The following is a 288358-nucleotide window of genomic DNA, read 5'->3' as shown; positions in this document are numbered from 1 at the left end:
AAATTAAAAATGCTTTATTTTCGACAAAAATTGACACAGTTAATAAAAAAAGTATGCTGAAAATGATGGTCACATCAAAATTTTGATTTTTTGTCAACTAATGCCGTTTAAGACCATCAACGTTCAATTGCAAGACTTTCAACCATAAATGATAGGCTGTATTTTTTGTTAGCAATTTCTTTCAAAGTGTGAGTTTAATGACACGTTTCGTTTTGTTTGCGTTTGTTGTAAGATATAATGTCACTGGTGTGCTTTATCTTCAGAGGTTCATGCACCAAACCCCTTCGAATGTTTGGCACAATAACACAACGAATTAGCAGGTTTTCATCAAATATTTTGGTAGCGCGCGGAAATTCTTAGAGCCCCCAGGGCTTCTTGTTGTTGTTCACATTCCAAAAACTAGAGAAAATAAACAACTACAAGAAATCATTAGCTTTGAGAGAGAATTTGAAGAAATTTTGTGCCTGGATTGTTCTTATTTTGTGCAAAAATCCAGACACAGGTTATTCTATAAAGACCTAGAAGGCGCAAATCATTCTTTTCAGAATGAAAGCAATGATTTACGCCTGAAAATGTTCTTATATTTCTTTAAAATTTGAGTCTGGTATACTTATAAAATTGTTCGTGTGAAAAAATCGTGTATTACGTAGTTTATAAATAAAAATTTCACTTTATATATTCATGACTGCGTCAGCAGTATAAGAAGATGATCTGGCGCAGAATAATCTTATTTGATTCAACAGATTCAACGCAGTAAGTAAAAGGCATTTCGTTCATTTAATCTTTCACTATAATGAAAATACCTTTTCATTACGAAAATAAACGTGAATTATTTATAGTGTTTTAACACGAAATTTAACAGATGGTTTAACATGCGATAATAAATCTATTTCTATCCTACATACCCTATAAAAACGACCACAATTATCTTAACCAAACAAATATATTTTAGACTTAATGACGTACATTTCAAGTAAAAATTTATTGAATGCTCAATATAACGTTATGATCGAAAAGCAAGACCCGATCTGGGACCTGGGACCCGTGGTGGCCCCCCAAAAGGTGTAAATTTGTTAAACAAATAAATTCCTATTGAAAAAGAAATCCCGGATAAAAATGAACATTTTCTGATTTCTTCTAAATTTATAACTTCTAAGTCTATTTTATCTTTGACATTAATTTCAAATGTTACTAAGAATATTCACTATCCATATTTATTTTTCGATCTATAATTGCCTTTTTTATGACATTTAAAAGAAGGTAAGCAGGTTAATTCAAAATGGTAAAATTCATTTTGTTAGTCGTTCTGGATGTAATAAATTTTAATTTATCGCAATTTTCGTTAAAGCCTGGAACCGAGTGTATTTAGTTATTAAAAGTTGTTTTTATAAAATTATTTTTAAAAGATGTTTTTATAAAAATTTTCTTATAGAATTCTTTTTTCTAAAATTGTTCTTGCAAAATTGTTCTTATAAAATTGTTCTTGTAAAATTTTTCTTATAAAATTTTTCTTTTAATAAAGTGTGTTCTAACTGTTTCTCGAGTGTCATAATTTTGTAGGATTTAGTTCTGTTTTACCTTTAAAATGTTTTTTTATCAGACGGTACCATTTTAAGAGGGTTTTACTTCTGAGGGAAACTCGGTCACGTTTTTACTCCTTGAACCAACTGTCAATATTTTACTCAAATTTGAATGACGCAGGAGTCGATATATGTCGTTTTAAATAAAAGTGAATAATTAATTCAAAACAAGAAACATAAAAACATGTCCTTAGTGTATATACCAATATCATTGGTTAGTTTGAGACACGTGATGAAGAAAAACTCAGCTTATTGGTTACATTTTGGGTGTCAATAGTTATTGTTTCTATCTCATATATGATTTTTCACACAACAACAGTAATCATTTTTGTTCAACTGTTCATTGGAGGTGTTACACACAGACAGTATGGCTTTCAAAATTTTAACTTTAATTTTATTGCTTTTTGCTATCAAATACGTTTTCACTGAAGGTAATCTTTACGTCATACACAACGTTTACGACAACAAAAAAGGAAAAGTTACAAATCATTATAAAGGGTTCACAAGAACAACTTGCTTGGTAAGATGTGGTAATGATCAAGATTGTGACACGGCATATTTCAAACCAGACCAGGATAATAACTCATTTGGAGAGTGTTGGTTTGTTAAAGAAGGAGGTGACGATGACTTAAAGTTACCAAAAATATCAGATGGAGAAAAAGTGGAGTGGTTTGAGGTAGGAACTAATTATAAATAACTGATATAATAATCTAACCCTATTTGTACCCAGGAAGGCGATCTCGGAGGAGAACTACAAAATCCCCCTCTTCTTCCTCCTTATTTTTTAATAACTTATGAACGTACCGCGGTTGAAATTTGGTGACTTTTTGTCATATTTAGCAAGTCTTAGTTCTGGATAAGACGTGACGTCTGCTGGACTATAACTTATTGTTAATAAATGCTCGGATAAAAACGGAATATCCTTGACATTTTCCAAAGCTGTATTTTTATGCGTTTATAAGTCACCCATGTAACAGCTATTTGCACGAATTTTTCTTATGTTAAAGTTTGTGTTCCACACTTTTAGTCTTTTTTTAGGCTGGGATATATAAATACCCTGCCTTCTCATGTCCCCTAAAAGTTAGGCCTGAATAAAACAAATTTTTTTTAAAATATGTCTCAGTTAGAGAAAATATATTTGGCATGTTTAACTTTCTATTGTGTTTTTTTTTTCACTTGTTCTCATTTTTTCTCTTTTAAACAAACGAACAGTAATTAATACCTATATAAAAGGACTGGGTACGAGGTTTGAATTCTTGAAATATGCGTTGTTTAAAAGAGGAAGTTGTATAAAATGCATACAATTTAAAATTTAAACATGTTTTAAAATATTCTAGATGATACAAAGTTAAGATTAACATATTTGTGTTTGTACTCCTCTTGTTAACAATAAGAACATTTTCAGGCTTCTTTAAACTCAGTGCTCTTAGAAAAAAGCATTATATCAACCTTGTCCCCAGGATCTTGTGGCCCCTGAGCTGTTATTACGGAATTAATTTCATCAAAACGGCAAAACGTCCTGGGAATTAGGTTGGCATTATGTTACGAAAGCTGACATTTTAAATTATGTTACGAAAGCTGACATTTTAAATTATTATAACGGAGTTAACATTTTTGTTTCTAGAATGTTTCTTATTATGAGACTAAGAAGAAAAACACGAGCTATAAGGGTATGGTTTTTTTATACTCATGATTTATTCATGTTTATTTTAATTTATTTCAATTATACATTTTTTATTTTGTATTCATGTTAGTCAACTTGTACATTTAACTTATTCAGGTTTGAGCCTGAATTATCCATTCACAGTTTCCCAGGGCAAAGTTTCAATTGCGTCAAGATATTAGACAAATAACTTTAAAGATTTTTACTTTTTAGGATGTCATAACCTCATTTTCAGTAAATAGTTTTAGAGAGAAAAGGTCCTGAGAACGAGGTTGTAGCTTTCTTGTAATTATTTTAGACAACCTAAAATTATATTTTTCTTCTGAATTTCTTAATTTCGTGATGAACATATTCTTCTATGAATTTTAGGAATATGATAAAACAGACACAAACATAAAATACACCAATCACAAGAACATAAGTCAAATTATTATACCGTTCTATCCTATGTATATTTTAGTTAAGAGAACAAGATAACTGCTGTATATCTTTTTTAAACAAACGCTTAGGCGCGTTTTAAAATGAGTGGATGAAAAATAGTCATTATTAAAAACAGTCGTTATTCGAAGAGGAGTTCGATCAAGGTGGCTGTAAATAATTTCTGATGATGTTAATGATTTCTAAAATGAGGAGTTTGACGAGAAGTACTAATGATACAGTTTTATCCAGGTTGCCTTAAAACTGAGGGCGTAGTCGCTTACCTGTTGACATACATTATTTTAGACTTGGTAAGTTCTTACAACAGTCCAAACTTAAACTACAGACCTTAGTTAAAAAATATTGTAAATTTAAAGTTAACTTTAGAATACTTCTCTTATAAAGATAAATTTTAAAAACGCTAAAATAAAGGTAATTTAAGAAGGAAAGGAGCCCTTCGTATCCAAGGGAAAAAGACTGATATCAATTCTCAAATTGCTTACTTGGCACTTTCTTTGTCTATTTCACTGTGACATTTTTTCCTCTTTATTCACCTTTTTTTCTCTCTTTATTCTTTCTCCGTATTTTCCGGACCTAAAATATTTCTTAAGTTCCAAAATATTATAACGAAGGCTATAAGATGCTATTACTACTATAGTATGTAAAATATTCAAAGTCAAAGATCTCATTTCTAATGCTTACTGGTTAGTTCATCTAAAATCTACTTATTTTCACCCCATACTGCCATGAAAATTCTACACAAATTTTGCTATTAAAATATATAGATACTTAGTTTTGAAATATATTTATTTATTGGTTATTATCATATGGTTAGAGTTTTTCTCGCACTGTGATTGGCTATTCTACACAAAATATATGTTATATTTTTATTTTCTACGGAAGAACAAGTTCAATATTTACTTATTTTTCAATTCTACAGTGCAAAAATCTGATATTTTTCCCTGATTGGTTAAAAACTCCATGAGTAAAGTTATTTTTTTCTTGAAAAACAAAAACTTGTAAAAACTATAATAATTATGACGTCATCCAAAATTTTATAATGGTTCTGTGCTCTTCAAATAAGAATATTTAGATAGAATATCAAATTATCATGACAAAAATGAAGTTTTTAGAGCAATACAATATTCTGGTTGGGTTTTATTTAGATTTGAAGACAATAATTATTTTGAAAACGAGGCTATTCTTGGAAAGCTGCGCTATATGAAGGGTTTGACTGTAACTTTCAGCTCGGGATTGATATATTGAAAAGATATGATCACATATTATTTAGCAATAAATTTTTGGGCTGTTGAACTCCATAAACCGTGATTGTATAATAATTCATATAATAATTAATATAATTCAATTTGGCACAATATTTTTTTACTGAAAGAACAGCTCGATTGTCTTTGGTTAAAAAATAACATTATGTATATAAGTTCCAATATATTGTTAAATATTCATTAATAATATCTTTTTATGTTATGAATTTTATGTAGCCGACAACTGGAAGTTACAAGCTACAAATGTTTGTTTTGGTGCAAAGAATGGTAGTTATGGTAAGTTTACATTGAACCATACTGGCACTATGACAAGGTTGAAACTTAAACATACGGGTGAAGAATCTACATTGAATTGCCGAAGTGACGTTAGTAACGTTACCTCTCGATGGGGCTGTCATTATTATGGAGAAGAGTGGATTCTGACTGTAATCACTGACAAAAACAACACAATCATAATCCCAAATTCAAAACACGGATCTTACATTCTTTCTGGATATAATGCAAGCTCGCCATATCTTCAATTTGATAATCTAAACATATCTGCAAATTATGGAGATGAGCTAAGAATCTGGTACTTTCTAGATTTAATAGATCATTATTATGAGAGTGTTAGTGAAGGAAGATCATGTGCAGACGTACATGCTGTTTTCTACGATTAACTTAAATGTTTGCAACCAGATTTCATTCACATGCAACTTTTTTTGTTTAATAAAATTTATTTACTTTCTAAATGTTGTGTGTAAATTTTGTTTGTTGTAAATTTAACTACGTGTTATAAAGTATAGCGTACAAATATAAAGACGAGACAACAGGCGCTGAAAACGAGGTTGCGTTCATACATTTTTTAGTTAAAATATTTGGGTTTTTCCCTCAAGATTTCTCTAAACTCGACTTTTTGAGTCTTTTAAAATCGCAGCTATTATAGGTAAGAAAAAGCGATCGCAAGCAGTTATGGACAATTTTAAAAGAAATTGTCTAGAACAGCTCAAATAAATTTTTTCAAACTAAAAAAAATCCAAAGCTAATTTTGTCCAATAATTGTTCTTGTTCGCTATCTTTTTTTTTTTTTTCACCTATGACTGGTAAATATTCATATTGACTTAATTGATCAATTTTTTTCATAAGCACGTTAATGGACCTTTCCCGAATTTCCTAATTATGTCAAACTCAATTAAAGAGGTCGATACTAAATATGTTTCTTATCCCTAAGTTCCTTAGCAAAAGGTAGAACAAATTACCTAATTTCGTAAATATTTCTGTTCGTTAAGTGTTTCAATTTCGAACTGAAAATTACAGTCAAACCTTTCATATAGCCAATCTTTCTAAAAATAGCCTCGTTTTCAAAATAATTATTTTCTTCAAATCTAAATACAATCCAACCAGAATATTATATTGCTCTAAAAACTTCAGTTTTGTCATGATAATTGGATGTTTTATTTTAATAGCATAGAACCATTATAAAATTTTGGATGACGTCATAATTATTATAATTTATGAAATTCGGGAAAGGTGTATTGTAAGAAAATTTGTGGAAAAATTCGTATTAAGAACAAAATGAGTCAGAATTCCAGAGCTCTCTTCTTACTATTAAGAACAAAATAGAAAAAAATCTTGAAAAACAAGAACAGCCAGCCTCAGCTCGGCTTTTTGTAGTTAAATGCATTTCTTTAAATATATACCCTGCAGGTAACATAAATTTTGTTTTAAGAAACTACAGGAACAACCTCGTTCCCAGGGCATTTTGCTTTGTGATGCACTCCGTAATAACAGCTTAGGGGCCACAAGACCCTGGGGACGAGGTTGACTACAGGAACTTTCTTAAAGTAACGTTCTTTTTTCCTTAAATTAATTTTACGTATGGGAATTTTCTTTATCTTTATTTTCTCTTTGAAAGTTAACATACACTGTACATATAATTCACATTTTATTTATTATATATTAAAAATACCAGTTTTAAACCATTAATTTGACTTCACATCTCTTTCTCACAAACAAGCAAATGTAACGTCAATTTCTCTAATAAACGCGTCTTTCTATCGGAGTACTTATTTCTAAATTATAAACAAATCTCACGGTGTTAGTTCAAAGAAATACATTGATTTTTTTGAGGTTTTTTTACATACACAACCAAGTCTTTTTTTAGTAAAAAATCAGTTGTGAAGAGGAAGACCAAGAAGTCGAAGGTGTTATTTACAAATTTTTTGTTATTTAAAGTTATGGTGTTATCATATAATCATTAGCTAAATTTTATTATAATTTGTGTGAAGCATGTATATGAAACGAATCGTCTTACGAAGAGAAACAAAAAATTATTTTATAATTGAAGTTAAAGACTTTAAGTAATTAAAAATTTTCAGCTCGGGTATTAAAATGTAGAATATTTCAACTTTGTTTTTCTTAGTAATTGTACGCTGTATATAAAATGCACAATTATTTTAAAGACATACACATGGGATTTACAATTTAACAGAATAGTCACCTTTATCTACAGTATTGTTTTTTCGCGAATTTTTTTCGCAAAATTGAGCTGATGTATGTTTTTATAAGAAGTCTTACTAAAAGTGTACTTACCAAAGGTTTTTTTAATTTTCTTATAAGTTTTAGTCCAAAACATTTCTTACAACGTCCTCCACTCTTTCGTAAGAAAAAATTATCATAGTCATTCAGAGTTTTAAAATCTGGATAAAGAAAATTCAAATTACGCTTGTTGCTCCATTTCAATTCTAGATGAAACTTCGAAATCAACATTAAATTTTTTTCTTTTTCACGATACTTTTCCTTCAGTTTCTTCCTACTTCTAACTATCTCTTGTGATAAGTTCCTTATAAAAAAATGTCTATTGTGAATTGTATTTCCCAGTTTATTTAATTGCTTTTGTTGACGAAAAAATTACAAATCTTGTAAAATCCAATTTATCTTTGTCAGCTGTCACACTGCGTGTTAACCCTATTCCGTTCGGGGGTGTGGGGTGTGAGGGGACTCCATCCCACCCCCCACCCCCCGAACGGAATTGTCTGAAAACAAAATAAATTTTTGTTTCAGACAATTATCAAGCTTCTGACAGCGTCACAGGGAAAGTGCTGATGTCAGTAAAAATCTAACGAAGATTTTCATCATGTCCCTTTATAAAACAAACTTTTGATAAAGTGTACTCTATATTTTAACATAGTATTATCAACTATGATTTTACAAACTGAACTTTATTGTCTCACTATCCCAAAACCTCGTTGTAACTAACGAGCGCGAAATAGTAAAAATCGTTGAAATAACAAAACAAAGAACTTTGAGGTTATAAATAAAGCAATTTTCAAGGAAAGAAAATTTAAGTTGAAGTTTAGAATATTTTTTTCAGCCTATACCCGAACAAAAGAAACAATACTGAAAGAGAACTACTTTGTTCATCACTAACATACTGCCTGGCAGTGAGCGGGATTCGATCCGCGGTCCCCATAACCGGGGACCTATATTTTGTTACAATAAGGTTAATTATTACAACAACAAAAACCCTTTTTTGCTTCTATTTTAGATTTAACGAACCCTCAATGTAGAGAAAAAAAAATTATTTTCCTTTGAGGTGTTTGGAATAGCCCACACAATAAAATATAGCTCAGGTAATAACACAATATCTCTTCGTTAAAATAAAATTACATCTGTCTGTTATTCTCCGTCCCCTTGTTTCCACGCTCTCGTAACTACTCCCCGTTGCGCATGCTCACCGATATCTACTACTCGGGTTCAAATTTTAACATACTCCCCCAATTTGGTAACAGAGTTAGCAAATTTTTTTCACGTTTCGATCGCAACAGGTCTGTTACTTTCGTCAAAGTGATCTTTTATCAGAACTTTAGCAATTGCAGCTGCGTTTCTTTTCGGTCTAAATTCGGGTGCTAAAGGATTCAACGAATCGCTGTTGCTGTTCGTCTGTTCATGACTTCTCGTTTTTTGATTGTCTTTTCTGCGATCACACATCAACTCTAATGGATAAAGGTGTTCCACTGCTCGCTCCAAATGATCTCTTCCTGCTCGTAACCGTGCTCCTCTAACAACGCTGTCCCTTCCGGTAATCAATTTCTCCACAATACCTGTTTTCCAGTATGCTCTGTTCTTCTCGTCTCCTTTAATAACAACTACATCGTCTAATTTCAACCTCATTTTTTTCTTATGATTAACCAAATTGTGTCTCTCCCTTAGATATCTCAGGTATTCGTTCGTGCATCATCCCCATATTCGCTGTCTGCATGCTCTCAAGAACTTAAATCTGGTCCTCAAATCTGGACTTGCGTCTTCATCTACATCTTCTTCATTTGGAATGTGAATTGGACAATCAAACATCATAACGTTCGGTGTGAACATGACTGACTGTACATTGTCTTCGATATATCCAAGTGGACAATTATTGAGCATCGTTTCAACTTCCAGAAACAACGACTTTAATTCTGTCAAAGTTGTTTTCGCCTTTCCCATTGCTTTGAACAGAGTTTGCTTCATTAACCTCACTATTCTTTCGAATTAGCCGCCCCACCAAGGGGTGCGACTTAAGTTGAACTGCCACTTTATATTCTCTTTTGCCAGAAAATCGTTAATCCTTTTCTCGTTCACATTTCTTTTAATCCACTTCGCTGCTGCTCAAAAATTATGGGATTAGATTTTCTCGGGTCTACTTCTTCTAGCAATAAATGATTTAAGGCTTGCAATGACTTGATAGAGCGATTGGTCTAATAACACGTCAATGTAAAACCGCTCTGGTTAAACTTCAAGTGTAGAAGAAAGCGTAAGCTTTACCTTCAAACTTAGCGGCCTTTCGGTACGCAAACGGTCCCGCAAAATCTACACCAACAACCTGAAACGGACGATTGCCTTGTGTTCGATCTGTCGGCAGGTTGGCTTGTCTTGGTCTTGTTATTGCCATGACCCGAAAACGTTTACATCCTACGTGCAAAGTCTTCACGTGGGCCATCTCGACAATCTTTTGGCTCAACAATTCTTTAGGGGGGCATATGCATGGGGTAATCTTCTACAACTCTCCCCATACATAAGTAGATCCCTTCATCATTTTTTAGAAAATTTAGTTGCTCCTTGTCTTCTTTGAACTTGTCAGTGGTTTTGCAATGGAGTTGCGTTCGCTTGATCCAAAACTTCATCGCTGCTTCTGTTTCTTCTGTTGTTAAAGGTCCTTTCTTCGATCCCACAACCCTTGAATAACACCTGAACCCTGAAAACAAACTGCGTACAAAGCGACCGATGTGCCGTTTTTGCTCGCATCGGCAAAGGCGTGGAGACTTACTTGGTGGATTTCCATCTGGAAGGAGGTATGGAACGCGATGCTTTTCTTTCGGTTGGTAGATTTTGTTTCCAACTAAGCAATCTTAAGCTAGGTTAATGGCTTTACCCGTTATTGAACAAACGTGAAACCCTCTATAGAAGCTTGAAGGCGCACTTGTTCTTCGGCTATATTAGACGTCCAAAAAGCTTTGTGTTGACTAGCTACCAGTAACCATAGCAACAAAGGAACTCAATTTTGCAGTACCTTGGTAATAAATAATGTTAGAAAGAAACAATGTTTTTTGATATATGTTTTGGTAGGTTTGCCACTTAAATTTAACGTTTCGGCGTGTTTTAGAACAAATAAATTTGTTCTGGAAAATGTTGATTACTTGTTTAAAGGCTTGTCCCTGATTGATTAATTTTTGTGAATTGCAATCCTCTGCAATTATATAGACCCTCAACCTCATTTTATTTTTCCTGATGATGGGGCAAGGATCTTCCGAAACGCTTCCTACTAAACTATCATTTTTTAAGAAATGATAAACCTTCAACAATAATATGAATACTGAACAGAAAAATAGAAATAATATCTTCAATAAAACAAATTTGTTTCCTAAAATGTTCCTGGTCAAAGTTTTATAGGCAACACTCTAAGTTGGATCCATTCCTAAACTGTCAAGAAAAAAAAACTGTTTTGTTCAATCTTGCAGTGGTGAATTCAAATACAGTGCCCATATATTGGTCTTCACATTTTTTTGAGCAAACAGGTGATAAAAATAATATCCTGCCATCATATTTATTTGAATTACCATCTTTAAAAAAGCTAAAATTCATGGCACATTGGACTGATATGTTTGTATTTCCTGATGTAAATGAATATTACCAAGAATGATTTCTTCCATGGTCTTTTCCACACAAGATTGTCATAGACACAGCCAAAAACGGCAGTAGCTAATAACTTCAAAGTGATGGAAATATATATTTACAAGCAATATAATTTAAAAATATGAAATGTGAAATCCTACACAAATTAAATTTTTAAGTTTGCATGGTTTATTATGAAAAGAAACAAATGAAACTTTTTCATTAAGTCAAATCGAATCTTTTATCGATATTATTAACTCGTATATTTCTCGTTGCTTGGTATTGGTCATTTTAGTAGCCACGTTGTAAAAGCCAACAATTTGATTGGTAGTTTAATAGAGTTCGCTTATGAGTTCAGCATGACAGATAAGATATATACCACAGTCATAAACTAAGAACGAAAATTAAAAAAACGTGTATATTTAAAAGAAGATATAATTAAATAGGAATAGGAATGGTATATGGTTTCTTTAAAAAGATTACTTTAGCTGATGACTGATATTAACTGCGTTTCATGTTTTTTATGGCCAAAGATGAATTTAAAGCAGCGTTCAAACGCTTCAACCATTAAAACAACTTTAAGTCATAACTAAAAATTTAAAATAAAGTTGAAGGATATTCCCTTATTATTCTCAGATACTTCATTTAATGTAAATATATAGGTACAGTGGAATCTCTCTATCTCGACTACTCTCTGTCTCGAACTTCTCTCTATCTAGAACTAAAGTCTGGGTCCCTTTGTGGTCCTCCTAAGGTATTTTCCTTTCTTTTTCTTGAACTTTCTCTATCTCGAACAAATTTTTCGGTCACTTGCGAGTTCAAGGTAGAAAAACCCCACTGCATACATTTCGCCTATAATAAAAAGCTGACATATGCGCTAATTATTCACAACAAAATGGCAGGAGCAAATAGAAGGCATTGAGCCTTATCACCAAGCCTTTGTTGTTGACTAATATATATGCTAATAAATGTTATTGTATATTCATATCACTACTTAAAATGGCATATAAAATATATATTTATATAAATAAGTCGTCTTAATTTATTAGTATTTCTTATACACTTTTACATACAAACAACAATTTTTTGTTTTGTACTAAACAGTTTGCATACATTATTATTAAGACTTTGAATTGAATAGTTTAGAACAAAGGAGATGAAAAGATTTGCTAGTTGAAGTAACGAATTACCTGTACAAACAGAAAACATTAACTTCTCACAGAAAAATGATGAAAAATTTCATAATTTTAATAAAATGTATCAGGATATCTTGCAAATTTTGAAAATTTCATCAATGTTTTATCAAATATATATATGCAGAAATCAAAAGGTAGTTTTTTTCTGTAATATTAAAAAAATAAATAAAAACACAATTGCATGAATATTGCTACTTATTCATGCCATCGTACCATGGTCACTTTTTGTACACTAAAGAATTCTTAACAAAATTAGGACGTATGAAGCAAATGTTGTATATCGATGCCTTTTTCCGTAATTTATTATTCCATCAAGAAATCCTTTTACTACATGTGTATTTTTATTGGATTCTCGTACGCATCAACTTTTGAAGCAATTTTACAAATGTGGTTTACCAATGTAAAATAACGTAACGGAATTATATAAACAGCTTAAAACGTATTAACAGAGATAGAATGGATTTTTAAAACCCTCATGTAAATGTTGTCTTAGTACTAAAATTCTAAGGATTGCGCCATTAGGCACAGAAGAATTGGTTTTATTGTCATTTCGTTTTTTTTATTTAAGGAAACATTCCTAATGGAATTCAGTTGCACTTGGAAAACAATGGCTATCCTTGTCATAATTTTTTGTCATTTCTGTCCACAAACCCAACAGTACCAATTTCTTTTTATATCTGTACAAATGATCTTGAATAGTAAAGTTATACTAATACAGAATAAACTGTTTTGGGTATCTATACCGAGAAATATTGGTTAACGCATTTTTGAGAAAAACAGTTTATATTGCATTTATTAACTGATAGATGTTTTGTTTGAGTTTGTGGAAACCAGGATTATCTTCCGTGGATTGTAAAAAAGTTGTAAAAACCAGGTTTTCATAAAGAAAGGCAACGTTCGATTCGAATTTCATTGTATCAATTTTTCGAGTTCTTGTACAAGAAAAAAAAACGTTCGAATATCGATGTATGATTCTTTTAACCTTTTCTTGGATAAAGAAGAAGAGTCTATCACACAATTCCGACGTCGTTTTTCTTGTTGCTTATTGGCAATGAATGGCAATATGAAAAATGCAGTGGATTTAAAATTATAAAAATTACTTGCGGTTTTTTTTGTGGAGTGATGCGAGGTTTCGGATATATTGTAAGCTGTATTTGAGTCCAAATGTAGCTGGCTACCTTACTAATATTTTGGTGAAATTGTTTGTTTACAGTTATAGCTACCATTTTGGTTCATATGAGGTTAAAAGTTAAAAGCCCGTATTGAAGGCTTTTTTGGACAACCTGCGCAGCGAATTTCCCGTATAAACCGGTTAAAAATACCTATCAGCTGTCATAACTTGTACATAAACCTTCTTGTATATATAACAAAAGAAACTAAAGCGAAGGTTATTTTAGGAAAGAGCTGCTAGAAGAATTCTATAAGAAGTATTAAGACCTATCAAAAATTTAAACAAATCTATATGTGTTGTGCAATATAATTTATTAAAATCAATTATAGGACTGTCGAAGTGGGTAAAAATGAATATTTTTAACAACTATAAAAGCGTTAATTCATAGCAGAAAATACTGCAATGATTGTTAAGGAAAACTTATTGGCACATATTTTTTAGAATCTTTAGAAACAAACATATTAAAGCTTCACAAACAATAGCATTTGTGGCGTAGAAGAGGCTTAGGAAAGTCCGTCACCGTTACAGATTGAAGGCTTGGATAATAATCACCAGAATGATTTAAAAAGTACCCATCCTAAGTAACGTACAGTTTCGTCGTTGGTTTCTTTCCATTATGACAAATTATCACACCGTAGGCTCCCGTTTAAAAACGATATCGATAATATGTAATTTAAATTGGAGTCATCGTTCGGCTTATTAACACACAATGCTTCAGCGAGTTCGACCACTTATACTAATCCTTTTCTTTGACACAGGTTACCATAGCTCTGCTTTCATTTCCCGTTTTGTATTAATTGAACAACTTAATGTTTGTATTATGTAAAATTCTTTTGCATTGATAACAGATCACTTAAAGATTAAAACATGTTTTTAAATGTCAATCTGCCTGCTTCTTGTAAACCATGGCAACACACGTGACAACAAATTCTATCAAAATTTTCCTGCATGCCGAAAGTAAGTGTTTGCATCCCTTCCATTCTTCAATAGGCACACATTAACACGACACCCTTAAACTCGCAAGCACATACATATTGTTATTAACACCAGAAAACCCTTTTTCACTTCAGTATCGCGAAAAAAACACAGCCGTTGGTAATGCACCTAATTAAAAGTTCATTTAAATCAAATAAATGCTCTTGATTCAGTTTAAACCAAATATTTTTAGGCCGAATATATATAGAACAATATGAGATTGTGATATATGGTTGGCGATGTAGTTAATAAAAATGGTGCTTTAAATTTCGATTCACTGTAGAAGAATCGTATAGCCAGGTGACGTTTAAACTTATAACACGGAACTATATAATAATTAGTGTTGGTATTAGCAACTTAATTAGACTCAATTAGGCTCAATAAAATTTATACTTTAAGAAAGCAAATAATGACAGAGCCAACGCAACACAATGAGTTTCTAGTTTTACTTCGTTTCTTGTTTCTAAAATATTTATAAAATTCTCTGTATCTTCTGAAACAGGATCTAGTTTTTCATGCATTGACGAAACGACCTAACCCTGTATGCAGTAATTTGTCATATACTTTACTTATGCACTATATGCAGGCCGGTCCATGAGAAATTTATTTTCTTGGCAATTCGAGATTCTCATATCTTTTTTTAAATCCTAAAAATAGCTAACTGATTTTTATTGATAGTAAAAAGACTATTCCCTTCTTCGATTTCTTGACGTTCCGTCATAGGTTTATTGTATCATTTGATACATAAAGTAAATACCATGCAGCTAAATTCATCTCTAAAAAGTTGATAAATGCTAAAAAATATAGAATTACTTTGCAAATATACCAACTGCTGCAACAATCATTTTTTTGATAAATGATAAAATTATACTGCAGATATGGCAACTGCTGTAACCATTTTATTTGGTGTACCCTCCTTTAAAAAACGAGGCATGAATCGTTTTTGACCACGATTAGCATATCCCCATAATTGATCCTCCTGAATAAGGAAGTTAAAATGTTGTTCACATAACACACTTATTTTTTTTTAACACGACTGCAACAACAACGTTAACAAGTTTTAAAGTATAATACGAAGTGTATGTGTGAGGAAAATTGCAAGGAACACGTAATAATGTGTAAAAACGCGCAGTCTGAATATTAAACAGTGCCATGAAAAAATTCGTTTTTTATAAATTTAAAAAATATTCCATCGCAGTGGTGTAACAAAAGTCTGTTACACATCTTTAAGAAAAACATATTGTTAAATTTACCATATGTAAAAGTTTTACTCAACATTAGCAATTTCAGGCATTATTATCTAATAAAGAATATTTTCCTGCATATTTGCATATTCATTTTCTATACCAGATGCAGAACATAAATTTTCCGGTTGACTTTCGATTACCGAAATCTTTTATTTAATTGCCAATTAAGGGAAATACAGGACAAAACGGGCGTGGGATCGGGGTAATTTTTTAGTTTTTGGCTAAATGGCATAAAAACGAAAAAATGAAATGTGATACCAAGCGGCTTTCTTCACGAGTACAAGTCTTTGAAAGACCTGAATCAAAAGTTCTTCAAGTAAAATAACAATCATGATTTACTCAAAATGTTTTATTTTACTTATCCTTGCATATTGGCAGTTAGTGAAGGTAGGTGTCCATTTTTAGCTTAAATTTACTTGTAATATATTGTATCGGTTTGGTTTCCTTGAGTTTCAGTAAGTAAAATTCTTTCTAAACCTACTTGCAACTTTTTATACTTTATTTCAGGGATCAAATCAAAAAAAAGTGTGTCAAACGAATTTCAAAGTTCGGAAATTCATCGCAGATGTGTGCATGACAAACGACGAAATTGACGTCACGTTAAAACCATTGGATGGAAGCCATTTGAAAGTTCTTGGACAGTTTAGTGTCTTCGTAAAAGTATTGAATGACGACTCACTATTTAAACTCACCAGTCTGAATGCAGCAAAGCTCAAGGTAGCATTGCAAAAGTACAGAAGATGCTTAAATAACGGATCAGATCTCACTTGTCCCAAACCAATTGTAAAAAACATAGGAGATAGCAATACTGGAACAGCGTTTATCACATTACAGAAACAGAAAGCAAGCTTTGGGTTTGATATTACCTCCTTTGTCATCGATTTTGAGAAAATAAGAGAGAAATCATTGATGAGACGATCATTGCCACATAACAAGAATGATCAATCTGGTTCCAATGCAAGAAAATGTAATCAGGATACAGAAGAATGTCAAATTGCAATGCTTGTTCCAACAACACCTGTATTTAAAAAAGTAATAAAGGCATGTACAGCTGAAGGTGTCAACTGTCAGAATGTGAATTTTACATTGTTGGGTACGCAAGAAAAGCATAGAGGAAAAAACAGACAAAAACGTTCCATTGGCAAATGGCATGTTGTGGAAGTTATTGAGCTTTTTGTGCAGGCTTTTACGGCAATAAACTGATATATTATTGCCTCAAAATTTGATGTTGATTGGCCACTCAATTCATAGTTTGTGAACATAACATGTGTATAATGGTAGCTATTGATTGTTAGATACGTAGACGTTTCATATGACATATTTTCTCTTTTAATTCTACCTATCCACGCCTGTTAGTCATTTGCAGTGTTAGTTTTTCTTTGTATATATTTCTCTTATTACCTGACTAATCTTACCTGCGGAATTTATTTTTGTCCTGTTTTATAAATTCTCTTCCTGCTATTTTCATTGCAACTCACATTCTGGATGAGGGTGCGAATTAACAGCAGTGCGATATACATAAAATATTGTAAATATTATATTGTTCCAGATTATATTTAGCAAAGATTTCTTAAAGTAAAAATAAAAATTATGCTATTTAATTCCTTGTCTGTTAATTAGAGAGTACTCTCAGGACAGAAATTTATTGTATGCCGTCCGCTGATATTAGTGTTTTCTCCTAGATGAAATTTTCTAATGGATTTGATCGTGGTTTTGTTGATGCGTTAACTTTTCTTGTTATTAAGAAGTGTCCTACTTGGCAGTGTCCGTCAACTAACGAGTTGACTGTGTAAATACACGCTGACATGTGATATTCAATCGATGTAAAAAATTAACACAGTTTATACTTCATGGTCGTCTCATTTTTTTTAAAAGCAATTCAACTTTTCACATGGTACTTATAGAAAAGTTGGCTAAAGGTTTATTAAGAAAAAATAGAAGACCTTTCCAAGATTAATAAAAGCAAAGATTCGACAATTCTGTGCGCATACACAATTGTTGAATCTAATGCCAAAACTTTTACCCAACCATCCAGACTAAATAGGTAATTGGGAAAGTCGAGTAAAGGGATAGCTCCATATGTTAGTCTGAACGCCTATCTTAGGGAACACAAAGAAGATGCATAACGTTAAAATCAGTATGTGCTATAATCCCTTTTTTAAACGCAGAACATCAAAATAATAAGTTTGTTACTTTTATCCAATTATGTGTAAATTTTTTTTTAGTCTTTGCTAAATTTAGTAGAACTCTTATAATATGCTTGCTTATAAAAACCAAATACGTGCATATAATTGACATTCCCCCGTGATGATTCCGATTGGACTGATCATTCCTAATTAAATATACATGGATGAGTCTGGATAACACTGATTTGTTTTCCATATGCGACTAGTTATGTAAATTACATCTACCATGGAGATGCTTTCTGTTTCTAATAGTTGCAGCATGCATTGCAAATTGATTAAAGACAATTCAGATGAATGATGAATCAAATTTTCACTAAATCTTGTTTAACCATAGTTAGACACAAAAAAACTAGATAAAAAAGTTTGGATTACAGAACATTAACACGTTGTTTTTGTTTATTCAAGAGGTTTGAAAAGAAACAAGAAGCCCTGGGGGCTCTAAGAATTTCCGCTCGCTACCAAAATATTTGATGACAACCTGCTAATTCGTTGTGTTATCGTGCCAAACATTCGAAGAGGTTTGGTGCTTGAAGCTCTGAAGATAAAACACACAAGTGACATTACATCTTACAACAAACGCAAACAAAACAAAACGTGTCATAATAAACTCACACTTTAAAAGAAATTGCGAACAAAAATTATAGCCTATCATTCATGGTTGAAAGTCTTCCGATTGAAACGTTTATGGTCTTAAACGGCATTTAGTTGACAAAAAAACAAAATTTTGATGCCACCATCATGTTCAGCATACTTTTTTTATTAACTGTGCCAAATTTTGTCGAAAATAAAGTATATTTTTGGACCAATTTTGGCCTAAAATGACATTTCAGGTGGCAAAAAATCAAAATTTTGATGTCACCATAATGATCAGCATATTTTTTTTGTGTTCTGTGCGAAATTTTGTCGAAAATAAAGTAGTTTTAATTTTTGGACCAATTTTGGCCTAAAATGACATTTAAAGTGGCCAAAAATAGAAATTTTAATGTCACCATCATGTTCAGCATACTTTTTTTCTTAACTGTGCCAAAGTTTGTGGAAAATAAAGTAGTTTTAATTTTTGGACCAATTTTGGCCTAAAATGACATTTAAAGTGGCCAAAAATAGAAATTTTGATGTCACCATCATGTTCAGCATACTTTTTTTGTTAACTGTGCCAAATATTGTGGACAATAAAGTAGTTTTAATTTTTGGACCAAGTTTGGCCTAAAATGACATTTAAAGTGGCCAAAAATAGAAATTTTGATGTCCCCATCATGTTCAGTATACTTTTTTGTTAACTGTGCCAAATATTGTGGAAAATAAAGTAGTTTTAATTTTTGAACCAATTTTGGCCTAAAATGACATTTAGGTATCAAAAAATCAGAGGAACGTGAAATCCCAGGGTCGATTTTTTCTCAAAAAATGCTCCAAAAGAAAAAACGACGGTTTTAAAGAATTTCCTACGCCTTCGGGCGCGGAAATTCAATAATTTTATATTTTATAAACTCAACAAAGCTTAGTTGCCAAAAAGTGACTGGCGACGTATTAAGTTTACCAACCCTTTGTTTTCATGAGGATACAGGGGCCGTAAACTCCATAGGTATATAGTCTGTGTTTGTGCTACAGACACACGAAATCTCAAATGTTTCTACGATATATTTTTATTCGTCTTTTTTATGCAGGAACTGACGAAGTCTGCACGATTTTATATAAAATAATGACAAAACTTTCGAAATGTTAAATATATTCAATTTATGATAGCATTTACAACTGCAAAAAAATTTTGAAATATTTATCCTACACTTCTACCCGCACCGGCAACATTTCCAGGAAGGTGCAACAATGTTGAAAATTTTTGCTATAAATGAAAAGGAGTTAAAGATATTTATTAGATTACATTGATCTTTTTACCATGATAAAAAGTTATAAAGCGAAATAATAATTAGTGTTGTTTTGGTAACAAAGATTATCTGATTGTAGAAAGTCTTCCCTCCATTGCCATTTTCTTCACCCTCTAGTCTGAAAAGCATCGTCTGCAAAAATATTCCGGAACTTTCCTTTTTACCGTTACGTTCTATTCTTCTAACTTGACTTGTAAAATGATAATTATTGTAATGTCTCAACAAGTGTATGTACATTAGTTTAAAACAAAACTTTAGTTCAAAACCACGCAAATCTTTGTATTGTCTTTCATTAGAATTATACGAGTGCCATCTTCATTCACACCTTGCAAGTTCATATCTGTTACTGTTTTTCTCGTGAGCAACAATTCACTGTATACAGATGTTGACGATTCTTGTTGTATCTCCTTTCTGGACCTTCCAATGAAGCATAGAAGTAGCTTTTTAGCACCGCATAAACATGCAAAAATTCCATAAAGAATGAACAACATAACTAATCACCTCCACACTACGTTTTATGGTGTAATAAAGTATGATCCATCCGTTTCACTCCTGCTTCTTTATATAGCGCATTTAATACCACAAAATTAATATGTAGTTACGTAGTTACCAAGATGTCATATTATGCTAATAAGCCTTTTTTGTCTCTTTGATCCAGCCACTTACACTTCCCCTACTCAACTGTAGCTATTTTATTAATATCACAAATAAAAAAACATAATTACAGGATAGGACATAGATGTCATCCTATAGATAGGACAAAATTACAAAACATATATATAGTAATAGCTGAAAATATATACAAAGCATAAAATGAAAGTAAAACACATATATAATATAAGCAACAACAAAGTCAAGGCTTAGCGTTCTTAACGATGGGCCGATATGGACCATTATTGCCCGTCGTCAAAAAAAATGGTAGCTTAAAATGTAAACAAGCACGAAAAACAAGTTTTAAGAAGCATTGGAAATGATTATATATCTAATTCCTGCAATATATTTATCGATAAAAACATTTTCATAGGATAGAAACAACAACAATGTCAAGTTTAACAGTTAAAATAACCAGATTTAGCCACATTCTATCTGGATGCTTCTTCAACATGGCTAGTTAACTAGCTACATTGTCCATAAAAAACGATGATCTGATATTCAGTTTTATCAAAAAGACTAAATGCAGGACGACGAAATTATAAGAAATACGTCTTCCCTCAATCTCAGACTTTTACATTTTTTTAAACCAGGACGCCTAACAACAAAATTGTGTCATTAATGATTTATATTTTACCATTTACTTTCAACCTTGATCCCTGAGTATCGCCATTTTTTTTGTTACACGGACAGCGGCGGGTAAGGCCTTGATAATAGTTGTTGTCTCTCTGTCGTACAAAACAGGGTCATGATGCGATGTTTAAATTTTAATTGCTAATTGTTAATCGGTTTATTATATCTGAAGCTACATATATCCAGAAATTAGTCTGCCCTTCTTTACACTTCCTTCTTTTTTTCATCTCTTATAATAATACGCTAAGTGTGTCCGTCTGTCTGTGACAGGCAAAGTGGATGTGTTCATTTTCCTTTGATGTAGCCGAAATTTCCTTTCAAGTCTCCGAAGAAGTTATATCCATTTTGCTAGCAGGTTTACTTTGTTTACATCACGTGATCAAAATGGATCAACTTGATTTGCCGAAATAAATTTAACGGCTTTCTGTACAAAAATAGTGTCCCTCGACACCGAAAACAACAACAAAAAAAGAACGGTCCCTTCGTCTTGAAAAAAGTGCAAAAAGTAATTCAGAGAAAGAAAAGTCCAAGAAGTGAATTAAGAAGTGGTAGCTAGAGCTAGAAGTAAAGTAGTAAAGTTAGAATTAGAAAATAAAGGCTAGAGTTTGAAGTGGATTTAAAATCAATAATAGTAAGAACTTTGATGTTTTTAGACGTTTATTTTTTATGTCACTGGAGCAAGCAGACTCGCATTTTCCAAGAAAAGCCTCAAATTCTTGAAGTTTTATATTTTAGCGCTTTTTTAAAAACAAACCTAGCCACCATATTTGTTTATGTTTTTGTTGCATAATTAATGTATCCCCTGGTGCGTAACTAATGTGTTTGTCCTAAAATTCAAAATGCTACATAAAGCTGTTAGCTGACTAACAAACGGAAAACTTTGGTTTGTTGAACTTACTGCTCACTGTTATGTTATTATTTTTACATTACTATTGTTTCTCTTTATATGTGTTTTACTAAGCATAAATAGCTAGCTTTAGTTTTAGCTAAGTGTTCCCAGGTTAAGTATATTTAACTGGGGGTCTTAGCTACTGTTAGCTAGCTAATGTTGGCCTCTCCAATGCCTGCGCTCCTCTCATCCCATGGCTAGCTCTAACCTATGACTTATATTGTTATTCCTTTTTTTAATTATCTATAGCTACCTTAGTTTCCTTAACTTCTTTTCTTTTATGAGCACGATACGAAATCTTTAAAGACTTGAACTTTTGCAGATGTATTTTATATTTCTTTTCGCATTTCCTGTAAACTTTACAAAGGGACCACGTGCAATATGACAAGTGGAATTTTTTTTTCCAGAATTTAAAGCGTGCGTGTTTATTTTTTTTATTGTTTTTTTTCTGACATCCTGTTTAACTTTCGTTAGCCTACATGTAAAATGCCAGGTTATTTTTTCAGGGGGGTGTAGACATTTGATTGGAAATTTACATGGGTTTTTGACTTTATTTTAATTTAGAGAGGATGGTCGTTCGGTTCGGGAAGGTTGTTCGTGTTTTTGTTTGTGTTGCAAACTGCTGTTTTTTAAATTTTTTTTTTTTTGTGGAAAAAAGACCACATGCAAATATACTGAAAGCACAAATTTTGTAGAATTGGCCTCCACTGAAGGCTGTTATGTAAGCTGTTGGCTTCTTCATAGTTCGTATTATAAACTTTTGTTGGGGAGAATTAAACTGCATGTGATGTCATTTTTGCTGGAAGAAAAGTCCATGGTTTCACGTTTTTGTTAAGATTTTTATAATTGTGGTAATATATAACTGTGTTTGGTGATGATGAAAAAACTTTTTTGTTTTTTATATTTTTTGAAATGCCTGATTTTTCTATAATTTGATGTGTTTCATAACCTTTGTGTAGAAGGTTTATGGACAATAGCAATATAGAACATGCTAAATGAACTGATATTTGTTGATTTGGATGTGCTCCTTAAAAACCGATCTGTTTTACATTTTGTGTTAACTTTTGTGAGGATGGACCGTATATGCACTTTGTTTTCCAAAAATAATATCTTTGTTGATTCAAATTTACTCCTTATTTATTTTTGACATTCACGTTTAAAATGGTTGGTAAAGGTAACTACAGATCATCATACTAAGGAAAAATTTTTTGTGTTCTTAACCTGTTAATTTTTACAATTTGTGTATATATATTTTTGGGATACAGGATAGTATGTAATCGAATAAATGATTTTCCAGATATAAATTTGATGTTTTTTGACACTTCTGATTGAAATATTAAAGGTTTTCAACGAAGTAAATATTTGAGATGTCTTATTTCTGACTTTATTACTGTATTATTGTAAGTGTTGTACTTGATTCTATACATTATTTTGATTAGTGTTTCAAGCTCTACACATAATCTTTGTTGATTCAAGTTTATTCTTTGCTCATTGATTTTTTGACATTTATGTTTAAAATTGTTGGTAAAGGGCAGTACGGAACTAAAAGAGATTTTTGTGTTTTTAACTGGTTGATTTTTACATTTTGTGTAAATTTTTGTGGGAGAGGATGGTATGCAACTGAAATGACTGATTTTTCTAGATTTAAATTTGATGTTTTCCAAACTATGGCTTTTTCATATTTTTGTATAAGCGTAAGGGAAAAACAATATTTAAACTGTGTAAAAAAGTTATTTTTGTTGATTTGTGCTAACTCTTGGAGGCCTCCTTTTTGACACTTCAGAAAAAAATACTGAGGGTTTTCAACATAATCACTTATAAGATGTATATACATATTTGAGATGCGTTATTTCTGACATTGTTATTATCCGTGTTGTGACTGTTGGTGTTGTAACTGTCGGTCTTCTTACTGTCGGTTTTGTGAGTTTAGTGTTGTGAGTGTCGATGTTTGAGTGTCGTTGTTGTAACTTTTTATCAACTAGATTTTACACCTTGCAAGCTGTTCTTTTTTATTTTGTGTAGGATTTGTGTGGAGGATATAATGCGATTTGATATTTGACATTTTGTGTAAGATTTTAAGAACATTTTTTTGTATATGCACTGCTGACGTCAGAAAAACATCTAAAAGAACCTATTTTCCCATTGTCCTTCTGCCTAAGTGGATTTCTCCACGGGCCTTATCGACTAGTCTCTTATAATAATACGGAGAGTGTGTCCGTCTGTCTGTGACAGGCAAAGTGGATGTGTTCATTTTCCTTTGATGTAGCCGAAATTTCCTTTGAAGTCTCCGAAAAAGTTATATCCATTTTGCCAGCGGGTTTACTTTGTTTACATCACGTGATCTAAATGAAGCAACTTGATTTGCTGAAAAAATTTTTACGGCTAACTCCCGAAAAATGGTAACCCTCGACAGAAAAGCAACAACAAGAAAACAGCCCCTTCGTCTTGAAAAATTGCAAAAAGTAATTCAGAGAAAGAAAAGTCCAAGAAATGAAGTGAGAAGTGGTAGCTAGAGCTAGAAGTAAAGTAGTAAAGTTAGAAGAAGAAAGTAGAAGCTAGAGGTTGTAGTGGATTTGAAATCACAAATAGTAAGAACTTTGATGTTTTTAGACGTTTAGTTTTTATGTCACTGGAGCAAGCAGACTCGCATTTTCCAAGAAAAGTCTCAAATTCTTGAAGTTTCAGATTTTAGCGCTTTTTTAAAAACAAACCTAGCCACCATATTTGTTTATGTTTTTGTTGCATAATTAATGTATCCCCTGGTGCGTAACTAATGTGTTTGTCCTAAAATTCAAAATGCTACATAAAGCTGTTAGCTGACTAACAAACGGAAAACTTCGGTTTGTTGAACTTACTGATCACTGTAATGTTATTATTTTTACATTACTATTGTTTCTCTTTATATGTGTTTTACTAAGCATAAATAGCTAGCTTTAGTTTTAGCTAAGTGTTCCCAGTTTAAGTATATTTAACTGGGGGTCTTAGCTACTGTTAGCTAGCTAATGTTGTCCTCCATGGGCTAGCTCTAACCTATGACTTATATTGTTATTCCTCTTTTTTAATTATCTATAGCTAGCTACCTTAGTTTCCAAACTTCTTTTCTTTTATGAGCACGAATTATGTTGTAACAAGCAAGCTAGCTACCTACCTACAAAATCTTTAAAGACTTAAACTTTTGCAGATGTATTTTATATTTCTTTTCGCATTTCCTGTAAACTTTACAAAGGGACCACGTGCAATATGACAAGTGGAATATTTTTTTTTCCAGAATTTAAAGTGTGTGTGTTAAGTTATTTTTTATTGTTTTGTTTCTGACATCCTGTTTAACTTTCGTCAGCCTACATGTAAAATGCCAGGTTATTTTTACAGGGGGGTGTAGCTAGACATTTGATTGGAAATTTACATGGGTTTTTGACTTTATTTTAATTTATGAGAGAATGGTCGTTCGGTTCGGGAAGGTTGTTCGTGTTTTTGTTTGTGTTGCAAACTGCTGTTTTTTAAAATTTTCTGTAAACTTTTGTGGGAAAAAGACCACATGCAATATACTGAAAGCACAAATTTTGTAGACTTGGCCTCCACTAAAGGCTGTTGTGTAAGCTAATGGCTTTTTCATAGTTCGTATTATAAACTTTTGTTGGGGAGAACTAAACTGTATGTGATGTCATTTTTGCTGGAAGAAAATTCCATGGTTTCACGTTTTTGTTAAGAATTTTATAATTGTGGTAATATATAACTGTTTTTGGTGATGATGAAAAAACTTTTTTGTTTTTTATATTTTATGAAATGCCTGATTTTTCTATAATTTGATGTGTTTCATAACCTTTTGTGGAAGATTTATGGGCAATAGCAATATAGAACATGCTAAATGAACTGATTTTTGTTGATTTGGATGTGCTCCTCAAAAACCGATCTGTTTTACATTTTGTGTTAACTTGTGTGAGGACGGACCGTATACACTCTGTTTTCCAAAAGTAATATCTTTGTTGATTCAAATTTACTCCTTATTTATTTCTGACATTCACGTTTAAAATGGTTGGTAAAGGTAACTACAGATCATCATACAAAGGAAAATTTTTTTGTGTTCTTAACCTGTTAATTTTTACAATTTGTGTATATTTTTGGGAAACAGGATAGTATGTAATTGAATAAATGTTTTCCAGATATAAATTTGATGTTTTTTGACACTTCTGTTTGAAATATTAAAGGTTTTCAACGAAGTAAATATTTGAGATGTGTTATTTCTGACTTTATTATTATTGTTAGTGTTGTACTTGATTCTAACATTATTTTGATTAGTGTTTCAAGCTCTACACATAATCTTTGTTGATTCAAGTTTATTCTTTGCTCATTAATTTTTTGACATTTATGTTTAAAATTGTTTGTAAAGGGCAGTGCGGAACTAAAAGAGAAAATTTTTGTGTTCTTAACTGGTTGATTTTTACATTTTGTGTAAATTTTTGTGGGAGAGGATGGTAATGCAACTAAAATGACTGACTTTTCTAGATTTAAATTTTATGTTTTCCAAACTACGGCTTTTTCATAATTTTGTATAAGCGTAAGGGAAAAACAATATTTAAAATGTGTAAAAAACTTATTTTTGCTAACTCTTGGAGGCCTCCTTTTTGACACTTCAGAATAAAATACTTAGGGTTTTCAACATAATCACTTATAAGATGTAAATATTTGAAATGCGTTATTTTTGAAATTGTTATTATCCGTGTTGTGACTGTTGGTGTTGTAACTGTCGGTCTTCTTACTGTCGGTTTTGTGAGTTTAGTGTTGTGAGTGTCGATGTTGTGAGTGTCGTTGTTGTAACTTTTTACACCTTGCAAGCTGTTCTTTTTTATTTTGTGTAAGATTTGTGTGGAGGATTTAATGCGATTTGATATTTGACATTTTGTGTAAGATTTTAAGAACATTTTTTTGTATATACACTGCTGACGTCAGAAAAACATCTAAAAGAACCTATTTTCCCATTGTCCTTCTGCCTAAGTGGATTTCTCCACGGGCCTTATCGACTAGTAAACAAATAATCTTATATATTAATTCCCTTGCGTGAGTAAAACTGTGAGTCCACGACACGGAAATCACGGGTCACTTTCTTATGACGTGGATGTACGCTTAAATTAAACTAAAAAGATTAGGGATGTACTTCATAGAAATCGCACATAAGGTGTAAATATATAACCCGCTGCTAATAACGATATAAATATATATACCCTTATGCCAAAAAACTCTATGTTAGCATATATATATAGGTATCGCTACATATGAAACGGTATTAGATATTAACAAAGCATACGGACTGTTAAATGAAGTTCCTAGCATAAAATGGAAATTGTGTTTACGAAAAAGATGGCTGTTCTTTTTGAGTATTCTCTACTCTTTTATTCAAAATAAATCTTTAAAAAAAATTTGAAGAAGAGCATGGTTTTATAAATTAATCATAGCAAGGTTCTGTAAGGTTTTTTCATGTTTTATTTTCAGTTTTGATTATATTATTGTTGCCAGACATGTTTTATAGCTAGCATCATAATAAAAAGCCAACCACCACCAACAACTAGCTAGCTAGGAATATATATATATATATATGTAGCCATGTTCTTTATACCTAGCTAAGTCTCCAGTTTATATTTAAGTGACTAGCTATTAGCTGCTGTAGCTAGCTAATGCTAGCTTTAAACTAAAGATTCCCCCTGAAAATTTTAAACATTTTCCTGGGTTTTTTTTGGTTTGCGAAGTTCTTTTACTCCAAATATTCTGAAAATAAAGTTCAGAAATTACTTTTTTTTAAAATGTAAATTTAATTTGTTTCAAATTGTGGTTTTGACATTTTCATGTAAGAATTTGTGGGCAAAAACCTTAATCAGCATGCTAAAAGAACTGACTTTTCTTAATTTAGAATTACTAAACACAACCATTTTCTTACATTTAGTGTAAACTTTTGTGCGTATGGCTTATATTTAATACACCAAAAGAGCTACTTTGTTGATTTCAATTTTATACTCTTTGTAAGCTATTTTTTTCTTCTTTTTGACATTTTGAATTAACTTATTGTTGTTGAAGGCATATAATATACATGCATATAAAAAAATGGAATTTTGCAAATTTCTGTTTTGCCACTCAATTTTTACATTTTATAAGTTATTTGGAACAGAATGGTATGAAATAGACCAAAATACCTGATCTTAGTTGTTTTTAATTTACAGGCTGTGTCTGTGAAACTTTAAGGGGAACATTTGGTGGAAGACAATGGCATGACATATACTGATAGAACTGATTTTTGTTGTGTTAGATGTTATATCTGAACCTTTTTGACATTTTATGTTAATTTTGCGAGGAAGGACCATATATATATACACAGAAGAAGAATTCAATTTTACACCTTGCAAGCTTTTTTTTTCTATGTTTTGTATAAATTCTTACTGTGTAGGACTCCGTGCAATATATCGAAATGACTGATCCTTCTCGATTTAAATTTGATGTGTTCTAAATCGTATATAGTTTCGGAAATTTTGTGTAAGATTTAATGGGTAAGGGCTAGATGCAATATGTCAAAAAACTTTTTTTGTTGAATCAGAAGCACTCCCTACAACCATTCTTTTTTTTACAGTTTGTGAAGCTTTTGTGAGGAAAGAGTGTATGCAATATTATCGAAATAACTGATTTTTGTTGCAAACTGTTTTTATTGGCATTTTGGATTAAAATATTGTTTTAGAGGGCATATGCAGTAGATATATGTACCGAAATAATTAAATTTTGCAAACTTTGATTTTGTCTTTACCTCTCATTTTTTACATTTTGATTAAACTTTTGTGGGAGACCGCCGGTATGCGAAGTACCAAAATAAGAGATTTTAGTATTATTTAGAATTTGTATTTTGTGTTGCAAAATTGGTGCAAAAATTGACATAAAATGAACTTATATAAAGATTGATTGCTGTTGTTTAACATGACTCATTATGACTTATATATATATTTTATGAAAATTTGTGACAGAATACTATGTGAGATTTGAAATTTTGTTTATTTTATTGATGGTAAAACAGCATGCAAATTGCTAAAAGGACTTTATTAATTTTAGATTTAAACACCGTTATTTTGTTGGCATTTTGTCTAAAGTTTGGTGAGGAAGGACCGTATGCAATATATCAAATAATGTTTTATTGCATTATAATTTATCCTTGCAATCCCTTTTTAACACCTTAGATAAAAATTTCCACTTAGGCAAAATTTATTGTTTATTTTTCACATTTTGTGTCAACCTTTGGCAGGGTTTGCAATAAACTAACTGATTTTAACATATACAATGAGAGAGATTTGTGTTTGACATTGATCAGCTTTTTTGTATATATGTGGCGTTTTGAGTGATTTAAATTTTATGGGTGAGATGTATGTTGAAATGCTTTTAAAAACTTTTTTCCGAATAATTTTCGCATTTGTCAGATGGTCAGAGCAAGTAATTTTAGTAGATTTAGATTTTAAACGTCACATACATACTGCAGTTGTTGAAAACCTTTAATTTTTTTGGTCATTTATATAATAATGCAGATGGAAGATGCGCACTGCTGTATTGTTTGTTTTTTGATGGACATATATCTGCTACATAAATTAAATGGAATACAGTGGATTCTTCCACGGGAAACAGCTAGTAGAATTTAAAACACCTCAAAAATAAAAACGTTTTCCATAAACTGGATTTGAAATCTAACAATTAACTATCTAAGTTCAGCAAAGAACATCTTTATTCAGGACGGCTAGCCAAAAATCACTCAGCGATACCAGGGTATTTTTCGTCGTTTTCTCTCATATTAAAAAGACAAAAAAACCTAACATATGTGAAAACATAGAGTCCAAATCCAAAGTAATAGTAGAAAAATTAAAAACAAAAGACCATCTAAGGTGTGATGCCATCAGTCGTTGAGCAGATAACCGAGCAAGGGGCATGTTGAAGGTAAAGAAACATACAATCAAATTTTTAATCCTTCATAAGGATATGACATCCATTAGGAACTGCTCTAAAGCAAAGGTAGCACCACCACGGCGAAACAAGTTGGTACCATATTGGGAGGTAAAACACCCTAACTCTTTCAACATCTTTTTCATAAGGAACATGAAAGTCCGATATGTCAAAATAGTGTTGAGTAGCATCGAGGACGAGGCCAATGGAACAATAATTGCGCTCTGACCCAGTTGGATATTCTTACTTCATCTAAGTATAACAAGAATATATGGTGGAACATGCAAAGGTTAAATAATGTAAAAGATGCTGCCAATAAATGTGACCAAAAAATGAAACTAAACAAACAGACCAAAATGATGCATGAAAACTACGATTAAATTAAGATAAAGACGAAAATAAATCGCAACAAGAAGTGCAATGGTAATAAAAAGACGTGGCTTGGCAGAAAATAGTAAGAATACGATTTATATTTTTCTTGTCAGCATCCAATACTTAGTTAAAGGATTACCATACCCTATCTCTAGATGTAACAGGGCAGTGAAATTTAGATACATACAAACATACAAACTGATTGTGGTAGTAACAAACTAATAAAATGGGCAATATACAGGCATGAAGCATCTGTGGAATCAAGCCCAAGTGGCGACGACATGTGAACACGAAAACACTCGCAGGTCTTGTGTATTCCCAGCATTAATGGCATGCTGAGAAAGGGGAACATCCTGCACCAATACTGCACCGAAACGATGTGAGGGGGAACCAGGAGAAATGAGAATACAAAAACTAGCTATCACAGATGGCATACTGGCCAATGAGAAAAGAATAAAAATAAGCAGACATCACAAACTACAGCAGTTTGTGATGTCTGCTTATTCGCGAGTTCAAAAATGATAATAATTGTTGTCTTGAATGTAAACATGCGAAAATTGAAGGCAGGGGAAAACAAGACGTTTATTAGATTCAGGACACACACATGAATGTTCTATCACCATAAACAACTTTGCAAGTCCAATTTAGGCGACCAGCATGGCGTTGCAACTTATTTTTAGATAAAAAAATTGACGCCACTTTCCTCAATGCATCCAGTTTAGTAGCTGGAAGAGAAACCTAGGTAGACAAACTAGAGAAAAAATTCGTCCTCGCCTCATGCGACGAACACATTGTGTGAGGCGATAAAATATTCCTGGAGCACTTGATCTCGAGTATCGACAAGATGTGAATGTTGAGTGCTTTCAGAAAAAAGCCATGCATTGCCTTGACCAAACTTTGCGATAAAATATCCCTGCTTATTTATAGTACAGGCATTATTATTTTTTTAATATCATATTTTTTAATGTACGTATTGTCGCCCTTTTCAACTGGCATGGAACAGTCATATATAATGCATACCTCAGCAAAGTCAGGTTTAAAGTCAAAGTCACCTTTTTGGTGGTTAAAAGTACCGAAAATTTCCACACCTAAAGAGGTGTGTATAGGAGACCCTGGGGATGATCCCAAGGCAGGTGAACTTGAATTTCCCTTACTTAAGGCATTGGAAGTGTTAAGACAGGACGGGAGGCCCAACGTGGTATCAGAACACTTCAAACAAATGCTGTTGCCAAAAATTTATGGATAGCATTGGTGTGCTGAAGCATACTTCAGCACGGACTCCAAAGAATACTTTCTAGCCATTTCTGAGACCTTAATAGAAGAAGACAAATAGTTACGTAAATCTAACGAGATTGAAAATCTGGCATAAAAAGTTCTTAAATTATATCATTCAATGAAAAGAGATTCTAGTTTCAGCTTGTTATTATCAGTGACCAACATTAGCGTAATTTGCGAACCAGACTCGGTAGAAATAACTTTCTATTTCTCCCCAGGACGAAGACGAGACACAAAATGAACAATACGAAGAGGCTTACCATTTTCAGTGTTTGAAGAAAGTGCAGGGCGCAGAAATAAGTTCAAACTGATACCGTCTTTTTGCTTGCAAAAAACATCCAATAGGGGACGTGTTTGCTGATGTGAAAATAAAACAGTGGGATTGGTCAATAAATTTGTTAACTGTTGCGGAGCAGGTAGTGAGGCAAAACAAGATGGCGGTTGTACGTCGAGGGTGAAGGATGAAGGGTGAAGATTTACATGAACATGATTGGTTTCATTAATACATTGTTGAAACTGAAACTGATCGGAGCCTTACTAATTCGGATAGTCAAGCAGCAATTTGATTAAGAAGATGTTGCTCTTCCGTTTGCACACTTTACCTAAGGGATTTGCGAAAAAAAAATCATTTACGGTGGCAGTTGAATTTCTTGATTGAGGACATTATATTTGAAGGAAGTGTCAAAGACATTAATAGGTCAGATGATGTGACCTTGTTGGTTTGTTAGAACGACGATCTTGACAATGGCGGCTGGAAATACTAAAATTTGTGTAAATCCAGGGATCCCTGCAGCCAGAACACTTTAGGATACGTCTTTTTTTAGGCGTTGACGATTCTCCAGAAGCAACAGACATTGAAGCCGACTAGAAAGTGAAACTTTAATTTCTGAGTCCTTTAGCGTTGCGTTGGGCAGGTGATATAGATGTAGGGGCATCAATATAGGTGATGATTGTTTAACTAGCCAAATATTGGTTTGATAGCAGAATGATTGATTAAATATAGATGGATTAATAAGCAGCAAAGGATAAACATAAGAAAAACTGCTATAACTAAAAAGGAAAACCATGAATAATAATTTTGTATTAGCTATAATTTCCGAGTTTTATATTTTGAGCATTTTAAATGATGCCAGCAAAGATTTTGTTGCAAAATTGTAAATATGAACCAAATTAAAACAAACTAACGTACACCTGACTTTATATTTCTTAACTAACACGTTGATTAAGTACGACCAACAATATGTTGCATTCCATGACTTGTAGGAATCTAGTTTTAATATGCTTCATATAATTTAGCTCTACAACCAGATGCAGAAAATTGTTGTACACTACTCGGTCGCCTGGGATAAATCGACGGGTTCGCCCGTTCGTTCTTAAGCGCATTTTGTGTGTCTCGCTAAATCAAAATTTTGATGTCACCATAATGATCAGCATATTTTTTTTTGTGTTCTGTGCGAAATTTTGTCGAAAATAAAGTAGTTTTAATTTTTGGACCAATTTTGGCCTAAAATGACATTTAAAGTAGCCAAAAATAGAAATTTTGATGTCACCATCATGTTCAGCATACTTTTTTTCTTAACTGTGCCAAATTTTGTGGAAAATAAAGTAGTTTTAATTTTTGGACCAATTTTGGCCTAAAATGACATTTAAAGTGGCCAAAAATAGAAATTTTGATGTCACCATCATGTTCAGCATACTTTTTTTGTTAACTGTGCCAAATATTGTGGACAATAAAGTAGTTTTAATTTTTGGACCAATTTTGGCCTAAAATGACATTGAAGGTGGCCAAAAATCGAAATTTTGATGTCACCATCATGTTCAGCATACTTTTTTTGTTAACTGTGCCAAATTTTGTGGAAAATAAAGTAGTTTTAATTTTTGGACCAAGTTTGGCCTAAAATGACATTTAAAGTGGCCAAAAATAGAAATTTTGATGTCACCATCATGTTCAGTATACTTTTTTGTTAACTGTGCCAAATATTGTGGAAAATAAAGTAGTTTTAATTTTTGAACCAATTTTGGCCTAAAATGACATTTAGGTATCAAAAAATCAGAGGAACGTGAAATCCCAGGGTCGATTTTTTCTCAAAAAATGCTCCAAAAGAAAAAACGACGGTTTTAAAGAATTTCCTACGCCTTCGGGCGCGGAAATTCAATAAAAGCAAAGATTCGACAATTCTGTGCGCATACACAATTGTTGAATCTAATGCCAAAACTTTTACCCAACCATCCAGACTAAATAGGTAATTGGGAAAGTCGAGTAAAGGGATAGCTCCATATGTTAGTCTGAACGCTTATCTTAAGGAACACAAAGAAGATGCATAATGTTAAAATCAGTATGTGCTATAATCCCTTTTTAAAAGCAGAATATCAAAATACTAAGTTTGTTACTTGTATCCAATTCTGTGTAAATTTTTTTTTTAGTTTTTGCTAAATTTAGTAGAACTCTTATAATATGCTTGCTTATAAAAACCAAATACGTGCATATAATTGACATTCCCCCGTGATGATTCCGATTGGACTGATCATGCCCAATTAAACATACATGGATGAGTCTGGATAACACTGATTTGTTTTCCATATCTGAGATAAATTATGGAAGAGAAGTATTCTTATCTACTCCTTAATCTGAAAATTTGTAAGGAGACGGTAAAAAAAGTCAATTATGACGTGAACTTCATTCTTTATAAAATATATGAACTTAATTTTATATGCAGAGCTCAGTTATTACAAAATAAAAATAAAACCTGTTTTTTTCTTTTCAGTAGCTTATCTCTATTATAATAGCCGTATTCCGTCTGTCTGTCTGTCTCTGCGCGGACCCCCCGCTGAGTTAGAAAATGATGTTACGGAAACACGAATATCAAATGCGATATACTTTTATCCACTTTGTTGCGACGGGTAAATATAAAGGACGGGCGAACCCGTGGATTTTTCCACAGGCAACGACTAGTTCTATATTATAATGCCCGTATACGTCTGTCCGTCCGTCCGTCTGTCTGTCACGCAAAATGGTAGCTTGGCTGCGCAATACGAGAAGCACGCAATGCGGTATAAAAAGGACGGGCGAACCCGTGGATTTTCCACGGGCTAACGACTAGTCTATATTATAATACCCGTATACGTCTGTCCGTCCGTCTGTCTGTCACGCAAAATGGTAGCTTAGCTGCGCAGGTAGCGAGACGCACGCAATGCGGTATAAAAAGGACGGGCGAACCCGTGGATTCACGGGCTAACGACTAGTTATGTAAATTACATTTACCATGGAGATGCTTTCTGTTTCTAATAGTTGCAGCATGCATTGGAAATTGATTAAAGACAATTCAGATGAATGATGAATCAAATTTTCACTAAATCTTGTTTAACCATAGACACAAAAAACCTAGATAAAAAAAGTTGGATTACAGAACATTAACACATTGTTTTTGTTTATTCAAGGAGGTTTAAAAAAAAATTAAATGTATACTCCTTTCGAATTCGTGTGGATCCTTCTGTAGCTGAGAATATGAATAATAAAGAATCAAATCCCTCTAATTCAAAGGTTACTGGAATAAATGTGTAACTTTTAACAAGAAATACACAGGGTTAATATAACGATGACTATATGTTGGAAAGCAATATGCAATATGAATTTTTGATGACTTATGGAGAAGTCCAACGTCATAATTATGACCGAGGGTTTTTTCAAGAACCATCAAAAATCTTTATCGAGCGACAAAAATCTTGTTATTACCATTATTGTTACTAACTAATTCGGTTTTAAATTTTTTATCAAATTTTTTGTTAAATTCACTCCCGTGATCAATACATTATATTGTCTAACTTTGAAATACTTAATGTAACAAGTCTCATGAGCATAGTAAAGAAAAACCGACACGTTAACGGTTTTTTAGATAATAAAAAAAACTCAAACGAGAGATAAAAGTAACAATGAAATGCTTAGCTGGCAATTATTGAATATTAATGGCCGCTAAGATTGATTCAATGTGTACTTGCCAGCCATTTTAAAGAGAGTACTAATTTAAAATAAATAGACGTCAAAAAATATAGTAATTTATTTTCTTTGAACATCGTGTAAACCAGCAAGCAGGTGAATGAAGTATGTGTGTGTGTACCTGGATAATAACACCCTTGACATTTTGCTCCGTTCAATTAGTTCATGGCAAAAGGTTTTTAATGATCCACAAAATGTTATCCAGTACTTATCTCAAGTACGACGCGGGCAAAATCTTACAGATTTTTCCAATAAGCTAAAGTCGAGTAGTTACCTTGAACAAAGAGTTAAATAGAACAATTTTCTCGGAAGATGTACAATGAGGAATGAAATTTGTCAAAAAACAAAAATTTGGATTCATTAATAGACTACTGGCTAGGCTATATTTTAAATTATCGCATGTCATGTGTTGGGGAAAAATGAAAGCTGTGAGTAGCGACGGTGGAGTTTTCGTGGAATTTTCCAATTGGTAAATTGGCATGAAAAAACTTACGGGCTTGCGATTATTATTTCAGCATGTAATTTCTTATATTACCATAATTTTCTTTTTCAGATAGTAAAAATGCGTTTAGATAAGAATAGATTTGCATATTTTCATGTTACTTCTAGTTATTTTAGACGAGTAATGTTCAAACTTTGTCATGTCGACCAGAATGCACTTCATTAGACAGTCAAATGTTCGTGTCTAATAACAGAATGGGATTGACAACAAAATATATAAAAAAACATGTATTTAAAATCAAATACGTGTCCCTTGCATGTTGAATGGAGAGTGTAGAAATAGAGAAGCAAGTTTGTGTTGAATGACAAACCTACGTAAAAACTCCAATGTACATCCCAACTTTTTGCATTGAAGCAATAATATACATTTACGTACGAGTTATCAGCAAATTGTTATTTTATAAAAACTAAGCTGAACTTGCACTTTATTTTTTTGTAATGTAAGTAATTGAAGAAAAATTCGAAGCAAAAAATATGTTACAAAAATGTCGGATTATTCGGAATGTTTTAAACATAGTTATTAGAGTGAACGTGAATAAAGAGACATGGGCACGGGCAGACAAATTACTGCCGTTAACGTATAGAACGACCATAACCTTCGCCGGATTAAATCTAGAGTAAGGTTGTCAGAATAATTTTCTTTTTTCCAAAACCACTAAAACTAACTGCTATAGCAAAAAAGTAAATTTTCTTGTAGACAAACCAAAAGTGAAGAATCAACTACGTTACTATGGAATGTTCAAATAAACACAACATACATTTTTCTACAACTTATTCGTACATTAAGTATTACTTCCAGTACTCGAATCGAGCTACAAATTTCCACACTGAGGAATATCTATTTAACCTGTTAGAATATATAACATGTTACAAAGCATATTCTGCTTTGTATTCGTTTGTTAGATCGTTAAAACAAGTACACTTATTCTAAAATCGTAAGAGCATTTTAAAAGAAAAAATCGTTAAACCTTGGAAAATTTAACGGACACCGGTCCTATATATCACGGTATTTAGATTATAGCCCTTCGTTTATATACCAAGATATTTTTAGCATAATCTGAAAAATGCAAAAAGGTGTAATAGCGTGGGTGAATATTTTAAAATTAGGCTTCTTCAGAATATCATAGGCGTAGAAGAGACGTGGGGAAGGGCTGAAGGTTTCGCAAAATTATGCATAGAAAACAAGATGACCCTGCGTGCTAAAACCAAGCAAGGTTATATATACGCTTTATTTTCCCATACGTAAACGTTCTTTATGCAGAAAAACGTTTTTTGTATTGAGACGGAAATTGCACGTAAATTCGCCCGTCATGAAGTTCCGCGCATTAACCCAATGTTACTTTTTTTAACTCACAGAGAAACGCACTCTTTGCGACAAAGTTGATAAAAATATGTTGCATTTGCTATTTGCAGCATGACGCTTTTTTCCGTGCACACTACACCTAAAAAACATATCTTATTAATATAGACATTGATGATAAGATGATAAGATAAAAGTATAATCAAAACCCGCAATTTTAATCACTGCCTGCATTAAAATCACAAAATTTAAGGGGCGTTTAGATAATCTTTATATCGATAGTACCCGTAATGTTTCTAGGTAGGTATAAAAAGAGTCAAATAAAGGGCAATGGTCTTTTCATGGTTTTTTTAATAACGTGTTCATAATTGCTGCGCGCAACTTTATTATAACCCTATTATACCTGAGCTTTTTTGACCCTTGTAACCCCGGCGGGGGACACAAAGTGCCCGCCGGTCATAAATCCTGAACCACTTGTGCTTAAGTGATGAAACTTGGCTCAATTGAAGAAAATCTTTGTAGAAAATCAATCCGGGTAAAAAAAGTAATTTGATGACGTCATAGGGATTAAAAATGACGTCACACATGTGAAAAATGGTCATTTTCCCAATTTTTCAGTACGTTTTAATTTCTCGCCTGTTACTATTGATATGCCCTTGATTCTTGATAGATTTGGGGAATAAATACCAAAATATGTGTTTAACATGAAGAAAGGTAATTTTAATGACGTTATTGGGATAAAAAAATGACGTCATTTCGGCAAAAAAATTCTTATTTTAACGATAAAAATAAAAAGACCCATTCTACCAGAAATATTGATGCTCATGTCATTAAACTTGGCATATATGTAGAAGATGACATTTAAAGATAATCGAGGTAAGGAAAACAATATAATGACGTCATTAGGATCCGAAATGAAGTCATTTTGCTGGATCGATATTTCCTTCAAATCTGGTCTACTTTTTGTCCCTACTAACCATATATCACCTTAGCAAAACCTTGGTTACCTCTTAGTAACCAACATACATGTAATAAATAATTATCTACTCAATATAACATCTTACATGAATGTCAACAGTTTTCAAAATTCCAAAAAATTTACCCCCGTCCAAAAAAGCAATACCCCCAGCAATGTACAAAATTTTTCTAAAAAATTTAGGAATAGTTAGGAATAGTCACAAAATTTTAGCACTTAATCACATGTGTATCTAAAGTTATGCCTAGTCAAAAGGCCGCGGGCACTTTTTGTGCCCCCCCCCCCCTCCCCAGGTATAATAGGGTTAAACCCTCTAGAGTAATTTATTATGGTTATTTTTATGAATGAGTTTCTAATGCTTGAGAAGATGCAGTTGTAAAAAGGAGAGAAAGAACAAGTGAAGTTGTTTTCTATTATAGAGACTTTATGTAAGTAGTCAGCCTCCCGAAGGTAAGTTTGCCCGTTCTTTTTATACCGCATTGCGTGCGTCTCGCTACTTGCGGCACATTTTTGCGTGACAGACAGACGTATACGGGTTTATATATTGCATTTGGCATTTCATTCAGATATAAAAGTTTCAGATATAAAAATTTCGTGTTTCCGTAACAGGACGCGTCTTTCGCGGAAAGACAGACAAAATACGGTTATTGTTAGGAGGCGTTAGCTACAGTCGATGTCATTAATTTTTTTGCATTTCATTTTGAGAATATTTCCCTGTTTGATCAGAAACAGGATAAATATTTACACATAAGCGAAACGACCCAACCTTTTAACCTAAACAATTTGTCTTAATTTCTTTGTAAAGTTTCTACACCACATCGACGATGTGTCTACGTAATACAATTATGATTATATTATATTAAATCAAATACCATTTAAAGAAATGTTAATTGAAATCTTTTAAAAGTTATGTTAATTAATTAAGTCGGCTATCAACATTATCAGAGGAAAGCCATTTAAACAATGTTTTAAATAATTGTGTTATTCTTTTGTGTATACTGTCACAAGATTACTTTCTATTCGCATTTTCTATGGGTGCCCATTTTTGCGAAATGTCTTGGGTTGGGTTGGGTCATTCCTTGTTCTAATACCTTTTTCTCCCTGCTCTCTTCCTTTTCCTCTTCTATTCAAGAAAGGGAAATACATGACAGCATTAGAATGAAGTTGGGAATTTTTTTTATTTTGCGTATCATATAAAAAAACGAACGAACGAAAAAAAACTTTTAAAGAGGGCAAAGCTCCTAAAAAGTAGCAAGCGGGATTAACCAGCGCAAATTTTAAATTATGTTATGTTTAAGAACTTCTATTATCGTCTTGGTATTTTGGATGTTAGCACAGGTATAAAGTTGCATATATCCTTAATGTTGGATTATGTTTGGGTTACTGCATGTGTAATTTATTCTCGTTTAATATGTGCATTTTACTTGATTATAGGAATCCTATCAAACAAGGTTGTGCTTCACAAGCAGCAAACTTCATGGGCACATTGCAACTAGTCGCACAACGATCAAAGAAATTGATGTTATATTAAAACCACGATGGAAAAATAATCTTCTAAAACTGGTGGGAAAGTTTGAAATCAAACTGGATATCGTAAGAGAAAGTTCTAACATTGATTTCTCATTAACCTTTCATTTGTTTTTACCAAATCGAATGCTAAAAAAATTAAGGCATCATTACAGAGATATATTACTTGTCTGAAGGGTGAATCAATTGGCGATGCCAATTGTTGAAAACAAAGTAGGAGATGACAAACGGGGAAAAGTTCTGATCATTTTGCAAACAGATAGCAAGATATAGGCTTGACGTTAACCGTCAGCGACTTCACGAAAATATTATGTTAATGTTACAAAAACTGCAATTGGTAAAAATGGAACAAAAAAGTAAGCATTTATGAAGAATGCAAAACTGGCACCTGGATGGAACCCTGTACAAGTACTAAGGCAGCTAAATCTGAAGGAGGGAAATCACAAGAAAAAGCAAAAATTAAACGCGTAGCATTTATGCGCCTAAAGATATATGGCGTGCAAAAGGGACAACAAAGACGTTCATTGGATTATTGGAGCGTTCTGAAGATTGTTAATCTTGTCATCATTGGTTTGGCAACAATATTGTAATGTTGTACTTGTTCAAAAAAAAGCTTTCTTTTGTTGAACTGGCACTATTGTTTACGAAAGGGAAATAAATTTACTCTTTGACTTGATTAAGGTTAAGCGTGCTGTCAAGTGTAACAAATGTTTTATGAATCCGCACAATGTAGTTAATTTTAAAGGACTATATAATCTGTATCTCAAATAGGCAGGCATCTTGAGCTGCAACTATAGTTCATATGTTAGTCGGCATGGAAGTTTGAATAGCTTTTAGCTTCTTTTATATAAGGACTGATTAGGATGATATAGAAGTAATATTGAGATTACATTGTTAATCATAATTATTTCCTGTGCTACAATCTTAGGGCACATTTAATAATGAAACATAAAACTTAAATAAAGGTCTCTTCATAGTCAGGGTTTCTTTATTCGTGAACCACCCTCTTTCTATTTCTTTTATTCTATACAAAGACTACGAATTGATCTTGATTTGGAGGCAATATACAGGAGAGTTTACTAGAGAAGTCCAGTTGTAATCTTCATATTAGTTTTTATTGTTATTAATTGTCGTCCTTTGTAATATTGTACTTTTAATTTTAAGCCATGTTGGTAAAAATGTTACCATGATGAATGTAGTTAAAGACATACAAGTCCAATGTGTCATAAAACTGTTGTTTTAATTCTATTCATTAATCAAAAATTCTTGATTAGCAATCTTCAATCGTCTACAAAATGCATGGGTCTTGTCTCTTCCCTCTCCCGTCATTCAATGTTGAAAAGTGAACTGATTGTGGTGGATTAGGGGGCGAAATTGTGGTCGTGATAGCTGTTTTACCAACATTGATCTTCAGGGTGGACGAAGGTAACACCTACAGAATACGTATGTTTTTTGTTGATTTTTTTTTTCGTGTAAAGTCGTCAGACTCAACATGTTTTGTGAACGATTGTTGTGTTTATGCTGTCAAAGAATTGTAGGGCTACAAAACGGGTAATGTAAGATATCCGTCATTAATGCACTTATAGACATTAATGCATTTATAGACAACCTGTTCATGATTATTTACTTTTTTATAATGATTTTTAACTTTTTGGTTATTGTTTTCAAACAATAGAGGCATTGCCTTTTATGTGACGGAGTTGGAGTAGTGGTAGTGCATTTGGCTCGTACTTATATGGTATTATGTTCAAATGCGCACTCCGAACCACATTTAATGCAGTCTTGTCTTTCATCTACAAAGCAATCGATATGTGGGGTAAGCAAACAGGTTAGAGCATGTCAATAAAGTTAGATTGTTACAGTAAAAGTGGGGGAAGAGCCAGCCATTAGAACAGAGCATTAAAATTCCTTACTACTTACATAATTAGTTACTATAAAGTGTGATAGTATTCGTTTTAGTTGTAGATTAAGTTAAAATCTGCAAAATGTATCAAAAATATAAAAAAATCGAAAGTTTCTTTTCATGACAAAATAAGAACGACACGATTAGCTGTATTTGGTAGAAAATACTATATAGCTAGTTTTAAGAAGGTTATTAATAGCTTTATATGATTTTAAAGTCATTGTCGTTGCCTTTTGACACCCTTCTCCTAGTTCACGATTTGCATCCAGATTTCTCTTACGCACTAGTGTGACAATGAGTAAAACAACCAGTACAAATGAATAACATAGCATTACATATACTAATTCAAAACAATTTTGGATTTTTACATTAGAATGTGTGCACAACAAAAGTATAGTTTCCCCAAATTTAAAGCCTAGAAAACGCAGCATTATCTACACTACATAACAAAATACATGGGCCAGAAATCGTCAAACTTCTAATTCAAAGGTTGTGCGTTCGACTCCACCAGCAGTGATTTATCACAGATTCTTACCGTTAGGTTTAGACATTGCGCACTCTCTACATTCCATTGGTTTAATCAGAACCAAATCTTTGACAAAAACGCTTAATAAAATACAAGTTAACTGAAAAAATCTCTGTCTTATTAAGCATTTTATATGCCGACCTATGAAAAGGGCACTATGACACCTTGTAAAATGAAACGCAAAAAGAAAAAGTACACCAATTGGGATGTTAACTAGGCGTTTAAACTTTCAATCTAAACATTGTTTTGCGTTACTGCGCCTGACTATTAACATATTATTTATGTTACCAGATGGTTACCTGATTTTAAACATTTTCTTACTATATATAATATAGCTATATAGTTAAATAGTAACAGGATATTTATATAATAAATAACTATCCTGTATAAGATGTAACAAGAGATCTGGTCAATGAAACTCTGATGCGAATCAGATTTACGGTCTCACTTCACATGCCCCTTTTTATCCTTAGCAGTTTCTCAAAAGAGGGGTTGCCTAACGGCTTTGAGATTTCATTAACGTAATACTGTGGAAAAGCCTTGTCTTTCTAAAAAAAAGCTTGGATCAAGAAAAAAGACAACCGAAAAATCGCCACCCACTCTGCATGAATTTCAGCATAAGTAGGGTTAATTTTAAGGCTTATGTGGGAAAAGTGGAGATGTATTGAAAGTGAGGTTTGAAAGCAAATACATAATTTTTCACGTGCCGTACATTCTTATACTAACATAACCGTCAAATATATAAATTTAATAATTAATTAGCAAAAAGCAAACTACATTATATATATACGTCCGAAATAAACAAAGTTGTGAGGTTTAATAACAACGAAAATGCGCTCCTTCTTGAAACTGTGTTTTGATTGCCATTTTCAGGAGAATTTTCATGCGTCAATATAAGCGTGCATTTCGTATATGTACAAGTATTGTGCAGATCCCGAGTTATTATAGTACACAATATATCGCCCAGATAAATATGAAGCGCATTCAACAACAAGCACTACATTTTTTACTTCTGGTACTCTCGAACAGAATGTATTTCCGTTTCTTGCATTTAGGTTTCCAATGCTGATTTCGCTGTTCGGTTCTCCACTGTATAAATAAACAGTGATAAATCGAATGGACTTTGTTGCGCCCAAATCTAAGATAAAATGAGACTCCACAGAAGATAGTGTGCCTGCAAATGTACCAGCATCTTCGTCTTTCAGGTTTGATGCAGGATAAGAACTGTAAACAGGGGATGCCGTGACAGATGTGGCTATTTTCTTTTTAAATTGATTCGCTAAATATAAAGTTGATATGTTAATATAATATAACCAGCCGGGGTTACAACATTATGGTGCTTTCAGTGAATATATTTTTTTAAAATTACTTTTCCAGAACTTTAGCTGACATAAAACACAATTTACAACCCATTGATACGGGTGAAAATTCAAAAATGAATCTTACTCCGGGTTAAGCACTTAGTAAAGTTAAACAACGTCGCACATCCATATAGGAGCCATACCCTTTTCCAATAAACTATGTATATCCAAGAAGGATGTATCCAAACTTTGGTTTAAATAAAAAGAGAGGAAACACCCCGTTGTTACCCTATTTAGCCCAAACAATCACTCGGCAATTACATTTTGTGGAAAATATTTAATTTTGTGGAAACGTTTTAACGGGGTAAAAACACAGTTATCAACCCGTTAAAGCAAAACAATCGTGCAACATTTTTTTATCTTGCAAGAAAAGTTCCTGTGAAAGTTCATAAATTAATCGTGACACCAGGCTGAGCGCTTAGTACAGGTAAACCATGCTGCATATCCATACAGGCGTAATACCATTTTCCAAAACAATTTTTCGCTTCGATTTAAAAATAAATACAGGAAACAGCCCGTCGTAAAAGTTTTCTCGGCAATTTTATTTTGCGGAATAAGTTTTTATAACAGTAATAAAGGGTGTAGCTAGCTAACTAACTGCATTTAGCATGAGAGAATCATTAAGAATTTTGTTGTAGCCAAACTTTATTTGGCTACTTTCACTTTTTAGCCAGAGGTAGCTAAAGAGCTAGCTAGATAACCACAACCCTTAATACAAATAAATAATAATATACTAAACTGAATAAAAGCTTTAAAAGAATAAAACTAAATAAGGCTAGCCAGCTAACTAGCTGGCTCTTATACTCTTTTATAATCAACGTTTGTAGCCAAAATCGTAAAACTGGTTTGTCTAATATTTATATAACGTGGAAATATATTAATCTTAACCTGTAGAAAGATATAAACAACAAAGAAAACTACCACAAATCTTTAGGTGGCTGGGTAGCTAGCTGTAGCTTGTCTGTCAGGTAAACAAAAATGAAGGCCAACAGAAAAAAGTGGCTAAAAGTAGTTTAACTGAAATTTTGTTAAAATGGAAATAGTATTCTTAAAAGCATCGCGAAGCAAAAAAAATAAAGAAAAATAAAGTTAAGAAACTTTCCATTCTCCAGCACTGAGTTGCTTCGATCTTATTTCCAAAGTTTGGACGGTTTTGGGGGAATGGCATGCAAAGGAATAAAAGTTATTTCCTGATTGGTTATTTATCTAAATCTACCCCTGGTTGGTTCTTTATATTAGCTGCAACTTGTCCCAGTACCGACGGGTTTTTTGTCCTTGCTCTAGCGGGCTTGTATTTCGTGCGTGATTAACACAGCTCGCTTTTGACGCAAAAACAGACAGACGGAATACGCCTATTATTAACGAGACATAATGATTAAATTAAAAAAATAGGAGAAATTTATTTTCCTGAAACTTTAAATAAGGGTGATTGGACAATAACTCTGAGAATTTGAAATTGGTTTACCTTATCTTTATTCCGTCTTCCCTTTTCTAGCTCTATTAACGCGTCGCACTTTACTTTCGCTTTTTTTTTTGTTGCCATTTTTTTCGTGTCTGCTGCGAACAACCAAATTCAAGAAACTTCAAAGATTAGAAGCATTCGAATACGTAGAAACCTTCAAATCTCAGTATCTTAATTGAGAAAAAAGTCCAACCTTTACAACATTCGAATAACATGATGAAAAATACGACCAAGGGACCCAAGAATGTGCACGATTGAAATCATTTTTGAAATTATTGAAGTACAAATTAAAGGAATATTTTTGTAATGGTTTACCTGCAAATTCTGAAAAGAGCAAAAAATCTGTTAGATTTAGATGATTTTTTATACTATAGGAATTTGGAATACATGAGTTCAACTGTACATACTTAGTTGAATACTTTAAGATTGCAAGAAAGCTATCAAAAAGAATATTCAGTTCATTACTGTTCTCAATTTTTAGCTAAAAGTCAGCCTGCCATGTCATTCTTTCTCATTCCAACTACACTGTGATTATATATCAACTTAGCTGGTTGTTTTAGGAACCTATCTGACGTAGTGGTGAGGCCTTCCAGATGATGGTTTTTATACACCATAACAAAATTTTCGAAATAGGTATTAAGTTTGGCGGGAAAAAAGTTTCTCACTAAAAAAAATATTTCAGTGGTTAATCTTTTGCAAAGCACTTTTAAACTGGCTAATCTTTGCTAAGAATCTTACCCAATTCCTGCCAAATATTCGTCGCGTAAAATTTTTTGAAAAAATAAAAATATATATGTGGACTCTCTCTCTCTCTCGAACAGCCACGGGAAATCGGAAACCGTTCTAGTTATAGAGAGGTTTGGGTAATAGAGAGTTGGAAGCTTTTCCACGTTTTTGTATATTGTAAATAAACGCCATCCGAACAGTTCAATTATCGATGTTCACTTCGCAGACTTAGGACTCCAGTTATTTAGTTTGATCCTAAATCTTAAACTGCGACCATTTTTGTTGTCAGCACCCTCAATTTTCCGATTTTGTAGACTCTCCAGGGCCTTGGACAAGATTGTTCCATAATGCGGACATCCTGGAAAGTGCAACTAGCGTATTTCCGACGTTGTTTACTGTACCTACGTAGCCAAATATCATGTCACGGATTGTAGCACTCTTGCCTGAGCGACTTATATCCTCTATAAGTAGATTATGGAGGAGTAGACGAATGAAAAAAGAGATGATTTTTCTTAAGCGTGTTCTTTTAGTGTAACCTTTACAAAGAATCCTGGGGAAACTAAATCTCTATATTTCTGTGTGTTGGAGGACGTTAGTCGTCCGAAAATTGGAAATAATATACATTACTTTTACCCCACTTCAATGCGTCAACAACATGTTAAATATTATAGAAATTTTACTTACGTATGCACTTGTATCCTATTTGATCGTCTTCAAAGCAGGTATCAACACAAGCTTCTGTAAGTTCACATGGACTAAATGATCGACAAATTGGTCCTCTCTAAAGAGAAAGCAATGTGTTAAGCAGTACATACATTTTTTTTACTTAAAGTTTATCTTTTTTCGCGCATAAATCTCATAGATTTGTATTTTGTGATGTCAGATAGAGCAAAAGCTTTTTTCTATCTTTAAAAGTACCGCAGCGAATATTACAGGTTCATAAGAAGAGGAAATGCTGAACCTTTTTAATTTAATGATATTTCCATATTAAAATTTAAACTTGAAAACGTCTCAGCATACAGCTGCAACAATGATGCATGAAAAATTACAAACTTAGCGATTATTTTCTTCAATATCTTGTACAATTTCAGAAAATATCAAAACAATTAAAGGGGAATGAGTGTGTATTTAGAATGGTTAAAACAAGTCAATGGGAAAAAATTAACTAAATATCCATATCAGATGGTTCAATGGACATTTTCTGATTTCCACGCTTCTCTGTTATGAAAATTTGTTATGAAATTTATTTGTTTGGAAACAAACCTCGCCCTCTCTGCATTAGTAACGGACACTATTGATAAAGAAAGATTGACAGATAATACTTACATTTCTTGTTCCATAATTTGTTGACAAAAATTGCCATCCAACTTCTGATGTTTCAGTTCCTCCAGCATTCATTAACTCGCACGCAAGATACGTTGGATGGTAATTCACAAACGAACAACTATCGCATGTTAAACACGATAAAACACATTCAGATCTTGTCAGACCTTCCAAAGATTTCTCCACAGTACCACTAAACTTTGTATCTGGCTTAATGATGGAGAAATTTCCATGGCGACGACAATGCAGACGTGTGATGTATGCAAGTGAGAGGTAACACCAAATCAAAACAAACAACGTCGATAATGTCACTCTGAAAAGAAGAAATATCCTATTGTACTGCATCAATCTAATAATCACATGGCTAAATTAGGTTTAGAATCTCACTCTGGCAAAACCTTAAGGTTGTGTTATTAGCCATTTTAAGTTGGAAGCAGACCATATCCTAATTTATGGGCAAGCAAGTAACAGCAGCGCCGTAGAAATATTTGTGGCGCTTAAGTAAGGCCTTCCTCCCCGCAGGTAGCATAACAAAATTGTTTGGTAAAATCTAAGCAGAAACGAAATTTTCCTGTGAATTAAAAACTCATATAGTCTGTTCTTCCGTAGTATTTCATAAACTTAAAAATAAAATTTAATTTAATTTTAAAGATACTCGTGAATGATTGTAGAATATTTACACTACACTAAAACCTTTTTTTTTATTGCAATATTAATAAGAATCTGTATCATATCCTCCCTGGACGTCTGTCTGTCTGTGAGTCGAAAGTGTTAGCCGCCAGTAGCAATGAGAGAAATCCCGCTAGATTTTTCACGGTTTAACGACTAATTTGATGGAGAGTAAAAATCGTTCTCGTCGCAACAAAATGGTAACGTTAAGAATGAAATATAAGGGAATTATTGTATATATTTTAAAGATAAAAAAGTATTACAATTTTTTACTCACCTTACCAACATCTCGACAGTTATGTTTGATACGTCTTTCTCCTATCTTGTTTTAATATCATTAAATATAAATTTTATGAGAATCTGTATATCAAAATTGTTTTTAAACGAAAAAACATAAATATTTTAAGGACCATGAATACAAACACCAAATCAAGAGAAACAAAATTGACAAAGCAAATCTAAGTACGAAAATAACACTACATAACCTTGTTGTTTTGTTAAGTAGTAGTTGTGATTTTCTTTTACAATTCGTGGATTATCACTCAACTAAAAAAATTTATTTAAAATCTGGCAAAAGAATAAAAAAAAATGTCAAATGTGGTAAAGAAGAAGAAATGATAATGACAATATAAACACTGACTGGAAAGAGATGTAAACTTGGCTATATTTTTCAGAAGATGTCTCTCAATACTTGACTCACCCCACCATCATTTTAACGAAGTGTCTCATTTTTTTTCCCCATTAATATCATTAAGACTTAGGAGTTATAAAAGTTTATACGCCCCCTATTGTTGGTGACTCGGCTACTTCAACAAAAAACATTAAAAATACAGTATATGGAACTAGCATGATTATGAATATTTAATTATAACAATAACCAACAGTCCTCAGTTCGACCTCTTTAGAAGAATGTCAAGCTGGGAAATTTTCAGTGAAAAGAAAATACATAAAAACAAGTCAGCAAAAAAATCGGTAAAAAATAAAAGTCGGCAAAAAAGGTCGGTAAAAAATAAAAGTCGGCAAAAAAGGCCGGTAAAAAATAAAAGTCGGCAAAAAAAGGCCGGTAAAAAATAAAAGTTGGCAAATAATTTGGTCACTTTATGCCAATTAAATTTTTAAATTTAGTCGCTTTTTATCGACTAATTTTTGGACCGAAAATGACCACAAGTTTTAAGCTTTTTTTTAAATCAAAACTTCAACAACAGGACAACGAAAACTATATAAATCAGTTAATTTTAATGATTATTTTTACTTTCTTTCTTATTTCAACATTTTTTCTGCTTTGCTCCTCAACTTCTGCTTAGTTTTTTTCTCCTGGGATCTCCATTTCATCTGCTTTACTCACTTGAAACGTGATATAGAAAGAAGATGAGACTGGATACAAAGTCGTTATTCGTTTTACCTTTATTACCCTTATGTTCAAATAGATATCGAACTGAAAAATCAATAAAAAATTAAAATTGCCCCAAAAAGAAGAATAAGAATAATCGGCAAAAATTGTTGGTCGAGAAAAATTATTAGTCATTTAGCAAAAACTTGATCACTTTCGCTGTTGTTTTTTACCGTAAGGTACTGCGATTAAAAAATGCCCAGAAGGTTTTTGCATTTTGACGAATTTGGATTTTGCTAGAATTTATTTGCATGTCCGACATTTTTCGTCCCCAGTTTACGTCTGAAAAATAAGTTAAGAATCTTTTTGAAGGTCTTTTTTATTTATTTCGAATTATTTTTTGTGTATTTAGGAATAAAATTAGATCAAGATTCTTGAGAAAAAAAAAATAATAAACAAGAATAGGCACACCAATAGCTTACAAGGAGTCCTAATAAAATATGCTTACGATTTATTAACATTCGTATTCTGTTTGTTCAAAATGGTTGCGCAGCAACTGCAATATTACACTGTGGAACACAGTTTCTAAATTCACGGACTGGGACGTGGCAGGTACCTCCAAGGTTCAAGAGATGAATTATCTTCTGTAGTTTTTGCAAAAATTAGACAACAAAAAGTTTATTTATATCCTTTAAATACGTTTTCTTCTAATTTAAAATTAATGTATTAATTCTGCATAGTGAGTTTGTGCTCTCCAGATCTCCACCACTGCTCGAAAAAATTCACATTTATTCTAAGATGTCAGTTTCTCTTTTTCAGCCGTTTAAACAGATGGAATTTTCAGTCAGTGTGTAATTTACACCAATCTTCTTTGTCATTTCCTGAAATATTGGCCTTCAGGTAAATAAAGGAGTTAGCAGATATACTAATTTATAAATACTAGTCGTTAGCCCGTGGAAAAATCCACGGGTTCTCTCGTCCTTTTTATACTTGCGCAGCTAAGCTACCATTTTGCGTGACAGACGGACAGGCGTAGACGGGTATTATAATATGGATGCATTAAGACGGTTCCCTTAGAAAAAATGTCTAATTTCAAGAATTGTCTTTTACCTGGTTTCAGACGATAAATTCATCTTAGAATGGTAAGTAGCGCTGATTATAAATTTCGGTTTATATTGTGCAATCTGGCACTTTTCGCAAGCAAGCGCAAGAAAAACTGCATAGCAAAGCCCATACCAACAATTATCGCATTTTAGACAGCTTTCTTGCCCCTCCGTCGATGTTTAGTTCTTTGCAATAGCTGGATGACGCAGTGAGAAAACTGTCTTAACGATTCACCCTCCGAAGTGAACTCGTCAGAGTTTACTCGTCATCAATTGACTTAAAACTTAGATGCTCTACAGGTCGAAATAGTGCTGCCGTACACCTTTTGCTGATGCACATGTCCATAAAATAATCTTTAAACAAGTTTTTTGCCGTTTAAGTTCGGAATCCACGCGAAAAAAAAATTCCCAAAATTGAAACACACACTTTACAGTTTCCTCAAGATATTGCCTGTTTCGCCCTGCTTTAGCTTTTCTTTCGTCGAAAAAATACCGCATCAGTTCTCTGGAAGACGAGTCAGCTTTACGAAAATACGTTTCACTCAATCCATACACGTGACCCTTGAGGAACATACGCAGCCAAAAAGGTGGCAACCAATCAATGAAATTTTTGACTTAATTTTGGCGTACTGTCACATACTATGATAAACTCCTCAAGTATCTTTAGAAAAGACAATCCTCTGCGATATAGTTTTTTTTCTAGGGGAACCGCCTTAAAGAAGAAAAGAAGTAGTTTTCACGAGCTCCAACTTTTTACAACTTTTAATTTAAAGAGAAATTATTGAAGCTAAATATTTTTGGTGAAAGATAATAGTATTATAGCTATAAAATCGTGACAAGTGTGTTGTAACAGAAAAAATATGGATATATGGCCGAATATTTATTCAAAATAATAAGTTTCGTGTTACTGAACAATCTATATATGAAATTCCTGTTAAAAATGTATAATGAGCTGTGTACAATTTTTTGATTATCAACATGATGCTTCGAAACTTAAAATCAAACAAAGCGTATAAATTATATATTTAATAACACGAGTCACAATTGATGCTTTGCCAATAACTTATTGCGGCATTTAAAATATTCAAGTGGTAACAATTTAATATAATCGATTGATTATATCGATTGCGTTTGAATTTGGATGCATTTTCCGCTAAAAAGTTTTCTTATCTCGAATCAATTTCCATTGTGGTTCAATTGTTTCACATGCCAAATGAAATCCAATAGGCGTCTTCTGTACACAAGAAAGTCAAAAAGTCCAAAAATCCAGAAACCAATTCTTTACCTTACTATACTGACCATAATGCTGACACATCACTGATATAGTTTCTACTCAAATTCTAGCATAAAAAATTTAAAAAGCTGGCAGTTTAGACCATATAACAGCAAATTATATATTTTATAATTTTATTACTTGTTGTAACGAAGTATCTTTTTTATTCTTTGAAATTAGTGCGACGCTCAGTAGTAGTGCAACAATCAGCGATATCATAGTGAGCATGCAGACAAATGGAAATCAAACTTTCTGTTATTCTATTGCTTGTTTTTAGTTGAGCTTGTGAGTTTTCTTTCTTCTTCATTTTTTTTATTTTTTTTGATTTTTATTACAGCATATACTCCAGAGAGTATTACGTGCCACGATGGAAATCAAATAGATTGGATTCCAACCAACAGTGATGCCTAGCCTCCGCCAGATCAAAAGTAAATATAACGATGCATTGGCAATGTATTTATCTACACGAGACATCAAATAACAAAGCAGTAAAAAGGGATGTAGATTGAAAAGTTTCAAGAGGTTTGAAATACTTATTTGGAAAACAATTCTTTTTTTTGCTGGGTCCTAGTTTTTGTGGAAAAAATACCATACTCACCATTTTGTGCAAAATATATCTTCCGCTAATTAAGTGTCGACCGAGTTTAAGGTGGATTTCCATAAAGCAGCAACATGCGCCGGTGCAATTAGATTGCTCAAGCGATTTACTTGTGCATGCGCAATAGATAGAAAACACCGATGGTTTAAAAATTTTTGTGATCTAGCAATAAAAATTTCAAGCATTAACCTTTACACTGCCTGCAGTGTAAAGGTTGATGCTTGAAATTTTTTGAAATTTAAAATAGACCTTGAAAACAGAGAGTTATGGGGTAAACAAATCACGAGTATCACGATTCTCAACCATACTATACTAACCTGCAATGTTAAAATACAACTCAATAAATAAAAAATAAAATTTTTACATAGCTATATGAAGTATTCTAAAATAACAGTTAAAACTTTAACTGGATATTTTAAAAGTGATCAGGAAAATTTTGGAAATTCCAGAATACAAAAATCTTGCTATGTAAAAACTTGACGATTCGAATATAATAACTTCTAAACGAGCTCAATTTGAATGATGAAGTAGTTCATTGTTTATTAATTCAGCAATAAATACATACATATTAGCATTTCAGTATTTAAGGCCTTCAAACAAAATTCAAATTGACGAATGTTCGGATTACTGGAAGTTCAGAAAAAACAAGAATTTTAATAAACGCTTTTACATTTAAAAGGTTTTACGCTAATATAAATTTATTACAACTTTACTACAACTTTTTATAAAGCCTACAAATTCCTTTGCAAACTTCATCTTATTAGAAATGCCAATTTAATTTATAAATTGAAGGAACTTTTGCCACCATTGATGCAATAATAAGCGTCTGCTGTTACTGGGGAGCTCCAGCGTTCATGCCAAAGTAAGAAGAATGTTAATTCTTAGAGTCCAATTGTTTCATTTATCACATTTATAAAGTCAAAGTCCTAAATCGGTTCCATTAGGTCCCACGGTCAATCGTTACACTGTTCAAAGCAATGCACCTTAGTAATATTGGAAAAATATCGCTGAATACATTTTGGTACGAATAAGTGTCGTAACCGTTGTAACTCAAACGGACTGATACCGTTAGGAAGTAAATGAAATGTAGTTTTTTAAATTGTCTCTACTAACGGCTAGGGTTGAAACCACAGTAAAAAAAGGCTTATTTATCTAAATTTTTAAATAAAGCGCTAACACAGCGTGCAGTGTCGTTGCGGAGTTCCAGCATTTATGCCAAAGTAAGAAGAATGTTAATTCTTGGAGTCCAATTGACTCATTTATCGCAGTTATAAGGTCCAAGTTCAATATCTGCTGAATTAGGTCCCATGGTCAATCGTTTCACTGTTAAAAGTGATGCAATCTAGTAATGTCGGAAAAATATCAATAAATAGATGTTGGTACGAATATGTGATGCAACCGTTGTATCTCAAACGGAATGATACCGTTAGAAAATCAATGAAATGTAGCTCTTGAAACTGTCTCTATTTCTTCAGCGCACGCTAATGGCTAGGATTGATACCATAGTAAAAAATGACTTATTGATCTAAATTTTTAAATAAAGAGGTAATACAGCGTCTAGTATCACTGGGAAGTTCCAGCATTCATGCCAAAGTAAGAATTATTGATTATATTTAATGCATTCGCCATATTCTAATTGGAAATATATTCAGGTCTGTAAATTACACACATCATGTAAAAGGTGGCAATTAAATGCTGTCTTAACGTCAAGTTAGTGCATGTTATTATAAAAGACATTGTGTCTTCCGGGTGGGTCTGTTAGTGATAAAGTGTGGTTGAAATGCCAGATGTGGACTGCTTACACTAAGTATGTAACATAAGGAAAATTGAAGGAACATTGAAGAAACAACTGACCAATACAATATTTAAAGCAGTTAAAAGACGCAATGACATTTGTTAGTCAGAGTTCTAAGGGGGGTAAACCCAATCAATTTTAGTAGCGAATTTAAGGAAAGCATAAAAGTTTCCACTTTAACAAAGATGGCTGAAACATGGAAGAACCAGGTAGCAGGTAGATGTAAATGGAGTGTTTTTCGATTTTGAGTGGTTATCTGTTTCCAAGAGCTGTACAACTACGCAATGAGATTCAATCTTACCAGAAAGGTTTTTAAATCCTTCTTCCCTACTGCCTAAAATGTCCACAATCGTCTCTTTTTAGCAATTTCTTCAGGCAAAATTGTCATTTAAAAATGGGTTTCTTTGCCTAACTGGGGATGCAGAGGGTAATATAATAATTTTTTTCGCGTTTTTTGTAAAAATAAGTTAAACTTCTCAAGGCTAATATCTCTCTGAAGTGGACAAAATCCAGAGGTACATTTAGTTCTTTAAAATCATAACTTTCAAAATTTCACTAGCACTCGTACATTCAAGTACCCGACAGCGGTTTTAACATCACACAGCAAATCCTGGAGACAAAAGTGATATTAAGAAAATCTAGGATCCGAGACAAATAGACCAACTTCGCAATCACAAAACCCACAACTTCGACCCTAGATCCTATAATTTTTTCTATAAAGTTGTAATGCGTACGCGTTAAGGTAAGTATGGTATCTGCGAATAGTGACGGGTGAACGAATTTTGTAAGAATGGCTGAAATTACAAAAACATTGGAAAAAAACAACTTTTATTGCAAATATTATCATTAATAGAAAAGTTATAATTTCTTGACTTCACACACATTTGTTGCCTTTTTCTTGCGAAGAACGATAAGATCTTGATCCTTAATAGAAACGCAGAACAAGAAGTTATCAAATCTTGGAGTCAACATCTCTACAACAAATAGACAGATAAAGTGGTCCAAAATTTCTTCTCTTACAATTTATCTGCAGCAGAAAAATCGTTATTATCTAAAATCCCGAATATTGCAGTCCTGGGGACGGGGTTGCAGTTCCACCTTCAGAGCTTAACTACGCGGATTATATGGTATCTTTCAAAAAGCTATACCGTGACGTCAATAGTATGGACATGAGCCCCGACACGAAAAGATTTGATAAAATCAGAATCCAGGACTGTGCCATATCTTCTTTTAATCCTGTGTAAATAAGAACTTGAAGCATTACGTTCTTCATCGAGCATGATTCAATAATTCGATAAAGGAAATTCCGTTGTGCTTATAGACAAAGATGTTTATACCAACAAGAACAACGTTATGCTAAGTAATGTTAGCAAATTTGCGAAAGCTGTAAAAGACAAAGAATTAAATTTTATTATCAATCGAGAGAAACACGTAAATGACATTTTAAAACAGCTTGTCAAGAAAGGAGCTTTGTTTAAGGAAGTGTATAATAAACTGAAAGCAACTGGATCTAAATCAGGTATTCTTTATGGATTATGTAAATTTACAAATCTATTGTTGAAGGTAGTTCACCATTTCGACCCATTTTATCGGCCATAGATACACCTACTAAATTTCTGGTGCCGTATTTAAAACCAATTACGGTCAACCAATATGCTGTTTCTGATTCTTTCTCATTTTCAGAAGAAATTAAAAAACAGAATTCGGCTTATTTCATGGCTAGCTTGTACGTAGATTCGCTTTTTACCAACGTACCTTTATTGGAAACTATAGACATATGTTTTGATAACTTATTTTCTGATTGTGAAACTATTGATAATTTGAACAAAACTGATTTTGAACAACTTTTGTTGCTAGCTGCTCAAAATTCCTATTTTACATTTAATGGTCAGTTGTTTAAGGTGTCGCCATGGACTCCCCCTTGACTAGAAGTCTAGCCAATGCCTTTTTATCACTTCACGAAAAATCTGGTTAATTAACTTTTCTACGGAATTTAAATCATTGTACTACAGAAGATCTGTTGATGATGTCTTTGTTCTGTTTTCATCACCTGAGCATGCCTCTCTTCAAGGCTTACGTGAACAACAGGAATACCAACATATCTTTTACGTCAGATTGTTAAAGTAACAATTGTTTACCATTTCTTGATGTCAATAGTAAACGTGAAAATAACCATTTTGTAACCAAAATTCACAGGAAACCAACTTTTAGTGGTGTATACACTAATTTTGCTAGTTTTCTGCCTGACGAGTATAAAACAGGTCTAGTTATAACATTGGTTTTTAGAATTTTCAGAATTGTGATAGATTTTTCAACTTTTCATGTCGAAATGAAAAACTTGAAGAATATTTTTATTATAATAGCCGTATTCCGTCTGTCTGTTTGTGCGCGAGGAAAACGTCGTGTTACGGAAACACGAAATGCGATATATAAAGGACGGGCGACCCCGTGCATTTTTTCACGGGATACCGGCTAGTCTCTTTAATAATAGCCGTATTTTGTTTGTGTGTCCGCGAAAGCAGCGTCCCGTAACGGAAACACGAAATGCGATATATAAAGGACGGGCGACCCCGTGGATTCGCCACGGGCTAATCTCTATTATAATAGCCGTATTCCGTCTGTCTGTCTCTGCGCGATCCCCCCGCTGAGTTAGAAAATGATGTTACGGAAACACGAATATCAAATGCGATTTTTTTTTATCCACTTTGTTGCGACGGGTAAATATAAAGAACGGGCGAACTCGTGGATTTTTCCACGGGCAACGACTGGGCTATATTGTAATACCGGTATACGTCTGTCCGTCACGCATAATGGTACCGCAAGTAGTGAGACGCACGCGGTACGGTATAAAAAGGACTGGCAAACCCGTGGATTTTCCACGGGCAACCAACTATTGTTAATAAATGGCTATCCTTCTAGCTTAATTGACAGCTGCATTAAAGCATTTCTTGAAAAATTGTTTCAAGCCAAAAGGGTCATATTAACTGTTTCTAAGCATGATGTTATTTTTGTATTGCCATTTTGGGGGAATCAGGTTTGAGAATTGGCAATTTTTTTAGTAACATGACTTAATACGGCCGAAACGTCGCCAAAGATATTTAATTGATGAAACTGGTGATGTTTTCCTGCTACACTTAATTAGCAATTACATCCAGAATTGACTGTTGCGATTTTGCGACACTTGTTATTACATTTTACATCGCAAAATATCGCAATGTCCGTAAATAAAATATTCAAAATATAAGAATAAGAAGATGGCTATGCATCTATGAAACTTCGGAAGATATGTTATAACTAGTATTTATTTGCTTACCAATCTTTCACAGTCAAGTATAGTCCAGAGTATACCTTCCCTACGCGTTGTGTAAGAACTTATTTGGAGTCCAACAACTTCTGCTTTAACCAATTCCTCCGAGATTAGTCCTATGTTAAATTTTTTTATCAACATTTCGAAAGCCAATAAAAGCTTAAGTGTCGCTTGTCTAACAGCTGTATCTTTATTTTAGAGCTACAAAAAGCAGGTGATGCAAGACTATCGACAAACTAGATTATTATATTTTTTGTATATTACTTTACACAAACGCAGGAATTTGAGACAAATTTATTCAAATGTGTACATATTTAACCAAAAAATAATGAATTAATAAACTACAGTGAATTTAAAGTCAGTGCTTAATCTCAACTCACCAAGTTTCTTAAGCTTTAAACCTCTCCTGGTTTCTTATAAAAAAGTTTCATATAAAAAATGCATATGCAAAAATATGGTGTAAAACAAGGAAAATATATAGAAAAAATACTAGAAAACAAACACAGACACGAAAAAACAAAAAATAGGATAAATGTTAAAATACAAAAATCGTAATGAATATCTATGCTATAATTTGAGGGTTCTGGTTTTTAATTAGGTAGGCGGCCCACTGTTGCAGATCAGTTAGTTCAGATAACCCATGTCGCACAACCAGTGTGTCGTACAGATGTGCTTTTGCACATCCAGTGGGATTCTTACATCAGCTAAAACTGTCTATATGATAATGCCCGTATACGTCTGTACGTCCGTCCGTCTGTCTGTCACGCAAAATGGTAGCTTAGCTGCGACGGGCGAACCCGTGGATTTTTCCACGGGCTAACGACTAGTATAGAATATATTTCCCAAAGATTTCAAAAAAATTGATAACCAGCGGTTGGTTAAGCGATTAATACAGTAAACTACGTCGATCATCAGAATGGAAAGCTTCGTACAGGTAGAATGTATGCTACATATTTTGTAGGGAGGTAAATAAAAAGACTACAGCCTGTCTGCAAAATTTCTACAAAATCGATACAATTATCCTTTACGATTATGATGTATGGAAAGAAACTTAGCTATGTATCGTTGATTGTCGTTAGCCTTCGTAGTAAATGTTAAATATGTTCTAATAGGTTATCGAAAAGATAAAGCTAGATATTTATAACTTAATCACAGTAAAACATAAGAGACACAGCATCATCAGAAAAAGTTGTGGCACTTTACAATCATAAAAAAAATCTGTGCTGATTACTTTCATATTTTGGCTAGACATAACCAACCCAAAATTAGATTATTGAAGATAATACAAGAAAAAGCAATAAAGATGGCTAGCATGAAATTAAACTATGGCTAGCATGAAATCAACTTATGTTATAATAATAATAGACTAAATTTGAAATTTGTTTTATCTATGATTTACGTAACAAAAAATATAATAATATAATTTATTTAACATATAGCAATATAAAAGATGAAATAAAAAATCCTTTTCAAACCTCAGATTGACTTTCAATTTTACTAACAACCTCTGAGGCACCTTAAAGGAAAAAAAATAGAGGCACGGATATCTTTAATTAAATCTCGGAATATCAGACTTTTCAAGATTAGATCTGTATTAACATGAAATCCCTTACACTTTTTCAACTTGAATTAAGAATGCAATGTCCATTTTCTCTCCTTTTCCTTCCGTTTTTTCTTCTCCTTTTTTCGTTTTTCGCTTCCAAAGAAAAAACACAAAGATGGTACAAAGTACTACACAAAACACAGGAGCAAGGACCAAATGATCAATGAAAAGACCTCCAGTTATCATGAAGGACTTCCGTTCTTCAGGTTTGAGGAAATCTTTTAAATGACTACTGTAAGGGCGCCCATCAATGACGTTGTTGAGATCGAAGCTTGCATCCCAAAGCATGATGCCACCGATGTTTGATTTGTATTTCACAGTCTAAAAATAGGTGAAATAATTCGGAAAAGAATTTTAAACCAGTCACTACGTAAAATCAACTGCGATTCATGTTTGCACAAAATTGGTTTTATGTTTAGTAGTAGGATCAAAACCTATTAAAAAAACTACATTAAAGATTTACGCCATGGGCGTTTATTTACGAAAAACAGATTTATACCCTAGGCGTAAATCTAAGACAGGGGGGAATAGAAGAATCTGTTTGTTAATGTTTAGACATACCTCCATGGTTTAAAATAATATTACGCCACAATGACAAGATCAAATTGCTCCACTACGATTTTTCTATCCGATATAAATTTTATTTTTAGCAACTCAAACAAAATTTACAAGAGCATTGTTACCCCCATTTCTTTAATATAACGTGACCGAAAAAAATTATTTTCACCGAAACGCGTTGATAATTAGAGCCGTTAAATTTCTTGCGTTGTTATAAAAAATGGGAAAAAATACTAAAATTTTGAAAGTAAAGATTATTTCAAGGGACTAGAAGTTGTAAAAAAGGTGAAGTTAAGATCAACAAAATTCGTTTCATTTACTAATAGATTTTTTACCTAATACCACCACCAATTTTCACGACCAACAATTGCTTATAAAAAATACCCATATAAATTTGTTGGTTATAAAACACAGGTGTATGATGTGTTTTATAGATTTCCTTGGCCAAAAATATTCGTAGGTCATTAATTTCGCCGAGTAAAATATTCGTCACCTGTCGAAAATAGGTTACTTTTACCGAAAGATAGAATGTTTGTATTTATTTCGCGTGCATGAAAACCTTTTCTACTAGTTATTATGCGCCTGATAACTCTTTTACTTAAACAAACAAACAAAAAAAATTTACATACAGTATACACGGCTTCGACTTGTTCCGGTGTTCTGTAGTAACGACTTCCGCTGCTTGCTCTAGGATGAGAAGGAAGCCCGATGAAAATCAAAGGTCCTTTGCCGTGACTTTGTTTGGTTTGATCAGCAAAATTTAACCAGTCCGCCATACTGCTGTTAAACTGAGTGAGGGATCCAAGGTAACAATAGTTGTTGTAAAACTGAACAAACAGATAGTCAAACTCTTGTGGAATATCATGCAACACAGTCCCCTCACTGCCCGGACCCATGACAATATCCGGGAATGGACATTGTGGTGCACCGGTAATAAGGTATTTCTTGTTTTGATCAGTATTCATTAATTCTCTAATAGATTGAACAAAATCGACATAATACATAGTAGTACCAGCCTCAATATCCAAATCTACTCCGTCAAGTCCCACATCGCCGAATGGTCTGACCGTGGACTCTCCTCCTAAGAATAATCTCCATATTGTACTAGCAAATGTTACAGCCGTAGAAGAACTACTAAATGAATAACTTCCAGCACTGCCACCTAGTGATATGATGATTTTCTTTCCAAGTTGTTGACATTTTGTAATGCTTGCACCGATTTTGGGGCAATCGAGCAAGCCAGGATAACCATCGAATGTCTTGTTGCAATGGTTAGCAAAGTTGACACTCGGATAGTGATCTAAAAAAAATTCAAAATTTTGTTGCACACTACAACAATAACTTTGACAATTTTATAAACTATGAAGTTGACGGTTATTTTGCAACTTTATGACCAAAACGTGGATGGAAACTTTTTTATCAAGAACATTTACTTTAAGATACTCAAAACAAGATTTACCCCCCTTTCGGTATTTTTAGACCCTAAAACTAAAAATACTAAAGCTGTTGAGTATCATTTTTACACATCAAAACAAAAAATTCAATTTAAAATGTTTTCGTATTTATTATTGGGATTTTAGACAAAATATTTGTTTGCAAACATTTTTGCCTGGCATGATTTACTTTCAGTAGCGTAACTCGATATTTTTTTTGGTAATTTAAATTACATAGTACATCATAATATGTGATGCATTTTCTTTGACTCGGGTTTTAAAAACATCCATATATTTTTCCTTGCAAAATGTTGCCGAAGTTTCTCAGGCCTAAAGTCAAATGACCTATTAACAAAGGAGGTTGTAAACCCATCAAATCATTGAGATTCTTCATGTCTAAATGTATAATTGCACTTGGAAACATACTATCTTACCTTTATTGTAAGGATAAAAAAAGAAATCCAGAAAAGCAATTGGAATTACATCGTAGTCAAATCTAGAGCAGTAGTAATCAAGACTTTTCTCCAATGTCAACTTCAAACTTCCAGCAGGATCTTGTCCCCAATAAACAGCTAATTTATGGCATTCACAAATTCCTGAAAGTTAAAAAACGATAAAAGCAACTGAGGCACTGAGTTGTCCAATTTATTGTGCAGTTTTTACATGGTAATATGTAAGCTGGCAGTTGTAGCAGGACCCTTCGTTCGGTACCTCACTTTATAGTTATCATATCACAGGTAAATTCCTTTTTTGGTGCACAATATCGAAGTGATAATCTTCGTTACCGTCTGCGAAGACAGAGGAACAATTGTGTATTTAAGAAGTTCTAGCTTCTATGTGTGTTTTATAAAAAAAGATATAAACTTTTTTTTGGATTGTCTAATTTAAATGAATAAAACCTTACAATTTATGAATCTTGGGCATTGGGATTTTGTCTATCGCAAGCTCCCTTGTGAAATTGCTAAAACAGGTCAGTAATATTGAATTTATTTTTCTTTAGTGAATAAGATTTTTAACAAAGTTCAAATCTGTTTACACATGCATTTTTTATTTATATATTTTTCTATAACAGGGTTGTTGACTAATTGACTTTCCCAATCAAGCATCTATTTTTTCTCTAATGACTTAGTAATTTTTCACTGGATGTATATATTTCTTTTCCTTAAACCTTACTTCAGAAAAAAAAACACACACTACATACACAAAGCATGCAACAATGAACCATTCGTTAATTAAAAAAATCATGTTGTTTTCAAGAAGACTTTTGAAACAGGTAAATTAAAAAGTGAGAGGATATATTTCAGGCCTAAAGTTTTACTAATAAAGTTGCTTAATTTTTTACCAAATTTGAAACCTAGATCCTTGGCCAACTTATATCTAAAAATCATCATCATTCTCGGCTTAACGTCCGTTTTCCATGCTAGCATGAGTTGGACGGGGTATATTAATGACCCTCTTCCAATCTGATCTAGACTGTGGTACATCAAAACTCAACTTCCTCTCTATCAAGTTTGTCCTTATAACCTCCTGCCAAGTCTTTCTCGGTCTGCCTCTGGGCTTTGCCCCAGGAACTATCAAGTCTCTACACTTTCTTACCCAATTATCCTCCTCCATTCTTTCCAAGTGCCCCAGCCAATTCAATCTTCTTATCTGGATAACATCTTTAATTCTACGGAGACTTAGCCTGCTTCTTAGCTCATCTGAACTCTTTCTGTCTCTCAGACTGGCATTACACATCCACCTAACCATTCTCATAACATTCCTTTCTAAACGGTCAAGATCTTCCTGCTTCACTGCCATGTGTCACTACCGCACAACATAACACTTCTTACACAGGCCTCATACAACCTACCTTTTACCTCAATTGACAGGACTCTGATAGTCAATTAAGGAAGTAACTCTCTGAACTTTTTCCAAGTAGAACCTATCCTGCAAGTAACACTTCTTCCAACACCCCCTACACTGCCCAACATATCACCTAAGTAACAGAAGTTCTTAACTATCTCTAACGAGCCACTGTTGTACATCATTAAAGCTGGAAATACTTCATTCTCTATAATCTCACCTTTGCAACGCTTGCATACAAACTGTATGTCAGCTCTTAACCTTCCACTAATACTACTGCACTTCTTATGTACCCAATGCTTGCAAGTCTGACAAAAAATTGAGTTACTACCAACCCCTTTCCTGCAAACTCCACAAGGCCACTTTCCAACTACAAGGTCACACTTGGCTGCAATGCCACTAATCATGACTTTAGACTTTGCTGTGTTTACCTTCAGCCCTTTCTCTTCTAGTCCTTTCTTCCACTTCTCAAACTTTTCAACTAATTCTTCCATCGACTCTGCTATGAGAACCAAATCATCTGCATACAATAACTCCCATGGACAACCTGTTCTGAACTCCATCGACAGCGCTTCTAAGACTAGAATAAACAACAAAGGACTAAGTACAGAACCCTGATGTACACCAACATTTACACTAAATTCATCACTAAGTGAATCGTTAATCCTGACACGACTTCTAGCATTGCTGCAAAAATCTGTAGTTGAAACATTCATTCGAACACTGCTTAACCGACAAGATAAAGGTGAGCTGTAACCATGGGCTTTTCCAGCTGGTATAATACAAAATAGCAGTTACATGTATTATTACTTACCGAAGATTAAAAACAGCAAACTGAACTTCAGCAGCATCTTTGGAACTATAATTTAAAAAAAAGAGAAGTGGCACACAATGATGTATTCAATATATCCTTTTTTGTCTCTCAAAGATTTAATATAAACTAGTCGTTAGCACATGGAAAAATCCACAGGTTCGCCCCGTCGCAGCTAAGCTACCATTTTGCGTGACAGACAGACGCATGCAGGCATTATAATATAGATATTGGGAAGCATAAAATTCAAAATAAATTCCTTTTCTTCAATGAATTTTTGCTAGAACAGCAAATACAACATCAAACACTAAATTATACTAACGATGTTGACAGAGAAGAAACTATATTCTCCTATCAAAATTTCAAACAATCGATAATTTGCAATTCGATGACATAAAGATATGCCTAATGTTTGCTACTTCCCAAGGGAGATCATGCTAAATCAGATTCTAATGGAAGCAGCTTGTTTATTAGATTTGGGTACTCTCTTACATATTGTGAGAAGGCAAGTTGCCAAGTTTTGTGTTTCATTTTCCTTGAAATTTAACAATTACTGAATAGGTTCCTATGTTATTATGAATTCCAGATACTCATTCTCAAAAGCTCCTGGTTGAATTTGAGCCTTTAAAAATTGTCAAAATTCATACATATGCATTCAGTAAAAGGAGGTGTTATTGACTGATAATTTTTTTAAGTAAAAGTGCTGATGCTTATACTACTTTTTGTTATTTCATAATGCTAATACATCATGAAACAACCATAAAACGATATAATTATTTTTTGAATTTTGTAGCTATATTTAGAACAGAGGGAATTACAATTTTTTTGCAGAAAGGACAAAAGTCAAACAGAGACTTTCTATTTGTTACCTTTACTTTTTTTAACTAATTAATGAGGTTTATGGTCGGTCCTTAAAACTTGGCAATATGCGCTAAACCAAGACCTTATGTTGCAAAAGCGACATACGGAAATTGATATATACAGGACTTTCATGATTTTGTTTGTTTGAAAAGGATTGACAGGTTGCTGGTGTAATGCAAATGTACTAAAAGACACCTGAACTTTGAACTTGTTAAAGTTCACTTGCGAATAGTCAAATTAATTTTTCCCAAAACAGTCCTTTTCAGGTGTGCGACGATTCGCACATGTAAATCAAGAAGGCGTGTGATGTTAAACGCATGTGCAAAGGAATGTTACACGTTTTGTTTTTAAAATTGTTTGAATAAAAATAACACTTGCGGCATAAAGAAAAAAATCAATTAAGTTTGGGCCTGCTATGGTTTCCAATTGTTTTGTCAAATAAGAAATCATCCAAAATTAAATCCATAATAAAATGTCTGTAAGTGCAGTTTTGCAGACTTGCTTTATCTGTGCTCCATCGACGTTCACCTCCGCATTAGTTATAAACCGCGTGGCTGGATTTCTTGTGTAGGACCTTGTTACCAACAAGGAAGGGGCCAGGCTTAAAAAATTTATGTCTACGTAGTTCCTTTAACTAAGTGAGGAGTCGGTGAATTAGCTAGGATGATCAGGTTGGCTATGAATAGGCCTGCTCGTGGATTAAAAGGACTAGGACTATTCAATAATTCTGAGGTCTAAAAGTGTCCGACCAAGACAGAAATTTATCGGACGTTTTGTCCGACGGTTTTGAAAATTTAATATTTATCGTTTCAGGCGTGTGATTAATCACACGCCTGAAATGATTTAGGCGTGCGCCACGGCGTGAGCATGCAATTGCACGCCTCTCCTGAAAAAGACTCTTTAAGTCAACAAGGAAAAGCTTTCTTAAATCATTCTCTTATGTGAGAAAATGCATTTTCTTGATTTCGATAAAATGAAGGATCCTAAGTTTTTGGGTCAGACTAAAACATTATTAAAATATGTGTCATATACTCAATGAAAGAGAGTATACATACCTTCTCTTACTTGGTTTGTTCAACCTCCCACTGGTTGTATGACAAATAAAGAGGAAAAGAAACCGTGTACAGTCTGGGCAAGGTACAGATATGGTCCCATAAAAAATTGAATACCCTTGTCTCCCAAGTCGAGTTAGAACTTTTAGAAGTCCATCTCTGGATGAATAATAACAAAATGAATAATTATACGGACAAAACTGAAACAATCTTTTTCGGCAATCACAGCCAGTTAAAAAAAGTTGAGAACAAAACTATTAACTATATGGGTATTCCTTTGAAGAGAAGCAAAAAAGTTAAATATCTTGGGGAACATTTGATCAAAAAAACACAATGGGAAGAGCACATATTAATGACATAAATAGAAAAATACTAATTAAATATTCTAAAATTAGAACCATTGCATCCTGTTTAACACAAAAAACCTTTTAATTAATGCACTTGTCATGGCATATTTCAACTACTGCTCCTCGGCATGGGCTTGTGCCAACCAAGGTAGATTGGAAAAACTAGAAAAACAATCGTGTCCGTACCTTTCTTGGGAAAGAGAGGGAATATTTACTGAATAATTTACTCATCAAAAACGATGCCATATAAGTTTTTAAAGCCATGAATCACATTCCTCCTGATTACATGCGCTCAAAATTCTTTTTAACAAAAAACTGTCATAATCATCAAACAAGAGGAGCCTCAAAAAACAGGTTCACACTTTCCTGGGTCAAGACAGAATTTGGCAAAACAGCCTTCCCATTTAGAGCTGCAAATGTGTGGAATAATCTTCTAGACCAAGTGACCTGTGATGAAAGTTTGCTTTCGCTTAAGACTTCCATCTCTAATGTATTTGGCAAATTCTAATGGAGATCACTTTTTAACGTTTTAATTTTTGTTTTTTATTCTTTTTTTTTCAATTTTTACAGATTATAAATGTTACTATGCTTGATTGAGCTGAGGCAGTCTAAGGTTTATCATTTTTTGTTTCTTTTTTGTTCTAGTGGCCCCCAGTGGAAACAATCCACTAACTATAGGTTTTTGTGATTTTCTGGGCTAGCCACTTTAAATATTTATTATTAGAGTGGGTTCGCCCATATACAACCATCGCTCAATTACAGCCAAGGGATATAAATTATGTTTAACTTCATTTATTTATTACAATGCTATGTTAATTCCTTGTTTGAAAAACCTTGAAGGAGTGGTCCCACGAAAAATCAAAAAAAAAATAATTTCATCTTAATTTATCGGAAATGTTTTATTTATTATTATAAAAAACTTTTTTTTTAAAAAAAAAGTTTTTTTTCTCTTATTCGGCCCTTTTTTACAATCCTGTTTAAATAGCCGTGACATCATAGTTGGCGAATGATTTTTTGTGTGTTAAGACGATTCAGCAAATAGAATGATTTTCTAGAGAATCCAAGATCGTAATTTCATAATTAGAAATAATTTTATTTTATTTTCTATAATTATAATCACATATATTATATATTTTTGTGTTTATTCTTCCGAGTAAGGGACATAGACACCACCCTCTTCAGAGAAAACTTGTCTTACTTTCGAGATAACACGCGACGGTATAACTCGGCGATTGCCTTTTCCAAGTCGTTAGAAAAGAAACCAAATGAATTGCTTGTAAGCAGCAAACCGAAAATATTTGTTGTAGGCGTGTCTTGCAGAAATTTCCCTCTTGTCTCGGGTAGGCATATTAAAATGACACAAAGTTGCTTAAAATCCTCATTCTCAGTTATACATCTCTTATAAAAATACAGAGACTGTGTCTATTTACAACAGGCAAAGTGGATATCGTCATTTTCCTTTGATGTCGCCGAAAAACTTATGTCTAATATGTTAAATTTTCTGACGTTACGGCGCGACATCAATATCACTACTTTAACGTTAATATCCTATATTAAATTAATGAAGCCATTACTGTGCACCTAAAATTTTGAGGCCAAATAACTTAGAAATGAGGTGGTGACGTCAATGATTTTTCACCGCGTGGGTAACTAGGGACCACCTATGACTAATTTGGATAATTTTCCCAAACCAGGGCCCTAAATCCGTTTTGGAATGGACGGGTTGATGACGTCATCAAAAAACCTTCAAACCTTAATATCTCTGCAACCGTTTGTCAAATGCACATGATCATAAACATTTTCTTGATCAGCAGTTTAAGCTCTATGCAAAAGAGGTGATGTGAAAACAAGGTTCTAATTTTTTTTTTTGTGGATGGGTTGCTGATGTCATCAAAATTGAAATGACGCTTCTTTTTCATTTTTATCCTGCCTTATCCAAAAACAACGGATATTTGTACGATACATATCATTATTATTTGATATTTTAACAATACTTTTTATGTAGCGTAATCATATTTAAAAAAAATATGTTTAAGCACATATACCTTGGAAATGTTTGCGCATTTAGATCAATAAACAATTTTTTAAGAAAAAGAATAAAAACTTTATACTAATTGAATAGCAGAGAATCCAAAGAACAAATAAAAAAATCGAAAATTTCATAGGACCACTCCTTTAAAAACATTTTAGCTTCAGAAAAAACCAAAGTCTATCAATTCAACAACTTAATTTGTGACGAAATGTAGGTTTTAAGCTTGTCGCAGACTGTGCATAAATAAAAATGGCCGACAAAATATTTTTTTAAAAAATTCTTGTATAAGTCTCATGGAATTCAATAAAATCTGTGTGAATTACATACTTAGTGTTGTCCTTTAACCACCTCGTTAACAGTTCCTTATCCACACTAGAGAGGATTGGAAATAATAGACCCACGAAATTTCCACATTAAAAGAAAATATGGCACCCTGATACGACCACATACCTTTTAAGTAGATTTTAATGCTTTAAACAATGTGAAGTTTCACTTTAATAATAAATATTGTAATAAACAACCTGTCGTTATTGTTTTCTTTGACACTGTTCATTTTTAATTGGGATAAAACAACCACATGGTATATATACTATTATGACCACATTAAGGTGTCTATTAAGAAAAATAATTGGTGGCCGGTTTAGTGCGAATTGGCCTTGAATGAGCAATTTTGGTTGTTTTCTCTGTTTACCCAGGGTCCATTTGTGCGTACACTTGATAGATGGCCATATTGGTGCACGAACATACCTATACTTATCAAGACCAGACGATAGTTCTTTATCATAGCTATTAACAATTTTTTTGAAGGTAGCTACGTATGTAAACACTGGCCGTATATGGGCGAACCATCTCTATTATTATCACTATTACTATTACTATTACTATTATTATTATTGCTACTTTTACGCAAAAAAAGTTTCTGAATATGGAAACTATAGCTATCTCAACAGGAAAAAATGCTTCAAAATCTGTACCTTATTCTGAACTGGTGTAAAATTTTCCTCTGTTTTTGTCAGTTGCTAGCTAGCAAATGAACTAAAAAATAGTCCGCTCACAATCCTGACTTCCAAAACCAGCTTTCGCTTTCTATCTCTTCCACATGCACATCTTGTGACCCCATACATACCTATAGGGAAAAAACGGAACGATGAAGTCGGTTCGCATTCTCGACCCCCAGAGCTCCTTGAGATAAAGGAGCTCCTGGGTCATGAGTTTATCCTTGTCGGCCCGAACTTGTGTCCATTCACATGAATTATCACAAGACAATTTTTCTCGTCTGTTATTAAAACAATTATTATTTATAGCCCACACAATTATTATTTTTTAGGCGTTGGCAGCAAGTATATTCTTGAGACATTTTTTTAACAAAGTCTATCCGCATAAGTTGTATAAATTTAACAATAGAAAACACGTATTAGTTTACTAAATATTGTTTTGACGAAAAAACAATTGAGATTGTTACAACGAAAACATTGCGGAAAACTACGAGTTTGGCGATTAGTTTAAGATAAGTTTTCATAATTATTTTCAGGAACTGCTGTGACAACGAACAACCAGTTAATTCGACAGTTTACTGGAGTGGATAAAATTCCCGCGCTTCATTAATTTGAGTTTGTCTCACTATGGGCACTAAGATTTTAGCTAATACCAATAGCAGAAAAAAGTGCTGCTGTATGAAGCCTTAATTCACAACATAGTCTCTATCTAGTGAAGCTTATTGACCTTTTCACTCGTCCTCAGAGATTTTTTAAAGGAATTTTCTTCATTAGCAATTTTGGTAATCAAATTAGTATTTTCCAGTCCAACATGGACGGTACTCAGCCATGTATGTTCAAAACGATCTAGCAGCCACCTTCAAACCAATCCTAAACTACTCAGATAATGCAATACAGATCATCGTCATCTACTCAGAGCATGAGAGTCGTAGCTACTATGTACCGCCAACCAGATAACCACCAAAACAACAGATCAACATCAGAAACTACTCACAAGCAATAAATGAGCTACATCAAGTACTGAACATCTCCCTATCTCCAGCCATATTCATAATGGGTGACTTCAACCTACCTCACACCAACCTACCTCACACCGATTGCACCCCAAACCAAAATAGTAGCAGCGGTAAAAAAGAAATGATCACCATCACAAACAACCTACTACTCGAACTCAGTCTCACCCAAATCATTCGCAAACCTACACACATGGCTGGAAACATACTTGACCTTGTATTCACCAACAACACCATCATTCACGGTATCTCATTTATACCTACGCTCAGATCAATATCACACCACTGCTTCCTAGATATAGCAACATCTTATGTACCCTCACATATCCGACAACAGACAATTCCTAGAGTGTTCTCATCCCCATTCGATTTTCTAAATTACCAGAGTGAAAATGTAAACTGGACTTGCATAGCGGAAAACCTCTAAGCAGTCGACTGGGAGCGGAAAATCCAAGATCTTGATGTACCGGACATGCTAAAGTAATTTTGCAACATCTGCGCCAAGGCATCAGAAACACATGTGCCATCAAGAAAGATAGAACAAACCAACAGAAATAAAATTCCAAGAGAGAAAATGGCACTCATGAGAAGACGAACCAGGATAAACAAACAACTAGTACGCGTTACATCGCCACCACGTACTGATAGGCTCCAGACGGAACTAAATCAGATTGAAAAGTCACTGCAACTCTCAAATAGAAATTCAACCATCATGCAAGAAAAGAAAGCCGAAGAATCAATAAAGTGCAATCCCAAATTTTTCCTCTCCTACGCAAAAAAGTTCCAAAAGTCAAATCCACTGTTGGTCCTCTAATCAACGAGAATGGGAACTACATCTCTGATTCAAAAAAGATAGCCGATATGCAACTGACACAGTACTACAGGATGTTCAGCACACCAAAACAGTACACAAACAAACAAAATCAAAGTCCAAGCAAACCCTCACTACGAAACGTGATATTCGATGAAACACACTTCATTAGGACAATCAATGAACTCACAGCAAACTCCTCTTCTGGTCTCGATGTAAAAACGTCATAACCACCCCCACTCAAGCTGATTTGGACGAAATCATTTGAAGAAGGAACCATTCCAGACACACTAACTAGTGCTATAATAACACCAAAACACAAGAGTGGAAGCAAAACTAAAGCTGAAAACTACCACCAAATTGCCTTAACTTCTCACATCATAAAGGTCTTTGAAAGGGTTGTCCGAAATCAAATTGTGTCATTTATGGAAGAAAATAACCTGTTCAACAGCTCCCAACATGGTTTTCGTGGTGGACGGTCATGTCTGAGCCAGCTTCACCATTTCGACAACATTCTACAAATACTCTGCAACAACCCAAACGCTGATGTTGTATACCTGGATTTCGCAAAAGCTTTTGACAAGGTCGATATAGACATAGCCCTTAAAAAGATAGAAAACTTAGGTATCAAAGACAAACTACTCAAAAGGCTGAAGTCCTTCCTCAAAAACAGAACCCAGTACGTCTCAGTAAACGGTCACCACTCAGGCACCACAAAAGTCATCTCTGGGGTACCACAAGGAAGTGTGCTTGGACCGCTCATCTTTCTTATCCTTATGGGGGATATTAATCTTTCTGTTAAGGACGCATCACTCCCAAGCTTTGCAGATGATACACGACTTACAATAAAGGTTAGCTCTGAAAGTTGCATTGAAAAAATGCAAGCGACCTAAACTCGGTCTACGAATGGAGTAAACAAAACAACATGATCATCAACAATACAAAGTTTGAACTCCTGCAGTACGGAAAAGACCTAGATCTGGAGTCAAAGTCAAAGTACAAAACAACAGCATCAACACAAATCCAACCAAAAACACAAACCAAAGATCTTGGAATACTAATGACAGATGATGCTACCTTCAAATCGCACATAAATAAAATCGTAGAAAACACAAAACAACTTACAAGCTGGATTCTTCGAGTCTTTCGATTGCAATCACCAGAAGTTCTCCTACCGCTATGGAAATCCCTTGTCATCGCTAGACTCGAGTACTCCTCTCAACTCTGGTCTACTGCTAGTAAAGGACAAATCAAGGTACTAGAAGCTCTGCAGTAGAGCTACCTGAAAAAGATCAACTGTGTACACAGAATGATTTACAACAACGCACTTAAACAGCTCAAGTTGTACTCTTTACAACGACGACGTGAACACTATCAAGCCATATGGTCGCTGGAGAACAAGTCTATGCTATGTCCGAAAATACAAAACTGAGAAAAATCACATTAAAAATTTTGTTTGTATAGTTTCTATTTGTTAGGTAACTTAATTATAGCAATTTATCTGAATCCAGTCATCACTTTTATTGGGTTTTCAGGTGTTTGTCCACTTCATCATAATTTTGGCAATATAAAGCCATGTTTATTATTAGGATTTTTTAGTTTGCCGGAAGTATTGACTTTAGTCTGAGCCAGTAAAGGCATGAAACTGTCCTAGGTCCACCTACTTGGACCTAGGACTGTTTTGGTGTGCAGAAATTTACTACACAGTTTTATATAGTTAGTAAGTAGTTATTAGCGCATTTAGCAATGTTTAATAGCCTGTTGTGGACATGCATTGTTCAGAAAACAATTTACAATGCAGAGAAAATTTTCCCACTGAATTCTCAATTTTAACAAAAACGAACAATACCTAGCAGTCTTGTTCTCCAGCGACGATATACAGTTGGAAAATAGCTGAAGGCATTGTCCCAGACCATCACCCACCCATGCAAATCCACGCAACACAAAGAAAAGGGCGTCTCTTTCAACTACCACCAGTGCTTAACAATTCCACAAGCTTTGCTAAACTACACAACAGCTTCCGTTATTAAGCTCCAAAAACCTACAACGCCCTGCCTAAGTCTCTAAGAAGCATCACTTCATGTCCAGTTTTACAGTTTAAAACAGCCCTCGACAAGTTTCTCAAAACTCTACCATATGAGCCTCTGATCCCCGGGACAAACAAAGCCTCCGAAAACAGTATAGTCACTGTGGTTTAATCTAATCCTCATCCTCCTCCCTTTACAGATGGAGTATAAAAAGAGGACGAAGTGACTGACATCGTTTGTCCACGACAGTCGTGAAGTTACAACTTCAAAAGTTAACATAAGTAACATAAAGTAGCAAAATAATGGCTCAAAATTTGTTCGTAAAAAACGAAATGTATTTTTAGGAATTATGTACAAGCTTATGTTAGTTGATAAAAAAAAACTGTAAAATAACTAGGTCTGTCTGGGATGTTTTACGTTTGTTGAAAGTTTAGGTTGCAGTTTTTTACTTTTTTCGATGTGAATTATGGTCCCTGTCTTTTGACCGACTATGTCTATCATGGTCACGCTTCCTATCTCTATCATGGTGGCTTCTTTCGCGACTACGACTTCGCCGGCGACTTGAAGATCTATCGCGATTCCGAGACGATCTATCTCGGTCCCTAGAGGATTTATCACAGTCCCGAGAGCTGCGATGACGATCTCGATCTTTGGAATGTCTATGCCGATCTCTCTCTGAACTGTGATGACGTCGAGGAGAGCGCTCTTTTTCTTCTCTCTTTTTACGGGCGTATCTTTCGGCCTCTCCGAATGAGGAATCATCATTCTCAGGACTCTCCTTTTTCTGATCTCTTTCTCGACGATCCTCTTCGTCAGCATACACCTTACGATCGTCGCACAGGTTGTATTCTTTTAGGTATGATTCTATTTCTTTCTGGATAGGCACGGGTATTCTTGGAAACAATGTCCCATACCAATCCAGTTTAAGGAGAAAACTTCTAACCATTTGGCCGATTGTCATGGAAGATCCCTCACCTAAAATAAAAGTTTAATTTCACATCCCTAGAGTGCTAAGTTCACACCAGTAAAGAAATTTTATTAAAAGAGTGAGAAAATGTTCAAACTGTAGGATATAGATTTAAGTAAAAATCAAACAATATGCATAAAACATATCATCCTAAGTCCAACAAAAGCAGGAGTGTGTCACCGATTTTTATGAGTATATACTCATATGTCACAATAAAGACTTAGACCCTTTTCTGCACTATTTACCCCACCATACCGACATTTACAAGAGCTTTTCATAGTTATTAAAATTTAATCTGCCCAACATGACACGGCAATTTAACACGGTTCAAAACATACCTGCCTTTGGGTCTATTTCTTCATCGTCCTCTAAATACGGTTCGAACCATTCCCAAAATGTATTTGGATGTAAACAATATCGAATGTACATAAAACCCAACCCTCGAATATATGGCGAGTCTGTGTGGTTTAGCAATACATATAACTGTTTCTGAGTCAATTTCATTGTAAAAAGTTTAAACAATAAACAATAGCCACTGGAAACAATGCCACCAGCGCCAACCCCACGCACTCCTCCACACATACCAACTTGCCCATGTGTTTTCCGGCTTCCTTTTTCCCATGGTTCTAAATGAGCCACCTAAAAACAGAGGGAAACATACAGAAAAATATACAAAATGACAATGTTGAACAATTAAAACGGAAACCTTCCTAAAATTAAACATATCCCTGTGGAAAAAATGCAAAAAATAGATTTTTTATTAATTTTTATATACAATAAGCAGTTAGACGGGGACTGAGAATCTAATTTTAATTCTAGTATTTAATTTCTATTTCCAGGTCAAAAGAAAAACACACAAATAAGGCATTACAATATGTAATTTATGTTGCTTTTATATTATCACTTTAAATTAAAACCATAGAAAAAAGAACATGCAAAATACAATTAGATGTCCCAATATTGGGAAAAAAATTTTTCCCTCAAGTTAGTTGAAAATAGTTTGATATATTTCATAATGATTTGTAAAACGTACAATAAAAGTCTGCAATCATGGACAAAATGTAATGAAACAGCACACAACTAATATTTTGAATTTAGGCACAAGTGATCACATAGGTGGTTTCTATGTTACAGCCGTATATTTTAAATATTCACTTGTTACTGTGTACAGCAAACTTTTTAAACTTTAGATCCTTGGTTATTTGGTTAAATTCACTTTTGAAATATGGTAATTGTTGCTGACATCAGCTACTAGGGAATTTTACATGCTCTTAAACTGGTCCATGTGTGTGCAAAAGTAGCAACTTTGAAGCCTGCTGACTGCAGAGTAATGACCATTTTTCACCCTTTCGGCCATGTTTGAAAAATACATAAAAACTGCCTTTCATTCATTAATTTTGTACATAATTGTAGTTTTTAACCTGGAAGTGAGGACACGAAAAAATGATTTTCAATTAAAACAATGAATAAAAACAATTAAAAAAGGAATGAAATAATTAGGATAAGCAAAGAAAGAGAACAAACCAATTAACAGATTGAGACACTTTACTGTAGGAGCAGAAACTTAAAAGACTTTCACTAAGACCAAAAATGTCTTTACAATTGTAACTGCGCTGGTTACTGTAACAACTTGTACTCTTAGTGACTTCCTGTTTGTGAGGGGTGGGTGGATTTCTAAAAAAATTAATATGGGTGAGGGAAGTATCCATGAATTAAATTGGTTGGTAAATTTTCTGAAATTTGCCAACCCTTGAAATTGAAACACTAATTAAATAATCTATATTTCTGTATGAATTTCAATTTGCTAGAAAAATTGATTTTATCACCTGTTTTTTTAGCATGGTCCTTGTGTTTGTTCAGGTGTAGTGTCAATGTTGTTTATATCTTACACATACTGTGCTTTTTTGTTAATTTGGTTGGCATGTTCCATTGTCTCAATTTGTTATTGATTTCTGCTGAGAAGAAGAATTAGTGCAATGATACATTTGTATGTGGTTATGTGCCCATAGTAGCCTGCTTTCTTGTGGACAGATAGAAAACAGCTGTTATTAAAGAGATTTTAGGAACCCTCCTGAAAGCAATTATTTTAAGCCAAAAATTAAATTTTCAAAAATTCTTTCCTAAAAAAACACAATTTTATTTATAAAGAACTCATTCTTATGGCTGTGTTGTATCATTTTATGATGTCCCCAAGACTTTTTTTTAATGTTTCTTGGCAGTTAGTTCTTTTGACTTTGAAAATTGCATGAAAAAGGCAAGAAGATGCATACACCATGGTCTTCTTCAGTTCATTTCTTCACCCAAAGGTATTGTTAGGAATTTATATGAAAATATATGATGTGTATCATTTTCCTGGTAGGAAATGTGGAATAAATGTCTCAAACATTCAATCTCACATAAAAAAACATTGGCTAATCTACGTAAGCCAAATTTTATGTTTTTATATACGCTTATATTTTATAACAATGTAAAAGTTGTTTCTGGTTACATCATGTTGAATAACATTAGTGAATAAAATAAAATAAAATTCTGTATGGTTTCAAGATGTTGCACTGAAGGAAAAGTCATGTGGCTTCCATGTACCAAAGAGTTTTAAAAAGACCTCATTTCAGCAAGCTTTAATATCTTTTTGCCAGGCACATATTGTTTAAGCCAAAAGAGCTTACCATAAAATACAATGAAAAACATTCAAAAAATTTATGATTAACTCTAAATGTCCACAGAGATATGTTAATTTTGGGATTGTCTTTGTTTTTGCACAACTGACCTTGTAATATATTTCATCAATAACTTCATGAAATGTTTTTAGTTTGAATAAATCATTCTTGAAATAGGGACTTGATAAAATATTTGTCACAATCAAGTTATTAATGTTCATTGTTTGAGCATTCCCCCATGTTGGCAAGGCGTTACCTTTCTTTTTTATCTGTTCATCTTCTTCATCTCCCATCTTGGTGTGATAATTTTGCTTTTGTCTAAAATAGAACAGATAAACTTTTTTTACAACATGAAATTTGATTAGCAAAAATACGGAGACAAAGAGTTCAGACCAACACTAAAAATTCTCATCGTAATCTATACCCATTTTAAGTATGATATACATCTGACAAACACCAAGCTAGGGTATACGATGCTTTGTAAACGGAATAAAAAGCAAAATAATATAATATGGCCTGCCAGTGTCGCCATTTCTGCTTTAACTTTCTTGTTAAAAGAACGTCCGCGGGACGAAATCGGAAATTCAAAAATTTAAGGTATAATCTCAGGACTCGAAAATTGTGAAAGTTTATTTAAACAAAAATTATGTTCTGAAAATTATTTTTCCTCAACCCCTTTTATAATCAGCATGATACAAAGGTTTGGTTACAGAAATTTCTAATTTCACCCCCCTTTCCAAGTAAGTTTATATTTATTTCGGCTGCAATTTTGAAATGGTAAACTCGGCACCGTATGTTTTTTATAGCGCCAAAACCAAAAAAGAATAGCAACAACATACAGACGTACGTCACGACCAGAACGAACAATAACAGTGCTGTGTTCCTTTATGCATATTTATTCTCATATTTTTAGACCTTTTTTGATATTACCCTTTTTAAAATTTAACAAAAAATTATCTGTGCGAAGCAAACTAAGTACTTCCATTATGCTCTTTAAACTTAAAATCTTTGTAGACCATCTTACTCGTCGAACTGTCCCATATAGAATTTGTGAGGTAGTTAACTCTTTAGTTAAATCTTATCTCCAATAACTGGAAAGCAATTGTTTCCATGAATGTAGATGAATCATTCACTGAATTATCTATTAGATAACTTTTTCAATGTGATGTGTGGTGTATATATAGCTTTTTTGGCTTTCCCAACAGATGAGTTTCAATGTTTACGTTTTTACGGGATTCTTGAGCATGTGCAAAAAAAATCAGAAAAATCGAAAGGCAAAAAAATGCAGACCTGTGGGGGGGTTAAAGAAAGTCAAATTATGGTTAAAAACTTTTGTACTGTAGCATTTTTCACTGATATATGATCTAAATCTAAACTACATGCAAGCTATAATCTAATTTCAAGATCAAAAGATGGCTCTACCCGAAAATAAAGTTTTGAAAGGACTGGTCCACGGCTTACTGCCTGCACATTATTTTGCCTGTCGATTTGCGTAAGAGGTTTGGGGATTATAAACAACACACGTCACAATTAAAGTCGCCTATTCGCGTGGCAGCAAAAAAGATGCTAGAGTTTGGTAAAGAGAATTCTTTACCTGTAGATTTCTTCTTAAGAAAACATCATTTGAGGTTTAAACTATATGGAGTGTAGATTGATGCATTCTGATTTATTTGAATTTCTTTAAAGCCCTAAAGAAGGATTTTTATGAAATGGATTAAACGGAAAATGTATCTTAGCATATGCAGTTTTATTTGTCTTTATTTTGCTTCGAAAAATTCACTTTGCTGTTCCTACTTCCTAGTGGTGAAATATTTCACGGTAAACTTTAACCAATCAGAATGCAATATTCAGTGTTTATTCTCAGGAAAGCTCGTTACTGCAAAGAATTTAAAATAACTGTCTGGTTTTTAATATGCTTACATTCCATATTTTAAATTCTCTACATGTTCGTTTTATGTGAAAAACAAAAAGATATTTTGCAGCTAATTCGTCACTGAACAATTTTCTTTTTTAATTATATACTTTATAGTACAATCTTAATCAACCTATTTCTTCCATCTGGGTCAGTGAAAAAGTTAAATACTTTAATGGTTAATTTCAATCCTCTAATTATCTCTTCAAATAATTAATAGCCAAAGATGATTATGATCATTGCCTGTCGATGACAGCTGTAGCTGTCATAACGTAGCCTAGAATAAACTCGCTTGTTCATGACATGATAATATTTATATTATTCAATGACGATGACTGAACAGATAATTGGTAATATTTTCAAAATTACATCTTAGCTGTGTTGATGATATCTTAGTCTAGGTCATAATCTATTACCATTGTTAGAAGTCAATTGATTTAGCTAGAATGTACAGGTTGGCTTTGAATTAGCTTTGGTTGGGTAATTTCTTTACAATAAAACCAAAATCATTATTAACACTGGGGTGTGTGATAACGTTTGTTAAAAAAATATGATCAACAAGATCTTAAAGGTAATTATTTTACAATTGAAAATGCTATTTTATGCGCTGATATGGTTGATATCCTTAAGACAGGAAAATACGTAAAATATAAAAAAAATCTATCAGAATATTATATTAAGTAATGATTTTCACGTTTTGATTTTAGCATTGTACATCATTAATAACTTTTAACTTTCCATAATTTAATTACATATAAATATTGTTTGTCAGTATAATTTTAAAGTTTAATTAATTACATCACTACAACTTCTTTACTCATTGGTTGAAATTCCCTGCTGTGAAACTTGTACTACTGTTCTGCATGCTAAAACAGCACCCTCTGTCTGATGTACCGGGCAAAAGTGTATTGTTGGAGGAAGATATTTATAGAGGTGTAGTATCTGTAAAACGAATACAGCTTATCTCTTAAAAAAACACCCAATGCCCTAGTGTTTACAATGTTCAGTGCTATTATGTTAAAAACATTTTGAGATTGAAATGTTAGCTTTAAAAGTTTCATATTTTAAAGCCATAGATGACTGTGTTTTCGTTGTTTTAGAAGAAAATATTGGTTAACATGAACATGAAATTGTATTTGCTTCTTGTAATACTCTGACTCTCGTTGGCACTTACACATTCAGCTTAATTTTATTTAGATGGCATTGCTGTTTTATATTATAGGCAATAAATAATAATGGACACAAACATTCAAGTTGGTATACGAGTGAGGCCTCTAATAGAGAGGTAAAGATTTCTAATTTATTGATAGAGGCATTTAGCTTTTTACTGCTTAATTAGGAGGGTTTTTTTAAGACATGGCGCTGTAGATTAGTGGTTACAGCTCTCGTACTCTGTGCGGGAGACCGGGGTTCGATTCCTCTTGACGGCGATTCAACATGGGCGAGTGAATGTTACCATAGCCCCGGGTTAACCCAAGCCATGTGAGGGAAATTGGGAAGATGGCACACTGTGTGGGCCGTTGGATGTTGCTGGGAGTTGTCTAGTAGAGCGCAGACCCTAATTGAGTCTGCGTCGCTCAAAATGAGCATTAAATACTCTAGGACTCTCCATCTAAGCCATGGCCCCTCCTGGAAATAATAGACAGGGTATATCTCTCGATATTTGTGAGGCTAGCCATGTAAAATATGCACATCTCTCTACATATAATAATTAAGCATGCGTGCAAATTTGTGCACCCAGAAGAATTTTGTAGTACCTTGATAAAGTGAAAGGCTAAAAATTTCTTTCGTTTTTTCACAAAATGGTAACAGAAAAGGCAGAATTTACGTTTAAAATACAGTTAATCTCCATTGACTATGTGGCTCAGGATGGAAGAGTTGTGAAAGCAGTTTGTGAATATTGCCTACTGTAAACAAAACTTTATTTAGAGGCGAGTTAAGGAAAAATCTAAAGTGCAGGTTTTAAAAATCCCCTGAAAGCTATTGGTTAAAGGTTTAGTACATACACAAATCAGCTCTGGGAAGACATGTCATTGATGAAAATTTTATTCACAATTGATGTAGGAAACATTTACAAATATTTTTTAATATATTTAAATCTATTTAAAAATTTGATCATAAAAAGTAGAAAACCTGACGAGCGGACAAAACATTCATTACTAAGTAGAATTTGTTGGACATTTTTTAAAATCCATTGAAATGTCTTTAAGTGATGATAACACAATCATGGCCAAGGCTTTAAGACCCTTTAGTCCTCGCAATGTAATGTCTTCTTTATATTGTAAGTTTTTATTGACTTATACAGACCATTTTGTGAGAGCACGCACGCCCTTCTTTCCCACACACATATTTGTTTAGGCGTGCGATTAATGGCACATACAAATCTTTAATATCTTATGTCTGATAAAGCTTCCAAAAATTTTTTAAAAAAAGCGAAATACGAAATCAGAGAACCATTTGTGACCATTATTTTAAATTATAAATTTTCTTGTAGCATATATTAACCTTGCAACAGTTTTAAGTGTTTTCTCATTAACTTTGAGCACAAAACATCCTAAATCTCTTAAAATTATAAAATTTTGAAGCTGTTGTTAAAAAAAACTGGAAAGTCAAGGAAATCATATTTCGTGCCACTCATCTTAGGAGTTATTTTGGGAACTGTCAGGCAATGTTTAATCCTTGAACTTCTAAGAATTGAAGTACTTGTAGCCATATCTTGTGAAATTCACACCATTGATAATTGTTCTGGATGTGATGAGGGTGATAGTAACACTGCAATATTTTTACTTTTCAGAGAAATCCAAGCACATCAAAGGCTCATATGGAAAACAGATGACAATAGGATTTACAACCATGACAAAGGAGATTACCAATTTGGTATGATTCAAATTCTAAAATTATTGGAATAAATTTAGTACTTAGGCTCTTAGGTTATTTGGTTAGATTCAAAACTTCAAACTGAAATAATTCTTGCTCGCCCCCCATTGCCTACAGTGCCGATCGCGAGTAACTATACACAAGTATTAAACTACGGCAGGGTGGCCAGCACCTGGAAAATCCTGGAAATACCTGGAAAATGGAAGGGTGTCCTTGAAAACCTGGAAAAACACTTCTTATGGTCAAAAATCCTTGAAAAAGAAGGTTTTTTGATAACTGTCCTGGAATTTTTCACTAGTAGAATATACAATACTTATAATATGTCAAATCATTTGTCTGTAACAATATTTTTAAATATTTTCTTACTTTTTGCAAGCTGCCAAGAACTTAAAAATCTCATTACTCGATTCGATAGAATCATTGAAAGAAGGATTGATAAGTGAAACCATATTGGCTGAAAATAACCAAAACAAGGCAGCTTCCTTTGTATACTGCATGAAAGCAAAAGAAAAGGAGCTGGAAGTAGTGTGTAAACAAATAGAAACCCTTGAAGAAGAGCACAAAAAGCTATAATATATAATATGATTTATATAGACAATACTTGAGTTGTGTTATATTCATTATTTTGTTTTCTTTGAGCACCTGAATGACAAAAATTTGACTTATTATGATGACGTTTATTGTGCTAAAAGAGTAAATGGTAACTTCTTTGCTAGAGAATTTTTATCTTTGCTGCTAAAAACAAAACATTCAACATTGATTCATATTTTTGTTTGTCCCATCAATTTTGTTTCATTTGTTCGACTTAGTTTTGACAGTTATATTTTACGTAGAAATGTGTTGTCATTATCAATTCTAATGTAAAAATGTTTTTGAGAGCAAAAATGTCCTGGAAAAATTTGATTTTGTCCTGGAAAAATGCCTAAATATGTTTAAAATTCCTGGAAAACTCCTGGAATTTCATTTTAAAATCTTGCTGGCCACCCTGTATGGGTACGAGTAATTTCTTTTGTGGGTATTCCATGAGTATGCGACAAGTATAATGGGCGTACTTTTTGCTACTGCATTCACAGTGCTTGCTAGCGTGCACAAAAGGCAAACGATATAATTAAACGAGAAACTGGTGGTTGACTTTTTGTTGACTTATCAGCAGTCTAATTTAGAACTATGCCACAGTCTAAACTGATTTGCATTATATTCAACTCAACTGTGGGAAAGTGCGCACTAATGCAAGCTATATATGATAGCCAGAACGAGGGAGAACCTCATTTGCCTTTCAACAGACTCGTAACTTTCAAGCGAACTCTCTTTCTTCTGAACAAACAAACAAACCAACATCACTTCTGAAAAATGATTTTAAAGTCTATAATTACCGAATGAAATTCAGTTGTCTGCGTTATTGAGAGAAATAATTTTGTCTCTCAATAACGATCTCCTCAATCTCTCTAAAAAACACGATTCTGGAGATAAATTTTTCTTTCGTGTTGAATGTTATTCTAATCTAATTATATCTTCGCAGTCACATTAAGAATATTGAAATGATTTGCTTCTGATAATAGAACAATATGGCAAGTTTCATGCTTACGAGTTATTGACATGTATTTCACAAGTGCCCAGGACTAAATTGATAAATGCTGTTAAAAAGAAGCAGTAAAAAATGTAACAATCTAGGTTGAATGATATTCATTCTTTCTTTTCTTTTTTATATTCGATACTTTCAAACAACAGGTGGCTACAAAAAATGCAAAAAAAAAATTAAAAATACAATTAATAATGCACATGAAACTTTGTCCTCCCCATTATTGCCGCTTATTTTATTATGCACACTATGATTGGTAAGATGAAAATGGATAATAAATATTATAAAAACATGAGAAAGACAATCTGTAATCATTCATTATTTTGTTTATTTTTATGCATTTTACCTAAGACGCAGATCCTTGATACACATTATTTTTTAATATAATTTTTTTCATATAAGAACATAAAGCTTCATAGAAACAAATTTTAGTGCTGAAATTTAGTGCTGAATAACCGTTTAAACTTTTAAAAATAGCGAAATGCTAATAGGTGCACGATAGACTTGAAAGCTACTTACAATTTATGACAAGCCATTTTGAAGTAATTAGGGAACTCACTCAAAATTTGGGTGCATGTCATTCTCACTGGATCCAAGATTTTCCTGCTGGGCACGTTTTTACTTTTGGTTACTTACAAAACAATAAAATTAAATGCTTGGCTTAATTTAGTCTCCAGAGTTCATTGTTTAAATCATGCTTGTTAAGAAGAAGGAATAATGTTTGAATGTAGCAACAAAACATTTAGCCAGGAGAAAAAAGCATTTAGATAGCAGATGTAAATAGCAATTTGTATGTATTTTCTTGATTTCTTCGGCGTTTGCGGCCCTTGCCTAAATTGTTTCATAGTACAGACATCATTATAGCTACAAGAAGCTATATTTTCAACGTTCCTCACCCGCCCCATACATCTGCAAGGCTGTGGAGCATTTTTCGAGCAATCTTGAAAAGCTATTTTCCAAAAAACTATGAACAGGTTTGTAGATTGCTTTGCTTGTGTTGAAATCAGAATTCATTCAAACATTCTGATGCAATCTTTATTATTAAATTGTTAAACTTTTATGACCACTGCTTAACTGTTTGCAGTCTACAGTCAAACCTGTTTAAGATGGTCATTCAGGAGAAAGACATAAAGGTTATCTTAAAAAAGAACAGCTACAGCATAAATCTAATCAGTGTATTTACATTACATTGATGTCATTAAAAGTGATTGCCGCATGCAGTGCCGATCGCGAGTAAAGCTACACATCTTTGAGAGTATGAGTACAAATAAATGCGAGTAAAGTAGTTCAGAGTGAGTACAATGCGAGTGCGAGTAAAATAAACTACCTGCAAGTAAATCTTTAAAAAAATATATCATGTTACTCGCGAGTTATATTAAAGAAAAACATAAGACATTAATTTTAATTCACCATTTAATTTTTTTTTAATTTAGTTTATAATTAAAAAATAAATTTTTAAGTTTAACTTTTCTGTCTCTTCTTTAAATGCTTTCGCTACTCTCGTTATGTGAAATAACTTCAAACATGTTCTTTCGCAAACACAGAGTCAGAATGATATCTAATTATAGTTATGGTGATTATTTTTCAACAACCATTGCTTTATAACTCAGACAACAATCTGTATAATTTTAAAATTATTGTTATGTTTTTGTTGGGATGTTTAAATATCGAAGCAACAAAATAATGTGAGGGATTTTTTTTATAAAAAAGAACAGTTTAATGTTTAATGTAATATTTTTTAAAAAAAATCTAAAAATAAAAAATATTTACATCTATAAAAAAATATTTACAAAAAAGTTATTAACTGAAAATGACTGCAACATGCATGATTAATAATTTTTCTTCGTTCTGTTGCTACGTCGTATAAATTCATCAATTGCACGTTGGCAGTCCCTCCATGCACCAGGTGCAGCCATGTTGGTTGGATAAAACTTCCATCAAAAAGCTTTAACAATATCTTGTTTGTAACCATCAATCACAGGTTTTTTAACTCCTCGACAATTTCTTCCTACAAGCTCCTTGTGGTCAAATAATTTAGCCAGCAACAGATGGTCAAAGTTTTTGAAAGATGTCGCCCCTTGTCTCACTTCATTGGCTATAGTGGGAGCTGTGTCCACCTTGTATTTTTTTCTATTTAATCTTTCATTTATTTGAAAATCGTCATCGTCAATATTCGTCCTCTGCATCGCCTTTAGTGGAAACAACCCCTGGACTGAAGGTAATGCTTCGTCACTGTCGTCGATAAAATTTGCAGATAAGGCAATTGCATTCCCTTCCAACGCAGCTATTCGCTTTTCTAATCTTTCTATGATTTGTCGCATAGCAGCACAATCGCACATGCACTGCTTTGTTTGCTCGGGATAATTCGAAAAAAGTGTTGTTCTAACGGCAGGTTTTGATTGCAGAGGTCTGGCTGGTGAAGGTGGAGAAAAAGGTAGGTCGGAAAGAATAGAAGTGGATAGTGTCGAAGTAGGTGGCGAAAATGATGGCAGTGGTTTTCCAGGTGAAACCAATAACTTTAGAAAGGAGAATGTGTTTTCAACTTCATCGTTTTGCGTCTTCATCTTTTTACAATTTAATATCTCTTGCAAAAAAATTAAATGTGTTCACGCGCGTATTACTTTGACTTTAAAAACTACTTACGTGAGTACACTCGCGAGTAAAAATATAATTAATCATTGAGAGTATGATTAACAAAAATGCGAGTAATATCATTTTAGTTGTACTCGCGTTGTACTCGGGAGTGAATTACTCGCACTCTCACTGTTTAATTTTTGTACTCTTACTCTCGAAAATGTGTAGCTTTACTCGCGATCGGCACTGTAGGATCACAAGTTGATTGTTAAAAATTAAATATGGTGTTTTAATGTCTTAACACAGAATGTGTCAAAAACAAAGCTGTATGTTAAAAATTGACTGTTGACTGCATTGAGAAGGTGACTACACAGTAGCATTTGTACTAAAACATGCATATAAGGTCAGTAGTGGCTGCAATAGAGAGGTTGTTGAGGTGAGGGGGAAGGAGGTTTTGACTGTAAGTTGAAATTCGAAAATGTATTTCAATCTGTAGTTTAGTATATCCTTTTTGCATTAAAGTTTTGTTTCTGAATCAGTTTAGCAAATTTTGTGCTTACTGTTTTATAAGAACTGTTGATGATGTTTATAAATGTTAAATTTAAAGGTTATCTATTTACCTGTATGATTATTTTTATACAGATAAAGTTTTCGGCAAAAATGTAAGTACGTCTATGGTCTACAATGAAATGGGAAAACCACTTGTTGAGAAAGCCATGGAAGGTTTCAACGGTGAGTATTTGAAGCTTATGCCAGCAGTATCAATGGTACACCTTGGCTCGAAAGTGGCCACAAGTCCATCAACATTTATGTGCACATCTTTTGACTGATCAGTGCTACGCTGTCAAAAGTTCTGTGTCTGCTATTGCTAGTGCTGGCACGTGTAAAGTGTACTTTACTTTAACGTTGGTTTAAGCTTCTAAATTTGGCATTGCAACAGTCCTTTACCATTAAAGGGAGTGAAAAATGAAAAACCCTTTTCAGTGATAACATTTACCATACAAAGTACTATAGAGTGACAATTGATTATCCCTTTGCTAAAATATCTGATCTATAATAAGTCACAAATAAACCAATGGGTGAGCTATTAATTATTGCCGTTTTGCTGTTGTATAGGTACTTTGTTTGCTTATGGTCAAACTGCATCTGGAAAAACACATACAATCATGGGTGATGCTTCTGAACCAGGGATCGTCCCTTTGGCTGTTCAGGATGTGTTTAATCATATCAATGAGGTACATTATTAACAGTGTCTTGTCTGGTGTTTTCTTTGTTTCTATTTGGCAAGAGGTCAGTAAGTACAGAGTTTTAAAAATCCAATTGATAAGCACAATTCTGTTTTTGAAACTAGTAAATTCTGTTTTGAATTCTGAGATATCTATATTTTTTGAACCAACTTACTGTCCATAAGCCAAAGATGGTAGCTCTCAGTAGAAGTCAGTAAATTCCAATAGATACTTTCATGGACTAATAACTTTATTTATTTATATTTTTGCACTTTTGCCCTATTAAATGTTTTTTATCCTATGCTATTTTTTGTTAAGTATATTTTTGTTTTTTAGCAACCTGATCGTGAGTTCTTGTTGCGTGCGTCATACATAGAAATCTACAATGAGGTTAGTTAATTTTAAGTAAATGGTAAGTTATGCCAGGGTTGCTGCAGCTCCAAAATTCTCCTTAATTTTGAAAAGTCTCCTCAAATCTCCAAGATTAGATTTTTAACAACTTTCTCCTTAAATCTACTCTACTTCATTTTTACAAGACTATATGGTAAGTATTCTTTACTCATGAAATTACCTTGAAAATCTCTTTAAATATTTTCAATTTATATGGAAAATATATCCTCATATCCCCACATTTTATTCTAAAAAATAATGTCATCTCAAAAAAGGCTGAAAATTTTCATCAAAAGACCTCAAATCTCCCTATTAGACTCTAAAAAAGTGGCAACGCTGTATGCCTTAATACAATTGTTTTCATCATTTTCATCAAATTTTTGATTTTTGTATTATTGGAAAGCTTATAATTCATAGTATTTATTTTAAATAAATATTATTTTTAACAGAAGAAAGATGAAAAAGAGAAATAACCAACAAACATTTTTTCCCAGTTCTTTAAAATATAATTTCAATATAATTTTAAAATTTCATTATCTCTAAAACAATTAGTGCTCAAAGCGTCTACTCTTTAGGCTAAAAGGTACAAGCATTTATGAATATTGTGACAAAACTAAAATATTTTTGTTCTAGGCATACTAAGCTCTCTAACGATGTTTATTGTTTCTTAATAATGAATTGTTAAGATTATCAAAGTTTAACAGGAAAAAGTACCACAGAGGCGTACAAAAAACAACTTTTTAATGAAAATTGGAAGGTAGACCTTAAAATGCAAAACAGTGAGGCTATTTTAGTACTTAAATGGAGTAGATTTCAATAGTAATTTTTATGTGCCTGTACCTCTTAGGCTCGCAAAAGAAACAAATCGAAAAAGGTGTTCGAACATTTTTTTAACTTCATTCCGGTTTATTTTATATAGGAAATTTATCTGGTTTTCAGAAAATGTATACTTTTTACATGCTTCTCAGAGTTTGAATTGTGAATATAAATTCGGTTTGCAGAAATTTGGTGACTGTAGAGAAGAAAACTTGTTTGCAGTTGTAGTCTTGTCATTCATCCTTTGTTATTGGTTATTTTGTTGCAACTATGATAGAATACATAGGTGATACAAACAATTGATAACAAAATGAGATTCACAATTTCAAGATTTTTGTAGTGATTTGCATTTTAGCAAATATAGACAGTATTCTTAACATAGGCAATAACTGTTTCATGTATTCTTAAACAAGATTGATCCTTTTATGTCTAAACTTTGTTCAGAATTGCACTTTTTACTTTCTTTTCCTTTCTTTAAATAACTACGTTTGTAGGAAATTACAGATTTGGTTGGTAACAAAAGGGGGATAAAGGTACGAAACAACTGTGACAACGAAATTGTCATTGATAATCTGACTGAACAAACAATTATTTCCTATGAAGAGGCAATGGAACTTATAAACAAAGGGATTAGTAAGTTGATTTTTAAATATCGAGTTAACAGCTTTCTTATTCTTGGAAAGTTTCGTTATTTCTTAAAGATGAGTAAAATTCTTCTTTGTTTAGGGAATCGCAAAATTGGAACAACTAACATGAATGAACGAAGTAGTAGATCACATGTTATTTTTAGACTTGTAAGTAATTATAACACTGTAAGATCCTACTTCATGAAGTGTTGTATTTGTGAACCTAGTACAAAAAACACATTTTTCTTAGTATCTTTTTGTTGCAACAAGAGTTTTCAATTGTATGTGATTTGATTCTTTTTTTATCTTTGTACAAATACCAGCATAATATGCTTATCAGTGATTTGTAAAAATAAAACAACACAGTGTTGTTTCTTAATTTGTTGTGTTTTACGTATGATGAAATATTTTATCAAATAGTAAATATAAGTGTCATCTTTTTTTAAAAGTTTGTGTGTAAACTAACTAAACTAACAGACAACTACAATTTACAGAAAAGTTAACATTTATTTCGTGTTAGACTTGCATAGGGTAACATGTGATGGGCAGTACATAATCTCAAGCTTGCAAAAAAGTTTCTTAACTTTTTGACTCAATAAGCTGCACTTGAAAAAGTTTTGTCAAATTTTAGAGTTCTTAGTAAAGATTTCTTAAAAATAACATATTTAGTGAAAAAAATGCACCAATATAATTACATCTTTAGGAATTACCACAAGAAATTGATTGCAAGCAGTCTGACTAAAAATATTTAGAGCTTTTTATTTATTGCTTTCCTGGCTGTCCTAGTAATGCCTAGCATACATACGATTACAAAAATTAGCTATATTAAAAGCTTGAGATCGTTTAGGTGATGGAAAGTCGTCAGTTACCAGATGAGTTGAACATGTCAGAATGTGATGGTGCAGTCATTGTGTCACAATTAGTAAGTGGGCTTACTTTCTTATTGAAAAAAATTTGAATGATATTAATAGTGTTCTGATAAAAAATGTGTAAACATTTTTTGTGCATTTATATCTCAAATAGCCGATAATGACACGTAAAACAATAATTGTGTCTGGAAAAATCAAAAACTTTTTCTGATTATTTGATAAAGAATCTTTTTTGTGCATCAAATTAAACTGTCAATTTAAATTGGAAGTGCATTGCCCGCTTAAAGCTTACCCTATTGATAATTTTTTAAAATCTAAATGGACTCAATATTTGTTTGGGTTTAACAATGTTACGTCCTTTTTAACAAATTTGTGCTTATGCTTGAGATTATAAAAAAGTATTTGTTCTGTTATTTGCTTGCATTTAATTGTGGTAACTTTCGGAAAGTGACGTAGTGAAGTATGCAAGAAAAACAAAACTTCCTATAAATTTTGAAATGAAAACCCTTTTGTGTTACCTTATATTTTTGTCATGACCAAAGTAAAAAGATCTTTTGTGTTTACACAGCTATGAGCCTTGGGACTAAGTGCATTCTTTTAATTCGTTTTATTATTTTGAGTTGTAAAGTTAAAAACCGAATAATAGGTTTATGACATAATAATATCCTGCAAAAATATGAGCAAAAATGGTATTTTTTCAACAGCTTACCTATCTTCTTCTGTCTGCTTTTAAAGCTTTTTTAAAGCTTTTTATTATTTCGTCCACATAAAATAAACGTTTAACAAAGCTAACAGCTTCTGCCCATGTGTAAATAAATATAAAAGCACCTGTGATGTTACAACTATAATGATGGTTGCTTGTAAAACATGATTTAAAAGGTGTTTGAAAGAGAAAGCAAGAGTTTTGTGAAAATAATTTTGTTTCCACTACTTTGTATTTTAACGTCTGTTCTCCTTTAATCACATTTTAGAATTTAGTGGATCTTGCTGGTTCAGAAAGAGTTGCTCAAACTGGAGCCCAAGGTTAGCTTTTGTTTGATGTTTGTTTTTGTTTTATCTGCAAGTTGGTTGTAATTATCAATTTTTAAGGTCAATAAAAATATGTTTTAGGAATTCGTTTAAAGGAATCAGCATTTATCAATACAAGTTTGATGACCCTAGGCGTTGTCATCAGAAAACTAAGCGAAAATGACGGGTAAGAACCCTATAAGATCATGTAGGGAGTGACCACATGTTATGGATTTTGTCAAACATCATGTAATTGGATTTGTTTTGTTTAGTCTGAAGAAATGTATGCCCTTGTTTTGAGAAAAAAGAAAGTCAGAAAATGTTTTTATGTAATGATGTTTTCATATTTTGATGACTGCAAATTTGCGATTTAGCATATTTCTTGTTGTTATGGTGATCAGATGAGTTGTTTCAACTCGAACTAACTATTGTTCTCTATTTCCTCAACATGCCATTGCGATTGCAGGAATTTTTATTCTATTTAGAATCTCGGAAATATTTTGAAGAATCTTTTATAGAAATCCTGGAAAGTCATGAACTTTTTTTCAAACGATTTGTGACATTTCTTTTTTGTCTAAATTAGTTAAGGGAAACTTTTCTTAAACACTGATAACAATAACTTCATGGATATCTCCTCCTCCATAAATCGAATGGTGGACAAAAAAAACAACAGAATATAAAAAAGCCATGAAGATATACTAGCTGACTATGTGTGCACACTAAGGAGAAAGTTGGTTTATCAAATTGAAACTATTTTTTCAGTTGGCTGAAAATTAGGACAAAGGATTAAACTAGTTTCACCAGGAATACCTTGGAAGTCTTATAAAAAACAGGAAATTTTAATGTTTTCCTGATTTTTAACTATTCTCTTATCAACATTTTCCACTCGTTAGTCAATGGGATATCTAGTAAACAATGCGCAGGCAGATAAACCTAAAATACACCATAGTATTCATTCCCTTTTACACTTTTACAATTTTATTTTATTTGATTCTAATGTTTGATTCCAATGTTTGATTTAATTTAGTCATGTACCTTATCGTGATTCGAAATTAACACGAATCTTGCAGAACTCGCTTGGTGGTAATGCTCGAACATCAATTATTTGTACTGTATCGCCTGTTGTTTTTGAGGAGACAGATCAAACACTAAAGGTATATTGGAGCTACATGTAAATTGTTATCCAGTGCTATTACCGATAGCATTATATTTCTATTGTAGTGACTATACACAACAAGTTTGTGCTACATTTTCATAATGGCAGACAACAACAGTCACATTTGCTGCCACACACAAAATAATGTATCAAGGACAGGAAAAGTGCTGCTTGCAAAACTTTAATCATATGTCACTTTCAAGAAAGAAAATTCACAGTGGTTTTACTAAAAAACAAAACAATTTTAGTGAAATAAAAAAAATGTAAAGTGGAATTCGAGAAAAAATGAATGTTTCCATGAAATAAAAAAAAAATTTAACACAATATGAAATTGTACAAAAGGAAAGCTCTAATGGAATGGGTAAACATAAGTTTATAAAGTGTGAAAAGTGTTAAAGGTCGGAGTTGAACTTATGAGTAGAATTCGATAACTGTAACTTGAAACCAGGAAGTTTGAATTGCATTAGTTCGAATTCCACTTTGTCCGAAAATTTAGTTAACATTTGGATATATTTAGTATGTTTTTAAATTTATTTAAATTTCGATAGTTGTCATTTTGAGTGAAAAAGAGAAGAAGTAGATAGCAACTGTTTTTGTTAAATTTTGTAGCCGCATTAAGCATATAGTTTTGTATTTTTAATATATTTTTTTTCTTAGTTTGCAGGTCGTGCGAAAAATGTTAAAAATAAGCCCAAAATTAATGAGGTAGGTCATCTTTCTTTAGGTTGGATTTTTACACACTTTTCTTTTATAAGAAAAATGTTTTTATCAATACAAGACAAGATCCTTCAGAAAAAAAAGCAACTGGGAAGAAACAGTAAGCTTTAAGTGAGTTAAAGGACAAACAAAAAGAAAAACAACAGGGATTATAGAAACAGAAATGGTTTTTAAGACTCTCCTTCTTCTAAAGTTATACAATGGCAAACAAGTTTTTTTTCAATTGGTGCACCAGTTAAACTAAACAGGAAAACAAATAAATTTAGGATTTCTAAGTAGTTAACCAATAAGCAACAAGTAAGCAACAGTTAAAAAACATGTAATCTTATAATATTTATTATTGATCTAAAAAACCTACCCATATTTTGCTTGATAAAAATTATTTTTAGTGAATACCTTCTCAGTATCTTTATAAAATTAAATTACTTTTATATCTTGCAAGACATCAATTTATGATTTAGTAATTCTATTCTTGAATTTGTGTTTTTTTAAATATGTTACTTCTAAGCAACGTATATATAACCAACAAGTATGTGTTATAGTGTCAGACCCTATCCTGTGCAGAAGGTCTTGGGTTTAGACCCTAGCTGAGACATGCCAGAGACTATAAAAAGTGCGAATCAATCCTGTCTGTGTAGCATTCAGTAGGAGAATAGGGTTGATATTTTAGGTGATTGTCTAGTTAAGCGATTATTGTGCTTTTGTTTATATTATTTTGTTTATTTCACTGATATTTTCAATACTTCAGGTGCTTGATGGAGACACTATGTTACGTCGACAAATGAATGAAATAAGAAATTTAAAAAAGAAGATTCAGGAAGTAAGTTGTCTTTGTGATTATGGTTACATACCAGAGTTCCAATTAGTAATTCTTGATTCGGGAAGTGGCTGTTTCCACGTGATTTCAAATCAAAATCTCGAGTTGTTAAAAAACATTTAGCTACGTACCGAAAGCTTTTAAATGCATGACTGAGATCTTAATAAGCAGGTATTTCATTATTTTATACAAACAGAGTTTCCTCAGTAGGCTAGATACATTCTTAATGTTTAAAACTAAACAATACATTCTTTTTACAACAAACAATTCACTTGTAACACGGGGAGAAACTGATGTCGTTCTGAAATATTTCTTGCTAATCAAGATGGTTCTTACTTTCTAGTTCCAATTTAAACCGTAAGCATATACTACTAATAAGCCATTTTTCTAAATAGGATTATTGCTAATGATTTGTGACGAAAAATATTGCATCTGGGGTTTGTTTTCGGGGACTGACTATATTTATTTATTTGGAACTTTTTATCTCTAGTTGGAAGGTGGTGCTATGCATGCTGAAATGATAATGGAAAAAGACATGGTAAGATTACTTTGCAGCTGTCCTCTGTATAAAACCTGCCCAACTGTATTTAGATAGGTTGTCAGTAAGACATCAAGATTTATAAACATTTTCTTACCAGTGTTAAATTTATAGACTATTTTTAACATAAATGTATCTACTTGCTAGATTTTAAGATATAAATCCATGTAAGATTTAAAATAGTTTATCAATATCACGCACCCAATTTCTGTAGTTAAATCCATAGTAAATGGTAATTACCTAAAGTAAAAGTCTGGAGCTATTTTTCTTTTGTTGTGTAAGACTCTCCAAAGTTTAAGTAGTCTACGGTATACATGAAAAGGCAAGCACTTGTTTTATTAGGCATACAGGAAAGGTAGTACCTTGGATCCTGGGACTCTAGACGGTGGGATCCAGGACAAAGGTGAATTTTTTTTTAACTTAAATATTCGAAAGACCAGATTAATATCTCAGCATACGGAAAAGGTGAGATCAGGTGTTCCATTCCTAGTACACGTCTATAGCTATGCCTACATGACATGCCTTTTTATATAGTTTCTTTTGTGTAGGTGACAAAAAAAATATATAAGTAAATGCACAGAGCTTTTTAAATGTATTTTACTGTACTCATGTGGCAATTTTGTTTTAAAACTTAATTGTTTAGAGTAGTGTTTTATTTACCCAGGAGTCCCAGCTTTATTTACCACCAGGTAATTGGAGCAGCATTCTATTTTAATTTCCTTAAATTCAAGACAACTAAGTTATCTAGGACTACCAAATTTTTCCTTAAATTTTAACTTCAAATCATGCCTAACACGCAATGTAAAGCCAACACTAGTTGCCTAGACAGAAGTACAGAAGAAAATGTGTACAGAAGAAAATTCTGAGTTTACAGAAAACACAAATAGTCTAGACACAAGTAGTTTAGCAACAAGAGAATAGCCATGAGAGTGTGACTTTCCTTATCCTCAGGAAATCAAAGAAATAAGGGGTTGACTCCATTGTCCTCACAAAAAGCTTAAATAACTAGGCTAACAAGATAAAGATGCACGGAAAGAATAGAAAAGAGTTTCTTGCCTTGTAAGACAATTAGGGCAGAGAAGTGTAAGAATAATACATATTTAGACAGCTACTAGCTACTGTAGCTTATCAGTACTAATTTTTTAGTGAATATGAAAAAAATCACTTTTTACCATTGTATCTTTATTTATTTTATTTAGAAATAACTTCTTGTGAAATAACCTCTTGTGAAAACCCTACATTGGGTCCTCTCTTTGCTATATCCAAATTTAATCTGTTAAGCCACGAGCAGATGTTAACTGATTTTGATGGTTAAAAAACAAGTTAATTTTATTTGAAATAGTATAGAAATCTTTATATTTTTTTACAAATCTGTATTGTTTTTCGAGATTTTGGAATCAGAAGTTGCACTAATTACACATTATTAATTATCTTTGAATGAGTTGTTGTACCTGTATCTTGATAACCAATAAAGATTTTTCAAAAAAAATAAAAAAAATCTTGAGCAACTTAAAAGGTCGTTTATATGAGCTCAACCTGTGTTCAAATGTGAAGTAAGCTAATATGAAATCACCTAAATAAAAAGGTGTGTGGTTGATCATACCCAAAGCTGTGTCAAAAATGTGCACAGGTGTGGACACGTTATTGCATGCCTTATTTGACCAGGCTTGAATAAAGTGCTGATATGTTGCCCACATTGAGGTCATGAAAAGGTTCTTTAATTCAATTATTGAAAGTGTATTAAATTGGAACTCAATCTTGTTCCTTTGAAGTTGCTAGGTTTAATGAGATGGTAGGTTTAACGTCTGTTATCTGTTTTTATTTTTAGATGCTTGCTGAACAAAAAACCTATCGTCAAAAAATTGTAAGGAAATACAACTTTTTGCCCTTTGCATGCCTTAATTTTTTTTACATTCTCAGGAAAAACTACACATATAAATCGAAAATTGCTTATAGTTCTATACCTAGAAATAAATATTCCTTCAATTTTTTAAAAATTAAGTTACAAAACTAGGCATAAACTAGTATGTGTCGCACCAGTGTGTCAGTACTTATATACTGGTGTGACCGCCAGGCAACTTTTTCCTTGTTTAAATAGGATGAGTTAATATGTTTAATGAATAACAATCTACACGCATGAAGCTGCTCCACTCCATTAACATTGAAAACTCGTCCTGCGTAGCAACTGATGGAGATCATCTTAAACATACATGTTTAAGGACTTAGGATCTTAGGTTCTCTGGTTAGATCCAAAAATTTTGCTGATGTCAGCACATCTAATTTGACTCCTTTTGATATGAATTGTCCCTTAATGGGTACTTTGTGGTATGTACAACTAGTGATTTTTTGACGTTGATTACTTTGCCTACACTCCTGTCAAAGTAAAATTTTTACCTTGTAGCCTACTAGCTGCAAATCACTGATCAGGTACTTTTGACTATTAAAGAATAGCATGGTGACCACAGCCCTGGAAATTCCTGGAAATAGCTAAGTCAAGGATTGTAGGCTATTTCATAGTGAAAACCAACATTTGAAAAGGTTTATGAGATAAAACAAGCATCCTGAAACTGAAATCATGTTTTTTTATTAAAGTTTGCAATAAAGAAATGAGTATTATACTGCAAAATTTTGTACCTTTTCTAAAATTTAATGCTGCAAGTTAAAAAATTAATTTAGAATTTCGATTTACAATTGCTTATTTCTGTCATCAGCTTTTACAACAATATGCCTGATTATTTTAACGCTGTTAACTTTTTTATATATATATTTTTCAGGAAGAGCAACAGAGTAGAATATCAAAACTATTGAAAGAAATTGTATGTTCTGGTCCTGGTAGAAGAAAAGCAGTGAGAATTTTTTAGATCTTATAGTGTTGTTGCATCAAAAGCCAACAGTTTCTAAAATTGGCCTAGGAGGGCCGAGGGGCGAGGGTGGGGCTTAATGAAGCAGATTCATTATAAATCATAAGTACATGATTTCAAATTTTGAAAATTGAATAAGAAGATATGTTTATTTCTATTAGAAATTGTTTACTTGATCCCTCCCTTAATAGGTGGTCACAGTCAAAAATTAATTGCGACATTTATTTTTAAGTGGACAAATCAGGTTACCATAGGAAACACATTTCTACATCAAAGGCAATAAACTTCGCTATCTTTTGGTGAAAAGTCACCTAAAAATACGGTTGAAAATCTTATTATGGGAAATTAAGGTCACCCTAACAAGTTTACTTTTTTTAGTGCCTTATAATTTTGTAATTGAAATAGATATAAAGAAAATTTTTTTCCATAAAGGATAGAATATTCTTTTCGCAGTTAAAAAGTGAGTTGGCTATTTGATTTGAAAATTTAAATTTAAATTTACTTTCTAGTTAGTCTGCTTTAAATGAAAGATAAATGTAAGCACAAACTATTTTACAATAAGAATTCTCGGTGTTCAAACTTTTACAGCAGAGAAAGCAAAACTTTTATCTCATTATTAAGTTTTTTATGTTGTTAAAAAAAACCTAAGAGTTTGCAACCTAAAACTGTTCCTAACTCAAAATAGCAAAAAATAATTTGTAAAAAATTGTGTTGTCAGTAAAGTTTTATATGTTTTTTAATGTTACAAATTTTTACTATGACCTGGCATTTATCACCTTGTTCATCCTGCACATTCTTGCTAGCAATTTTTCAATAAGTTGTGGTGCTTTAAATTAAATTGTCATTTTTTTTGTGCAAGCCCAGTATTGTTTTCTTTGAAACTTTTATGGGACATAGCTATTTTTCTTAACTTGTAGATTGTTGGTTCTAAAACATCCCGGCGTCAGACTTGGTGTCCTGGTGGTTTAACTCAACTACGAAGCCTTTCTGAGACAGAACTCAATCAGAAGGCGAAAAGTTTAAATCCAAACAGAACAATCAGTAAAATAAGTGAGAATCCAGATAACTCTGTTGTTGGTGAACAGCTTAGAGATATCTCCAGTAAGAATTTTTCCAGATGTATTATATTAATAAGTATTGGGCCAATCATAGACACCTGAAAAGAACATCAGCTAAAAAACAATTCCAATTGGGGGTTTCTAGTGTTAGTGTTAGTTTTTTTTTTATCTGTTAAAAGTAAGAAACGAATCTAAAAAAAATTTTAAATTTGTTTTTGAAAAAATAATTTTTGGGTTATCCATAATTACCTGCGAAAGGTGACAGTTGCTATAGAAACAAAAGTATAGTATAATAAAGTGGAGTACTGTATAGTATAAGATCATGAATATAAGGAATATTGTGGTTGATATTTTGTATCGGTTGTGTTTTTATTTATTTCTCTAGTCGATACAGATTTGGATTCAACTCAAGCATTTGAAAAGCTAGAATATGGGTTGCTACAGAAAGAATTTGACGAATACAGAGGTAAATTGTTTGCCTTAAAAAAGTTTTAGGCGTTACTGTTTTTGTGTTGATAGGCAATGTAAAAACATAATTTTAATTGGCTTAATTTCTGTTTAAAAATTAAAATTACAGATAAGCATATATTGAGGAATATGTTGTGAGAAACATACACATGTTAAAATCCCCCAAAAAGAGAGGGTTATGAATGGTATACCCAAAAATGTAATTGTATTGTCAAATACACAAAAAATATTCATTATGTGTCTTGTTGTTATCAGTGTTTGAAAAAGACCAAATACATTATCAAGTTAATTTTTATCAGTAAATTTACATCATACTTTTTTGTAGCTAACACTTGCACTCCTGAAGAATACAAAAAACTTAAATCATCCTTGGTGCAAGCTGAAATGGAAAGTGAAGCTTTTAAAAACAAAATGAGAGATCTTCAATCTGAATGTGACAGGCTGCGTTCTCAACTTCAGAACTCAGATGCAATGGAGTGGCAGAGTGCAATGGAGTTAACGTTAGAGCAGAAGTGTGCTGAAAACACTGACCTTAGCAATGTTAATAAGAATCTGGTATCTGAAAAAGCCACTGTAGAAAAAGAAGCAAACGAATTATCAACTCAACTGAAAGACACAAAGGAAAAACTCGCTGATTTAAGTGAAAAATACAATGCATTGAGTGAAGAACAAACCAAAATGGTATCATTGGAATATTTGGAGCAGTTAAAAGAAGAAGTCCTAGCTAAATCATTGGAGCTTGAAGAAGACAACAAGAAGTGTCAACTGGAAAATGAAGAGCTAAAGTCAGCAAGAGAAGGTGTAGTTTTCGTTACTATTTATGAAATTTAACAACATGCTTTTATCTAAAACAAGACTTACACAACCAGGCTTGAAAGATTGTGTTAATTTTTCTTCTGAGAAAACCATGAGTGAAACCAGTGATACATCTTTATAATGATACAAAGACTATAACATGAAAAGTAGATGTGTTCATTTTACTTTGATGTTAATTGCCTAGACGTTACGGCACGACGTCAATGCATTTAGACTGACATCAATTCATTAAATAAGAATAGGGAAGCCATTGCAGTGCACTTACAAGTTTGAGGCCAAATAACTTGGAAACGAGTAGAAATAACTGCCATCATCTCTTGTGTGGGTAACTAGGGAACACCTGGGACCAAAATGAATTTTTGCACTGGCTTATTGACTAATTGTAGAATAATTGGCGTGCAAAGAGAGATATTGTTGACTGTCTTTATTAAGGTTTTTTACGTTATTGAAAAATATTTTAATTAGACCAACAAAGCCCCTTATGAAACTTAAGTCCCATAATCAGAATCGTTGCAAATTTGTCTTTATTTGGTATTGTAGCTGACAAAGAGGTTCATCAAGAGCAAATGTCATCATTAAAAGAAGAAAATAATTGTTTGAAACAGGAACTAACAGATAAAGAAAGTATGGATACAGAGATATTGCAGTTACGAAGTAAATTGAATGAACTGACTGAACAAGCAAGCAGTGAGATTAGTAAAGATTTCCAGAAAACGATAGACGACCTAAAAGGTTTGTATAAAGCATTAAAATTAAAAATATGACTTTCATGCTTTCTTTTCTATTTTCAGAGACTATAAAAGTGTGAACCTTTCTTTCTGGTTAGTGTTAAGCATGAGAATAGGATTGATATCTTAGGCGGTTGTCTAGTTGAGTGATGAAAGCATGAATTTCAATAATAATTCAATTTGCATGAACTTTAATTTACAAAACATTTATTAGATAGGGTGTTCATACAACCTAAGTAGGAATGTCTTCTAAATTTAAAGTCAAGTTTTCAGGATGTCAGTAATTTTGAAACGGGTAAATACACTAGATGATCAGTTTCTGTAGGAAATAAAAACAATTTACTTATAGACACCTTAACCACAATTCATTTTCTTTATAGCCTTTTATTTATTTAGAACAACTGGAAATTATGAGAAAAGATAAAAAAGAGATTGACACAAAATACGAGTCACTTGAAGAAAACTACAGTGTAAAAATGAAAGAACTTTATGACATGGTTGGTGCAGATGACATTTCTTCACTGAAAGACATAGTGGACAAATCTCAAACTGAAAAACTCGAAATGGAAACGAGAATTCGTGATATACAGGAAAAGATGGCCTCTCATGAAAGTGAAAAATTTGAACTGCAAGTGAGAATTGAGGAAAGCAATAATTTGATAATAAATAACGAAGCAGATAAGAATGCTTTGAAGGTGGAAGTGGAGAAATTAAAATTGACTTTAGAAGAAAAAATTAATATATTAGGCGACTATGAAACTAAAATAAAGGAAAACGAATCGACAATTTTGAAATATGAAAATGAAAACAAGGAGCTTGAATATGAGCTAACAAAACAAACTACTAATTTAGGTGAATGCGAGTCAAAGATAAAAGAATTCCAAACACTTCTTGAACAAAAGGAGGAAGAGTTGCGAAATAGTGTGGAGCAAGGTAGCGATCGAGACCAGTTGTCTGGTAGAATTGACGAACTCACGTCTGCTCTAACTGTGAAGGAAAATAATCTTATTGAAATAAAAGATAGCCTTTTAAAAAGGGATGAGTCATATGCTTCACTGGAATTGCAATTGCAGGAGCTTACTGAAAAGCTTGCCACAACAGAAGATTCTGAGCAGCATAAAGAAATAGAGCGCCATGATAAAGAATTTCAAGCAGAACTCGAAGAATACAAAGCTAAATATGAAAATGTGCTGATAGAACAGTCAGCATTAGAAGAAAAACTTCAACATCTTGAAACAATGCCTGCTTGTCGTGTTGATGAGCATTTTTGTTTGAGTGAAAAACTTACAACGCATGAAAACCTTGTGGTGCAACTACAAAGCGAGATTGCCCATCTAAGTATTAAATTACAGGAAATGAATGATGTTAGTAATGAACGAAAACATTTTAAAAACGAGAACAGTGAAACTTCTCCAACAGATGAAAGGGTGTCTGCAAATGTAGAGTTAAAGGTTGAAGAAACATTTGAATCTGAACATAAGGAAGAGGAAAACAAGGAAATGCAAGTTGCTATTCATGAAGCTCGACAGCTGGAAGAAATCTTGATGAATGAGTTTCAGAATGACATCTCCGATTTACAAACAAGAGAAGACAAAATTTCACAAATTCAACAAAGAATTAGAGAAATGAAAGAGGAAAACGCAAAATATCAACAAGAACATCTTGAACTCAATGAAGTTGTTACTGAAGCACATAAGGTGAAGGAAGAGCTTGAGAGTCAAAATGTTGTGATTGCTGAGCTGAAAGAAGAGCTTGAGAATGCCCAAACGAGTAACGAGTTCGAGCTTACTGTTACCAAGCTTCAAGAGGAAATAGTTCAACTCCAGCAAACAAATAAAGAACTGCGGCAGGAGACAAATGAGTACATACAGCAGATAAATACGCATATGGGGGAGATCTCCACTCTGAAAGAGTTAATTACAAAACATGAAAACGAGGTGGAATTATTAATTATTGAAAAGTCGTCCATTGAAGAGTTGTTGGAAAGTTTGTCGGAGGAGAAGCTGAAGATGACTGAAGAGATAGATGGGTTCAAGGAGGAGATTATGGAATTAAAAAAACGTTTACATGAATTTAGTAGTTGCAATAAAGACTTTGATGGTAAGTTTTTTTTTCTTATTATTATACTGTAACAAAAACTGTCTAGTTCACAAAACCTTTTTGTACAAGGGTATATTCAGGAAATTTGTTGTGGTAGTTTCCGTTATTTCAGAGTAGGTTTTAAGTAAACTCGCGATGTTTGGTATTGTTTAGATTGGATTTGAATAGTTAAAATAAGTGATAAAACAGGGTGGAAATTTTAGTCAGTAAAAAATGACTAATTCACAAATTTGATCAGTGAAAATGAAACCCAATTTATTGCAAGTGACCAATTTTCCCTCATTTTTTAATAAGGTGATTGTGCAGCATAGAGGTCAAGTAAGATGATAGAATGTTTCGGGCATAAGTAGTGGCCTCTTCATTTGCCTGAGGATGTTGTCGTGTAGGAAATAAAAAAATCAAGAATTCTGGATACAAAAAAATGAACCTGGATGATGCTGCTGCAACAATTTGTTAAATGTGACAAAATAAAATAATCGACAACATTATTATTTCAACATTTTTTTTCCCCAGGAATTTTTCTTTACCTGCATGCGATGCAACATGCATCATTACGTGTACCTAAAAGAAAAATACCTGAAAATAATAAACGATTGTTATCGAAACAATAATGCATAATGTGAGACATATATACAGTATAAGTTAACCTGTACATTATCTTCCCAAGTGACTATTTGTCTTCAACCTTTAAAAAGACATAGTATTAAACCAATTCATGGTGTTGTAGCCAATTCATTGTGTTGTAAATACAAACAAATAATGATTCTCCTTTAACAGTCAACATCTGGAATACACCATCACCAACTAACCTTGAATAATAAATTTTATTCACTAGTATCATCTAAGTAATAGTACCTTCTGGAGTTAAAGATGGTATTTTAGGAAAAAAGCACTAAAAATTCACATTTTCTACCATCATTTATTTTTGAGGTCAATGTGTTAAGTATTTAACTCACTGCGTATTTGTTATTACCATCCTATAACAGACCATGTCTATCTGTTGCTTGTGTGTAATACACCTTCATTGTGTGTGTTCTTCAGGTGAGAAGCAACAACTGACTGATCAGATTGCCTCACTAAATCTGCAAATAGCTTCATTGCAAAAGCAAGCTGAGAATGGAGAAAGTAAGGAAAAGCAGTTAGCAGAACTACAAATTTCTTTGGAGACTTACGTGAGTGAGAAAAAGAGTTTGGAATCAGGTAAGTACCTTGTCCGGATCAACCTATTACGGGATATTTGCTCCCGGATATGTTTTTAAACCAGAGCAAGTAATTTTTTTTTAATTTTTAGGAACATGTAAGCTATGTTGGCTTTGGCTTCATTGTGATTATAGGCAGCTGTAATATTAATAAAAAGGGCATTTTTTATTGAACAGTGTGACAATTCCATACTTGACTTAACAAGTTTTTAGGAATAAAGAAAATAGTAAAATCAGCTGTTTTATATTCATTTTATATTTTTTTGGTTATATTTGGTTGAAAGTTTTTATATGATAATTTACCAAAAAAGGTCCCAGAAAATTTTTGCCAGTTTTGTATATTATTTTAGATATCGAGACATTAAAAGACGTGATTGAATCACAAGGAGAAGAAGGGCAAGTCCTACAGAGCGCTTTTGAAAAAAAATGCGAGGCTTATTTGGAGTTGAGCAACAAGCACGACGAATTGCAACAACAGATTGATGCTCTGCTGTCAGATAATGAAAAGTTAAAGACACTTGCTGAAAATCTTCAAACAAAGAAGGAATACAATGAATCTAGGTGTCAAGAACTATTAGATGAAAAAACCCAACAAGTTTCACAAATGCAACAATTGGAACAATCACGAATTGACTTAAAGTCTGAAGTCGGTACGCTACAAGACGAACTTGCTAATCTGCAAAGAGAGAACGATTCATTGTTGAAACATGAAGATGTTACTCGAGCTTACAAAGAACAATTGGAAACAAAGAGTGCGAAGTTATCGGAAGTTGAGTTAGAGTTGTTAAATCTGCAACAACAGTTTCGCGATGGTGAAAAGGAACTGGCAGAGAAATGTGAGGTTATTGTTCAGTTGGAGAAGAAGAACAAAGAGTTTCGTACTATCTGTGATGAACATAAGCGTGAGTATTTACTTAGCGAGTGTCATTTTGGCAAAAAAATTATGTTTATCAATTCACCTTTATAAAATCTATGCATTGATAAAGTTTGAATGAACATCCCTTAACAGGTCTAAAATTACTGATGACAGAAAATTTCAGAATTTGCTCTTACTTAAATATGACATCATAATTTATGCAACATAATTAAATCTGAAATTCCTTAAATGTGAATATCTTAAGAATAAAAAAAGCGCTTTTCAAAAAATTTAGAAAACCAACTTTTTAAGCTCTATAATATAAGCCCAACATCATTTTATACCTTGGGTTCCCTTTAAGGGTTTTTAAAGTAAATCTTTAAGTTAGTCTCCACCGTGAAAATGTATTGTATTCAATTAATTGTGCGAAATTGCTAACAGCTTTGTCATAAATCCAGAAATACTTATGCTTAAGTGATAAAACTTGTACGTCTTATACGAACAGATTAATGTGATGACGTCATTGGAATCACAAATGACGTCACGCTTGCCTGAAATGGGTCATTTTCCCAATTTTGCAATCTATTTGAATTTCTCAAGCATTGCTAACGATACGTCCTTAATTTTTAGTAGACTTATTCACTCAATAGAAAACAATTGATTTCATATATAAAAAAAAACAACTTTAATGACAACATTAGGATAAATGATGACGTCATGTTTGTGCAAAAAAATTTGAATCTGTTTTTCAGAAAATGCTGATGTTTATGTTAGTTAATCTAGGTCTGTATTTTATACCTTAGACCCATATATCTCCTTAGCAACACCTTAGTAACCACCTGGTCACGAATATACGTGTAATAAAAAATTATATAACCAATACAACATCTTACAGCACTTCATGCATGTTGGCAATTTACAAAACATTAACCCTGTTCAAAAATGCAATACCCCCCGCAAAGTATAGAATTTTTCGGAATAAATTTTTTTCATTTTAAGCCCCAATAAAGGTTAGTACAAGTCACAAATTTTCAGCACTCAATTACATGGCGAGCAAAAGTTATGCCTAGTCAAGGAGGCCACAAGCAATTTATGCCTGCGGCCTCTTTAATGTTACAACAAACTGTTAACTCGTTAAATTTATAGAGAATGTATTTTGTATTTTATTCGAAATTTTGAAAACTTTCGGGGATTAATGTAGCTAATAATTTTTATATTTTTCTGTCTAACTGTAGACCTTAAGTCTAGCGCAGAAGAAAACTTGCAAAGCATGGAAGCGTTGCTTGCAAAAAAAGTGGAAGAAATTGAAGAGTACGAAACGAAATACACAACATCTTGCGAAGAATTGAAGAAGCAGTCTGAAGAAGTCTTTGCTAAGCAGAACGAGATAAATGGTTTGGTTAATACGGTTGACAATATGAAATGTGAAATTGAGCAACTTCAACAGCAGTTAGAAGAGGAGAAGAAGAGTTGTGACGAAGAAAAAAATCTGGCCAAAAAAGCTTACGAGAGAAGAAGCGAGCAAACTGAGGCGCACTCCTTTGAGTTGATGTCCTCCTTAAAAAAACTACAAGCTGAAAACGCCACGATAGAGGAAGAAAGAGGTGTTCTGTTACGGAAATTAGATGAGTTGAAACAAAATATAAAGGACGACCGAAATGATAATGAAGAAGAACAGGTGAGGTATGGTGAAGAAATAGCGCGCTTAAAGGACGAAGTGAAAGAATTGAACGAAAAGTTAATGTCGTTGTCTGACGTAGAGAAAGAAAAACAACAAATAGAACGTGCAGTGGACGAACTTACCAAGGAAAAAAGCGAGCTGGAAGAGTCGTTGAGAAAGTCCAAAGACGAAGTAAAAAGAATGCAAGAAAGTGATGGAGATGCAGTACTATCTGTCACAACTGAAACCAACAAATCACCGGAACATCTATTAGGTCAATTATTGACATATACATTTGTGTTTTTTGTTGTTTTGTTTCATTTCGATGTTCGTGAAAATCTAAATCCCTTCCCATTTGACTGGCTATTCTAAATACAAATTATAAATTCAAATCCATCATTCTTAACAGCCCACTTTGCCAGGTATTTTAAAAATGTTGGCGAAATGTCAGAAAAAGGTCAGGAAAATTTGGCCTTTTTATGAAAAGTCAGGAACAGGTCAGGAATTTAAACTATCCACTGAGTCCCTGTAATGCATATGCTTTCATTTTAATATATTTTTTAATGTCCTTTTTTTCTTCAGCTTGTCTTTTTTTCATCTTTTGTTTCTCTTTTTTCTTCATGTATATTACATTTCATTCTCTTCCTTGAACAGCCAGCTAGTTCATTACGAATCGCTACAGGAAAATATAGGGGGAAAGAGTTTTTAGTAAAAAAAGTAAGGAATGTCAAAGAAATTATGGTCAACTTTGGAGTGGACACCTTGCTTAACCGATTTATTTTTATTTTTAGAGAAACTGAAACGTCTTGAGTACAGACTTCAGCTTCGAAAGGAAGACATCGGTGTTTATGCGGACAGAGTATCTGAACAAGATGAAGAAATCACTAAATTGAAGGCGAAAAATGACTGCTATGCTGGTATTACTTTAAGAACAGTTTTGTTTTTGAGTTTGTTACTGACATGTGCATTGTACGTCTTTTTGTGCTTTTCAATTTTGCATAATTTTACACATTATAAAGAATGAGCGCTAGGTTTTGACTTTTTACCTCTGGACGCTTTTAGAAAATTAAAGTTCTAGTTTGTTTTTTTTTGAAAATCATTTTACTTGACAAGTTTAAAGATAGTATAACAAACTAGCTGTAAGTCCTTGGAAAAATCCACAAGAATTTATCTGTATGAAAAAAACGCAGATATTTACCCATCGCTAGTCACAGATTTGGCTCACAGACAAACAGCGAGTATTTAAAATAGAGATAAATAAATAAATTAAAATACAAAAATAAGTAAAAACTAGTCTAACAGATTTAATCGTATTAGTACTGTGTGTTTACATTAGCTATGGCATTCACTCGGAGATTAATCTTCAGATGCCACTTTGTCCAAGCAACTTTAAAGGAATATAAATAAATAATTCGATTCAATTTTAGTAGCAATGCGAAAAACTAAAGCGTATATGGGCTGGTTCTTTATTGAACCTAATTTTCGTATTTGCACTTGTTTTTGTTCACTTACTTTCATTCCACGCATTATGTCTAATTTTGAATGTTTTTTAGCTGAAATAAAGAGATTGAAATCGTCAATCAAGAACATACGACGCCCAAGCGGCCAGGCCGATCTTCAAGAATGGGAAGAAATGGTTTCCGCCCTCGAGGGTGCCAAGTTTAAACTGGAAAAAGAGAACGAACTATTACAGGAACAGTATACGAGAAAAATAAAAGAAAACAACTTGCTACAACAGAATTTGAACAATGCAGCAAGTAGGTCACCTATACACACGTTTTATAAGAGCATCGTGGTCCACAATCTCGTTAACTCTTCCTCTGTTCTTATGCTGACAACTCAGTACAAAGCGAATCTGTTAAACTAATAACCTGTTAATTTCGTGCCTGCTACTTTGTAATGCACCTAACCCATTTAAATTAGGCTTTTGATTATGATGGCATGCAATTCGAAATGATGACGAAAAGATTTAGTAACGAACAGGAAAGCTATCCGGTCAATGTTTTTGAAAGGCACTATTGATTGAGTTATATCTAATGTTCCATACATAGATAAAGTGTGTATCGAAAATATCATTCCTTTTGTACCTTCGTAAAAGGTGTATCGACAATATCATTTCTTTTGTACCTTCGTAAAAGGTGGATCGACAATATTGTTTCCCCTATACCTTCGTATAACATCCATTAGACATTTTTTGGTATTTTTTTGCATTAAAGTCAAAAGGACGGGCCAAATTAGGGAATTAAGAAACCATTAAATTAAATGACTTATTTATACATTGCTAGATCCTTTTCAGATGGTTTTTTAAGCTTTTCCAAGAACCCTTTTTAATTTCAGACTATTCAAGTTTCCCGGGCTCAGGGGCAAACCCTGCTACGCATTTGCAGGAATAGACCTATTACCATATCCATTTTTGTTCCGCGGAATATATATACCAAAATACGAAATTACATAAAAACGAGATTAGTTATGAGCCAATTTTTAGAGAAGTAATACAGATATGGTTTGTTTACTTACAATGTTTGCAAAATTAATTTGTCATACAATGAATTTGTTAATATTTGGTAATAATATGGAATAATAGCGTGTATGTCCGTCACTGGACCGTTCTAATGGTTTGTTATTGTTCTTGGTGTTAAATGAACTAGGTGTACTAGATAGCGTTGAGTATGATGACATGGCTGTCATCTTTCTAATATAAATTTTAATAAGTGTCGTGTTTTAGTATTGGATTTATTTTTTGTCATGCTTGGAACGTGGAATCTTTTTTTAAAAGAAAAAAGGGTTAAAAATCAGCCTTAAGAATAAACCGTCCCCTGGAATTTTAATTTAAATATAAATGGCCACCCTGGTAAAGCTTTTTCGTATGTTGTGATAATGTGTAGCTGATTTATTTCAACAGAACGCATACCACAACTGGAGAAAGCCTTGAAGGAGAGTAACCCACAGTACAATAAAGACTTTGCCAACAAAGAAACTGAAGTGCAAATGTTAAAACAAAAAGTAACAAAACAAGAAGCAGAAATCGAAAGAATAACTAACGGACTCAAAACGGCTTTCAGTAAGTTTTTGTTTTTAATGTCAGTGATACAAGAAAACCTGTTACACATTGGGGAGTTGTTTGCCTTATAAGTTCAAGATTTTATTTTTAATTATTGGAAATTTATTTTATAAAAATGCTTGTTAATCTATAGATAGATAATTTATAATTTTTCTGTCAAATTTATTGGTGTTGTGCATTTTTGCTGGAATTATTTTACAAGGTGTAATAGTGGATTTACGAAACAAGAACAGGGACTATCTGCAACGACGTTATCCATAACTTTTTATAAAAGCTCCTCATATGGAAAACACACCCAAAATTGATTAAGAAAAGTTAAACGAAATCGATAACGTGAAAATATCAAAAGAAATATGGCTGTCTTAGAAACTGCAAAAAATGCAAAACTGACAAAAAAACCGTTAACATATAAAACTCGGAGAGAAAATATCTTCGTCGCTCTTTCTGCGTGCTTTTATTAGTAGTATTTTCATGTGATATTTTTACCTCATGAAACGGTCTGACATTTTATCCACAACCTGACAATAAATATTTTCGAGTTGAGTTGAAAAAAGAAAAGGCAACTTTTTTAACATACCCAAATTTGCATTGAAAATAAAATATTTTCCGTCGTAGATAAACATGCTCTTGTTTCGTGAGGTTTCTTAATATTTTTGTAAAAGGAAAAAAAATCAGAAATAGTTTTTTCGCAAATTGAATTCCCTCAAGGCAATATTTTTCCTTGTACTTGTTACATCACAGTGTCATTACCTAGTGAAAGAATATGTTTCTAATAAGCATATTTTTGATTGAGCTTTGAGTATGTTTACTGTTCTTGTATCTATTTTTTCTCAAACCTTTAGATAGAATGACAGCTGCAGAGACGACACTAACAACGAAACAAAACGAATTCCAGTGTGAAATCAAAAAAAGAGATGTTGAAATGAACAGAGTTACGGACGGTCTAACTAAAGCATTCGGTATGAATTACTCAAAGCTCTTTTTTTAATGGACTTTATTTTTGGGGGTTTTTTTTGTCATGTATTCAACGCGCAGTAGTTTCCTTGCACTATCTACTGATTGGTGTAACAGCGAATAGTGAAAGATACTTCAACTGGCAATCTTTTTTTAGAGCGATACAAACATTACAAAGAGTTGGCACACTCTCACGAGAAAGAAATTGATTTTTTAAAAAGTAAAATCTCTGATGTGGAGGGAAGGTATTGTTGTTATTTCTATTTTTTTAAGAACTGTCGTTTTTAACATGTGCGTCCAATTTTAGTTTTTCATCCTGGAATCTGGGTCTTGTTAAGTCCTGTTTCCCCGGTCAGGATACTGTTGGACATATTAAAGTAAACAAAATCAAGTTTTGTTAACAACAAGAGTCGCGTAAAAAAGGGTTCTGGGAGAAATTGATTAATGGGGAGCACAAGGGGGGAGGGAGAGAGAGTGGTGTCCAAGCAAGTACAGGTATTTCCAATGCAAAATATTAGGACGCATGTAGTTTGAGAACATGCACCTAAATAATCCTGCTGTTTAGTAGTCACGACAATGACCTGATTTGTGTTTTTTATGCCTGTGCTAACCATGTTAAAAGCCGGATTTCCGGTATGATATGAATTATACTTCAAGTTTATCCGCGAAAGTAAATTTCCGAGAATTTGTTATATATTGCCAATATGCCTAAAATTAATTTGTTCGTTTTAGAGATTTTTGGATCCATATTTTAATTATTACATATACTATTTTGCATTTCAGTATATTAAGTTCGATGAAGGAAAACTCACGGACGGAGATAATGACAGCAGACATTTTAAAGAAAGAGATTGGCGAACGAAAAAGAAAAAGTGAAAGTCCTCATGAAGGTAGAATTTTGTTTATTTATTCACTACACGAGGAGATTAGCCAACACGTCCAACTAACTTGATGCTAAGATCAGAATATACGAGCACTTAGAGGATATCGCATATTACCGATAAACCCGTTAACTGTTCTTATCATCCGTCTGCTGTTCGGGATCGTAGATATGAATGTGATTATGCTCCGTGATTTTGTATTTTACCGTATTATGCAATGACAGTGATTATTTGAATTTAACCTTGAAGGAGAGCCTCATTAATTAGGATATATCTCCTCTCAATAAGCCATTTCTTCACGGCTTTTGTACGTGATCATGGTGTGTGGAAGCTACCAAAAATAAAAACTTTTTACTGTGAGAAAACTACCCCAGTTGGCTAGCTAACTTTTTTTACGTTGTAACTAATGCACCTCAACTATAATAGAGAATCAGATATACGTGTGTTTTATATATGTAAGCAACTGTACTAAAATGTTAAGCAACTTTATTGAACATATTAATGGGTGTCGTCAACACTCTGGCCGGTCTTTTTCTATATCTTCCGTCAGGAGATTTTAAAAGATTCCGCCCAGCGTAGTCGCCTGCGAAAATAAGTCATTGTGGGTGAACACTGGGATGTTTTTGGCAGGGTTTTAATCATCCTGAAATGTTTTTATTTTCTTTTTAGCAACTTAACTACCAGGTCTAGAGTTCAGTCCCTTGCTGGATGATTTTGTTTTGAATCTTTGCTTTTGTCCTTATTTTTAGGAAGCCCATTCTTCTTATTTTAATTTCAAGCTATTATCTTTATTCTGTAACTGATATGCAGATATAACTCAAACACTATTGATTTAAACTGAAAGACATCAGAAAGCATTTTTTTGTTTCTAAAAAAATATATGTAATTTACCAACAAGCGATGTTAAATAGTTACAACAAATTGCTTAAGGAGGGACTATCAGTAACTTAGTGTACATAATCATGTAACCTTGTCAGCTAACGAAAAAAAAATAACGTTAAAACTATAAAACAACATTAGTCCTCTACCAACGAGTCTATTTTCTTTCTTTAAGGCATGTATTTATAAGGAATGGACTTTTTTGCATATGTTACATTATGTTTTTGTTTTTGATTATGCTACTAGGTTCTTGTTTTTTGTATGTCCATGTTACTTTCTGTTTGTTTAAATGATCTGTCTTACTTCAAGCAAGTAATCTAAGAAGGTATAATTTACTCCGGAATATAGAGCAACCCCATCCGTTTTTACAAAACAGGCCCTCATTTTGCTTATCCTAAAGTAAAGTGAAATTATAAAGGAAAAGAAAGAGCTGGGGATTAGTTTAAGATTAACTTTATCTCATACTTTTTTTCACATCTAGGTAGCAGCAGTACAAAGTACAAAGTTAATTTGGAGCCTTCAAAAAGTAGGAAATTTAGTTTTTTATTTGACAATTGTTTGTTTGTGTGAATGACCAGGAAGCAAATACACCTTTTTTATGAGAATACCAAAATTCTAACTAGGCTTGTAATTATTCTTATTTCTCTATTGTTTTAAACAATACACCTATTGTTTTAAACAATAGAATTATTGTTTTAAAGAATAGACCTATTGTTTTAAACAATAGAATTATTGTTTTAAACAAAAGACCTATTGTTTTTAACCAGAAATCTCAGCCTGATATTTTTATAAAGCATATTCTTATGAATGAAAAAGCGTGTATTGGAAAATTTATTTATTAAACGTTTATTTGTTTATCTGTGTGCATGACCTAAAAGCTAATAGTGCTAGAAGACGTATGGAAGTAGCTATCAAAACTTTATTGGGACTTCTTTTTTCTATTTTTTCTTTTAATTTTTTCAACATAGCATATAAAACTAATATCGTTCGTAGTGCTCATAAAAAATGTGTGCTTCAAACAATAAATTTTGTAAAGTTTGTAAAAGTAAAAATATTTGTCTAAAGAATCTGAAAATTTCTTTTTTAGGTCAAGATGAAAACGAATGTAAGCAACAATGACGCTAGATATTCACTCGCCTGCTGTAGAGCAAGCCAGCGTGGGGGAGAAGGCGAGTGTAAAGTTCAGTATTGAAAAGTTGCGTTTTTATGTAAATTGTTTTGCGTGTACCCACTCGTAGAGTTTTAATTGGTCGTGAAGAGCCAGTTCTACTTTACAATACTGTTTTAATGAAACAAAAAGGACAGCTACCAGCAAGGTCGTCCATTGTTTGTTTTATACTTGGTTTTTTAATCCATTATGTTGATATGTAACGAAATTATATTTTATACATAAATACTTGTCTTTTCTCGTCCACTTTTCTTCGTGCCGTGTGGTATTTAGTCACGTCCTACTCTTTAGCCTTTTTTCGCGTATTTTTTGGCTAAATCGCTGCACTTACGCGGCGGTGTTTTGTTTCTCCAGCTAAAATACCCATTGTTTGTTCAAATGGTTTAAAATCTAAGTGTGGATTTTCCAGCAAATCAGCAAATTTGGAATATCTAATTTCTTTTAATTTCTGCTCATTCGGTGTATATTCTTGATAGGAATCGCACGGTAATTCTCGCAAGTCGTTCAATATACGTAAGTGTTCTCTTGTTATTAACGTTACTTTTGTTCTCACTGCATTCTCAGAGTAAAAGTGTACCGGCGGTTTTACGATAATATCATCCGGTTGTATACGGTATCTATGACATACACATCCCATTTTAACCCGTTTTGGTCCGTTTACTTTGCCGCTTTCATTTTTCTTCAATTTATATTATTTTTTTCACATGTGTGACTTTCTTGTCGTGAGTGTCTTTAATTCGTGCGATTATCTTTATTTTGAGCTTTGGTATAAGCGGGTGTCATCGGGAGAGACGTGTGCGAGTTTTTTTTACAGAGAATATTCGTAGAAACTATTTATTCATATCGTTCTTCTGGCTTTCTTCTATAAAAACTTTTCACGTCAAGAAGTGTAGAGATTTCTTATGCTACTCACTAGGAGAGGAGGAATACAAAAATATGTTTTCTTATCAAGAACAAATAAGCATAAAATTCGTGTTCAATTTGTTGTTAAACCCTTTAAATAATTCATAATTGTAATGTGTTTGAATAAATTACACCTGGACTTTAAAAACCAACAGGGAAGATTCATCTAATAATAGTTTTTTATTGCCATGTACGTGGTGACATGTAAATCATATTAATCGTTCTATAGAAACTTAAAAATGGATGTTGTCTTTCTGAATTTCTTGATTTGCACGTTTCTCATCGACGATTTAGTCCACGTAGGAGTAACGTATGTAAATCAATGTGCGTGAGAACTTTAATTTTTAATATCTACTAGACATTGACCGGTGGAAATCCAACCATGGGCACTAAAATATTAAAAAACTAAATACCAAAGATCAAACAAAATTTACAAAAATTCTTTTTATTACAAATCTAAGAAACAACGCAATTGCTTTTCCTATTACAAAGACACTGAGTCAGCATATTACTTAGTCGTTAGCCCGCGCATACAGTGATTCAAACATTGAATATATTTCAGTACTCCAATTTTCACCCGTTGTACATTATGGGCATCGGTGTGCTCTGAATGGGCATAGTAGCCAACCTCGTTCCCAGCGCCTGTTGTCTCTTTTTTTATCTCATCGCCGTCCGATGAGAAAAGATACAAGATGTCCTTGGGACGAGGTTGCATAGTAGAATAAAGCTGTTTATGTACTAGAGGAGTGATTCAACTTTGAACGCCAGGTTGATAAACCGTGGCCACACACCTCATATGAAAAAACAGTGAGGTATTATTTCTACAGTCAACTCCCGGTAACTCAAAGGTTAACTCGAACTTTTATTATCTTGAATTGTTTTCTTGGGTCCCTTGAAATTTTGTTTTTACTCTATTAAAAAATATCGGGTTTACTCAAACCGCGGATAACACCAACAATCAAAACAGGCCACACCGGCTTTCCTTTCATGATTAAAACAACAGTAACCTATCATTTTCTAAAGTAACTTGAAGACTGGTTAACTCGAACTTTTATTATCTCGATTTTTTTACTTTTACTATTTAATTTCTATATAAGACAGCTAGCTAAATAATGACGATCTCTTAAAATGTCTCCAGGACCAGTTAGATAGCTTGCAGTTTACAAGTACTAGATCATTTAGAGGTGGAAGAAACAGTATTGGGCGCTATTTAGTCAAGATAAAATAAAACACCCACTTATCGGTGTTAATGTTTGTTGTTTTTTTGTTTTGTTGTTGTTGTTGTTGTTAGAGCTTTAATTTTTTTCCGAGGTGTCAAATCCTGGTTTTAGTTTGCTGTCAACCTCGTTCCCAGGGCATCTTGCATCTTTTCTAACATCGAAAGGCGATACGAACATGGTCCTGGAGAAGGCTGGTCCGATATGGAACCTCATTGGCGCAGATGTGTCGTATAATTATTGCGTCATACAAAACATTTTGACAAGGCGGCGAGTCAGACGAACAGGAGAAAGCTGATTTTATGTATTTTAGAAAATGGCGAAAGAGCTGTAGAATGTTTTTTCATAGTAAAATATTTAATAAAAAGCATTACTAAGCAATGAAAGTAAAAAACGTCATAAAGTGATACTGCTTACATCGAAATATTGCAATAGCTGGCAAAGTTCAATAACTAGTAAACCTAGCAAACTATCAAGATATAAGAACAAAAGAAAGAAAATCAACTTGTTTCCAAGTGGCCAGGTTTAATTTGCAGCTTTATGTAGGAAATAACATTACGTAAAATTACTAGCTGAGAGACATATTGCCGTCCCAAAATGTCGAAAATGTTTGTTTTTTTACAAAATATATATATCATACGTTTTAAATTATATCAGGTTGTGGTTCAGTGGACATGTTTTATTCCTTTATATGTTTTACTTATGTTTTGTTTACCATAAAAAATGTAGAAAACCAGTTGGTTAACCGTCAGAGCCATTTTATCATTGGCTGCACATTTACCCCACCTAATTCAAGAAAATTCAAAGTGCGATAACTTTAGTAAAAAATAAAGTTATTAACTTGAAACTTGTTATGGAGTACTTTCAGACCAATCCGATAAAAGATAATTTTACACAAGGCATGAAAAAATTACACAGGCATTTTGAGGAAGAGAAAAAGATAGGAAGATTTTCCTAAACTGATTCTTGCCAGGCTTTTTTTAACAGGCTATGAAGAAATTTAAGAAAATCGAACACATTCAAATTAAGAAAGAGACAACAGGCGCTGGGAACGAGGTTGGTTTGGTGTCTGATTATTAAAAGGCCGTGTTACCTGTTAGTTTTTGTCGAATAAGAATTTTACTGATTTTGTGTATTAATAACCAAAATGCCTAAAAAATAAGTGACTAATATTTCCACTTTTAAAGTCAGGGGTTCTCTTGCAGTCGGAATCAGTTAACCTCGTCCTCAGGAATTTTATATAATATCGTAGGCGTGGAAGAGTCCTGGAGACCAGGTTGGACCTGGTAGATATAGTTATGATTGCAGGTATGATTGCGTTTTTCATGTTCCATTCGATGCCTCCGACACCCTCCACGGGTCCCCTCCTAAAAACGGAAATTTCCTTAAACATCTGTTGCGCAAATGAGTCACGTGACCTGCTGATATCATCATAAATTGACGCATGCGCAGATATTCGACGAAAGTATACAGATGTTTGAGGTTGTCTGCAGCTGCAACATTCACAAAGGTGGCAGTGTGGTATCTCCATACTGGAAAAACAACTGACGGTTAATGTGTGCGACGATGTCTTGCCGCTCACTACTGTGGAGACGGAGACCAGGGCGAAAAGCATATCAAATTGGAAGCCCTCAAAGCGCGGAAGTACTACGAAAACCCGAAGCTAAAACGTAAGGACATGCACTCTACAAAGCTGATAGATATTAAAAGATTTCAAACCTTTAACATCAGAGTCTACGAACCAAAGAAAAACAGCAAAAATGCACCGTGGGGTATCAGGATTTGAATGACATCAACCTAGGTATGCTGGAGGGTCACTGCTTTTACATTAAGGATTTTTGGATGCTGTGACAGTGGAAATGCGCTGACTCTGGGCAAGTCTTTATACAAGCATGTCATCTCAAGCAGCATGAATGCAATGGCCACAAGACTACGATCATCTTTAAAGGCAAGAAAGAGTAAGCTTATGGTGAGCAAGTCAGAGAATATCTTTTACGGCGAGAAATTTATCGCAATGGTTAGAGTACATGTCGATGGAGACAGAACGACACATCCACCACCCACTGTGTAGGCATAATGGAAAACGTGTCATACAAAAAGGAAAGGATGAGCTTAAAATAGACGGGTATGAGTCTACCACGAAGACCGTCTACGAGTAACACGCTTGCAAGAAGGATACAAGTACTGTGACATGCAATACGTACCGCTACGAGCAGACTAAGAAGAAGTAGATAGCCATACGAAAGGTAGTGTATAACCTCGTCACGGTTTGAGAGCAGAACTTCAAGACAGATGTATGCAAGACCAAAAGGCTTCAATATGCCCGTTCAAGACTCGGGTAAGCTGCAACAAGTGGGTGAACCCGGTGGTGGTGATCAGTACGATATCCACATGAAAGAAGGATACTTTGTCGATCAGATTTTAAAATACCACAGTGAAAGAATCACAGTAGCGAAGAAGGACAACGGCTATATGTTGCTAACGACATCGAAGTTCATGATAGACGGTGCAAGTCATTAGAGTGTTAGCTGAAAAAGATCGTATTTCCATACGAGTTGCTAACGGGTTACAACAATCTGACTCACGTCGGCCTGTTACACACGTTGCACACGAGAACTTCTATAGCAGGCAAAGCAGGTATAGCAAAAATACGCTGGCCCCTGAAGAGTATGAAACCTTTTGCGCGGAGAATTACAAGCGAGGCTGTGTCACCATGATGGAATGGATGCGTAAGTACAACCTAGCCGACGTAGAGCTGTTCATTGAAGCGGCTGACAAGGCTAGACACCAGTATTACAAGGATGATATAGACATTTTGAAAAACGCCGTGAGTATTGCTGGCGTATCGAGGAAGTATGTGATGAACAAGAGTCTAATTAAGCTGCACATTGGAGAACGACTTCCCTTGTGGTAAAGAAAAATTGATCAAGGTTCCTACGCTAACAGCAAGCGATAGCCTAGAGCTACTATCCAAAGGCATGCTAAACGGATCCTTGTTCGGGTTCGCACAGATAGACATTAAGGTACCTCCTGAGCTGGATGAAAAATTCAGCGAAATATCTCCGCTGTTCGTGGCTAAATCCCTAAGCATATGCAAAAGTACCTAAAAGGACAGGGCGCAAGCCTGGTACGCGTAAGCTCCTTGGGTTGATAAAAGCAGAAAAGATCCTTCTGTACACGCCAGTCCTAAAGTGGTACCTGCAGTGGTTAAGAGTGATAGCTTTTCACCAATGCATCAAGTACAACCGGGGTCGATCTTTTGCATGGTTTCCTCAGGAGATTGCTGACGCTCGAAGACAGGCAGATGCAAACCCTGACAAGCGAATAACTGGAGGTTCAGCAAAGCTTAGGGGAAACTCGTTCTACGGTAAGATCAAGACTGGAAAGGCATTCCAATACAACATTTATCTGCGACGAAAAAAGGTAGGTCAAGCCGTGCGATCTCCATTTTTCCAGGACCTTAAGGGGATAGGCGATGCGCATGAGATCAGAGTGGGTAAATACAAGGTGAGTAATAATCGAGCCTACCAATGTGGCATTGCAGTGTACCAGCTCGCCAAGCTACGTATGCTCGAGTTCCACCATGAATTAATAATAGAGACGTGTGTAGATCGTCTGAAGTTTGTGTGTATCTTTATGGATACAGATAGTACGTATTTCACAATTTCTGGGGAAGAGCTTTGAGTTGTCGTACGTGCTGGCTGGGCTGGTTGGAGAGTATGACAAAGGTGTGAAAAACTGACTCCTGATAAACGAATATTCAAGTCGTTCTGGAGGTCTATTATTCAAATCGAATTGGATGCCAGAATTCACCGTGAAAGGTAAGTCCTTGCATCCAAGTTGTTGCTGTTATTTCCCTGAATTTTAACCATGTGCATGTTCATATCCGAAGGTAACATGTACACGCTTGGCATCACGACAAAATTTACCGGAATTCGAGCGTACTGCACCACTCTTTAGATAGTTTATGTATGTTATATCTTCCCGATATCTTCTTCTCTGTATACTGTATACTTGTCTGCACCAGAACCTATTGAGCAGGCTTTTGCCTGTGCTTGTGAGCCAAGTTGAAACACCGCATTCACTCTAATGAACTCACTAAGCTTTGTCAAACCTTCCAAGGTGAGACCCTGACTTGTAGGCATGATGATCTTTGGGTAGTCACCCTTAACTTGTGGCCATCATTCACCCTTGGTAAGTGACGCACTTTTGCTTTGAACTTTTACATACCGTTAGGATCTGCACCATACTCGCGACACACTTGCGTAAATCCGGATATCGGATTGTTGTACCGGTTAAAAATGGGCACTTTTATCCTTCCGAGTATATGTCGCATATGGTAGTAGACATGGAAGCGAAAAATGCTGTTGATGAGCGGTAGTGATCCTGTCATATGTTTCACAGATATTCCCAGTGCTGTCGTTGCACAATGCGTTACGAAATTGACCTGAATGTTCCAGTACTCCAACGCTTGCCGCTCATTCAACTCGTACAAAATCGTTAAGGTAAGTCGTTAGAATATTGATGGGATACTAAGTAAACTCGGAGATTACCACAGGTATGTGCGTGTTGCTGCCCGTCGATATGTACAGATATTGATGTTCAACGTTAGGAATGCCAAGGGGCCACTCTCTCAGGTTAGACTTGTACTTAAACCTTACATTATACGAGTAAATGTTTATCTTTTCTTGTAGAGAAAAGATGAAGAAACTCTACATCACAGATATCGTTAAACCAACAATCTTTAACGATTGCCTAGGTCAGTTTACAAGCATTGCCCTGAAGTCGATTAGTATTCGATCTACATTGTTAAACGTGTTTCTTACCACAGGTTACATTATCAGAAATATGAAGCCTGACCAAAATGTTACCTGGATCACGTTCATGAACGCGTTGCACACGATACGACTTCTAACGGGTCAACAGACATGCTCGAGTTTATGCTGACCGAAGAGTTCTATCAGAATGTAGCTTTATGGCACTTACCGTGCAGGTACTTGTAGAATAAAGATGGACAGTATGAAATTATATCCGACATTGCCGCCCAGTGCTTTTGAGACGATAGTATGCAGGATGAAAGCCAGGTATACAAACTGCGAAGGTCGAATACTCCTCATTTTCCTTGCCGAAGTACGTGATGCATTTGCAAAAAGGTTTAAGATGCATGATACATGGATTTGGTATTGTGATCACGGATTACATCATAGCTACCGGTTGTGGGATTGGTGCGTTAGCAAGAGGCCTTGGCGCGCCACTGTGTATTACTATGAAAGGTATGACGCCAGCGATTAGAATCAACGAAGCAGGTCTGAGGAATGCTTATTGTTAAGAACACAGAAGCCTGAGTGTATAAGACTACTTGCTGAGTCCAAACTAAACTCCATCATAGATGTCATCTCTAAGGCTATAGAGAACGGTATTGTCAGCAACTATGAGCTCAGCTTAATCATGAGAGCGCAACGTATTGTCAATAACATCGCACATACTGGATATTGTACGTTACGCCACTGTAAAAGTCTTTCGACTTGACGGTCTTGTCTCCAAATTTCAACATCCTTCTTTTATTTGGTGATTTTCAAGGTGTAACTAGCATCGGATAATGGATAGACCTACCTCATGGCATTCGCAACTGCTTCTGTTATACGTGATGTATTCCTGATAGCACCACCAGCAAAGCATTTTATTCATCCACCACGGTTTTTGACCACACTTGCATCTATCATACTCATCAAGTATTGTTAACAATCATCGCACGACTGTTGCATCGCTTTATTCTATAGGTCAGCAACCCAAGCAATGTTTAATCAGCTCCCCAATTTTTTAAAATTTTTCTTCCCATCCTCTGAAAAGCACCAACCTATAACACTGTTGGGATGCCACGCTGCCGTTAGCAGTTCAATCTTGATTCCAGGATTTTGTGCGTTCCGATGGTGATAGGCCTTATACCACTTGTAATTACATTTTTTTCAATACTTCTAACGTAACAAACCAGTCTGGAACACCAGGGAGTGCATCGGGATCATATTCAACCACCTTGTTGCACATGTCTGGACCTTGCGATGATCTGGAACATACTGGATCATACTGGTGATCTGGAACATACTGGTGATTAGGCTTTTATAGCCTTCTCCCGCTCCTGCCATATTTTACCTCTTTAGCTAACATTTTTAGCATATGCAATCCTATCTTTAGATTATCTCTATTATAATAGCCGTATTCCGTCTGTCTGTCTCTGCGCGTACCCCCCGCTGAGTTAGAAAATGATGTTACGGAAACACGAATGTCAAATGCGATATATTTTTATCCACTTTGTTGCCACGGGTAAATATAATGGACGGGCGAACCTGTGGATTTTTCCACGGGCAACGACTAGTCTCTATAATAATAGCCGTCGTCTGTCTGTCTCTGCGCGGACCCCCCGCTGAGTTAGAAAATGATGTTACGGAAATACGAATATCAAATGCGATATATTTTTATCCACTTTGTTGCGACGGGTAAATATAATGAACGGGCGAACCCGTGGATTTTTCCACGGGCAACGACTAGTACGATATAATAGCTTAAGATTTGTATTTTATTTTTACGGAAAACTGTAAATTCTTCAACGGCAAAAAAAAAAGAAAAAAAAAAAAGAAAAAAAAGAGAATCAAAAAAAAAGAAGATTATTCAACAATCTCATTGCACATGTCTTGGGTCTTAAACTCATATTTACCTCGACTTAAGTTTTGAGTCTTCAGATGATCCGGAAGATACTAAATACAATAAGGTAACTTTTAACAACCATATTGCACATGTCTTGAGATGATTTGGGACGTACTTTAAAAAGTAAGGATCATATTCAACAACCTTGTTACATATGTCTTGAGACTTGAACTGATGTTGGAACATATTCGATCAAAAACGGTCCAGCCGTATCATCCTTGTTACACATGTCTTGTGTCTTGAACCGATCCGGGAGAACAGGGATGCATGGGTCTAAGCCTCGACTGCCTTGTTACATATGTCTTAGGTTTTATGATGATTTGAGACATCATCAAGCACACTGGGCTCCTCCTGACCTCGTTCCCAGCACCTGTTGTTTCTTGAGATACAAGATGCCCTGGGGACGAGGGGGGGGGCTCCTTCGCAACAGCCTTGTTGCGTATGTTTTGCGTTTGGAACTGATCTGGAACATATAACAAACATATCAGGATCATCTGCACTGTCTTTGTTTTACATGTCTTGCGTCTTGAAATGATTTGTAGCACTCATTTATAACGCAAGCCCTAGATAGGCTTTTGAGTAAGGACTTTCCCTTTCTCTACTCTATTTCTGCATCTGTATTGTGCGATGCCGTCAGATTCTCAGGAACTCCCCTTTTTTAGAGGTTGGAGGTAGCTACGGAGAGGTTGGAAGCGAGGATGTTCAACAATAGTTCGAAAAGGTGCTTCGGAGCAGGGCGGAAAATGTTGAAAGCGGAGATTTTGTGATGATGCCAACAAATATTTTTAGGTATCCACAGAGGGACTTTGAAGCAACAGTTTGGGTTGACCCAGAACGAATATATATCTCTCTAGCGGTCGTAATAACGGGACTAAGGACATCCTGGGGACGAGGATGAGGTTGACTACACCACAAAATCCTTATCGGCTAAATAAAGAATATGTTAAAATATACACAACACTCTCGTTGGCCCTAAGAGACGAAATTCTGAGGAAAATATAATACCCTTGAAAATTTTGGCGGACAAAAAGGGGGCTGATTAAATTTTCGGCATGTTTTTTGTGTGCGTTTTCCATCGAAATGTGTTGCTATGGCTGCTAAAAAGCAAAATATAATGGAGATAAAAGCGAGAAACGGGATATCAGAGGACGAATTACCAGTATGATATTTTTTTTGCTAAACCTTTAGGTTATGTTATTATATGACTTGGCAATTACCATGCCGTTGTTATTCTAAAATTAACTAAAAATATTACATTGCAACACGACTAAGTTAATTTATTTGTGTTCTTTAGATAATAAGGCTGGTTTGTTTTTATGTTGATGTTAGCATAATGTAATGGAGATAAATGCGATAATTTAAAAAACACTTTACATTAGATTTCCCATAAAATGGCGGAAAAGCTTCTGTCCGTAATTTTTAGAGAAGAAAAAATAGTAGTTTTTTAATGACAAATTTAATGTTAATCCGTAAAGATAACAGATTTTATGGTTATTATTTTTTAAACTGTTTATCTCGTTGTTAAATACGGACAATGTACAAAACATTTTCTGGTCTAAGCTGAGAATTTGCTAAAGATTTGTTGTAACATCGTTCATCATCGTGTCCGGAGTTAGCTACCATTCGTTATCTATAAACAAGCAATTCTAGAGAAGTAAAACAAAACAAAACTGAAGCGTATGAAGAATACAGCAACTTGGATATACATACTTTTCTAACAGAAAATATTATTTATTATTTTTAGAGGAGAAAATGCCCTTCCAGATGGAACATTTATCTTCTACCTAGAGCTGGCAATAGCTAGCCAGTTACTAGTTAAAATGACCTTAAATATACTTGAAATAGAGAAAAAGGTTGGTAATGTGGATGGTGTTAACTCGATAGGAGTTGATGGTTTTGATTCCACAGAAAAACGTGTTGAATTGCTGCAAGAACTACAAGCTACGCTAAAAAATAATGGCGGAAAATTTAACTGGGAGGATCCTATTATTTTTGTTGATATCTTAAGTTCGAGTTTTTCTGATACTTCTCCATCTACAAGGATATTATCAATGGATATATTAAGTGACGCAATACCAATGTATGGTTATGATTTAGATAATCACATGGGACTTTTGTTTCCTCAGTTATTGCAAAATCTGTTGCATCGCAATGCACCTGTAAAAAAGGCTGCATTACAAACTCTACATACTTATTTCAAGCATAGTTCAAATAAGTCCATGGTTATTAATTACTTAATCAAAGATGGCATTAATAACAGCCAAAGACTGGTGCGAAACGAAGTTTTATTAGCTATACCTGCATTAATTCGTTCTGGTTTTACTGATGTTCTGTTAGAGCAGATTTTTACATCTGTGCTAAAAACAGTGTCAAAAATTGAAAATGGTGATTCAACTCTCCCTGTCGTTTTATGTTTAGAACACATTAAAGGTGTTATGGACCGTGACCATTTTGAAGATTTTGTTATGTCATTAGATGATGATTTAAACACAAAGTATAGAAAAACTCTTGAAAACAGCAGTTTTGTTAGGACCTCATTAAACAGTGGTGTGACACCTCATTTAGAAAATGAGAAGCTAATTATGCAATCAGTCATAGAAAATAAAAATGGTGATATAATTTATGGTTTTGTACCTGCAAGAATAATTAATAGACTTACAAGTAAAAATACGTGGCAAGAGCGATCAGAGGCTATAAATAATCTGATGGAAGTGGTAAATTTAAATGCAGATGATGATTTGTTAAAAGAAAATTACCATAAAATATTTGAACACCTAGTTGACCTGGTTGATGATACTAACCTGAATGTCTCTCTAACTGCTCTTAATATTGTGCATAATATAATTCTGAAAATTAATATTCATGTTCAGACGCATTTACCTATTGTGATAAAAACTCTTTTTAAAAAACTTAATGATCCAAAACTTGTTGTTAGAAAGATTAATTTAAGGATTTCGTTATCTTTAATGCATTGTTTATCACCAATGAAATTTATACAATCAGTAATACCATATCTTAAACATAAAAATACACGTACTCGCGAAGAAGTAGTCAACATGGTTACAGCTGCTTTGTTGAGCTTTCCAAGTTGTGACTTTGATTTGCCTGCACTAGCTGGTCAGTTAGCATTTACTTTACTAGATCCGAAAAGAAGGGTAAGACATGCAAGTTTGGAATGTTTTACAATTTTGGCCCAACATCTTGGGTCGGGTCAATTAAGTCCACTTGTTTCTGCAGTAAATGCTTTAGAAAGTGTGGATGGTGGGGATGGAGTGTTAGTTGCAGTGCAAGCAAGAATGCAAAGAAGGAAATTGCCTTGTATTAATCAAGATGGATTGGTTGAATATGGACTGAACGTGCCAGCTAATAGCAGCAGAGGTGCACACATGGAACCTGATGTAGCATGGGTCAAAGCAGGGTCATCTGCTGGTGGTGGAAATACGTCCAGGCATAATCATGATGATGGCATCCAACGTAGACGTTTCAGTGCTGGCAAGAAAAAATTGCCCTGGCAGAATGACGATGAATTTAATGTGGAAGTAAAACCAAGGAAAACTGTTGGAAGTGCACCAGTCCGACTGGTTAGTTATTTTTTATTCCAATTATTATACTGAATTTCAATTATACATGGTCTCCAGTATAAACCCTTGGTTTCTTGTTTTATGTTACATAATTTATACAAGGAGTTTGAACCAATATTCTTATTCCTTTTGTGTTCAAATTAAGAAGGTGATTATGTACTGCATGAATTTTATTTAACACCTCCCTATGGCCATAATATAACACTGTCTAATTTTATATTTAAATCAAAGTTTGTCACATGATGCATTACTAAACGGGTTTGACATTGAATTTTCTGTATCATTTTCTGTACAATAGGCTATACTTTGTATATCTTGTTTTTTACATTAATTTAGTATGGACATAACAATCTTGTTAATAAGAACAATGATGTTATACACAGCTCTTCTAATTCCAACAAGATTGCATCACATTCAAATGCTGCGTCCCATCACGATCCATATATTTATCCACGCCCAGAATCACCAGGTGTAACCTTTGAAATGCACAAGCAAAGAATGAAGATATTTAAAGCTGCTGGTCTACAAGCAGATTCCGCTATGATTAATCCCAATATGGCTTTTTTAAACATGTTACCTCCCAATGTAAGAGATGGCCGACAATTTAACATGACATACAATAAGTTGGGTTTAAATTCCAATGCGAAAGATGACACATTAATTTTTGAAGATGCTTGTACTAGCCCATTATTTTCTCCGACTAATGGAACTTTAACACCTACAAGAATGCTTTCTCCGAATGAAAAAGGTAATGTTGTACATTTTTGTAGGATAAGTTGGGATTGTTACTAGTGTTTTTTACTATGTTAAGTAAACTTGTTGCTTATAAATAGTTAAATAGAGCAATTTTTGAATGCAGTTAGAAAGTGTTTTTTAGTTAAATCTTCTCTTATCACCATGGTAACCAGTCAGTTTATAAATGACCTGTAGATTGTAGAAAAAAAAATTTTTCTATTCAAATTTGGTGTCTATTCTCTTTGTGTTATTATTTTTATACTGGGTTACCAGCAAAATATTTAAAGTTTAAAATAATATGGAGTTTTTTCATTAATTATGAATATTTTTTGAAAGTGGGAAGTGTTGTTTCTAATATTTATCATGTTTTATTTATCCCTATTTCTCTTCTTGATATTCTGAGCATGAAGTTTTCAATATGTATGTTTAAAAAGGGAAACTTTTATATTAAACTATTCTGGGGCGCTAATTCAATGACCATTGTTAGCCTACAAACTCTTTACAGATAACGGTTTTTCGTCACTCCCATTTTTTTTTAAAGAAATAACTTCCTTCTTTTGGAAATAAAAATTATTTTATAGCTGCAAGCTAGTTTTGATAATAAAATTATTCAGAAATTAGACATTCCAGGTATAATAATAGTCCACAATAAATAACTCAGTGAGAGTTGTTTAAAATTAGGGTTCTTCAAAACATGACTTTATATAGCTGTTATTGGCCATTTTGCTCTTTACAATTCTATTTAATATCCCGCAAAATACAATTTAATATTTAACCCATATGATGTAATAATTCCTTCATCCTTATTCCGGCATATAACAGGGAGTGTAAATATATATATACATATATGCTCCTCCCATGTCACTGTGGCCCCTAGAATGCTTATATAGCAAATTGTATTCACCTTGAAAACCAAGCAAAGATGGATTTTTTTTTTTTAAAAACATACCAAAGCAGGTTTTAACCCTTTAGACCTAAAAGCATTTAATAAAGTTACAACACTTAATCTGTTAGCGAAAAGATTAACATCACACTGATGCAAACAATTAATTTTGAAAGAGTAACTTTTAAGGATGTCGAAAATGAAAAAATTCGTTCCTCAGTCATAAGTGTGACAAGGCAGCAGGGGGTTGTGACCTTGAAATGCTTTAAGTTGACTTGCAATCCATGTGTTACACATGAATGTTTCTATAGTCTTCTGTTGAAATAACAAAACGTCATGTGTGTTCTTATTTAATTTGTCGGCAGAAAGATTTTAAAGAGAAAATAAGGATCCTTCAAATTTACAGGGGACAAAAATGATTATAAGTGATACACTGGAGCTAAAAATCCACAGCAGTTTACAACACTTTTTAAACTTAGTATAACATCTTTGCAGTGCCAAGGAAATTATTATCACCTGACAAAAAATAATGACCAAGCAAATTGACAAAAAAATGGTCAGTTATATGCCAAATCTGGTCTGTCATGATCATCGACCAACCATTATTTTAACCCCTGATATACCCAGATATTGAGATGTTTGAATAAAAACAAGTACTTTCTAGAGTTTTTAACATTGCTTTTTTAAAAATTTTTGACATTTTTATAATGCTGTCGTTATAGTGTTACTAAGAAATATGAAATGATATTTTCTTTTGCCTTTAGCTTCACCAGTACCAGTGAAGCCTGCATTAGCTCGTTCAGCTTCCAAGAAAAAACAGAAAATGCGAATAGAATCAAGAAAACAATGGGATATGGACAAGGTTGGTCATTTCCTGTTTTTTATATAAGCAACCCCATTTTTTGGTTCTAGCCCAAAGTTGATATGGATAAAGCAGAGAACTTTACCCCATCATTCTTGTGCCATTTTTATTGTGAATTATGGTTTATGAGGTTATTAGGTTTGATGAGAAATAAACAACACATCCATTTTCTCAGTCAATTTTATTTTAGTGCGAATTTGCATAATTTTTTAATATGTGAAGTGCCTAATACATTTTAAATCAATCTTTTGGTATCGTTTTTTCAGTCACGTGTGTGTTATTTATAATTGTCTGTAGGTGGGGGTATTTTCTCAATTAAGAAATAGTGGTATGTTTTCACACATTTAAAATGGTTTAGCTTTCCCCAAGGCAACTTATAGGCCTTCCTTAAACAATTATTTGTTTTCCATTTCCAACCGACCCTCACATTTTCTCGCTGACCACAAAAATGTTTGATTCAGGATTTTTTAACATTTTTTTTTTATATTTCACTGATTTCAGTTAAAATGTGCCTACTCAAATTGTTTTGACATGTAAAGATGGCACTAATGTCTTTTATAACTGTTGTGGAGTGCTCCACTTCAAGAACATTGGTCCATCTTAAGAACAAGCTATTAAAGCCTGACAAAAAAGCATCATGAGAAGACCAAAATAGACAACAAAATAGTTTGTTTTTTCGTCTGACAAGAAGGTAAAAAAAAATCTGCTGACTGAATGACTTGCATCCAAACTACAAGTCGGCAAACAGTATTAAAAAAATTACTGTATATGCAAACAATTTAAGTATTATTTCCTGACAGGAAATTTAGGAAATTCATTATTCATTTTTTCTAATTTCGATTTATTTTAGGAGTATAACAATGAATCAATCTTAGCACATACTCTTCCAAAAACTAACAAAGATCCACTTGCCAGAAGGAGGTTTGTTTATTAAGTTTTATCACTACTTGTTAGATGATTCCAAAACTTCACAATTTACATCCCCAGAATTGCCAAATTTTAAACAAGTGCTGAAAAATTTGCTTTAGGCAATTAGGGGTTAAATAATGGTGCAAATAAATCAACTACTTTGAAAATAATCAATTCATGACATTATGTCCACATTGTTTTATGTAATCTTTTGCATTTAGAATATCACTTGATTCTAGTTCTCCTTTTCCATCAAGACCAACAATTCATCGCACTCCATCAGGTCGTCTTACAAACAGAACAATTTCTGACACACAGCAAGGAACTGCCGAAGTTTCTAATTTAAACAGAATGAAAAAGCTCAGTAATTCTACTCCTGCTATTCCGACTAATTTGATCACTGCTAATGTTTCTCCAGAAATATTATCCCCTGTGTCCCCTGTTGGTAGGCATGGCAACCATTCACCATGCATAAGAATTCCACATGCTAAGGTGTTGTCTCATGTCAGTACAGGAAATAGTCCAAGGCATAAATCATTTAACGAGTATCCTATGCAAGTGAAAGGTGAATCTTCAATGTCAAGTCCAGACAGTCTGGATGAAAATGAGCTTCCTGGTGCTCCAAAACTCGCAAGATCAGCACAAGAAAAGTTGCGAAAGTTAAAAGAGGACAGACTTCGCCAATCAACAGATACAGCCCTAGTTGTGCAGCGCAAGAAAGAGAATCGCATGTCGAGATCTTTAGATACAGTGGATGGGTTGAAAAGGAGGACAAGTTATACTGAACATGACCATGACTGGCATGCTTTGGCTGATAAACAGGATTCTGAGGGAAGAGGTTCATGGGAAGAACGGGTATTAAAAGAAGAACAATTGAGGTTAACAAATGAAAAGCAAAAAATAACTGCCAAAGACATACACCGGAATGATGAGAACAATCAAAACATATTAAATCATGACGACATACCGGTTGGTAATTTCAAAAAGAATCGCAAACACCCAAAGCCAGTTGCTGTTAATAAAAGTATAGAAGTACCTTTAAATCGTAGACCGCAGAAAAAAATAGATTCGTTCACTGAATTCGAAATTGAGACAACAGCTGAAAATGTTGTATCAGAATGGCTGCCTGGACACGAGCAAAGTGACATAAATCGAAACAGCCATGACTTGCAGATCAATGGAGCTGCTATGTTTCAAAACCATGTCAGCCTTGATGACAACAAAATCAACAAAGAGAACAAGAAAGCTAGAATTAGAGAAAAAAATAAAAACACAGACTTCAACAACAATAGCAGTGACAATGAAGGTAGTCTGGATTATTTAAACTTCTGCTACAACATAATAAAAGTTTGTTTTATAACAAGAGCTAAATATTTTAAGATCTCGAGGTCATTCAGTATTTCGCCTTGCATAGATCTAGATGTATAAAGTCTTGCTTAAAGTCTTATTAAACTCCGATGGTGATAATTCCTACCTTTGTTTAGATTTGATGATACAAGGCAAAAAACAACAAAAAGCTACACGTAGCATTCCACTAAAAGCTTCTAGCTCTCCACAAGTTCAAAGAAAGAATGTGACGAGGTAAGGATTTCTGTGCAGTGTTATACATTTACATGGGGATAAGAAAAGAACCCAGATCTAGCAATCAAATAATTATACATGTTAATTTTGTTATTAGAAGTTCTATAAGTAGAACACTAATGGTTTAATTCTTTCCAAGACAGACATGTTACTAAATAGGGCAGATACCACCCTCTTCTCAGTGAAACAAGTTTTTTTCAGTTTTCGGAGATTTTCAGATTATCGGCTCATGTAAGAATTTCTTCTTAAAATCAAAAGTGTCCTGGATATGGAATCCCAACGTGTATCACTCTAATAGTGCTTTGCAATTTCATCCAATGTTGTGCAATGCAAAATTAATTTTCTATTTTATTTGTTGTTTCACGCATGCATGTTAAAAACTTTATAGTCAATGTAATTTTATTTTTTAATGTTTCAGTTCTTCACCTCGGATAATGGAAGAAGAAACGCCCCCTCCTAGAAGTTCTAGTTATTCAGAAGATCTTGAGCAGCATCTTAGTAACCCACAACAAGCCGTGGCTCACGGACTTAAACTTCTAGCGTCTGGTCCTGAAGACTGGTAAGGAAAATCCCTAATTGCGTTTTAGACCTTAGAAGTAAACGTCTTTTTTTATAAGTAACACTATATTTCTTAACCTAAGGCAGAGATTATAGGTTAATTTTTAACTCGCAAAATATTGAGAAATTAAAAATTAAATTTGTAAATTGACAGAGATCTTGCTAAAAATGATTTTAATTTTATAAGACTGGTCTGACTCCATAAATCTTTAGAAAACCTTTTTAAAGTAAAGAAACATCCAGGCTAAACCTCCAAAATATGATTCTTTAAAAAAAAAGTGGTGTGTTTCAAACCCCTAAAATATGATTTTTTTAAGACGAGTGTTTCATTTTAACACTTCATACAATTCTGTGTGTAGTCACACAGTTATGAAATAATATTCATTTTATGTTTAGGGAATGCAAATGCGAGGGTCTGGTCACATTTAGACGTCTTGCAAAATTTCATCCTGAATATCTCCCTGATGACTTTCATATGATTGTCGAAGCTGTGCTAGGACAGGTATTGTTTGGTTTGGTTTAGTTTGGTTTCGTTTCGATTATAATCCATATGTGTTAATTGCTTTAAACATGTCGTCTTAAATGTGAGCTGTTTAGTACGTGAAAAATAATTTTCGTTTTTAGTTTGCAATACCCTATGTTATTATAATCCATCTTATTTTTTACAGGTGAAAAACCTCCGTTCACAAGTCACTCGACTTGCGTTAAGCTCCATAGGTGACTTCTTTTTACACGTTCCACGGCTTGTAGAACCGGTATGACTTTTTTATACTTCGTTTCATTTTCATTTTACGTGTATTCTTTTTTAAATTTTATTTAACTTCTCTGTTCAGGAGTTAGAAGTCATTTTGAAAACTATTTTGCTCAAAGCGGGCGACACCAACCAGTTTATAAGAGCAGATGTCGAACATGCTATGAATAACCTTGTCGATCATGTTCATCCCGTCAAAGCTATATCAGCCATTATAGTATCAGGGAGTAAACATATAAATGCCCATGTTCGGAAGACTTGTGCTAAATCTCTGGCTGACATTGCCGAAAATATTGGCTCAGCTCGTTTGCTTTCTTCACACAAAGACATCGTCCCCATCGCTAGCAAACTTGCTGTTGACGCCCAACCGGACGCAAGATATCACGCTAGAAGAATACTGTTACTCTTAGTTCATCACCCCGAGTTGGACAGCATACTACAGAAACGTTTAGCATCAGTCAACTTGAGACCAGTTCGTGACATTGTGGAAAACCTAAAAAATAAGGTATCTTAATACCTTTAACCAGCTAATATCTCGCATGTGATTCTCTAATATTTGCGTTTGTCTGGTAGTCTGTACGTTATAGAATATAACCTCCAGTTTTTTTTATCCGTATTGTCTTCTTGTTTTACACTAAAGATGTCATTTTAAGCATTAAGTGATTTATGTTCTAGGGTTTAGGAGAACCACCCACAGGATCCGCCAGTTTACGAAAGTCTATGCGAAATTCAGCTATGCCATCACCAGCTACATCACGTAGATCACGCAACATTACTCCGACGCGTTCAGTACTAAAAGATGCAGAAAACATTGATGAAATTGAATGTGAGGCTGAGTCTAGGTGCATAAAAAATTATTAAACGTTGTCTGTTATAAACTTAATGCTGTCAGAAATCGTATAAGACATCCTAAAACTCGAATTTGAAGAAAATTATCGAATAAGTATCAATCCAGGGTTGATTGAAGCCTACTACTTTAATAGACAAACTTTCGCGGTAATTTAACTTCAATTTGCCACGAAGGCTTTTTCCATAAAACACGCTTAAGTTGCTCAACCGCAAAAGTTTATTTCTGCGAAATAATAAAAATTAATTAACACATTAATTAACACATTTATTCAATTCAACTAATAATTTTGTTAAAATTGCAAACCGCGAAAATCTATTCCCGTGAAATAAAAAAAACTCTCGAATACGCGGAAGTTTATTTCCGCGGAAAACTCTCAAAATAATTAAACGGAAAAGATTATTCCAAAACTTTCGCGGCGAATTTAATAACGCGAAAGTTTAATCCCAAAGTAGAAAGCGTGTTACCTGTTTGGAATTCTAATTTGAAAACAATAGGCTTTTCTCCATCCAACGACAATGTTTTTCTAAGGAAACCGTCGCAATTATAAAATTACACTATTTTCAAATATAAAGGTATGCCTAATGTAGGCTGTAGTTTGTATTTTTGCGATAGACAACACCCACGCAACGAATAATTTTTTAAAAAAAAATAAGCAGCGACAAAACAACAGAGCCTCAAATTAATATTGATTTTAACAAAGGGTGTATTTTCTTCTACAATTGCTAATTAAATTAAACCCCTGACAAAATTATCCTTTGCCCCACTCTAATGTTGCCTTGGGTTTCCCGAAAGATATCGCTTTCTCTTGAAATTCTTCCATCAATAAAAATCTGCAAGAAAGAAGAGGGAATGTAATTTTAGCAAATATTTTCAAGCGCGTTTTTTTTAAACATTTTGTTAACGACTGAAGATAACGTGTAATGTGTTTTTAGGTCTTCAGGGAGGCGAAAGAAAAGAGTACCAGGTGACGATAAAAAGGCGAGTGTTTCCGTCTTTTTAAAGAGATTTTTAACATTCCATATTTTCAAAGCTCTCTTGTATCACATCTCTTAGTCCTATCTTAATTAGTTTTTTATAAGTTTATCTTTTGTAATTGTTAAAAGTTTGTGCATTCGCCCCCTTTCCCTCCCACTCATTTTATAATAGTATTTTAAAGGGCGTATATTTTTTATGCAATCATTCCATATAAAACCTTACCCTTTTTATTCAGGCTATGGCGCAGTTGGATTACTCAAAGCTTGATCAACTCGAAGCAAGTAGCTGGAGTGAACGTTATGAAGCTCTCGATGACTTTTACGATCTTGTCTCGATGAATCCAGCGGGCGTTGCGGCGCATGCCATCAAGGTACATTCAAATTCGTTTCTACTTATTAACATCATATACAAATAAATATAAATGTAAATCATTGTAGATATTTTATAATCAAAGTCTTGTTTTTTTTGTTGCAGGTTTTTGACAAATTTTGTCCCAGGTTGTCGGATTCTAATAGTAAGGTATGTCAACATCTTTATAATAATAAACGTATTTTGTTTGTCCGTCCGCTAGAAAAACTTCGTGTTACGGAAACACAAAATGCGTTATATAAAGGACAGGCGAGCACGTGGATTTTCCTAGTGATATAGACTAGTGATATATAAGTGTGTATTTTTCCGAAAAAAAACAACTTAAGACTAGAAATTCGGTTCATTTTAACGTTTGTTAACAATGTCATTTTTGGTAAACTTTATGAAGGCTGGTTCCCAATGGTTTTACAACTTCTCACAAATGTTGTACAACGTCATCGTACACAGTCGTTCAGCAACAAAGCCTGTGTGATGTTCTTATTATTGTGTTCCAGTAAAAGACAATTTTTTCAAAGATTAATTTTGCAAAAGGAACTGCTTCTAAAGTTTTAAACCATCTTTCTGTTCCACGACAACACGATATTGTTGCGCAAAAATTTCAAACATTTTGTGAGATTTAAGCTTGCTTTACAATAGCATTAAATTCTTGAGCAATTGTTGTAAGTCACAGTTACGTCACAGTTCCAGCTTAATGAAACACACGCAACGAAGAGCTGATGCTCGCTAAATGTTATTCCATTAGTGACACAGCTGTTATGGATTATACGAGTCTTGGAAAGTAAGACTGGTGGTGTACGATTGACTCAGTATCGTGTATAAAACAATTGTGCGAGATTTTTATAAAAAGTTCCATAACCACTAAACGCAGTAAATACATTTCCAAAGGCTCTTGTTATTGCAATGATAGGTAAGTCAAAAACAACAAACAAACAAACAAGCAAACAAAACAAACAAGTATAAAAACAAACGCTTTAATAGTTAAAACAACTCTTTAATATAAGTACAAACCACACAACATGTTTGATATGCTTAAAATGTAAACAGGAAATTATCAAAATATGTAATGACATTTCATATAAAAAATTGCATTTGGATTTTTTACCAGTTTCAAGAAAGTTGTTTTCCGTGACTTCACCAAATCTAGGAGGATAGACATCCATTTGACATCCAATCAGTAGCTTTTTCCGCGCTCCGTTTTGTTTGAAAAAAGTTATTTTCAGCAAAAAAGACATATTTTCAGCAAAAAAGACTCAGGCGAGCGAGACGAAATAAGATGGTTCTCCTTTCCTATTTCTACCCTGCTAGATCAAACCAAATTCATGACTTTTTTGTTATTTTTGAAATTCCCGTGCATTCTAGCCACCCCATCGTTGGAAACCAAACTCAATCGGATATATCTTATTTGTTTCACTCGGAACGCGTCTCTAAAAAAGTAATTCGACAGAAATAATACACATAACTTAAGTTGTTTAGGAATTTGTATATTTTTTTAAAAAAATCTTGATTGGTTCTTAAGATTTTGAAGTTAGAAATTCCACGTATGCATGACATCATCTCCCCGATCAAGTGTGGTATAACAGTTTTGGCAAGGCATATAGCGTTATGTTTTTTACCTATTCACTTTGTTGTTTTGAATATTTTACATAATAATTTCAAGACCTATATCGGGAACCAATATAGTTTTCAAAAAATATAAAAGATTTCTAGACAATTTTTAACGGTCTTTCATATGAGCTTAACTTGTTTTTTTGCTACAGTTCAATACGTCCACATTTCTTAGGCAGAAATTGTGGACGTATTGAAATGGCGCGAAATGGAAACTTGTAAGCAAAACTTTGTCTACCGTATTTAGGTGAACCTATATATGTCTTCCTATATTAGGTGAACCTATATATGTATTCCTATATTAGGTGAACCTATATATGTCTTCCTATATTAAGTGAACCTATATGTGTATATCTATATTGGCTGAACCTATATGTGTATTTCTATATTTGGTGAACCTATATATGTCTTCCTATATTAGGTGAACTTGTATGCTTTGCAAACACTTAATAGATGTATACCTATATTGAGAAATGGAATTTCGTCAGCAATGACAGTCATTATTAACAACCTAAAAGTGCCACTCTCATCAAAAAATGAAGCGATCTTCCAAGCGGCGAAAGAGTGTCTGGTCACACTGACTAAATATGTGGGTAAGTGAACAATCACCGTAATATTTTAAAGGATGAGTTAAACTCTCTATTGTTAACCGCCTCTGAGGAATGTGAAGTTTAAAAAAAGAAAGGGCAATCCCCCTTGGTTTCCCCTACTGCTTTCTAGATAAATAACTTCATGTAATTCTTTTATACCAAAGTCCAATCACTTATTGGCAATGAATGTTCAGGGAGTCCACTCTATCAGGAATGTCAGGAAAATTTGATTTTGTTTATGAAACGTCAGAAAAATGTTAGGATTTTTAAACCTTTTCTCGTATAGGTCCCCCTGTAATGCATATGCCTTTTTATGTCAGTTTTTATCTTCAGCTTGTATATGTTTCACCCTTTTTTCTTTTTTCTTCATGTCTATTGCATTCTTCTTCTTCCTTGATCAGTTAGCTAGTTCATCAGCCATAACTATAGCAAAAAATAGGAGAAAATTTAGAAGTTTTTGCTTAAAAATGTAAGAAAAATGTAAGAAATGTGAGGAAAATCGAGGTTAACTTTTAAATGGACACCCTGATGTTACTCCAACGCTAATGGAAAGAAATAGTTTTCCCATTTCCTGACAGGGGTCTTATTATCTTCGCAAAATTGTTTTTGGTAATCCTTTGTTTAAAAAAAACTACGATGGCAAAGAATTAAATACGAAAGGTGTGACTGATAATATATTTGATCAAACTCTCCAAAAGGGATTAACTCCTACAAAAAAGCTGTTCTTCTTTAGAAAATTCCTGTTTGGTACAACCTTTGGTGACGTGTGTGCAGTATGGAAACACACGGAATAAACCTGAGCTCACTGAAAGATTAGCTGGTAGGTTCTAAAACATTACCAATTTTAAAAGTTGTGATAGGCTCCTTTTGTCTTCTGGAAGTGATAGATTAGCTTGTTGTTAGAAAATGCTATGATAAAAAACAAAACAAAGAAACGTAATGTAGTTTAAAGGAATTTGTAGATTATATCTTGTTGTGTCTCACATTTAGATATAATTGAGCCCGTGTTTTCTCGAAAACCTGGCTTAATTACTAGAATAGTTCTACCTCTGTTGTGGAACATATTGTCTGCATCTCCTTCTGGTGCTTCTACGCCTGGTCGCGCCAACTTACAACATTCCATCAATCGTCTTTGTAACATCTTATACTCATGTTTGGGCGAAAAGTTAATCGAAGAGGCCGAGCTGCAAGGTGCCCGTGCTTCACAGAGGCTAGAAGCATTTTTGGAAAAGTAAAGAAAAGGCGTCGTTATTTCTTGAAGAAGTTTGCGGTGAAGAACCCAGTAGTACTTGGGTTACAGATTCTAGTGCAAACTACCAACAGTTTGTGGAACAAAAACCTGGCTACAAGATAACAAGCAGGTCTATCCTTAATAATATTTTAGACTTAAGTTTAAAGTTTAAAAAATGTTTGCCAACGATATTAAAGTATAGGGTTTTCTGTTTTGTTAAATTAAAACCGTTTTTTCTTTTGATAGGTGAATTAATCAAAACAGGGTCAACAAATATTCTTTTTAATTTTAATTCTGTTTTTTAAGCTTGCGAAATTTATTTATGTCTTTTAATCATGCGTTTGCACCTCATGTATATATATGTATAGATATTTATTCCTTTGATTCTTCTTAAAATGTATAAAGATTTTTTTTTAAGAATTTTTTTATGAATATCAAATCAGAAAGCAAATTTAACAACCTATACACGTACTACGTTATGTATAAAATTAAATTTTTATTATTGTGAGGGCGTGTACATTTTTGAATGGCGGGACTAAGGGTGTTTTCGAGAGACAGAGCGACGTGAGTGTGAAAATGCGGTAGTAGATAAATTATTGTTATGGGTTTGTGTTTACGTTTTAATTGTGTATAATGCAGTGCATTGTTAAGCAAAGAAGATATAGTTATTTAAATAACAATTTTGTTTCATCACTGTCCATCGTAAGCTTTGAGCTTGTACAAAGTCTAGAAAACCTAAAACCCAGGGTATTCTCTGTATTCTTTGTTGGTCTGTGAATTTTTTTTGATTTCACAGTAAGCATAATAAAGTGATTATGCCAAACTTCCAGAGGCCGACGTAAGTCTGCTCAAGGTAAATTTTGGATAAAATCGTATAAGAATATATAGGTTTTCCACAAATCAAAAATATAAAATAAATTAAGAACATTCTAGGAATTAAAAAAATGGATAACACGGTTACTCTTTATACTTTTGTTTAGGAACGTTTTAAGAACAGAGCCTTTTATTCTCATCAAAAACCGGCCCTAAAGAACCAAGATTGTTTTTAGTATTCCTAGTGCAGTGAAAAAGTGGAAAGCGGTTACAGGCATATAGTCATTACAGAAGGTGTCCACACTTGAAATCTCTTAAATAACCTTATCTCTCTAATTGCACGTACTAATTATTCTTATTGGATTGTCTTTACTAACATTATTGAGACAGGAAGGCGTCTTAATGAAAAAAGGCAAAAAACCCTGAGAAAGAAGTTAAATTTACCTGGTATTCAAAAAAAAAAGATTGATACATAGGCAAGTAGTCATGATAAAATTATTTATCATCACGCGAATAACTAAGTTCGCACTAAGAAATGTTTCCCATGAAATTTTGACAAAAATTTGAAGATGTCCTGGAAAGTATTTATGTTGAGTTAAATTTTGAAAATCGAGACACGTGAAACAAACAAACAAACAGAGATTACATGTTGATTGACTGACAGCAGTGGATCAATATTCGTCGCAGCTGGATTTTTTTGATATATATATATATATATTTTTATACAAATATACAAAAAATGATTGTCGTTTTAAAGTTGTTCGGGTAAATTTCATTGGTTAATAACCATATCACGTGTTACCAAGGATAACAAATGCCTTTACAACTTCTTTTATAACTTTCAAGATGGCCATTCCGTGGTGACATGAGAGCTGTATAAATAGTTGCCTGAAACAAAAATAACATTAAATAGTAAAACAATAAAAAATATAATTAAATTTATAGTTTTGGTGACAAAATTGTAAGGGTTTGTGGGTGTGGAAGGGGGTTGTGTTATGAAGGATTTCTTTAATCGATTGTTGGCAACAAATATGTTGTGGTAACTATTATATTAAGAACTAAAATTTTCAGCGGAAAAAAAGATTATGAAGTCTTTTAAACGAATTTTAACCAAATTTTAAAAGTAATGATTACGGGAAATAACACAAAAAGAAGGTTAGAAGCATTTATAGTGTACATGTATTCAATCAAAATCTAAAAAAGTGTCTTCAGGATCCAACTTTATAGATAGATCTCAGCCAAATGTGAACATAACGAAAATAATAAGTTCAAAAAATGCAGTTTTTATTGATTTTTTGATAAGCCTATATATAATTTCCATGCACTGGTCCTTTTTAAAAAAAAACTAGAAAACAAAAATTTTCGGACAAAAAAGCTTTCGGCAGACGCAACAGACACAAATTTAAGACGGAAAAAATAAAATCGGAATTTTTTCCAATGTACCTGCGAAATATAGAGCTGGGTGAATGAGACATACCTTGTTTTCTACTGGGACGGTCGACAAAATATTGAACAGTATCTGCAACGAATTTTCTCTCTAAAAATAATTAAACATTTAATGATCTGAACATTCTCAAATTAATGTTTCACAGTTAAACTGCTTTGGAATGACCTTCCAAGAAATGCTTTTAGTTTCTTGGCTTCGCATTAAGCCTAAAAAAAGCACGTGCAATAATGGCTTAGAAATTGAAAAGCAAAATTCCAAAAATGTTGAAATACATATTATTGAGATATTCGTGAAATAAAAAAGTGCATAAGTTCGTTAAATTTTCTTACCAATTTATTGGAAGCATTTCTCAGTTGTTTTAAACACATTTTAGCCTGAAATACGAAATAACGAGTTAAATTGTGATTTGCGTAGAAATGTTATAAATCACAAAATCTTGTTTGGTACTAATTAGGTTTCAGTCTGAACCGATCCATTTATGATAAGATTTCCCCTCCCTCCAGTGCCTTCCTTTTCTAAGAGATGTAGTGACAGGTTACAGTAGAGTATAGATTGTATCCTGACTGAAAAAAAGCAATATTCCCCGGCTTTATCTGATAACAAAGAAAATTCTCGTAATTCTGTTTTCCCTGACTTTTCTATGACCACAGCTAACACATAAAGAAACAAGCTTATCTTTTTTTGGTAAGGCGAAATTTGCAAAAATTAATATCCTTAAAATATATTTAGAATCTGGTTGACATTTTTGTGACAAAACTTACAGGCTTTCTTCGGTTGTCGTAAAATGGCGGGTTTTTCCAGTTATCATAATTCGTTTGAACAAGATACCACATTTTTTCGTTTAAACTAGAACGCAAAAAATGTTTTATTAAATCCGTAAGAGGGACATCTTAATTTTAAACTCCTTGAGAAGTCTGGTAACAAAGTTTACATAAATAAATAAAAACATATATTGTTTTTTGCAAGCATCCTTGAATTAAAGTGTAAGTATTTAATTTACGCGTGTCTAAAACTGACATTCATGACGTCAAACAGTCAAGTAGTTTTCGCACGCGCAGAAGAAAAGTTTATTACTTGAACATTTTTTCTATTTGCTTTTAACAGTTTCAGTAACATATCTTCTACTTGTGCAAAACAGAACATACAAGGCTGTCATTATTTTAGAGGGGATAGCTCCTAACTTATCTTTCTTTATTCTCTAATTTTATCTATCCTCTAGACTGAATAAAGAGCTACGACATTAAAACTTACATCATTGGATGCGTGCTCGAAGTTTTTGATCGCGTTATAACAATCCCTTCATTTCGATTTACCCCGGCAAGGATGTAGTAGACTGGTGCCCAAATAGGTTGAGTGCTTAACATTGTCTTTGCTTCATGATAACTAAAAGTAATTGAGTTGATGGTTTACCACTATCTTACTTTGTTTGAGACCAAAGAGCACTATACATTTTTAACTTAAATTTTAGACTTAAACTGCCTAATTAGGAATCAACACTGGGGGTATCTTTTCCAAACAAAAAATAAAAAATTAATTAAATAAACAAAATTTCAATATTAGGCATGTTTCACAAACCTCTCCGCCTTGTCAAAAACCTCTCGAGCCCATAAGCTTGCAAATTGATATTTTGAGCGCGGAACTAACAACCATTCCACGACACCTAGACAAAACAAAAACAACCACAAAAGTTACCTCCACTATATTAGCATAGACATCTTGAAACAACAGCGAGATTATTTAGAACTCCTTTCAAACAAAAGCAAAGAATTGGCAGGCAGTAGTTGACTAATCATGTTGCGGCTCAATAAAGTGTTCACTAGAAGGACTGAGAGAGGTCATTAGAAGATTTTATGTAAAAAAAACATTCAGTATCCAGTTATGAAACATGTATCGAACGTTGAAGCATGTTTAACAATACTTACTCATTGGTCCACCGAAAAAATGTTCAGCGCTCCTCGAGTTCAAACTGAATGAAAATTTTCCCTTAAAATAAAAAAGAGATGTCAATAAAAAAATTATATAGTAGAAGTATAAATGCAGTTACGTTTTTGGAGTATTAATTTACCATTTGATGACAGCCCGGACTAACGTAAAGATTAAGTTCCGGATGCGTTTTGCCAGTGTTGAACATATATGCATATAGACATAAAAGATGATAAACTTACAGACTTCACACCAGTGAATACTCCAACAGTGCCCGCAAATTGGACTGTTTTATATAGCGTCTGTCCTTTAGACTACAAAAAGTAAAAAAGTATTATATTTCATCTATCAACCAAAAAATCAATTCTAAATAAATACTTCAAAGTAAATATATGTTAACACATTTTGGTTAAATTAAACTGTCCTAAAAGCAATACCTGGAATTCCACGTTAACAGTGATTGGACGAAGAAGTTCTGCTAATTTCCAAGTGTTGTTTTTTGTATCCCAACTAAGAATACAATATAAAAGAAATTATCTTTGAGGTCGTGTGATTTCGTCTGCGACAATAAAATGACATAAATTTATATTGAAAAAGGCACTTTAAAATGTGCATACTTAAAAGGAAAACGAAAGAAAATTTCAAAATGTTTAAAAGAGTTTGACATTATAATTGGAGAGTTTTTTCTTAAAATTTTGCACAAGAAAAGTGATGTCATAAAAATTCTTGAATTATTTCAAGTTTCCTGCACCTTTTCCAAATTTGGATTTACTAGTCTTATCACACTGTTCTAACATCAAAGAAACTTCCACCTTCAAATTTAAAAAAACGACAAAGAACTTTGTTTTTACCCCATCCAAGCACCAAGGTCCATATTCCTAGCATGATACACATAACCTAAAATAACATAAGGGTGTTATTTTAATGCATAACTCAGTGAAACGTATTAATAGGGTGGTTAAATGGCAATCTGGAGGCATGTTGGGTTCCAGACAAATGCTGCAACCCATCACCATAAATGACGAAACAAAAACACAGCAAATACTTCTATAAAATAGTTCACCTTCCGGATCTCTCAAGATTATTGAAGTACACATCTTCTCTAATTCGTAAAAAATGTTACAAGCCAATATATCTCCTAAAATAAAATTAGAGGGTATTTACATGTGGTTTGGCATAGATGTTTGTTTATATACAAAATATGTTGAGGTTCTGCAATAACGCAACCTAAAAAAATTTCATGTTTACCATCTATAGAAATAAAATTAGGCCGCTATTTATGTTGTGTTTTTATAATAACAAGTTTGCTATCTCTGATATCCAAAAAATTCAATAAAATCAAGGTCATTTGATAAAGTGATTTTATATTCATGGTAATTTAATGTATTGTAACCTTGTTCTGCACACTCGTTTGTACTTTTAAACGTAACATGCTACAAAAGAATTGTCATGATTGTCTTTTAAAAAAATTCCCTTATTCTTTTTCTATTCACGCAAACACTCACCCTATCCACCCACACCTGAAACAGAATTGGCATATGTTGTTTCAGGCCTTATTCACACTTAAATACCGTCATAAAAGTTTCTTATTTGACTAAAAGGAAAGCATGAAGAAATCTCTATACAGACAGACTAATTTAAATTGCAATTTAACCTTGACAGAAACAATTCTGAGTGTGCAATGTGCCACAAACCTAACCTTTTCTTCAAATGACCGTACAAATGTCATTAAAAGTATTTTTATTAATCACATCAAAGATTTTCTTTTGTAAATAAAATGTTTAAACTAAGAAAAAGAAATTGTTTTATTAATTGTACAAATGAAGGGTTTGACATGAAGGGAAACATCAACTCAGCCTAACGTATGCTACAACTACATATGAAATTTCAAAATATTTACCCAAAGGAAGATCCAGAGCTTTTGCAATCCCAATAATCTCATCATTGTATGGGTAAGGAATTTTATCAATTCCACTTGCCTAAAAAGAGATTTACCAGAATCACAAAATTAATAATTTTAAAATAATAAACATTTTTTAAATAATGTATTGTTTGGCATTTTTTCTTATTTATAATTGACCAAATTAAAAAAAAATTGCATTACAGTATCGGACACAAAAAACACACTTTCCATGGAGTTTAAATTATGGAATGGATATAATTATCAATATTATGGTGTATAATCCGACTCTTAATACGTACTTTAAACTTACGCAAAAAATTATTGTGAGTCATACAAAACGCACTAGAAAACATGTGATTTAAAGGGCTTTCATTTCTAATAAAAAAAGGTTTCACTTTCCAGACAAATCTTGTTGACAAATGAAATCTATAAATTCTAAAGGCAAACCTTTTGCACTTACGCATTAAATTTTTAGCCCTAAATATATTGTAAGTTTTAGGTGTTTCCCTGAATATCAGAGAACAGTTGAGATTGTTAGTAACCTACCAATGCTTCTGATAAGTATTTAAAAACACCAAACGGCAGGAGATGCTTCACATAATTCACAAAATGCAAAATCTGTATAAAACATAGAAATAAACAATTGAATGATAAAATAAATATATACTTAAATTTAATAATTAAATATATCATCAATTAAATAATAAAAAACAACTCGAAGAATTAATTACATACCTTTCCCTTTCTAGGTGTTACAATATTTGTCCATCTTTCTAATGGTGGTAAATCCAAATTTAGAATTTCTGTTGGTATCACGTCGCTAGGAAGCAATTAGATTTATATTTAAATATGTAACGGTGGAATACAGCAAAATGAAAACAAATCACTTGGCAACATTTACTTCATAACATGTAAACCAACATTAAAAACAACAATTTCAGACAAACATGTGGTTTATTTAAAAAAGCAGAGTAAACATTAAAAATCTACAGTGGCTTATATTTTATATTATATTTTCAGTGTTTGTACATCATTTTATTCAGGGTTTTCAATTGTGTTTTGTTTTTTACTAAAACACTTCCACGCAAACGAAACTTTCTCCAGCTTGATTTCTTTCTTTGTTTGTGCACCATCCCAGACCTCCATCTTTTTAAGTATCCACCTTTAACACGTCGAAATCTTTTTAAAACAGCCCTGCATGATTTACGCTTGTTTAGCCGACTAACCAGGGTAATGGTTCTCCTTTGCTGCCCAGACGTTTGAAAGAAACCATTTTCATAATAACACATTCTTGGCTTGGTGTGTGATTTATTAACAAGACTACAAACTGTATTTTGTATAATTCCATTGCAAGGTGATAAACTTGTCAAATAAGATCTAGTAATCAATCTATTTCTTAAAGCTGTCAATATAGGATGTGATTGCGAACCTAAAGATATTAAGAAAGCACATTGAGACTTTAAAATTCATGGAAAATAAAAAATAAAAAAATATGATAAAATTTTTGTGTCATCATCATCATCATTCATCATTCTCGGCTTAACGTCCGTTTTCCATGCTAGCATGGGTTGGACGGGGTATATTAATGACCCTCTTCCAATCTGATCTAGACTGTGTTAGATCTAAACTCAACTTCCTCTGTATCAAGTCTGTCCTTATAACCTCCTGCCAAGTCTTTCTCGGTCTGCCTCTGGGCTTTGCCCCAGGAACTATCAAGTCTCTACACTTTCTTACCCAATTTTCCTCCTCCATTCTTTCCAAGTGCCCCAGCCAGTTCAATCTTCTTATCATAATTGACGTAAAAAATATTTTTAAAATACATAGGGTTTTTGGATTAATCTATTGTTAGTGCTATGTAGAAGTACAAAAAGATGTAAATGAATACTCAAAAAATTGTGTACCTGGGCATGAAAATGCTTTTGATAGCAGGTGCTTGCTCAGAAGTAGTGTCATTATTATGTCATTATACTTTTACCTAACAGTTAAAGTAAACAATACAGTTCCATCAGGGTCTAATTTAAATGTTTTTGGAGAATCAGTAACCGAAAAGCTACAGGTTAACATCTGACTCTTTAAAGGATTTGCTAAAATATACAGTGTTGAGTGGACCACTAGAAGTGAGTACCGTAATGCTTCAAATAAACACCCCCCTCAAATAGACACCCCTCCTTTAAGTCATTTTTTGAAAAAAAGCCCCTCCCCCCTCATAAGGGTTGTTATTCGAGGCGATAAGTATTTTTACTTACTTACTTTTTTCCTAAATCTTAGGTTTAAGGTTGGAAATTTAGTTTTTCGCTTTTGAAGTTCATTCTCTAAAAGATGTGAATATCTTTTATTTTCTGCAAAAGAGACAAAGTGTAAAAAAATTAATAAATACCCCCTCTTTTAAATGCCCCCTCGAATAGACGCCCCCCAAAAATGTCAAAAAATTTAATAAAAGCCCTGGGCGTTTATTCGAAGCATTACAGTACTTTCCCCTAAGCCGTTTTTAGCCACATATCACTGAATTTAATATCTTTTTAAGAGGTAAGTGATCCTTATACTTATGTAAAAAATAGTAAGTTAATTTTCATCTCAATTTTTTTCTCTTATATAGTAAACCAAGTGCTTTATCTCCCATTCCTTTTCCCTCTCATTCTTGGTTGCTGCTACAAAAGAAGGGAAGTTTTTCTATTTTAGAATCAAAATGATGGCAAGCAAAACTATACTTTTATAAAAAAAGTATAAACACTTTAAAAGAGATAAATAAAAGTATAGTGCACTTTTTATAAGCAAACCAGTCTGTTAGGTATAACACATAATCGAGGAATCCCACAAGCACAGTAACTCTAATAATCCAATATAAATTGGTGTATTGGTAAAAGGAAAGTCATGTGAGAAAAGAAAACTTTAAGATTATAACCATTGTAAACTAAAGGTTATTATCACTTTAGACTGTCTAGACAGCAGGCACAATACACTCAATCATAGTGCCATGTTTTTCCTGTGTGCGCATCATATAACATTACGTTATGCTATCCCAAAAAGATGTGTGCACAGAAATGGAGGTAACGAAAACATTAGTGCAGAAAAAAACATAGCTATCAGAGGAAAAAAAAAGTTGACTAACTGACGGACAGCCAATACTCCTTTGAAAAATGAAAATAAACTAAATGTCCCATTCATGAAGGTTTATGTCATCATTCGTGCTCGCGCAGCAAAGCACAATTTGCTAAGGCACATGTTATGGTTCAAATTATAGTTAAAAGATCGCTTTCTCAAAGCATAGATTAGATGTCTACTTTGTGTAATCCGTTTCTGAAAATTACTGTGCTAAACAAGTGACAACAAAGAATGGGCAGAGATGCTGTGCTTGGAGCGGTACGTGAAAGAAGCTAAGCCTTGAATGTATGTTTTATTTGTGTGAATGTTAAAATAAATACAGATAGTACAGCATGGTTAAAACATATTGTGAATAAATGTTGAAACCTAAATTTCCCCAACATTTTCATTGTGGATTTTGTTGTTTTAAATGTTTTCCTACATGTCTACTTGGTTTGATTACATTTTTACCTCCATTTTCTGTGCGCGCATCGGGCATTACGTAATCACTTAATGCACACGCAAGTAAATATTGGGACTGTGAATCCATGTATACAGGCGTGTAAACAATGGCATGCATGTACTTTTCACCAGTGTCATGCTCTCAGTCGAAAAAGAAGAAGAAAATGCTGGAATGTCGTACTCGTTTTTGGGGAAAGACTCGTCTGAAGGCAGGGTAAACACTTCAGATTGGGGTAGAGTGATGACAATCAAAAAATATAAGCAACTTCTCAGCTAGCTAAGTAACTTGGGGGCTGACCAGGCAACCTATGGTCTTTGGTTTTTATATACAAAAATACATTTACCTACTTACACAAGGGCTTTTACTACCTTCTTACACAAAATAACCGTACAATAAAGTGACCTCCTACTTACAGCCGAAAGCGAAAGCATGACCGATATCGATACGGGGTCGATGGTTTGAGATAGGGGACAAAAATGTTAAATTATGACAAAATTTAGTCTAAAAAGTAATTTTTTTATACAAAATGAAATTTGACAAAGTTTTTTCGATTCTCGTTCACATAACATGACCTGTAATACAAGAGAATAACGTCGGACACAAGGAATATAAAAAAGCACAAAACGAAATAAAAAACAAAACACTAGTTTTTCCACGCGTTAACTCAAAAAAACAAAACTTTCTGACGTAGCAAATAAAATACATAAACAAACAAATTGAAGAGTTTCATCTTTACTGGTTTATATTTCAATCTGCTTTCGTATTTGCGTTGATCACTGTAAATATTTCAAGATAAACAAATTCAACCACAATGACATTTGGTGTTGACCTAAACACGTTGTTGTCCAAACAAGAATGTTTATTTCTGGTGGAAGAGCAAAGTATGGGGAGGTATTACACCAAGTGCGACATTTTTAACAAAATATTTGTCAAAATAAGTGGGTGCAAGCCTAATTAATAATTTCTTTTAAGTAAGTGAATAAATGGGGAGTTTCCGTTCTTGTGGATTTTAACACAACGGTTGGCTACCCCCGTTCATCATCACTCCCCCACCTGACTGTGATCACGGAATGCAAATTGCCAACTTTTACAATCATTAGTCTCGTGCGAGCACTGTTAAATTCGCAACTGATAATCGGCTCATCAGTAAGCGGTGTAAAAATGCATTTTCTGACATCTGTGACAATTTTGTGAAAACGGGCCGTTTTTCACAAAAAAAAACATTACATATCGTAAATAAAGAGCTGAATCAAACATTTGTCGATACTAAATTTTGAAATAGCGCAGGTTGCAAAACAATACCCGAGCACCGCGGGGATTATGTCACTGATTATATCACACAGGGAGAAAAACCACTGGGAACGAGACTGCACGAGGGTGCGTTTATTAAATGTATAATAACGTTATACGCACTGAAAATAATAAAAAGAGTTCAGAAATATAAAAAGTCATCATCACAATTCAACTGCAATCACAAAAAATGAACATCACTTACTTTGCTTTGCCAGGGTAAGCAGCAACTCTACATTGTTCCAACACCTGCAAAATAAATACGAACGCGATAATGACAACGTATGTATCTCTGACCGTGCGCACGGCGCGTGGCACTTGAAAACAATATAATCGCATACAATAAGGATGTAGAAATATGTTTTGGTTAGACCAACCTGTGATTGAACGCATGTAATTGAAAAACATAAGGTTAAGATCGCTGCACTCTTCATCTTGTCGATCTAGTTACACCGAAGGTTTTTACTTTTCTGTATTCTTCTTGTTAAGTCAGTTAATTTATTGCGATTTATGGCGATGAAAATCAACACCACATCCGCTGAGACAAGTGTGACGAAGTACTGAAAGCTAAACAGAAATCTTCTCAGTAATAACAAGAATATTTACATTAAAATTGATAGTTGGGAGAAATTGCATTCACGCTTGCTTACACTCGTGGTATTACAAATATTTTGTTTCAAAATTGTTCTCAATGAGAGATAGGTAGATCGAATATCTATTGACACTCAAAAATATAACATCAACCTCTTCAACACCACTTTGACACAATTCAACATCGTAATGAAATTTTCAATTGGTATAAATAAATCTTATTCTGCAAAACAATTTTTTTTCGCGCGCGTTATTCACCAGGAATTGATAAGTTTTACCCTCACCCACAGGTCTTCTTTTTATTAATTCCAGGTACTATTAGTAAGCATATGTGGTCGAAAAAGTTACGGATATAAAGAGTACTGGAAACAATATTGCTAACGTTCGATCTCAGGTTGAATAAAGTGAGGGTAAAAACACAATATCCTCATATTACATTTCTCACCTGTGCTCTTAATTCTGTCCCTCAATTCGAATAACATAAAACGTTGATAAAATATATCAAAATTCGGAGAGTGTTGTGTTTATGAACTTGTAATTCTTCGCGCGAAGATGTTTGTATGTGATTTTAGCAGCACATTGAACTATAGGTGTCATATAATGACAAGTCTTTTGGGAACACGTTCCGTGACACTGTGACAGTTTGAAGTTGTTGTTTTTTCAATTAAACTCTAATTTACATCAACACCAATTGCGGGATAAAAAACAGAAGATTCGGAATAAAATATTTCGAGTACAAAATAAAATACCTTTGAAATTTGATTAAAAAAAACAAAAAAGGAGATGAATGGTGGTTATAATATAATCTCTCACGCTTGTAGTTTTAACCATAACGTGTGTACAAAATATGTCCAAGACAGAAAATGTCAATTTATTTTTACATTTTTTACAGCTCCCCCCCCTCCCAAAAAAAAATATAGCTTTCACATTAAAAAACAAGAAGGATGTCAACGAGTTAATTTACTTCCATGGAAAGCGAAACAGAAAACGAATACACTTCTGCCCTTCGTAAACGGACAAGTTAAAAAACTTTGTTTAAAACAGGTTAGCCTGACAAAATAATGCTTAATAAGAAACATACCTTCTTATATTGTTCACTCTTTTTACAACACATTGGATTCCAAAAAATTGTAATCAAGTTAAATAGTTCTCGGGAAGCACTTTATTTTTGAAACGAAACAAAATATTTTTATCTCCCTATATCAAATTAAAATACACGCCCCCCAAGATTTAGTGCACACTATGGAAAGTTTTCACTGATAACAATAATTTCCCCGAAACATCAATTTAAAGCAAAGTGACTAGATGTCAATAAAGGTCTGAAAAAAAGAACACGATTTTTAGAAAAATACATCAACGAACCAGCTACCATTTTTAGTTTTGTGATTTTAATATTAATTTCGTTTTATGCAACATGTAAACGATAATCCAAATGGTTATTATAACGACCAAATAGAAAAAATAAAACAACTTCATTTTCGCGCCGTTTTTATTGTCTTGTACTTTTTATTACTTTGCTGTTCGATCGCCAAAAGATTTATTTGGTTTACCAACAGTGATTATCCAATGATGGATGATTAGATGTCCTAATTACGTGAAAATCACAAAAAACATTTCCACTTTGGAAACAAATGGACTGTTTTTAGACAATTAATTTTTAGGTTGAATTATATTTATTTTTTTCTTTCGGAAATTTATAATCCTGATGACTTTTCAAAACAATTCTGACTAAATGGACTACATCTCTTAGGCCACAAGTTGAATAAGGGTGACCCTACGCACTTTCATCTTCCGCTAATATGAATACGGTTGACTGCCTAAAACATAAACCACATACAAATAAAAAGGATATTTTTATTCTTTCGTCTCTGCCGGCTATTTTTAATTTTCAATTTTTTATGAGCCTCAGGTCAACAGACATGTTAATTATTTCTGAGTATCACGGAAGATCCACTTCAATATCAAAACGTTTATCCGGAACAATTATTTTGTCTACAAAAGACGAGCTTGTCTGTGCCAGTTTTGAGGAGAACGAATAAATCTTTTAATTTTGAAATTAAGATTGAAAAATTGGAAGATTATTAGAACAAGATTGCATATAAAGTTTAAATCTTTACAAGAGTTTGACCGTGATATACAATCGTGCGGTGAACTCGTCCCCAGGACTTGTTAGGCTTTTTCTTGTCGTCCAAATATAAAAAGCCTAACAAGTCCTGAGGAAGGGGTTGGTAAATGATTTATGTGGTCATTTTACTTCGTTTGACTGCTAGTGGAGGTACTTGTTGAATGAACCTGAAAATTTACATGCCATCAGCATATTTTTTGATGCTAAATTCAAATATATTCATTTTTTTTCTGAAAATGATCAGTTAATCCCAGTAAAGCAGGACAAACAACAACAGGTTTCTGTTTCATTCCGCGAAAGTTTTTGAATCCAGTGAAATGCACATTTATCGTGATTCGAATTCAGTCTGCTGACAATACTTCACGACCGCCGCCGCCACTACGCAAGAAAAAACCAACAAATCCCACGTGATTTGAAAATAAGGTAATTAATGCTGCAACCTCGATTCCAGGATTTTTAACACTTTGATAGGAGGATAAAATGCATCCAGATATATTACATATCAAAAGAAAACCTGGGACCGGGGTTGTAAAGAATGACGTTAGGTATATTAAAAAGGCTAAATAGTTTGTTTTTATTTCTCATTTCCTTTCTACATTTTAACAACCCACTTGCTTAAATAAAAAAACAGACTGGCTACACAATAACAAAAAAATAAAGAGTTTCCACAACAATGAGGTTAAAATTACAATCGGATACAAAAAAACCTAATTTAAACAATAACTGGGATAATTAATTTGAGATAAATTAAAAAATTAAAAAATTAAGGAGATCACAACCTTGTTCCTATACCTCCGCAGTTAAGAACGTACACTAGACGATTTTATCCTTACTATATTCCCACAAGTTCTATGTACACTCTAAGATTCTGAAGATTTCCACAATCAAGCTGTATGTACAACAGACAAACTTCCACAGTTTAGCTGAACATACACTAAATGATTTCTAGGATTTCCAAAGTTAAGCTGAATGTACACTAGATAGTTTTCAAGTCTACCATTATACCAAAAAAAAGAAATTTATGAATGAAGATGGGCGAAAACTATCAAATCCGTTCATTCCTGGCGTTTGTGCACAAAATTTCTCAGTGAAAATCCATTCTTTGTAAAAGCAAATCAAAACACGACGATGGAGTGTTGCTTGAAATAGAGCACATGAATTCTCCGTGAATTAAAAAGTGTTAAAATATTATTTTGTTTTTAAATTAATAAAAAAATTGAAATATAAATAAAAAATCGGATGGATACGTGTATTAATGATACAACTTAATGTTGTTTAAAACGTAATAAGAAAAACTTCCTATATATATATATGTATAACCCTGGTTTTTCCTACTCAAAAACAAAGGTAAAAATCGAAGCGAGATATAACAAAAACTTCACCAGGTAACATGATCATGTGACATGATCACGTAATATGGTCATGTGATATGTATAGAAAATCATTCAAGAAAAATTAATCCACTTTTAGTATCACACATCGGACCAAATCGAATAATAATATGGTCGTTGTGAGTTCTGGTCTGGTCCTTTCTTTATCGCACACTCAACATTGATCTCGATCACTCTGACTAGACCAGACGATTTGATGTTTTTATAATTTGTTGTCATATAAATCAAGCTAAAAACAACAGCTTCATGTTCCTGGTGGCAGATATTAACATAAACGTGTTAAAACTCACTTCACGATGTTTGAAAAATGTGAAGTTGCTAAAAAAAAGAGGGGATAACATTTCACAGAAAACTAATGTCGTTCGAATTGAAGCGTTTAGTAAGATCCGCTTTTAATTCTTCCGGGATCGAGTTTTGGAATGGCGCTCCCTGGGACTGAATAAATCGTGCCCATGCTTGGTCGTCACTTTCGTGTGTAAGGTATCTTTCCCCTACTGCTGCTTCCAAACTGCGCAGCTCGAGGTAGGTGTTGAAATCCTAAAGAAAGATTGTGTTGAAAAAACAAAACAGATTGTGTTAAAAACATCAACCCAAACATCGGTTCACTTCAAAGCTATACTCCTATATTAAACACAAATCATGAGAAGTCAAGTTATGAAGTGTTTTGTGTGCCTTTGAACCACCCCTGCAATAACGAATGAATTAAAGATATATAGATCCTTGTCACATGCATTGGTTGTACTACTTGTTAAATATCCCTTAGTAAAACAGGAATGTTGAAATACAAATCCCTTTACATTTTAATAATTGTAACAAGAACGTAGCTTAAGATTGTAAAAACTGCTACAATTTCCAACGAACACGATTAGATAGCATTATCTTGAGCAGAAAAATTTGTTTTTTAATTTTCCTGATGTAAGAAAAGATTTGAGAACTACAGGTTACAGGATATCCTCTTGTTTTTTATTTCCCTGATGTTTTAACTTAGAAAATTAATCAGCCAATAAAATCCACATCCGCAGATACTCCCTCACTGTATGGGAAGACACGCATACTAATTACTTACTTGCATCCACACGTGGAGGAGAGCTTGTTGACATGAAAGACGATTGTTCTTTCTAACTTGCAATAACTTGTCGATTAAGTCGCGAGCTTAACGAAGGAAAGAAAACAAAAAAATTGAAGAATGCAAAATGAAAAATAAAAGGAATCAAATCAAATTAGTCCAAATTCCAGGAATAAAAAACCCACCCACCTACGCAAACGGCAGGTAAAACTTCAAAAAGAGAAAAAAGGAACATTTTCTCGTCTTTTTACTTACTTTCAGGTGAGATCTCCGCCCAAGGATTTGGCGGATACATAAAAGCAGCATTCTTTATCTGGTCTGCAATTTCTTCTTCCTCATTGAAAGGGAACGTGCCACTCACGCTATGTAACGGGAAAACATAAATATAACTGCGATTTTGATACTGTTTTTCACGCAACACAGTAAATCAAAATTATGCTTATTATTATAAGCGTTGTTTGTTTTTTGTTTTAAAAATTAAACCCGTACCTCACGTAAATAATGACTCCAACAGACCACATATCTAATGTGCGGTTGTATTTTTTGTTATTTAACACTTCTGGCGCCAGATATGCAGGCGTGCCAACAACAGAACGTCGGAAGGACTCACGTCCTATAATTCTTGCGAAACCAAAATCACAGAGTTTTATCTAAGGTAAGTGAAACCATGACATAAAGACAACACAAGCAAATAAAGGCTCGGTCTAGGATTCAATTACAGTTCAACCCCGATTTATCGAATTCCCCCTGGACCAAAATCGAATTTTTTTCTAAAGGGTTAGATTAACTGAGAAACGCTAATACGCTGAAGGTAATATTTATTGGAAAGAAAAATAATTACATTTTTAAGAAGTAAGTTCTTATTTTCCAACGTTATTCTTTAAAAGGGATTCTTAAAACGGTTTTAAAAAATGGGGGATTCGAATAACCCGATTGTCCTTTGGTCAACTTAACCTTTTAAGGGACTACATAATTACCTGCTCCAGTCCGTTTTTCGATGAGACTCCTGATAATAAAACATTCTCTGGCTTCAAATCACAATGCACAATATTAAGATTGTGTAGAAATTGCAGCGCTACTAAAATCTGAAAAAGAAACGTGAAATTAAAAACAAGCCCAAAACTGCAAAACTTCAAGTAAAGAATGGGAGTAGAATGAGGGTAAGTTTGAACTGGCACATTCTTTGTTTTCGTAAACTTTATATTCGCAGAGAGCTCTTTTACTGATATACAGATATCAAGCACTATGAGATAAAAACAAGACCCAAAGGATCCTAGCGACCCCAGGTAACACGTACAAAAATAGTTTAAAAACCAAAATGTCAATCACTTCTCACTTGGGGCACAGTGGATTGGGAGGTAACAGAATGCTTTAAGCCATTAGCACCAACCAACATTTAGAAGTTAGGTTTTGTGACGCATTAACAGCGCACACCGTCACAGGAATGTTACACACGCATATAACAGCTTAAGTTTGTATTAACATGTATGTAAAACATTACATTAAGCATGCCCTACCTGGTGCACCATGAATTTTGTTTGTCTTTCTGACAAGCGTCCTTTTGGACTATTTAAAATCATCTCCAACATGTCGCCTCTCATTTTCTGCATAACCACGAATATCTAAATATAGAAACAGTATTTTTTAAAAACATGAAATTTCTGTCACGACTTTTGCTTTTTATTTTCAAGCTTCTTTGGAACATAATGATGATGCCTAGTTTTACCTGATGTATAAACATTTCTCAAACACGCAAAAAAAAACAAAGTAGAAGAAAGTTACTCCACTTGAAAGGAAGAAACTTCGCGATTCAAAAAGCAAAACAAAAAAAACTGATTTTCCTGAAAGGCGTGATTGCTTCAGGAGTGTTTAGAGATAAAAAAAAACTCGCTATTTTAAATCGATTTAAAAAGTTGGTTAGCGATAAAAACAAGGATGAAAGGAATTTAAAGGAATTTTTTTTAATCTCACAAAAAAAATTAGAGAATAAAATAAAAAATGGGAGAATTAACTTTTGCGAGGTCTAAGTTTCGCGATAAAGACCAAAAAATAGCGAAATTGCGAAAGTTTCTTCCTTTAAAGTATAATCTGATAAGTGATAGCCTCTACGGCAAAAAAAATGGCAAAATAGAAAATTTTTTTAACGCCATTAACAGGTTCCAGTTGTGAATGTTGATACAAAGTTATGTACAAACGATACTTACTCTTTCTGGAGTTTCAAACATTCGTTCTAAATTAACAACTGCGGGATGGTTGATAGTCTGTGATAGAAAAGCAGAGAAATAGATTGGAATCATTAATTGCAAACCGTTGCAGGCCTCTTCGCACTTTTCAAAACAAAATAAAACAATTTTTAATGTATTGGATCAGTCATAGAAACCAGCGTACACCAAGCTTTTCAGAAATTGACAAGACATTCACTGGAAGAGTCATGAAGGGATGTGGATGAAGGACTAAAAATTAAAATAACTTTTTTAATTACTATCTGTTTCGTTCATACCTGTAATATCGTCACTTCATTTTTCAATGCCCTCTCTTCCTTGGTGGGAAAGCGAAATTTATCAATAACCTTTACCGCTACTTCTTTGCCAGTTTTTCTGTGCACACCTACGAAGAAGATTGCATGCAATACAACTGGTAACAAAGATAGCCATTTATAAATAAAAGTTGGACACAAGAAAAAGTTAAGCTAGGTACCTCCATACACAACACCAAATTGACCCGACCCTAATATTTCATCGGGGAAAACTTGATACACTTGGCTGATATCCTAAAAACAAATACGTTTTCCTTTGATTAAAATTCTACTTTAACAAACAACAACACCTCTTTAAATTTAAGATTGAAGTTGATTTTACTAAACACAAGAAGGCTCATACATGATCTGGCCAGCTTACCTTTTCGTTGGCCTCTTCGAATGCTTCTTCTGTATTTTCTTCCACAATTTCTTCTTTCTGTTTTGCACGAATCATCATGGTGTCCTCTTTTGTAACAGACACTGGTTGGTAAGCAGACTTAATTTCGTCAGCCCAGGAGATAGCAATTCTAGTACCCTTGCCACTCTTCGGACTAGCAGGTATGATGGCTCCATTGTCATCGAAATCGTCTCGTTCTCCGCAATATAAGGTTTGGTCGTTTGTTTTTAAAGTGAAAAGGTAAGGGTTGCGACCGTGTCGACTTCCCATGGGTTCAAGATTGGAGTCAATTGAAAGGATGTCTGAGAGTTGAATTTCCTAAACAAAGTACCATAGATTGCATAGCTTTTTTACGCCAACACAATGGTGTGAAGAAATATGAAGGATTGCTACATACTTTATCATATTCTTTATCTGTGTCCACTTTATACAAATATATACTTTTTGTATCCAACCTCCAATAATGAAGTTGTTTCTATAAAAAAAAAACATTAACAATACATTTAGTGAACCACTAAAAACTTTGCGAAAAACAAAAACGAATGAACCTTCTTAGCAACAAATAGGGTCACATAAACTCTTGAGGCATGCACTACGTCAACGCAAGGCTGGTAAAATGAGATGGGGAATAAACTGTTTTAACACAAAGAAGTTCACAAAGAGAAACAGGCCAGGCCTTGTCTTTAAATAAAAAGAGGTTCGCATACACAATCCAGGCATAGACTTTCTTCAACCAAAAGGAGGTATGGAAAAAACACAAGAAATATAATTTATTAATATAAAGAGGTTGGTAAACTTCAAAGGAACATAACACTATCTTTTTCAAGGAGGGTCGCATAAACAATCTAGGCATAAAAGAAGGTTTGGAGAAACAACCAAAAATATTGAATTATTACTTAAAAGAGGTTGTTACTTTAAAGGAAAATAACACTTAGTCTTTTTCAATTCTCACATCAACTGTCTTGCTAAAGTTTCACAGCCATAAGTAACTCACTGTTTTATCCTTATTGGTGTAATGTATCATCCATCCAGCTTTCAAGATTTTCGACCCTCTGTGTCTTTTCTTGCGCACAGACATGGCGATTCTTTGAAGAGGAATTTGGTTGCTTATTGACTCAGATAATTCGTTCTCAAGCTCCATCGTCGGACTTGTAACTTCACCACTGGGCTCTTCTTCCAAGTCTTGGCTCAAACTGTCAAGGTCACTTGTTGTTTCCGTTTCATCTGAGACCGAATCACCTAGTGGGGAAGAAAATAATAATATTACATGTATCCGAAAATTCAATGAGGAAAAAATGTAAACTAACGTAGTTGCTTTGGAATCACGGGCTAACTGTACGTTGTGTCATATTGTTATGAAGCTGACCTAAAAAAACTATAGATTCTACGGACGCTTCACAAAAAAAGTGAAAAAAATTTCTTATCCACTACAAGCATTTGTATCCACTTTGTCATGAGTTATGTTTTCAAGTCACTCCACTTTGTCATGAGTTACGTTTTCAAGTCACTCACTAAAATTAATTTCATCTACTTTTCTATTACTGTATGCTGTGTGTGTGCCTAAAAAGATTGCCCCACAGCTTCATAAAAACACCCGCACAGCAAAAAATTACTTCATGCTCACAGGCAAACAAGAATGCAAAACACATCAATGTGGAAATATGTATACAATATAGGTAAATTCTCGTGATTTTTTCCACAGGATACTTGGATTATACGCAATATTAAAACTGTATCTTATCTCTTTATACCAAGCAGTCAATGTTTAAAAATGCACTCGTTTCTACTCCACTGCTGGCATTCAAAGCAAAGCCCGGCTACATTTAAATAACATTTTTTAAAGTGCAGGCAACTAATTGTTAATAACATAAAGTAATGAAGTACCTCTTTCTGCAACACTCATTTCACCAAGACAGTTTCTCGGAGCTCTCTCTACACATTTTCTGTGTGAATTAAATTTGCAGTCTAAAATTAAAAAAAAGAAAAACACAATGAGAATGGTGTCTATAATTACTTTATATGCCCAAAAATGCAGAAAGAAGGAAGATACATAGTGGCAGAAAATAAACTAAACTGAATTGAAAAAAATGTTGAAATTATTGAAAAATTTTGAATTTGTTTTTTGATCCATACCTTTGCACTGAAATCCTTGTCGAAATATACCACGTAGCTAAACAAAAATATGAATATGATGTGGGAGGAGATATCAATCTTTATCCTTAATTAAAAAATTCTTAGTAACGGGTCAAATGTACCACCCAGCAATCATTCTAAAATAGTCAGCACATGAAATAACAGTTGTAAAACAATCAAGTATACTTTTCGACTTATGGAGAAAAAAATTGCCAGCTATACATGTTTGGTTTTGGGCAACAATTCAATGCATGATTTAAATTGTTCCATCTGTGTTTACACAGTATGGTTTAATTAAGGCATGTTTCAAAATTCAATATTTGTATCTTTTCAATTTTAACGAGAGTGAACTTTTTGATAAATACTGTGCTTAATTTTTTTCAACCCAAACTCTGGTGACATTTTTAATCCTGTGATTAAATCATTGTGTTGTAGCAGGTTGTTTTTTCGTCACGTAGTATATGGAAACATGTCCACACGAATTTACTGTACTTTATCCTCCTCATAAAATCACTTGAAGCAATGTTTTTCACATAGTTTTTTTGCCTGATTAATTTATTATATCGCAACAAGAAAAAACATAAATTATACATCTTTGTCTTTATAATATTGAAACTTGCCAAGAGCTTGCTTGAACTTTGTTGCGTTTTCAGAAAAAACACAAAACTATATGTTTTCTGCTTTTTTAGTTTTTTAGCTTGTTTAAACAGAATTCTTGTTTTAAAATCCTGTGTAAAATGTATATTCACTTTAAGTGCAAAGTTATATAAACAAACCGATGGTGTTTTGATGGGTGGTCTTCTCTCAGTCACTGGTTGCTTCATGAATAAAATGGAGCAAAATATAGTTAAGCCATTAGCTCTTTCATTCTACAAATGTTATGTAGAACATTATACAAGACGGAAAAAAAATGTCCATGACAAATTATTTCATGCTCTAAACAACTTTCACCCAAATTTTAAACTAACTGTTCAAATTAATCATAAACGCTTTCTTGATACGAAAATCAATTGACTATAAAATGGTTCTTCTTAATGTAGTGTCGATATTAAAGAAACAAAATTAATGTTTCAATGGTCGTGCAAAGTACCATTGCAATAAAAAAAACGTTATCAAATGAGAACTGAACAGATCTTTCAGAATTGGAAGTTACATTGACATTAAAGAAGAGAAAACTAAATCAAAGTATATAAGGCACAAATCAAAGATTTCAAGTTATTTAAAGAAGACCAAGTTAAACCTTTATTTTATTTAGAGAGGTTCAAATTAACATTTTGCATGGAAAATGAAAAAGCAGTTGGAAATGTGGTAACAACGTTTCAGAGTTTTTACAACTTTAAAGTTGATGTTGTATATTTTTGAAAAAACACTAAGCTAAGATCGTTATTTTGCAATAAAGAACGCTTTAATCCAACCAATACCATATACAAGGTGTATGTTATTGTGATGCGGCTAATATTATAGAGACAAAGCATAATGCTTCACTCTGTTTGAAAGAACACATCAGTAATAATAAAAGACCAGAACCATCAAGGCATTCGATTTGAACATGGATCATGTATTTGATTGGAAAATTTTAAGCAGAGCTCCTACAGCGTTTTTTATTGCATCTTCTAATCCATCCCTTAACGACTAAAAGGATACTAAAAGTTTAAATTTATTTAGGTATGGTCATCATCATCATCATTCTCGGCTCAACGTCCGTTTTCCATGCTAGCATGGGTTGGACGGGGTATATTAATGACCCTCTTTCAATCTGATCTAGACTGTGTTAGATCTAAACTCAACTTCCTCTATCAAATCTGTCCTTATAACCTCCTGCCAAGTCCTTCTCGGTCTGCCTCTGGGCTTTGCCCCAGGAACTATCAAGTCTCTACACTTTCTTACCCAATTATCCCCCTCCATTCTTTTTAAGTGCCAAAGCCAATTCAATCTTCTTATCTAGACAACATCTTTAATTCTACCGATACTTAGCCTGCTTCTTAGCTCATCTGAATTCTTTCTGTTTCTCAGATTGGCGTTACACATCCACCTAAACATTTTCACATCATTCCTTTCTAAACGGTCAAGATCTTCCTGCTTTACTGCCCATGTCTCACTACCGTACAACATAACACTTCCTACACAGGTCTCATACAACCTACCTTTTAACTCAATTGACAAGACTCTTCTAGTCAACAAAGGAAGTAACTCTCTTAACTTTTTCCAAGCAGAACCTATCCTGCAAGTAACACTTCTTCCAACACCCCCTTCACTGCCCAACATATCACCCAAGTAACAGAAGTTCTCAACTATCTCTAACGAGCCACTGTTGTACATCATTGAAGCTGGAAATACTTCATTCTCTATAATCTCACCTTTGCAAAGCTTGCATACAAAAAATGTCAGCTCTTAACCTTCACCAATACTACTCCACTTCTTATGTACCCAATGCTTGCAAGTCTGACAAAAACTGAGTTACTACCAGCCCCTTTCCTGCAAACTCCATAAGACCACTTTCTAACGAAAAGGTCACACTTGGCTGCAATGCTACTGATCATGACTTTAGACTTTGCTGTGTTCACCCTTAGCCCTTTCTCTTCTAGTCCTTTCTTCCACTTCTCAAACTTTTCAACTAATTTTTCCATCGACTCTGCTATGAGAACCAAATTATCTGCATACAATAACTCCCATGGACAACAAAATGTTCTGAACTCCATCGACAGCGCTTCTAAGACTAGAACCAACAACAAAGGACTAAGTACAGAACCCTGATGTATGTTGATATTGCGATTTGTGTTAATTCTGTTGTTATCTTTCAGTAACCAATACAATAGTATTAGAGACTGGTGAAGCCTTCAAGTTACCTCATCAAGGTAAGAATCAATTAACAATGTACACCAACATTTACACTAAATTCATCACTAAGTGAATCGTTAATCCTGACACGACTTCTAGCATTGCTGTACGTAGACTGTGTACCATTATAACTAGCCACTCATCCACACCTAATTTTCTCATAGCCCACCAAATAACTTTACGTAGCACTCTATCAAAAGCTTTCTCTAAATCTACAAAGGCAAAATAGAGATTCTTTCTCTTTCCTAAATACTTTTCCTGAAGCTGTTTGAGTAAAAATATTGCATCTGTTGTGCACATGAAACTCTTTATCTCATTATTGGTTTTTATTTATTCTATCTCTGAAGGAAAGTTTTATCCTTGCATGCATTTTTTATTTCGATAATTATGGTATATTAATGATGTATAAAAAGTAGATTATTTTTAATTATTGTGTATACCTGATGGTACTATGTAACGTAAAGCCTTGTGAAAAAATATTTTTATCATTGTTGACTGTTAAAAAATAGAGAGAAAAATTTAAGAAAAAAACTTTTTTTCAGATCATTTTATTTCTTTATATTCAAAATCATATTGTACTGCAGATTATTTTTAACTTCAACTTATTTTTAAATATGTTCTCCAATTATTTAAGAAGAGTATGGTGGATATCAAAAACAGACATCTTTGAAGAGTTAAATATACTCAAAAATTTAAAAGCATATAGCAAACTTAACTTCAGACACATTTTTTAATTAAGGTCACAAGAAAAATACTATGGCGTAAATGATTGCTTTTCAAGCTGCAACATAGGCACCTGCATCACTTAATACATAAACACCCTTTACACTCTAATAATCTCAATGCCCTCGAAAAAGTTTACCTCATGAAAATTTTGACTTATCTAAGAAAATTTTTGTATCATTTGTAGACATATATACCCACTACGTTTCTGCGCACATTAAGTGTATTTTCTTGTACTGTGTTTTTTAGAACTTCATTCACCTTAAGAAGTGTACTTTCATTTCGTGAAAGCATAAGAAGTGTACTTTCATTTCGTGAAAGCATAGGTGGGTTGTGAACAACATCTGCCTCTATTTACCAACCACACAGGAAAATTTGGCTCTTTTTGGAACAAAAATGGCGAGATAAACTTGTCTCATCAGAAGAGAAATAAACTATGCTAGGTGCAAAATTGATGAATTTTCTTTTTTCATAAAATTGCATACGTGGAAATCGACCAGAAAGAGTAAGCTGAGGCACTTTTGTTTTTTTATTAAAAGGACTATTAGGAACTACTACTACTACTACTGTTGAGACAAAGGATATGATCAATCTACCAAATATAAACATGTTTCAATCTTTTAACTTCAATTTTTTCAAAAACTATTTTCATGCATTTGTTTATTGACTGTCACCAAGTGACATTTACACTTTGCAAACTTTTTGATTGGAACCCTTTGATTTAGGTTAAGAGAAGCATCTAGCACCTATAATTCATGAAACTGTATACCAAAGAGAAATTGAACAGATTTATATAGGCATGAAATTTTAGTTGTGCTTCCTTTCCTCTTTCTTTTCTCCAGAGTTGATCTTAGATCTCAGATTCTGCTAGGAGTTATTTGTGGTACTGCTTTTTATACAAAAACTATAATATATTTTTTATGATTTTGACCATAAGAACTACTCACCAGTTTCCTACACACATGACAAACTGTTGGGCGTTTGTAGGAGTGCACAACGAAGGTATGAGGAATTTCCAATCGATTCACCAGACGATCAAGTTCTGCTGGTCTTCCAGCATTTCCACTCCAGGTCGCCCGTCTTTCTTTCGATACTGAATTGTGAAAACTGTAATTACTGCTAATCAGTGATTCCCCTGATGATACACTTAGCTGCTCTGAGACTCTTCTAGGTAACAATGATGCTGTTGATCCATTCACAGAGCAACGATCCCCAGAACAGTTGTTTGGTATCTTGAATGCACATCTCTTATGATAATTACCACCACAGCCTGAAAAGAAAACATTTGACGCATAAAGTATCCTTTTGTTTATTATCTTTTGCTAAAAAACACCTTTTAAAAATCAGAAAACAGATAAACCACATTAGTCATTCAATGTGTGTAGAAACTAAAAACTTACCATCACATTTAAGTCCTTGTCTCACTAACCCAAACAACATGACTGCACAGTAATCACAGAAAGTAGGAGACTTGTATGAGTGGACATACAACATGTGTGGTCTTATATCAGACAAATCGATTGCAGTGTAGGTTGCTAAAGAGTAATAACAGTAAGTGTAAGCAGAGCTCTCTCTTGAATAAACAACATAAAATGACTTATAGAATTAAAGATTTGGTGTCTATTTCTTTTACAGATCAAAACATAATTAGCCTTAACTTTAAAGCTTTATGGAAATCCAACGTAAATGATACAAGGGTGGCTTTAAAACAATCTTGAAGACAAAACTTGCTTATTGAAAACTCTGTGACACTACTGAATAGTTTTTTAAGAAAATAACCGTTACAAGCCCTAATTTAGATTTGTTTACATTTAACTTTAATCATTGACCGTGATCATTGATTAAACATCCTAATTAATCTGAAATGAAAGCCCTCTAATCAATCTTTAAAACATGTAAATAAAAAAAAAGATTTACCACAGAGGTTGTTTAAAAGACATCTACATTGATGAAAGAAACAGATCCTTTAGTCTTAATTGCTATTAGAAATTTTTTTCAAAAAGGAAAATGTTAACAGTTGTTGTAAATTGTGAAATACTCTTTTTTTACAACTTACCTTTCAAAACAACTTCTATGGTATCCTCCTTGCTTAGTGAATCAACTGAAGATATTAGTTCAAGTTGTGATGGAGAAACATAATTATGTTTGAATAACAAAATGGACTCCACCATACCTGGTCGAGTTTGTTGTGGATACTAAAAAGATAATTTTAGAACTGGTAAAGCAGAATGGTATCACTAATCTAAAATAAAATATGCTAACGGCACCTGTAGAAACAGGCAGATACAACAGGCAAAAGATACAATAGGTCTGGGCCAGGAAAGGGGTGTATATCTCTAGCAAACAAGACACTTTTTGGATGTCACATCAAATTATTGATGTTCTCTAAGTATTTTTTAAGTTTGTTGCTGTTATTTTAGTGCACTCAATTTCTAGGCTCACCTCTCGATGGCTGAAAAAAAAGCCTTGCATATGTGGATAATTAATCCTGTTCAAAAGATTATTGGAATAAATACTAAATTTCACATATTATACCCACAAGCAATGTTTTACGGCCCCTTTATATTATATCCACCTATTTTTAACTTGTCAATGTTATTTAGTTAATCCAAAACCTCACACTGTGATAGTTCTTGTTAATATCAGTATGACCTATTTTCTCAATTTCCTGAACCTTTATGGGCCATAACGTTAATTGTTCCATAATGTGGGCAACTAGCATATTTTTTACCTAAGCTACGCATTGGCCTAAGTAGAACTTGACTGCGGAGCATTCTCCGTTGAGAATGAAATACGGATGTGCTATGATAAATATTCACCTATGCGGAGCATTTGTAAGGCAATGCTGTTTGCCAACCCTACAGTATCCTTTTACTTTAATGAAAAGGATACTGTAGGGTGTCTATTACTTTAAAATTCTTATCAGTGTTTCAAATTTTATCCAACAGCTTAACAAAATTTGTGTATCAGCAGGTCATTTCTCATGTCATCAAAATATTATATATAAAATTTCTTTAACTTTCCTTCTGAGCATACAGATTCTTCAAGATTTGAGCTAACTATGAACCCAGCTGGTCAGGTTTAAAGAAAAAGTTCTATCATCGGTTATATCATGTTTGATACATTTGTGCAGTAGCTGCAATGGTACTACAAAAAAAACACCAACTAAAGATAAGAGCCAGAACAACTTTAGTAATTATGCCCAATTATGCTAAAAATAAAACCAAAATATACAAGAAATAAGGCTTACACGTTTTACGAAAAAAATTTGTAATATAATTTAGAGATATAAAAACAAAAAATTAAAAAATTAGTTGAACAAACTGAGTGACAAAAACTTTTATTTGTCAGCCAAGAAAATTTGGGTACTTGGGTTATTTCGATGTCACTAATGTTTGCTTTTACATACAGTCAAATTTTTATGTGCACATGAACAAAACCATCGTCCCAGTGATTTTAAACATCAGAATGCTACCAGTACCCCAAAAAATATTGTATTTACCCCAAACGTTCTATGCCACTAACTTAATATATTCATCACATTTATTGCATTATATAAAATACATATCAAAAGTTCGTAAATTATTCAGTTACAGTATCTTGTTTACACCCAACTGTGAAATGCAATATTACTTTCTTGTTCGACATTCCACAGGTGTATTAAAAAACCTCATAACATTAGCTTATAATTAACAATATATTGATTCTTTCCCTAATTCTGCTTTAGAAAGATAAAATGACAAACTGTGTCTGTAATCTTGCTAAGGGTAAATTTTCTCTGACATTTTAGTCAACAGAATTTTAAGATGGGCTCGTTTTTTGTTGGATTTTACTACAGCTCATGGTCAGCATCAGTCTAGTGTTGTCGTGGGTGAACAGAACTACTTTGTTTAAAGGGTTAAAAATTCAGTTTGTTTCTCCAATAAAAATTACAATGGTTCCTTGTCAACTTTTTAGTTATCTAAAGTTTTATGAAGTTAATTTAATAAGTTTAAAAAATTGTTTTTGTGTTTCATAAAGCAGTGTTTAACAATAACTTTCATAAAAGACTGTTTATAAACAAACTTTTTTGTTGCTACTGTTTTTAAATATTATGTAATAATGATGTGGACACATTTTATACACAAATTAAACTAACTTAATAAACCAGGCAGAAATCCACTGCAAAATTTTCTGCTAAGTGGTTTATTCCATATTAAAAAAACACTAAAACAAAAAGATTGATTTACATACAATAAGTGACCGGGATATATATTCAGTTAGAATATTATTTTTAAATGTTCGAAAACAGTGCTCAATGTAAAGGAGTTACAAAATAAGTGATAGATATCACAACTATTATACTATATATCTGACGTGTCATGTTGTTTAACTTCACCTATCTGCTCTAGTTTGAGCTCTTTTCCAAAATGTCTTGATATGCATATATCTAAATTTACTCAGTACAGGAATACATGACAAGGTGACACTGCAGATTTTATATTCAGGTAGCTCAAAACATGTCACATCTTGTCAAAACCTAAATGAACTTTATAACAGCAATGTGACATGTTACTAAATGATGGTGGAAAAGGTAATAAATACTTGATATATATATATATATCAAGATCAAAAAAATATTGTTTTATCACATAATATTAAAAACATAGACAAAATATTGCTTATAACAGATCTAAACTTCCAAAAAGAAATCTTTATACTTTTCACTAGTAAAAGAAAGCTGCAGCTTTATAGGCCAGTGTACATATACTAACAAAAATGATTGTATTAGATAGTGATTTTACAGCCACTGTTAAGTTCTGGTCTGTTTTGATTAATAAAGTATAAATCTTTCTATCCATAAACACTATTGGGCTTTACGTTAAATAGAGGCTAGCTACATGGATGCACCGATTCTCCATGGAAGCTTTTAATGCTTTTAACTTATTAAACAATTTTATACTCTGTTTGTGTTCAATGCTTTTTCTATTTTGTGTTGTTGTTTAGACTTGAAAAGTAATCTTTCTAAAAGATATATCTTTTTTTACAATTTTTACAGAGCTAATAATAATGTAGGCTGCCAACTTTTTTCTGATTTGTTATGTGAATTTTCTGACCTTTGGCTGACTTCCCTGATCTTGCAGACACTATGATAAATGGCTTGTACAAAGCAGTGAATACATACCACAAACAAGAATATATTGCGTTCTGTATACCTTGACAGTACAAGTTGGATGTTATTATCTGAAATTATGGTGTCAACAGAGACATAGATTTCACTTTTAATAAAAAAGTCACATGTCACATGTTTGTTTGAACAATGCAGCATACTTAAAGATCAAAATGATACTATTTAAAAATACTGTCTTCTTTCTGCATGTTACATGAAGCATTTTTGAGTTTTGTTTGCATCATGGTTAATAAATAAATTCTGAAAATTCTTAAAATAAAAAATTGACTTTAATTTTAATTGTTTATGTTTCCAATTTCTTTTTTCGAAACAAAAAACAAAAAGTATCGTCAAAAAAATGCCATCCATGCAGAATAATGAAACTGTTTTAATGATGTGAAAATTTCTTTGTGTAAAACATGTGAAACATTTGAAAAATTTGAGGGAAATCAATACAGCTTGATTTTAGCAAATGCAACATGGGTGATTTGCGAATTCTGCTAATCAATGTTGTATGTAATTGTTGCTTGAAGTGAAGTCAAAATAGTTAAAATTTAGCCATATTTTCTAACAATATATATAAAATATGGCTATATGCGACTATCCCAACTATATTATTAGAACTTTTCTACTTAATCAATTTAGCTATATATACTGTTATTTTTCATGTAAGCAAAAATATATAAACAACGGTAAATTCTTTTTTTGCATTCAAAGGCTTGATTACAATGTTACGATGTCAGACAACCTTTGAGCATAAGACGTGCAGTAATACGTAATAAGACATATGTTTTCATTAAGTTAGACACATAAAAAATTATGGAAAAATGTAATAATAGTAACTACCTTGCTTTCAATAAAGGCACCAGCTAATTCTCGAAGAGATTCCATATCTTTTCCTTCAAAAATAACTGTGTCTCTTTCCATTCCAAATTGAAACACCAGTTCCCTCCCTTCTCCAATTGAAGAGATAGACATTGCATCTGAACTTTCAGTGCTACCAACTCTAACTGAACTCATTGAGTTGTTATCTATGCATTTAAGATTATCGCCAATATAATTGTAAGACAACAACATTTTTATCCGAACATAGAAAACAACAAACACCAAACAACAAAACAACATACACCAAAAATTAAGACACAAAAGTTTTGATTTCTGAGTCTCAAAAATACACTACTGATCATTTTCTTTGTATGATTCATTATTATGTGAAAATTTTATTAAAAACATTTACTCTAATTCACACCGTTACATCACACAATATCACTTAAATAAACAACTCCCCACCAGTTTTAAAAATATATCACAAATAAATAGTAGCCATAGCTAACTAAAATTAATAATTCGCAAACAAATGAGAGGAGTGGAACTGAAGAGAAATAAGACATAAAGATTTTCACAAAAGAAAGGAAGTTAAAATTTCATAGAGATCAATACATAATATGCAAGAAATAATTATCCTGTGATCTTCAGGACGTCGTATCATTCTGAACAGTCAAAATGTTCCACTTGCCTTACTTAAATAGGGCCGCTATAATTTTTTACCGTACTTAAAACTGACTAGCAGAGTCGACCCTAATAGGTAGCCAAAAACATTAAAAATACGGGGGCACGTATGTTCAAATTTAATTGTTTTTAAAATCATCTTAAAACAACTTTTATGTTAATAAACGAGTATACAGCATATATATTCCAATCTTTTAACACTTTCATCATTAAAATATTGTTTATGAAGGTTTTTATTGGCATGATAATTTCTATTTTTTATTTACACCCCCGTTTGTATACCCTAAACAATGAAGAGAGAAAAAATTCGATGCCAAAAAAAACTGAGTGATTTTTAGGAAAAATGTTGCCGCGCTTTAGTTCAAGGTATCTCAAAGCTGGGTAACGTTGGAAGTCCCCAACCATTTTATGCATCACACAGTAAAACTCAACCTAGTCCAAGGGCGGTTTGTCTCTCACAGGCGCTGCACTTGGTCAGACAGATGTACAGAAAAAGACAGCGGCCGTCTGCGATCGAGTTTGAAGAAAAATTGTCAGCCAAAATGTCTCACTATTCCTTAACTTACTATTCCTCAAACCTTGTTAAAAAAGCAATTTGTTCGGCAAAAATAACATTACGCATAATTTCATTCAGCATTAAAAATTCCGAACCCGAATCTTCTGCACAAATTGTGCATTTTTGTTTTACCGCTTATGTTATGTAATTGCTCTTTCGTGCTTCCGTTTGCATCACTCTAAAAATTAAATTGCACTGTGAGAGATCTTTCTTGGTTGTAATTTTTGCACTCTAACACCCTCGCGGCAATTCAATTTCTTCGCTGTTTAATTGCTCCTTATGGGACGGCAATAATTATTTTGAGTAAAACATGTATGACAATTCTCCAAATGGGCAATCATTTCGTTCGACAAAACATGTTGACAACTGTTCAATTTTGTTATGTTATGTATAAAACCGAATTAAAAACCAGAGCGTGAGAAGATTCTAAAAATAGCTTTGTAAACAACAATTTTAAATAAATTGTTCTAATATTTTGCAGCTACACTAGCGAGTTGAAGGTTAATTCTTTTTTGTATGACTGACTACGATTTATTGAAGGTGCTGATAAAAACACGAAATAAAGGCCACAAATCCATAAATAAAATCAATTCAGGGATACACTCTAAAAATCTTAAATTGCTACTGCCATTTAGAACCGGTAGTTCCTATTCGCCTGACTGAACTCACTTCAATTAGATCCACTACAGCACTCCTTGCCTGAAATATCTAGTGCTCATTTCCTTGTGTATAGAAAGCAGTATCCTATTTAACTAGGCCTTATTCTAAAATATTAAAATGAGCTTCTCTTAAATGCTTAGACGCAAAGGGTGTCCCTTCTACAAATCCTCCTAAAAATACGGAATAGTTTCTCAGAGCAAAACCCGAATTAAAATCAACCAATAAGCATAAAGACAACGTGGCCACATCTGACCCTCTTAAATATTAGAGGAATGAATGATGTTTGTTCGGGTGAGTGAGATCATGCTCGCAAGCCACATTAAAAGAGAAAAGATTTCTCGATAATGAAAGCAAAGGTCAGTATTATAACTGCAGAAAATTCGTTTGTGGCCCAGCGTAATTTTTCCACCTTAACTATTCCGATTCCCCGGCGGTAAGAAAAATTATGCTGGTTCAAGCTAATCAAAACAGCTCCTTACATCATCTGTCAACATCATCGGTCATCACCAAAACTTGACAAGCATATAATGACATCCTCCTAATGATAATTTCTCAAGTTATTAAACCAAAAAACAAGAACCGCCAATCAAAATGATGACATCAGGAGATAAATAAAAGTCTTAACAAGCTAAGTAGTTTTTTAAAAATTTTTTACATGTTTGTTGGTCAATTTTTTATTAAAGAAGTTTCATTTGCGTCATAAAAAAAACAGAACAATAGATCTTCAAATTTTATTATCAGGAATGTTCTAACCAAGAAGGCTATTTAATAATGATCAGGACACCCTCGTTCCCAGGTTTTTTTGTCTTTTTAATATGAGCTCATATCAAGAAGGCAAAAAACCCTGGTGACGAGGGTGATGACCAGGAAAAAAAATAATATTTGATAGTCTGCATGTATATTCGTGTTCTTTTAACCCTAGGAACTCTTTCCAGTCAGGCCTCTCCTACTTATTTTGTTTATTGCATAGACTTTTACTTATTAATTACAAATAGAATCAAATACAGTATACTTGACGTAGCTGTAGCATTGTTTAAATTTACAATAAAGTAAAAGCCCATTCTTGTCCCCAAACTCTTTGACATAAACCTTGAAAGTAGAGGTTTTATTTCAAAGAACTCTGGGGTCGATGATGTCGTAATGTTAAAATGCGTGGATGGCGCCACACAAAGTGAGTTTTATCTTGCTTAGACTTTAAAACCCATCTGCCATCGCTTGATACTCCAAAAAGCTTTAACCACGCTTGTTTTTGAACAACAACAACAACGTCAACAACAACAACAACAACAACATCTACAAGAAATAACAACAGCAACAGCTAACCAGAACAAATACACAACAAGAGCCGTAATAGACAACATTTTTTTTGCCTGGGTAGGAAGCGTGTAGTATACGGAATTTTATTTCTTATTTTTTTACAAAAACGTATAAATATGAAGCGCACTGGAATACCGGACTCACGTGTATAATTATGTAAAGTAAGAGGGATATTTTACCCTTCTAGATTGGGTAAATACGCATCCTCTACACACATTTATCCCATATTAAGCATGATTTAGAGGACTACATAGCTATATAGCTAGTATAATTTGGGATTAATTAATATTTCACCCGTTGCCATTTCTGTGAACTGAGCAGTTATTTTTAATTGGGGAGTTTATAAAACTTTTCTTTCTTTTTTAAAATGTCTTTTGACTCATCTTGCTACATTGTTCTTATTGTAGTTTTACTTTGCTGTACAGACTCAACTTCGTTTCCAATCCCGCAACAAAAAAAGCTGTTTTTGTTTATCTATTTTACTTTTCTTGTGGGAAAAATTTAGTATTAAAGCAGACGATACTCGTTTGCAGAGTCTTTGGATGTTTTCCACACTACTCCCTTTAAGCTGGACTTGGAGGACAATTTCTCTCCCAGCCCTGGGAGAGAAATTGTCCTCTTTGAGGTTACTGTAAAGGAAAAAAATTCACTTGATGAGTAATCTCAGAAAAAACCTTATAATTTATCTATACTTTTATTTTATTTTTTTTTTGTTTCTGAATGCTTGATGAAAGACTTATTTGATGGTGTTTTTTTCGTGAGAAGGTAATTTTCCAAAAAGAAAATATGATGAAATAAACGCACATCATTTTATTCCACCGTACGTTTTAAAATGGCGTTTTTGCACCATTATATTCAGCATAAATTAAATTCAAAAAGGTTCCCGGTTTTTTTTTCTAATAACGTCGTTATGAAATTATTTGTAGTTATATATAATCATTCAAAAAAAAAATGCATATTTTTTTCTTTCTGTCGTCATAATTCGCTAATCAGTAATTTATACAAAAAAATCCGGGAACCTTTTGTGCATAATTTATTCAGGTTCCATTGCCGAAAATTTCAATGAGCCAATAGGAAGCTTTCGGAAAAAAAGAGATCACAAACGTAAAGGCATGTATGCGAAAATTTACTAACGAGATATTTGTTTTTAAAGAGTTTCGTTGGTGTGATGAAAATGTGTGAACGAGTATGCAGGAAAATGATAGAAGTGCGAACTTTTTCCCTATGCGTGCTCACATATTAATTATTAATAGACAATAGAAGTCAGGGTTACAAGAGACAGCTCATTTGCATACTCCTTAACTTTGACATTTTTTTAATGATTTTTTATACGATGGTGAAAGTAAACTATCTAAAAAATATTATTATGCATATAATTATACGGGATATGGATATCATGCATAATGTTTACAAAACATATGCTCATTTTGCACATATTTTCTCGAAGGTGTGAAGGATATAACAACTCTGAAAAGGCTTTTTTCAGAAAAAAAGGGATGTTCCAAATAATTTCGTGAAATATATAATATGTCATTCGAAAAATAATTTTTTTTCTATATGTCATGAATTTTTGGCAAAAAACCTAAAAAATAATTTGTTTTCTTTACAGTAACTTTAAGCTCTTTGCTCCTGATACTTTCCAATTAACAATTTCGTTTCCAGGACCATCTTTGTCCTAGGGTTTGTTGCCTGATGCCAAAGCCGCTGCGCCTACTTGACCGCAAACAAGTTTCTTCGCCGGCGTTCTCAGTGTCAAATAGGGAAGAAGCCCCTGGAGATGCGGTTGTCCCAAGGCTTCCCTTTGCTTTTGAGAAGACTCTCGCAACCACATATCAAGAGCAAATATAATTTTTGTAAACAAGAATGTCCGAGAAATTCATTTCGATCCAACACCCGCCCTATGCGCCTGGTTGCCTTTTTATCTTTTCGCCGTCCCGATACTTAAGGCTCTGGAAATGAAGTTTTCATTTCTATTTTTTTTTTAAAAAAAACCTTTTGTGCGGTTAACATTGGTATTTGGTTGTGGTATCTTTTAATTGCGACTTTTCGCATCGACAAGGGTCGTGCTGGAAATAATTCAAGAAATCATCGGAACTGTTGTGAAAAGGCCTTTTAAATATTTAGTAAATTTTTAACTAACAAAGTAAAGAAGAAAACAGAAGAAAAATAACAAGCATGTTGGGGATAAGGTTGTCAACTGCTGGGAGTGAGGTTGATCTACAGAATTTTCACATTCCGACTTCTCAGCAAATTTTAATATTCTCAAATCTAAACAAGGCCATTTTTTTCACATTTTACTACAAAAAAAAAATTGTTTCGTTAGTTTATTAATAGTTAATCAAAATCGCCTCGGTGGTTGGGATGAGGGAAAGCAAGTCTTATTAGAACCCCTCGCGGCTAACCATGGTAGAGAAATTTTGCAAATTCAAGACCTAAGAAGATTTTGAGTAGTAGTTTTTAAGAATACTATTTTTTATTTATTTCTATCTACATGTCATATTTCTTTACATATACACAAATATAAATAACAAAAATAATAAGATTAACAACATTGTACAATAGGTCTGTAGTTTATATCATCAGCTGAAGATAACAAACGAGCAATAAATACATGTATCTTTAGATTTAAGTGGTTTCTTAAACCTTTGTTTGTTCAAGCCTTCAACTTTGATTTGTTTCCATGGAAACGTCTTTTACTTCCACGTTTTCTCCGTCTAATTCAATGTATTGGTCCATATCGAGTAAATCTTCCAAAGCCAGCACTAGAAGTAAATAATCACATAACAAAAGAATAGTTAACGTCTGAAAAATTATTTCCTTAATGCAAGAAAGACTGTCAAATGTAAAAAACAGAACATTACTGCGCTGCGTAACAAATAAAGGCTTGTTTTTATTTGACTGCATTTAATGCGCACACGCGCTTTTTTGTTAGCGCATGCGCACTCAAACAATTTTAGATACTATTTGCCATGACAATTCTGCAGACCTACTATTGGCTTGTACAACAATCAAGCGTGCAAAAAGCCATTGAGAATTTGTACAAAGTTATGGCGCACGTGCATTTCCCACAAATTCGATATGAACACTACGAAATTTCCTTGTGGTTACAAATCTGATTTCAGGTTAATAATATCAACCCCCGATACGAAACTCATGTAACAGGGTTTCTTTCGCTCACTTGGACAGGAGAAATAAAAAATACTGCCAATCTATAGACATCTGTCATCATGTAGCCTATTATTTGACCACGCCCGCGAATAGTATCTCAGGGGTAACAAAATTAAAAGTCTTCTTCTAAAAAAACAAACAACTCATGCAATATATTCTTACCTTCGCTTTCGTTGACTGATGGTATTTTTCGATACATCTTTATCGAACCAACAAGAAGATGGATATAATTGCACTCCACCGCAGATCGCTTTTCAACCAAAGCTTTATCATTGGAACATAATATACACAACAACGACATGGCTTGTCGAAACGTTGACAATCGCTCTCTACAAAAACAGCACAGATGGAGAATTTCACTACACAGCGGCTAATTCGAACGCCGTTCGAAAAAATGGCTGATCGATAAGCCGCCCAATTCCATTCGTAAATGACCCACCGTAAAACTTCTAATTTGACGCGCGGTAAAAACAATTATTTTGACCAGCACGCGTAGGAAATTAGAAAATCAATTATAAAAAATATAGAACCTGGTTGCGCGTTAATAATCGGGGAAAATAAAAACATGCGCGGAAAATTAGAAGAATATTTAATGTTTTTCTAATAATTAATTTTTCTTTGAGAGAAAAGCAAGTTACATATTAATAAATAAAAAGTTAATCATTGGAGTTAAATAAAATACACAAGATTTGGTCACGCGAGTAAAAATTACAGGAAAATAAATTACGATTTTTGCCAAATATGGCCCTTGCGCGTTAATTAGAGGGCGCGTTTAATGAGACGTTTTACGGTAGCTGAAACAAAACTTACTTCGTTTGCTGAGGCGTTTCTGTTTCCACTGTTAGAAAAATCTTCTGTTGAAGAAATTTAAATTCGTCAAATAAAATAGTGATCATGCATTCTATAATCTAAAAAAAAAAACAAAAAAACATAAGACAAGCCGAGCTGACCAAAAATGTAGCTGAATCATAAAGACCTTGGCTTTTCTTGACCAAAAATGTTGCTGTTTTTAACTTTTTTCTCTCAATACTGATAAACTATGAACGCAAATTGACTGACGGGTTTCCGTTACAACCAGAATAAAAGAAAAAAGAAAGTCTACCTAGCAATGCTTGATATGGGGATATTTTCAAACTTAGTTGGGAGAAATACACCAAAGCAAAAGCGAGAGTTGAACAATTTTTTTCTTACTCACGAAGCCACTACACGCAGTAAGGTCTTCCACATTATACTTACTTCGTTTGAACACTGACATTCATTTTCCAATAGCAAATGTAGCGCTGTTGCTTGTTTTGAAGCGATGAAGGATGATAAAAAACACACCAGCTGAAAATATAAAAGCAGATCAAGTTTTTAAAAACTTTAAATCCCGCGAATTACTACACGACAATGCATCATAACAAGACAAAATGCTATTGTAAACATTAATAATTCAGGACTTATTTCTAAGGCCCCTGAAGAGTGATGATATTCTAGGTTTTTCAAGATCACCTACTATGATGGGAAAGTTTTAAGGGTCACTTGAGGTTATGATTTCAAGGTCTGATAGAAACCAATATTTAATAAACAAATTTTAAGTAAGATTTCAAAGAAAACGACTGACGACAGCGAGGAAGGATAAAAACTAATTCTCTTTCTTACTTCTCGAAACACTGCCAATAGTTTCGTGCACGTTCCTATCTCCATATTGATAATTGTGTTGTATATCACCAAAAGTGGACAATGCTCTAATGAAGAAAAAATGACAATAACACATAAGCCTAATAAACGAATCAACTAAGGCATAACAAAAAAACACAATAAGAAATGTAGAAGTAAAAAATATTATTCTTAATAACTCCAAAATCGTAGACTGTAGATTTTTTTTTGTATTATTTTGTATTATTTTATCGGGGATAATATTTCCTACTTTTACATTTCTTTTGTGCATTTTCGTCAGGTAAATCAAAGTTATCAAAAAAGTGAAGGGTATGTAGATATGAGATCGTACGTAACTCGAGCAACATACCCGTACAAGTACAAATCAATCCACTGACATCATCAAATTCAACACAATTTTGCAGCAAATGTAGTACGTCATGGATGCGATCAAGAGTTGTTGTGGAAAGATAATAGGAAGCTATTTGATCTGTTTTTAACTGTTTTAGAAGACTGAAAAATAAAAATAAAATTGGTTGAATAGTCACACTTAATTAACTGTGATTTCAGAATGTGGCTAATCAATGACGTCATACCATAAACAAACCATACAGAAAAGCACCAGATTTTTAGTCATTATTTCCGATATATATTATATATTACAATATTTGTGGCAGAGCAAAATAATATAACACTATATCTTTGCTTCTAGGTATCCTTGGCTTTTGATATTTTGTACACGAAAAACTTAAAATGACTCTACATCTGATCAGATTGGAGAATAAACCAATCAGCTCTCAAAATTTAGTTGTCATGGGAGATATGTTGGAATGGAAGTTCATTCTATTAACTATGCGTGATGTTTAAACACCCAGTTAAAAAAAACCCAGTGACTTTTGCCTTAACATCTAATTTCCAAAAATTAAAGAGGGTTTTAGAAAGATCCTCTCAACACAATAGAAATTTTTACAAACTAGTCCTATAAAATCCAGAGGAATTTGCCAATTGCCACTACAGTACAATCTTTTGCTCACAGACTAAAAGTCAGGTATTACAAAATAAATAGCACAATAATTGAGCTTCAATCACCTATCTGTCCCAAAAAATGCTTCAATTATAACACTTTTTTCACTGCTCTGTGAAGCCTTGTATAACCACCCCCTTAGTCAAAATTTCTATTTTGTAATATAGATAAACTACGATCTAACTCTAACATTAGCTTTACACTTAAAAAAACATGTCATCAGGTATATGTATCGTATCACGCAAAAGAATTGATGATAATCTTAGCATTAGTAATAGCCCAAGTAATTTAAAAAATCATTTTCAATTTGTTTGTTGTAGTGTGTAAAGAGAATTTATTTCGTACAACCTGTTAAAAAAATTGGAAAACTTATAACCAGTAGGTCAAGCAGATAATATATTTTTCTTACAATATATATATTACCCTAAGAGATTTACCAGTAATGTAAAAACAAAAAATGATAATATCTTACCATTCACATGCAGGCTCCATTGGACATGAAAATAATGATGCATAAAACAAAAATAATTGTTCGTCAAGTTGGGATATTCTAAACTAGGAAAAAATTAGATCTTGTTTACTGTAAAAAGAGATGACAGAGTAAATTATGGACAATAAAAAAACACGATCTATAAACAGAATGTATCTAGCTAAACTGAATACATTAATTACTGGCTAGCATGTAGTCTATTGAGGACAGTTCCTGTATAGTAAATCTTTAGATTACCCTCCCCCTGAAGTTAATAAGTTGTCTTATTCTAAAAACCGCAACTGAAATTCTTATTTCAGCTAATACCTGTTTAAACTGATCCACCAACTTCCATAATTGTATTGCACTTTCTAAATTATTGTGTTGATGATTTTTGTCAGATTTCACAGATAAATTGTGGAAGTCCTGCAAAATACAAAACAACTATTTTAACATATATATCCAATATTATTGGGCATACTGGAAAAGGAGGACTCTATAAGAGGATCAGGACCCAAAATACAAGGTAGTTCAGCAGGCCAAATTTTTTTCCTCTCACTTACATATTTATATTAGGTGCTAATGGCATGAAAAGCATTATCGGCGTTAAGGTGTTAGAAAATGCGTGTTAACAAATTTCACTCATACTACGTCAAGGATACAACACAGTTAACCCAATTAATATAGTGCCATAGTTGATAAATATGAGAAGAAAATCAGTATCATATTTACTTCTCCTGTTCCTAATCTTGCAACAGCAAATACGGCAATGAAACAAAAAATATTTGGTTAAAGAAAACAGACGAAATTATGGTATGGTAATTATGGTAAATTATGGTATTATTTTTACAAACTTGTACAAGGAATGTGCCCAATTGACAATTATTCTTTGTTTTTATCTTGGCATGCAAACAAACATCCATACCTCTGTTAGAATAGTGCTGCCAGAGGTGTATTTATAAAAGTATTCCTTTTTGTCTATTTCAATTTTCTTCATGTTCTAAAATATAACACAAGAAAGGGGTACACAATGGGGAAGTCTTTTCTAAAATTGATACACAACAAGAAGTTATGTGGCCTAAAACATGATATTGAAGTTGTAGAAGAATTAGAGAACTTTAATTTCCAGCTTATTTTAGAGAAAAAAATTGCACAGAGTGTAAAAATATAAAATAGGTTTCATTATGCCTGAACTCTATTATTCTATGAAAGAAAATTAACATTTTGATTATCATTTTCAGTACGCTTCTTTGTTTACTACCAACTTGCTTTTTATTTTGTTTATTGTGCCAAGTTTTTTCAAAAACAAAGTATTTTTTATCTCCAGACCACCAAGTTTAGCCTAAAAGCGTATGACAGTGACAAGAAATTTTTTTTTCGATTTCACTGCCATTTTTAGCATGCTTTTTTGTTTACTATGTCGATTTTTATTCAAAACAAAAACAAGCAGCTAGGGCACATGCTATAATAAATAAAAGTGATCTTACTATGACAGCGGGAGCCTGTTTTAACAAATAAACAAGGTATTATTTTCACATCACAATAAATATTTGCAACTGTATCTGACCTTTTGATGGTGTTCAGAGTTTCTTCCCTGTTCTTGTAAAAACTCCAAACCATAAAGCAGATGTTTTCGAACTGCTGCAGATAAACAACAAACTTCGTGTAAAATCATCAAAGCTTTTAAACCATGTTCATAAGATTGCTCACAAAATAAACAAGAATTGTGACTCTTATCATCCTCAATTTGATTAATTTTATTTGACTGTAAACTCCCTGATTTCCATTTTAAAAGCAAACATTGCATATCATTGATGTGTTTGTTTACTTTGCTAACAAAATCACCAATAAAGTAGATATCGTTTTCAATTATGTCTAAGGACTGCTGCAAAGATCTATAGAAGTCAAAGTCCTGTGTTTCATAACATGGGGCAGAATGCGAGCAAGTAAAGTCTATACCTTCAGTTTTTACAATTTTACTTTCAGCATGTTTAATAATTTCGTTACTCCACGTGGACATTTTATAATTAGAATCTATTCGTTTCCTTAATAGTTTACATTTTTTAATCTTCTGGGCTTTTGGCCTAGCAAGTCTGGAAATATTGGGTTCTGTTTTTATTTCTTTGGATGGTAAATCTTTGTGAAAACCACTGCCCAAAGAGTTTTTATTGTTGGGTGTTCTTTTTGGAGATTGTTTGAGATGAACAGTTTTTTTTTGTTTCTCTAATGCATTTTGGATTTCTCGTTCCTTAAACTCAAGTTGTGTTTTAAGTCTATCAACTTCACGAAAAAGGTTTTTTTCCTTCTCAGTCTGCTGTGTTTTTAGATCGTTCTCAAGTCTGTTAATCATTTCTCTATGCTTTCTCTCCTCCTCAGTTAACTTTCTCATTGAATCACGTAGAATTTTTATTTCCCCATCTTTTGAGTGAAATTTTCGTTCAGTTTCAGCTAGTTTGTTTTTATATTCTTTTACTTGGTCTTGTGCTTCCAATAGCTTTCTCTGCTGCAGTGTATGAACATTTTTGTTGCCCAAGGAAAATTCTTTAGTGGGGGTCACGTCTTTTTCAGTTCTTGATTTTGTGGAAAATGTAATCCCATTCTTATTTGGCTGCAAAGACAAATTATTTAAATTTTCGGATGATGAATTTGAAGGAAGGATGGGTTTTCGTTTAGGAATTTTAAGGGACAATGTAGAGTTTGCAGTTTGACTATCAGAAAATGGATTATACTGCCTCACTTTATTCACCTTTGGACCATCAATGAGAATAGGCTGTGCCTTCGTAAACCCATTTTTCTTTACTTGTTGAGATGCTGCTATTTCTATTTGGTCAATTTCATCTGCTGCTTGAGTAAAGTCAAAGTCATCGTCCATCAATTCAAAAAGAAAATCATCATTTTTATTTTGTTTTTTCACGACCTCCTCGTTGTTTTCAGTCAGTTTTATCTTTTTATTCGGTTGAGAGGTGAAAGTGTTAAAATCATCAGGAAAGTCTGGTTGTGGTACACTCGATACAGATTCCTTCTTTTTCGGAACAATAGCATTGTATATAAATCTCTTTTTCTTGTACGGATAATTCATATCATACAATGTTGTTTCTGCTTTTTTTAGCCTGAAAATATACATTTTAAGATTTTAATATAAAATTATGATCAAACAAAGTTGGATCATTATTTGGCAAATGCAACTATTGGTTGTTTTACTTACTTTACAAAATAATTTGAGATAAAAAATTTCTTAGCATTGTAAAGAAAAATAATGGCAATGAATTCTAAGGAAAATTAAGCCCAAGAATCAACTGCTTATTTTATGGGCTTTGAACACATATTTTTATGAAAGTTATTTTAATTAATTTACTGACTGACCCAAAATTTTGGTGTTTACAGCCCATGGAATGATACTTTAATTGCATTTACCCTTAAAAATAATTTGCACCTTGGAATCTATTTGACGATAAAAAACCTACCATGCAATACCAAATAATGCCTAAACATTCAACTATTTCTGCTATGTTTATGATAGACAATTGGCCAATCAAAGCCGATTTTCTGTTTTGTGCATAAAGTTGAAAACTGCAGATATGAAATACAAGAACATGCGAACCTTTTAATAACAAAGACAAACAGTGCTAGGCATATTTTTAAAGAAGATCAAGGGAATTGGCAAACAAACTTAAACAAGATTTGTGAGATAAACCAATTTGAATTTGATTTTTTCTACTTAGTCCATCAACTCCCGAAACGATGGTAATATAACCAATAAAAACAGAAAAACCAACTCATTATTTAGCCTAATAAACATTTGTACGACTCAAATTGTGATGAGGTATAGATGTCTATAAACACAAAACCTTAGAAATTCTTTAGTAAAATCAACATAAGGTCCAAACCTTGCTGATGTAAATTAAGTCACAATAAAGAGCTTTTTTAAAGATCAGTTAGCACTGAAGCAAATAACCTCTATTCACCCATCGTGCCATGAAAACAATTAAACTTGACCAGAAATGGGAGGTTGTACTGCAACACAGTTAAAAAGAAGAAGTGAAAATTCTAAGCTAGCTTTGCGATAACTACAATGTCAACAAAATAAGTATTATAAAAAATGGGTAAACCTTTAATTCTGTCCAAACTGAAAAAAATTATGAATGCTGTTAGAACTATCTTTCAATTTACATCCCAAATTTTTATAAAAACGAGATTCTACATTCGCAAACTTTTTATGTGTAAATTCCCCTACATTATTCTTTGACATTGCATTTTTATATTTATCTTTCCATGAAATGCTTTATTCCAATTAAAAAAAGGCAAATGTGAATAGATTATTTCCTTTAGTAGAGTTGACCTTATAAATGTGGATGTAGAAAACACTATAGATTAAAAGAATAACAACTGTTTTTCTAAAAAGTATCACCATCTCAGTTGTATAATAATACAAGCAAGATCTCAACTCTGCAAAATGATATTTTTCTAGTCCACAAAATGATTGAAATAAATATCACACAGTCATTCTATTGTTTATTGAGCATACAAGTAGACAGATCATCACCAGTTAGGTTGACCAGGGGGGCGCATTCCTGGTGGTGGTCCTCCCATCATTCCTGGTGGTGGAGGCCCACCACGACCATACTGTTGTGGAGGTCCAGCCATTTGGGGTGCCATTATTTGTTGTGATGGGCCACCGACTCCTCTTACTGGCCCAGCTAAACCAGCTGGTGCACCAGCAGCAGGAGCTGGCATTCCACGACCTGCAGCCCTACCTGCACCTGGTCCAGGACCTGCAGTTGCAGCAGGCGTTTTATTTCGGTCCTCTTTAGAGGGAGGTGCTTCAACAGTCATGGATACTAAGTGTTCACCACGCAACAAAACTAAACCCAATGCACGCTTTTCCTCCTTTTCTTTCTCGCCAGCTTTGCTATTCTTCAATTTGATTTTCCGAAATTCATCACAGTCACCAAGAATAAGATTCATGTGTTTATCAAATGCTAAAAATGTTCCAATGAAAGTCCTGCCATCTTGAAGTTGACATCTCATACGGAAGTTGATGTGCTGCAACATCTTGGCGCTTTTACCTAACTGTGGCATGTTTGCAGTATATTTAGGACCAAATACTATTATGTGATATGCAACACCTAAATAGAACAAAATTGTAATTTTTTTACAGGAAAAGCACTCAGATGGAAATCAATCTTAGCTTTTTTATTATTTACAGTAAAAAATAACCGAAATATATAAAAAAAGCAAGATAAAATAGATAAAAAATTATGTAATAAAATATGCATTTATAAACTTATTCTATTTATTCAGGTTGCTCGTCAAGTCTTAATTATTGTAACCTTAGGCGAGTGATTTATTGCTTGCAAGTTATTTTCTTATTGATAGGCTTGCAGTTGATTTAAACCCTTAAAATAATCATAAGTAACATAACTGGAAATTAAAAATGGGATTCTTAAAAAAAAAAAGGTGTTTTCCAACATAAAAATCCAACAACGCATTTTTTTCTTAAAAAAAGAATGTAATAGCATATTTTAGACAAGACTGTGCTAAACGAAAGGACATAATTTTGATAACCTATAGTTCCCAGTATTTTTGACAATGGAACTTTCTCATACTCAAAGACCTTACAGTTTCATTAACAAAGAAAAACTTTTAAACTGAAATGTGTACTTAAGTATCAAGTGGGAGGTAAAAAATATAAAGTGGAAGTCTCCCATCAAAATCAGGAAAGTTGGCATGTCTGAATGTCCAGTAAAATTTTCTTTATTTGGTCTTTTGTTTAATTTTAATTTGGCATCTGTAAACAGTACGGCACTTGACTCAAAATATAGGGGCAATTATCTGATTGAGTGAGCTATCCCCAATTAAGCAAAACTTACGCCAAAATTTGGTGAGTACTTTTCTTTGAAAAAATTGTTTTGGTAAATACCAAGCTGCTGGTCTATCTATATTGTTACAAAAAGCAAGGAAATAAAATAATCCCTGGGAATAGTTGTGTTACATACACACAAACAAAAATTTGATGTTGGTGTAATTGTGAATGGTTATTGTTCATGTGAGGATTGACTGTTAACATTTATTCTACATTTAACCAAGCTCTGCAGTTATTGGCTAAATGATTGTTTTTAAGGGGTCTTTCATACTTATGTTGCCATCCATAACATTGTTTAGATTTTAATATCAAAACCACCCTCCCACTGTCACATAATATCTTTGGTGGCACAAGCAAAAGATGTTTACCATACTTTGCTGGACTAAAATTTAATTGGCTAATTACACTCTGGATTGGCTAATTACACTCTAAGAATAGACCATAAATGGTCTATTCTTAGAGTGTAATTAGCAATAAATTAGCAATTTAGCAAATAAATTTACGCTATGCGTAGCCATCCTGAAAGATTTTGCAAGAGATTTAGACCATCTTTAGACATAACTGACCGTAAAACAAAGGACACATTACAAAACACATGCCTTCTTTAATTAAAACAAACTAAACACTATATCTTCAGAGGCTGCAAAAAAAATTGGGTCATTGAAAGTAGGATTGATAATGTTTTTAAGCACGGTGAAGGAATAACATTTGAATCTACTGTATATTTGTAATCATTAATTAAATACAAAACAAACCAATAATATTATGAAACTAGACTGGCTGGAGTAACAGTTTTGGTCAGCACATGTATTTCACAGATCTATTTGGTAAATTGCGTCACATACTTTTTTATGCAAGAGAAAATTTAGAGAATTTCGCATTTTTGAATTCTGTTTGATCTGTTTTGTGATTTTGACGATAAACCCAATTTGTAAATAGAAGTTTTTACATACTATTAGAACAAAAATTACATCGTTAAAAATCACTTTTCTATCATAAGAAAAACACTTTATCTTGGCAAAACTTTCCAATTTCAGAGATTTCTTTTTAATTTGTAGATTCGCGAAAATTTATCCAAAAAATTTCTCCGAATAAAGTAGTTAAATTAACTGTATATTTGTTTTCCACTGATAAAAATCGAAAGAGAAAGTAATTGCAAAAAAACCCACGTGCGCTACTTTAGGCAGCGTGTTTACGAGTTTTTAAATAGATATTTACTTTGCTTCTCTTGATCTGATATTTACACTGCTTTCTCAGTTTTAAAACAAAGATGGAAAACAAAACAGCTATCTTCAGTTTCTCTTGTGCTGCATGTGCCTTATTTTTGTTATACATAGATGAATTATAGCTGAAAAAGGATTATTGCATCTAGGTTGAGGCATTATTTGTTTTTTTTATTATATCAAAGCTTAATTGGGTGATTTTTATGATTTCCAAGGCAAAAGTAAGCTAGGGACTCGTATTTCTACGTTGTTTGTTTACATTCTTTACTGTCTTCTTTCATGGGCATGTGTATTACGTAATGTTATGATATGCATGCGCAGTATTTTTTTGAAACTGTGAGCCGGTGTATTGATGCCTTCTAATTTATTTGAATTAATTTACTTTTATCAATGCCTTTGGGTGAAAAGGGCCAATAAATTTGTTTCACCTAGTGTCCCCAGCTTTTCTCCTTAGTACGAGATCTTTCCCCGATCGGGTGACTGTCCTCCGATCGGGGTAAATCACCCGATGGATCTAGTAAAGGTTCAGGTAAGTCTCCCCCTGCTGATGCTAATGATGATTTCTTGAGTTGGATTGACTACATGGTGTATATTTTCAGTCTAGGTTGCACATGTTAAGCCTCTGAAGCTCATTTTAGTTGTCTTAAAGACATGTGCTTGGAGTTAGTTTAGTAAGAAGGCAGTATAACAAGCTATAAAAAGAAATATGTGCCTATTTTTATCATATCTGACACAAAGTATAGTAGAGAAATATTGATATCTTTAACATAGCTAGCTAGCTGTCTCTAGAGCTTAAGGTGACTAGGTGCTAGGCAAAAACTAAGTTTTTCCCAAGCACCTTCAGTTTGTTTATGTATTTAGCTAGCTAAAAATTTACCGCCAGTTATGACTCACTCAAACGGGTGGTCGTGAAATATTGCCGCCAGTGCCAACTCACTCGATCGAATGGTTTACTAAATCGGGGGTCACTCACCAGCTGAAAGAGCTTACCGCCGATAATGTAAATAAATAAATTCATCTTAGCCAAATAAATTCATCATGAACTTATTACACTATTGTATCCTAATTTGTGGTTACCCCTGACTGCTTATCACTTTGTCAACTCAACATGTGAGGGGGGGGGGGATAATGTGTTTGATGTTATAAATGGCAGGCTGACATAGTGGAAAAGTGGTGTCGTCAGGGAAAAAATCAAATCAGTTCAAATTACTTTAGCTAGCTATATTCTTAAGAAATCATTGCTTCAAATATGAAATACCTAAATTTAGAATTTTTCAATCCCCTCCCCCTCACTTTCCAATTTGCGAGGCACACCGAAATTATAAGGTGCGACCAAGCAAAAAGAGAAGAGGAGCAAAAGATTCTTTTAGCTATACAGGATTTATAAGAACAATGAAATCTTATAAAGAAATTGTTTACAAAAGTAAGAGAATAAAATAAGTAAATATATAATGCTTTACATGTCTACATAAGCAAAAAACAACAGAGACCATGGAAAATATAAAGCAAAACCAAATAAATGTCAACTTTAAAAACGATACACATGCGTCTTCTGACAATCCGCGCCATTATTTCTTTCTTTGCCGGTTCCGATATGCCAAGGTGCTTGCACAATTTAGTCACCAGGCCAAAAAAGCGGCGCAATTTTTTTATGAGCGTAATGCGTTTTAAACCATAACATTGACATAATACCAGAAATTTTTGCCAGGCAATCAAAATAACGGAGTATGGTTAGCAAGAAACAAAACTTTTACTTTTTCATTCTACTTCGGTTTGTCTTTTCAGTGTTTATACTAGTAATGAAGGTTTATCGTTCCTCGAACATTGTATTTTAGAAGACAAAGTCTTTCAGGAGATAATTCGTCCTTTCCCCTTCGCCGAAGACGGGAGAACTATCATGGTTGAAATGACAAATCTTTAATAATATTATTCCAATGTTTTTCTTTTAACGTCACTACGAATCTTAAATGCCTTATAATTTAGAAAGTCTGCGAAGTTCTACTTTACGTCACACATTGAAATATATGACGTCAAATTAACTTTTTTTGTTGTTAGAAATTTTCTGACTTCAAAGACGGACGAAAAAGTGTTACATAAACTAATTATTTTCGAAAGCTTTTGTTATTATCGTGAAATTGAAAAGGTTAGTTTCCAAAACGGAGTAAGTTTATCTTTCTTGAGATGTGCACCTTGTTTGTTTATTTATATTTCCGTTTCATTGTTTGATTTATATTTTACGTGATTAGCCCCAACTGTGTACAGTGATATACCCCGTGTCAATTGTTTTTCAGCAGGCAGCACAAATGTGGTTTTAATGTATTTAAAGCTCTCATTTGAGTTACAAAAACTTTTAATTTTTGCCAAATTTCTGTCTTATTTCTGCCAATGGTGTTATGTGGATTCGTACCCATTCTCGAATCCAGAGCTTATTGAGATAAACCACGAAATATGTTTCATCTCAGAGAGCTCTGGGGACGAGAACAGGATTAAACCCTCGATCTCTTGGACATGACTCAAATGCTCTATCGATTGAGCTGTCGATCCCGGTTGTGCACGTGGCGAGCCAATAACATCCTTTTGTGATATTTCTTTCTTCTCTTCCATTTCTCACATAGTAACTCGAAGTGACTCTTCTTCTCCCAAGCCGTTCATTTTTTATCTTTTAACATAAAACTTTCAGAAAAATTCTTATAAAAACAACAACATTTTTACGTACAACGTACAAATGTACAAATTTTGAAAATATAAAAAGTAAAAATTGCATTTTAAGAAACACCACAGTGGATTGGTCAATAACCGGTGTTTTGAGTGTTCTGATAAGGCAAACATTAAAATTCGTTAGAAAATTTACAATCTCGTTTTTTATGCTTGTACCATTCAAGTTTAAATTTTTTTAAAAATCTGGAACTTTTCGCAAAATGTTGATGGACTATAGATTCCATACAGCGTCTTATAAAAGTCGGACAGCACAAATATCTTCCGATTTTGCACAAGAACTTTTGAAGAAAGATACTGTAAAATGCCGTAATCAAGCGCACCCGGTTATAAGCGCACCCATAAGCGCACCCGCAGTTATGCGCACCAAATCCATATTAAACTCTTATTCGCGTTTAGATAAGAACGTTTAGAGAAAGGAGATATTGAAAATAATTAAAACTAGTCGTTAGACAGACAGACAGACAGACAGACAGACAGACAGACAGACAGACAGACAGACAGACAGACAGACAGACAGACAGACAGACAGACAGACAGACAGACAGACAGACAGACAGACAGACAGACAGACAGACAGACAGACAGACAGACAGACAGACAGACAGACAGACAGACAGACAGACAGACAGACAGACAGACAGACAGACAGACAGACAGACAGACAGACAGACAGACAGACAGACAGACAGACAGACAGACAGACAGACAGACAGACAGACAGACAGACAGACAGACAGACAGACAGACAGACAGACAGACAGACAGACAGACAGACAGACAGACAGACAGACAGACAGACAGACAGACAGACAGACAGACAGACAGACAGATTTTATACTTTATATGAACTTTGTTATTAGTTATTTTTTCGTTTTTCCTTGCACTTTTTAAACTCGATTATGAGCGCACCCGTGGGTAAGAAGCGCACCCTCAGATAAGCGCCCCAAATACTTACTATCACCGCTGATAAGCGCTTGATTACGGCATTTTACGGTACCTTGTTAAAAACGTTTTTTCTGTCTAGCTAATTTATATTACTTGATAATCCTCGGTAAAAACTTGTTGCACGTTTTTTGAGAAAAGAGATATAAGATCGGGCTTGTGATGGTGAATTACTTGCTCTATCAAGGTTTGTTAAAATCAGAGAATATAAGAATTTTAAAAAAGTTATCAAAAGTGTGTTCGGTAAATCAAATGTTCCTTAAAAGCAACTTTTAAAACTATGGTGAAAACTCTTCTTACGCAAAATACGACTGGCATTGCAAAAGACTAAAATGTATTTTTATCAAATTACATAATTTTTTCCCGCTGTTTTTTCATGTTAAAAAAGTTGTCATAGAATGTCGTCAAATGAGATGACGTCGATTTTATTAACCAATATAAATGACGTCAAATTAAAAACGTCCTCTTTACAAAATAAATCTTTTTGCGAAGAGTCAAACTTCTTAGAAGGTAATCAGTACAATACGAAGCAACTTCAATAAAAAGTTTATATAATCAACAGAAGGCTGCAAATTGGCCACGCATGAGCTGAGTGAAGTATTTTTTAAAATTCTCTTTTAGTAAAAAGATGTATTCTTTGTGGAGTTCACCACAGTTGGTAAACATCAAATATGCGTTTTTAAAACGTCAAAATTCTTGTTCTTGGATCAAAATGATGGTAAGTTTATGTAATGTTTTGCATCCTCGCCCCCAGTGTTTGTTACCTATGTCAAGCTAGCGCTCACTTGACAGCTAAAGCCCGTGGGGACGAGGTTGTAATGTTTTATGTGTTCTTGAATTTTTGGAGATAGTATTTATAAGCACCCACATTGTGCTAAATAATTCTATCCCTTTTGTTGCAAGTACCAAAAAATAGAGTACTTAAAGGTAAAACTATATCAACCTCGTGTCAAAATGAGACAAAAAGCCCTGGGAACGAGGTTGAAACTATATGTTTTTATGTGATATCCCCTGGGTAAGATGTTGCGATTATATCCATAAGCTTCTTCCTTGTAGCTTGACTCAGGAACATATTCGTATTTCAACGACAGTCTTCAAGTGAGCAGCGTTGAAATAAAATCTTCTGCAGGAAGTGTTAGCCTATCATCACTTCAGGTGGAGGTTAGCAGCGGTATCTTCAGCTTAGGTCGCTCGTTGCAAACCAACAGCTGCATTTTGAATCAAAGTGAAGTTCTATCAAACTCAACAAAAGCATTGGTTATCCCTGAGTTGACACCTGACATGACTGATGCTCGTTTTGATGCAGCATTCAAAATTATGCAGTATTTAGGAGGAGGAGCATTTGGACGCGTCTTCAAAGCTGAGGTAAAGGAGACTAAAGAAGAAGTGGTGATCAAATTCCTGACGCGCGAATCTGCAGAACTGCCCGACGAAGTCACATTCATGCGGCAACTTTGCCATCCAAATATTGTTGAGGTAAGAAACACTTAAAAAAGTGTTTTTTTATAAGACTTGGCTTGAAAAAAACATAGGTACAAGAATAGCATTTGTTGGATATAGCAAAAATGATAAGGCACATACAAGGATGTTTTTTATTATTTTGCGGAGCAAGTAGTGAAGCAGCCATAAGATAGGAAAATAATTAGTATGTTATCTTCTTGTTTAGTATCGATGTGTCTCTGCTAACATAAAGTATGTTCAAATTGTCATGAGTTGCCATGGACAAAAGTCCACATCGTTTGAAACATACAGGTCCTGTTTGTCATCATTCAGTGAAACTATGTTAACATTTTTTGCTCGACAGGTTTGTTTGTTTGTTTTGTATTGTTCTCTTTCTTATTGTATACAAGTTTGTTTCATTCTGCTTATAAAATTACATTGTTTTTGTTACAGATTTTGTCTGGAATCAACTATATGCATCATGAGGGGGTCGCACATATGGATTTGAAGGAAGCCAATATTATTATTAACGACATGCTTCAAATTAAAATAATTGACTTTGGCTTATCTATGAAAGCTTTAGAGCCTGGCTTCCATCGTCCAAGGTACGACTCCTTTGGTACCACTTTATATATGTCACCTGAATTGCATTTTGGACATGGATATTATGGAAGAGAAGCAGATATGTGGGCGTTTGGTGTTTTGTTATATCGTACATTCACAGCTCTGTTTCCATTTAAACTGAACAGAAGAGGACAGCTGCTTCCACCAAGACAATATCGATGTCGACCAATAGAAAGATCATGCAGTTATAGTAAGCAAAATATATTGATCTTGTAATATTACCTTATAAAGTTTTTCTTTTCAACTTATTCATTTATTTGTAGATTTAAAGAATTTCTTCTGGCAACTATTCAATCCAAACGGACAAAGAAGAATATCAGCTGCTCAAGCCATACATCATCCTTGGCAACAACGAAATGCAGTGACCAACATCAAAGAGGAATACTACCATCCATTCCTCTTGATGTAAGGTAGGACACTGGTTGCGATGGAGGAGAGCGGAGTGCAGTACCACCAGCACACAACTTCCACCGACATTGAGCTCTCCAGTGAGATTCTTTACCACCTCTACGCCGTGATAGTGTTTCATACACGGTGAAAATAATTACATAAACAGATAAGAAAGAAGTTCTATAGCCAGTTAACAGATGACTGATGGATTTGGAACTGGAAGGAGAAAATAATGAAAATGAAAAAAACGAGATCATGAAGAAAGCTGAAAAAACAAAATGGAAAATGTGAATCTATCGTTACATATGTCCACCACTTGTCTTTCTCTATGTAAAGTTGGATTGTGTTTATACATGAAGGGTTTATGGTTTTCAACAGGAGTTGAAATAATGATAACAGGGAAATGCGTAGAGAAGAAAAAGATAAAGAAGAAGTTTCAGTAACATTGCTTTACCCTGTAAACAGCAGCTGGGTTGTTTTTGCCTCGATTAACCTAAAACTCTGACAAAAACAAGTTACATTGATAGGTGTGTGAGTGTCATCACTTTACTATATTTCTTTTCTATTTTTTCTGTATACTTGTTTTAAGAGGTTAAGTATGTTTTTCATAATGCTTTCATGAAACACAACCCATTTAAAATGTTGAAGCATTATTAAAATTACCAAACGTTAAATTAATCTATAATAAGATCGAGGCTCGAAAATACGGTGTGTAAAGTGAGCAAGAAGAATAAAGACATGGAAATTGTCAATAAGTAATACAGTTTTGTATTGCATTAACTGGTGCTTAATTTTTACATGTATTATTTGAAGTACTTGCTTGGATTTTGAAGAACCAACATTGTTTCAACATTTTTTTACCAATAAAAACGTTCAATCAAGTCTATTCATTTGAAATATTTTTATAGAAAATTTAAATCAATTTAGCTTGCTAATTATCTGAAATTTCATAACTTTTGATTTAGGATCATTCACTGCCTTTTCTTTCTGTTTTGCTTGTGTGCAAGGTCTTGACTATTATACCCATAAATAAAATTTTACTCCCATTCCCGTCCCCAGAACTCTTTGAGATGAAAACCTCGAAAGGTTTATCTTTAAGAGCTCTGGGGTCGAGAATGATTTTTTTCTTCGTATGGACTATGTAAACAAGTGAGCTCAACCACAGGTGAATAGTCCACTTTGTTTTTGTTATAGCCCCCAAGTTTGCATAGATCAGCACGATAGAGAGCGGATTAAAATGCCGAGAAGAAAAAAAAAACTGGTGGTGGAGTTCATTTGCCGGTTACCTAAACGTTGAAATAATCTATGATAGGAACGAGGCTGGATTAATATGGCGTGCAGATTGGACAAGAAATCTATTGTCAATAAGTAGTACAGTTGGTTGCAACCCGACATGCAAGCAGTCAAGTTGTCGATGCAAGCAGTCGATTTTTACAACATTTATGAAAACATTATCACCAGTTGTCCTATCAGTTTTCTGAAGTTTGCAGATGATACTGAGAATTATAATGTTCATATTTTTAAAAATAAAATAGCTAGTATATAAATACTTTTTATTTTCTGTACATGTTTTTTTAACCAACATTTCAACAACAACTAATTAACCCCCGGTTTTCAAAGTTTAACGCTCAATAACGTAAAATTATTAGCATTAGATCAGATAACCGAAATGATTGTCATTGGCTAGACAACGAACGTGGCAAATTTAGACCTACTAAAGGGATAAAACTTCAGTTAAACATTTTTTTCCATCGGCTGTTAGCCAAACTCCGTTCCCAGGGCTTTTTAGTGTAGCCACTTCAGTGTTAAAAACACTGTTTTTAACGTTGGTCACACATCGACATTTCCTACCCAATTTTCTTCACATGGCATGGGTTGACCAATAGCTGTGATAAAGACCGAACCACGGACCTTGTGATTAGGAAGCGAACTATATAACCAAAGGCCACCCGCCCAGGGCTTTTAAACTGTGTTGCAAGCCTAACCAGCACCAAGCTATAACAATCTAGGCAAGAGACTGCAGAGGAGGTCATAGCAATTATTCATGAGAAAAAGTATAACAAACATACACGAAAAGAAGACTTTCGCAGATTTAGAAATTGTATTTCCTGGTATAAATAAATTTATTCTATTCATGTTATAAACAAATTTTTTCAAATCGAAAAAATAAATCCGGCATCCCAAATATTAAACACAAGCCTGCTAGCTCATATTTTAACAATGTACGACGTTTAAAATTAAAAGTTTCCTAAATGTTTAAATACGCCACCCGTGGCCCACAGAACACAATTCTCACAAAGTAAGTACCTCAAGGGAACTAATATTCGCAAAATTAACAAAAAACTCACGAAAAATTTGCCAAAATTGAATCCATTAAGGCATTAGTCTCATAGAATCTTCTTGTGCGATTTCACGATTGTGTTTTAGTTCCTTAGCAAAAAGCCTCCTCGTGAAATATATCCTGTCGTTTCTCAATCTCACCAGCAATATATAGCCTGCATCTATCTACCTACATCAACGTTGCTACATTCCTCCTTGATATACGAACTGCGTTTTCAAAAATGTTTTTATTTTCACAACACTGCTATCTATTCTACTGATTGCTACAGAAAATTTTGTTTGCCTCTAGTGCGCATACGTTGACTTTCCACAAAATCAAAAAAAGTACATTAAAGTGCATAGACAAGGTAGATCGTAGCAAAGCTGGTCAGGGGTAAGCTGGCAACGTTCCACTGTTTAGTCATATATAAGAGAGTGATTATGTATACATATACGACAAGCTGATATCCGTAGACAACGCCAATAAAGGAGACATTCGAAATGACGGGGTATCCTATATATTCTAAGCTAGAGTTGCTTTTTTTTTAATCCAACGAAGATATACCGATCACACGACACAAGATGCGAGCACACTGTTTGCTTTACCACAAAAAGTCTGCAACATGATATAAACATCAACAATATGGGGTATAGCATCACCTTCATACTTGTCCTGAAAATAAAAATAACAATATAACAGAAACTAAAATTGTGGCATGTAACCTTTTTGGCTTGTTTTTTTGCAAAGTGACATGGAAAACTTGTTCTAATTAAGAAGAATGTTTAAAAGTTATTAATGTTGAGGCACCGGACAATAGAAGTTAAAACGACAATGTTTACGGCTCCTTTTATTTACAAACTAATAAACACAACTGCAGACTTCGTCACAACACATATCAAAGTTAGTATAAAAATCAAATCTTACCATTCCCAGATGGAGTATTTACGTTCGATTGAGGTTGAAGCTGCTGTGCTCCAGGCGCAAACGTGTTGGGTGCTCTCATCATGGGAGGCGTACCGGGTGGCATTCCATAGGGTGGCCTCACCATTGGCGGAGTACCTGGAGGTGGCATTCTATACATCCCACTCATCGGGCGCATCGGGCTAGCCATATGCGGTGGCAGTGCAGCTGGATTGGGCGGTAGCAAGGGTCTCTACGATGGAAGAATTATGTTTAGAAGTTTAAATATAGCGAAATTCTGTTTTATTAGCTTTAAGCTTTTAAACATAAACAAACAGGGTCTTTTTATGACGCTTATACGACCATGCAGAATTAAAATAAACATAGGGACCAACGGCGAGTCACAGGGATAAGATTTGGGCAAAATCTTTTATTCGTATAATAAAACAGCAAGCTAATTAGAACATCTGCTATGTCGAGCAAAACTCTTAGTCTCTTGTTTTATAAAACTTGTCTGTTTTACATCTCCTAATTCGAACATTTATCTATTCAAACGTGTGCGAACTAGCCGACATGTAACTGCATCAACAAAACAGCTCCACAGTAGGAAAAATTTACAGTTAGATATATTAAAGATAAATAAAAACTTGTTTTGAGAATAAACGATACATACTTGTTCAAGAGTAGCCGTCCCCATTTGTTGTAACTGATCCTCCTTCGATGTTGCAGCTGTAGTAGGTATCCTTGTCATACCACCTGGTCGTTGACCCATGGGAGACATAAAAGGAGGGCGTGGCGGGCCTCCATAAGGCCCCATTGGCATACCAAATGGTGGTCTGTGTTGAAATGGGGGTGGCATTCCAGGATACATTCGTGGAGCGTAAGGAGAAGGCCTAAATATAGAAAAAAGTTTAAAGAACTTAAAAACAGTAGCAGAACTTGAAAACGTAATTTATGTCAAATTATTGAGGAACTTAGCCACCTCTAATGTGTTTAATTATAGCCCATTATTTTGATAGCTCGTATAACATTATAACTTCCTATAATCAATCGATGTTGTGTAAGTCTGAATATTTACGCTATAATACTATTATCTTTTTGACTCATCAAATTGAAGGCCTATTTTTAAAAAAAGAACAGTGTGATAAAATTTGAAAAAATATGACAATTAAAATTTGGAATACTTTAAGAAAGATTTTAATGGCTTTCGCAAACTTGTAAAGTAATAAATATACAGATAATAGAGTGTGACATTTGTTATATGAACCAAATCAGCTTACACGGGAGGCGGTAGCGTAGGGTGAGGAGATTCTGTTCCACTATTGTCATCATCTATGATTAAAAATAATAAAAATCACATCTAATAAAACAAATAGTACGTTAAGTCAAAAATGAAGAAACAAAGAGAGTTTTAATGAGGAATGAGAATTTTACGAGAATATGTATTTTTACGAGAAATGAGGTGTTTTACGAGAAATGAGATTTTTATGAGAATTAAGGTTTTTTACGCAAAGAGGTGTTTAATTACGAGAAATAAGGTGTTTTACGAGAAATGAGGTGTTTCACGAGAAATGAGATTTTTATGAGAGATGAGATTTTCACGAGAAATTAGTTTTGTTATAAGATACTAAAGTGAAAGTATATTTGTTGGCGATTTGACGGGTGTTATGGAGGCGTGGGAACCCAGAATAAAGTACACAAAACTCACTGGATTTATTACTATTCGTAGGACTAACAGCTCGCTCGGAAGATGTTTTACTGCTGAGCGGAGTAGAAGATTTTTTAAACTGCGGCGACATGTCGATATCGAGCAATCTCTTTCTGTATATTTCCTTCTCTCTTTTGTGTTCGTCACATTCGCGTACTGCTGTGCGCATTTTTATGTAACTGTTATGACTCTGTTCCTCTGCTGAGGAGATCTGCTCCTTTAAATCTTTCTCGTTCTTCACGATCTCGTCTTTAAGATCTTGCACTTGTTTCCTAAAATCATAAAACGTTGTGTAACCTCGAGCATTTCTTGCAAAGGGAAAAAGCAGTTATACTGTAATCTGATTGGTTCTTTTAGCAGTAATACTATAATTTGATTGGTCCTTTTGCTTATTATCCCTTTGTTGTGGAAAGCACTGAAATCACAACTTCTTGTTGCATGTTGTTGCAATCTTATTTCAGTAAATAGTCAAATACAGCAAACACAGATTCCTTTTTTGATAAACGTTTTTAGCTCCTGCATAGCTGTCAGCAGTATTTCCTGTTATCCCCAAAATAGTGACACCTTAAGCAATTTCGAAAATAATTCTGAAACCCTAAAGCAAGGCAATTTTACTTTCAAAGAGACAAAATTTGCAGCAGATTTATTATCCTCTCTGGACACGCCAAACACAGAAGAAACTTTACTTTAAAAGAAAAGAATTAAAAACTTACATCAATATATTAATCTGTTTGTCGTTATCACCGATAGAATCGACTTGTTTTCGCAAAACTCGAAGTTCTTCACTCTGTGATGCGCTGGCTCTGAAAAACAGTTTATAATATTCCCCCCATAAATTCCTTGTTACGGAAGGTAAACAATGTTTGTAAATCTACCGAACCGTTAACACCAGTGTCTCACGTATGCGCTGTGTTATGAGAACTATTTACATGTAGTTTCCATAACGGGTGTGACCATGTATAACGAGTATGACCCTGGTTGGCTGTTTGCATTTGATTTTTAACATCAACGAACAAACAAACAAACGAACGAACAAGCGGGCGGACGAGTTAATAAAATTCAATAGACCTACTTTTGATAATCATTTTCACGATCATTGAAAAATTTTCTAATCGTAGTTAATTCAATTTCTTTCTTTTCCAACTCTTTTCTCACTTCTCCAGCTTCAACATAAACACTATCATATCGTGTGGACACATCCATGTATTTTCCTACAACATAAAGTGAAACCTGAAAATTGTAGTGGAATAAAAAGTAGAAATCACATTTTTTCAAAAAGAGAATCTACCCAAGAGATTGTTGTGAAAAAAGATTTTTTAAATTTTGTTTTAAAACAATTGGTCTGTAGTAAAATAAAGGTTAATCTATGAGGAAGCCTGGATATTGAAAGAAAGGCTAAATGTAAAAAAGGGCATGGGCACAAAAGAATATCTACCTTCAACATCAACAACACGTTCTTTATATCTGTCCAATTCTTCTCTACAAGTCTCTAACTCTGAAGTTAATTCTTTTAATTCCGCTTGCGTCTACAATCACAATATCAGGAGTCACAAAGAGCACGGAAAAAATAATGTGTGAGGATTTTTATTAAATCCATCTAAAATATTGCTTAAGCGACCATTCATTACTTGTTCATGACAGGCTAGGTAACCTCAACACAACAAAAGCAGCTATGGATGTACGCTAAAATACCATCAATTTTTTACTTAGAAAGCATAGAAAAAGCATAGAAAGGGTGACCCTTACCTTGGTGGCATCCATGATTTTAGCTAATCTATCTGCTTTCAACTGATCTGCTAAACAGAAACGAATGATGATTAAAATTGGTAAATAAAATATTTCAAAAAACGGCTGCCGTGAAATAAATAACATGACGTATACAAAACTTCTTCTCTAAACTTAAAGCTTAAAACGAACACGAGGAGTAGCAATAATCTGTGTGACAAAGCATCTCCCCCACACCGATGTTGTTTTAACATACTTTATAGTCTTTACTAGCATGCAAATGTTACCACCGTGTAATACTACAATACCACTGTTTATTTTCATTTGCAAGATGCTGGCCACACCCAGAAAAAAAAACGCAGCAAATAAAATTACACCATAATCCTCTCATTAGCCGCCTTTTTTAATAAGCCCTTCTGCTAACAATTAGGCGTTAGAAAAATAAAATGAACGCAACAAAAATAAGCACATTAAAGAAATTTTTTTAACATTGAATGATTGCTTTGTTTCATTTGTGCTTCAATGTTTTATCCTGGTATATTTTGTTAAAGAAAGCAACCCCATGCCCCCTATAATGGTAAGTGCCACACCCAACGGTTAATTAAAAAAACAAAATATAAAGTTCTTGCTTCTAACCATCAATTTCTTCATCTTCTTCTACAGTTTCAAATTCACTAGATGTCTCGTGATCAACATGCGTTTTATTAACAGCTAAAAGTGATTCTTGTAGTACCTACAATAGAAATAAGGTTTATTTAAATGGCGGTTGTGGCATTACTAAGGGAAATGTCTTTTAATGCCTTATTAGAATGTGATCTAAACAATGGTACTAACTGATCACTTTAGAACCAATACAGTTGGCCTAATTTTCAAAATAAATTCCAGGACTTTTCCAGGAGTTGTCTGACCTTCTTCCAGGAGTGATTTTGTTCAACAGAAAAACAACAATCTCAATGAGAAAGAATAAAAAGCAGTTTTCATAACCTGGGAACAAAAAAAACCCTCAAAACTAAAGAAAAATTGATTCATAAACATTATTTTCTAAGAGCTTTCCAGAAATATGTTTAAATACCAGGAGTTTCACACAAAGGAAACGTTTTAAGAATACGTTACAAAAACCCTTTCACTATTCAAAATAAAAAATAAGGTCACTCACTTGAATTTCAACTGCTAGTGAATGTGATTTTTTAGTTTCTTCTTTAATATTATTTTCTAAAGTTATTTTTTCTTCAAGTAATACTTCAATCCTAAAAAACAACAAGAAATCAGTCTTGGTACAAAACTGGTACAAAATCAACAATTTTGCTTTCGCGAACTTGAATAAAAACTCAATAGAGCATGTTTGTTAGGCATTATATACCAAGATTTTACACAAAAAATATAAACAATGTATATCTAACTGAATACTATTTTTTTAACAAGCTTTCCCCAAAAAGAGGTTTTATTTATTACAACTTAACAAAACGAGTGGACGAAACTTTTGAAATGAAGAATTTAATCACCTATTTTTTTGTTCATCTATCGTTTCCTCCTTCTACAAAAAACAAAACAAAAAAAAATTATGCATATTTTTTTAATATAAAACTAAGAAAAAGACAAGCAAACGAAAAAGAAGCAAACCTCGGATAGAGTTGATTCTTTTTCACTAATTTTTTGTTGTAATTCTTTTTCTTTATCTTCCATTCTCATAATAGCTGCATCCTTCGTATCTAATTCTTTGATAACCTGTAAACAGAAAATTTAACAGGTTTCTCAAAAATCTGAAAAAAAAAATTATGAGCATAGCTGATTTTTATTTCCATTGCTTCTGGAAAAGTCCTACAACTAAAATAAAAAGTTTCTGACAATCTAATGAATACTACTCAGTGGCCTGCAGATAAATCCATAAATTCACTCGTCTTTATTTACTGCACTTCGTGTGCCTTAACTACTATTTAATTTGCATTTTAGATTTGAAAATTTATGCACCAAAATTCCCTGGCTGTTTGACTTAACTTTAAAACTTGTTGATTTTTCAAGGTTTCCTGGATTGATTGCCACCACATTGTCTTCCCCAAAAGAGTGATGCTACCACACAGTGGAGACTTACGTTTTACAAGTGGTAGATAGAGAGGGCTATGTTTTGAACTTACATAAAAAAATTTATCTTCTAACTGTTTAAATTCGGTTTTTGAATTATCTAAATCTTCTTTTTTTGCCTCTAATGATGACGTTTTGTTGTTGAGTTCTGTTTCTTTGCTTGCTAATTTTTCTTTGTATTCTTCTGTAGCCGCTTGAAGCTTCTCTATTATCTCTTTGTTGGCCTGTAAAGGATAAAAAAAATATATATAAAAACAATAAGAGCAACGTAAATCAGCTTGCATTTGCAAGCGTAATCTGTTAATTAGAGATGCGTGGTACAAAGTATGTTCTAAAATGAGATTGGTGACGACGCAATGATGTTTCAAAAACAAAAATTAAATAATGAAATGGAAAGAGTACTATTGTATGCATCATTAAAGTGTGAGCAGCAAAAGAACCCGCTACACCACATGCAGCAATGTGCTAACAACATAGGTTATCTAGATGACATGTGTATGTTGATGTAATATTTATCTTGGCCTATTTTGTTATTATTTGCTACTGAGAATGTTTGTACCAATCCAAACTCTGATCATGAAGGGCGAGTATTAATCAGGACCTGTTAGGGAAATGTGCTACTGCATTATTAACACATGCTACCTAAATGAACAGGATTTTACCTGCAGTCGTAAGAAATAGGAGCTGCAAACAAATCTAGCATGTGCACAGATATACTAAAGACATTCTTTCAATTTCATCCCACATCTTTATTATGCCCGCCCTTCATGATTGAAGTTTCAGTCAGAGCGAAAACTCTCAGTAGAAAATGATTACACAGTCGAGTTGTGATAAATAATATAATTGCAAAAAATATATAAAAGTTGCTATTATGGAAAGAAAATAATAAAAAAAATTGATGATGGAAATTGTTTAGTAGAAATAACAATCATCTAATGAAGCAACATCTTAGAAAAGTAAATTTGTCATTTTCAGTACATGCAAATGATGTAAGTGATGGGGACATCAATGACAACTACACTCACAAACGTTGGATGACGTAAACGTAAATAAATAAACATAAATGATTTGAAAATGGTGTTGAATTTGGTGGAAATATGATTCTTGAATGGTGTTGATGAACTGGTCATATGAGTGTGACTTGATGACATGGCTTGAATCTATAAAAATCAGACATATATATACATTTAAATATTAAAATACGAATGACACACTGGTCAGTTGAAAATGTGTTCAAAAACATATAAAAAGTGAAAAAGTAAAAAAAAAATCCCACTTCAACATTAGACTCCCCTCACAGGGGCTTTTACGAAAATTTTACAAATTTTAAATGGGAAACTTTATAAAAACACATTCGAAATAGTTAAAAAAGGTATGGTTAATGCTGTACCAGCCTGGGAATTATTTGCTGCTCTAAGTTAAGGTAATCACAAAAAGAGCATATCAACACCAACAACAAAAAACAAAAACAGAAATATTATTCCCTACTTTTTCATCTTCTAATTTCTCCTTTAGTTCTTTTATTTCATCCAACTGATTTTTCATTTTGTCCTCCATTTTAACAACCTGAATGTAAAATTTGGCATAAGAAATTGAGACACTCTGGTGCTGCATTTCATATAAACCAGAAATATAAGACGGTTTTCACCTGAAAGTCCCACGTAGCAACACTTCGTTTTTGTTCAGAAGCTTTTAGCTGTTTATAATATACTCCATAATTAAAACCCACTTCAGCTCAAGCTTAGTCTTTTTGACAGAAGTAAAATTTCACTGTGGGTGAAAAATGAACCTTTATGTAAACCACCCAAAGTGAAAGTCAGGTCAAGTGATAGCTACTGCGCATCTGCAGTTATGTTATGGTGTACAAAAAACAGCAAGAAAATTTACTTCACTTTGAGCATAGTAAAACCTATGTACTCATAACAACACTTTGATCTAACATTTCACTTTTACTACTTTAGATATAAAGGAACTTCTACATAAACACTGCCTAAGATGTCAAGACCGATAAGCTAAACAATTCCAACCTTTTTCTCCAATTCTTCCTTTTGTTTGGTTTCTTTTGAAAGTTTTTTCTCCAGCTCAATAGTATTCTCTTCAAGCTCCTGCAGTTTTAGATCATTCTTAGGATTTGTGTCAGACCCTGGAATGAAAGTTGTACAAATCTTATAATAACTTTTTTATAATAACTTTTAAAAATAATAATAAAAACAGTAATTTTTCTGATGCTTTTAAATCCAGCAAAAATAGGCTGACATGTTGAACAAAAAAACTCACGAGTAATTGACTTGACTTGTGGTCCCATGGAGCTCTAAAGTATAAACAGTTAAGGTTCGAAAAAACTTGGATCCACAAATGAGATTAAACGTATAATTAAATCTTACGTTTTTGAAGTACCAGTAAAAAGCAACATGGTTAACCAATAATACCATAAACAAAGCAAATCTCTCCAAGCTAACGGAATCCATGTAACTCGATAAATTTTTAGACGCCTGAAAATATTTTTTATAAAAAATGCTTAATATAAAATGTTCTATAAACAAACAAATTAAATTTTACAGAAAGTGCATTGGGATTGAAATAAGTTCTATAAGAACAAACCCATTCATGTAGAAGAAGAATGACAAAAAATGTTTTTAAGAAACTTTCACAGGCCTCTGTAAAGATAGCAGCTCATGGTGTAAACATAGATATAAGTTATCTATTGTGATACAATTAATAAATAGTTCTCATACCTCTGTTTGACCAGTAACTGATAAAAACATTCCCAATGAAGAGTTAACAATAGTAGTGGATACCATTTTAAGACATGTGAATAAGTAAACAAAGATGGTGTAAAGAGTTCCATTAAACCAGCATGTAAACGACTTAACGTATGATGCAGTTGAGGGAGAACTGCTGAGAGGAGGTTCAGTCTGAGGTTTCTTTGTTGGTTTTCTTTTACATGCCTGTAATGTTGGGTGTGTTTGACACAGTTTTTTTAATGGATCATCATCATCAAAATCTGGAAGAATTTCAGTAGTGGATGCCTCTTGATTTTTATTGGATGAGCTTGTAGTTGTACTTGCCCCTGTTTGCTTAGCCTCTGTTTCAGTGTTTTGACCAGCTAAAACAAATAAATTCGAGTATTAAACACACTAGTACTACATACTAACATCGAATTTAAAAGAAAATTTATTTGTTTTATTTTTATAGGATTCGTGCATTTCCCTAGTTTCATGTAAAAAAAGGTTTTTGTCAAGTTAGTTTCATGTTAGGATGTTATTACCAAAACACAAGTATTACCACAAAAAAAGCAAACAATAATTATACTAATTATTAGCACGAAAAACATCTTGAACGAACAAACATGGTCATATTTTACATATCAAATATGACGATGTAAAATGATCATGATCAATTACATTCTTTACTATTCTTATTTTCTTACTTTCAAGCCTAAAAAGATCCTTAATAAGTTCTTAGAAGAAACTAAAAAAGTGATGATGTTTATCTTATAAGGACAAAACAATACTGTTGTGCCTTTGGTATAATTATTTTTACAATCATCAGGTTAAATTAAAATTATGATGATTTCTCTACATTTTGAAACAAGCTACTTTAAAGACAAAACCGGACGCCTACAACAATATTTTCTAATGTAAATTATAACACAATATAAAACATGTTTGTTTTAGTCAGAAAAATATTTTTGTGCTAATAATAATAACATAATTATCACCTTAAAACCTCATACTATATAGTGTATTTTTACGTTTAGATGTTTATGTGTTTATGAAAATGTCATATTGTACTCTGTGATGTGCAATATAGCTAGTGGATATAATTAGAGAATCATACATCATAATATGATCAATGTTTGTTTTCTGGAAATATATATGAGGTAGATGTTCCTATAAAACCTTCTACTTACTTGGTAAATACTTTGCCTTTTCATGATCCATATCCACACTCTCCCTGTACGTATTTAACATATCCTTCATATCATTTTCTTTTTGATTGGGTGTCTTATCATCAAGCCTAGTAACCGTCTCCTTCTCTTCCTTGACCTCTTCTGTTTTTACAGAAGGAACAATAGTTACTGGCACTTCTATTGAAGCAGTAGACAAAGGGGTAGCAGACTGTTGGGTTGTTGGAGATTTAGTGGTTTCAAGGGTAGGATTCTCACTGGCTTGAGTATCACTTTCTTCGACTGAGTGTTTTTCAGTTGCCAGGATTGTTGCTGCATGCTTTGGAGTTTCAGTTGCTAATGTCGAAGTTGTTGTCGGTGGCTCAGTCGTTGGTGGCTCAGTCGTTGGTTGCTCAGTTGGTGTTGTCATTGTGGCAGTTGTTGTTCTAGTAGCGGTTGATTCAGTGGGTGATGATACAGTAGTTTCAACATTCTCAGCAGCACTGGTTATTGTTGGTTTGTCTTTTTCTCCCTCATTTTCTTTGTCATGCTCAGAAAACAAACTTGTTTTAATAGTATCAGCTTCAGCTATGTCTTTATGGTCACCCGTTCTATCAATTTCACCCATTAAAGAAGCTTCATCAACTTCATTAATTCCCATTAAAGTAGATTCCGTTTTTTCTGCTTTGTTTTCTTCACTTCCTGTTTTTTCTTCAGTTCCTGCACTTTCACTGGAAAAGTAGTCAAATAAACCACCTAAAAATCCCGCACCCTTTCCCTCTTCACCTTTGCTGACAGGTTTTTCATCAGGTAAGATGTTACCAGCAGTACTGTCAGCATCACTGTTAGAAGGTGGGGTGTCAGTAACATCAGACACATTTGCAGCAATAGTGGTCTCTTTTTCACTTTCCAGATTAGTTTGATCTTGCGTTGTCAAAGGTAGTTTGATACTTGGTATATTGTTCTCTTTTAATTGTTCTGATGGACTGGGAAGGTCATCTACTTTCTTATCAGACGATAAAAAATTCTCGTGTTGTAATAAACTATCTGCACTCTCGGAATGGGGTGAGATTTCTGGCTCTTTTTTGAGTACATTCGTAAAAATTTCTTTTTTAGAATAGTCTGGTGGTTTTAAGCTAAAAGCCTCTTCTTTCTCTGTTTTTTTATCTACCTCATTAACTAAATCTCCATTTTTTGATTCCTTGTTTGCTGCTTCTGAATCTATTGGAACTTCCTTACTCTCAGATGTCACATCTACAGCTTCAGTTCGTTTTTCTTCTTCCTCAGTGTGATGATTTGAATTCAGCTCATCAAAGTTCACATCTTTCGAGCTACTCTCTTCTGTTACATGTTTGGTAGCATCTTTTTTATCTGTATGGTGATCGTGGAGATGATGGGCATTAAAGTGCATTCCTTTTAGTGCCTGTTTCATTAAATTCTTTCTTTTCACTTTATGGGGGTCTGTCGTACTTGCTTCCACCACTGGCAAACTGCTTGTGTCTTCAACTTTACTGGCATCTACAATATTTTCAACGGAAGATGATTCAGTAGGAACATTAGACAAGCTAGGAGTTGGTTCAACAATTTGTGTAATTGCTTCCTTATAGGTACTTAATGGTTGCTCCACCAATTTAATTGCCTCAGGAATATGCTTTTCGAAAGGTACTTGTGGGTCTTCTAGCACAGGAGTTGGTTCCACTACCACACTTTTAGATGTAACATCTGCAACTGAGCTAGGGCTAGAAGCAGGATCCTGTTTATCTGCAATGTTTTTGTTAGGTTCGTCTACAGTATCAGAATTAACTTTCTCTGGCTCAGGAGAAGTTGACTGTTGATCACCATCTTGAGCCGTTGTTTCTTTTTCATGTAGTATTCTGTTAAGTCGACTGTCTTTGTTTCTTAATTCATTTCGTAGGTTTGATGTTATTAGATTATCAATCATGTCAAGCACATCATCTTGCAAATCTTGGCCTGGAAAATGACTGTTTATATAGTCTCGAATTTGTGTTTCTCTTACATGAGAAAACTTCTCTGATTGTAGCAAACTATTCATCTCCAGATCTGGGTCAGACAATGTGGCCATTTTAATTTGTTTTTGTGGCCTTTTTTCTACAGAATAAAATAAATCATTAACAATAAAATGCTATTGATAAAGATTTCAAAAAATAATTAAAACAACAACAAATTAAAATATGAACAAAAGAAAAAGTAGAAACCATTTATAGGAAAACCAGTAGAAGTTAAAAATTAATAGTGAATAATTGCCTGATTAAGACAGCCAGTTCCATTCCATTTTCTACTTTGTTTTTGAGATGAAGTCAATTTTATGTACTGAAAAAATTTATCAAAAACGAGGTGTTAAGGTCAAACGGAAAATGTTTTTTTCTTGAACTGAGACATTAATATATATGAAATAACGCAAATGCAACAAGCATATGTGAGAGTCTTTTTTTTCAGTTACCTTTCTACAATCAGAAAGGTTTGTAGAAATAATTGTGTCCTGTACATGCTTGAAAAAGGATTGCCACACCTTAAAGGGGAACTACACACAAAAATTATTTTTTGATATACAGTAGACGTTTGTTAATTCAAACACGCAAGGGAGTGAATTATTTGTTATCTGAAATTCAAAAAAAAAAAAAAAGAATTTTAATAAATGTTTAAAGGTTTTATGCTAATATAACTTTAATACAATTTACTACAACTTCTTTTAAAAATCTTTTACCGTTGTTTGCTTGGAGATGGGCAAGGCCTCAAAAGTCCTTGTAAACTTCATTTTATTGGAAATGCTAATTTAATTGTTAAATTGAAAGAAATTTTGCCACTATTGATGCATTAAAAATGAATAAAAATAAAAATGTTTTTTTTATTTTTCCATAAGATTTTATTTATTGATACACGAAATTTCAAATTAACGAGCATAATGCAGCCTGGGGACTAAAAAATTGTTTGAATTAGCGAAAAGCGGAGTTTGAATTAAGCAGCTCAAAATATAAGACTTTATTAAACCAAACTTAAGGGACTTGGCAATTTGTTCGAAATAACGGAAAGTTAAATGAAGCGGCATTTGAATTAACGGACGTCTACTGTATTGTCAAAAATGGGTGATATATTTCAAAAAATAAAAAAGTGCATATTAATTATCTCTGTTTTTACCTCAATAAGAGCAATTTCTTTGCAAGCAATATTGGAAATAGTAACAAAAAATGACCTGTGCAACACGTAGCATACTGCCGCGAAAGGCCTTCAAGAAAAGACATTGAAAAGAAGAGGAGACATTACGTTTTGTTGAACTTATTTTTTAATAAACATGAACCAAAATAACTACGATTCATATTGTTCATTTAAGCGATAGCGAATATTTGCCAGAGTTTTCTACACTGCAAAGACCCAGAAGAAATATTTGAATGTAAATTTATGAACATATTAATAAAACCAAATGTACAAAATAAATCCTAAAAGTATTTACCAAAAATAAATCTTTCTTTTTCGTCAAAAAACAACGACAACCACCAATATTTCTCAAATGAACAAACAGTCTTCATAAAAAAACTTTGATGTTTTCAAACACTTTTGATGCATTGTCCCTCTCAACAAGTTATAATTTTAAAGAAGGTTAAAAAAAAGAAATTGTATCGACGAAGTAGTCCATCCTTTTTTAACTCTTTTGTGTGATGGACCTCACCTACTTTCGTTTGATGTTGGAGATGTTGATGACATTGGTATCTTATGAAAACTAAGCTCTTTGTTAAACATGGAGTAACTTGTACAACCAAAAGCTGAGCAACTTGGCATATTCAGCATAAAATAAGAAGAAATTGTTAGTAGCTATATAAGATATATTTTATCAAAACTATGAACGATTTTAAAAATTTGTTGCTTTAATAAACCGTCCACTGCAAAGTATTGCACTTTCTGCACTTAGCAGCATCACACATCACGTTCATCCCAGTCTTTGTTTACGAAGGGGGTCAAGATTTCTAGCCGTAGTAGTCGTGGGATGATAAGGTTTTTTATTCTTGGCACTTGGAAGTCATACAAAACAGTAAAACTCAGGCCAATTGCTCAAGCAATTGCTAGCGCCCGCAAATAGGAAAAAATATGCTTCGTTTTCAAAATAAAAAAAAATCTTTATCTGTGTGGTTTAAAAAAAACTAATAAATAAAATCTCTTTTTAAAAGGTACACGTCAGGTACATAAAATTTATACAGAAAAAAAAATTATATCGCACGTGCGTTTCGTTTTCAAAATTGTTCGAGTAACAGTTGCGGCATAAAGAAAATAATCCATTAAATTTGGACCTGCTATGGTTTCCAATTGTCTCGTCAAATGAAAAAATTATCTACAATTAAATCCTTGATAAATTGTCTGTTCCGCTTGTAAGTGCAGTTTTGCAGACTTGCATCATCCGTGCTCGGCCAGCGTTCACCTCCGCATTAGTTAAGAACTGCATGGCTGGATTTCTTGTGTAAGACCTGGTTACCAATGACGAAGGGGCCGGGCAAAAAAAATTTATGTCTACGTAGTTTTTTAACTAATTCAGGAGTCGGTGAATTATCTAGGATGGTCAGGTTGGCTATGAATAGGCTTGCTCGTGGATTTAAAGGACTAAGACTATTCAATAATACTGAGATCTAAAAGTGTCCGACCAAGACGGAAATCAATCGGCAATTTTAATCACACGCCTGAAACAATTTAGGTGTGTGCAAAGGCGCACGCCTCTCCTGAAAAAGATAGCCTTAGAGACTAAATATAAAGTTTTTTAGCGAAAAATATGGCCAGGCAAAATTGCTCGTGTGGACACTCTGACGCAAGCAATTAATTGCTGGGGAGGTTATTTGCTCATGGCAAGGCCCGAAAACTAGTTGAATTTGCTTTCTTATGGTAATAGTACCAATATATCCAAAAAAAAATTTGTGTGCAGTTCCCCTTTAAATCTAAATTCACATTAAATTTCACTTTAAAATATCACAAAACCTTAACATTTAAGATACTGTTTTTTCACTTCTCATACTATCACAAAAAGTTTATTAAAATATTTAAGTTTGTTATTTTGTGTGTCCGTAGCACAAGTTTCCTCTTGTGCATAGACAGAGTACAACTTGACAAAAATTGACAGATAAGCAACATACCAGCATCATTTTTTTTATCTTGTGCGCTTTCCTGCAAACCTGCATCTTTTGGCTGTTCTAGTGAGTCAGTCTTTTCTTGATCATTTTTGAACTCTTCCTTTGGTGGCACGTCATGTTTATCATTTTCTGGAGAGTCAGAGGCTGTATTGATTATGGTTTCAATGTGTTTATGATTGCTTTCCTCTTCATGCTTCACAACAGATGCTGGTTTAATTGGCTGAATGGATGCTGATGGGGTAAGTCTGGGTATTGCAGCAGTATGAGGGTCGCTGGTCTTTGGTGTGTTTTGTTTATTTCTATTTTTCTTGTTATGTTGTGAAATCTTTTTTTCTTGAAAAAAGAAATGATACACAGAATGTAGATAATACATGTCTACGAAGAGAATGATACTATAACTTATAGAACATAAAAACCAACACTCTAGCCATAACATATCGCAAAATTCAAAAAACAATATGGTTAAAAAAAATTGTATACTTTTGCCAGATTTTTTTTTCTTTTTCTTCTTCTTGTTCTTTTTTTCAACATTTGGATGCTTATCCTCCATTATATGATCATGCACATCACGTATTCCACCATTGTATAAGGCGTGTTCAGTTATCCCAACTTTGGTACGACCATATTCATCGTTTTCATCATCAGCCTCCTCCTCATGAGGGTTGTCATAATTATCATCCTCTTCAGGGTCTTCGTCACTGTTGTCATTTTCCTCATAGTCTTGTGGCATGCTCAAATAATCACCATCTTCATATCCATTTGGCTGTTAAAAACAAAAAAGAGCAGTTAAGGTAACATATTTTTTTATTTAAGCTCATAGCAAAACAACAATCGTTAAACATGACCTGTAAACATGATTTTTTATGCATTATTTTAAGAACTACTTTTTTGAACTTTTGAAGAATGTCACCATTATACTTTACTAATTTTTATTTACAATGATTTTTAGGTACGGTAAATGTTTAGCGTGTGCATATGCCTGGATATTAGTCTTCCCCAAGTGTAATCCTATGGACCTCATGGATATCCTACATAAAAAGTTGTTTGACTATGGAAAAACCCATGGGAATCATTAAAAATATATTGCATTTTCTAATTTGGCCAAAAATATTTTGTGCGTCCTTAACATGACATTACTCCGTAGACAGACAGACAACAACTATTATAAATATAAAGACTTTTCATTAGCCTGTAGAGAATTCATGGAAATTCAACTATTACAGCAAAGTTAAAGTATATTGTATTTGTTATTGTAGCTTTAAGATTTTGTGAGTGGTTAAGCATAACCAGGTATTACCCTACAACGGCATAACAATTTTTAACTCCATTTCTAGACATGCAAGTATACTTAAAATTAAAAAGCGGTATCGCAAACCAATTAAACATATCAAAAAACAAATAACTAAAAAATACTCACATCATTGTAATGATCCTCATCATACGATGGCTCTACAAAACAAGCAAATATTAAAAAGCAAAAGGTTACTAATGTGTTTTAAAGGAAAAGTTATGCATTTTTTACTAACTTGTGTGTTTATAGAACATATAAATGATTGAAACAATGTTGGTTATTTATTTTTATGTTTAGTTACTTTATTTTTTTGTGTGTAAATGTTAGCCTTAAAAGAAATTACTCACAGCACCTCATTTTATAATGCTAGTAACTTCAAGGTTTTATTGTTATTGTATATACTTAATAATTTTATGTTCTGTATTTGTATATATTATTTAAGATTTAGAAAGTGTGAGAAAGTAAAATTAGACCAATTCTAATGTATATACCTAGAACAAGTGGTGACACACTATTTTTAATGACATAGTTAAAACACAAAACATATATTATATAATTGATTTTTTGCTTTTTTTGCTGAGAGCTTTTAATGCTTGTGCATCGCCATAGGAGGTAAATGAACTATATGTTAATCTTCCATTCTAGGCGATTACTAATAAGAATCAATTGGTCGTGGGGTTTACTTGTGTTGAACCAATCTTGCTGGTGAAATCATTGTGTTTATAATAGTGGTATATATTGTGTTGTGTGTAAATCAATTGGGTTTGGTGTTGCGTTATTAGGAGAACTGTGAAGACAACCTACAGGTTAGTCATACACATATTGTGAGTTTAACACTATATGCCCTTTTTTTTGTGGGTGCATGGTCACACACGTCATACAGCCTTCTTATGTGCAATTTTACTGCTTCAAATAATTTCTGACACCAAGTTATTGTTTTGAAAATACTATTATGTTAACAAATGATGATTGCCTTTCTAAATTACAACGGTTGGTGTTGTACTTAACATTTCCAGCCCATCAATGCACCAATTTAAAGGTTACCTCCCGTGAAAAATAAAGTTAATTGCATATATGAAAGAGCTTGAAAGGTTTTCTAGGAATTTGAATATTTTTTTTAAAAATTCTTGATTGGTTCCTTAGAATTTGGATTGAAGATTCACGATATGCATGATGTCATGAGTATGCTCTGCAACAGGGTTAATTTAACATTTTTGACAAGCCCTACAGAGTTAAAAATGTTTTCTGGCAGTTTACTTTGACGTGTTTTGAACATTTTATATAAATTTTAATATTTAGTTACCATAATTATGCTCAATGCATACTCATGACGTCATAACTTCGCATAATTAGCACAACTTTTAAGACAAATATCTTGGGAACGGATCAAGGTTTTTTTAAAAAAATAAACAGATCTTTAAAGAACCTTCAAAGATCTTTCATATGAGCTTAACTTAATTTTTTGTAGGAGGTAACCTTAACCCAGGTTGGTAGGGCAGAAAAAAAGGGAAAGGAAGATTAAAGTGGTGTCGAGTTATTTAATAGTCTTAAAAAAAATTAACTTCACAGATTTGAAACTCCTGGGGAAAAACCCATCCAGGCAGCCAATCTTTTTTGATACGAGGGTGCCAACTCTGTGAAAGCACGACAAAAACCACAGGGCTGTTGGACGACTTCCGGCTTTTTAAAAAAAACTCAAAATTGTGCCGGGAGAAACCTGAAACAACATTTTTTTAAACATTTATTACTAGGTATAATTTATTCTTTTAATGTTGAGCAGTGGTAGTTGAAGTGTTTTTTATATCATTGATTTCCGCCGACCGCTACGCGAGGCGGAATCTTTAAAATCGCCTTGAGGGATACAGGGAGAGACAGTGCAGCTAGGCTGGACGCACTGGGTTGTGATATTTTGGCTATAGGCTATAATATTTGCGCGGACCCTACCATTGTTATTTTATTTTATTTTTGTTGATTTTTTTGTTGTTAACTGAAAAGCCAATAGGAAAGCTTCGTTTCGTTTACAACTAATAAGAATACAGATTGCAAATAATCTGAAATTCACGACCCTCTAGTATTCTACGTTCCTTGGCCAAAGGTTTGGACTATGACCAAAAGCATTTTGAATTCAGGTTGTACGGAGATCATCCTTTGGCTGTGCTTGTTGAGTTTTTATTTTAGGATTGGCTTGCTGGTGCGAATTCCAGAGTAGTTTATATTATAGTATACTTGATATAAGGTAAGAATTATTGTATTTCGATTACCTGGCTGGTGTTGTGTTCTTTAGCTGATCTGCACATGTCTTTGTCTAGTCAACAAGCTATAGCTATAGCTACCAGAAGAGCAAAGTTTTTAGTTGAGTTAATAGTTAGCCAACTGGCCGTACGTACCCCTTTTTCTTTAGTTTTACAAGGGTTTTAATTATCTATTTCGGTAACTTTCAGATTTTTTATCTGAAAGCTTGGGCACTCTGACAAACTTGCTTGGTAAATTCCCTAAGCATTCACAAAATATTTTTTCAGTCTTTTGTAAAATCACTTGTCCTACAGTTAACCCCATCATATAGTATATAGCTAGCTAGCTAGACATGTTTCATCGTGATATGATGGTGTTTATATTTCCAGACCCCAAACGCAAATTGACAGGCTAGAAAATGGTGATAAGCCATTCTTGCGGTCAGATTCGCGTCATAACACTGGTTGAACCAATCACGGGCCAGTATTCAGGTTAAGCAGCCATTATGAAATGCTGTACAAATGCCATAATCATAATGTTTTTGTGATGAAACCTTCATAACTACAATACTGCATTTTTCAGGAAATATGTTTTAGATACTGCTTAATTTTTGCCATTTTGCGACATTTTAACGCCGTTTTGCTTGTAAATTCTGTTTAATTAAGGTTGCTACTGTGAAGGTTTGACCATGAAAAGTCCACTTTGTACTCCATCAGAGAGCAACGAAGGAGAATATTCCAACCACAAGAATAGACTATTTTATTTCAAACTTTATTTCCAAGACTTGTGTATTGCTTACTTATATACTATGTTATAATCATTTTTTACATCTTTATTATAACTGGGGCGTATATGTTTTTCCCTAAACTGATAAAATCCAGTCCAGACTTTATAATTCACGTCGATACTGCAATTGCAGGCCTTTTCAGGAGAAGCGTGCAATAGCACGTGCACACCTCCACACACATATCAAAGTTAACCAGTGCACACACCCAAAAGCACACCCGAAATACTTAAGGCATGCTTTTTGCCACAAACGTATTAAAATTTTCCTGAAAAGGCTTGCAATTGGCCAAGGTAAATACCCAAGTGTTGACAAAAATTCTAGATTTACGTTGGCATGTATTCGCCGACATGATTTTATTGCAGTTGGATGTGATTTAATTACATATATAAGTTTTGTTCTCATTTTCCTATAAATTTCAATCACAATACGATCACAAACAAAACATAAATTGCCCACATGAAACACAAGTTTTCCAACTTAGAGCAGGCAAATAGTGGTCCATGTTGGGATTTTTTGCCAACAAGAAATAAATTGGATTAGAAAGGCTGATTTTTGAATGCCTTTATAGACTATATATAAACAAAAACAAACATAACAAACAAACATTCATAAACAAAATAACGAGTCTACAATTGCTATATAATACAATTAAGAACGCTTAAGGCTGAAAAGCGTAAAAAGTAAGAACATAAGCATCTGCTGGAATTTAGACGTTTTTATTAAAAAACGTGACCCTATTAAAATGAAAGCAAGTTTAAACTTGAAGAAAATATGTTTTTCGTCTTTCTGGTGATATTTTAGTTAAACTGCGTTTTATCAATGTTGTACAAATTTGTGAATGAGTATATATAACTAAAAAATTAAATATTTTCACAAGTAGTAATATTTTTTGCATTTTTACATGTGAAATGTCATTCCGTGCTTAGCTCTCGTTGAGGTCGGACGTATCTAAAACGCTCCGGTCTTGGCGCGCTAAGTCGAAGAAAGAAAAAAGAAGACTAAAGCTTGAAGAGCTCCTGCTTTGACAGCTAAGTCCTTTTTGATTTATTATATATTGTACTGCCTTTTTTACTTCATTTATATCTTTTCATTTCTTTAATTTGTTGTTTTGTAAGTTTTTAAATTATTGTTTTTGTTAATAAATTGTTTTTATCCCAGTCAGTTTTTTATCCATCTATCATCTAATATGGTAGCTTTGCTGTGTTGTGGGTTCCTGCTGCTCCTTCTGTGTAACATCGTAAGGAAATGGGCTTGCCTTAGATCCTTCAAACATAGTTTTGGAAGAGCACATAACCGTAGAATGATCTCTCTACGACTTAAAAATAACTTTACTCAGGTAGGAAACCCCACATTTACGCTAAAACTGATTTTTGTGTTCGTTGTATTTTTGAGCAATACAAAACCTTCGTTCAAAAGTAGCTCACCCAACAACAACGAAATGAGTCGACTAGATAGGAGTTTCTTTTCTATCTCTTCACTTGATGCCTGCAATAGAGTTTCTGAAAGCCAGCTCACTCTCCAATTAAAATTAATGGCTTTATCAAAACTTAAGCCAAGCAGGCACAAGTATTTCTATTTTTTAATCCTCTTGTCAGGGGACATCTGCCTCAACCCAGGTCCTGTTAAGTATCCCTGTTCTTCATGCTTAAAACCTGTGGCAAAAACACACAAAGCACTTTCTTGTGACAAGTGTGGATTATGGGCTCATAAAAAATGTGAGCGTATTTCTGATAAAAAATATCAACAATTTATGAAGACTCCTGAAGATAAACTGTTTTTCGTTTGCAGTCCCTGTCTTTCTCGTAATTTGCCCTTTGCTAATGAGGAGTCATTTGGTGACGAAATTCCGGACAACATCAATATTACTATTGATGAAAACTTTGATTTTGAGGCAATCAGAAATGGGAAGGGCTTAAAAATGGCCCATCTCAACATTAATGGTCTGTCATCCAAACTAGACTATGTTAAACTTCTGCTACATCAAACAAAACTTGATGTATTCTCCATCTGTGAAACCAAAATTGATGACACCATCACGGACAATGACGTTAAAATTGATGGCTATGTTTGTTATAGGAATGATCGGAATAGACGAGGTGGGGGTGTTCTAATTTTTGTTAATGAAAACTTGGATAGCCACCTTTTGAAACACCTTTACTTCGAAAATGTTGAATCACTATGGGTGAAAGTGTGCCTGAAAAAAACTAAACCTATTTACGTGTGTGGGGTTTACAGGCCACCTGGAGGTAGTGATTTGCAGAGTACCGAAAACCTGTGTACTCATTTTAAACAGTGTTTTAACAAGCTCCCAAAAGAAAAAGAAGTTTTTATCTTGGGAGATTTTAACTGTAACATGCTTTCAAAATATGCTCTTTCCTCCAAAATAAAGGAATTATGCTCCACTCTTTTCCTAAAACAACATATTACGGAGCCAACTCGTGTTACTGAAAATAGTAGCACTCTTATAGACTTAATACTTTCTAACAGTTCTTGTATTTCTAAAACTGGTGTCATGGATTTAGGCATCAGTGATCACAATTTAGTTTATGTGATCAGAAAATTCAAAAGGCCAAAATTTGAACCTAAAACATGCAAGGTTCGTAGCTACAAGAACTTCAGTAAAGAGGCTTTTCTGAAGGACCTCAGGAATTTAGACTGGTCATATTTTAATAATTATGATGACCTTGATGAAGCATGTGAGAAACTGAATAAAAATGTTAAAACAGTGGCTGACAAACATGCCCCTTTCAAAACACATAGATTTTCTGGCCGTGTTGAGGCATGGGTCACTGATGAATTAATAATAGCCATTAAAGAAAGAGACTTCTTGAAACGGAAAGCATCAAAAACAAAATCCATCATAGACTGGGAAGCTTTCAAACAAAAAAGGAACCAGGTAATAGGTCTCAAAAATCGACTCAAAAACGAGTACTATAATGACGTTTTGCAGGACTTTCAAAAACGGCCAAAACAACTTTGGAAAACCCTAAAAAAACTGGTTCCTGATAAGTCAGGCAATACTACCTCGATAAAACGAGTAGTCCAAAACGATGGTACAGAAACTTCTCACCCAAAAGAAATTTCCAACACATTCAATTCATTTTTTGTCAGTGTTGGTGCCAAACTAGCCTCTAAATTTTCTTCTGACACTACTAATGTTAATCCACCTGTTAGCGGACACGATTTTCGGTGGGCTCGTATTGAGACCAAAAGTGTCGAAAAAATAATTAGTTCACTAAAACTTAATAAAGCTACAGGCTTGGACGGAATTGGTTCACGACTGCTAAAAGCAGGTTCGTCAGTTTTAAGTATTTATTTATCAAGTCTTTTCAACAAATCTTTATTTACTGGTTATGTACCTAAATGTTGGAAGACTAAAAGGGTCTCGCCTATTTTTAAAAGTGGCAATAAAACAGATCCTACTAATTATCGGCCTATCTCCATTTTGCCAATTCCTATGAAAATTTTTGAAAAGTTAGTGCATGAGCAAATGTCTCATTTTATTTCTGAGCACAACTTCCTGAATGACAGACAGTCCGGATTTCGAAAACTCTTTTCCACAGAAACTGCAGTAGTCGATGTCTCTGATTTTATTCTTACTGAGCTCGACCAACATAACTTTGTTTGTGCTGTGCTCATTGACCTTAAAAAAGCTTTTGACACTGTTGATCATAAAATTTTGTTAAAAAAACTATGGTGTTTTGGCATCAGAGATGCTGCCTTTGACTGGTTCGAGTCCTACTTAACGGACCGAATGCAGCTGACTCTTGTAAACGACACAGGATCAGATCTGCTTCATGAAGACGCTTTTGGGGTGCCGCAGGGATCTGTGTTGGGGCCCCTGCTCTTTCTTTTGTATATTGATGACTTAAAATCTGTCATCAATTCAAACTACCACCATCTATATGCAGATGATACAATAATTATTTCGTCTCATAAAAACTTGGATACCCTTGTCTCCCAGGTCGAGTTAGAACTTTCGCAAGTCGACCTCTGGCTGAATAATAACAAAATGACTATTAATACGGACAAAACTGAAACAATCTTTTTCGGCAACCACAGCCAGTTAAAAAAAGTTGAGAACAAAACTATCAACTATATGGGTATTCCTTTGAAGAGGAGCGAAAAAGTTAAATATCTTGGGGTAACATTTGATCAAAAAATGCAATGGGAAAAGCACATTAATGACATAAATAGAAAAATACTAATTAAATATTCTAAAATTAGAACCATTGCATCCTGTTTAACACCTCACACAAAAAACCTTTTAATTAATGCACTTGTCATGCCATATTTCCACTACTGCTCCTCGGCATGGGCTTGTGCCACCCAAGGTAGATTGGGAAAACTAGAAAAACGATTAAAATGTGTCCGTACCTTTCTTGGGAAAGAGAGGGAATATTCAATGAATAATTTACTCATCAAAAACGATGCCATATTAGTTTTCAAAGCCATGAATCACATTGCTCCTGATTACATGCGCTCAAAATTCCTTTTGACAAAAAACTGTCATAATCATCAAACAAGAGGAGCTTCAAAAAACAGGTTCACACTTCCCTTGGTCAACACGGAATTTGGCAAAAAAGCCTTCCCATTTAGAGCTGCAAAAGTGTGGAATAATCTTCCAGACCAAGTGACCTGTGATGGAAGTCTGCTTTCGTTTAAGACTTCCATCTCGAATGTATTTGGCAAATTCTAATGGAGATCACTTTTTAACTTTTTAATTTTTGTTTTTTATTCTTTTTCTTTTCAATTTTCACAGATTATAAATGTTACTATGTTTGATTGAGCTGAGGCAGTCTAAGGTTTATCATTTTTTGTTTCTTTTTTGTTCTAGTGGCCCCCAGTGGAAACAATCCACTAACTATAGGTTTTTGTGATTTTCTGGGCTAGCCACTTTAAATATTTATTATTATTATTATTATTATTAATGTGTTGTGAGTACTGTGAATTTTAAAATTGCATGGATGGATAAATGACAGATAAATATGATTAAATAGTAACCTTGTGTAACTCAGTTTGCGCTACAATTGTATTATCGTTCCTTATTTTTTAAATGATTTTTCTTTTTTTAGATCAGCCTTTATCAAAATACCACCAAGAATAAGAGTAACACCTAAATACTGAAACATTAATGAACTTGTTCAATTTTACATGAAAGGATTTGTATATATCATAAAATATCAAAAATTTTTTAGATCAATTTCAAAGACATAGAGTAAAAGCTTTTTTTTTTTTAGAGAATATATACTATATGTAAAATATTTTAATTTTTTATTTATACATAGACATTCTTTTTTTATAAGAATATGAGAATGGAAGAAAGCCTTGCAATTTTTAACGCTTTTAGCCTATAAATATTCTTAGGATGTTCTTAATTTACCGTAAATGACGAATAAGCACCCGAGCTTATTTAATTTCGGCCATTAAAAAGGGCGCTTAATTGGCAGGGCAGTTAATTAGAAGTAGTGTTATTTAGCAGGGGGCGGTTATTCTGTAATTTCCGTTATTACCATAATTCGTTGATAATTGCTAGAGTGTAGCACTTGGATTTGTTATATTTTGTAAATATTTTTTTAAAAACATTTGTAGTCAAGCCTTACAAAACCTTATAATAATGTTCTTAAATTTTAAGGTTGTGTTCTTATATACTTTGTTTCGTCCTCAAAACAAATGACATTTACGCTAAGCATACTTTTTTTTTAAACTTGTTAAACTTTGGTTGCAGATAACATGCATCGCGTTTTTGTTTTCTGAGAATAGTTTCACACTATATGACATACTTTAATCCCATACTGTCTGCTGATTGCGGATATTTTCAAGCCTTCGGGCTTCTTGTTTATTCTATAAATAGCTGTAATCAAATCCCACAAAAAATAAACTAAGAGTACAACGACAAAATAGCACCTTCCTTCTTCTTGACAAAATTTTAATGAGAACAATAGCTCGCCTTGTTGTGTTTCAGACGCAATTCGGGCAGTTTTGGACGGGCCCAGGCTTTTCCAGGCGATTACAGAAAAAATCTTAAAAAAACCCAAAAAATACCACAAACCGTTCTCACATATACAGGGCTTTCAGCTAGTCTGCTCCCTCATCCCATGGTTTTTGTGGCGTCTTCAGCGAGGAATTGGAAGTATTCTTGGGGTCAGAGTGTTTCCCTTCGTTGCTCTACGAAGGGGTACAAAGTGGACTTTTCACGGTCAAACCTTCACAGTAGAAATCTTAGTTAAACAGAATTTACAAGCAAAACGACGTTAAAATGTCGCAAAATGGCAAAAATTAAGCAGTATATATAAAACATTAAAAATTTGACTAAAAAAAAAGAATTCCTTGAAAAATCCAGTATTGTATTTATGAAGGTTTCACCACAAAAACATTTAATTATGGCATTTGTAAACTATTTCATAATGGCTGCTTAATCTGAATACTGGCCTGTGATTGGTTCAACCAGTATTTTGACGTGAACCTGACCGCAAGAATGAACTCTATTTGTGTCTTAAACAGATATGCTAAAAATTCCACCTATCCACTCAGCGTCTATTTCTCTACGGGGGTGCCGATAAGCTACATACCCCATAAAAAGTGCAGGCGTTTTCGGGTGAGTTTGGAGTTTTGAAAATAATTTAGGTATTTGCCCGAAAAAAACCTGCATAGTCCCGAACAATGCCTGAAGAAAAAAAAAGATTCACCACAAATGACTCTCGAAGAATTAATTAATTATATTAAAATTAAAATGAACTAACTATGTGGTAGCTGAGTTCTTAAAAGACTGTTTTTCATAAGATTTTACTTGATAAATAATAAAGTCGCCCGAACTCGCCCTTATATATGCGGTCGTTTGCAGCTTATCGGCACGCTCTTATTTCTCTTGGCAAGTTTAGTATTGCCGTCATCCCTAAGCGAAATCTGTTGCATCTAAGTAGCTCTTGTTTCCACAAACTCAGAACACCACGTATAGGAGTGCAAGTATACATATGATGTTTGGTTCTTTATTTTTTTGTGTTTCCATTTTGTAAACGTTAGCCTTAAAAGACCTTTACTCACAGCACCTCATTTTATAATGCTACTAACTTAACTACTGGGTAACTGGCATGAACACATTTTTTAATGATCTTTGAAAGACTTTGTGCTCTCTCCAATTGATAGGGTATAGCTATAGCTAGCTACATTCAGTACGGGATCTTTCCCCAATCGGGTGAGTGTCCCCCGATTGAGTTAACCCCTCAATCGAGTGAGTCGGCACTGGCGGCAATTTTTCACGACCACCCGATTGAATGAGTCATAACACTGGCAGTAAATTTTTAGCTAGCTAAATACATAAACAAACCGAAGGTGCTTGGGAGAGACTTAGTTCTTGCCTAGCATCTAGTCAGCTTAAGCTCCAGAGACAGCTAACTAGCTATGTTAAAGATATCAATACTTCTCTACTCTACTTTGTGTCAGATATGATAAAAAATATGCACATTTTTCTCTTTATAGCTTGCTTTACTGGCTTCTTACTAAACTAAATCTAAGCACATGTCTATAAGACAACTAAAATGAGCTTCAGGGACACAACATGTGCAACCTAGACTGAAAATATGCACCATGTGGTCAATCCAACTCAAGAAATCATCAATAGCATTGGAACGGCACGGTGAATTTTTTTTTAATCGGTGAAACAGCGCAAAATAAGTTTATGACTTAATGTAAACAAAAATTATATTGCACTTTTGGCCAGCGGCTTGCCCTTTTAAAAAACAATTTTTAACAAGAAAAATACTCATCTGATTCAGGTAAGTCTCTCCCGATTGGGTGGTTGCGCACTCACTTGATCGGGTGATTTACTCCGATCGGGGGACAATCACCCGGTCGGGGAAAGATCCCGTACTGACATTCCCTCCGGCGCTTACAAAACAACACCACCAGTTCGGGAGATGACACTAAAAGGGAAACAGTTTCCCATGTTTTATAGGAAAATTCCCATGTCATATAGGGAATTGGTTTCCCATATTAGGAAACTGTTTACTAAACTAATTTTTTTGATTTTAATTTGGGTGTCCTTTTTGGGAATCCGTTACCCATTCTCAGAACCATTTTACGGAATTGCGGAAAGAGGCTAAGATAATATTTTTTTACTTCGGTGAAAATTTGCGGGAAAATATTCCCTTTCTATTGGTTAAAAATTTGTAGTGCGCTTCTTAAAGCAGCTCATGCGCAGATTCTTTTTTATTTTGGTTGTTTCCCTAATGGGAAACCATTACCGTATTTCTGGCCTGTTTAGGGTAATGGTTTCCCTAATGGGAAACCGTGAAGTTTCCCAAATGGGAAACCGTGTTCCAGATGGGTAGTGGTTTCCCTTTTTGACTCAACTCCTGAACTGCCACACAAAATATTGAAGCTAGCTAGCTAGCTAGCTAGCTAGCTAGTTACAACACTAGCTCTGATGAAGTAGCTATAAATGCAGCCCACGGTTTAGTAGCTAGATCCAAACAGTTAAATTAGCATGTGTTGTGAACCACACATGCACACGTACCTCGCAATGAAACACAGCAAAAATAAATCAGAAGTAAATAAATTGTAGACAACGCAGCTCTCGCCGCCATCTTTGTTTTGGAACGATAACGGCCGCATGCGCATTTCCCTATGTTTTATGAGGTCGACGTGTCGCATTTTTGTCGCAAGGTTTTCTATGTTTTCGGGAAATGACACGGACAAAAAAAAATGATCATCACCATAGCCTGCAGGTGATAAACTTTCCGTTTTCCAAATAAATTTTTATATTGCTTGCCTAAAGAAGCAACTTTAAAGCTATTTTTGACAATTTTTGGTAACCGAGGAAACACAATAAAATTACCAAAAATGTAGTTGTAAAACATGAAAATCTATTGAGTTTAAGAACTGCAACTTTGAATAACTGCAAAAGTGGTGTAGTTATTTCCGTTTCAGCATTTAAAAGCACAAGACATTCTCTATAAGCTCGTACAAAACTAAGGATTAAGCTATGCATTCCTCTTTGCAGAAAAGTGAATTGCCGAATAGTAATATTGTACGAAACTATTTAATCGCCTTCCTGTAGAAGATTTTTTGTCGAATGGCGAAAGTTCATTCTCGTTACCAGAGCTCTTCGGGGCTTACTGTTACAGTTTATTTTAAAAAGCCCTGAGCTAAATGTTGGCTTGTGGATTTAATTTGGCAGAGACAAATAGTTTTAAAATTGTCGTATGAAAAACTCATCGATAAAGGCTCGCAGAAAAAGCGAATTACAGTTAACTCCCGATAACTCGAACACCGGATAACTTGAACTTTCATTATCTTGAACAATTTTCTATGGTCTCTTTAACTTTCGTTAATACTTTTTTACGTTAATATACGTTAATAACTCGAACTTTTTACTAGGGTAGATAAATGCAAGATTTTTATTTTTTTATGTGTTTATTAACTCCTGACGTTATTTAGATAGATTATGCTTTAACTCAAACTATAATCTTATTTCAGACTAAATTCGACTAAACAGGGGCTTGGTTTCTCATTCATTAAAAGAACTATTTTCCTCCCTTTATGGAAGGTTTGGATTAACGAACCTCCAAGGGGCCGAGGAAATCATCCTTTATAGCTAAAACCTCTGTACAACGGACACTTTTCTCAGAAACGGATCAAATAACGGTGAAGTTCTTATACCATATTCTGAAGTTCTAGAGTAGGTTTTTGAAACAATTTGGCAAGAACATCTAATTGCAGCGGACACACGTCTCTATATCTGGGCAGTTTTTTTTGATCCCAATGGTGCCGGCTATAAAAAGGTTTCATTTGCATGTAAGATGGTTAAATGTGGTGATTTTCTTGCGTCGGTTGATCGACCTCTCCATGACTGTCAGTAGTCTTCACCATCACATCTTCACGACATCTGAATCTCAGAAAGACATTCAGTGGTGGTTAGAATTTTTACCCAATTTGGAATGGCAGGGCAATAATTCAAAATCAACATTTCACACCTGAAAGCCTTAATATGTTTACTGATGCTTCACAGCGTGGCCTTGGAGGTTCTTACAATGGGAAATGGTTTTCTATACCTTTCGATAACTCTAATAGTTACAGTGTTTCCGTCAGTTTCGAATTTCTCACAGTTTTAAAATCAGTCATATTTATTTTGATTTCGTTTTTGCGTCGTCGCTTTTTCGTAATCAATTTTTGGTGAGTTTATAATTTTCTATTTGATATCACCTTTTGTGAATGGTTCGTAAAATCCTCTTACTACAATACATTTACAATACATTTATTCAACCAATAAAATCTATTATTCGATAAAATTGAAGTGGATAAGAATCTTTTCGGCTTTACAGCTGTGAGGAATAGGGAAGCAGAGTAGATTCTTACTAAATATTCACATCAGGTTTTTATACAAACGGCAAAGGGTGATCAACAACTGAAATGTAGGGTCTGCGACATAGTTTTCGAAGTGAAGAGGGGCCACAAAATGGCGCTTAGCACGGTTGGGTCAAGAAAATAATTAAATTTTAGAATCTTTATATGCAAATTGTTCCATTTAAGTTACTTTTAAGTTTTAATGTACAAAAATATTTGGGAGAAACTACTGGCTTTTTGAAAAGGTCCAGAAATTTTGCTTCTGCTTTCTCCTTTTTCGTAACAAAAAGCAATTTGTTTAATTTTCAATAAGAAACAAGAAAAACCATCCGACTTAGTCACACATTCAATTCATTACAGAGCGAACTTAAAATGTCCTGGAAAGGTTAGGGTGGGGAATTGCAGATGTTAGTGTTTCCCAAACTTTAAATGTATTTCTAGGGGCTATAAAGTTGGGAAACGTGACATGGAGGTTTCCGAGGATTGCGGCAATTAAATCACCATAAAGCGAGACGAGATTTAGGAGCAGCATCAAGCGTACAATAGGCGCTAGGTGAACGTTTTTCTACTGTACAATTCCGCGAACTTGATCAGTGAAAATAAAATGATAAAAGACGGAGGACAGGCGGCACTGATTTGATGCATGTTTGAATGATTTTGGTGTCATTTGTGATTTTAATAAATAGTTTATTAGCCTAATATATTAATTATATATTGGCATGTAAAGGGAACATTTTGCTTTAATATTTATTACGTGTGGAATCCGGATATCCTTAAAAATGGCGAATGTTTAGGAGTTTTCCTAAATTTGCTTCCTTTAACTGCAAAAAAAATCTTCAAAAACATTTGGTCCTGATGATCTGCAGGTAATGCCTTGTTAAGTATAGAAATTTATAGTGTACAATTTAAAAAGCAACTGCATATTATTCATTGCTTAGCTGTTTTATTAGTATTGGTTGTCTTAGCCAGCTATAGAGTTCAACAATTCTTTTTAAAAAACTAAAATTAAATTAACGAGGTTTAAATTACCGCGAATTTTTAACATTCGCGTTATTTACTGCGAAACCCTGAAGTTGACATTTTATCACTTTCTTTAATTTTTTTTTTTATTTTATCTTATTTCTGTCTGACCTGACAATTTCTTGGTAATATATAATATTTCTCTTGATTTTATGATTTTATGAATATAAAACAAAAGAGTAGATACTTTACTTAGCAGCTACACTATGATATGGAGACCGGTCGAACAAGAATGGTGCTGTCGCCTAAAATCGCCATTTTAAATTTGTGAATACAGCGGTAAACGAAAAATCGCATTTTTTTGTTACTCGACCGCCACCACAACGAACACACACGAAACCAAACACACTTTTCTACCATAAAATTATGTGAATTAAGTTATCCAGACAAATTGACTTTTATTAGATTTAATTTATTTTCAACTCGACCACGGAACAAAATTGTTGCCACAAAGCACATCGATATAAAAAACACAACGTTTGGCGTAACAAGGTCATATGTTTGCCCCACTGTAAAGGCTTAATTTTACCGAAACAATTTAAATCTTTTTTTAATATTCCCACACACAAGGAACATACTAATTCAAATCAGCGCCCTTTTGTTGCAGGGGCGTTTTATCAAAAAATATAAAAGAGTAAAGGATAAATCCGATAACACGCACCCTAATAACACACGAACTGTTTTAAAATTATATATAAATGTAAATCACTTCGATTAATTAAAATTCCGATAACTTGAACAATCAAAAGTCAAATTATGTTTGCGATATTTGGGAAACTTACTCTTTGATAATTCGAGCTGTGTAGGCAAAACATGTCGACAAGATGGTATTTTTCTCTGTTTATTAAAATACAAGTTACTTTGAACCCTCGTTAATTAAGTCCCTTGGAGATTCATGATATAGGGAAAAAAACGGGGAAAAGTGATTAAGGTTCTGTCCGAGGGTCGGTGACTAATGCGATAACCTAAAAAACTGAGAAATTTAATAAACGTTTCACCAACGCCACCTCTTCCCATAAAATAATGAATAATATTACTAATTCCATTTTTTAATTAAAGAACAGTAACAGTCATGTATTTCCTGCATTGTTGCTACTCACTTTTGTTAAAAACATCCCTCCACCACAAGAACACCCCACCCCACCCCCAATAAATACCTCGAAAAACACCATGAAAAAAGTTATGAAAAATTATATACACGCCATTCTCATCCCAAGGGTTTGCCTATGTCAAAGCCGCTAGCGCTTACTTGACCGCTAAACGGCTACACTTTCAATGTCTAAAATGCAAAACACTCTGGGGACGAGGTTTATTAAGCCTGGCGCTTTAAAGTGACAAAGTTTTCGTTCAATTAGATCATAGTTGATATAAAGGGCATAGGGCTTTGTTTATCCACTTTGATTCGGCGTAGTAGTAATTTCATGTGGGTCTTTCTTCTTCAAATTTGAACTTCGTTTAAGGAACTTTGATTCGGCGTAGTAGTAATTTCATGTGGGTCTTTCTTCTTCAAATTTGAACTTCGTTTAAGGACAATGATTGCATTTAGGAACGAATTCGAGTATAATATCAGTGTGGTACACGACATCAAAGCACCCGTGTTGGAATTATTTGGGCTGTCGAAAAAGGTTATAAAACTGAACAAGATCAACCACGGTATGTTACAAAGAACAGCGCAAAAAAACATCATGGAAACAGTTACTGTCATTCTTTTGTTGTAGTCAATATTTGAGTGACGACTGGCATCCATTCTTGACATTTTTTTTCGAACATACCAAATTAAGTAAACTTGGGACACACCAATGAACAAAACGACCAATGTAAAACTGGAAATCAGGATTACCGGTGTATAAATACTTAAATCAATACTAAAAAAGAAACTAGTGGATGCGGAAAGAAATAAACATACCGGTATGAGAAACGCAACATAACGTTTACTGAGTCTTGAATAAAAACCTGGAGTTGTGATTACCATACATCTGTCCAGAGATATAATCATTGTCATGAACAATGAAAAGGAAAATGGAAATGAAACGAAGAATTTTAAGTACGGGTACAGTCGGCATTGATCTACAGGGGTTATCCCGACAATCATGACCATAGCCGCAGGGGCACACAACATCGCAACACCCAAATCTGTTATACTCAATATCAAGAAAAGATTTCTAATTCTAGTATTTTGTTGCCTTCGCAATGATTGAATAAAACTAGAATTGAAGTAAAGTATTAAACATATCAAAACACTATAAGCCACTGTTATTATCACGGACGTTGTTCCACTGGTTTTTACGATGTTTCCAATACAAAGAACAGTACGCGTTGATTTATTTGTTAAATTAGATGTATTACCCAACGACATCACTGAAAATTAGAGTTTCAAATATGTGTCTTTAAAATTATTTGTTTACTTAACAACCCTTTGGTTAAAATTATTAGTCAATCCGCAGTATGGTTTTATACAGAAACTGAACTCAAATTTTACAGCGAAAAAAAAATGAATTTTTATTTCATAAAAAGAGGACTTATTCTTGCTCTTGAGAGTAATTACATTGATTCAATTGAATTGTATTTAAATGGGTTCATCAGACTTTATTCATCTTTACAGCTGTTTTGGAATATAGATCCAACCCAAATAATACGAATAAACTCTGTGTCATCAAGTAAAACCAATTAAAAACGAACAGCAGTATTTTAAAGGAAACAGCAGAGAAAAACTTTTTTTTTTTGTGAAAAATTTTGTCACGCGATTCGTAATGGTCAGGTTCGTCGACAGATGATAACATAGATTTTAACTTTTATTTCAGTTCAAGAGAAAAGTTTTTAATCTCGTCCCTAGGGCAAAGAGACCCTGGGGCAAGAAATAAGAGTTTATTGCAACTAAATGCATTCCTTCCAGTACTAATATCCTGTGTTAATTTTTTTTTCATCATTTTTATCCTCATCCGAATGGGTTGTTCCATCCTGTAAATCCTGCAAAGAGACGACTTTGCTTAGATGATCATCCAAGGCTAAGGCCACACCTTCACTAGCTGGGTATAGCGCTTTATCAAGGCTAGGAAATCGGGACCTACAAGCGTTATCTTACAAGTTATCCTCAGTATTTTGTAAGTAGTTACACTTTTAAGGGGGACAAGAGGAAGCTCAGACTTGTTTAAGACCGATATGTACGCAAGTAGGTACGTTGCTTGGGATAAAATATGGTAATGTCTTTGATGATTTCTTAAGCTCGACCCTATCTCACCTTTTCGAGAACTTTTAGAAATCGCAGCGCCGTTGAGAAGCAAATTGTTCTGGGGATGGTTGATAATTTATTTGATTTTGTTTTCTTTGAACTAAACGGCAGATTTAACTTTTCAAGTCGAAATAGGGCTTAGCAAATGTTTGAGTAGTTTCTTTACGCCTTGGAGTAGATTACGTCAAAAAGAAATTTGTAATGGCTTTCCTGATTTCTAGACACAGAACAGGGTCGAACGTCGGTAATTCATTTAGGCGTGACGCTTGTGAATCTTTCTAGTGTTTTAGTCTTGATTAGGGTGATACTGAATCCCGCATCTTCGTCCCCAGGGTTTGTTCTCTATGTCAAAACCGCTAGCGCTTACTTGTCAAAAAGGGAAAAGCTTCTAGGGACGAGATTGTGAATCCTGGGGAGTTGATATACACAGGCGTAACTGAAATTTCTTTTGTTGAAGACTGATTTCCATTCCTTTTTTCACAAGAAAGATTTTCTTATGATCATGGACAGCATGTCTTGGCCAGAACGTATAAAAAAGTGTTTGAGGTTGATGTGAAATGTCAACCCTCTCCCCAGGGTTTGTTGTCCATGCCAGAGCTGCTAGCGCTTACTTGACGAACAAGATTTCGCCGCCCGCCTCTTATGTTAAAAAGGCAAAAAACCTTGGGGACAAGGTTGTGTGAAATGTATGAAGTACAAATAATGATGAATATTTTTTGTCATCTTCTATTTTTATAATGGCCGCTTTATAGGAAAAAACAATTGTTAAAAAATTATAACCTAATTATAACCGTCTTATGGCACTAGCAAAATGGTGCTTCTCCTCCGACAGTTAAAGGAAAACCAGCTTCGAGCATATACTGTTTTGATTCTATGCAGTTCTTAAATAAAGTTTCATTTCGCCATTATAATATTTATGTAAACAAGATTAAAAAGGATATTGCACTTGTGTACAAAACTATTGCGCATATGTAGTTTCTCTCTATGTAAAACACGACAAAATTTCATTGCGGTTTAAAATGTAATGTCGGGTAAGTTTTATGTTGAATCCATGTAAAGGCTACCTAATTACGGATGTTGAAGAATGTGCCAGTTTAACTTCATCCAGTGTGAATTTTTATGATTACAGTGGAATTCCTCTGAAGCAGGCACAGTCTAAAGCGGACACCGTCTAAAACAGACAGTAGACAAAGTGGTACTTGCAACTTTTTAAAAAAGCTCTCCACAGAGCGGAAAGTTATAAAACGGACACTCAATAACATGGGAAATTGTTTTTTGCCTTATAAAACTTCTCACCACAAACGCTCCCTATAAAATTAGTTTGTGCAAACTTTATATGCGCTATAGCTTTGTACACAAGTGCAATGCAGGACTGTTCTTTCTTTGACTGATGCATAAGAAGCAACATATTGCTAGTGCTATAAGACGCCAATTAACAGCAGCGCACGACTAAATGTTTATTCCTTTATACTAATAAATTTTAGGAAGAGAATGTTATGTTTTTTTATTTTTTAGCCTCTAAGGTTACAGTATTATGATACTTACACGTTTAAGAATAACAAAACTGCAAATCTCTTTTTTAGAAAAAAAGGTACAATACATAGTAAATATTCGAAATTCAACCATCCCGGATCCCTAAAATGAACTTCCCCGCCTCATGGGTTATGTAATTTTTTTAAAAAAAAATATAACTTTTTATTCTAAACGATTTAAGCGTATATGATACCAATATTATTTTTGAAACAAGAATATCGGGCTTCCCATTCTTAGTGTCGGCCCTGCATTTTGGACGAAGGGTTAAGGTCCTGAATTTACCTACATAAAGAACTACTAAAAACTGAAAGAAGAGAATGTGAGTGAAGTAAAATGTGGTGGTGGTGTGGTGTAGTTATTTTTAAGCCAAAACCACACTAGTATTTCCTGAGGGATAGCTATGGCCTGTCGATTGTGTTAAGGAAGAGCCGCAATGGAAGTTCTAGAGTGTTCAAATCCACATTTGAGCCACAGCAATCCCTGACAACTAAGCCTACCGAATCCCTTGTAAGGTTTTCCTTATTTTTCTTTGTTTTGGGTTCTTATAACTTTTTTTGTATTTTTTTATCTTAGATTTTTTAAAATAACAATAAGCATCTCTTTATAATAAACTTTACCAATAAGAAGGGCCACAAATAAAAAATATAAGAATTTTTGATTGGTTCTTTCAGAATTTGGACTAAGTACTAAGAAGATTCACTAATTATGCATGATGTCATGAGTATGCTTTGCAAGGGGGTTAATTTAACATTTTTGACAAGTCATATAGAGTTAAAAATGTTTTCTGATTATTCACTTTGACGTGTTTTGAACATTTTACACAAATTTTAATATTTAGTTACCACAATTCTCAATGCATACTAATGACATCATAATTTTGTATAATTAGTGCAACTTCTAAGGCAAATATCTCAGGAGGGGATAAAGATTTTTAGAACTAATTTTTTGCGGGAGGTGACCTTTAATCTTTATATATAAACTATTTTTTTTACATTCTTTCACAATTTAACTTTGATTTATTACGTAGCTTTTATTATTCACAAAATGTTCTCTTGCCACAAGCCTGATGTTAATAATTTTAAATAAATTTAAGATGCTTGTCTAAAATTCCATATTTCAGGATGTTACTATTTTATGTGTGCTATTAGATTGTCATGTACGTTACAGGAACGCTAGTCACTATGCAGGCAATTCACGAAGTCCTGAATGTAGCTAATATCTTTTATGTATGCAATTTATGGTAGAAAGTTTACCTATTAAATTTTTTTGTAATGAGGCCTTCCTTCGTTGCTGTAAATACTATGGTTAAGGGTCTCATGCTATGGTATATCACCATTTTGAACCAATGTAGCTGTCATGAGTGTGTTCTAGTTTTCTTCTTTGGAATGCACAGTCAATATTTGTTACAATATATAATAAATTTAACTTAGCATAAACAATATTTTCCATGCATTATGAATGTTTAACTACTAAAACCACAAACAAGCCAAAACCATCCTAAAAAAATTGTTTTAGAAAAAGAAAAAAGAAGCCAGATTGTAGGATTTTGTTGGCTGCCATATTTCCATACTAAACAACAGGGAATTCCACGAAGAAAAAAACACGCGTGCTACACATCGCACGCGTAAATCTATTTTAGAAAATTTGTTTTTGAAAATATTTTTTTTCCTGGTTTATTTCATTCTTATCAGTCCCGTGAGTTTCTTTAAGTGGTGTAAAAGTGCTAAATATATTAACAAAACACCTTGGTTCGTTGTAGGAAGTAATTTATAATAGGTAAATAACAAAGAATTAAATTTAAACAGTGGACGAAGAGACGCTGACACATGCCACACGTTGCACTTACTGCAATGGTCTGCCATTTTGTTTGTAGTGCTATTTATCCCCGACCTTGTTCCCAGGGTTATATTTTCTCGGTAGGTTATTTATTATCTATAAAAATGGTAAAAATGGGAGTCATTTTTTATTTATTGAGGTTTCAAGTTTTGTTTGTTAGATTTTGGGAGACAACTTGTTTGGAATACTTTAAAGTTGTTCTTTAGATTGTTATGTTATGTTCTTTTATACAGTTAAGAATTTTAAAATAAAATGTTCAACATTTAATTTCACACAGGCAGAAAAAAACACATTTAATTTAAACACTTAACGTTTTTAAAAAAATTTAATTTAACCACAAGTGGTTATAAACTGTTTTTAATGATTCAGTTGAAGCTATCGATATAAAACGATTGAGTTTCGGAATACAGTTTTTAATAGTTAAATGCTTCAAGCATAGCCTTAGGCGGCGATATTAACTACGCTGTAGAAAATCAACTTTTATAATTCCTTCGTTAATTTCTTTTATTTTACGCGAGTAAAGAGTGTAATTAGCGCGTGCAATGAATCGCACGCCTGAATAGCTGTTGCACGTGTGTGGGCGCGTGCGCGTGCGATCGCACGCGTCTCCTGGAATTCCCTGAAACAAGGTGGATGTAACGTGGGTCTAATAAACATCCCAGTATTTATTTAATTTTTAGAGATTTTTAGGTGCTACAAACTGGTTAAAATGCTCACATTCCGTACATCCAGCGCACATATTAAAAATCCAGCAAACACATTTTGTGCAATGAACAGGCTAGCTCACTTTGCTCGCTGGTTCAATCTTTTTTTTGAAAAGTATATTACAAAGAAATATTTCAGCAAGACTCATTCTGGATGAAAACATGACCAAGGCTGGAGAATATAAAAATTCTAGATACAGGCCTCGTCAGGAATGGTGTGCGATCGCACGCGCACACGCCCACACACGCCATTTTTGAATGTTCCTGTGCGATCTTCGCACGCCAAAAAAGACACTAAATGCCTCAGGTGTGCACTAATCACATACCAAAATAAATAATATTCTGTTCAATGAAGGCGTAGGAGAATAATATACAGTGCAGATTGTGAGTAAAGCGACACATCTTTGAGAGTACGGGTACAAATAAATGCGATTAAAATAATTCAGAGTGAGAGTACAATGCGAGTGCGAGTAAAATAAGTAAGAGTAATCTTTTTATTAACGCAAGTACGCAATAAATAAACTACTCCCAAGTAAATTAATTTTATAATATTGCCATAGAAACAGGACGTCACAAAGCTTGTTTTCTTTTTGTTTTGGGGGGATGTTTTAAGATTGAAGCAACAATAATAACTTGAGGGAACTTTTTTATAAAAAAACAGTTTTTTTTTATAAAAAAACAGTTTAATTATATCTTTTTTTTGAAAAATCTAAAAATAAAATAATATTTACATCTAAAAAATTATTTACAAAAAAGTTATTAACTAAAAAGTTTTATGACGGTAACATGCACGTTTTATAATTTATCTTCGTTCTGTTGCTACGTCGTATAAATTTTTTATTTAAAAATAATGAATAATGAAGGCATAGCACATTTTAGTTTCGTCGCAACAAATTACCTGCTTTTCAAAACATGGCAAAATTAGTGTTGCTGTATGTGAGTTCTATGAACACTTGAGAAAAAAAATAAAACAAAAATGAGCACACGGCATTGGAAATTATGCTGTGCGAAGCTCGCACGCCAGCATTTTTCTTTCTGACGAGGCCTGAGATATGTCTTATGTTCGAGTCTGTGAATTATCAGCCATCAGCTCAACTTTCGTGTAGGTCACTGAAGTCGAAACCAAATGATTTGGAAACATTCTTATACAATTTGATACAATTGTCAAAATAGCATTTGTGAACCGATGTAAAGGTGTTCTGATTATTCATCATCATCATCATTCTCGGCTTAACGTCCGTTTTCCATGCTAGCATGGGTTGGACGGGGTATATTAATGACCCTTTTCCAATCTGATCTAGACTGTGTTAGATCTAAACTCAACTTCCTCTGTATCAAGTCTGTCCTTATAACCTCCTGCCAAGTCTTTCTCGGTCTGCCTCTGGGCTATGTTGACAAGACTCTGCTAGTCAACAAAGGAAGTAACTCTCTGAACTTTTTCCACGCAGAACCTATCCTGCAAGTAACACTTCTTTCAACACCCCCTTCACTGCCCAACATATCACCTAAGTGAAAGAAGTTCTCAACTATCTCTAACGATTTATTTAAACAAATTTTAAAACAATGGTTAACCAATTAAAACCAATTAAACTTGTTAAATGTAAATTATTATTTCATAAAAGCTACTGTATTCCGTTATTAAATGAAAATAAAACTAGGAGAAACTTCCCTACAAGTCTAATATATATCGCCGTATTTCATGTAATAATTTCAAGATTGTGATGCTACGAAACATGTCACCATATTTAATTCTAAATTGATAAAACGACCCAACGTCCCCATGGAGCATAACAGTTGCCGTACTTTCTTCTAAAATAAAAAGAAAACGTCACTACCAATCATAAATTCGGCATTCTTCCTTTTAAAACAACAAGAAAACATCCATACAAAGCTTAAATATTGCTGTATTTTATACAATGAAAATTAATGTAAATATAATATATTTCCTTCTTAAATGAAGAGAAAACAAACGATGCTTAAAAATCGCTATATATAAATCATTTATAAAAAATTAAGAGCCTGTCTAATCAAAGCTTAAGTTTTGCCGTAACTCACGCATTTTACGTTACTTGGAAGAAAATGCACGCAATGTTGTGTTTAACAGTTCCTTTTTCAATAATACAATGTTGTTTACCAATAGCAATACCAATAGCCTTCTGTGAGAACACTTAACTTTGTGTTTACCTGGATCCTGGATCTTGTTGGTCAGGTAATAAATTGTGTTCGGAACACTGTGCTGCAAGTTTTTATTCAGTTTTTGCTGTTCTTTGTGTCCTACCAGAATTTTTAAATAAAGGAAATACCCTACAGTATGAGAGTACTGTAGTACAGATTATACATGCTTTTTATAAGAATGTCAAAATTCTGGCCAGGCTGGTCATATTCTTATTTCTCTATTTTTCTAAACAAACCTAATTTATACAATTTTAAAGTGAAATTCCAGCCTAATATTCTTAAAAAAACCATTTAGTGAAAAGCTGCTATTTTGCAGGCTTTATCATATTCCTTACAAGGTTATATAGTTAGCTGGTGATGTTATGTTTTAAATGTTCAGAAAGCTAAGGAGTTTTGCTGGGTTCAAGTTGGGTTGGTTTATTTTAAGTGGTTTTGGCTCTTTTTATAAGAAATGTTGCATCACTCCCTGGCCATAAGCGTGCACTTAAACTTTGCTCATCATGCATGAAAAATTGTGCATGTAAAAGCGAATCTTACAATTTTAATGGTTAAATCAGATTTTTGTTTATTTGTGATCGTAATATTTTCTAAGTTACTATTACTAACAAACATGGCAGCATGAACTTGGCGAACAAATGAAGTCTTTGTGTAAAAAATGTCTGTTACAAGTATATCCTGAAAATATATTTGGGGAATATATTAATACTCACTTGGCTAACGAAAAACTGTGATTTATTAAGAAGTTAGTGTAACAACCTAGTAATGGAACATGGTTTTGTGGCCTGCTTTCCGAAAATAAAGACAGGATTTGTGTTCAGAATTGTCTTCAAAATTTTGTGGTAAAAAATTTTAGTTGTCTTCTTAAAAACATGAATTAAAATTAAAATTTGAGTTTAACCATGAAACTTAAATGTATAATTCTGAAAAAAATTAGAGTTATTATAAACCAAACAATTAAAATGGATTAAAAAGAGTCATGCATCCTAATGGTTATGGAGTTTGCTTCACAATTGTCAAATGTGATTCATTCCAGTCTTTACCAGAGCTACTGAAACATTTGATAATTTTTAAGGGAAACAATATTGTTATTATCATATTCTGCAGTATGGTTGTTCATGATTTTAATGTTTATGTTGTTTTGACAGGAAATTATGAAATTGCTAAAGCATTGCATTACGCATGCTCTTCCCTTCCTTTTGTCAATACTTCCTACACCTCTGCAATGCGTTTTGTTCAGACAGTTATAATTTGACAGTAATTATAAGTTTTGTTATTATAGAAATTTTATTTTTACTACTTAAACAGAGTGAAGTTTTGGTTCACATCTTCTCTCAAATAAGATTAATTTATACACTGGTGTTGTATAATAATTCTTTGTGACGTTTCTTGCATTTATTTGCTGATTTATTTTAAAAAAGGACGTGCTGCTTTTAAGTAAGCCATTACTATACAAGAGAATTACGATAAGATTTTCTTTTAATTAGGTTGTCGTGGTAAATACATCATTGTTTTGTAGCTTAATTAATCTCATGTATAGTCATGTCCACGTTGAAAGAATAACATTGTTGTTATCTAAAGTAAATGTTTTCATTCCTGATGATAATCTAATTTTGTTCTTGACGGGAAAAAAGAAAACTGTAGTTGATCATACTCTTTTGTGTTTAGAAAAAAATATAGTAAAGGGAATATAGAGGGAACAGGGTCGTGATGCTTGGGCACTTTTTCATCATTGTTTTGTTTACTGGTAAGTATTATTATTTTTTTATTATTTTAGTAGAATTTAAGTTCTTGTAATTCTATTCATTTCATAATATGTTCAATTTTTGTTTTAACTTGTAGGTACGATTTTAACTGCCGAACATGTCAAGGTAACTTGTGAATTTTTTTTGTTATATTAAATAGAGATGTTAACTTACTGGTAGAATTTTCTTTTATTATTTTGATCTTAGCTTTGCTACAACTATACTATTTATGTTTCTCAAGGCCAGGATTTTTTGGATCAAAACTTGAATTTGAATTTAAACTAGAAGGATTAGACATAAAATTGTTTATAAAAGTAACATTACGGAGGGTTTACTAGATTGTTCTTGTTTCAGTATCTGAAACATCTATATGTTTTTCTCATTTACATAGAAATCCGAAAAAGACATTTTTGGTGGAGGAGAGTCATTCTTGAAGACTAAAGTTCATAAGCCGAACGTCCCACATGGTTCAGGCAGCGTACATGAAGTTTCTAAGAAGGTGAACATCACTCACGAAGATGAAGAAAAACTGCGAAAAATTCTCTTGCAAGTCTATAAAAACTTTATCAACAAAAACGAAAAACAAGGTAGAGATATACTTGAGTTTATTTGTTTGTTTATCACGTCATTTTTTTTTACGAATTTCTTTCTGTATTGTATACGTTGCACGCATATATATTCAGGGCCTCCACGCCTCCTCAAAACTCCTCAATTCTCCTTAATTTTGAAGAAACCTCCTCAAAAGTAGACTTTATAACAGCTTTACCCTAAAATCTTCTCTATTTTCTTTTTACAAAACTATATTGTTTGTCGCATGTTTTTATTTTCAAAATACATAGAAATGCTACAGGGGTACAGAAATTATTCGTTCTTTACTCGTGGCGTTACCCTCAATATCTCCCCAGATTGCTTTAGAAAAATATGAAAATCTCCTCAGATCTCTTTAAATTTTTGTTATGAAAATACTGTCCTTCTCGAAAAAGCTAAAATATTGTTTTCAAAAATCCTCAAATCTCCTTAACTTTGATTCTATAGAAAGAGCGGCAACGTTGATATTGTATTCTCGAAACGTAAGGTCACGTGACACTGTCAAGACCTATCATTAATTTCTCCAAAGAGCCAACAATTCCGAGTCAATTTTAGGGAAATTCTATTCTAAAATTTGAAATATGTCGCACTTCTTGGCATATGCATTCGATGTTTGTTTAATAAAGCCTACATATATATATTTATTTATTTATTAGTTATACATTCTGACAAAAAAGAGCGCTATCACGAGAAGTCGTTTGATGATATTGATGTGATGAGAAAAACGGTTTCTACTGCTGCTCCGAAAATCGCTTTTGGAGAATTAAAAGATACAATTAATAAATTACTTTATGAACTGTCACGTGACAACAACAAAGAATATAAGAACGCTGAATCAGAGGAAAGGAAAAAGGTATGATAAAAACTGTGGCTAATAAACTGTGTATACTTATTCTCGCGTGGATTAATTTTTGCCCTTTTTTGCGAATTCGCGAAATTCCGCGAAGTATTTAACGAGAAAACATTCGTGAAAAGTAATAACCGCAATTTTTTCTGCACACCATCATCTGCGAAAATTAATTTTCATTGAAATGCAATATTTTTTTGACCTGCGAAATTAAGAACCCACAAAAATTTGTATTATTGTCCCGTGTACGCATTGTTTACCTCTTTTGTACACCCCTTGTAAATGGTGTTTATTTTTAACACTCGATGTAAGGGCCACAGATGTGGTCGTTAAACAGACTCTAGACACTCACTCGTTGTGTACTTTAACTTATTTTAATATATATAAAAGTATGGACAGTTTGCTTCTATTTATTTATTTTTCTTGCATTTTTTTGTGTAGTATCCAAAGTTCAGTGAAATCCCTGAGGACGACAGACTTTCAAATATCGGCGAAGAAAATTCAGTGGACGTGAATTTGATTGACGAAAATTCAAACAGCAAAGAAAAAGTTAACGCAGGTTTTAAGCAGTTTAAAAATAAATTCTATGAAACGTTTTTTAAAAGAAGTCAAATTGACAAGCAAAGTATTGTGTTTAATGGAAAAAAGAAGAAGAAGAATGACAGAGAGAACTCAAAAAGTGACAGTCTGAACGAACTTTATGAAGAACTAAAGAAAGAAGTACAAGAAGAGAAAAAGGCTATCGCCAGAAAGAATGTTTTTGAAGAACGAAAAGAAATTGAAAAGAAAAAGAAGGATATTATTTCCTCTTTAAGAAAGTTGTTTACTAATGATCATCGCGAAAATAATCAACAGACGAAGGAAGATGAAGATTTTGAACGAATTTACAACAACAACAACAATTATGATATAGATTCCAGGAAAAAATCCGTTGATCAAGAATCAAATGGTGGTGTTAGTACTGGTGAGGGTGGGATGCCTCCTCCGTTTGCGGCTTCTGTTGGGAGTAAGACAGCAAGGGAATTAAGGCGAGAAAAATTACGAAAGTATCTTACTAATTTTATCGGTAGTTTGGATCATCAAGTCCCCGACCAATGGAAAACATCAAATGAGAAAAAAGCGAGGCGATTTGAGGATGAGTTACAGAGCGTCGTCTCGAAGAAAGAGCGCGAAACTTCGGAAGAAAGCTCAAAGGATACCATCACGGTCAAATCAAGCGAAAGCAAACGCAAAGAAAAGAGAGAAAAGCTTCGAAAGTATTTGATCAGTTTTATACGTGATCTCAACGCGCGCGACGACAGCGAAGTAGACAAATCGAAACGCTTCGAAAATGAACTTGAAAACATTGTTGTGAAAGGGAAAGCACAGAAGAAAAAAAAGACTTCTGAAATATCAGAAGCTTTAAAAGGATTCGAATTTAAAAGAGATGTAGATAGCTACACAAGACCATAGAAGCTGTGTATAATTGTGGCTTGTTATTTATTTTCAAAACAATGTGAAGTATATTTATCAACACGAAAAGAAATTAGTTATTTTGTTCAAAATAAAGACAGACATCTTTAAAAATCATGACGGGTGGCACGTTAAAGATCTGTTTTATATTTATCTTATACTGTACATTATTTTTTAAGTTTCTAGTCTCAATTTTATATTCCATTTTATAATTTCGCGGTCTCTTTTTATTCATTAGTGAAAATATTTTTAGAAACTGTTTTTGGTGAGGTTTTGTTACTTTTTTCTTAACCTTTAGAATAATTTTTACTTTGTTGAACTTTTATAGACTATATGTTTTATATATACCGAAGCATTTTTTCAACTTTACTACGATCTTTTATGTGTTTTTTAGATCAGAACAAACAATTTTATGCGTTTTAATATTTTTTGTATTTACTTAGAACGAAAATATATATATTGTTAGAAGTTTATCAAAATAGTCGTTTTTGCTTTTGGCAAGAAATAATTCCATACTGCTCAATATATAAGAGCTGTTTCAAAAAAATGCTGCGAAATACATTCCGAGCTTTCACTCAATGGAACGGTGCAATTCAGAGCTTTTTTGTTTACGAACTTCGTGAGTCGTAAGCAACGAAAGTCAAAAATATGTATGGACAAATTCAGGTTATCTTGACCTTAGAGTCGTTAGCACGAAGCGGTCAACATTGTGGCTTCTTTGTCGATATTAACTAATCAAAAAGTCGAATTGCTCTGGGAACGAGGTTGGACAAGTTGTTTTTTGTAGGCGAATAATTCTCTAAAAGTCGATTTTATCGGGACGTGATAAAAAGAAATTTGACTCTAGACGAATTTAAGGTTAGTCTTTGCGACTTTGTTAAAATTTTATAAAATGTTTTGGCATTTCTCTCAATAAGCAATCCTTGAGTGCGTACAAATTTGACACCGACTTCCATTTTTTAGTGTCATCAACTTTCTGATATTTTCTAAATCAATAACGTAATCTTGAAACTGGGTCACATTCGTCGGCCCAATTTCTTTTCGGTCAGACGAATTTTTAGATGACGAAAAACTGGAGTGGATAACAATTTTTGAACTAAAGGCATTGGAATTTTTTAAAAAAGACAGTGTCAAAAATCTAAAAGTGTTGACGTTTAAAAATTTCCGTATTGTGACAAAAAATGTCATATATGTCACAAAAAAGGTCCTCGAACTTGACAATTCCATTTCCCGAAGCAGCAGCTGACATTGTGGAAAAAATTTATTATCGGCAAGCTTTATTGTTAGATCTGAGTTGCACAAGACGAAACGACAAAAAAAAAGAAATGTAATAGACTTAACAGGGAGCCTACGAAGTAGAATTTTAACATTTAAATTGATATATGACTGTATATAAATTCATTTTTCTTATGATACACGCAATGCAAGACAAAAATGACTGGGACGTTAGGGAATTTGGAAGGTTACGTATATAAATGGGGACTCTTATTTTGAGCGGTGCTCAAATAAAAAACAAAAATGTGGCGCCGTGGCGCCGTAGATTAGTGGTTATAGCTCTCGTACTCTGTGCGGGAGACCGGGGTTCGATTCCTCTTGACGGCGATTCAACATGGGCGAGTGAATGTTACCATAGCCCCGGGTTAACCCAAGCCATGTGAGGGAAATTGGGAAGATTGCACACTGTGTGGGCCGTTGGATGTTGCCGGGAGTTGTCTAGTAGAGCGCGGGCTCTAATTGGGTCTGCGTAGCTCAAAATGAGCATTAAATACTCTAGGACTCTCCATCTACGCCATGGCCCCTCCTGGAAATAATAGACAGGGTATATCCCTCGATATTTGTGAGGCTAGCCATGTAAAATATGCACATCTATCTATCTATCTATCTAACAAATGAAACTGTACGTGGGTTTTATTGTAAACAACAAATATGGACGCTCTATCCCGAGTGTTTCCCCCAAATTATAACTCCAATCGATTAATAATTACAAATTTAGTTTTTAAACGTTTAAACGATGTAAGAAAATTTATTGAACAAAAGGTCTGCCACTGCGCATTTTTCTTCAATGACATGATTATGACCATCTATTAATGAATATATTAAATTCTTTTAAAACTGTCATTTTCGACCACAAATTTCAATCAGCCGATTTAGCAATAATTACAGTTAATTATCTTGCAATAGGTTTCTGTTATTGCTATATGTCGACACGAAGATGAAATGTGCTATGTTTGGAGACTTTTTTAATTTTTTTGTTTGTGGCAATAACATTAAATGGTTTACTCATTGTTAAGTTTTTCATGAGTATTTCATCAATATTTCTGCGTATTTCTTATGTATCAAAAACTCGCTTATCCAAAAATCGGATGAATTGCAAAGAACACTGACATTGCAGAATCGGCTGTAGGTTGCAAGAAGTTCGACTGACATATCCTGCTCTCGGTAAACCGTTAATATTAATTTCATATTTATATTTGGGGTAAACGAGGAAAATAAACAAACATGTTGCTTCCCTTAACCCTAACTCTATACATCAGCTTCATATCGGGATCAGGGTATCAATATATGGCACTGGACATTTATGCAAACTTACCCCCAGAGCTCTTTGAGCTTATTTTATGATAGTCCTTTTATTTATTTATTTATTTATTTGCACAGCAACCTAAGACATTATATATTGGATGCTAAACAGAAAGGAGCGATTTGCCACTATTTGCCATTTAGATCTACACCATCTAGATTTACTCAGCCGTAAATGGAACTCATCACCATGCTTAGATCGAACACTTTACCAGACAGTAAACAATCTCTTTTGCTAGTCCCAACCGCGCCAAAATTACCGTGATTACTGATGAGTTATAGCCGTTTAGAATCCATCCAATGTCTAAGTAAAACAGTGTCAAGGAACTTCAAACATAAAAGCGGGGGAGTGTAAAAATTGTACTTTTAGCATAAAAACGGAAAATTAAAATGTACGGCGTTGTAACAATTTAATCATCTGTTTTAATTATTCTTCTCATCGTCGACACGTGAGATTTGTCTCAATAATAATTGAATCTCTCAACCTTTACCTTTTGCAGCCTGTCTCTTAATACTCCAGCTCTGTGGAAAAAGAAAGGCTTCAGGGGAGGCCGAAGAAAGAAAACTGGTAAACATGAAAACATGTTTTGATTCTTCTTTAAGATGCAAAACTCATTAATCAAATAAGTTATGCATAACAACATGACTCGTGGAAATGTTACACAATGTGTACAGTGACATGTCCACCCCTTACCAACTTTTGTTATTAATGGAAAGCATTCATACTGATAAGATCAGTAGTTAGGTGTTCCTTATATAGAATTACAGCGGATGACATGTGTTAACATTAGTAATAAAGTAATCCTCATATAGAGTGACTGTGGACAACACATGATAAGGTGTAGTATGCTATTTTGATTTCAAAATAGTTTATTAAGTTAGCCACGATAAAAAATGAATTTATGTTGACGTCATGAAGTAATTTCACACATTCGTAGAAATGTGTGATTTGGTATGGGCTGCGGTCTGTCATGGTGGTAACGAAAAGTTAAAAGGGGCGCGAATAGTATCAAAATCAAAACCACCAGAAATAACGCGCTATATTGACCAAAAGTTTTTGTTTATGTATTGTTTTTTGCGTGTAGCGGCTTTTTTGTTGCTTCCTTAATATCGTGTAGCTTTATACAGCATACTCAAAATAATGAAACCAGTAGATATAAATTTTATTGGAATTTCGAGAAATCTCGCATCAAATGAGGGTGTTCATTGTCTTGAAATGATTGTTTTATTTACTGTATGTTGACAATGTTATAATGTTCGAAATTGACTCGCGTTGTGTGCTCTCCAGCCATATTTCAGTTATCGAAAAATAGTCATAACTTTTAATATGATTCAATTTGTCATCATCTCTTTCTCCAAGTTTGTGGTCTAATATTTTATACCGAATTTTATCATTGTATATCTTATATTTTAATAAATACATTTTAATTATTTATCAACATAGTGTTGTGTCAATGTTTAAACCGCTTCAGTTCTTTTTACATGAGACATTAGAAATTCGATTGACAATATTTTATGATAAAACTTGGACATCCATGTGTATGTGTACAAATTAAAACAACATTTTACGACGTTTCGGGTGTCATACACCCATTTTCAAGTAAAATAAAAATTATACAACTATTATTATTATTCCGAATATTTATACAGGATATAGCCACTTCAGTGTTTGAAACACTGTTATCAATGTGGGTGCTGTGTTCGAAACGTATACATTAAGTATACACTGGTAATACCTACCCAATTTCCCTCACATGGCATGGGTTGAGTCCTAGCTGTGGTAAAGGCACTTGCTAAACATGCCTGCACTGTGGACCGAGCCACGGATCTTGCAATTGCGAAGCGAACTCCATAACCACAAGACTACGCGCAGGTCTGTATAAACAAGAACGTTGCCATAGATACGAGATATATAAACATAATCAATACAATATTTAGGTAAAAAGTATGTGTACAATACGAATGTGTGATCAAACTGGACGGTTTTCTTGTTTACTCTTAAAATAACATTTAAAACTAAATTTAATTGAGCCCAATTATATTTTCTGCTATTATTACCGTTTTTGTTCGATTTAGTGGGATTGGATTCCCCCACTTGCTATCCCACTCTCTCAGTCATTTCCTTCTAATAAAATTATCAACCACTCCCTCTTTCCTCCTTTATAATAATGCATCCCTCCTCCACCTTTTTGTTTGTTTTGAGTCACTTAGTAGTGGCAAATCTTCTTATATTCAACGAATGAGCAATCGCTAATCCTTGTTAGTTAGTTACCAACCTTGATCCCAGGGCTTATTTTTTTCTCTTTTTGTTATAGTGACAACCCGGAAATAAATATTTCTCTCTCGCTGTCCCTTATATCAAAAAAGAGAAAAAAAGCCTGGGATTGAAGTTGGTCGGTTACTTTATGAAATAATACTGTATATAGTAATCAGTATTCTGTTAAGACAAAAATACGAGATTTCTAAAGTAGTTTATCTTCTTCTGAAATCTCCAAAGTAAATTTAATATATTGATTATTGGTTAACTATCTAAATTGTCAAAGCTAATTCCAACTATAGAAAACCCGATTTTATAAAGGCTGACGAAGTGTTTTGTGGATTAAAATTCAAACCAACCATTCTTTTGTTAATTTAACAGAACCAATACAATAGTCTTTGATACAATCACTACACGGTTTCAACTTCACAGATACGACAGCAATCTGGTAAGTTTAATGTCATAAAGTTTGTAGCTAAAACTTGGATTGTGAAATTATTTTCATTTACAATGTGAGAAGCTTTTTTTCTTTAAAATATGCCACCTTACGTTGTGCAAATTGCAAAAAAACTCTTTTAAAGACCCAGAAGCAACATTAATGAGGACAGAAGAAACAAAAGCTGAGAGGAAGAGTGTAATTGTGTAAAAGACGAAATCTAAATTCGTTAAATGTGCTTCTTACTGTTTTAACAGCTCGAACATTTAGGCGAAGCGAAAAACATACAAGTTTCCTTGAAAACAAAGATTCTTCTTTATGCTTGAACATTTTTTACAACAGAATTTATGGTAGATTGGATTCAGCCTTTTTTTTCTTTTAACAATAAATAAACAATAAATTAAAAAATATAAGAGCTTGTAGTTTTTTTTTACACAAAACTGCTACTATTCTAATAATTATTTGCCGCGCTTTTAGTTTATATTCAATAACTTGTGAAAAAATCACTCGATTTTATTGTGCCAATCAAATTTCCCACTTGATTAGACGGGGGCAGGATCTGGTTCAGGTTCCGTCTAAATATAAAGCGTTATGGCTTTTTAAAGACTCTTCAGAACTTAATAAGAACAATTTTATCCAAAAAAAAAGCATCTCCAGCCTGATTTTGATACAGAAATAACGTGTGTCAAGCGGAATGAACAAATACGAGTTAAAGCTAATATTAGCCTTAGTATATACGGCTTTGTGTTCAGCCATTCTCATCAGAAGACAAATAGTATAGCCGTCTTAACCTAGTTCGCATGGGTTCTTGTCTTTTACCATCAAGTAAGCAATGGCGGCTTTGATACCAACCTGTATAAAGAATACATAATTGAGACTAAAATTAATTTACCTAATCAAGAAGATGTATCTTTAAGAAGCGTGTGGGACGTACTGCTCGCACTCTTTAATTGTTGTTTGGGAGTGTCGTGTGGGAACACATTTAAGAATATCAACGTTGTAAAACATATTCTTTCTGTAGTTTCACTCTGAACATTGTGGGCAGTTCTAAAAATATAGTTAAAAATAAAATAGATTTTTAAAAACAAAATGGCAGCCGTGTTTATGACGTAGCGTAACGTTGCGTCTCAAAAAAACGTAAATAGTTACGAAGCTTTTTGTACAACATTTGATTACATAGCAAGCTCGACCCAGTCTGTTTTACCTGAAACGGGTTGTTAGAAAGCGCAGTACCGTTAAACAACAAATAGACCTGGGGACATGGTTGGATTATATAAATGATAAATGTAAAAATTACATTCAAGTCACAACCGCAGCAAAGTGTAAAGAGAATTTTTGTAAACAAAAGAGAATGAGAAAACAACGCGCTGCAATGTAATTAACTTATTGTGACTCATAAAGCTTAGTTCACACTATGCAATATAATTTTTTGCGGAACGGGGTACATTCTAAAAATATTTTAATGACTTGAATTCCATAATCTTGTTTGAAATGCCGACGATTATATATTTTTCAACTTCTTTCACTACTTCAGTTTTCTGGTTTGGTACCAACGAAAGGTTTGTTTTAAATTTTTTTCAGGAATTAATTTTATCGGAGATACACAATTACTAAGATAAAAGATCTACTTCATTATTTCCATATTTTCTTTAGCCTTCTTCACACAGAGGTAGATAGTAAATTATACCTATATTGACTAAGTTTTCTGATTTGTTGATAATGTACCTTTTAAATTTTCTGATGTATCTTTTATACCATTGTGGATATATAATGGGTGCAGTGATTGGTTTGAGGATTTTAATTTAGAATTTTCTTTTTCTCCCAACCATGGTGTATGAAATTTTACGCTTTGTTTTGAATTCCTATCTTTCACTAACTACAAAAGCTGTGCCGTATTTCACATTCCCGATTCAAATTTTATTATCTCAATTTCCGCTTTTAAACTAGCAGAATATTATAAGGAGCTGTGTGACAGTATTTTTTTGACCGTCTGAAACCACAGGCTTACTACAAGGGCCGATCAATTACAAGGATTACGCTACTTATTTCCGTTTGTAAACCTAGCAAGACCTTCCCGACCAACGCAAAAACTGAAATGTTTACAAATATTGATAAAAAAAACATAACTGAACATGGTTTCATATTTTTTCCAATGATGCCCGCCTCAACTGCCGGCAGGACAACTGACTTGCAACACGTGGGGAAACTGGTCTTGAACACGCGGGACAACTGGCGTGGAATGGTTGGGACAATTGGTGTGTAATGCGTGGGACATCTGGCGTGAAATGCGTAGGACAAGTGGTTTACTCACAAGGCCGGTTTGTTCATATGGTCTGATATTAATCACGTTACAAGTAACAAATATCAATATATATTTTAATATATTAAAATATTAAAAGCCTGGAGTCTGTATGTTGTTCTCTATTCACAGAACGACGTAGTTTGGCTAAAAACTGTTCCCTCCCATCATAAATAATTTTTATGTTTTTATTAAACTAATTATAACATAATCAATTTTATTTATATTTTGTGAGAGCGTCTTTTAGTGTTTATTTAAATTTCCACCTGACAAGTATTTGGTTTAACAATCAATTTATTCGTCGATCTGATAGGCTGACAAAGCTTGGGATGATAAGTTACACGTTATCTATCCGGCCAAACTATAGCCCAGAAACCTAAAAGTAGATATTTACGAGATACGTGGTCACACAGATGAACATAAAATTCATGCACGACTTAATTTTGTACGATATGGTTTTTTTAACTTGTCACTCAAGGAAAAACAAATTCAATATAAAATAATTTCCTATTTTTGGGGATATTATTTGTGTAACAATTTTATTTGCAACGTTCGTGTGAACGTGCAACTGTTACATGAAATAAAAAATTAGCAGCAACGCCCTGGTAATTATGGTGCGAATATTAGGTTACACTAAAGTGTGATGTTGTTATTAGTTCCATTTCATATAGTTTAATGTATAGCAAATTACGTATGTTTTTACGTCATCCAATATGTAATTTTCTCTTTTCTATGTTAGATATCCCAAGCATCATCGTCAAGGGTTGGTTTCATGATAAAGGGTTGCTTTAAAAACATGTTTAAATTATTTTTGGCTCTGTCATTGATCGCTTTCATAAGCGGTAAGTCTTCCTTGTTTTTCTTTGCCAAACTGGCTACGTATCTCTGGTTATTACATGTTACCATTATTTTTACAGTGTGTGAGGCCAAGCCTTTGGATGTTCACAAGCTTGAACGCGTGTTAGATGATTTAATCGCAGAATTTGAAGTCGATTCACAAGTTGGCTATGACACACGACAAATTAATAAAAATATAAAACGTTTAAAAGAGGTAGGTTTTGTTGATTTTAGTGAACCCCGGGTTAACTCGGTTTTATTAATTGATTGAATGAATTTATTAAAGGCATATGACCGGGTATATCAAGATACAGTTAAAGTACACTTTGCTTTGTCACGTGACCAAAAAAATAAGAGGGCGGAATAAGCCGGAAAATATCACGCATCGTTAGTTGGTTTTGCAGACCCATCCACTCTCCTTCCGCGAGAGTCTTCCCATAAAATAATTACATATATTTTGTTTACAACTATATTGTCATGTAAATTTTATCGTATTCCGGCTGCACATACTATCTAGTCTGATTACTTCGAAGGTTATATAGTGCTAATAAATCAAGTTATTTTCGATGAATGCAATGAATTAGAAAATAATTTGCGCCTATATCTTTTTAGCTTGCTGTGTCAAACAGTGAAACAGAAAAACGTGCTGAAGAAGGTCGACTTTCGAACACTCTCCATCAAAGAGCCGCACAGAAAGTTGTTTACAATGGCAAAAGAAGCGATAGGAAAAATACCGATATCTTTCATAACGCAATGAACGAAAAAACGGTCGAGCAAACTAACAGCGATTCTCGTGACTTTGGCTACATGAAGAAATCGCCGAACGCAATTAGAAAGAGAAAGAAAGATTTAATTGAGGTGATTAAAGAACTTTTAAAGAGGAGCAAACATAGAGAGGGGAGAGAATCAAACACTAAAAATCAAAACAAAAGTGAAATTGATGATATAATAAACCCGATATATTTTATTCAAAAGAAAAATATTAAAAATACAGTTTCGAAAAGATTCTCAGATGATTCGGAAAAAATGAAAAAAGAGAAAATAACGAACACTTTACTGAAATTAATTTCTACAGCGCGAAGTGTATCTAAACAACAAGACGAGGAAAAACATGGAGAAAGTGATTTTGAAGAAGAACTACAGAATTTCTTGTCATCGCGAAATTTCCCTTGAATCTAACATATTTTGGGTTTTAGTTGCAAACGGCAAAATTAGATGGACAAGGCCTTACACATACAGCTCTCAAGTGTTTCTACGTTTAAACAATCCATCTTCTCCAAAATGTCAATGCTTTCATAGAATGATGAGATTGAAACTTTGGTTCCAGTATGCAGCTTTAAAACACTGATATTTCAGGGCCTTTTTTATCGCAAATAGTACAGTGTATTCATAAAAGGTTGTATCGTTTTGTTTGTTAATCACAACCTTACTAATTTAAATGTTAGAATTTTTCGCAAGCAGAATTTTTCGCAAATTTCGCGAAATTAGATTATATCGTGAATTTTTTTCTGTTTACCACACCCTATTAGATTCACATAATCATAACTTGTCAATGTTTACAGCAGACTTAGAACTAAAAGGAAATAAAAAGACAAATCCTTTAGCTGGCTGACAAGGGACAACTTTTAAAGCCGGGATCTGTACGGGGCTGAAAGTGTCAAGGCGGACTACTTCTTCCGCAGCAGGACATGCGCAACAAACTTCTTGTTTTTTGAGCATTTAAGAAAATCAAAGTGGCGTCGGCGTCATACGATCCTTCCTATGTCGGTATGATTCCTAATAATAATATAAATTTAGCTGCAAACCAACAACAACAAAAATGATGCAATCATTTTATTTTTAAGTGATCTGATTGACTATCGCTTAAAAGTTGAATTAACAAAAATCTCTGAGCCAGCGGCGTTTTTTGTCTATTTCGCATGCACAAGCAAATCGCCCGGGCGATTTAATTGCAGCGGCGCAAAACGCTGCTCTATGGAAATTCACCTTTAGTGTTGGTAGAATACACACTCGTCCAGTATATTTAAGGTAATTATTGGATGAAATATCGCGAAAGCAAAGCGTGTCCCTTGTGAAATAAGATGTGAGAAAAGATATAAGATTTCCTGGGCCTAACCTCGTCCCCAGTGCTCTTCTACGCCTCTATATTGTGACGCAAGCCTCCCCCGCCAGAATATCATAGGCGTAATATTGCTTTGGAGACGAGGCCAGTAGAACGTATCAGTAGGTGGAGCGCCGGTGGACAAAAAGCTGAGGGGGGTTGTCTTAGGCCAGCATGTCGAAATCTGGAAAATCCAGCGAGTCAAATGATTTAAGCATGAAGTTTGTGCAATTTTAAGAATTTCATTGCTTACTTTTCATATGATAATTGTTAAATAAATTGAATTTAATTCGCTCTAGCGTGCCTTCACCAAAATCTCTTTGACTGTAAATGTTAGAATAAAATTATAGTTTATGGGAAAGGGGAAATGTTCGGCCTCATCCTTCTTAGGGACTGCACGGGTGTTTCGTTTTTTCTTATTCTTCAAAACAGAAAATATCCCTGGGAACGAGGGACTGGGGCCTGGTCATTCGTTTTACGGCTTGGCTTTATTTCTGATAAGTAAATAAAACAATAACACAAAATGGCGGCACATTCCCAGCCTCCAGCGGGAACATTTTACAACGTGATTGATTTGGTGGGCTGATTTTTAACTAGTGTTATCTAGCTAGCTAACAGGAAAGCAAAAATTGAACCGTTTTTAAGCGCTTTCTATCTGTAATTACGGAATTAAAAAGTCTGGAAGGTTATGGAAAAAGCTTGACGAGAGAAGAAAAGTTAGGAAATGTCACGGAAACAATTTTTTGTAGCTAACTAGCTAGCTATAGCTAGGTATATGCTAGCTAAACATATAATTTAGTTCTCCACCCAGCAGGGCAGGAAAGTCAGGAAAAGATTTTACAGGAAAAAGGATGTACCATGCTTCATGTGTTTTTCTAACTAATTATTTCTTGTTCTTCTTAATCTAAAGGAAGGTAGCTATATGGCTAACAGCTATAGCTAGCTACATACATTACAAATATTTTTTTTTCTCTGTTCTGGTTGGTCCGTCTCACCACTCTCTGCCACTGCCATCCAATAAACTTAATACTCTGATCTTGTATGCAATACGGAGCATTTTCCCAAAGACAGAGACTTTATTTGGAGATGTCTTAAATATGGGCAATATTTAGTGTTTCATTTAGGCTTGTTTCCCTCTGTGTTACTGGGATTTGGGGGACCATAATTTAAACTCAAGGTGCCACTGTTAAGTTAACATCAAATCGACAAACAAAAAAACAGATTTTTTTCATATATTATTATATCTCATAGCGAAAGGAAAATAAATATTTATATGAACATGGTTTTATGAACAACAAAGAGATACATACCTATAAACGAAAGATCTAACTATACCATGTATAGCTAGATGATCTAATGCACCATGTAAAACAAAAGCAACTTAACACGTGTATTTTGTAGCTTGAGCACTAAATCTTAACTTGTAAGCGCTTATTTAATTTTAAGACTTAGTAAATCAGGGCACTCATTCAAGTAAATACAGTCGTTGCAGACCTTCATTCTCATTGTTTAAAATAATAGATAATGCTAAAAACAAAAGTATTTTAAGAATCAATAATATCCTACATATCCAATGGGAAAAGCCTGATCACAGTCAAATTACTCACTTGGCACTTTCTTTGTTTATTTTTCCCCTTATTCTCACATTTTTCCCTCTGTATTCTTTCTCTTTCTCACATTATTGTTCTCACCTTTTACATTGCAATTTTATAAAATTATTGTAATTAACACATAGTAATTATCTGGAACAGTATTTATAAAAAACTATTTGTATTCAAGATCTGTTAAAAAATTTTATGCCATTTTTATGTTTTTGTGATATGTAAAAATTTTTAAGCATATATGTATTTTTTTCGTTAGTTCTCATTTAAGCACTCTAGAACACAGCCTTTGTGGTTCCGCCTAAAAACAGTTCACAGGGTATATTACTCCAGATCAGTGAGACTAACTAGACACAAGGCCAAGAATATTGTGTCATAACAGCACAGTGTTGCTAGTAAGCAGATAAGGATGGGATGAAAAGTTAAATTGTGTAATTTGGATTGTCTATGCTAGAAACCATATTCAACATTTAAGCTTGACTATAAAGAAATTGATTTTTTTGTAGCTTAAGTTGCTTTTTATGCAACCTCAATGCAAAACATTGCTTTTCAATGTAATAAAGAAGGTACAGGATTGATTTTCTTCATTTTAGATAAATTGTTACTTATTATATTATGCCTTCTGCCAAAAAGAATTATGCTGGTCGTAAAAGAAAACTGAAAGAAGAAGGTAAAGATGTTCAGAAAAAAACTGCAAAAAAAGGTATTCTGTTATGTTGGTAAACAAAGGCTGACCTAGTGTTTGTCATTACAAGCTTGGTTTTGACTGGGTTTGTTTGAGGATTCAAATAAACAAGTCTAAAAGAGTCAAACCACTAAAAGTGTGCCACCTTGCTAAATGACAAATGAAAGTCTAAAAGAGTCAAACCACTAAAAGTGTGCCACCTTGCTAAATGACAAATGAAAGTTGTCAAGTATTTAACATTTCTAATTGAAAACATAGTTACATTGTTTTGCACTAATTCTTATGTTTTAGATGATGTTGTCATTTCTCCAACAAAATCTGGACGCATTTTGACTATTGGTCAGGGCGACGTGGGCCAGTTAGGACTGTCTGAAGATGTTATGGAACGTAAAAGGCCTGCACCTATAAAAGAAGTTGATGGTGTAAATTTTGTACAAGTGACTTGTGGCGGAATGCATTCTGTGGCTGTCACCAGGAACGGTGAAGTAAGAGATTTTTTTCACAAGCTTTCAGTGCAAACCCCCTGTATTCAATCCACGTACAAAGACATAACTTTACTATTATAATTTATACCTACAGCCTTCAAATTATAATTTTTTCTCAAACTTAGCATTGATTTAAAATTTGTAAAGGCAATAGAAATTTTAGGTGCTTAAAATATATATGTTTCCTTGTACAATTACATCCACCAGCACATGAAAAAATTATTCTGTAGATAATGACAATACACCTTATGTCTCCAAAGGAATACGCAATGAAAAAAATTTAAAAAATGTACAAAAGAAATCAATTTTATTTATCAAGCGCCTCACGTCAAGTTCAGATTTGTGATATTTATAACATGCTTTCACTAGTTAAAAGGAAATGGTGAATCATAAAATAAAATCCTCATTACCACACCTGAGGTTGTGTATATAGTAGTTGTTGCAACATTATTGATTTCTTGTAATTTTACGACACAGGTATACACATGGGGTTGTAATGATGATGGAGCCCTGGGTAGACTGACTACTGGTGATGATGGTGAGGAATATTTACCAAGAAAAGTTTCATTACCAGAAAATGTTGAAGTTGTGTTGGCATCCGCAGGTGACAGTCATACAGCAGTTCTTAGCAATAAGGGCGAAGTATATGCTTGGGGAGCATACAGGGTAAGGAAGTTTTGTTTTTTACTTAGTTATAAGTATTTTTTACAAAATACAAAATTGGTTCGCAATTTTTATAACCAATTGAGTTTCTAAGGCTGAGCCTAAGATTTGGGTCAAAAACAACTGGTTAGCAACTGGCCAGGCTGGGAATTTAGAATAAAAACAAACAAAGCTTAAATATGGATAATCTAACAAGCAACAGTACTTTAAAAAGAATGAAAAGTCTTTTTTATAATAAATAAATAACATTAAACTACGATCGATAACCACTATGAAGCTAGAAAAATACACGGAGTTTTTTTTAAGAAAAATATTTAAAGGAAAATGAGCCTCAAAAGCTTCCAAATTTTAAGAAATTTTTTAGAAAATCTCCAGCCTGCACGGGTCAAGATCCAAGAGAGAGGGGGGAAAAACGGGAAAAAAATTAGAAAAATCTCAGCCTATTTTCAGGCATTTTGCTAAGAAAATTGAGGCTCAGGCCAAAAAACGGTTTTCTTGTAAAAAAAAACGTGTGTTGTAAAATTCGAATCACGCTTAGCAACTGAGGCTGAAAACAAAATATCTTGATTTGTTTTAACTTTTTTTTAAAAAAAATCATGCTATGTTATGCTTTACAACCTATCTACACTTAATTCTATTTTAATAACCATGTATGGTAAATGTGTTAGCGACAGTACAAGTTGCCTCCAGATTCAATATTTGCATTTTCGCACAGTGGATTTCGCAGATGAGCAAAATTAGCTTAATTTTAGTTAATTTTTTTTTTAAACATAATATCCACTTCCGGGAATATCTCGGAATTATTTACCTGCGTGAAACGGAATATATTTTAGTGGAATAAACTTTCGCGATTCAAGACGTTTAAAAGTTTCGAAGTTTGTGAGAAAAAAAACATTTTCGCGAACTATCTAAAATGGTGGACAAATAGTTGTTTAATTTCGTGCGGAAAATTTTTTTACGAGTGCTGAATTAATTTAACATGTCACGGTAAACTTATTACGAAGGTTAAAAAGAATAGAAATTTTTCTATTTTGCGACAATGTTCCTATTAGTGCCTAACTAATTTGAGCATTTTTTGCCATATTGTTTTGAGTTGAAGTGACTCATAAAATGATCTAAGTTGCGCGGAATTTTTAGTTAGACAATCCCTGGATACTCTTAAGCTTGTCCGCTCGTTTGCATCAAAGCTGATTCGAATTTAGGTGAAGTTTGCGCTAGCACATGTATGTTCCATGTGCTGTTGTGTAGAAAAGTAAGCGTCTATTTTGCAGATTTTTGTGTCAAGAATTAGTTACAATACATATTGTTTTTCACAGGATGCGAGTGGTCAGATAGGTTTGACTGCTGCTTCGTTGGGTAAGAAAAACGAAATGCGAAAGATCTATCCCAAAGATGATGTCGACAATGTTGATCCAGCTGTGAAAATAGTTTCAGGGAACGATCACACAGTTATCCTAACGAGCAGTGGAAACATATACACCAACGGTGCTGGGGAGCAAGGGCAATTAGGGCGAATAAAAGAGTGTTTTGGTCATCGTGGAGGACGGCGTGGTCTTGAGTTTATACTCGAACCAAAAATAGTTCGATTCCGGAAAAAAGTTAAGTTTTCAGACATATTTGCTGGTAGTTTTTCAACTTTTGCCACCTGTCGTGACACGCGGGATGTGTACGCATGGGGGTTAAATAATTATGGACAGTTAGGTTCCGGTACTACTGATAACTATTTTAATCCTGAGATCATCAAACCGTTAAGTGAAATTAGAGCAGAAGCCAGTTCATACCTAGCTATTCATGGTGGGCAGCATCATTCTATCTTGGTCGATGGCAAGGGGACAGTTTATACCTTTGGTCGTGCAGAATACGGCAGACTTGGTTTAGGAGAGGACGCAAAAGAAACGCCCGTACCTAAGAAAGTCGTTTCATTAGCTAATGAAAATGTTGTTTCTGTCGCATGCGGCGAGGCAGTAAGTTTTGCTATCACAGAAAAAGGACACGTTTATTCTTGGGGACTAGGCACTAGTTTACAATTAGGCGTTGGTGAAGAGGAAGACATATTTGTCCCAACTCAGATAAAATCAAAAAACGTGAACCCGGATGAACACGAGGTTTTGTGTGTAGCTGCTGGAGGTCAACATACCACACTACTTGTCCGAGATCGAACAACGATAAGCGATGGCCACGAATCATAACGTTTAAATTTTATTGTCCTTTAAGTGACGTGTCTTGAGCTAATTTTCCTACGATGTAAAGATCGAGTAACGTAAAAACACCCTGCTAAATTTTCCATAACCTGAATATTGGGAGTGTTTTTTTAACCTAGCCAGTGTATTTAATGTTGTACAAATTTTGTGGAATTTACATTCATCCTTCTTTTATGATAGTGTTTTGCTTTTTGTGTTAAAGGAGTGGTGGCTGCTCCTAGCATAAGTATTCTTTACTTACAAATTACGGTAGCAAAAACAAGTATTGTAATGGGAAAAAAATTCGCGAGAGAAGCTTTCGCGAAAGAAGTTTTCCAACTGATAATTCGCACAAAGTTTATGGGGTTAATTTTTAAATTATGTAAACTTTATTTCTAAAAAAATACCGTATTGTATTTTTCGTAAGAGTTCGGTCTTCCTGTGAATTTTTCTTTTAAGTAAGGTTGTCAAAAAGTTTTTTCCGAATTGTTTTGAAATTTTAAATTTATAAATATTTTTTCTTTTTTCTTTCTCACTGTCTGGTATTAGAAACAGAAAAAGAAAGCCTTGGAACGAGGTTGTTGCAGGCTGAAAATGTTCTTGGAGTGTTATCAGATTAACTTTCAGTAATGTTTGTATTACTACAGCATTGTGATGTATGCAGTTAGACACCAACAAAATCAGGACCATTACCCTGATGGAATAAAATTTGCGAAAGTTGCAAAAGGAAGTTCCGCAAAATATTTTAAGGAAATCGCAAAAATAAGTTCCACAAAACCATCGCAAAAAAGATTTAGTCGTAAACACAATGAGTAATAACATGACGATCGTGAAATAATGTATTGTACTTGACAATTGGTTTTGGTTTGGTTATGCAGAAATAATTTTCCTTACTCTCACTCTCTTAGGGAAGATTTCCATTGAAAAATTAATTGCGATGCAATTTCTCAACCAGCTACCAGTGGCAAAAATAATATAATATGTTCTATGTTTTGGGTAAAAATCCTTTTGATCGCAAAATTTATTCCATAAAAATTTTGGGTCTCTTGATCGCAAAAATAAATTTCTCAAAGATGTCTTTCGTTAGGTGAACGTTGCAAGATGGATTCAGATTTGTGTTTGTGCTATAATATATATTTTTTAGCGGAGAAAAACTAAAAACTACGAATAAACTAAATAATGATTTACCAGTTCTCAACTTGATTTTCTCATTGAACTGATAACTTCTTGCTGACATCGGGATCTGCACTGAGAGTCACGTTGTTTTGCTTAATGCCCCGACTGGCTCTTACACACATGGCACAACATAGACTTCATATGAGGGAAAAACATAGCTTCCACCTGATCTATGCTGGTACTGTTGAATAACCATGGTTTTGATTTTCTGCTAACCAAGGAGGCTGGGCGTGTGGTGAATAAATGAATTCTCCACCCATTCCACCACGGCAGGAAAATGCTAACGGGATGAATGATCCATCTTCTACCGTTAGAATTCGCTCGTTATAGTGTTTTTTCTTCTTTTTCTCGTTTCGTGGAAAAACACTGCTTGAGGCGTTTCTTCATCCACCTTTTTGCTGTCGAGTTAAAAAACCTTTACATCAATAAATGCCATCTGGTAAGGAGTTCAGAAGCCTCGTGATTTCACATAAGTCTTGTAGCTTTCAATTTCATCTGAACGCTCGTCACTCATTTTTGTAGCATTAGTTCTATCCCCCATATCATGGGTTATTACGTTCAGGAACTTCGCAATAATGTAACGTATGTTGTTATGCCTGAGTATAACAAATCCCCCTTTCTTGCTTTTAGAGGGAGTGATTCATAGACAGATTCACAACGCAAACACAGTTTTTAGGCATTCTTTTCGATGGCTATCCATATCGAAGCTGAACAAGTCCCAATATTTTGTTTATTGAAAACGTAGTCTTCATTTTGCATGGAAAAAGTTGAAAGCCAAGAAGATGCACCTTTTTGTTTTTTTATGTCAATCAATCTTTTTGAACCATCATACTCTCGCAACGCAACGTTTCAAAATTCCGGTCCTTTTGATTTTGATTTTCTTATCATCTGGATTGAATATTTCTTCTTGACTGAGAATATGATGGGTATTGCTAATCCTCCATATTTGCTGAGTCTTCTTTCGTTTTCGTTGCATAGGTATCCACCAGTAACATGAGAGTAACTGGGATGAATTCTTCATCTACAACGTCATCTAGAACTTTCAAATTTTGAAACAAAGTATGTATATTTAGTTTTGCACTCGATATATTTTTACCGTGCTACCTCAACAAATACATCTCTTTGCCAGGATAAATTTACCTGTTTGACTAAAAATTGGAAAATAAGGCAAAGCATAGCTACAAAGCACTAACGACCGCACCCTCGTCCCCAGGTTTTTTTTTGATCTCATATCAAAAAGACAAAAAACCCTGGGGACGAGTGTGCTAATGCCCCCTAACAAAGATGTCCTGAAAAGATCCGGGGAAGAGGTGCACGAAATCAGACTCAGTAAAAATGCTTGTTCAGCAAAAAGTACATTTTTGTTTTGATGGACCAGACATATAAACAGAACGAACATTCTGAATTCTCTGAATTTTCAAGTTTTTCCAATTTTAGTGAAACTAAGGAAACCAAACTTGAAAGCAACCAAAATTTAGAAAAAAAGCCATGGGTGGCGGACCTTGAGTTTCCTGATGAAAATGAAGTTCTTTCCCAAAACCCACTGAGTTCAAAAAATACTTGCAGTTTATTTGATTCTACGCAAACAGCACTTGAAAAATGTTTTGGTAAAGATAAATATAAGTATAAAAGTATCGAAGACAACGGTTTTAACAAGTAAGTAGTTATATATGTATATTGTTTTGGTTGTAGTAGTATAAGCAAGAAGTTTAAAGTGGTAACACATTGGCTGAACAATAAAGGGAGTTATACCCTTTACATTATGTGCTGGTTTAGGAAAATGGAATTGCTGCTGAAATTCCCAAACTAGCGTAAGCTCTTGATTTCTTCAACCACCTTTTTCCACTCAATTTAAGAACAGAAAACGTCAAACTCTGACATTTTGGGTGTGTGGCTGGTTGGCTTTTGCTGGTAATGTCTTTCTTCAAAATCCTGCTTAAAGCTTTTCTTAAAATAAGAGAATATCACAGAAGAACCTGTCTATGCTGGCAAAAATGAAATTGTGTGAGAACTTTTGTACCTTAATAAAGAGTCGGTATAAGTATGTATAACTATAGCTATATGTTGCAGAACAATGAGAAATATAAAGCGACATGCAACTTTCATGTAAAATACAGAAAAAATGTTGCATACAAGGGCGTCTTCCGGGAGTAGAACTTGGTAAAACTTTAGTGTTTCAAAATCCCCCAAAATTTCCCTAACGAAACCTAATCTAAAAATACACAAACAACATTTCAGGAAAAACACCAATATTTTTGCCTTTGACGTCTTTACTAGATGTATGTGTGTTGAGATTAGCTTTATCTTTTTATTTTGTTACTAGTTGAGAAGGCCCATGGCAGAAGGACAATGGAAAAATTGGTTTTAATTTTTTTAGAACACAAAAACGTTTTTCAGGAAATTTATCTACCTGTTGCTTTTATCATATAGATCTTAAAAGGACGATCAAGAAAATGTATAGCATAATGTATCTTTGACAAATGGTTGCGGGGATATTGGGGTTTAAGGGTTTTTTGAAAATAAGCATCAACCCGTCAATTCCGTATTTGGGAAACTTACCCAATTTGGCCCCGGGTTGTTCCTAGTTACTTACACAGTAAAAAATGAATGACCTCGTTTCCAAGCTATTTGGCCTCCTAGAATTAAGTGCGCTATAATGGCTTCATTAATTTATTATAAGATATTGACGTTAAATAGTGTTATTAATGTTGCCCCGTAACTTCAGAATACTTAACATTTGAGACAAACTTCTTCAGCAACATCAAAGAAAAATGAACACATACACTTCGCCTGTTACAGACAGACACACTCTCCGTATTTTTATCATCATCATCATCATCATTCTAGGCTTAACGTCCGTTTTCCATGCTAGCATGGGTTGGACGGGGTATATTAATGACCCTCTTCCAATCTGATCTAGACTGTGTTAGATCTAAACTCAACTTCCTCTCTACCAAGTCTGTCCTTATAACCTCCTGCCAAGTCTTTCTCGGTCTGCCTCTGGGCTTTGCCCCAGGAACTATCAAGTCTCTACACTTTCTTACCCAATTATTCTCCTCCATTCTTTCCAAGTGCCCCAGCCAATTCAATCTTCTTATCTGGATAACATCTTTAATTCTACGGAGCCTGCTTCTTAGCTCATCTGAACTCTTTCTGTCTCTCAGACTGGCATTACACATCCACCTAACCATTCTCATATCATTCCTTTCTAAACGGTCAAGATCTTCCTGCTTCACTGCCCATGTCTCACTACCGTACAACATAACACTTCTTACACAGGCCTCATACAACCTACCTTTTACCTCAATTGACAGGACTCTGCTAGTCAATAAAGGAAGTAACTCTCTAAACTTTTTCCAAGCAGAACCTATCCTGCAAGTAACACTTCTTCCAACACCCCCTTCACTGCCCAACATATCACCTAAGTAACAGAAGTTCTTAACTATCTCTAACGAGCCACTGTTGTACATCATTAAATCTGGAAATACTTCATTCTCTATAATCTCACCTTTGCAACGCTTGCATACAAACTGCATGCCAGCTCTTAACCTTCCACTAATACTACTGCACTTCTTATGTACCCAATGCTTGCAAGTCTGACAAAAATTTGAGTTACTACCAACCCCTTTCCTGCAAACTCCACAAGGCCACTTTCCAACTACAAGGTCACACTTGGCTGCAATGCTACTTATCATGACTTTAGACTTCTGTGTTTACCTTCAGCCCTTTCTCTTCTAGGCCTTTCTTCCACTTCTCAAACTTTTCAACTAATTCTTCCATCGACTCTGCTATGAGAACCAAATCATCTGCATACAATAACTCCCATGGGCAACCTGTTCTGAACTCCATCGACAGCGCTTCTAAGACTAGAATAAACAACAAAGGACTAAGTACAGAACCCTGATGTACACCAACATTTACACTAAATTCATCACTAAGTGAATCGTTAATCCTGACACGACTTCTAGCATTGCTGTACATAAACTGAACCATCGTAACTAGCCACTCATCCACACCTAATTTTCTCATAGCCCACCAAATAACTTTACGTGGCACTCTATCAAAAGCTTTCTCTAAATCTACAAAGGCAAAATAGAGATTCTTTCTCTTTCCTAAATACTTTTCCTGAAGCTGTCTGAGTAAAAATATTGCATCTGTAGTGCCACGCCCTGGAACAAAACCAAATTGCATCTTATCTATATCAATTCTTTCTCTAAGTAACTTATCAATCACTCTTTCAATAACATTCATTACTTGATCAACCAACTTCAAACCTCTATAGTTACCCCTTTCTAATGCATCACCCTTGCCCTTGAAACAATTCACTATTACACTCGACTGCCACTCACTCGGAATAGCACCATCCTTTATAATCTGGTTAGCAAGACTTGTAATAAGCTCAACTCCAATATATCCAGATGCTTTTACCATCTCTGCAACAATACCTGATACTCCTGCAGCCTTGCCAATCTTCATTTTCCTAATAGCCTCCACTACCCATTCTGTCTTGATCTGCATGGCTGGCCCTTCTACGACATCATCATCAGACAAATTATCCTCGTCCCAATCAAACTCAGTGTTAAGCAACCTCTGATAATGATTCTTCCAAGCTACCCTTTTCTCCTCCTCTGTGCTAGCCAAAACACCTTCATCATTACGTATACACTTCTCACCTACAATATCTTGATTAGTCTTCTTCATTTGCTTTGCTATCTTGAATACCTCATTGCGCTGGTCTTCCCTTCTTAACACATCTGCAAATCTGTTTCTCTCTGCTTCTGATTTTGCCTTATACACTGCTGTACGGGCCGGACGCTTAGCTTCTAAGTAAATATTTTTACTACCACCTGACTTCCACTCTTTCCAAAGTTTCCTCTTTTCCTTTATACACTGGTCAACCTCATTATTCCACCACCAGGTCTGTCTATGTCTAGCTGGTCCTTTCGTCCACCCACAGGTATCATCAGAAGCTTCTAGAAGACAATTCTTCAAAGTAGTCCAAGTACTTTCAACATTGTCACTATCACATTGACTATTGTAGGCTAACTGCTGAACTTTTGCACTAAATTGTCTTGCTACAATCTCTTCCTTCAGCTTCCAGACTTTTCGACGGGGCCTGTACTTTCCCTTGGCTTCTCTGACACTCTTTAAGATAATATCATTTATAGAGATATATTATAGGTCTAGATAGCCTTAGCCAGTTAAGATTAAATATATACTTGTTTATTCCTTTATTCAACAGTTCAATGTCTTCTGGTCTAAGATTGATTTACACATACCGTTAAAATTATCATCAAAATAAGGCTTTTCCTAAACTGGTAGAGACCAGTTTAGGAAAAATCAATAGAAATCCCAAAACTTAACACATGTATTTACTATGTCAAGGTAAGGAATGTTAACACCATAAAGGATTAACAAAAGGGGAGAGAAAAATATGCAGAACGTTTTTTAAAATTTTTATTATATATATCATTAATTTTGAAAAAACTTTGGTTTTTATTTTTGGACAAATCTATGTCCGTAATTTTTTTTTTTAATGTCTGAACTTTTTATTTGTCCTAAAAATTTGCTTAATGATGCTTTTTTAGTCTTTGTTTTTAATAAATAATACGATTACAAACCTTATTGTGATGAAACCATTTCAATTCATGCTTAGTGGATTATTGGTCTAATGATAATTTAAGAAATTATCAGCAGCTCATAGTCAAATGATTCGATTCGCTGGCATATTGGCAGCAATTGATCCTGAGCTCAAATCAGAAAACCCATTTTCAGATTTAGACTGAGCACCTTATATGCTATATTTTATTTTAGAGGTGTTATACAGGTAGATTCTTGATAAATACTGGTGTTTTGATTTCATCATAACATTAATTTTGTTAAAAGCTAATGTATATTTACCTAAGGGACTGAACTTTTTATATATTTTTGACTATTCCCATCAAAGTTTATGTTTTAAAACATCCTAAAAAATCCTGAAAGTTTTTTTCTAGTCAAATTACAAATAATTCTTGGGTCAAGTTATTTCTACTAATTTTATTTTATTTTATGTGGAATAAACGCCTTCATGTTTAATCTCTCACACTCTAAAACACAAATTGAGCATCAGCATCAGAATAACAATATATAGTTGACATGTTTGTATTTAGTTCTGTTTATAAAAATTTTAAAATCTGAAAATTTTACTACGGGTAACATTCAAGTGCCCTTATTAAATTGCCGTCGAACGCTGATCTCCTGCACAAAGTGTGAGAGCTATAGCCACTATACTACGACGGCTTGCAAAAATTTCTGCCAACAAAAGTTTCCACTCTTAAAGTATTTTATGATTAATGATTTTCTCACCCTTTATAATAGTTTCTTTATTCTTCATCTCCTTCTACTTTTTAGTTTTATAGATTCTCCGCTGTATCAATGTTTACAAACACGACAACTAGATCCGGTGAAACATGACGATTTAGTATTAAAAGAAGAAAAAAACAGCACTGTTAAAAGTCTTCTTAACTTTACTCAAGTAAGTACCAGTTTATATGTAATTTGTTCCTAGATAAATGTAAAAACTTCTTTTAAAAATATTTCATGCATTATATAATAGAAAAATGAGACTTGATTGGAGAGTTTAAGGACCTAGCTTTTTTGTAGTTTCTGTTGGGTGGCTGGCTGGTGAAGTGTATTAAAATATGTCAAACACTTCTTAGCTGGATTTTTCATAGGACTAGACATAAGTTAGGACGATGTTTAATCCTTGTTTGAATGTTAAACTTTCTTAAAATACTCTTTTTAGTTTTACATTGACAACTGGAATTCTTAACCAAACTCTCCTAAACTTTCCCTCATTTAAAACTTTCTTTATCAATAAAAAATTCTTGCTTTTAGAAAAGCAAAATTTTATCTCTTTTGTGTCTTATTTTGATGCAGATTTTTTTATATAGTTTTGTGTTTTTATTTTTTTGAAAAATGACAAAATTTGCACGTTTTGATTGCTCAGCAGCATTTAAATGAATTACAAGTTTTGTTCACATTCAAAGTTATATATTGCAATTCCTAATACATTTTTCATGGTTTATGTATTTTATATTTCTCATACGAGATTTTAGCAACTAATAATACTGAAAAAGTAATAAAAAATAAAGCACAAAGCCTTAATTTATTGAACCTTATGGAAGTGTTTTAAACTAATAAACGCACAATGCTTTTAAACCAAAAGTCACCCCCAAAGAGTGAATAAGTGATAAGATAACTTCACACTGAAAACACTTTCCTTCAGCTCGCCCTAAGCTAAATTTACACTGGAAACGCAGTTCCTTGCTGGTTACTATAAATGGTCAAAACCGGTTGTGACGCAGAGCATTTTCTTCAGTGTGAATTTAGCATTAGTGCGAATTTAGTTTAAGCGTTCGAATTATACAGTATGTGTGATTTATTTTATTTTTATTTATATTTTTAGTTATTATTTTCACTTTTTTCTAGACAGAGGAAACATGGATTGCCAAGGTGCAGCAAACCACTCTAGGATTTTATAGACATTATTTGGATTACCACAAATTAATTGAAAAAAATATTACATATGGAAACAACACACCTCGTGTTGTTACTCCTGTCAACTCTTCTGAAAAAGATCTTGTAAAAAATAAAGATATAGAAAACACTGCTACTTTGCTGCGACTGGAAGAAGATCTCGCAAAAACAACTAAAGGTAAAACAATTGGAAATATCTCAATTTTTCCTATCATGTAAGGTTTCTAATGTGATTGTGTGTTTGAATAACACACAAATATAGTACTGTATGGGACTGTCTTATGCTTTTAAAACTGCTGTATTTTTTTTGTATTTTTTTTTAACGTTTTATTATCTAGAATTACTACCAAAGTCTGTAGACGATTTAAAGGAAATTGTGTTCGAGTTGGACATTCAAGCTAAAATCTACTCAGAACTTTTGTTGACAGAACTAGATTATCGAGACAAACTAAAACGAGGCCAGGAAATAAGAAATGCTTTCATTGCCTCGTATGTTGCTGTTGAAAGAAAACAAGCAGAAAAAGAGAAAAGAAGAAAAAACAAATATACGTTTTTTAAGAATTCAGATCATGACACGGTTAGTTCAGAGACTTTTGTATTTTTAATTTGATCAGTGTAATCTTTTTTAGGTTAAGTTAAATTCACATTGAGAACGTATCAAAGTAACAATGATACGTGCTCATTATTCATACGTGCTCATTAATCATACGTGCTCAAAATTCTGCCGTAAGCTTGAATTTGTTCCAAATTTTCCGCACGCAGAACTTTTCAGTGTAAATTTAGCTTTAGGTTTATCTACTTTTGTTCTTAAAGAGTACTTAGGTGAATTTCTAGTCTGTGCAAACAAGAAAGTCAAATTTGACAGTGTATATTTAGAGCCATGGGGTCACAATTCCGTACATTCACAGAGATGGAGGTCCAACTACCACTGATCTTTCCTTAATGATAGAAAGTAAGTCAGCCTAACACTATCCTTTGTTTATTTGTTGCAAAGAAAACAACAGTTCTTGTGAAACCAAAGTCGCCAAGCTGTTGTGTTTGTTTTTAGTTTTAAAGTCAATCGAAAGGGAGGACGAGAACACGCCGAAGTTGATATCAGATTATGTAATGAATTGTAAGTCAATCAAAATTTTTGTTTTATTTATCCAGACAAATTGGAAATGGGCTGTAGTATGCTTATGTGTCAGGCTTATAGCAAGTTGTGCTCATTGGAGAAACAAATTAAAAACTTGTTGGCCATGACATTCATAGTTGAAACGGTCTTCTTTTAAATAGTAAAAAAACTAAAGGTGTAGTTACACAAGGCCAATTTAGACAGTATGGTAGTGTTAATTAAGTCTAGAGGAGATCCTGTATCTGTCTTACCCAAACACGCATCAGAAGGAAGTAACAAGGCAAATCAATACGAGTCTAAATATGTTTACAAACGTTATGTTTTTTTACGATACCTCGAACGGTCGAACGTAAAAATTTTGTTTTAAATAATTTTTGACGTTTGTAATAAAACAATAAACTTTAGCTAACAATGTTTTAGTTTTTCGATTTTGTTCTTTTCTTTTTCCCAGGGAATCTTAGGAGTTCTTTTCAAACGCGAAATGAAGTTCCAGCGAATTTTATACAAGCAAATATTCTATAAAAAATAAACAGCCTCACACTATCTTTTATTAGAAGATTAAATTTTTATTTGAAAAAGGGGGATTGGATGAGACTTAAGGATAGCGGAAAGCTTTGACAAATCTTACGAACTTTTTCGAGATTGTTCTGTACATTCTCCTGGGTGGCCACCTACTTGAGCAATATTAATGTTTGAAGGTACATCTGCAAGGTTATTGGGAAATCAAATTTTATTTTTTTTAGTGGGTGAGGAGTTTGAGTTACAGACCGTCATCAAAGTTCGCACTTCGGATGGATTAGCAACACTTAGCCAATGAAACACTATTTCTACGTTTCTGTTTTTTTTATTCTGATTTTTTAATGTAAAAATAAATGTGTAGTTAAAATTTTTATTTACAAAAAAATGTAAAACCCTAGAATCAACATCCTCGTTTCCAGGATGTTTGTCTTTTTGATATGAGAAAAATATAATATTTTCCACCGTCTTTTCTCTTATCAAAAAGGCAAGAATATGTGGAAACCAGGGTTTGAAATCCTGAATTTCAATAATTTACGAACAGAACACGAGAAGTGATTTTTATGCAGGCAACAGGTGCAATCTACTTTATTTTCTTAACTTTATCAAAATTTATTTTTTAATTAGCTCTCACCTTTCAAATATCTCTTTCAAAAAGGCTTTTTATACCACAACCCATGGATTCTTAATGTTCTAGGTAGCAATAAAAATTATTTTTAATCACGTCTATTTTATTATTTCTGTGGGCGTGGTTTTATATACAGTAGATTGTAAATAAGTTTTTAAAAATGTTGGTGACGAAACTAAATATCAGAAAGCTGCTTTTTCATGTTGTATTTTCGAGGTTTATCTCAAAGAGATAAATATTACGTCACACGGAAAGTCACCTACACAATGCCCGTTCTCGTCCACATGTGGTGCAATGTAGATGTGTTTCTGTGCGAGTCATATTTTTGTTTTGTGCTGGGAACAATGGATATTCGCATGTAGAACTGGTAGGTGAAGAATATATTAAACAGACCATAAATATCTAAAAATTAATTAAAAAAGGATTTCACTTAAAATTAGCGAAGCATTCTAAAAAGGTTGAAAAAATTAATTCCAGATCCTTTTGAGAAAAAAAAACTACGAATTTCATTAATAACCGATTGGCTATATTGTTCTATATAGTTCAAAATGCGCGTTTATACAAAAAAAGTGGCAAATGACATGTTTAAAAGGAGGTCTCCTACACATACACGGGGTATTTACACCCTCGTCCTAGATATTTTACCTTAGGGACGAGGGTGTGGGTATTCGTGGATCCTAATGCGCATGCTACCGTGAAGGCATGCTGACAAGTGACTGGCAGGCTTTAGGCTGCCCACTTGCGCATAGGTATACATTTCGAAGTCCACTGGCAGCGCAGTAACGTTCAATGCTTTCGATCAAGTTTAAAAAAAGTCAGAAATCTGTTTTTTGTTCTTCTACACCAAAGTGGTTTTTATAAACAAGCAAAAAACTGCCGTCCTCTACAAATTTTTGTCCGTGATTATAATTAATTGGGTTGGAAAAGTTTTGCAGAATTAATTTTGTGAAGTTTTTGTGCGTGCGAATAGATAAATGAATCGTGCACTGTTTTCATGATGTCAAAAATAAAAAAGTATAAAAAAAGTTAAAAATCACGATGCAAAAAATGTCAATGGACCCAAGTATGGAGCGTCATTACTGCCTTAAGTAATCTATTAGCCTTTTTATAGATCGTTTTTTAATTATACACGGTTTATTTCTCATTATACGCAGTACATACATCCGACATTATACGTAGTGCATACAACTTAAACATATACTCGTTTTATCTCCATCATTGGACTTTTCGTCATTATACGTTTTATTTCACTATTCGATTTCCTAATAAATTATAATACGAAGCAGGAAAAAGAGAGTCAAAAGAAGCGCTTTTAAATAATTTCTCTTTAACTTAGCGCATTGGCTCACACGAGTTTTAAACCCTTGAGAAAAACCTCAACCCCATAAGTTATACATTGTTCTTTCAGTGATTCTCTTTAACAAATGACTGTGTTGACAATTTTTTTTTGTATAGGTCTAATAGATACTTTTATTTGTCTTCTACAAACTTTAAAATCTTTAGTAGACAAACTGCATGGCGGTTCAAGGATATTTCTAGAATTAGTTAAACATATAAATAACTCAAACCCCATAACCCTTAATAAGTTGAGGAAACGCCCTTACATTTACTCAGCTATCTTTTTTTGCGCTGCTAGTCATTTTTTTATTTTTTAACCCAGCATTTTGTAGAACCACTTTATTGTCACTGTTAGGGACGAAAAAGTATATTTGGAAGCAAGACAAAAATGAAACAGTTCTAGTCTACTTTTCTTGGCATCAACCTTTGACCTCTTGTTAAAACTTCGACTTCTTTCCGAATTAAACAAATTCGGAGCAGACTTCTCTGTCCTCGATGCTGAACTAGCACTAAATTTTAGCAGCTCTCTCTCAATTGCATCTGATCCCCCAAGGTCAATACTTCTAACCGAGAGTGCCACGTCAAAAACAGAACCAATTATTTTGATTCCTACACTTTAACTCAGCCTCAGGTGACCCAACCCTAATTTGTTTACGACTTCTTCCATCGCGTTTTCTTTCCTTGACCGACTGTGACCGTTCAGCTCAGACGCCATATACAAATGAAACGCGTGTAATGTTGGATGTACTGCGTATAAAGACCAATGAACCGCGTATGATGTTGAATGTACCGCGTATAGAGACCAATTAACCGCGTATAAAATAGGCTGTACTGTGTATAAAGACCGTATAATTTTGGACCAATAAACCGCGCAAAAGAACTAGAAAATCATCAGTAGAGACCAATATTTTATAAATACCAGAATTACGAGGTTGATTTCGTTGATTTATCCAAACAAATTTTCACGTTAAATTAAAAAAGCAGGGTTCTAGATGTCAAAAACATCTCGTCGTGATTGGGTACTTGTAGAATTTATTTGGCTGACAACTATATTAACCTTCATACATAACTCGTAGAAAAAGCAGATATTTACTACAAAACGTCCGTCACAATTATGACGTTCCTCAAAATTATGGCATCAAAATGAGATTTAAAAAGTGGCATTACATCTTCATTCTTTTGTTTCTTTCTTCTTTATATTAAGAAAACCTGACTGATTGGAAAAGTACTTCGCATTCGCCTCCTGCACTCGTTTTTCTGCTGCTTTAGGGTTCACAATTTCGATCCCTTGTAACGGTGTAAATGCAACACTAGACGCAGTCCCTGAAACGTGACTTCTCACGGTAGATTTGCCACCGTACGCTTGATTCATATTCGCCAGATTTCTCTAGAAAAGCAAGAATTGGACATAATTTCTAGATTGTTAACTACACGCCTTTCTTTGAAAGTGTTTGCACCAGATACTATATATCTTAAACAGCCTTAAGCTCGAACTTTTTCTTATCTAGAACAAAGTCGAAGGAGAACCTCCTTCGATTTCGAGACAGAGAAATTCCATTGTTCTTTTTTGCTGAAAAACATTTTGCAAATTTTAAAATTAAAGAGAATATGCAAACATTTTTAAGAACAAAATAATAAAATAAATTTCGAAATAATGTTGAATGTTTTTTACGCTCTCGTATATAATAGTTGATATTTAAAAGTTATCAGCAACGATCGCTGTCTTTAACTTAGAGTTAGGGCGTTACCTAGAAGGGAGGGTCGTATACTAGTAGGGATGGGCGCATACTAAGAGAAAGGGGCGTCAAAAGAACCGAATATGTCTAATCTTACTTGAAGTCGTTTCGAAATGGAAACTTGAGTTTTTTTGTCAATAGCAGCGTTGCGAACTTTTCCAGATTTCGAATCTTTCGCAAGTGACCCGATTCCAAATCCCATATGTTCCTGATACACATCCTCCGATATTTCTCCAAACGTTACTCTACTTGCTTGTCTCCTCATTTCAGTGACTGCAAATTTCTCCTTCATCTTTCGCACTCGCCTTCCGCCACGTTTTTGTCTTGGAGCATCATCAGGGCGGGGCAACGCCTTTACTTCTTTGACAGGGGGCGGTTCTTGCCATTTATCAAACTTCCTTTCCAATTCTTCCAACAACTTCCGACCAGCAGATCCATCTAGCGATTCATGAAAGCTATCTATTCTGGCAGCTAGCGTACATTTTGCTGACACTTGGCGAGCTCCTTTTCTTCTCAGGTACGGTGGGAGGGCCTACATAAATTTTAAATAATGCCACTTGAATGCGAAGAAAATAGTACGTACAAATAATTATCTTTTAAAAGGTTAAATAAATTTGTACCATTCTGCAAAACCATATAAAAGGGATACGCTTGCGAAATTTTATTTAATGAAACGGCAAACTGCACAAGACTATATAAGTCCCGTTATGTCAGTTATCCCCAATATTGATAGCTGATAAAAAGTTCGGTAAAATTTTGCGATTCTAAATTGTGCGACTGACTCAATATCGTTAAGCCAGGCGCATAATTTAAAAAAAAATCGTAAATAAAAAACGATCATATCTCTAATCATAATACAGTTTTTGTATTTTACCGTAGTTATTTTTGAGTTGTCATAATAGAAAAATAACAATGAATGTATTTAGGCAGACTATTGTGTTACATGTTGCTTCTTTTATTGAAGTATTTGTGGCCTCATTTTGTTTATAAGATGTTGCTTATAAAAAAACTTGTATCAAGTTAAGATATTTTCCCAAGCATCATAGAGAAAGTTTTGCAGTATATATTAATTAGAACAAATTTGCCAAAATCAACACGCGCGAAATTTGGTAAATATATATCTAAAAAAGGAATAATATAAGGGGGGAAAGCATCTACAAACGAACACTTAACACACCTGAACAATTTCACTGTAATATATAAATCCAGTATGTGGTAGTACTTGTGAAGAGGCCATGGAAAAGCCAGATAAAGTCTTTTTCTGCGCACCAAGAAGCATAATGTTGCATGAAGGCATTTTGGATAAATTCGTCAGTCCACCAGCCACCCCCATTACTCGAGCAGCAGTGGACGCACCCACTATAACAGATAAATTAGGTGCTATGAATGACATACGAGACTCAACATATTGAAATATTTTCATTTTAGCATTCATTAAGTCCATGTTCATTTGACATGCTTCATTAATATTTACAAGTTCGTCTTCTTCTATTTTTACACCTTGGGTAGTTGATGCCGTAACACTCACCACCATACGCGTAGCTGGTGGCAAGAAGTCTAAATTATCAATTTTATTAGGATCCAGATCATTTCCTAATGCTTGGACAGTTTGAATATATTCCAGTGCATTTGGAACGAGCGAGTCCAACTCAGGAAAACGTTTGGAATAGTTATCGCGACAGTATTTATTAATAATGTTCGTCTCATTTTCTATTTCAGCCGTCAAATTGTTAGCATTCACAATAAGTCTGTACTCAGGGTCTACCTCCACAGGGCCTAAAACATTATCTCTGCTCCGAGGATTTTCGAGGAATTCGTCCATTTGTTTTAAAGTAGTTTGAAACTCTTCACTGTCTCGCAGTTTAGCGATGCTTCTAACAGACTTTGAAGATATTTCTGTTGCGTTTTCATCAAGCTCCATAGCTTCTTTGATGTCATCGTCTTCCTGATTTGTTCCGGTTTCCTCATCTTCAATAGCATCAAGATCAGCCAGAAGTTCATCAGCTAAAGACATTTTTAGACTCTATTCTAAAATCAAAAAATAGGAAATTTTTTCACTGTCGTCAATTTTGTTAAAAATTAATACAAGGGTTAGTATTACCTAAGAAATAATAGTAGACTGGATTAGTTTTTTTCAAATAACATTAATTTCTTTGTCAAGAAATTGACAAAAAAAAAAAAGAAATTTTGTGGAACATATTTTGGCAATTCTGGACCCTACATATTTAAATATATAGAGTCCAGTTACAAAATTTTTTAAAGAAACTATTGAATTGGAAAAAGATTTTAAAATTTAGCAGAGGTGGAGTAAAGCAAACATTAGTTCTTCATTTTCTTTAGGAAAATTATATTTAGAGTGAGAGAGTAGGATGTTTCTCATAGCATAAAAATAGCTAACATGGTTACTTTTTCAAAGTTCTTTGAATCAATGATGTATAACTCTGAGGCCACAATCACAGCAAGTTAGGATTTAGAATTAAAATATGGCTCGTCACAGTGATACTTGTTTGCTAAAGGGAACGGAAGGTGAAAATAATGTTGGACTTATATTATAGAGGTTAAAAAGTTGGTTAATAAAGTCTTTCTAAATTTTTTAAAATCTTTCCGTTCTGAAGATATTCACATTTTAAAGAATTTCAAATTTAATTACAGATGTCATATTTAAGTAATAGCAAATTTTGACATTTTTTGTTATCAGTAATTTTAGACCTGGTAACAGGTGTGCATTCAAACTTTATCATGCGAAAATAGCTTTTTAAAAAGAATTTAATACTGATGCCTGAATGTAAACAAAAACAGGCTTTTACAGGAGAGGCATGTGATCGCACGCGCACACCTTGGCACATGCCTAAATCATTTTAGGTGTGGGATTGATCGTAAACCTGTAAATCGTAAATATTGAGTTTGAAAATCAACCTATAAAATTCATTTTGTAGCGTGCAATGGCAGCCCTCGAAATAATTTTTAGAGACCTGTCAGACAAAATGTCTCCCACATTGTCAGTTTGGTCGAATATATGTCCATAGCTCGTTTCGAACTTTTGCCAGCCAAAACGTCTGATAGATTTCTGTCTTGGTCGGACACTTTTAAATCTCAGAATTATTGAATAGCTAGTTCCGGTCCTTTTAATCCACGAGCAAGACTATTCATAGCCAACCTGACCATCCTAGCTAAATCACCTTCAGACTCCTGACTTAGTGTTGACATAAATCTCTTTTACCTGGCTCCTTTATCGTTGGTAACCAGGTCTTACAATAGAAGTCCAGCCATGCGGTTCTTAACTAATGCAGGGGTGAACGCCGATGAAGCACTGATAAAGCAAGTCTGCAAAACTGCACTTACAGGCGGAACAGACATTTTATCATGGATTTAATTGTAGATACTTTCTTCATTTGACAAAACAATTGAAAACTATAGCAGGTCTGAATTTAATTGAGTTTTTTCTTTATGCCGCAAGTGTTATTTTTATTTAAACAATTTTAAAAAAGGAAACCAAGTGAAGCATATTTTTGCCTATTTGCTTGCGATGACCTGAAAAATAAACAATAAATTTATGAAAATGACAGTAGTCATGGATACTATTTCAGACATGTAGAAAAAGAAGTTAAGATTGAGAGAGTCACTATATGTAGACGCTCGATCATTGAGGTTGGGGTTCACGATTCAAAACGACCCCCTCTTTTCTACCGCATAATGAATGCACAACAAAGATTACATTGGGGCCCATATTGCACACACAACATCCTTTGCACCTGCGTTATACATCGCACGCATTACTTGATTTGCATGCGGGAATTATCGCACACCTACTAATTTTACTGAAAAAGACTGCAAAAGCGTGCCAAGTTAGGTGATAAATGTCTCAAAATAGCCATGGTGCATGCTTTTCTGCAAAGAAAAGAGAGTTCAAAGTGCAATTTGTTTGATCACAATATTAATAAGATCATGGTAGCTAGCTATTGATGAATTTCGTTGTTTACATTTTTAGTGGTAAGCTCTTTTGGCCCTGACATTTGTGTGGCAGGAAAAAAGATGGGGTGAGCTAGGTGAAGGAAAGTAATTACCAGTCCATTTCACCACATAAAAGCATTCTTAGGACTTTAAGGATAAGGTAAACTCTTAGAGTAAAAATTTTTCAATTTTTTTTTAACAGATGTAACTTTTATGCTAAGTTTCCAGTAAGTTTTAGAAAAAAATATATTATAAAAGAGTTATTTTGGTGGGATAAAACAGGAAAAAATGTATTTCTTCGTAACATTATCTTTGATCTTGCCCTGAATATAAGTCACAAATTTAATTTTCTTTTAAACACCCACACTCTGTATTAAAATTAAAGTCTTTAAAGTATTAGAAACATAACTCACCATGCACACTATTATTAACAAGCTATAAATTATTCTGCATTTTTTTAAATACTGTAAAGTAATACTGTTAAAAAGCATAATTTATCGATTGTTAAAAATGGAAAGGTTCAACATGACAAAAAATCCATTTTCAAAAAAAGAAAAGGAGAGAAAAATAAAAAAAAGAAATGAAGGAAGATGAAAAAAAAAACTCCTAAGATATGTACAACGTTGCCTCATGGTTTAGTCAACAGATTGAAAATTTGTTTAACGATGAAGAGACTTCAGTCATTTGTCCCAGTAGAAGAAAAAATGTGTTGCCTGAGGAGGATATTGAACTCTTTTTATTTTACATGCTGCTTTTTTAATATTTATTTTTCTATTATCCTCATTCTTATTTGTGCGTTTAGAAGCCATGTTTCACATTCATCAATACAAATTTTACCTTATACCGATTATTAATTATTAGCAAGGTTAAAATGCCAATGCCATACTTTTGAACAGGTACCAGAAGAATTGTTTGAGCCTTTTTTTCTCAAAACAAGAAATTTGGCCGATACGTTGCCTGTTTGCGTTGGTAACTCCCCTCCATTTTGTTAAAAAATAGCGAAACATTTTTTTTTTTTAAAACAGTTACACATTTGGCTACTTTTTTTTCTTTTTCTTGCTTTCTTGCTTTTTCTATTTCGAAATTTGAATATAAATAATCAAGTTATCAAATGATTCATGAAACAAGGTAAATTAATTGATTTATGTAGTATTTTAGACAAAATGCATTATTTGAGAACGAATAATTTTTTGGAAAAGATGTAGTAAGGTATTGTAGAGCTGAATAAGAGCAATAAAACAAGGTATTTTTAAAGAAAAAAAATTATGGAGGGGAGTTACAAAAGCTATAACAAGGGAGGGTGTTTTTTTTGTTCAGAATTTTTTTCTTCTTTCCAGATTTTTTTCACAAATTTATTTTCTTATATACTAAAAGGGAATTTATCAATGTTTCATAATATATAAAAATGTTTTAAGGGACATTAAGGAGATATTTTGAATATACTGAACATGTGTCAAAAGGCATCTATTTACACTTGATATTAGTTTATAACCCCAGGGGTGCCTCCGTGAGAAGGAATATAAAGGAAAAGACCTCTCTTCACTAAATTCTAGCATCTTTTTTCCTGGCCATTAAAATGCAATAGCCAAAAAGCTTGCTGTTTAAAAGTAAACAAATATTGTCACACTTGAATCCATTCTATTCTAATTCTAAAATCACAAACACATGGGAGATGCTACCATAAATGATAAAGGCAATGGTAAAATTTATATTTTAAACTTCACAAAACAAAACCCTGGGCTTACAAAAGCAAATAAGACCTTTTTCCTCACATACATGTGTGCTAGGGCTTTTCAAATCAAAGATTAGAGAATCTGCAAATCCCAATAAAGGTAATTGAATGAATGAAAATAAATTTCCAGCTAATAGCTAAACATTTAAAAAACTTTATAACGAGTCGTTGTAGCTATAAATTTAAGCAAAATATATAATTAAAAAATATAAGGTATTAACCATGAATGGTATCAAGATCCTCCCCCCGACTGGTACTGTTCTAAATATTTCCCCATTGTATTTTGTGGGTAGCTTCGTGTAGCTTCGTTTGGACATAAAGACAAAGTAGAAAACGTGATCGCAACGTTCGTACTTCGCCATCTTTGTTGCTAAATTACCGGCATCAACACTTAAACTTAGGTCGGCGGTTAGTACTAGAAAGAAAGTCAACGCGTTGTGTTACTTCTAACTATTTTAACGTTAATTGCCAACCGAAGCCTAACCATTAGCCGACAAAATTTCCAATGGCGCTTTGGTAAAGCAGGCGAAGGATAGGTAGATACCAAAGGGAGAAAGCCAATGATATCTAAAGAATCACCATGTCGTACGTATATTTGTTAATATTTTTTTTTGCTTAATTGTCAAGGAATTCTTGATTCAGTATATTTTTCTTTATAAATATGTTTGTTATTCGTTTTAAGGTATAGTGTAGGATATCCCAAGAAGTAGGGATTATATTTTGTGGACCAGGAAGGCGGAGCTACAGTGTTCTAAGTTTCTATTTAAACGGCAGTAAGATGTCCTGTTTTCGAGGGTAAATTTTATAATTGAAGACCAGGAAAAAACTGCAATTAATTATAGCTGGCTATCCTTCAGTTGTATATAAGTTTACCAGGATACAGGGGAATTTTCTCACCAATACGGCAGTTTTCCCCAATCAAAAAAGTCTCCCTGATCTGGGATAATAGACCATTTCGGAGATTATGCGCCATTATGGATTTTCGAAGCCCGGTAGTGCAAGTTGAACTTTGAACCCTGCCAGTCAGGGAAATCCTCTTAATTAAGCTGTATAGCTTAATTTGGAGATAAGCTATACAGCTATATCATACAGCTTAATTAGGTGACATACATCTAAATTAGGAGGTAGAAAAAGTTTTTCCCCGATTTCTCGAAAAATTTAAATTTTAGCAGAATCACCGCTGCAGCTCTTTCATTGTCAGTTTGACCACTATATTATATAAGAAGAACGGTATTTCCAGCACCCTGGGTTCAAAAGATATGGACTATAAACAATGGTTCATTGTTATCGATAGTCTATTTAAGCTGTACTGCATCCTAGTTAGGATGTCACGTCACGTGATACATCCTAATTAAGCAGATATTTTTAAAACTTCAAATTTAGCGGATCTCCGGGGTGCTACGAAAAAACTAATGTATCGGAGATTTTATATGCACGTAAATATTGGATTTATTCAGTTAGATGCTAAAACTCAGTTAAATGTGTGTTTTAGACGACCAAAGTTTTTACATCTTAACTAAGCTGTAAAACGCCTAATTAGACTGTATCATACATCCTAATTAAGCTGACATCTAAATTAAGCTGTACAGCTTATTAAGAGGATTTCCCTGACTGTACGCCGTAGTAGAAAACTCTCAAAACACACAAAATGAAACGAGTTTTGTATACACTCTTAGTGGTTTAGGTCTTCGTAATGTTTTTATCTAAGTAACGGGATAGCACCAGACAACATTTATTTAGCGTATTGCTTTGATCTATTAATGAATTAGAAATAGCAATTAAATACACGTGTAGGACGTAGGGATACTGAGTGTCTTTTATTATTATTTTAACGCTGAAGTGGATATATTTAATCAACTTTAAACATATTTTTACGATTGAATTATGCCGCTTACAACGTATGAGGATTTTTTTGAACTTAGTTTGAGGCAGCTGACTGACTCCTTGTCAGCTCTTACAACGTATGAGGATTTTTTAGAACTTAGCGTGAGGCAGCTGACGGACTTCTTGTGGACTGAGTAATAGTTGAGTTAATCGCCAGAGCTTTTTCCGCAATGGAACTTATTATGCCAATAATTCAAACAAGCTTCACAGAGTAATTTATTTATCATAAAGATTTACACTTTAGTAATAAATTACTGCTATAATTGCGTGTCCTGATAAAGAAACAGATAAAGACATGTATATATAACAAAAAATCACGTAAAATATACATTGTGACTGAAACAAATAACATAGAAAAACAAAAAATCGAATACCACTTTAGTCTAGAGTAGACTAAACTCATCATTTTTCCCTTTTTGATATTTTTCAATAAGGGAAGCGTACAAAAAAATTATAGGGCAATAGCAAAAGCACGGAAGAGAGACAGGTATTCTTTCTAATACCACTCATGAAAGACTTGAAGATAGGAGTGTTTAAGTAGACGAATCAAGGGACAAACATGGAGATTAGTGTAATTATCATCGAAAAACAAAATTATAAAAATATCAAAATAATAAAAATTATTTGCAATTAAAATGACTATTGACTCTATTCCTAAAATTTTGCGACTGAACCTGTTCACCATATCTCTATGGGCAGTGTATTGAAAATTTTTACACCCATTATAGAGAAGAAGCCAGATTATTTTGCTAGCTTAAGTTTCACTTTAGGAATAGATAACATTGTAGAGTTTTGACAAGTATTTTGACAATGGATTATAACTCTCTAGATCTTCGCAAATATTACAACCTAAACATTTCTTTACAAAATCCAAAAACAAAGTTCAAGTCCAAATCCAGTAAGGTATTTCCAAAATCAAGAATTTCTCTCTAAAAATCCAAGTTTAAAATCCAATGCCAATATCTTTATAATGCACAAAGCAGCTACACAATTTTAAATATCTAAATATAAAATGAAATTACCTTTAACCAAGCATTAATTACTAATTACAGCCTTATAGCTAGCTACAGTACAGTGTCCCAAAAGCATTTTTGGGAGACCTCTAGCTAGCTAGCTAATTTAAAGGTTTAAGGATATTAAGTTGCCTTTATTGTACAAAAAGAAATTAAAAATACAAATAAGTTTGATAGAATGTTTTTATAGAATGTTAATACAGTGTTAATACAGTGACTGTGCAGCAAAAACCATGTTAATAGCCTTGTTAGGAGATAAAAAATCTTAATAGACTATTGTAGCTTTATTTAGACTAGGTTTTAAAGTTTCGCTGCACCTTATACTAATTACTATCATAACAGATGAGTTGCCATGACGTAATGTTGTGATTTGGGGGGTTCACATTCAATTGAAATCTCTACTAAATGAAAAATAAAGAGTGCCTTTAATTTTTGCGCTTTTAATTTTTGCTTTAGCTGAAGGTGGGAGAGGAAACCAGTTTAATGCGGACTCTTCTTTTTACATGGATCCATCTGTGATTTTTCTAGAATTTTCTGGTAGTGTGTTTGCGTTTTGTACTTTTTCTTACGAAAACAATGAAACGAAAAGTTACACTAGACTTAAAAACGGCCCTTGCAAATGTTGTTTATGTAAAGCAAACAAAGCTGACATTGATTCTAAAACTATATATTCTTGTTTTCTTAGGTTGATGAACAAGCCCAAATCAGAGCTCACATTTGAAGAGTTAAAACAAAGGGAAGAGGAGGAGTTTAATGCAGGTCCATTACGTGTTTTGATGAAGTCTGTTAAAAATAATACACAAGTTTTAATAAATTGTAGAAATAACAGAAAGTTACTTGGTCGTGTTAAAGCTTTTGATAGACATTGCAATATGGTATTAGAAAATGTTAAAGAAATGTGGTATGAAATTCCCAAAACAGGCAAGGGAAAAAAACCTAAACCGATCAACAAGGACAGATACATTGCAAAAATGTTTTTGCGAGGGGATTCAGTAATATTGGTGTTAACAAATCCACTGGCGAGTGCTAAAGCGGATGAATAACTGGTAACATGTATATTATAAAGGATGCTATTGTCATTAAAAACTTTGTCAGAAGTAGACTGCATACAGCTACGTGTGTGTGAGAGTGCTGCATTGTTTTTGCGCATGGTCAGAGAAAAAACGTTTTTTCGTATTAACTTGTATATGCAGTTTCTTTGGATATAATTTTCAAATATATTAAAATATGGTATTTGTTGTTGACTTACTGATTTACCTAAACTTTAGCGCCCTATGTGACAGACAAGTTCAATGCATTGTTTTTGTACGGAGGCAAGTAGAATGCAACAATTATGCTAGGCGTTTACATTCTTGTTGAAATGTGACCTTGTTGCACAGATATGGCGATACGACATTTTTTGGCGATTTAAACAAAATTGAATTTATTACTGTTGCTTGGAAAATTATTTGGGGGTACCATGGCTTTAGTAAGTAAGTAAGTAAGCATTCAATATATTAAGCGCGGCTTGATTTAAACTGCCCCAGATATTAAGAATCCAAAACGATGTGAGATAGGGTTAATATAAGACATCAATCAATCATGACTGTTAGTTTTAAATGATATCAAATGTCATCTATCTTTCGAGAAATAACAATATACTTAACTATCCCAACTACATTTTTTTTTATTAGCATATGAATTTTTGAAATCAGGCTCGGGTATGCTTAGCGTTAATTACAAAAGATGCTCACATTATGCTAGGAATATGCTTATTTCTGTTACCGTTCCAAACCCAATAACCAAAATAAAGAACAAAGTTTCACTGTTTTTTCTTAAAACACAAACAGACAAAAATGACTAAAGCAATCAAACACATTGTCTCTGTGTGAACTTTACCAACTTGTATTGGGCACATGATACAATGTGCTGAAAATATGCTAATATTCTAAAAGTCTACAGCAAAACAAGGGCTCACAGTTATGCTTGTAATATGCTTATTTTTTCACTAACCCTGAGTCTATATATGCTTATAAACGTTATGGTTATAAAAAAAAACATGCAGCTACTCTTTCAGGCTTAATTGTAGGGGGGACGGTCGAATAACGGGGAAAATGTCTTAAAGTAGGGAGGAGGGTAGCCATGTTAATGATCGAAAAATTGACCGAATATCATGCCAAAATTCCATCACCTAACAAAAAGGGAGTCATGAAATTGTGTACAACAGCTTTTACCGAAATTTTTACGGCTGGCTAACCTTAAACCATCTCAACATTCAGTGATGGCTCAAACTTAGAAAATATAGCTAATAATATTTATTTGTTTTGTTAAAATCACCAGCCTGACAACAACTGATTTTACTCTTGATTTTCATGAAATTGACCCTGGGAATGTGTCCATGTTTATATTAACCTTGGAGGAAGAATGGTTAATATAATCCTCCAAATAATTGTTTTTTTTTTCAATCTTATGTTTATGGTTAATTATATTTTAACCAATTTACAGATACATGAAAGTCATTCTGTATAGCAAAGCAACTATCCAAGTTTGAAATACACTAAGTAATTCCAATCAAATCAAAGGTTGAAATTGGGACTCCGGGCTACCATCACTATTTTAACAACAAGTTCCAATTTTGTATAACATTCTAAATAAATTTACTTTACAAAAAAAATTTGTATTCTTCCTCAAAACACTTCTCAAGGATGTAGACATATAGGTTTCCAGTTACGTTGTTAACCCTATTCGATCCGGTGTTTTTCGAACATATTATAACCGGTAGAACTTAATTCGCAGTTATATTCTATTTCTAGAAGGCAGTAAGTTAGTGTCGCTGCATATTCCGGTCCTCAGATTTTCGTCAAACGTATCCCGAACATCTCTGTTTCGCACAAATTTAGAATGAATTAGCGATTCGGCTACAGTTTTGAACAGAATATGAGTATTAATAATATGTCTAATTGAAATTATACAGCGCTTGTAATCTTTTTCCTGCCTGCCTGCCGAAAGAAAGAAACACACACGCATAAGTAAACATGTAATTTACATTAGAGGGAGTGGTTCAAGAAACAATCTGATCTTAAAATGTTTGTGTTTTTGTAAATTTAAGATATTTTTGAATTCGTTAATCCAAAAGTTATATGAATTAACTAGTCGTTGCCCGTGGAAAAATCCACGGGTTCGCCCGTCGCAGCTAAGCTACCATTTAGCGTGACAGACAGACGGACGGACAGACGTATGCGGGCATTATAATATAGATAAGTATCATGAATTCCACAACATTGATCTCACTCGTGAACAATAATCGCTCCTGGTTAACAAGCGGAAATCCAATGGACCTGTCTGGATTTATTAATTAACACATGTTTTGAACAATACAATCCGTTCTACAGAAAAAAGGACATTTTTTCTGTTCCTTGTCTTTGTGCAAAACTTAAGAAAAAACAATCCTCTCCTCAGAAAAGTTCCAAAATCTTTACTTTTAAACCATTTTAACTCCTTTTTTTTATTATTTAACCGTAATTATTTTTTTTCTTGTAAAACTGACTCCGTGACACTCGAGACTCTCATTTGTTACCTGTCCAATCCTAAGAAAAGGTTATGGAAGACAGACACGGTCAATTTATAGGACCTCGCCTGTAGCAGGTAGATCTAAAAAACAGACTACACATAATTGGGCATAGATGAATCAGCAAACACTATCTATAGCTGTTTTTACACTACCCGCGCATTTTTCTCGTGCCATTAACCACGCAATATTATGATATACCGATGAAATATATTTAAGAGGTGGAAACAAGCTACAAATCTGTACCAACATCCCAGCTCCTGTTGCCTCTTTTCTATAACCGAGACGGTGAGGCGAACATCGCCGTCCCGATGTCAGAAAAGATAAAAGATGCCCTGTGGACGGATGAGCACGTATCTCTTCATCCCCAGGGTTTTTGCCTTTATGATATGAAAAAGACTAAAAAAATGGGAACGAAGGTAGTCACGTTCTTTGAACCCCGCATGGACATTTCGGACGAACACAAAAGCGTCCGCTTTATTTATTAAGCTTAAGACGTTAAACGGAATGCGGTGTTGTTTTCTGGTATAAAAATACTAGGAGTTTCTAGGTGTAATTTTTTCCCCATTTCCACCTTCTTCCGCTTTCCGTCTGCTTCTAATTATGGAAAAAAATATGATAACTTTTAAAGGAGAGGCGAACTGCGCTGCGGCACGGCTGCTGAATAAAAGTTTATGAAAAGTGTTGATTTTAAAGACCAGACTGATTGACTTGCTCGCCTGTTCCATAACCATACATCATTTTGTTTACATTTTTGTGAGTGGTAAATTATTTATAATTGAGTATTTAAAATAAGTTTAAAATAAGTTAAAAAACAATGGAATATATTTCTCTATTGTGATGGTCACGGGGTCAATGTACACAAAGTGATTTAATAAGAAAAAGTTGAAGATCAAAATGGCAAAAATGTTGAACAACATGTAAAGAACATATTTCTATTATTTTGTACTACTTCACTTGCCAATAAAATAGCGAGTAAAGATAAAGAAAGTGAAAAACCAAGGAAGAAAGATGAAGCCACCATATTGCACGTTCGATTTGTTAGGTTTACGGTCTGTATATTTATTCAAATTTTGCGCCATCTCATGATAACAAACCTTGGTAGTATGTTGTGGAAAAGGGCTCGAAACATGAAAAAAATATTGTTGTTGGTTATGATAGATATTTCTTTAGTTCAAAAAAGTTTAAACGAAGGTTATAAAAAGCTGTTACTACTATAGTACGTAAAATATTCTTGGTTATCTCAAATAAAAGATGTTATTTTTGATGTTTACTAAAAAGTACATTTAAAATCTACTTATTTTCACCCCATACAGCCATTTAATTTCTTTACAAATGTAGTTAGAAAGATATATTAGGTAGTTAGTCGTGAAATATAGTTTTTTATTTGGTATTATAGTAGTTATCTTAGCAGATTTTAGGATTTAGAAATCTAAATATATTTCTCCCTCGCTTAAAATTTATTTTCTGGCTACCACAAAATAGTTTCTTGTTCGCCTCTCCTTTAAAAGTAAATGTTTTTTTTAGTCATCTTGACGTACTGGTTGTTTATAAAGGTAAGAGTGAAATATTTTTATTATTTCAACTGACTCTAACCCTATTTCAGTTGGAGAAGGGAGTAAGGGGGGGCTGAGTAACCATAACCAGGGTCAAACGTTGTGAGGGACAAGAACAATCTAATATAATTTCAGAAAAAAAACCACTGTCTCGTGAAGTTCTATAATTAGGATTCGCACGTGATAAAAGGTTCTAAAAGATTGTGCTCTTTGCTACTCCCTACGATTTAAGCCGCACCTATAAGTGAGCTAGTATTTTCTTGAAGTATTTTCTTAAGTTGGAGAATGAAGTCTAGTTTGAATAATTTTTTCAATATAATTCATTTAAATATTTTTAAGCAAAATTCGTCAAAAATATATGCCAAATAACAGATCTTTAAAAACTTTAGTTTTAATAAAAATGCTGACGTCAGCAAAGCTTAACGTTAATATTCACAGAATTTATTAATTTATTTAATCACCCGCATTTTAGGTCGTACCACAAGCCACCAGACGTTCACACCTCCCCCACTCTCTTTCACGCTTTAACAGGGTTGGGAAGTACGTTTATAACTATATTCTATGAATTTTTGTTCTTGTTTTTAGGAGTCACACCAAACAAATTCGAAGCTATTACAGAGTAACTTCCATACTGAACTGGGTACAACTGGATAAAAATATGATGAGACTTGGTAGTGTTACAAAAAAGTCAAAAAAATGAGCAAAAAAAGGGTAATAAACAGTACGTATCTATTCTACATGCATGTAAAATAGGAACCGCTGCAATGTGTCAAATGGTACTATTACATACGAATTATTCGAGTAAAAAAAAGATGGGGGAGAAGAGAGATGAAAGTAACCTGCAAAAACGTATGGATGATTACAGCTATCAGAAGGCAGATTTAATAACTATATTTGGAACAAAAAAAACTGTGGAATTAAAGATTAGACTCTTTACATCAGAGATTAAAAACGAAAAACCAAAGCAGAAGGTAGTTTTTAAAGCTGTACGAGGATACGAGGAAACTAAAAAGGTATTTCATACAAGACTGGGCTCAACATAATGTGCTGTAAAGAATCCACATCATTTTGCCCAAAAACTTGTTATTTTTTACCAACCCTATTTTCTTTATTTGCTCAAATTCCCTTTTGAAATACTCACCCTTCCACTGGTACCGAACTAATTATGACACCCCTTCTCCACAACAATATAACACACAATGCTACTGTGAGAAAACAGGATTGTTCTTCTAAAAAATAACTTAAAAAAGTTGGAAGAGAAATCAACCCCCGTGACTCTATTAGCAACTTTACGTAAAGAAAACGGCAGCATAGATGACGGCAACAAGGGAAATGGCACGAGAACGGCAGCCGGTAACTTGAGCTATGACCTTACGCAAAAGGAAAGCGCGCGCAAACTAATGTCAACACATTCTATGAATTTAGCGATATGGCATTTCAAGACAAGTAAGGGAATGCTCTTTTTTCCTTTCTTATGCAAATAACATGATTAACGATGAAGAATTTATTCACATTCTAAAACAGATCGATTTAAAAAAAATTTAACACAGCAGCACAAGAAGACAAAACTTAAGTAAATCAACGAAATATTTTTCTTTGAAAGCGATGTTTCCTGATTTCGAAGATTTCGGGAAATAAAGTTTCTTTTCGGATTCTTCACTGCAATCAGTGCGTAAATTACGCGCATGCGCTGTTAGACGTGCTTCTAATATATATTAAACAGTTTAATACTGTTCTTTCTCTCTCACAACAAGCTGTTATTGTTAACCCGTTGTGAATCGACATGGAAGATATTGAGAACAAAATTCAAAGCATTGTAGACAATGCCCTCTCAAAATACCAAGAACAAACACTGACGGTTACTTCCAAAATAGCTGAGAAGATTGCCGCGATTTCTTGGCCAAACATAGGAAAGACAACGAAGCCCTCCACAATGACATCAAACTGAAGACTCGTGCTGTGGACCTATAAAGTAAAGGCAAAAGATCACAATTCGAGTTTTGTCAGCAACTTAATTCTACCCTAACTAAGATCGAGGAAGGAATTACAACCAGGAACCTCGAATTGACTCAAGAAAACCTGGATAAAGGTAAGAAGTTGATACGCTAACGTGTTAACCCTTCTTTCTACGCCAGAAAAAAACGCGTCTAGCATAACGAGCTTCTTCCTCAAGGTTGCATCGAAGAGGTGAAAAGTATACTATTTTGCTGCAATCCAATTAGTTGAAATTAGTCAGAGACTTAAGGCATGACAACAAATATCTAAATTTTCCAAGGTTTAAATACGAGGATCTAAAAATTGCTAGACAGCATCTGGAAAAAGAAAACTTTTTACTACTTTTGATTTAAAAAGTGGTTATCACCATGTTTCTATTCGTGACGAAGATAATTGCATGAAAATATAAATATAACACAACAAGATTTTTTAAATTAAAGTTTTACCATTTGGCTTAGACAGTGCATGCTACACTTTCACTAAGCTTACCAAACCTTTAGTGAAAAATGGAGAAAACAAGGAATGTGGAGGCTATGTGGTACAGAGGTTGGGGGATTTATTAGCAACTGGAAGAATCTGACAGTAGTTCAACATCTCGCGAACTTTTAGCTGTAAAATTCACTTTACAATCTTTCGGCTTATAACTATAAAACGAAAATGTACAATGGTTTTCCGGCAATGTGAATGTGGCTAGAATAATCGAAGTTGGCAGCGCAAAAACATTCATAAACGATCGTTATAATTTACGATTTGTGTGTGCAACTTAATATCAAATTAACGCCGGCTTGGATCCCGAGACAATTTAATCTAACAACAAAAGGGCCACTTTGGCCAGCGAAAAGCTCGTCTCGGCCAACAAAAAAGGCCGACTTGGCCAGCATTAAAGTCCCATGTCGAATTAAAAAGCCACCTTGACGAGTAAGGAGCCATTTTGGCTATAGAATGAGCCATCTTGGCTAGAGAAAGAGCCGCCTTTGCTAGAGAATAAGCCTATTTGGCTAGAGAATGGAGTCACCTTGGCTAAATTGGCTAGAGAAGGACTGCATCTCGGTTTAGTTAGATCACATCTTGAACCTCGGGATATGGAATAAGTTAGACTCTATTAAAAACGATACCCTCAGACAAAAAGCATCTTTTTATTGCCACAACGTTTCGACGTAGTTGTTTTTTGTGTTTGTCAGGAAGATGTGAAAAGAATAAATATTTCTATTAATCTTTTATTTCATGAAATCAGAAAGCACGCACATTTATTTATTTATTTATTTATTTATTTATTTATTTATTTATTTATTTATTTATTTATTTATTTATTTATTTATTTATTTATTTATTTATTTATTTATTTATTTATTTATTTATTTATTTATTTATTTATTTATTTATTTATTTATTTATTTATTTATTTATTTATTTATTTATTTATTTATTTATTTATTTATTTATTTATTTATTTATTTATTTATTTATTTATTTATTTATTTACGAATATTTCCACAGGATAAAACACTTCAGTTAAATAAAAACTGTTGTCAACATGTGTCCTGCTCAAAAATATAAAAGAAAGTAAAATGTAAATATATACATTAGTAAAACATTAAAACTATAAAAACACATATGTACGCACTTAAAGCTAGTGAAAAAAAGGAACGAAAAATAAAATGGAAAGCGCAAAGTACATCCACTAAACCAAACTGCTTTAAAAACAAAGACAAAAAAGAAAGCAAAAAAATGAGAAAAAAGTCTAAACACAGCTCCACCAAGATACATGTAAAAAATATATAAGTTACAAAAATTTTAAACATTTCTTAAGCTTTAGACTAGATTCAACGTTGCGTACTTCAGCTGGCAATGCATTAAAAAGTTTCGCAGCGGAAAAATAAACTGACTTCCTTGCAAACTCAGTTTCACTGGTGGAAGTTTTAACAAAAGATTGTTTGTGCGTGTTTGTTTCTCGTGAGTTATCATTTTAAAATAATTGCAAACGTTTTCACACGCATCATTTTTAATACACTTTCTCACAAACATGCACGCGTGTCGTTTCTTAACTAAATCAATAGAGGGGATGTCAGTATTTTCACGTGTTGCATAATCATGACGTATGATTTTCTTTGCACGATTATCGATCGATTTTAAACGTTCAGCTTGTGTTTTCGGCATGACAATTGATAATATACTGCAATAAGTCAATACTGGTACAATGAGGGACTTGTAATTTGCAGCAGCAGATTTAATGTCGAGTTGTAAACGTAGTTTGTTAAGTAAATGTAATCTACCAGTTGCTTTCTTGTAACACTTATCGAAATAATTTCCCAGTGTTAAAGTTGGATCAATATTTACAAAAGATCAATATTTAAAAAACGACAAAAGAAAAACTCGCACTTATTTACACGCCCCATTCCTTACCAAGATGAAGTTCAAATTGCGTTTGTACTGTACATACTTGCGCAGTAAGCAAAATGTGTTGTCATTGTGTTCTATCGTTCCGTCCTCATCTTTGCGTGAGGTTAATAACGCAAAGTGCAGATCGGGTGGTCTCAATGTGCATTGAAAATCATCTCGATCGCGAAGAATTAACAATGCAGTTAATTAAGTCGAAGACGTTCGCGAAAACTCGTTCAAACAAGTTTCATCTTCTACATTCAACAACTTGCCGAAGAATGTACGATAGACAACAATTTTTAATAGGTTAGTAATTAAAGTGAATAACTGGTCACGTGTCTGCTTACACTATTTTAGACCTGTTTTTAATTTATATTCTCTCATATTATATACTTACGAATAGCGATGTAATGTCGATGTGCAGAAATATACAGTTGGGACTAAAATACCGAAAAGTCACTCCATACCATCCGAAAGTAAATGGTGAGGTTGCGCGTTTAAACCTTTCGAATTATAGGAGTTTGACTTTTTTCGGCCGAGTTTTGGTGGGGAAGTATTAACAGGTTTACGGCGCTATTAATCATCAATGTTTTAAAATCCTATGGAGTAAAACGACGCGTAGTATTTGAGAATTAAGTTGCTATTTTCATGTAAAACAAGTGTTACAAATTTCTAATTATCAATCTTTCTCATAAAAGTCCATGATTTTGCTCTGTCTCCTATTAATCGATCCTCTATGGTTGATCTTATCGGACATTGGCGACACCAGAGTCAGTTTCTTCAGAGTCTCTATTGCATCTTCAATCTCGTATTACGACGGTGGCGAAACTGGATCGTTGTCAGGCCAGTCATCCTTGTCATCATCAGAGCTAGCATCAACATCATCAATCTCAACCTCTTAGACAACGGGCGTGATTCATTGGTCATAAGTTTTATCTCGAAATCCACAAGAAAATCAGCATCTAAATCCTGTAGGACCATGGTCTGGTCTGACCTTGCAAAGTTGGTCAAAATCTAAATTCAGCTCGTCTAAAACGTCATTTCCTTGCTCATCAGCACTTTCATCATCTGAATCATTGGTCAAATTCTTGAAAGGGTCGTGCTTTTCCCATTGCATTTTTTGATCAAATGTTACCCCAAGATATTTAACTTTTTCGCTCCTCTTCAAAGGAATACCCATATAGTTGATAGTTTTGTTCTCAACTTTTTTTAACTGGCTGTGGTTGCTGAAAAAGATTGTTTCAGTTTTGTCCGTATTAATAGTCATTTTGTTATTATTCAGCCAGAGGTCGACTTGCGAAAGTTCTAACTCGACCTGGGAGACAAGGGTATCCAAGTTTTTATGAGACGAAATAATTATTGTATCATCTGCATATAGATGGTGGTAGTTTGAATTGATGACAGATTTTAAGTCATCAATATACAAAAGAAAGAGCAGGGGCCCCAACACAGATCCCTGCGGCACCCCAAAAGCGTCTTCATGAAGCAGATCTGATCCTGTGTCGTTTACAAGAGTCAGCTGCATTCGGCCCGTTAAGTAGGACTCGGACCAGTCAAAGGCAGCATCTCTGATGCCAAAACACCATAGTTTTTTTAACAAAATTTTATGATCAACAGTGTCAAAAGCTTTTTTAAGGTCAATGAGCACAGCACAAACAAAGTTATGTTGGTCGAGCTCAGTAAGAATAAAATCAGAGACATCGACTACTGCAGTTTCTGTGGAAAAGAGTTTTCGAAATCCGGACTGTCTGTCATTCAGGAAGTTGTGCTCAGAAATAAAATGAGACATTTGCTCATGCACTAACTTTTCAAAAATTTTCATAGGAATTGGCAAAATGGAGATAGGCCGATAATTAGTAGGATCTGTTTTATTGCCACTTTTAAAAATAGGCGAGACCCTTTTAGTCTTCCAACATTTAGGTACGTAACCAGTAAATAAAGATTTGTTGAAAAGACTTGATAAATAAATACTTAAAACTGACGAACCTGCTTTTAGCAGTCGTGAACCAATTTCATCCAAGCCTGTAGCTTTATTAAGTTTTAGTGAACTAATTATTTTTTCGACACTTTTGGTCTCAATACGAGCCCACCGAAAGTCGTGTCCGCTAACAGGTGGATTAACATTAGTAGTGTCAGAAGAAAATTTAGAGGCTAGTTTGGCACCAACACTGACAAAAAATGAATTGAATGTGTTGGAAATTTCTTTGGGTGAGAAGTTTCTGTACCATCGTTTTGGACTACTCGTTTTATCGAGGTAGTATTGCCTGACTTATCAGGAACCAGTTTTTTTAGGGTTTTCCAAAGTTGTTTTGGCCGTTTTTGAAAGTCCTGCAAAACGTCATTATAGTACTCGTTTTTAAGTCGATTTTTGAGACCTATTACCTGGTTCCTTTTTTTTTGAAAGCTTCCCAGTCTATGATGGATTTTGTTTTTGATGCTTTCCGTTTCAAGAAGTCTCTTTCTTTGATGGCTATTATTAATTCATCAGTGACCCATGCCTCAACACGGCCAGAAAATCTATGTGTTTTGAAAGGGGCATGTTTGTCAGCCACTGTTTTAACATTTTTATTCAGTTTCTCACATGCTTCATCAAGGTCATCATAATTATTAAAATATGACCAGTCTAAATTCCTGAGGTCCTTCAGAAAAGCCTCTTTACTGAAGTTCTTGTAGCTACGAACCTTGCATGTTTTAGGTTCAAATTGAAAGTTCGAATTACATGAGTTCAACTGTAATATCAAAGACCACCGAATCAATGTTGGTGATACAGTATTTGTTGCTGATCAAACACCTCACCGCAACAAATTTATTCCACGTTGAAAGTCAACACCATTCTCTGTTTCTGCAGTCAAAGGAAACAGGAATTGGATTATGATGATACCTGCACTAATTTTTTTAAATTTCTTCGTCAAGCAGGTTTTTCAATTTCTCTAACAATTTTTAA

General features: G+C 33.6%; 19 protein-coding genes and 1 long non-coding RNA gene across 25 annotated transcripts; 11 read left to right on the top strand and 9 right to left on the bottom strand.

Annotated features, from left to right (window-relative positions):
• The first annotated feature begins 1859 nt into the window (after positions 1-1859).
• On the top strand, positions 1860-7614 carry LOC130657551 (uncharacterized). The gene is made up of 3 exons (XM_057460534.1): positions 1860-2256; positions 3205-3250; positions 5160-7614. The coding sequence occupies exons 1-3, from the start codon at positions 1948-1950 to the stop codon at positions 5600-5602; spliced, it is 798 nt and encodes a 265-aa protein (XP_057316517.1). The 5' UTR covers positions 1860-1947; the 3' UTR covers positions 5603-7614.
• Positions 7615-42028: 34414 nt separating this feature from the next.
• On the bottom strand, positions 42029-48484 carry LOC130657209 (uncharacterized). Its single transcript, XM_057460181.1, has 4 exons — positions 48052-48484; positions 47109-47418; positions 46467-46563; positions 42029-43512 (listed from the first exon to the last, which is right to left on the bottom strand). The coding sequence occupies exons 1-4, from the start codon at positions 48060-48062 to the stop codon at positions 43115-43117; spliced, it is 816 nt and encodes a 271-aa protein (XP_057316164.1). The 5' UTR covers positions 48063-48484; the 3' UTR covers positions 42029-43114.
• Positions 48485-57414: 8930 nt separating this feature from the next.
• Positions 57415-68874, bottom strand: LOC130656360 (uncharacterized). The gene is made up of 6 exons (XM_057459197.1): positions 68697-68874; positions 63434-63478; positions 61209-61370; positions 59971-60641; positions 58794-59104; positions 57415-58696 (listed from the first exon to the last, which is right to left on the bottom strand). The coding sequence occupies exons 2-6, from the start codon at positions 63468-63470 to the stop codon at positions 58678-58680; spliced, it is 1200 nt and encodes a 399-aa protein (XP_057315180.1). The 5' UTR covers positions 63471-63478; positions 68697-68874; the 3' UTR covers positions 57415-58677.
• An 896-nt stretch (positions 68875-69770) lies between these two features.
• On the top strand, positions 69771-71434 carry LOC130657750 (uncharacterized). Its single transcript, XM_057460757.1, has 4 exons — positions 69771-70124; positions 70236-70346; positions 70430-70684; positions 70787-71434. Exons 1-4 carry the CDS (start codon positions 69771-69773, stop codon positions 71432-71434), a joined length of 1368 nt encoding a protein of 455 aa, XP_057316740.1.
• Positions 71435-72881: 1447 nt separating this feature from the next.
• On the bottom strand, positions 72882-76746 carry LOC130656361 (pre-mRNA-splicing factor 38B-like). Of its 2 annotated transcripts, XM_057459198.1 has the most exons (4): positions 76617-76746; positions 76303-76510; positions 73874-74174; positions 72882-73543 (listed from the first exon to the last, which is right to left on the bottom strand). In XM_057459198.1, the coding sequence occupies exons 2-4, from the start codon at positions 76483-76485 to the stop codon at positions 73014-73016; spliced, it is 1014 nt and encodes a 337-aa protein (XP_057315181.1). In that variant the 5' UTR covers positions 76486-76510; positions 76617-76746; the 3' UTR covers positions 72882-73013. The 2 variants fall into 2 exon arrangements, with proteins under 2 accessions (XP_057315181.1, XP_057315182.1); XM_057459199.1 differs by lacking the exons at positions 76303-76510; positions 76617-76746 and adding an exon at positions 75362-76251.
• Positions 76747-79320: 2574 nt separating this feature from the next.
• On the top strand, positions 79321-112212 carry LOC130656327 (uncharacterized). Its single transcript, XM_057459157.1, has 32 exons — positions 79321-79389; positions 80899-80981; positions 85777-85866; positions 86251-86369; positions 86697-86750; positions 88061-88199; positions 88293-88360; positions 89040-89114; positions 90033-90084; positions 90172-90256; positions 91097-91223; positions 91883-91930; positions 92691-92762; positions 93250-93297; positions 95126-95161; positions 96072-96143; positions 97076-97259; positions 97602-97682; positions 98010-98483; positions 99041-99232; positions 99625-101328; positions 102370-102528; positions 102878-103429; positions 104619-105317; positions 105835-105960; positions 106597-106800; positions 107946-108104; positions 108947-109063; positions 109216-109303; positions 109842-109948; positions 111300-111344; positions 111906-112212. The coding sequence occupies exons 1-32, from the start codon at positions 79340-79342 to the stop codon at positions 111935-111937; spliced, it is 6141 nt and encodes a 2046-aa protein (XP_057315140.1). The 5' UTR covers positions 79321-79339; the 3' UTR covers positions 111938-112212.
• Positions 112213-121397: 9185 nt separating this feature from the next.
• On the top strand, positions 121398-136968 carry LOC130657668 (TOG array regulator of axonemal microtubules protein 1-like). Its single transcript, XM_057460676.1, has 17 exons — positions 121398-124389; positions 124726-125137; positions 126772-126869; positions 127720-127790; positions 128000-129084; positions 129263-129359; positions 129778-129918; positions 130314-130419; positions 130586-130672; positions 130751-131173; positions 131344-131510; positions 132451-132496; positions 132729-132863; positions 132968-133012; positions 134889-135060; positions 135791-135877; positions 136048-136968. The coding sequence occupies exons 1-17, from the start codon at positions 122629-122631 to the stop codon at positions 136290-136292; spliced, it is 5178 nt and encodes a 1725-aa protein (XP_057316659.1). The 5' UTR covers positions 121398-122628; the 3' UTR covers positions 136293-136968.
• Positions 136969-137772: 804 nt separating this feature from the next.
• On the bottom strand, positions 137773-149184 carry LOC130657677 (acid ceramidase-like). Of its 3 annotated transcripts, none has more exons than XM_057460684.1 (17): positions 148881-149184; positions 147586-147775; positions 147414-147457; positions 143110-143194; positions 142921-142992; positions 142372-142450; positions 141535-141609; positions 141323-141368; positions 140909-140981; positions 140714-140785; positions 140471-140531; positions 140124-140208; positions 139800-139931; positions 139310-139394; positions 138878-138922; positions 138579-138638; positions 137773-137989 (listed from the first exon to the last, which is right to left on the bottom strand). In XM_057460684.1, the coding sequence occupies exons 2-17, from the start codon at positions 147640-147642 to the stop codon at positions 137900-137902; spliced, it is 1161 nt and encodes a 386-aa protein (XP_057316667.1). In that variant the 5' UTR covers positions 147643-147775; positions 148881-149184; the 3' UTR covers positions 137773-137899. The 3 variants fall into 3 exon arrangements, with proteins under 3 accessions (XP_057316667.1, XP_057316668.1, XP_057316669.1); XM_057460685.1 differs by lacking the exon at positions 148881-149184 and adding an exon at positions 148245-148741; XM_057460686.1 differs by lacking the exons at positions 147414-147457; positions 147586-147775; positions 148881-149184 and adding an exon at positions 144276-144352.
• A 1288-nt stretch (positions 149185-150472) lies between these two features.
• On the bottom strand, positions 150473-167312 carry LOC130657671 (serine/threonine-protein kinase D1-like). Its single transcript, XM_057460679.1, has 18 exons — positions 166986-167312; positions 163047-163185; positions 162391-162525; positions 161938-162260; positions 157430-157466; positions 157181-157261; positions 156291-156535; positions 155694-155771; positions 155279-155614; positions 155079-155151; positions 154882-154988; positions 154586-154642; positions 153899-154003; positions 153359-153466; positions 152871-153031; positions 152637-152743; positions 152382-152467; positions 150473-151852 (listed from the first exon to the last, which is right to left on the bottom strand). The coding sequence occupies exons 1-18, from the start codon at positions 167262-167264 to the stop codon at positions 151658-151660; spliced, it is 2652 nt and encodes an 883-aa protein (XP_057316662.1). The 5' UTR covers positions 167265-167312; the 3' UTR covers positions 150473-151657.
• Positions 167313-172645: 5333 nt separating this feature from the next.
• LOC130657672 (uncharacterized) lies at positions 172646-179969 on the bottom strand. Its single transcript, XM_057460680.1, has 10 exons — positions 178048-179969; positions 177406-177480; positions 176808-176906; positions 176484-176566; positions 175358-175500; positions 174991-175076; positions 174586-174675; positions 174160-174257; positions 173512-173678; positions 172646-172943 (listed from the first exon to the last, which is right to left on the bottom strand). Exons 1-10 carry the CDS (start codon positions 179602-179604, stop codon positions 172843-172845), a joined length of 2499 nt encoding a protein of 832 aa, XP_057316663.1. The 5' UTR covers positions 179605-179969; the 3' UTR covers positions 172646-172842.
• Positions 179970-180851: 882 nt separating this feature from the next.
• LOC130657680 (small nuclear ribonucleoprotein-associated protein B'-like) lies at positions 180852-181637 on the bottom strand. Its single transcript, XM_057460690.1, has one exon. The coding sequence runs from the start codon at positions 181557-181559 to the stop codon at positions 181020-181022; it is 540 nt and encodes a 179-aa protein (XP_057316673.1). The 5' UTR covers positions 181560-181637; the 3' UTR covers positions 180852-181019.
• A 5937-nt stretch (positions 181638-187574) lies between these two features.
• On the top strand, positions 187575-190181 carry LOC130657681 (uncharacterized). The gene has a single exon (XM_057460691.1). The coding sequence runs from the start codon at positions 189141-189143 to the stop codon at positions 189504-189506; it is 366 nt and encodes a 121-aa protein (XP_057316674.1). The 5' UTR covers positions 187575-189140; the 3' UTR covers positions 189507-190181.
• A 1581-nt stretch (positions 190182-191762) lies between these two features.
• Positions 191763-220391, bottom strand: LOC130657669 (uncharacterized). 2 transcript variants are annotated; one of them, XM_057460677.1, is made up of 24 exons: positions 220256-220391; positions 208848-208879; positions 207911-208193; positions 207434-207763; positions 202326-204410; positions 201148-201518; positions 200797-200904; positions 200690-200723; positions 200440-200555; positions 199901-199978; positions 198466-198636; positions 197954-198058; positions 197836-197867; positions 197490-197580; positions 196970-197066; positions 196355-196404; positions 196044-196134; positions 195681-195819; positions 195322-195411; positions 194609-194880; positions 194181-194232; positions 193574-193793; positions 192925-193153; positions 191763-192672 (listed from the first exon to the last, which is right to left on the bottom strand). In XM_057460677.1, the coding sequence occupies exons 1-24, from the start codon at positions 220323-220325 to the stop codon at positions 192662-192664; spliced, it is 5157 nt and encodes a 1718-aa protein (XP_057316660.1). In that variant the 5' UTR covers positions 220326-220391; the 3' UTR covers positions 191763-192661. The 2 variants fall into 2 exon arrangements, with proteins under 2 accessions (XP_057316660.1, XP_057316661.1); XM_057460678.1 differs by having other exon boundaries at positions 196355-196401.
• A 7817-nt stretch (positions 220392-228208) lies between these two features.
• On the top strand, positions 228209-237689 carry LOC130657674 (myb-like protein X). The gene is made up of 6 exons (XM_057460682.1): positions 228209-228373; positions 234247-234325; positions 234421-234449; positions 234715-234910; positions 235568-235764; positions 236200-237689. The coding sequence occupies exons 2-6, from the start codon at positions 234289-234291 to the stop codon at positions 237208-237210; spliced, it is 1470 nt and encodes a 489-aa protein (XP_057316665.1). The 5' UTR covers positions 228209-228373; positions 234247-234288; the 3' UTR covers positions 237211-237689.
• An 885-nt stretch (positions 237690-238574) lies between these two features.
• LOC130657679 (uncharacterized) lies at positions 238575-247102 on the top strand. Of its 2 annotated transcripts, XM_057460689.1 has the most exons (4): positions 238583-239649; positions 245519-245621; positions 245697-245830; positions 246229-247102. In XM_057460689.1, the coding sequence occupies exons 2-4, from the start codon at positions 245552-245554 to the stop codon at positions 246787-246789; spliced, it is 765 nt and encodes a 254-aa protein (XP_057316672.1). In that variant the 5' UTR covers positions 238583-239649; positions 245519-245551; the 3' UTR covers positions 246790-247102. The 2 variants fall into 2 exon arrangements, with proteins under 2 accessions (XP_057316671.1, XP_057316672.1); XM_057460688.1 differs by having other exon boundaries at positions 238575-239649; positions 245519-245830.
• Positions 247103-249861: 2759 nt separating this feature from the next.
• Positions 249862-253526, top strand: LOC130657675 (regulator of chromosome condensation-like). The gene is made up of 4 exons (XM_057460683.1): positions 249862-250021; positions 250295-250488; positions 250966-251154; positions 252468-253526. Exons 1-4 carry the CDS (start codon positions 249934-249936, stop codon positions 253338-253340), a joined length of 1344 nt encoding a protein of 447 aa, XP_057316666.1. The 5' UTR covers positions 249862-249933; the 3' UTR covers positions 253341-253526.
• A 2318-nt stretch (positions 253527-255844) lies between these two features.
• LOC130657678 (uncharacterized) lies at positions 255845-264472 on the top strand. The gene is made up of 7 exons (XM_057460687.1): positions 255845-256163; positions 260898-261021; positions 261978-262203; positions 262364-262602; positions 262902-262977; positions 263074-263139; positions 263883-264472. Exons 1-7 carry the CDS (start codon positions 255877-255879, stop codon positions 263954-263956), a joined length of 1092 nt encoding a protein of 363 aa, XP_057316670.1. The 5' UTR covers positions 255845-255876; the 3' UTR covers positions 263957-264472.
• Positions 264473-266636: 2164 nt separating this feature from the next.
• On the bottom strand, positions 266637-269407 carry LOC130657673 (U4/U6 small nuclear ribonucleoprotein Prp31-like). The gene is made up of 3 exons (XM_057460681.1): positions 268535-269407; positions 267455-267889; positions 266637-267008 (listed from the first exon to the last, which is right to left on the bottom strand). The coding sequence occupies exons 1-3, from the start codon at positions 269369-269371 to the stop codon at positions 266793-266795; spliced, it is 1488 nt and encodes a 495-aa protein (XP_057316664.1). The 5' UTR covers positions 269372-269407; the 3' UTR covers positions 266637-266792.
• A 4066-nt stretch (positions 269408-273473) lies between these two features.
• Positions 273474-277170, top strand: LOC130657683 (small nuclear ribonucleoprotein Sm D2-like). The gene is made up of 2 exons (XM_057460692.1): positions 273474-273625; positions 276623-277170. The coding sequence occupies exons 1-2, from the start codon at positions 273621-273623 to the stop codon at positions 276978-276980; spliced, it is 363 nt and encodes a 120-aa protein (XP_057316675.1). The 5' UTR covers positions 273474-273620; the 3' UTR covers positions 276981-277170.
• Positions 277171-279368: 2198 nt separating this feature from the next.
• Positions 279369-282133, top strand: LOC130657684 (uncharacterized). Its single transcript, XR_008985196.1, has 3 exons — positions 279369-280703; positions 281012-281040; positions 281626-282133. It is a non-coding gene; the product is annotated as an uncharacterized LOC130657684 (long non-coding RNA).
• The last annotated feature ends 6225 nt before the right edge of the window (positions 282134-288358 follow it).

The sequence above is a fragment of the Hydractinia symbiolongicarpus genome, chromosome 9 (assembly GCF_029227915.1).
Source record: "Hydractinia symbiolongicarpus strain clone_291-10 chromosome 9, HSymV2.1, whole genome shotgun sequence".
Taxonomy (NCBI): Eukaryota; Metazoa; Cnidaria; class Hydrozoa; order Anthoathecata; family Hydractiniidae; genus Hydractinia; species Hydractinia symbiolongicarpus.
The sequence above is the reverse complement of the archived record's forward strand: the minus strand, read 5'-3'. Positions and strand labels throughout refer to the sequence as shown.

Excerpts from the sequence above, each read along its gene's own strand:
- LOC130657551 (XM_057460534.1), top strand. The coding sequence starts at position 1,948 with ATGGCTTTCAAAATTTTAACTTTAATTTTATTGCTTTTTGCTATCAAA. Across the intron at positions 2,257-3,204 it reads AAAAAGTGGAGTGGTTTGAG|AATGTTTCTTATTATGAGAC; the intron begins GTAGGAACTAAT and ends TTTTGTTTCTAG. Across the intron at positions 3,251-5,159 it reads GAAAAACACGAGCTATAAGG|CCGACAACTGGAAGTTACAA; the intron begins GTATGGTTTTTT and ends AATTTTATGTAG.
- LOC130657209 (XM_057460181.1), bottom strand. Across the intron at positions 46,564-47,108 it reads CAAATTATGGAACAAGAAAT|AGAGGACCAATTTGTCGATC; the intron begins GTAAGTATTATC and ends CTTTCTCTTTAG. Across the intron at positions 43,513-46,466 it reads AATAGGATACAAGTGCATAC|CGAATCAATTTAAAAAGAAA; the intron begins GTAAGTAAAATT and ends CTTTATATTTAG.
- LOC130656360 (XM_057459197.1), bottom strand. The coding sequence starts at position 63,470 with ATGCTGCTGAAGTTCAGTTTGCTGTTTTTAATCTTCG. Across the intron at positions 60,642-61,208 it reads TTTTTATCCTTACAATAAAG|ATCACTATCCGAGTGTCAAC; the intron begins GTAAGATAGTAT and ends AATTTTTTTTAG. Across the intron at positions 59,105-59,970 it reads AAGTCGAAGCCGTGTATACT|ACTGTGAAATACAAATCAAA; the intron begins GTATGTAAATTT and ends ACCTATTTTTAG.
- LOC130657750 (XM_057460757.1), top strand. The coding sequence starts at position 69,771 with ATGGGTGACTTCAACCTACCTCACACCAACCTACCTCACACCGATTGC. Across the intron at positions 70,125-70,235 it reads TAAATTACCAGAGTGAAAAT|GCATCAGAAACACATGTGCC; the intron begins GTAAACTGGACT and ends ATCTGCGCCAAG. Across the intron at positions 70,685-70,786 it reads GCAAACCCTCACTACGAAAC|CTGATTTGGACGAAATCATT; the intron begins GTGATATTCGAT and ends CCCCCACTCAAG.
- LOC130656361 (XM_057459198.1), bottom strand. The coding sequence starts at position 76,485 with ATGGGAGATGAAGAAGATGAACAGATAAAAAAGAAAGGTAACGCCTTG. Across the intron at positions 74,175-76,302 it reads TTGATGAAATATATTACAAG|GTGGCTCATTTAGAACCATG; the intron begins GTCAGTTGTGCA and ends CTCTGTTTTTAG. Across the intron at positions 73,544-73,873 it reads AGAAATAGACCCAAAGGCAG|GTGAGGGATCTTCCATGACA; the intron begins GTATGTTTTGAA and ends CTTTTATTTTAG.
- LOC130656327 (XM_057459157.1), top strand. The coding sequence starts at position 79,340 with ATGGACACAAACATTCAAGTTGGTATACGAGTGAGGCCTCTAATAGAG. Across the intron at positions 86,751-88,060 it reads ACATAGAAATCTACAATGAG|GAAATTACAGATTTGGTTGG; the intron begins GTTAGTTAATTT and ends CTACGTTTGTAG. Across the intron at positions 109,064-109,215 it reads CGGTCTAACTAAAGCATTCG|AGCGATACAAACATTACAAA; the intron begins GTATGAATTACT and ends ATCTTTTTTTAG.
- LOC130657668 (XM_057460676.1), top strand. The coding sequence starts at position 122,629 with ATGACCTTAAATATACTTGAAATAGAGAAAAAGGTTGGTAATGTGGAT. Across the intron at positions 127,791-127,999 it reads GATCCACTTGCCAGAAGGAG|AATATCACTTGATTCTAGTT; the intron begins GTTTGTTTATTA and ends TTTTGCATTTAG. Across the intron at positions 131,511-132,450 it reads GAATGTGAGGCTGAGTCTAG|GTCTTCAGGGAGGCGAAAGA; the intron begins GTGCATAAAAAA and ends ATGTGTTTTTAG.
- LOC130657677 (XM_057460684.1), bottom strand. The coding sequence starts at position 147,642 with ATGAAGAGTGCAGCGATCTTAACCTTATGTTTTTCAATTACATGCGTT. Across the intron at positions 141,369-141,534 it reads AATCTTGAGAGATCCGGAAG|GTTATGTGTATCATGCTAGG; the intron begins GTGAACTATTTT and ends ATGTTATTTTAG. Across the intron at positions 140,982-141,322 it reads GACCTTGGTGCTTGGATGGG|TTGGGATACAAAAAACAACA; the intron begins GTAAAAACAAAG and ends TTGTATTCTTAG.
- LOC130657671 (XM_057460679.1), bottom strand. The coding sequence starts at position 167,264 with ATGTTGTTTTGTTGTTTGGTGTTTGTTGTTTTCTATGTTCGGATAAAA. Across the intron at positions 162,261-162,390 it reads ACAAGGACTTAAATGTGATG|GCTGTGGTGGTAATTATCAT; the intron begins GTAAGTTTTTAG and ends TTTTCTTTTCAG. Across the intron at positions 152,468-152,636 it reads GGCGGAGATCTCACCTGAAA|CTCGCGACTTAATCGACAAG; the intron begins GTAAGTAAAAAG and ends TCCTTCGTTAAG.
- LOC130657672 (XM_057460680.1), bottom strand. The coding sequence starts at position 179,604 with ATGTATATTTTCAGGCTAAAAAAAGCAGAAACAACATTGTATGATATG. Across the intron at positions 177,481-178,047 it reads ACTCTGAACACCATCAAAAG|AACATGAAGAAAATTGAAAT; the intron begins GTCAGATACAGT and ends GTTATATTTTAG. Across the intron at positions 174,258-174,585 it reads AATGTCAGTGTTCAAACGAA|ATTATAGAATGCATGATCAC; the intron begins GTAAGTATAATG and ends TTTTTTTTTTAG.
- LOC130657680 (XM_057460690.1), bottom strand. The coding sequence starts at position 181,559 with ATGCCACAGTTAGGTAAAAGCGCCAAGATGTTGCAGCACATCAACTTC.
- LOC130657681 (XM_057460691.1), top strand. The coding sequence starts at position 189,141 with ATGCATCATGAGGGGGTCGCACATATGGATTTGAAGGAAGCCAATATT.
- LOC130657669 (XM_057460677.1), bottom strand. The coding sequence starts at position 220,325 with ATGGCGGCGAGAGCTGCGTTGTCTACAATTTATTTACTTCTGATTTAT. Across the intron at positions 197,067-197,489 it reads CACTAGCAGTTGAAATTCAA|GTACTACAAGAATCACTTTT; the intron begins GTGAGTGACCTT and ends TTTCTATTGTAG. Across the intron at positions 195,412-195,680 it reads CGTGAAAATGATTATCAAAA|AGCCAGCGCATCACAGAGTG; the intron begins GTAGGTCTATTG and ends ACTGTTTTTCAG.
- LOC130657674 (XM_057460682.1), top strand. The coding sequence starts at position 234,289 with ATGCTTGGGCACTTTTTCATCATTGTTTTGTTTACTG. Across the intron at positions 234,450-234,714 it reads TAACTGCCGAACATGTCAAG|AAATCCGAAAAAGACATTTT; the intron begins GTAACTTGTGAA and ends TCATTTACATAG. Across the intron at positions 234,911-235,567 it reads CAACAAAAACGAAAAACAAG|TTATACATTCTGACAAAAAA; the intron begins GTAGAGATATAC and ends TTTATTTATTAG.
- LOC130657679 (XM_057460688.1), top strand. The coding sequence starts at position 245,552 with ATGATAAAGGGTTGCTTTAAAAACATGTTTAAATTATTTTTGGCTCTG. Across the intron at positions 245,831-246,228 it reads ATATAAAACGTTTAAAAGAG|CTTGCTGTGTCAAACAGTGA; the intron begins GTAGGTTTTGTT and ends ATATCTTTTTAG.
- LOC130657675 (XM_057460683.1), top strand. The coding sequence starts at position 249,934 with ATGCCTTCTGCCAAAAAGAATTATGCTGGTCGTAAAAGAAAACTGAAA. Across the intron at positions 250,022-250,294 it reads GAAAAAAACTGCAAAAAAAG|ATGATGTTGTCATTTCTCCA; the intron begins GTATTCTGTTAT and ends CTTATGTTTTAG. Across the intron at positions 250,489-250,965 it reads CTGTCACCAGGAACGGTGAA|GTATACACATGGGGTTGTAA; the intron begins GTAAGAGATTTT and ends TTTACGACACAG.
- LOC130657678 (XM_057460687.1), top strand. The coding sequence starts at position 255,877 with ATGGACCAGACATATAAACAGAACGAACATTCTGAATTCTCTGAATTT. Across the intron at positions 261,022-261,977 it reads GTCTTCTTAACTTTACTCAA|ACAGAGGAAACATGGATTGC; the intron begins GTAAGTACCAGT and ends ACTTTTTTCTAG. Across the intron at positions 262,603-262,901 it reads AGAATTCAGATCATGACACG|AGCCATGGGGTCACAATTCC; the intron begins GTTAGTTCAGAG and ends GTGTATATTTAG.
- LOC130657673 (XM_057460681.1), bottom strand. The coding sequence starts at position 269,371 with ATGTCTTTAGCTGATGAACTTCTGGCTGATCTTGATGCTATTGAAGAT. Across the intron at positions 267,890-268,534 it reads ATTACAGTGAAATTGTTCAG|GCCCTCCCACCGTACCTGAG; the intron begins GTGTGTTAAGTG and ends AAATTTATGTAG. Across the intron at positions 267,009-267,454 it reads CCATTTCGAAACGACTTCAA|AGAAATCTGGCGAATATGAA; the intron begins GTAAGATTAGAC and ends TTGCTTTTCTAG.